The sequence below is a fragment of the Emys orbicularis genome, chromosome 2 (genome assembly GCF_028017835.1).
Source record: "Emys orbicularis isolate rEmyOrb1 chromosome 2, rEmyOrb1.hap1, whole genome shotgun sequence".
NCBI lineage: Eukaryota > Metazoa > Chordata > Testudines > Emydidae > Emys > Emys orbicularis.
The window spans coordinates 98,837,570-99,125,927 of NC_088684.1; positions in this window are offsets into that span (position 1 = coordinate 98,837,570).

The window sequence follows — 288,358 nt, forward strand, 5'->3', positions numbered from 1 at the left end:
TCGCCGTGCTCGTCGCTCACTGCTCCGCAGTTCGGTGGAAAAAAATCTAGAGGAGAGTGCAAAAAATGTATCTTTAATGACATGTTGCAACCAAGGCTTTTGTATGCCTTGAGGAGGTTTTCCACCAACAACCTGTAGTTGTCTGCCTTGTTGTTTCCGAGCAAATTTATTGCCACTAACTGGAAGGCTTTCCATGCCGTCTTTTCCTTGCCACGCAGTGCATGATCAAATGCATCATCTCGAAGAAGTTCACGAATCTGAGGACCAACAAAGACACCTTCCTTTATCTTAGCTTCACTTAACCTTGGAAATTTTCCACAGAGGTACTTGAAAGCTGCTTGTGTTTTGTCAATGGCCTTGACAAAGTTCTTCATCAGACCCAGCTTGATGTGTAAGGGTGGTAACAAAATCTTCCTTGATTCAACAAGTGGTGGATGCTGAACACTTTTCCTCCCAGGCTCCAATGACTGTCGGAGTGGCCAATCTTTCTTGATGTAGTGGGGAATCTCTTGCACGACTATCCCATTTGCAGAGAAAACAGCAGTACTTTGTGTATCCAGTCTGCAGACCAAGCAAGAGAGCAACAACCTTCAAATCGCCACAAAGCTGCCACTGATGTTGGTCATAGTTTATGCACCTCAAAAGTTGTTTCATGTTGTCCTAGGTTTCCTTCATATGGACTGCATGACCAACTGGAATTGATGGCAAAACATTGCCATTATGCAGTAAAACAGCTTTAAGACTCGTCTTCGATGAATCAATGAACAGTCTCCACTCATCTGGATCGTGAACGATGTTGAGGGCTGCCATCACACCATCGATGTTGTTGCAGGCTACAAGATCACCTTCCATGAAGAAGAATGGGACAAGATCCTTTTGACGGTCACGGAACATGGAAACTCCTGCCAGGAGATTCCACTGCTGTAGTCTGGAGCCCAACAGCTCTGCCTTACTCTTGGGTAGTTCCAAATCCCTGACAAGGTCATTCAGTTCACCTTATATTATGAGGTGTGGTTCAGAGGAGGAGGATGGGAGAAAATGTGGGTCCTGTGACATGGATGGTTCAGGACCAGAAGTTTCATCCTCTTCCTCTTCCTCGTCTGACTCAAGTGAGAATGATTCTGGTGCATCAGGAACCGGCAGTCCTTCTCCATGGGGTACTGGGCGTATAGCTGATGGAATGTTTGGATAATGCACAGTCCACTTTTTCTTCTTTGACACACCTTTCCCAACTGGAGGCACCATGCAGAAGTAACAATTGCTGGTATGATCTGTTGGCACTGCAAAAGGCATAGATTTCCTTTTCCTGTTCAACCACTGGCGAAGATTTGTTGCACAAGTGTTGCAGCATATGTGTGGGACCCATCTCTTGTCCTGATCTCCAATTTTGCAGCCAAAATAAAGGTGATAGGCTTTCTTAACCATAGTGGTTTTACTGCGCTTTTGTGATGCAAAAGTCACTTCACCACAAACATAGCAGAAGTTATCTGCACTGTTCACACAAGTACGAGGCATCTCTGCTCACTTTGGCTAAACAGAAATGTGTCCCTTTGCAAAATCAAACACTGACAAATAAGAGAGCACGACACTATGATTTCTAGAGCTGATATAGGGCAATTTGTTCAGCAGAGTGATGTAAGCTTTGTTATGATTGCATCATCCATAACTTCTAGGAATAACATGATGCAATTCATATCATATATGACGCAATACCAGCTTCAGATTGCATCATTCATTGTTTTGCCTAAAAAGCAAGTACTGTCCAAACCCAGTCATAGATTTATTCATAGATCCAGTCAAAGATGTATTTTAGTCATTTCTGGTTTAAATTGAGATCCCTTCCCTTTATAACTCACTTATCCGCTGCCATTCCCAAGTCAAGGGTCGTATATACTGACCCAATAGCATATCTTGAAAACTAGAGCCAATCAACAATTTTAAGCATCATTTTTGTTCTCAGTGACCCAGAATTAGTAAAGTTTGACTACATTTATTTCAGAAGCATTTTGGCTGTAGAGCAGTGTTATCATAAGATTAACGTTATTCAGTTGATATTGATAAATAATTCTGACAAGACCAATAATGAAAAATGGCAAGTAGGAACATTACAATGATAATGAGAACCTAAGTGATTCTGTTGTATTAGACTAATTTATCACAAATGATTACATTTCAAAGTAGTTTATGTCCTCTTCATTGTTCTCAGCCATCTTTTGCTATTTCTCATTTATTTCCAGTTTAGAAGCACACATCAGGTGAGTTAATTATGACAAACATAATTAACACTAGTTCACAAATGCTTCTGATTAGACTTAGAGCTATTTTTACAAACAAATCTGGGCCAGAAGGTTAACTGCAGAACATACTGAGTCTGTCATTGTGCTGCTGAATACTGATTATATTTTAGTATGAATGAAAGGTGACCAGACCTCAGGAAGAGGCTATTGACAATGTTTCTATAATGGTAGGGTTTCCATATATAGTCTTGGAAGTCAACAATAGAAGTAGATATCAGCTTGTTGGGCCCGATTCATGACTCTTACTTTATTTTTACTCCATAGAATAAAACTGGATTAGTGTAGTTGTGAATCAGGCCTATCCAGAGGAATTTGATGTGACCTGCCTTGAGAAGATTGCTCCTTGTGTCTCAAGGCCAAATCCTATTAGTTACTGACTATCTGCAACTCCTGTTGACATCAATGCTTGTTGCAGATACCTTGAAGGATTGGCTTTTATAGCAATGTAAAGTAGATGAGTTTCTAATGTCTTGTAATCGGACTCGCCTATGCCTTTCCCACTGTAATTCCTGGGCACTGGACATGTATTTCTAGGGACAGTATTGGGGACCTAGCCTTTAAGGGAAAGTTACCTAAGCTGGATATTTTTGAATGGTGGGTGAATGGTGGTCATTGACTTTGGTCAACAACGGTTTGACCATGATCCCATTAAACTTGATGGGAGCTTTGCCACTAGCTTCAATGGGAGCAGGATTGGATCTCTGTGATAGATTGCCCCACCTCCGGGGTGCCACCTGATGTACCAGGGTACCACTGAGCCCACTGGTTCCACCAGTCTGGGTTCCCTTACACCGGCCTGCTGAGCCAGACCCTCAAGCCTCCTCCAGCACACACAGGTAAGGAGACACACAGCTGCAGAAAGACACAGACCCTGAGATCAGCTCTCCCCGGGAAGACTCAGTTCAGGAATTGCCCAGTGCTCAAGTGCACACCCCCTCTTGGTGCAAACCCAAAATTGTATTGTCTTGCGCTGCACAGAGAACTGTACAGCATAAGCTCATGAAAATCTCCCCCTCCCTCAATGTGGTGGAAGATATGCACAGCTTTTTGTCCCCCAGTTATGAATTACACAAACTGGTTTAGAGAAAACAAAGTTAACTACAAAGGATTGAATTTAAGTGATTATAAGGGATAGCAAACAGATCAAATTAGATTACTGAGCAAACATGCAAACTAAGCTTAATAGATTAAAGAAACTGACTAGAAGTAAAAACAACAAGGAGTACTTGTGGCACCTTAGAAACTAACACATTTATTTGGGCATAAGCTTTTGTGGGCTAAGACCCACTTCATCAGATGCATGGAGTGGAAAATACAGTAGGAAGATATATATACATAGTACATGAAAAGATAGGAGTTGCCTTACCAATTCTAATGAGACAATTCAATTAAAGTGGGCTAGTATCAGCAGGAGGAAAAATCACTTTTGTAGTGGTAATCAGGGTGGCCCATTTCAAACTGTATGGACATTTGCAGCAGGACTGCACGGAAATGGACTGCAGCTTCGGCCATGTCTGTGCAGGGGAAACCAGGGCCCGGCTACCACAGGCTCCCAAGATCACGGTTCTGGTAGTTGTCGAGGACCATCCCATCCAGGCCCTGATAGACTCCGGCTGCGGCCAGACACTGATTCACCAGGCTTTGGGACCCCAGGCTGAACCCCACTTGGGAACAATTCGCCTGCAATGCATCCACGGCAATGTGTGGCCCTACCCCAGTGACTGGATCCCATTAACAGTTGCCGGGGTCACCCGATGAATCGTTGTCGGCCTGGCCCCTCGACTAGCATACCTGGTGATCCTGGGGTGGGACTGGCCTGCATTCGAGGATCCTCCGCTCGACCCCGGCGCTGGAAGGAGAGTGTCCTGAGGCCCTACTGAAGGAGGAGGACGGGACCCTGGAACCCGAGGGAGGGACCGAGGAAACAGCCCCCTGCCAGGGCCTTCTGTCGAACCCCCAACTCCATACCGATTTTTGCCGAGACCAAAGAGCCGACCCTACCCTTAGATGGGCCTATGAACAGCTAGCGGCGGTCGATGGGACCTTGGTCAACCCCCAGCGCGCAATCCAGTGGCCCCACTTCAAGCTATGCCCGGACCGTCTTTACCGGATCGACCACAACTGCGGCACGAAGGAACCACGAACGCAGATGCTGGTACCGCAGTGTCACCGACGAGCCATGATGAAGCTCATGCATGACGTCCCTGCTGCCGGGCATCTGGGCCATGAAAAGACCCTTGCCCAGATTTTGACACCGTTCTTCTGGCCCGGTGTTCAGTTAGCTGCTCCCCCGTGAGTACCCAGGGCCCCTCTAGTTCCCAGGCCCATAGTAGAGATGCCATTTGAGCGAGTGGCCATGGACCTGGTGGGCCCGCTCCCGAAAAGTGCTTCAGGGTTCCAGTATGTCTTGGTCATCATTGACTATGCCACCCATTTCCCGGAGGCCATCCCATTGTGGAGCACCACCGACCGGACCATCGCTGGTGAACTGGTCAAGGTCTTTGCTTGAGTGGGCCTGCCCCGGGAAATATTAACGGACCAAGGCACCAATTTCACCTCCCAGTTGTTGCAGCAGGTATGCGAGCTCCTGGGGTTAAACAATTACGCACCTCCGTCTACCACCCACGGACGGGCTGGCGGAACGATTCAATCGGACCCTAAAGGAGATGTTGTGGAAGTTCCCCCCAGAGGAGCTATGCTGGTGGGACCAGCTGCTCCCTCCCTTGCTGCTAGCCATCCACGAGGTACCCCAGTCGTCAACAAAGTTCTCCCCATTTGAGCTGCTATATGGATGCTGTCCACAGGGCCTGTTGGACTTAGTGCGGGAAACATGAGAGCAGTCCCCCTCTCCAACCCAGGGCCTCCTGAAGTATGTCCTCCAGCTACAGGAGTACCTCAGTCAGGCTGGAGCCCTGGCTCGCGAAAACTTAAAGGCCACACGGGACACACAGGAACAAACTTATAACCAGGAAGCGCAGGTGCATTCCTTTGAACCAGGGGATCAGGTCCTGCTCCTCCTGCCATCAAGCAAGTCGAAGCTACTGGCCCGTTGGCAGGGACTCTATGAGGTGGCTCGGAAGGTCGGGCCCGTCACATATGAGATCCACCAGCCCGACCGGCGCAAGAAGACCCAACGATACCACGTGAATTTGCTGAAACCGTGGCAGGAGCGGGAGGGCCTGCTGATTAACCCTTACCCACCAGAGCCAGAGTTGGGTCCCCGCGCACCCCTGACCTGCTGCTCCCCCTGCTCGGTGACACCCTCACGGAGGAACAGCGCAAGCAGGCCCAATGTCTCCTGCAGGCTTTCCAGAGAACCTTTACGGCCCTACCTGGTTATACGACCCTGGTCCATCACTCCATCCAGACCGAGCCAGAGAAGGTAATCTGGGAGACGACCAGGCCGCTGCCATACTGAATGCGACAGGTGGTGGAGGAAGTAGTACAGGCCATGCTAGCCTTAGGAGTCATCGAGCTGTCGCAGAGCAAGTGGCGCAGTCCGGTGGTCTTGGTGCCCAAGCCCGACGGCATCCGGCGCTTTTGTATAGACTTCCGGCAGATTAACGCCATCTCACGGTTCGATGTTTATCCTATGCCCTGCATAGATGAACTGCTTGGCCACCTAGGGGAGGCCTGGTTCATTATCACCCTCGACCTCAGTAAAGGGTACTGGCAGATCCCGCTCGACTACACCTCTAAGGAAAAGATGGTGTTTGCCACTCCAATGGGACTCTACCAGTTTACACGGATGCCTTTCGGCCTCCATGGGGCCCCGGCGACGTTCCAGCGACTAATGGATCGCCTTTTGTAGCCCCATCAAGACTATGCGGTGGCCTATTTGGATGATGTCATGATATATAGCCACCACTGGGAGGACCACCTGGAACGCGCAGCGGCGGTCCTGAGATCCCTGTGACAGGCGGGACTGACAGCCAACCCAAAAAAGTGTTGCATCGGATGGCAGGAGGCCACATACCTAGGGTACACCATAGTGGGAGGATGAGTGAAACCCCTCGTGGGGAAAGTTCAAGCCCTGGAAGCCTGTCCGCCACCCACCACGAAACGCCAAGTACGACAGTTCCTGGGCTTGCCGGATACTATTGGCAGTTCATCCCCCGGTTTGCTTCCATTGCAGCCCCCTTAACAGGACTTTTGAAGAAGGACAGTCCCCGGCGGGTGCTGTGGTCCCAAGACTGTGAAGACGCCTTCTGGACACTCCAGACGTGTCTCTGCCAGGAGCTGTTCCCTATACAGCCCGGACTTTGACCATGAGTTTATACTCCACATGGATGCCTCAGAGGTGGGGCTCAGGGCCATCCTGTCCCAAGAAGTTGAAGGAAACGACCACCCAGTCCTATACCTCAGCCAGAAATTATTTCCCTGCAAGAAGAACTACGCCGTAATTGAGAAGGAAGCACTCGCCGTAAAGTGGGCCTGTGACGCCCTACGGTACTATCTCCTCCGGGCTCCATTTACACTAGTCATGGACCATGTCCGCCCTCCAATGGTCAACGAGAATGAAAAATAACAATCGATTACTGTGATGGTATCTGGCCTTAGAGCCCTACGCTTTCACCATTCAGCATAGGGCTGGTAAGGACCATGCAAATGCAGACTTCCTGTCCCACCTAGGAGGGATGGAAGAGCCTGGCCCCAACGAGTGGGAGCCAGACTTGAGGGAAGGTGGGTGTAGTGGGGGGGTGTAGTGAAGTGGTGTGGCTCCCCGCCACTCCGGACAGGGTTGAGCCTATACGGGGACCGGGGTGGGCGGAGCTAGGGAGCTCTGAGCCCGCCCCTCAGAGGGTCCAGCGGCGACCCGGAAGTATAAAGGCTCGCCCTCAGAGCTCACTAGCGGGCCAGCCGCCATGGAGGCCAGATGCCTCCAGCCTAGCCCGCGACTGGGAAACCCCCACGGCCCAAGGTGCCTGCCAGGATTTGCCCTGCACTCACTACCTGGAGGAGCTACCGGGCCTGTCACTCGCCCACTACCCCAAGGAACCCATGGTGCTGGACCCCCCCAGAGAAGAAGGGCAGTTGCCCCGCTCCTGAAAAAAGACTAGGCTGCCGGGGGAAGCAGCCACAGCTGGCCCTTATAAAAGGGCTGTGAGCCAGGAGCTGGGGCAGTCTCTCTCTTGCTCTGGAGATAGAAGGACCTGGCTGCCTGGGAGCTCAGGGTACAGGGAACGGACCAGGGCTGGGGGAAAGGCAAGAGGAGCTGGGGACCTCTGGCCTGGCAACTCCCCATGCTGTAGGCCTGGTTAAAGGCCAAAACAGGTACTGGGGTTGCAGAGGCTGCAGTTAGGCAGAGGCAGCTGGTCGACCCCCTTGCCAATGATGAGTGGCCTTTTACAGACTGCAGTCTGCCCCAGGGAGCGGGGGCTAGATGATGACTGGCAGTAGCCACTGAGGCAAGGTGTGTTTAGAGGGTTGGGGGTTCCCCTGGGAGGGGGCACCCAGAGTGGGGGGGTACTGCTGGGGCAGAACCCTGAGGAAAAGGGCACTGGGGTCCAGGAGGGACATGGGGCCTGAGGCAGGCGAGACACCAGCCAGCAGAGGGTGCTCTGGGCTGAACAAGAGCTAATTCCCAGGATAACAGGCAGGAAGCGCCACACTGGTGAGTCATCACTTTGCTACAGGAACATATGTAAGGTTGGTTCTCGTTATCATATTCAGTATGACCAAAACTGTATAAGGTATATTACAGGGGGATTTGCTTTCCCTCTGCATCTCTCCCTGGGTTTTTTTTTTTTTAAAGCGAGTATGCTGATTCTTGAAAAGTAGTTGAAGCAGTCTGAGAATGCATATGATGCACAGTGATTAACATTGTGCATCTGAACCAAGCAGAGGTGTGGAAGATAATTGGACAGTTCAGGGAAACATGGGAGGCCACAAAAGCTCAGAAACATAGTAGCTACATATAAATGCCTCCTCCATTAAGCTTCCTCTTTTTAGGCTGATGATGGCTGCACTCAATGGCAGTCAACACTTTCACAAAAAGCTCTCTGACTGCAGTGCCTTTCCAGAAATGTACTGTTTTTCCTAGACTTTTTTTTTTTAAACATGTTATGCAGCAATGACAAATGCAGTGAGCATAACAAAATGCAAACTGCAGAATGTTGGGCTGTGTTCTGCTTGGTTTCCAGCTCAAGCAATTGTTCATAAATCAAGGAATTACGTGTTTAAATCTGCACTCGTAGTGTTGTCTTCATAGAGAGCTATAAAAGCTGTAATTATTTAAGCTACTGTATTAGGTAGGAAATATCATCTTAATGAGACTTATTCATCAAAGTCTACCTCCTGCAGCGATAGGTGGGATTCAGTGGATGATTTTCAGTAACTTTATTATGCATGAACTGTACACACTATTATTGAAGAAATGTCTATACTACGCTTGGTATAACAATCTGTTTATATTCTCTGTAATAAGCACATGGCTACTCTTTCATATGAAAGATGAATGGGGCGAGATATTCAGCTGTGCTAATTGTCCATTGTGTTCAGGTGGAGGGTGGAAAAACAAAGGAGTTGGTTGCAATTTCCTGATTCTGTCTCTGTCTCTTAGTGCTGCTTTAAAGTACATTGTCTTACTATAACCTCAAGTATGCCAGCTGTGCATAATTAGAATGCAACAGCACTCAAGCCACATCCACTCCTCCAGACCTGCCCTGCTCCCTTCATGCTGCAACATGCCCCCAACACCAAGAGCTGAAGTGGGCCAGGGTGGTGAGGAAGCTGGCTGAGGAGAACTGACAGCTGCGATTTGTAGCTGTTTGCACTTCCAGACTGGCAAAAGGAGGCTGGATTGCAGAAGAGAATCTGGCCCCATGTGTTCGGAACTCTGTTTGACTAGACCTTTAGTGAGTAAGAGTCATCATCCAAGGCCAGATTTTCTGCTGCAGATGAGATCTGTTTGACACAACTCTGGGGGAGGGGTGCAGGACACAGTAGGGAGCAAGTTATGCCTCCATGATCCTTTGCTTGGCTCAGTCACAGCTCTGACTAGACCAGGTAGTGGGTGCTGTAACCTAGGCTAGCTTGCTACTGTCTCAGTTCTCTGCCTGTGTCACCTTTGGCATGCCCTCTGCTGGGACCAAAAGGGCACAGCGTAGGAGCCAGTTGCACCAATTTTACACCTGATGAGAAGTTCCACACATGGAGGGAAGGATTTTCAGCTGGCCAGGTACCGCCATGTTCTGACCCTTTTGCACCTCCAGAGTGGATAAAAGAATCTGGCCCTCACTTGAGGAAAGATGACACAAACTGTCATGTCACTCTTGCAAGCAGGTTATTTGTAACAGGCTTGTGGGCCCTGTAAGGGAGACTACAGCCCAGGCATAGCCCAATTCCATTCCAGGCTGAGCAAGAGTATTCAGTGGAATGTTGTCTGGAGAGATTGATAGGACATGTACCCAGGTGTCATGTGACCATGGGCCCGGAAAGACAGGACTACATAACACAAGCTTCTTGATCAGTTTAATAAGACCAGGGATGAGGCAATACTTGCTGTGGGAAAAGGGCCTGCAAAGAAGACAAGAGATAGTCAGGATAGATGAGAACAGTGGGGAGGGGTGAAGTGAGCGAAGGAAGGAGTAGTATAGGGGGCTTAGGATGTGAACTAAGTACTAGTTTTCTGTTTTGGGGACCACATTCAGAGATTTCAGGTGCTTGCCTGGCTGATTCTTGCTCACATGCTCAGGGTCTAACTGATCACGATATTCAAGATCAGGAAATAATTTCCCCCCAGGTCATATTGGCAATGACCTTGGGGGGGCAGGGGGATCATCTTCCTCTGCAGTGTGTGGGTCACTTGCCAAGATTATCTAGGTATATCTCATTTAATCATTTCACTGCCATTTATAGTCCCTCAAGTACTGGTGCAACTTGGTCCCTCCTATTTTCTGCTGTTGGCACATAACAGTTTAGTTTCCAGTGGGCTGTTTTACTTTGGTCTAATTTTGGTTGTTGGGTTTAGTATGCAGGTGCTGGGTGGTGGTGGTGGCCTGTGATATACAGGAGATCAGACCAGATGATAGGCTGGTTCCTTCTTGCTTTTAACCAGACTTCTTTTATTCTATAGAGAAGCCTAGTTTACAGTACAATAGCATAATGGGCAACCCTGTCTTCCCATGGGTTGTGTTGCTATTGTGCTGCACCACAATCTGATGTTCTATCCCACCTTTTCTACCTTCTTCCTGGATTCCTGAGGATTTCCACTCTTCTTGTAACCCGTGAAAACTAGTGTTGGGTGAATTCCGGTGATAAACACACACAAGTTAAGAAACTTATCTAAACTGTGTCCAGGCTATTTCAACTTGAAATAGCAAAATTGGGCTGGAAACCTCCCATCCACAAGCTCCCTAATAATATTGCTAGCAAAGGCTGGGATTGGACCTATACCATTAAAATTTTGCAGCTAGATATCTCCAGGGGATAAGCAGCAGGCATTTAACCTGAAATCAGATTGTGTATCTTAATATGTTTATAATGTCAATAGTGTGATTGCTGTGTAATAATTGTTAATCTATTTCACCATTTAGCAATCAGTTTGAGCTCACAGTGCAATCTCATAACTTGTAATAGCACTGCTAGGGATGCAAATGTGAAATTTATTGTACATGTCATCTCTACTCTGGAGGAAACAGTTTTGTCAAACACAAGGTGAGGACAAAAGGGTTATAAAGGAAAATCAGGGCTGAGACATAGTGGGGGTTTAAGTGTTGTGAAATGGCCTTCAGTTTGATTGCTTCCTCTGTGCTACTACAGCAATATTAAATAAAGATTTAACTGATGAACTATGATCATTCTACTTCTAGGGTTCTGTTCTCACATAACTCTCATTGGCATTTTATGGAGAGGTGAACAGACTCGCTAGCTTAGAAAGCCCTTTGCAGATTATATTTAAATTGTATTGCTAACTTTTTCTATTTTTTGCAAACATGGCACATTGCTATGATTGAAAGAGCTGTGAAGCCCCAGACATTTCTAGGTAGTGTCTCAGGACTCATTTAGTGACATAAAAAGAAATTTTCACAAGAAGACATCCCTGTATTAAAGAGTTCTGTCAAATATCTCTTTACACTCCCCTTTATGTATTCACAGTGCTGCCATTGAACTTCTTTTCATTGACATTACTTGCCTCATTCAGTGATACTGCATAGATAGCACTTATGTTTTATGTCCGTTATAAAACTTTAAACTCACAAATGGATCTAATAAGCTCTACTGGACAGCTTCAGTATATGTTCAATATATTTTAATGCTGTAGTAAGAATACTCAGATGAGAAAGTTTTCATGTCATTTTTTCCTTATTAGCTTTTTTCTTTTGAACTGTATTGAAAGAATAAATTTTAAATACCAGAAATGAAACATTTCAAAGATCAAACCTGCATCTTATCATATTTTCTGCTTCCTAAAGATCCTTAGTAAATACTGACTCCTACTATCTTGAAACACACATGTATCCTTTTCTTCAGGAATGCTCCCTTGTCCTAAATTTTCCTCTTCCTCAACTCCCCTCTTCCACTACTCACCACTGCTACTTTCCCTGAGTCTAGACACTTCTATTTTCTGCCACCTATGCCCATACACCTTTTTATTTCACAGTGCTTCCCTGCAGCAAGGCAGGCCTCTCAAGGGAGATTGGGAAGGACCACTAAGCATGGGATGAAATTTGCTCCAGTGAAGCCTAGCAACACTCTAATCCTATTCATAGACCTTGTACTGACCCCTGCACTGGGGTGAATCTCACTTTTAATACACGAGCATATGGAAACAGTTCCAATGGACATAAAAATATAGGGTCAGATTCTCAGCCGGTGTAAATCAATGTAACTCCATTTAAGTTAACCAAAGTGTATTGATTTGCACTGAGAATTTGGGCCATGAATGTTTAGGTGGTTGTAGTGTCTAGGAATAGGGAAGCAACTCTTTACATACCTTGTGAGGCCTCTAATGGCACTCACTGTGATATATCTTTTAGAGCCTCCAGAAATCAGTCAGAACATATTTATTGACCAGGCGGAATGTATTTACCTTGGATGCGTAATGTGGCAATTTGGGACCCAACTATGCCAGCATGGTTTCTTCTTATTTTTGTTGTATAAAGAGCAAAAGACACAAAAATGGTTGATCAGAGTAAACTAAGCCACAAAACCTTTTGAGGATGAGCCATCAGTAATAGGCACAGGCGGCATTGCAAGTGGAGTTGTTGTAGTAAGGAGAAAATATCAGGATAAACTGAGCCAGTTGTATTAGGAAATGTTTTTTTTTTCTTTTAGTTTTGTTGGTGTTGCACCAAAACTAATTTGCATGCAAAGACATTAACTTGCATAGTCTGATCTTAATTACACTGCTGCTAGTATGGAATGCTGCTGCTAAAGTAAATGGCATTCTGAATCTTCATTGGTGTAACTGAGATCTGGCCATATAATTTTTTCCCCTCCAATTCAGATAGTTTTAAGAGCAGAGTTTTGGTTTTGAAAGTAATTAGCATTGCACGTTTTATGTAGTAGAAACAAGCTTTTGTTTTCAGTGACACAATGGGAAGGTGAAGAAAACACCTATATGTTCAGGGGGAAGAGGCATTGTTTTGGTTTTCATGTTCTTGCTTTTCCATCCCATCCCTCTCGACTGTATCTGAATCTATTCCATTGGGGTGGATGAGTGAAGACTGTACAGGTTGACTGTGGAACATCGACAGAACTGGATGGGTTGCTGTAGGCTGTTGAATATGGGGAAGTGGGAAGAATGTCTGTGGTCAAGTGGAGTGAATTTCTAAGTCACTTCAATAAGCTTTGAATCAGGCTGCGTTTGTCAAACTCCTACAAATGACTGCCTATAGATTGGTTATGTTGTTGCTCTCAGTGCAAGTAAATAGCTCTTAGAATCATAGAATATCAGGGTTGGAAGGGACCTCAGGAGGTCATCTAGTCCAACCCCCTGCTCAAAGCAGGACCAATTCCCAATTAAATCATCCCAGCCAGGGCTTTGTCAAGCCTGACCTCAAAAACCTCTAAGGAAGGAGATTCCACCACCTCCCTAGGTAACCCATTCCAGTGCTTCACCACCCTCCTAGTGAAACAGTTTTTCCTAAACCTCCCCCCCTGCAACTTGGGACCATTACTCCTTGTTCTGTCTTCTGGTACCACTGAGAACAGTCTTGATCTAACCTCTTTGGAACCCCCTTTCAGGTAGTTGAAAGCAGCTATCAAATCTCCCCTCATTCTTCTCTTCTGTAGACGAAACAATCCCAGTTCCCTCAGCCTCTCCTCATAAGTCATGTGCTCCAGCCCCCTAATCATTTTTGTTGCCCTCCGCTGGACTCTTTCCAATTTTTCCCCATCCTTCTTGTAGTGTGGGGCCCAAAACTGGACACAGTACTCCAGATGAGGCCTCACTAATGTTGAATAGAAGGGAATGATCACGTCCCTCGATCTGCTGGCAATGCCCCTACTTATACAGCCAAAAATGCCATTAGCCTTCTTGGCAACAAGAGCACACTGTTGACTCATATCCAGCTTCTCATCCACTGTAACCCCTAGGTCCTTTTCTGCAGAACTGCTGCCTAGCCATTCAGTCCCTAGTCTGTAGCAGTGCATAGGATTCTTCCATCCTAAGTGCAGGACTGTATTTTAGAAGCTAAAAAAAGTTCTGAAATTCCAAAAGATATTTACAAACACTTTTAAATGAAAGTTAGCTTTGATTACATCTGATTCTTTTCCAAGTGAAATGCTTGTTTGTTTACTTGTGAGAGCTGTTTACATTTTCTTAAACACAAGTTTTGTAGAGATTTTCAACCCAAGCTGCATAATAAGAGGAAATAATAAGGAAAATATTTAAATCCTCTGCAGTGCTTTTCCGGCATGTTACCCTATGTTTCTAATGAAACCCAATGGGTTGCTTCAGTTTGTGTGTACTTCCAGGGAGGCATTGTGGATCTTCTAGAATTGGTCATGGGACATACTCTGTGGGAGGATCTTCTCTAGTTTATATTTGTACAGTTACCAAGACTGGAAAAATGAACATCAATTAGCAATATGAGCAATTAGCTGGCTGAGTTTAGTGATGGGTAACCTGCTATGTCTCACAAGTAGGTGTCTTTGCAATTAACATGATCAATCATTTAGTGTTCTTGTGGGACATGAGCAGGGCCGGCTCCAGGCACCAGCTTAACAAGCAAGTGCTTGGGGCGGCCAAGGGAGAGGGGCGGTACCTTCGGCAATTTGGGGGCGGCAGGTCCCTCACTCCCTCTGGGAGCGAAGGAACTGCCGCTGAACTGCGGCCGCCGATCGCGGCTTTTTTTTTTTTTTTTTTTGCTTGGGGCGGCAGAAATGCTGGAGCCGGCCCTGGACATGAGAATAATATTACTAGTATTAAACCAAAAATAAGGATGGCCTTTTTGAACATTGCAAACATGAGTCTGGTTATACCAAAAGAAGGACAGGAGATATTTCACATGGGTTTAACAACTTTATTAGATGTCTGGGTCTACCTGGCAGATAAAAGTGTACAGTGCAGGTAACCCCATGTTTTTTCCCCATAATTACCCAGGGGCTCCTACAAGCTCCCCCTCTTTTTCCACCCAGGTCCCTCCAGCAAATCCATTGCCAGGACCTTACCATCCACCCTCCTCATAGGGAGGGTTAAGGTGGGCTAAAAGAATGAGGTGTTGGTTCCCTGCATACCAATCATAGGAGTCCCCAACCACCCCTGTTCATGCCTTTAACGAACATCTATTTTTAAGTCCTTTACCAGGCTATTTATCTGCTCACTGGATGCCTTCCCTATGGAGCACTTGCATTGGACATCTGCCACAAGGAGGCATCAGCGATTAGCTTGGCTGCCTCCCCCCCCAACCCAGTTGGGTTCCCAGACATCTTTTGCCCCCCCCCCCCGGCTTTTATATTGGCCAAAACAAATGGTCTCTAAGGCTTTACAGGGGAACCTCATACTCCCTGAATAAGTTGGTGCCCCAGGATGCCCAAATTGCTGAGCCTTTTACGACCCCAATGGACTTGGCCACCCAACAGTTAGAATCTGAGCCTTGTCTATCCGGGTGGCGCTCTGTGGCTCTCAGCAGACCCTGCATGAATGTATGTTTGACAAAACGCATCTGCATCAAGTCCCTTCTTGTTCTGGGCAGTAATTGAACTTCTTTACACATTCCCAAATAGTGTTCTCTAATGTGTGCCACATCATGTCCGTGACTGCTGACGGGTCCCTCGGCGCACAGCAGTGGCATGAGCTGGTTCAATAACATGCTTCTCTTCATGCCAATGCAGCCTTTCCCCGTCACTGGACCCCAGTTGCCAAACCTTAAGGCCACTAGGATGTCCACCTATGTGCATAATAAAAACAATCCTGTTTCCACAGATCCACACCACCGCCTCCATGGCCGGTCTGCCAACATCTGGAATGGAATCACGACACATTAATGCCGACTGACCACCCAAGGTTGCACACCATATTGTAGGCTTCCGAATGCCAATGCCCAATTGTCGGAATTGCCTGTGCCCCTGTACCCTGTTGCACCACTGCTGTTGTGGCCCCGATTGCGAATGACTGAACCAAATTCCATAGGGCAGAACCAAGCTCCCAGCCTTTCCAGAAGATAACAAATGCTGCCCAGTCTCCTTGATCAGTCGTTGACCATCGCAAGTTTAATATCTCTCCTTGCCTCTCCCGGTACATCACCCAGTTCCAAGCCTCCACCCTTGACAGTGCCCCTACATAACCCAGGCATCAGCTTGCTGATTCCAAAGGTACCAAAACTGCTTTAAGAATGCTGCTCTGAGCAAGGCCGTTTATATTCCTGAGAAAGTTAGCTGTGATGTGCCTGCATGAGTGCTGCATGGGGGACATTGGAAAACAACCACCCTGCCAGCAACCTTTGAGTTAAGAGTGCTGTGTGGATATGGATAACCATTTAGCCCACTGACAAATGTAACAACTGGGAGGCGATTCCAAGATTGTTGAGGACACCAGTTGACAGGTTGCCCGCAATCCCATGTTCTGCAGCACCCACTGCTCTGTAATGGGCCATTCGGTGACCAGGCTTTCTGCTCCTGTAATTGTATGAATTTAAGACTTGTCCTATAGCTCTGCCTATCCCCAGGTTCCATGTAGCTAGCAGAATTAACTCAGGTTCTTCGCTGGCTCCTGGTGGCAGCTTCTGAAACCTGTTATGTAAAAGCGAGGCAAGGCATCTGCTATGCCAGAATAAATCCAGGAAAGGTAATAAAGTAATGGATATTATCCTGGAGCCTATATGTCTGCCGTAATGGCAAGCACAATTGTCTACATGTGCAAAAATCATCAAACTCATGCGGAATATGAAAGCTCAGCCTAAAGGAGCCTCAATGTATGTTTTATTAAAAATATTTAGACATCTTCAATCTACAGCAGTCTAGCATTCTGCACATTAACTGGCTGGGTGGACCCTGCTACACCCCCTGCCTACCCCTTTGATCAGAGCAAGGAATGGAAACCCATTAATGAGGCTAAACCACTTTTTAAAATGGATTAAAATCAACTAGACTCTGCAAAAATAGTTTCTTGAGAAGACTTAACTTTGGATTCTTTAACACGAAATACTAAAAACCAAACACTAGAATGTATAAATAGGAAAGACTATACCTATAGCATCTAATCTTATACTTCGATTTTAAGATATTTATCATATTTTTGTGCAGGGCCTAGCTCAATGGGACTGGGCCTCTCTGTACTGCTCCAATACAAATAATAATGCATGGTGCCATTATGGTACCATGGTATGATAATTGTTTAAGAGTCTATTGCCCCAAAGTCAGTATTGTTTTGTATCCTCTTGTCTCCATGGAAATCTAAAATTCTCTTGTGTAGAGTTGGTTATGTAAGACAAACAGATCCATATAAGACACAGTAGTAAGAGCAAAGCTGAGACCTAGGGGTAGAAGCTGTCACTATTCTTCAACTCCTTTATTCCCTAGGCACAGGAAATCCCCAATTGGTGTAGAATTGGTTCCTATGTCATCCTCCCTGCAGCCCCCAGTGCAGGGGGCATGTGGCAGGTGGTGGTGGTGGTGAGGAGTGACTGGTGTATGTTGCATTCTGGCAGTCCCCAGCTGGCACATGATTCCTTGGAAACCATTGCCAGTTAGTACAATATAGAAATGAGATAGGACCAGGGCTGGGCAGTGAATTGGAGTACCACATTCAGCTGCCAAATTGGACTTCCCAAATTGCTCTTTTGTGGCCTGTAGAAATTGAATGTCCCAGAGAATCTGGCCCCTAATATCTTGTACTGGCTTCCTGAGAATATAGGAGAAGAATCTTTAAACACTAAAGGGCTTGTCAAGGACATTCGACTGTATGCTGCAAAACCTGGGAGACCCAATTCTCCATAGCCCAAATTATTCATCTTTAGGATGGTGAATATTACTTTCAGGAAAAGAAAGTGACAGGCTCCTAACACTTGAAGTTTCACTGTCATCTGTGTGTGACAAGTAATGACTAATAGTGTGTATTTGTTAAATTCCAGTTTAACACCTAGAATTGTGTGTTTATCGGGCTGTTTTTAATTTCCAATAGTTGGATAGGTAGGATAAAAAGCAAACTGCTGAACTTTCCTAAGTGAAGCTGTGATATGACTTTTCATTTCATGACAGATGGATACATATAACAGTTAACTGAGCACTGTCTAGTAGCGTTGGCACTGAAACTCTTACAACTGGGGCTTGGGGTAACTGAGATGGGAGTTATAAATGATGTAATTGTAAGCAAAAAGTATTCAACACAATCTTCTGCTCATTATAGTGCCAACTTTTGTGCCACTCAATTCATTTTTTACTTGTATACTCTTCCTATATCAAGTACAAGCTCTTGCATAACACTTTATCAAGACTGTATTTCTATTCTTGTAACTTTATGTCCTTTGAAATTCCCTGTAAATACTTAGATCCCTTCATTATTAAAATCTAATGGTGATAAGAGACTCTGCTTCACCATGTAAATTGGAAATTCATCTCCTCTCAAGCACACAGCAGGAAAATAATGTTTAATTTCATGTTGGATATGTCTAGTGTAGAAGGTTATGTGCTGAGTGTAGCATGGAAAGATAAGCACATCAGCTCCTGGACAACTGGAAAAGCAGAGGCACCTCTTGAAATATTGAGAAGGTAATACTAAAGTAAAACAATAAAAATGTTCAGTGCAACAGAGATAACTTGTTCCACTGCTGCTTAACAATTGTGCTCCAGTTCCACAGAAAAATGGATATGATCCTTCTGTGGAAACAGGAATCAGCCACATCACGTTTTGGCTGCCCTGTCACGTGAATTTCAGATCATCATTAGCAACTCTGGCTTCCTTTCCAATCACAAAAGGGGCTGCAATTACAGCTGTCCACAAGTGAAGGTGACAACAGTCAAAAAGGGGAGATAAGCAGAAAGAATTACATTTAGAAAATAAGACTAAAAATGATAACAGTCTGGAATTTGCAGAGCATCCTGCAATGTGTGGATCAGCTGTTCTCTGTCACTAAAGTTCAGCCACTAAAGTTCAGCCAACCTATACAATTTTGTGTTTGATTTATGAATTTCAAGGTGATAGGCTGCCTTCCGGAATGCAGGGTTGGTTCTGAAATTTCACTTTGCCAAACATCAGGTTGATAAAATGTTTGGAAAGGCTATGAAGAAACTATTATTGAAGTAACATTGTCAAACACTCCCTTTATATCATGTAACAGATGTTCAATACTGAACTGACTCATAACTTTAGTGAGTAAGAGTGCTTTAATGTTTTATTTCCTGAAATAAGAGAACAGCTTTTTGTAGATCATATGAAGAGGGTTACTTATGGAAATAAGTTTGACCCAAATTCCAGATACAAACACTACTGAACTCTTGAGGAAATCAGGTCATGAATGTTGTCATCTCTCATTATGTAACATCAGTGAAAGTCACCTAATACTTGATATTTGATTTCATATGGTAGATATGAGGCCAACATTTCATATAAATCCACTATTCTGAGATGGATAAAATCATCAGTTTGTCATGCCTACTAGTTATCTAATAAGGCTCCTACTAGAGCACACTCTGCCACAGGCATGGCCACCTTGCGGGGTGAGCAGCACAGAACGTATTACAAGATTAGCTGTACAGCTACCTGGTTATCAGTGTGCTCTTTTAGTAAATACTGACACTGACATGCTGTCCTGTGTGATGTGGCTTTCAGATGAAGCATGGCAGGTGGTAAGCTTAGAGTGCCTACTATCAAAACATGCTCATCTTGCTATCACCTTCTCCTTGTCAAGAATTAGAGAATGTTAATGTTATTAACTGAGTAACTCAAGTAACCTAAGTTGTAATCTCATAATACCCTTAAACCATGTTGGGAGCACTGGCTCACTCTTGATTCAGAGGCCAATTTCTGTTCCACCTATGTTTTTCATAGGGCCTCATGTCCAGGTACTGACCTGGTACAACCTTGCTTAATTTATGGTACACCACAAGATCAGCGGCCAAGTTGTTATGGCTGCTGACATAGGATTTTGCTGTACTATTTCTTCCAACCCCACCTCAAGAGATCAACAAAGTTATAAACTCTCTCTGACGTTCTTGTGTCCTCTATTAAAGGAGGAAATCCTCAACCTAGAGATCTCAATGTTGACAGAGGAAAACAAACTTTTAAAGCATAAGTTTATTTTCATTGTATGTGCTTCGAAGCCTTGTTTGTGCTGTTCATGTGGTATTCTGAGATACTTATTTGCTTTTTGACCTGAAGCAGAGTTTGTCATTTGCAGCTGTTTTTCATAGAAACTAACTCTGCATAATTAACAGCTTCACATCCCTTTAATGATTAAGGTGCTAACTTATTGGGAATGGTGTGCTCCAGCTTTGTCATGTGTTTATTGGCACTGGCTAATCTCACCATATTGTTTATATTTTACCCACAAAAAGTTTTGAACATAAACTGATCTACTATTAGTGACCAAGAAAGAAAGAGGGTTTTTTGTTTTTGTTTTTTCCAATCTGTTATTCTTCTAATTATCTTTTGTAAAACTCAGGAGAGAGGAAAATATCTTAGGTTCAAAATACTTAACTATTGTTTACTAAGCAAAACTGTATATTGTATCATGCAGAAGGAAATGGGTCCCCATAAAGGAGGCTACATAAATAGATTCAGACCAAAATATGCATGTCAGATGGTAGGGCCCTAAGGCTGTCTAGCAACCTGTATGTTTCTGTGGAAGAATTAACATCTGTTTCAAGTACCTTTGGTAAGACTGAAGAATGTCAATTAAATCCCAGGGGTTGTCAACAGGAACCAGTTAGGAAAGAGCTGCATCACTTTCACCTGAGAAAGCAACTTGGCATCAGTGTAAAAAGTTCATCATAATGCAGAAGTATCATAATTGAGCTTGATAATTTTTGGGTTTTTCCTATTAGTTTGATTAGTTTCCTACTAGTTGCAGACCTCATTCATGTAAAACTTCTATTGAAGTCCTGAGTAAGGACTAAAGAACCAATAACTAAGTTAAGATCATGTTGTTGTTGTGGCAAACTTGAAGCAAAAGATACTTTTGGTGTCTCAAAGAAATCAGGCTATTTATTATGTCAATGCATCATAAAACAGAAGTAGCTTAAGCACACAACAGGCTCTATTTCTAGAAATTTTGGGCTATATTCTATCCAGATCTTTTTAATTCAAACAGGAGGATTCAGTTCCCTATTTTCCTCAGTTTCCTGCTCCACTTTTAGTTTACTTGAAGCTTTTATCAGGACACTTTAATAGATGCCAAGGCCAGAAGGGATCATCTTGTCTGACTTACTGTATAACACAGGTCATAAAACTTCTCCAAAACAATTCCTAGAGCATAGCATTTAGGAAAAAAATATCCAATCTTGATTTCAAAGTTGTCAGTGATGGAGAATCACCATGACCCTAGGTAAATTGTTCCAATGGTTAATTACTCTGACTGTTTAAAAACGTATGCCTTGTCTCTTTTGTTGGTAGGTTGACCTGAAAACCAAGGAGGAACAACTTTCCAAAGTTCTAACATGGTCACATGGCTTCTGAGAGGAGTAGATTAAAACTGTCTTTCAAGTAGTAAAATGCAGCTCCTTTTAAGCCTTATTTTCCACTGCCTTGCATCTTATGTGTTTACTTACACCTGTGTATGGTACTGTCAAAAAAAACCTCTTACTCACTGACTCCCATTGTTTTACAGGTGTAAGTTACAACAGAAGTGCAAGGTAATGGAAAATCATTCCCTTTGTGGTCTTCTGATTTCCTAATCCTGAAAGAAGGGACACCCCATATAGTAAAGAATTCAGTACAAAATGGATATTGTCCAATGCCAAGAAGTATCAAAGCAGATCCAACTATTAAACTGCAGCTGATGGTAGCAAACATCAACTACTAATTGCACCTTGCAAAAGTGTAAATCATTTTCAAAAAGAGTGAATGAGCACAAAAAACCAAAACAACCCCATTATAACCTAAATAAAACTGAATGTGAAACTCAACAGATAATTGCTTTGGCTCAATGCCTTGTTCCACAATTGTGCTTAGAATTGTGTGAAATTCTGTTTTCCCCTCACAGACTTTCACAATAAATACAGCTATTTCACAAAAATGTTCAAATTTGGCAGAAGGCAAAAATGGTGACAACTAGCAATAAAGACACCAAAGCCTAACAACTGGTTAATTTAAGCTTTGGTAAACCTGAAGACAGCCATGGTAGCTGTTGGACATTATGTATGGTGGTCCAACAGGTAAAATATGATATGTCAGAGTATCTGTGTCTTCTTCACCACCGCTACTTTGCCTCATCTTCAGGTTTTGTAGGTATTTTTTTTTTCCCCTCCTTTGGTTAGATCCCATGTATGTTACTATGTATCAGATACATTCAACTGTGCCTCTAGTTCTGTCAGTATTACAACATAATCAGTTTGAACTAAAACAAATTCAATAGAACTGTGTTTGGGACTCTTCACCTAATAGAATTTGAGAAGAGTTCTTTCCGTAAGGTTCCAAAATGGCTTCCACTCACACAGGTATAATTTTAATAGAGGTGCAGCTTCTAACAGCTTCTTGCTCATGCACTAAATAATGTAGTATGGAGAATGCAACTAGTAAAAGAGGGTCAGGTTAGAGGGACTTAGTTTGGTGAGTCACCAAAGGCCTGGGATTTAGGAATGCAAACAGGCTGCTAGTTCACAAACTCAAGAGCTCCCGGCTACCATGCGACACTGGTCACTCAACAAACTTAATAAAGATCTCTTTCCTACAACTCTGCCTGCCTGCTGCATCACTCACTGCTAATGAAACAAAATCCATTCATATGAGTGTTGGGATTCTTATCCCTGTGCTCTGCAACTGTATCTTGTGAGTTCAGTAGGGCCCCATGCAGGAGCAGAGTTCTGTCTATGTGGAGTTCATTGCAGGAACAAGCATCTGTTGCGTTGTTTTTTCTAGTAGTGTACCGTATGAGATATGACACAGAAGTGAATATCATAAGGTTAAGTCAGTATTTCTCAAATGGGTCTCCCGAAGAAAAGGGGGGAGGGCGCAAGACTATTGTAGGGGGGGTTGCAAGAGCAGCAGCTGCTGGCTGGGTGCCCAGCTCTGACGGCAGCACCACCACCAGCAGTAACAGAGAAGTAAGGGTGGCATTGCATGGGGGTGGGGGGGACATCACTTTGGAGGAGAGGTCATCACAGCCTGAAATATTTTCAAAGGGGGTCCCAGCAAAAAAAAGTTTGAAAACCCTTGAGTTAAATCAGTACACTGGGGGATTCCCCCCGCCCCCATTTTTTTAAAGGCGTTGTCCTAATTTAAACATACTCTGAGCCATATTGGGCTGCGCTCTCTCTTTTTTTTTTTTTTTTTTTTTTGTGGTGGTGATATTCTGAAAGGTTCAAAGCTTGCAGTTGTCCTTAGGGTCCAATCAGTTTCTTAGAGACATGGGGTTTCTTCTTCAGTATAGGTGAGTTAAACTGGAAAACACAGGTGTTTGAGTATCAAATAAAATTGTTTAATTCCATTTGGCTACCAAGCAAGGCTGCAAAATATTTAATCAATGTATCTCAGCCACAATCAGAGATTCTTCTTTTCCACCCCTGTTTTCTTCTATCTCTCTTCTTTGTGGTTAATCAGGTTTGCTATGCCTATGCTGTAATGCAGTGGTTTTCAGTCTGTGGACCCCTGGGGGTCTGCTGACTATGTCTAAGATTTCCATAGGGGTCTGCACCACCATATGAAACTTTTTAGGGATCCACAAATGAAAAAAAGGTTGAAAAGCACTGCTGTAGTACAACTTGTTCTTGTAGTAACTGAAATAACATTGAGAATCAATGAAAACTGGGCAGAGCCTTATGTAAATAAAAATGTATGGGATCTGTATTGCCTCAAGCAAGCCTCTGTGGAGATCTGTGTTTCATTGATTTTTGAAATTTCTGCTCCTCATATTGATAGAGATTTAAATGCCCAGAGGTCTTTATATTACCAGCTGGTGTACAGAAGCACCTTTATGAGGCCCTCAGTGCATGCTATACAGTATGTTCCACCATCTCGCCTGCGGAAGTGTCATAGAGGTGGCTGCATTTACCGTTAGAGAATATACGCATGCACTAACAAGGACATAGGAAATGTTGTTTTATTCTTTGATACCTGTGAGGGGCCTTCTGAAGCAAAACTCTCTAGTATCTCCACAACTGTGTTTGTGTCACTACCTGATTTACTATATCTAGACAAAGTAATACTAAAACACATTTTATACTCTACAGTCAGACAAGGTGAGTTCTTACATTATCACCAATGCTGAATATTAGAAATCTTAACCAAATATGGGTTAAAATGGTCAATCTGTTTAATAAAAAAGTAGATTAATGGATTTATTTGCATTAATTTTGTGATACATCAATGAAATAATACAATTTAAGAAACCAAGAGCTTGCCAAACATATAATATAACTAAACATATCAGAAAACCTCACATCTGAATTCACACCTGTTATCCAGAATTGGCTTATGTCCCCCAGTGGGTCTCATTTGCATTGAAAAGTTCTCCTCCATTTGACAAATCTCTATTTATCAGAATAAATTGTGTGCCCTGTTGCTTTGGGATATAGTAGATGGGATTAGTGAAATGTGTTAAAATAACTTTGAGAAGTTTGGGATGTACTACAGAACCTCTGGAAGCAATATGTTACAATTAAAGGTTTTATTTGTAGAGAAGAAGAGCTAGAGTGGATCACTCATAAAAATGTGTCATAAAAAGGTGTAATATGCTTATTCAACGTGCCAAACCTAACTAATGGTTTTACAATTACTGCCCTTTCCCCCAAATACAGCCTTGATAACTGTTTTTCTTGGGGGGGGTGTCCCCCCGTCCCCCCCACTGGTCTATGTGAACTTACACATTATTTGTCTGCAGCTCAATTCTGTTGATTTCCCACTTTAAGGCTGAGCAGGATTTTGCCATGTGTCTGAAGATGGAAACATTTTCCCAAAAGTAAAATTTCATCAGATTAAAAAAAGTGCTGTTACTTTGCCTTTTCCCCCTTTTCTTTAGCTTTTTTTTTTTTCTTTTATTTTTTTTTCCCCGACCTCTGTACTTGGAGATACTGGAAATCTCACTGAACCATTTTATATTTTCTGACTAATTTTGCAGATTCAAGAGGTTTGGATTAGTTCAGATAAACCATGGGTGCATATCCAAATCTACCCTTTTGAAGCTCATCAATTGCTAGACACAGGGCAGATGAGATCAATTAAGCATCATTTTAGTATGAGACTACAGCGTGTGAGGAATGATTGTTTTGTTTCCATTTTATTAAAGGAAAATGCATGCATAGTAATGTTGTAGTGATGTCTCAGATATGCCCCCAGCCTGTGAGGAATCTTTCTTATTAGGTGTGCCAGTTAGTGAGTAATAGAATAGCTTTATATGACATAGAGAACTCCAGGCACTTTGTGTATTTTAAATTCTCTGGCACAGATCATTCCATTCCACAGATTAATTCAAGTTATCCATCTCTAGAAAATACACCCCAGTGGCTTGTTTTGTTACTTTTTAATTATGCTACTGTATTCACCCTACCTTCCACCTCAGCACAGTTTTGGAGAAGGTGACCTTTCACCTTTGTGATCAACTCCTCCAATCCATATGTCTTTACTGTTTTTGCTCTGGCTTTCAACCGTGTCATGGTAGTGCACACATCTGGGGAAAATGATTCAGTATGTATAATTTATCTGTAAAAATGCATACTTTTTTTTCTTATTTGTAGAATGTCCTTAAGAAGAGTGACCTTTTTTCCATATTTGTTCCTTATTTGCATGTATTCAATGAGTGCTTTATTTGAACACATTCGTGGATTCTATGAAAATTGTGACTACTTTTGTTTGGTATGCAGTTTCTAACTAAAATAAATATATCTAGAGTTCTGGGTGCCCTTGACACATGTTTAGAAGCAAAATAAAATGATATGACCAGTCAAAGCAGCACCATTTCTCTTCCCTTCATAATTATCAGTAGAAACATAAATTTAAACTGCTACCCACACCACACTTCCTCTAACTGCCTCCGTCCTCCTCCAGTGCCTATTCAAAAAGGTTGCTTTGCAGCACCCTGAGAAAGGCAACTGGTTTGGGCTATTCTTGGTCCTGGGATGAAGTGCATTCCAAGGGAAAAGCACCATCACAGAGAACAGTCTGCCAGCTAGGGCCGGCGCTTCCATTTAGGCGACCTAGGCGGTCGCCTAGGGCACCAGGATTTGGGGGGGTGGCATTTTGCCGCCCTCTGCGGCAATTCGGCGGCGGGGGGTCCTTCCGCGCTCCGGGTCTTCGGCGGCAATTCTGCGGCGGGTCCTTCACTCACTCCGGAACCCGCCGCCGAAGTGCCCCGAAGACCAGGAGCACGGAAGGACCCCCCCACCGCAGAATTGCCAACGACGACTGGGAGCGCGGAAGGACCCCCGCCTAGGGCGCCAAAAACCCTGGCACCGCTCCTGCTGCCAGCAAGCACCTCTCCCCCTTTATTCATTCTCTCTCTCTCTCTCTCTCTCTCTCTCACACACACACACACACACACACACACACACACACACACACACACACACACACACACACACACACACACACACACCAATCTTGGGTGCCCTGCTTCTCTCAATGGTGTCAGAATGTCATGAGCAGAGAGGTGGCCTCTCATATAGGAAGATGCCTGGCCATTTAGGTCAGAACTAATAACATTAACTCCTGTAGAGTCCAGAGCATTGTCATATGATTGTGCTAAGACACTTTCCTACTCAAGCAGGCTGTCATATTGTGCACTCCATTCAGCTTCTGAATGGATTTAGGGTGTGTCATCACCTAAATCACATAGTATGGCTCCAGTGTCCTCAATGCATGATTGTTACCTCTTATATATGAATAAGGGGCGTCAGTAAATCAGTAGGATTTTGAGTTGTCTCATACAGAAGGTGGGTGAACTTCAGGGATTAAATAGCAGCAGAAAATAGAATAAGGTCAGAGGCTTGTGCATAAGGTTTGGAATGGAGTAGCAGGAAGTGAATTTTAGGAGTTCCAAAACCTTTTGGGCCATGCAGGCTTTGCCTGAGGCATCATTAAAAGAAAAAAAAAATGCCTTTCCAATAACACATTCTCCTCCCCCTCCCCCACCCAATAACCCTCTTTCCTTGAAGAGATGAATTTGTCGAGATTTAGCAACCTTTGCCTCTCTTTTAAAAGTTCCTTTGGCCTAGTGGAGGGAAAAATACTTGATGCCTGCAACTGTGAAGCCGCAGCAGGAGATATTATCTCCTAGAAGCCTCCTTCCCTCCCCATGGGAATATTAGAATATTGAATAGTTTCTCTTTAGTTTTTACAATAGAAAAATGAGTTTAAAGTAGCTGAAAGCATCACAGGCTGATGGTGAAAAGATGGCCTGGCTCTTTTGGGTAGTGTCAGCCGCTCTTCTCTTCCCAAGTGCCCATCAGCTTAACACCAAGTCCCCATTGGGTGCCTTTATTATGTCTTCCTCTGCTTGACCCCTCACACATGCATACTTAACACGATGAGCATAGGAATCTTGTGTTTCAGTGATGAAGACCCTGTTCTGTATTGCTGAGAATTGTCGCACAGTTGAGACATCATCAAAAAGGACAGTTGGCTAATAAGAATGTTGCCTAGGACATTCCATAGAGTTAATACCCAACTCTGTACACTTCAGTTATCTCACTTTCTGTATCTTCTATTTTCTATTTGCATATCTTAACTCCTGGGTATATTATTCTTTAATAGGTAAGGTATTCTTATTAATATTTCTTTTCATAAACACCTAATCCAAAACTCCTTACTCTGTATAACTCCCCCATTTTTCTGCTTAACTACAACCTCAACTTCTGGACTCAAAATCCTAGAGTCACCGGAACTTGCCTTCCTCTCTACATTCCCCTCTCTTTAAGTCTGCCTATTACCACCACTGGAGCACAGATTTCATCCTTCCTTGACTTGCCCTCTGATGAAACACTTTCTTTTATACTTTTCATTTTAACTACTACAGGTCCCCCAATTATAACTTACTAAGGTACAGATTGTGGCTGGCCTCTGTGTGGATGCACAAAGAGAGGAGCCCATGAGGGTAGTCTTTATATAACTAGTCCCTGTACTCTCAAGAGAGGAGGGACTGGTCCTTGCTAGCAGCTTTCTGAGGCTAGGTCTACACTACAGGGGGGAGAGGGGGAATCGACCTAAGATACGCAACTTCAGCTACGTGAATAGCGTAGCTGAAGTTGCGTATTTTAGGTCGACTTACCTGGCTGTGAGGACAGCGGCGAGTCGACCACAGCTGCGCCGCCGTCGACTCCGCTTCCGCCACTTGCCGTGGTGGATTTCCGGAGTCGACGGCAGAGCCATCGGGGATCGATTTTATCGCGTCTTCACTAGACGCGATAAGTCGATCCCCAATAGATCGATTGCTACCCACCGATCCAGCGGGTAGTGAAGACGTGCCCTAAGATACAAGCCACAAAACTCATAGCTTCCGTGCCACCCTGCAAAGTCCACAGTAGTGCAGCCAGGCTACTCTCTCGCTAGGCAAAGTAGAATTCTATCACTCCCACTCATCTTTCCCAAGTAGTATAGTAAATTGCCATTCTAGCTTTCAAATAATCCCAACACATTGCTTTACCTTTCCTCTATGATCTCATCCATCTACTTCCTTACGTGCTCTCTCCACTTCTTTTATATTGACCTCCGCTATATCTCCTCCTCTCGCATGTCTGAAGTTGGGTGTCACTGTTTTAGTTATGCTTTCTTCTCCATGATGAACTCTTCCCCATTTCCTTTTAGACACGTGGCTAAATTACATAACATAAGACCATAAGAATGGCCATACTGGGTCAGACCAAAGGTCCATCTAGCCCAGTATCCTGTCTTCTGACAGTGGCCAATTGTCAGGTGCCCCAGACGGAATGAACAGAACAGGTAATCATCAATTGATCCATCCTGTCGCCCATTCCCAGCTTCTGGCAAACAGACACTAGGGATGCCATACCTGCCTATCCTGGCTAATAGCCATTGATGGACCTATCCTCCATTAATTTGTCTAATTCTTTTTTGAACCCTGCTATAGTCTTGCCTTCACAACAGCCTCTGGCAAAGAGTTCCACAGGTTGACTGTGTTTTGTGTGAAGAAATGCTTCCCTTTGTTTGTTTTTAACCTGCTGCCTGTTAATTTCATTTGGTGATTCCCTAGTTCTTGTGTTATGAGCTTTGATGTAAGCAGGGACAATTCAATTGAAATCAATGCATACTTCAGGGCTGAATTTGGCCGAAAGTCTCCTTTTTACTTTTAAAACCTCTCCTTGAAATGTATATTTTTGCTTTAGAAAACTTTTTTCTTTCTTTTTTGGTGCAACACATGAGGGATACTATAGAAAACTGAATTATTGTATTGAGGTGAAGTACACACACGAGAGATGAATTTAATATTTTCTTTTCATTTCTATTTCTATTCAAAAGTTCATTTATAAAGGTTTAAATGTCAGGGTTAGGATATATATATATATATATAAATTTATATATATATATATATTGTTAGCGCTTTGCTGAATTGTAGAATAGGAATTTGAATACCAAAATTGCAAGTTGGAGATCTTTGTCAAGCTACCAAAAGAGAAACTGATTTTCAGTATTTAACTTTCTTTTAAGAAGGCAGTAGAATGTTTGTATTATGTCCTGAGTCACTTTTTCTCACCTCAGCAAATGAATCTCATTCTTACTGAAGCCATTAGGAGCAGAACAAATATGTGAACTAAATAACAGATTCTGCATATATCTTGTCACCTTATATACCCAGTCATTCAAACCCAGAGAACATGTATCACAATGCTAATAACGTTGACTATGCTTTTGTGATACTTAGATTCAATAACATTTTTATTAACTTTAATATTTTAAATCTAAATAATAAAACTGTCTAATGTCTAGTTTGTGCTTCAGATGAAATTAATATCTATAAGAAAACTGGTTTGAATGAGCAAGCTAATTGTTGCTGATTCTTCTCCTAAATTCCTTGGATGCAGAGTTTTGGAATATGTAATTTTTTCTCTGAGTTCTTTAGTGGCATCTGTTTTCTCAGAATATTCCTGAGGCAAATGTAATGGTGCCTGTGGGTTTATTTTAAGGTTAGGCTGTTGACAAAGTATCTGGTCTTTCCAGATGTCATTTTCCTTAGATTCACCTTTGAGTTTGAATCTTTTGCACATACTGTTTCGTTGTAAAAATAGATCTTATGGGGCTCTCAGACAGTTCTGTGGAGAGAAAGAGGGAATAATTTCCCCATGATTTTATACATTTTTCAGAATTTATATTCACTGGATGAAGACTTTCCACCTATTATGGATATGTGAGTTATTCACGCATCTACAATGGTTATCTTTGTGACTATGTTCTAAAAAAATACAATGTAAGCTTATCTTTTCCTTTAGTATTCACTGTTTTCCATATAACCCTCCTGTACCATTTTGAAGGCTGGGGACAGTAGACTTGTTTTTAAATATGTAACTACTTCCTCCCCCTCCCCAAGTAAACAAGAATGTACAGTACTGTCATGGGCTGCCTGGCCCTCTACAGGGAGTTGGACCCTGTCTTGACTGTGATCTAGCAGCTAAACCCCAGCTGATTCTGATCTGGACTCAATTACAATTAGTGATCCCAGCTCTGGAGGGGTGATGGAGAACTACATGGACAGAAAAGAATTACACAGGGCACAAGACACAAGAGCGAGGAGGTAGGGAATTCCCTCTCTCTGGGAAGGGCCAGCTGAAGGCAGACAGGAGTGGGTCTCAGTGCATCAGCATTCCAAGGGATCAGGGATGGCAAGGAGCTGTGAGCACCTAGGGAGAAGCCTGTGAGGTCTGGGAACCATAAGAGGACCTATATTAATGATAAGCTAGTGGGAAACAACACACTGTGCCTGAAGGTAGAAAGTAGCCTAGGGAAACAGCAGCACATCTAAAGGAGATGACTTTACTGCTTAACACAAGGTCCCTGGGCTGGAACCCAGAGAAAAGGGTGATTCTGGGGTCCCCTACCAGCCACAATGAAGGGGCATAAAATTCTCAACACCAGGACTATTGAGCCCAGGGTAGGACTGAGGACTGAGGCCAGGCGATGAGTTGAGAAGTAGCCCGAGAGGGGTAAAAGGAGCTCTGGCTAGGATGTTTGGACTTTTGTTACCCCGGAAGGGGACCAGACTAATTGACATAACCCGAGGGCTAAGTCCTGGACAGAAACAGGCCATTACAGGGCCAAACAAGTTGATCAACATGGAGGCAAAGACCCCTGCAATTTCCTGCTCCATGGCAGGAGGGTGCTATGGCAGTGAGTGTAATTGCGCACAAATACACAGCTTGTTAGTTTTATTTGCAAAACTATACAATGCACTGATTTTAAAATACTTCCATTTAAGATCTAGTGGAGGAACATCTGGCTTTTAACTTATTTTTCTATAATATACTTCAGGATCTCTTCCTAACTTTTTTAGCACACAGGAGCTAAAGTAGGTGGAATAGGGAAAGGAGACTTCCCAGTTCTGTGGTACCCCACCCCATGCTTCAATACCTATAGAAATTGTTGGCAGTTCCTACACACAAGCTCCATGGGGATTCAGCTTTCTGGAAATGTGGATTCTAGGGAATGGAGACAAAGAGCAGCTGCTTTCAGACCCCATAGAATTAGGAGTACTTCAAGGAGCATTAATGCAAGCTGGGTCTCTCCATGGATGTTGGAGAATCCCTTCACAGGTGTATACTATATTGCCAGGGAGACCAGCAGGACAGTACACTGGTGCTGGGGAGCAATGTGAAGGCTTCCACGAAATGAGGACACTCATTTGACATCAATGGGAGTTCCATGTGTGGTATGGAGGCAGAATGTCCCCATAGAGTGAAACACCAATCATATGACCAGAATTTTACTATAGAAAGTAGAGCCCATTCTTGTTCCTTTTTATTTATTTTTAAGACATTTTAAAAACAAAAGATGTGTCATTGAAATCACATCCACACTCTCTTAGATATATTAAATGTGGTATTTTAAGAGTTTTTGCAGAAAACCCCTTCTTCGTTTCAGATCCTGGCAAATAGAGCCTATGATTTTCCTTTAGGTATTAATATATCTTTAGGAAAACAAGTTCTCAGTGATGCCATATCCTGCCCTGATCAAAATTAAATGTAAATGAATTCATAAAGCAACTGCTGTTTAAAAATAGGAACTGCCACATTTGGCTATGGCTTTTAATAGCACCTCAACATCTGCAGCTGGGCCTCTCCACTTTCTATTTAAAAATCAACATTAAAGCAGTGAAATGCATTCAAGTTAGACTTTTAAATAAAAATTAAAATTCAGAAGCTGCTGGAGCACAGTTGGCACCGTAGTAAAAGCTTCACTTGGGCTGATGTTGGGAAATGGTCCTGAAGCAGAAGGGTCCTAGGCCAGAATAGAATGTAAAAAACAACACTTCACACTTAGCTGCTCTGTGCCCTGAAGCCATCTGTGTATTTGTATTCAAATAAGCTAAAATGTATAGAAATTCATCATATAGGTCATAGCTAAAGAGAAGGGAATATGGCTACATTAAGCCTGAGTCGTGTATTGGTGTGAACTAATGCCCATCAAAGGGACTATTGTGTGTTCATGAGCATTATGTAGAAGTGAGACTGAGCAAAAGAGCCATGAAGCTCTGTTTCCTTACAGGTATACAACTATATCGGTGGTTTTACTTCAGATCTTTAAGAGGTGACTTAATCAAAGTGCGGTGTTTTGGTGGTTGGTTGTTTTGGTTTTTTGGTCTGGTTTTTTTGGTTTTTAATAGCATTCACAGTACGGACAGCTTGAGCCTCACAGCTCAGAACTGAACTTCAGATCCATGACTAAATTTTATATTTGTCTAAAGTTGTAACTACTTCATCACAGTAAGTCATACAAAGAATAATTATGAGGAACCCAGACCTTGAGGGAACCCCATATCTATCCCTTGGTAGTTTTGTTAGTTCTTTTAGCACAGGGGTCGGCAACCTCTGGCACGCGGCTTGCCAGGGTAAGCACCCTGGAGGGCCGGGTCAGTTTGTTTACCTGCCGTGTCCGCAGGTTCGGCTGATCGCGGCTCCCACTTGCCGCGGTTCGCTGCTCCAGGCCAATGGGGGTGGCGGGAAGCCGCGGCCAGCACATCCCTCAGCCCGCGCCACTTCCCGCAGCCCCCATTGGCCTGGAGCGGCGAACCATGGCCAGTGGGAGCCGCGATCGGCAGAACCTGCAGACGCAGCAGGTAAACAAACTGGCCTGGCCCGCCAGGGTGCTTACCTTGGCGAGCCGCGTGCCAGAGGTTGCTGACCCATGTTTTAGCCAAATCCATTGGATGAAGGGGTGCTGGAACAATTTTTATAGTGAGAGTGCTGCAAGCCATTGAACCAAATTGTAAACCCTGTATATGACGGAAACCACTTTCAAGCCAGGGAGTGAGGCAGCAACCCCAGCAGCCCTAGTTTCAACACCTGTGATTGGATGGGATGATTGGCTAATATAATATACCATGGTAATTGATCTTATGCAAGTAACCCTTCATAATTAAATGAGTTAAGAAAAATGATCCCTTACACAACATACAAGACATGAAACATTCATAAAATAATTCTTTTTAACAAGCCACTAAACATTTATTGTAACATTTGTGTAGGCTTCTATTTCAGTGCTTGTATTAGGAGTGAAAACTAAATAGACTCACTTACCTGATTTGCATGCAAGTCCCCAGTAATGCATGCAAATGTCAGTTCTGCACATATATTTCTGCACATGGCAAGTTGAGAGACTATTTTTTAAAATGTGGCTTTACATGGCTGAAAGTCAAAACTGTGATCTTTGATGTCTGTATCAAATTGAAAATATATTTTGTATATTACAATGCTGTATATATTTGTCCAGCGCATATATGGAGGTGATATCCATGTGATCAGTTGCAGAGCTAAGTGATAACTTGCATTTATCATTTACTTTTGACCACCTACCTGAATTCTGCCCACTGAACTTCCTCTGGAGCTTAATCCAACATTCCAAACCTCTGAGCATCTTCAAGCAGCTGCCAGTCTTTTTTGTTTGTTTGTTTGTTTGTTTGTTTTAATCAGCCCTCCACATATCCAGCATATTTTATTCTTTCCCCTTGAAATGTGGAACTTTCCTTAAAACTAAATAGCCTGAGATCTAGGCTGCAAGCTTACACCATTGGAGAAATGGAGAAACGCCCTGCATGTTCTGAAATATTTGGAATTTAAAATAATTTAAATTTTATGTACAAAGGCTATCTTAGGTGACTCTTGGAGGTTTTGTTTTATTTTTCCCCTCTCCTTCATACTCGTGAACAGCTGGATTCAATGGAATTAAGCAAGCTACAAGGCTTTACAGGTAGAGGGATAAAAAAAAGTAGTCCCAATAAAAAGTTTTAAAGCTCTTAGAAACAACTAAAATATTTCCCTGCCCCCAAAATTGTGATAGAAACAGAGTGCATGATGGTGTGGTGTGATATAAGGGCTTCAGCTGGGATTCTCAAAAGAGCCTAAAAGAGTTAAGTGACCATTCCCTTTGATTATCCTTTGTAAATCCCAGCTTTTATCAGCACTAGTATTTCCATCCCGAACTCATGCTAGTAAAACCTTTTCATAGATTCATAAATCTGAGTCAACCATTATGATCATCTAGTGGCTTCCTGCATAACACAAACATAGAATTTCACCCAATAATTTTATAGCACACAATGTATTCTAATGATAGATAATTTCAAACAACATACACCACAGGTAAATTAATGGTCATAATGAACATTCTATCTTTCTCCTTCTTTAAGACCCAAAGCAAAAAAAGGAGCAAAAACCCCAGCAAGTCAAGTGTAAAAGTATAATTAGGCAAGCCAAAGAAGAATTTGAAGAGCAACTAGCAGAAGACAAAAAAAGAACCCCCCCCCCAGCATTTTTTAAGTACATCAGAAGCAGGAAGCCTGCCAAATAATCAGTGGGTCTTGCTAAAGGAGTATTCAAGGAAAACAAGGTAATTGCCAAGCAGCTAAATGAATTCTTTGCATCAGTCTTCACTGCACAGGATGTGAGGGAAATTCCCACACCTGAACCATCCTTCTTAGGTGAGAAATCTGAGGAAGTGTCCCAGATTGAAGTGTCAGTAGAGGACATTTTGGAACAAATTGATAAACTAAACGGTAATATATCACCAGGACTGGATGGTATTCACCCAAGAGTGCTGAAGGAACTCAAATATGAAATTACAGAACTACTAACTGTGGTATGTAATCTATCGCTTATCAGCCTCTGTACCAGATGACTGGAGGATAGCTAATGTAACGCTGATTTTTTATTTTATTTTTTAAAAAGGACCCAGAGGCTATCCTGGCAATTACAGGCCAGAAAGCTTAACTTCATTACCAGGCAAATTAGTTGAAAGTATAGTAAAGAACAGAATTTTCAGACACATAGATGAACACAAAATGTTGGGGAAGAGTCAACATGATTTTTTGTAAAGAGGAAACCATGCCTCACCAATCTATCAGAATTCTTTAAGGGAGTCAACAAGCATATGGACAAGGGTGATCCAGTGGATATAGTGTACGTGCACTTTCAGAAAGCTTTCAACATTCCCACACCAAAGGCTCTTAAGCAAAATAAGTAGTCATGGGTTAAGAGGGAATGTCCAATCAAGGATCAGTAACTTGTTAAAAGATAGGAAATAAAGAATAAATGATCAGTTTTCATAGTGGTGAGAGGTGAATAGCAAGGTCTCCCAAGGATCTGTACTGGGACCAGTGCTGTTGAAAGTGAGGTAGTAAAATTAATAGGCCTTACATGTAAAACATAAGTCAACCTGTGGAATTTGTTGCTAGGGGATGTTGTGAAAGACAAAAATGGAACTGGTTTAAAAAAAGAATTAGATAAGTTCATGGATGACAAGTTCATCAATGGCTATTAGTCAAGATGGTCAGGGACACAACCTCATGCTGTGGGTATCCCTAAACCTCTGACGGCCAGAAGCTTGGACTGGATGACAGAGGATGCATCACTCAATAATTGTCCTGTTCTGTTCATTCCCTCTGAAGCATCTGGCACCAGCCACTGTCAAAAGATAGGATACTGGGCTAGATGGACCATTGTCTTATGTTCTTCATATGTCTTATAAATCAGCTATTGTTGTTTACAGTGTAGTTGTAGCTGTGTTGGTCCCAGGATATGAGAGACACAAGGTGGGTGAGGTAACATTTTTTTATTGAACCAACTTCTGTTGGGGAAAAGAGACAAACTTTAGACCCAAAGAAGACCTCTGTGTAGTGCAAAAATATGTCTCTGTCATCAACAGAAGTTGTTCCAATAAAAGGTATTACATCACCATCTTATCCCTCTAAATATATCAGCACTGATTAATATTTGTTGTTAAGTTGCTTGTAAACTTGACTATCTATCTATTGTTGATTTAGCTACTGGTTTTCTTGTTCCTGGGACCAGAGTTGTATACACCACTAGCTCTGTCTCTGATAGTACTAATGTTAGTGACACTTTAGTCTGAAATCAGAGGATGTTGTTTTCTCTACATAATGAATAAAAACATTTTAGGCTCAGACAATACAAATATCATTTTTCCACTGCACAGAATAATAAAAAGAATAACAAGCTATTTTGATCTCTACTTGACAATGTAATTCCCAGAACACCAGTTTATTAGCCATTTTCCCCAGAGTTAATTAACTGCCACTTTATAAACTTTCTAAAAATCCTCAAATAAAATGTCAGACCCCAAAAGAACACAACAGGACATAGGAAGAAATAGAACAGGAAGAAGTAGAGTACCGACTTTACAGTTGGATGAAACCTAGGAAGGTTCTACAGCTGGGACGTGGAGTTGGGGTAAGGCGATCATAAGGCTTGACAAGTAGTAGGAAGTAGTCCGGGCTTATTCTGTAATGAAAGAGGTGCTGGAGTTCAAGCAATTTTGTTCATAACTGATGCAGCAAGCCCAGAGGTGCTGGAGCTATGAACTGCCAAGCCTAGAGGCTCCAGGGCTCAGCCCTGGCACAAATTAAGTACTGGAAGGACTTAGTTGTATTGTCCTGCAGTGGGAAGGTTTGGCTGATAGGGTGAGTTAAGGTCCTGCTTGTTGGGGGAGGAGGGGGAATAAGGTCATTTTTACAGTTCCTGCATTTTAAGTAAATGTAAACAAAAAATACATTAGATCTAAAATAGTGAGTTTTACACTAGTGGATCTTTTTAAATGACTGAATTACGTGACTCCCTTCATCAAGAAACCAGCAATTGGCTCCTGATTGTGCAATGCTAGCACTGTCTCCTGTGTCCTCATTGATATTTTATATAAAACTCCTCCCACTGGCAGATGGGGATCTTTCTTCCTCCTTCCTTTCCTGGTAACAGGGTGGAAAAGACATTTACTCTTTGAAGAATCATTCTCCTTTGGGCTACATATGCTGACAATGAGATGAGTCACCTAGAAAAGCCTTCAGCTCCAGTGCTTTTTGCAAGTCAGATTTTGTCTTTTGTTTATAATTAATTATGGCTATTTATTGTAACTGTTCAATCCAGTTTTGGTATTAGTTCATTGCATACTAGCCCATACTAATTCATATTCTTCTCTTCATTTCCTTCTCTCTTATCATTTCACAAGACAAACAATCTTACTAAACTAGGACATGAGCTATGCTGCTGTGGGTTTGTCTGATATAGGAGTAGTTCTTTGATAAATTTGTCTGGTTGTTACAGCAAAAAGTGTAGTTTCGCTGGGGGGAAAAATCATGTCCATACCATTCTGGGATTAAATCATCAGGAAGCTAAGTAGTTTTTGAAAAACCCAAGTTTAAAAAATTATGGCTCACAGCTGTGTTATATGACTTGCAAATAAAATTGACTTTTGTATTGAGAAAAATAGAAGATGCAGTCAGAGCCTGAGTGCTTTCAAGAGGTGGTCAGTAAAAGGCTTAAAACACTAATCATACAGGCAGATTAAAGAGCATGTAAAACACTTTAAACCAGGAGTGCTGAAAGCACTATATTGTAACATATTTAAATGCCTATAAATTAGGCTAAAGACACAGTTCTCTCATTAATATTTAAAAAAACAGCCAATAAAAATGACTCCCTCAATTTCAGTAATTATGGAGAGCTGGGTTGTCATATAAAGCTGGACAAAAAGTATGGTTTTTCACTTTGGAGGCATCTGAAATCCTTTTCCTTATCATTATATATTTTGAGTGGGCATCTTCTCCCTCTCTTCTCCTGTCTTCCAAAGGGCTATCAGGAAGGAACAGTGCATCTAGGTTGAGAGGTAAAAGGAGGTTAGAGCCTCAAATCATCCACAATGATGGGCCTGGGAACTCTTCTCCCACCGCAGCTGGTTATGTAACTCAGCATGTGCAAGTAAAGAACTTTCAGGGGTGAAAATAATATTAAATTCTTACCTGTACGGGAGCCGGCTATGGGCCCCCAGAAGGGGCAGAGCCTCGGGCAGAAGGGGCGGGGCTGGGGGGAGGGGGCATCCGCATTGACTGGCCCGCGCCGTCTGGGGCTCCGGTGGCGATTTAAAAGGGCCTGGGGCTCCGGCCGCTGCCGTGGTAGCAGTGGCAGCGGCCAGGAGCCCTGGGGCCTTTTAAATCGCTGGCCCCGGTACAGCTGCCCCCTTTGCCTCTCCCCCATCAGCGGCCTGGGGGGGGAGGGAGGGCAAAAGGGGCAATGATGTTAAAGCGCTGCCACGGCAGCACTTTAACATCCGCTGCATACGGGCTGGTACCGGCTTCTTACCGGTACACCATACTGGCCCACTTTCACCCCTGAGAACTTTATTCATTAATAAAGCTATTTCGCTAAGGAACTGCCAGGATTTCCTTTGCAAAAGAAGAAATGCTGCATATTCCAGAAGCATTTCTAAAGCACTTCTCCCATTATCGTTTACTGAAGGCTTTCTAACTTTCAATGTGTGGCTGAGTTCTCTTTTGTTCTGTTTTTCCAATAGATTCTAAGGCCAGAAGGAACTATTGTGATCATCTAGTCTGAACACAGGCCATAGAACTTCCCTGAAATAATTCTTGTTGAACTAGAGAATAACTTAAAAAAAAATCCAATCTTGATTTAAAAATTGCCAGTGATGGAGAATTGACCACAACCATTGGTACTTTGTTCCAATGATTAATTATCTTCACTGTTAAAAATGTACACGTTATTTTACAGTCTGAATTTGTCTAGCTTCAGCAATCAGCCACTAGCTCTTGTTATGCCTTTGTCTGCTAGACTGAAGAGCCTGTTATCAATTATTTGTTCCCCATGTAAGGATTTATAACCTGTAATCAGGTCACCCTTAACTCTGCCTTTGATAAGTTAAATTGATTGAGCTGCTTGTGCATATCACTATAAAGCATCTTTTCCAATCCTTTAATAATTCTTGTGGCTCTTCTCTGAACCCTCTCCAGTTTATCAACATCCTTGTTCTTTGTGGAATGCTTGTGTGGGGGAAGAGGTGAGCCTTGCTGAATGACCTGAAAATAAGTTGGACTCTTGGTTTCCATTGGTAGAGTATTCCAGACTCTTGAATCTGAGCCTCTGAATCCTCTTTTATACCTTTGGCTCTTTTAAATTTATACTTGGGCTATATTAGTTACTGTACCAGGTAATTGTATTTGTCCTGGTAGGTCTGGAGATGAGAGGCAGACCCGAGATAGCCTAGTCTATCCCACTAAGGGCTTTCTAGATCTGAAACAGAATCGTGAAGCGATCCTGACAGTGCAGATTGTAGAGGCTTTAAAAATAATCATTTCACATGGCTCAATTTCCGTGTTCTAGTCCATGCCCATTTCCAGTCGTAAATCCCAAAGAAGGAGTGAAAAAGTTAGACTCCAAGGGAGTCTAACTACTAGTAATAGATAGAAATTATTAAAGAAAAAATTAGGCAAAAAAAATAACAGATTTATTAGACTAAGGAATAATCTCCCTAGGGATTTGGCAGAAGCTCCATTACTTGATTAATTTAAAACATAGTTAGACAAAATGCTAAAGAACATCCCGCAGGGAAAAATTCTGTGCTGGTCAAAACGATCTACCAGTAGTACACTTTTTACAGCTCTAGTTTCTATGACTATAAAAGTGAAAATGATGCTATAAAAAACAGTCCCAGTTAGTGACAGTGCATACTTCTTAAATATTGTTTTTCTCCTTTATAAACTATATAAAGTACTATATAGTAAATACTTTTTTTATTTTCAATAAAGCTCATTGATATTTTTATATCCCAAATGCCTCTGATTTATTTTTTAATTAAAACTATCGCTTGTGCCTGAGTGTGGGTATATTGATTTTGAATATAGCAATTGTATTGGCAGATGGTTATTTAAACGAGAAATCAATACAAGCTTTTCCCTCAGGTAAAGGCCCACCAATTTGATTGGCTTTTGTTTATGCATAGAATATTTAAAGTAATCTGTGTTATTTAATTAATAATTGGACTATTTACAAGATTATTTGCTCATTTTGTTATTGCTAGGTATTTTTGGAAGAGATATCTGTTTAACCTTATCTACAATCTCTTTTTTTAAACAGTGATTGTTTTCGGCTTTTTTAAATTAAAGTGAAAGCTTATCTGATGTGCAACAGTCAGGAAACTGCACCATGGATCTGGAAATGGAGAGTTTTGATTTAAATAGTTGCATCTGGAGAAGATTAACAGTTTAGTTGATCTTGTTTTAGGCAATATGACTGTGGTTTGGATTAAAGAAAAAAGTATGATGCTCCCTTATACATACATTTATACAAATAAGTTTAAAGAGTCTGTATTTACTATTTTAAAAGTCATAATGTTTTTAGCTGTCTTGTGAAATAAAGATTGATAAAATCTAACTTTGTACATGATACAGCTGATGGAGAGAGAATCTTAGTGGTGCTTCTTAGTAATAAGTAAGTAGACTCTTTGCTACCTGATTCTCTACTGATGGCCTGACATTTGTCTTCTCACTATAATGGTAGCCTTAGAAATACTATTTCTAGATGGCAGCTAATAGCAAAATAATGGCAACCATGAAAAGACAGCATTTGTCAATCATCAACACAAAGTAGTTAACAGACTAAAGTCATTTTATGCCCTATATATTAAATAGTGTGGTATCACAGATACTGTTGCGTAGTAACACTGACAAATGCTGACCTTCTAATGTTCACCACTATAATATATAAAAAAATGATTTTTTAAATTTAGCATTCTTTTTTATCCAAAGCACTTTACAAACTGATGCATATCTTGTTCCTGCCCAATGCTATTTTCCATAAGGGCTGGCATTTATGTCATACGTTGAAGTTCCCTTTCAATAACAGGATTATGCCAATAGCTGGTCTTCCAAATTTCCCTTTGACAGCCCCAGTAACTACCCTCATAGTCACAGAAGCATTTAGCGGTACACGGATATGAAAAACACCTGTAATAACCCTGGAAATACATAACTCCTATTTGAGGGTGTCCAGTTTTCTTTTGCAACATAGTTTATACTCATCCATCCGAGAGAATATTTTTATTTGTAAGTTAAGTCGTAATGGGCATGGAAATCTCCTTTATCTGATTTTATCCATAAGTAAGGTATGGTGCAAGTGATTGCTAGGGATGTTACAAGTCCCACAATGGGCAGAGGAGGTAAGGGGGCACTCTACAGTATTTAGAGCAAGAATAAAATATCATGTTTGAATGTTTCTCTGTCATCACTGTAAAGTGTAGATGGCTGATTTCTTTAGAGGCGAGACTTCCTATAGATAGAGTTCTTAGTGAGGGACAAACCTAATTATGAGAGACTTCCCCCAAATTTTTGCATTTTGCCCTAGATGATAGCAATGGTGGTTTAAGCATGGTGTTAAAAAAAGGGTATTTTATCCATTCTTACTGATCACCCTGTTGCCTGGAATTTGATATTGTGGAGTACATTAATCAAAAATAAAAATATATTATAACTCCACCCCCCAATTTTACTAATTTGGCAACCCTAATTTATCTGTTTCCTAGAAATGAACACATTTCCTTGCTCCCTCTTTTCCAAGACTTCAAGAAAGTTCAAGTTGGATTAAGATCTAGATCTAACTTCTTACCTCACCACCCACACATGCAACCCCCTGTGGTTGTTTAAGAATTTGTGAAGTGTAATATTATCATAGCATATATTATTAACAGTAGGCAGTGTCCAGATGGGACACTTAATTCTCCATCCTACATTTAGGTTTAAATTGTACGTTTTCACCGTGTAACATTTTTTTGTGTGCTCCTGGTCTTTAGAAAAAAGATGAATCCTGAAACTTGAGTATGGGGAGGATTGGAATCTACCTGATATCCTTTAGGAGGGTGTTTCAGAGCTTTGCACTTTGCTTTTGTCAAAATACTGAAAATTGAAATGAAACACATTGTGTCTGACTTGAAATGTTTTTGACTTTTTGATTCATACCCCCCCCCCAAAAAGGGGTTTTGGTTCAACCCCAAATGAAACTTTTTTTTCCCAGAATTTCCAGAGAACTGAAAAATACATTATTCACCCACCCAGCTCTAGATGGAATTGGCTTGACAACTGGAGACAGAAGAAGGTGCTTCTTAAAAAAAACAAAACAAAACTCCTTGTACTTGAGTGTCCATGATGAACAAGGAATGCAATATAACCCCAAGCTGGGCATTATCTTAACTGTTGAATGATGGATACACTCAGTAGAGGATGAGGTAGTGATGGTCACCATTTCACAAAGTTTTTTCCTTTTCTGTCTTGCATCATTTCTGTTTTTACTTGGTTCTGTTTCTTCATTCACTGAAGTATCTGAGAAATAGTTGTCTGCATTGCATGAGGATACATAGAGCTTTGTCCAGGCACTGCTACCCAAGTATCCCAGACTGAGATTATGGTCAGAGTGACCCCTCAACCTCAGACACAGCTGATGCAAATCACCAGCCCTCTAGTGTTTCTACAATGACATCTCAGCATGTCATTTCAAGATATGCCTCAATGGTTGCAGATAGGTGTTTAAATAAGAACAGTGAAAGGGCTGAGCGCTGTGTTACTCCACATGTTACAACTCTAGTGAAACTCTATAATAAACACAATAGGAACACTCACACTTGGGGGTGGCTTGATTGGTTCTGATTCTGAACCTTGCATCGGTCTTATGTCTGTTTTTCAATTTTTAACAAATAGTGTAAATGATTGTCACAAGGAACTTGATTTTCATATAGGATAAGTGTGCACAGTGGGATATAAAAGAACATTTAATCTCCATACATTTATTACAGATATGCATGAAAAACTAATAATTGTACATGAAAATGACCAAGGGAATTTGCATGTACAATTATCCTATTTAAATGTTTAATAATAGTAACTCAGCATGCAAATTAGGTTTGCAGTTTTGCCCTGAATTACACATCTAAACTATAAAAATTGGAGCTTAAATGTCTTAGCATAGATAAAATATCTAGTATTAGAGTATTCATAATTATTTCCTTAAAACTTTATTTTCACAGACATTCTAGCCAGGAAATTCATAATCCCTGAAAGTGAACAACAACAAAAAACACAAACTAAACCATTTCATGTCAAAATATTGACTTTTTTCAGAAAATTGCTTCTTGCAATATTCAGACTGCTGTACTACTTAGACAACTAGCACATACTGTTAAACTGGTAATATAGAAATGTAGGGTGAAATCAGGGCTCCATTAAAGTCAATGGCAAAACTCCCACTGATGTCACAAGTGTTAGGATTTTACCCATAATACACAGCTTCCTATCACTTATGTATTGCTGTATTTCTAAGACATTTTGCAACTTGGTAATTATCAATAGATGTACATATGAATACATAATTCATTTTCCAATATACACAAATGCCACTTTCTGGGAAACAAATATTTACCCACATGATTTTTCAATATCTGTCCTTTTATATAATATATTTCTCATCAATCCAATAGGGATAGCAACTTGAACTGGGCAAAATATTTTGAAAAAAATCATTTATTTGTCAAAAAATTGAGTTTTAGTCAACCTGAAACTAGTCATAAATTTGACACACATTCTTTTGGCCTTTCACAAATGGCCGGAGAAGGTGGTGATGCTGCTTCTGCCAACACCCTTACTTATAACCTTTACCCCAGTGTTTAGGGCACCCATGTGGGAAATGGGAGACCCAGGGTGAAATCCTTGCTCTGGAATGGACTTTTTCAGTTCACCAGAAATTTTGAAAAATGTCATCATCCATTTGATCTGCACAGTTTTTTTTTTTCAGAATGCCATCAAACCAACAATCAGTTTTGTCTAGCTCTCAGAGCTATCAGAGATTCCCTTCGGTGTTCCTACCTAAAAGGAACAGAATGCTTCTCAGAGTGAAATATGTTTTTCTTTTCCTCAACAATACTCTGTGACAATGTAGGAAAACTTATCAAATATACATAACATGGAAGCCCTGTTGAAACTTGCTGACATGGTTTACAAGCATTCAGTAAGACTTGGCCTACAACACTCAGTTGTATATCCTTGTTGGGGAAAGAAATGAGTGGATATAGATACAAGTTACTCAATCCTAGTCTGTATTTATAGTATGCGCATAATTCCTGTTGTTGCTTTAATCAGTAATTAATTTTAAATAGCAGTAGAGACTATAATTCACACAATCAGCCTTCTGGGACTTTAGAAAGCAGTTCTGAATAAAGTTGTAGCATTCTGTTTCCCTGCCAAAAATTCTGGGCCAGATATTCAGCTGCTGTCAGTTGGTGTACATCCATTGACTTCATTTCAGCTATGCCATTTCACAGCATCTCAATTTCTGCCCCTTTGTGGTTTCCAGCTGACCTGGTACAGTCCTGCCATAAAAGTCCCATCTGCCATCTCAAGGTATGGAGGTCAGTCAAAAATGCCTTCCAATGTATGCTGATATCCCTGGAGTTGTCCACTTACCCAAAAGGGTACTTATTATTGTTCATTATATTTCAAAGGGAGCACTACATTTGAGTCAGTGGGTGCTATAAACATCCTATCAGAGGAATTAATGTAGTAACTGTGGTCTACATTCCATACTTAAGTATGTTAATACAACATATTAAAATACTCTGAGCTGGTTCTGTTCTAGTAGTTAATAAAACCCTTCTATAGGTAAATGCCTTCCACTCTCAACTATTATTTAGTAATAAATCCATGATTTTCATATCTGGTATAGTGCCTTAACAATACTAAGTAAAACTTGAGAAAAAGACTTGATCTAGAAAAAAATCTAAACTAGTTAAGACCAGGCCTAAAGTCCTACTGTATCTTCAATCATGATAGCACCTTGCTACCTGGATGAATCTAAAATATAACACTAAAATAGAACATGTGTACAACAGCTAATTCTTATATTCAAAAAGAACTCTTGCTGTTTCATTTTAAGACATTTCTGTAGGGCATTTCTAGTAATTCAACCTGAAATAGAAATATTTTATTTTTACTCACAGCAATGGATTTTACTCTGCCAACGTGAATTTAGGTTCAATCCACTTTTATTTTACAGACTATTTTGAGTGAATATTGACCTGTATCATGTCACAAGGGTATCCTCAAACTTTTTTGACCATGATTCATGTCATGGATAACTTCAACCAAGAGATAAAGTATTTCTTTTGCTGGACACTTTCTGTCATGTTAGGATTGAATCCAAATTTGTTTGCAAAAAAAGTGTGATCTCTGCAGTTTGTTTAGCCTTCTATTCTGTCTGTCTGTATGCATTTTTAATTAGGTGCACTTCAATTCTTTCACTTCTTGTTAACACTTTCATTTGGGAAGTACAGTTGTCAATAGCTCTGCAAATATCTACTATTCTTTGCAAAGTGAAGTTAATTTCCCATCATAACCTTGCTTGACTTGCTTATTAATTATACCACAGATAATTTGGTCTCTAATTAGTCCATCTGTTAAATGTTCAAATTCACATGACTTCACTTTATTACATAGGTTTAAGATCTAATAATCTAGCCAGCCGGACAGACACTGTAAAGACAATGTGTTATTACAAAGGGTATGTCTACACTACGAGAGTAGTTCGATTTTACTTAAATCGAATATGTGGAATCGATATTGCAAAGTCGAACGTGTGTGTCCAGACTAAGGACAGTAATTCGACTTTGTGAGTCCACACTAACGGGGCAAGCGTCGACATTGGAAGCGGTGCACTGTGGGCAGCTATCCCACAGTTCCCGCAGTCCCCGCTGCCCATTGGAATTCTGGGTCGAGCCCCCAATGCCTTCTGGGGGAAAAAATGTGTCGAGGGTGGTTTTGAGTAACTGTCGTCATCCAACCGTCACTCCCGCCCTCCCTCCCTGAAAGCGCCGGCGGGAAATCAGTTCGCGCACTTTTCTGGTCAGTGACAGCGCGGACGCCACAGTACTGCGAGCATGGATCCCGCTGCGACCATCGCTGCAGTTGTGGCCGTTGTCAATGCCTCGCAGCTTATCATCCACCTTTCCCAGAGGCAGATGCAGATAAATCAGGCGAGGAGGCTACGGCACCGCGGTGAGGGCCTGAAGTCTGAGAGTAGCACAGACCTGTCAGAAAGCACGGGACCCAGCGCCGAGGACATCACGGTGGCAATGGGTCATGTGGATGTTGTGGAACGGCGATTCTGGGCCCGGGAAACAAGCACGGACTGGTGGGACCGCATAGTGCTGCAGGTCTGGGATGAATCCCAGTGGCTGCGAAACTTTCGCATGCGGAAGGGGACTTTCCTTGAACTTTGTGAGTTGCTGTCCCCTGCCCTGAAGCGCAATGACACCCGGATGCGAGCAGCCCTGACTGTCCAGAAGCGAGTGGCCATAGCCCTCTGGAAGCTTGCAACGCCGGACAGCTACCGGTCAGTCGCGAACCACTTTGGCGTGGGCAAATCTACCGTGGGGGTTGTTGTCATGCAAGTGGCCAACGCAATCGTTGAGGTACTGCTCTCAAAGGTAGTGACCCTGGGAAACGCGCAGGCCATCATAGATGGCTTCGCCGCGATGGGATTCCTGCTGCGTGGCTCTGTGATCCAGGATAAGGACCGCCGCATAAGATCTGTAACTGCCCTCCCCCGCCACAAAGTCACAGAGCACCCCCCACCCCCCACAGAACACTAAAACCACCTCCCAGACTGACCAGGGTAACTAGTGACTGCAATGTGTGTGTGCCCTGCTGCTGAACCTGCCCCCGCCTCTGTACCCTGCTAAAGGTGACTGTCCTGTCCAATTACCAACTCCCTTCCCCCCCTTCAGACAGACTCTCCTTTAAAGAACATGATGGAAACAGCAATTAACAGAAACATATTTTTTATTATCAACTACACATGAAACTGGGGGGTGAAACTGGGACGGGGGCTTGGGTGAGGTGGGAAGGAAAGGACTTGTCAAATTTTGGGGAATCAGAGCCTTCTAGTAGTAGAGCAGTCTGCAGGGGTGGAGTGAGAGTTTTCACGGACTCTGCCGCCCCTCCTTCTTTGGACTTTGGGTGAGGGTGGTATGGGACTTGGTGGCGGGGGAGGGCGGTTAGAGATACACTGCAGCGGGGCTCTGTCCTCCTGCCTCCGGTCCTGCAGAACATCCACAAGGCGCCGGAGCGTGTCCGTTTGCTCCCTCAGTAGTCCAAGCAGCGTTTGAGTCGCCTGCTGGTCTTCCTGCCGCCACCTCTCCTCCCGTTCCATGTGTGAACGGTGCATTTGGGACAAGTTCTCCCTCCACTGGGTCTGCTGGGCTGTCTGGGCTCGGGAGCAGCCCATAAGTTCCGAGAACATGTCCTCCCGTGTCCTCTTCTTCCTACGCCTAATCTGCGCTAGCCTCTGGGAGTGTGATGCCAGGCTGGGTTGGGAGACAGTCGCAGCTGTGGGAATGGGAAAAAGGGAGTGAATTCCTCAGAAAGATAAATTTAGTTGTGAACAAAGAACATAGTCTTTCTCTGTAAAGAAGACCATACACAGCACCTATCACATGCGCACTCAGGACAAGGTCGAATTTTCGGCCTTCGCATTCAGTGCCTGGGGTCTTGCAGTGCAGATCAGAGAAGCGGGGCAGGACACCGGAATTTGTGTAGCAGGCCGACATGGTAAACCGTAGGCTTGTGGCTGCTTAAAACTTTAATAGTTGCACTGGCCTCCTTTCACATTGAAAGCAATGCCAGTCCCTGCTGCCAGCAATCCGGCAAGCATGAGCTCTGCCCCTGTCCCACCCCCTCGCGGCTGTCCCAGGGAAAGATCACTGCATGCTGCCCCTCTCCCGCCTCCACCGCGTGGCTGTAAACCGCCGGTTACAGTTCTGTAAAGGAACGGGCAAGCAGTCCCAATACTAACATTCCCCTACCTAATTCAAAGCAGGTCACCATGAGCGACATCACCCTGATGAGGATCTCAGACACGGAAAAACAAAGAATGCTTCGGGAAAGCCTGCAAAGACCAGGGCCGTATGCCGCCATGCTCTGCAGGGCAATGATCCCGGAGTACTTGCTTGTCTCCTGGCGCGGAAATGTCTGCTATTACGGAGGACCCAATAAGGCCGCTCTCCCCAGGAACCTGATGCAAAGGCTTTCCAATTACCTCCAGGAGAGCTTCGTGGAGATGTCCATTGAGGATTTCAGCTCTATCCCCGGACATATAGACCGCATTTTACTGTAGCTGCACTGGCAGGGACTAAACAGTAGAGCGGCTTGGGCAGAACAATCATGCAAAACCGGACATTGTTAGATTTTTTTTCAATAGTTGCACTGCCCAGGACTGAAACGTTAAGCGCCTAGGGCACACTAATCATGAGAAACCCATTGTTGTTATTGTTAATATTCCTGTTCTGTTAAAAATAAATGTTTAGATGTTTAAAACACTTACTGGATGATCCTTCCCCTGATTCTGTGTCCGGGTTAACGGCTGGGGACGGTTGGTAGGGGATCTCTGTAAGGGTGATGAAGAGATCCTGGCTGTCGGGGAAATCAGCGTTGTAAGCGCTGTCAACTGCCTCGTCCTCCTCATCTCCTTCCTCATCTTCCCCATCCGCTAACATGTCCGAGGAACCGGCCATTGACAATATCCCATCCTCAGAGTCCACGGTCAATGGTGGGGTAGTGGTGGCGGGCGCACCTAGGATGGAATGCAGTGCCTCGTAGAAATGGGATGTCTGTGGCTGGGATCCGGAGCGTCCGTTTGCCACTTTGGTCTTCTGGTAGCCTTGTCTCAGCTCCTTGATTTTCACGCGGCACTGCGTTGCATCCCGGCTGTATCCTCTCTCTGCCATGGCTTTAGAGATCTTCTCGTAGATCTTTGCATTCCGTCTTTTGGAGCGCAGCTCGGAAAGCACGGACTCATCGCCCCACACAGCGATCAGATCCAAGACTTCCCGATCAGTCCATGCTGGGGCCCTCTTTCTATTCTGAGATTGCACGGCCATCTCTGCTGGAGAGCTCTGCATCGTTGCCAGTGCTGCTGAGCTCGCCACGATGTCCAAACAGGAAATGAGATTCAAACTGCCCAGACAGGAAAAGGAATTCAAATTTTCCCGGGGCTTTTCCTGTGTGGCTGGTCAGAGCATCCGAGCTCGGACTGCTGTCCAGAGCGTCAACAGAGTGGTGCACTGTGGGATAGCTCCCGGAGCTATTAGCGTCGATTTCCATCCACACCTAGCCTAATTCGACATGGCCATGTCGAATTTAGCGCTACTCCCCTCGTTGGGGAGGAGTACAGAAGTCGAATTTAAGAGACCTCTATGTCGAACTAAATAGCTTCGTGGTGTGGACGGGTGCAGGGTTAATTCGATGTAACGGCGCTAAATTCGACATAAACGCCTAGTGTAGACCAGGCCTAAGTGATATTCTTGTGTAGATCAAAGTATTTTTGACATTTCTGAATGATTTTGTTTAGCAATTTGCAGTCCACTTCATATACTTTCTGGAATAAATTGCAGATCTCCTGTGCCTGTGGGGCTGCCATGTTGAACAGTGTACAGGATCTCACCCTCTCTGATCTCTTTGTAATGCCTCAGGCTTCCAGGAACATTTGGAAGCACTAACAACCTCCAGTTCTCTGCCCATTTCCTTTCCAAACTGAAGGATTTTTGTGGCTTCATTTGCTTCATTTTTTTAGATTTAGGTGAAGATTTTCAAACACACAAGGCTAACACAATTCGTATTGTCAATTCCTTGTGACTTTTATATTGAATCTCATGCTATTTGGTGATTTTTTTCCTAAAGTCCCAGCTCCTGGAATAATGTAATCACTTGAGAAGTTCTACTTACTTTCTAAGTGAAAGTTTCTAGCCCTCATGCAGAGAAAACCTTTCTAGCCCTCATTACAGAGAAAACCTTGAAAATGTGAACCCCAGGCTAAAAATCAGAAGGAAAATAAAAAGAACCCAACATTTTGTTTTTCTTTTTAAATATCTCATGATTTTTTTTGGGGGGGGGGTGACTCATGATTTTTGAATGTTTGAGATTGGCAATACTGTTTTAAGCACTTGAGTAGTGGGCCTGATGTTTCTTTTTTTCTTAAAAAAAAGGGGGGGCTGAGTATCCAGGAATTCCCATTGAGTTTTTCTGTATCTGGGCATCATCCACGGCCTTTACTCCCTCTTCTTCCTTTAATTTCTTGTTGTTTCTCAGGTATTAGTTGCAGCTGGAGAACTCTCTGCGTAGGTGTATGTGGGGCCAGGGCAGTTCATTAATACCTCCTTCTCGTGGCCTGGTGAGCAGTCATATCCTAAATAAATGTATTTAAAAAATAAATATCTTCGGTGTACCAGGATCAAAGTAAAAAATACTGATTTCCCTGTATAAATGGAAGTTGGTCTATGGGACTCAGGATATGCAGGTTGAGAGGAGTGGGTTTAGTGGCTGCAAAGGAGTTGGCTGCTCTTTGTGCCAACATTCCTTGTTAACTCTTGAGGATTCCTCACCGAAGTTAGTGCTGACTGCCTCAACATTGACTCAGTGGATTCCTGCTACTGTACTCTGAAACCCTCTCTGAAGTGGTGTTCTATGGGTAGAAACAGTAGAGGAACCATGGATTATTAAAGCTGTGCTGTCATGTGGGACTGGGCACTTGGGGGGGGGGGGGAGGGAGTGGGCTGTGCCGAGTTCCATTGGTCAAACCCTGGGCCATTTATGTGGAGCAAGGTGAAGGAAATTCTGCTAGCGACAACCTATGGAGTTTTCAGACCCCCAAATGGGATCTATATAGTTGGGGAAATGCTATGACCCGTTCTGATTAGCCAAGGACTTTGTTTTTCAGTTATAGCACTTTGTAGCCTATCCTCTGGTGCTGTTGATTGCCAAAGTCATTTTCATGCTGAAGCTAGAACAATGCACAATGATACTCACCGCACCAGCCTGAGCAAGGTAGCTGTGATTCTCAGATCTCCACAGGTTGTCCTTCAGGGAACCTTTATCCCCTGCTTTTAGTCAGGGACCTGATATCTGAGAATCCTGGGCAGGTGTTGCTCCTGAACCTTCAGTCACTACACCTCATGTCCTGGTTCTTCAGTGGCTAAACCCACAGGACGCAGCCTGTTTGGAATCAGTGTAGAAAGTCCTACTTAACTGTAGAAAATCATCTACAAGGGCTACTTAGCCTTAGTAAAGGGAAGTATTTCTCTGTCTGGGTGGCTAGCCACAGTACGTGTTCTATGAAATCTATGATTCAAAAGATTTTGAATTATTTGTTATGCATAAGAGAAGTTTGATGGTCAGCTCTATGAAAGTGCACATTGTTGCAATTTCTGCATTTCACCCTTGTGTTACAGGTAGGACTGTATTATTTAATCCTTTGATCACTAGGTTCCTTGAAGACCTAGGGGGATTGTTTCCATCTATCAGGAGCTGTACTCCACAGCGGGACTTAGTTTTATCAGCCCTTATGGGTTCCCCTTTCGAACTGTTAGCCACCTGTTTGTTGTGACATCTTTCAGTAATGGTGGCCTTTTGACTAGCCATCAGCTCAATGAGAACAGATCCTTCATACACTGTTTTTATAAGGAAAGGCACAGCTTGGGCCACACCCTAAGTTTTTCTCCAAAGTCGTTTCAGATTTCCACTTCAACTAATTTATATATTGACAAGTCTTCTTTCCAAACCCACATGCTCACAGAGATGGACAAAACTCTATACTTTGGATGTCTGCTGAGCATTTTCTTTGGAAAGAACAAAGCCTTTTCAGGTGTCTTCCCAGCTTTTTGTCACCCACCTGGAGCAAATGAGAGGGCTGTTATAGTCCAATAGTCAATATGGATCACTGGCTTTATTGTCATGTGCTACAAGATCAAGGGTGCTGTGCCTCTGGAAAAGGTCTCTGAGAATTCAGCCAGAGCACTCAGCCTCTACAGCATTTGTGGGAAATATCCCTATTGTAGACATCTGCAGAGAAGCGACAGTGTCATTAGTCCACATTTGCTAGCCATTATGTGATTACTACCACATCAAGGGAAGACACCAATGTGGGGACAGCAGTTCTGCATTCCTTCTTCCAATGAGACTCCTAACTCCACCTCCACTGGAAATTACTTGGGGGTCACCTACTGTAATGGACATTTACAATCATTTGAAGAAAAAACAGTTACTCACCTGGTACCTGTTCTTCACGATGTATTGGATAGGTCAATCACAAAGCCAATTTTCCTTCCCCAGTGCATCAGCGTCTGTCATCTAAGAGTGACTACTCCTGTAGATATCATTAGGAAAAACTCTTCTGCACCAGTGCATGAGATGCGCACATACCTAGCGTAATGGATATATGCAACACTTTAAGAACAACAGTTATGGGAAAGTAACTGTTTTTCCTATGGTACTGTTGTTCATTTGGCACCTTTCACTAATATTACACTCTTGTATTAAAACAAAAATGAAATAGTTTTTGAACTGCTGTGTTTTCATACCTTTGAGAACCTGGTCTATGTTACTATCTGGCAGGCTTTATTGTGTAAACAGAGGTGTGCTCTTAGATTGTGTAGTACTGAAATAGCCTTGAAATATCAAAATGTAAACATAACCCACAGCATTGTCTATCAATATACTTCTTCCTATATATCAACTTCTCTGGATTCTGTAAAATGAAACAAAGTTTTCTATTACTGGTAGTAGCCCTCAAGAGTTTTCTCATTTAGCAACTGACAAGGCAAAAACACAATTCCATTCAAGGCAGAAAAAAATAATGCATTAAATGATGTTGTCAGAGCCCCAAGGTATATACATACTGCCCATTAGTCTTTACATGACTTGACCTTTAGGCTGATTATGGGTATGGTTATCTCCTCCACAAGCTCAAAGCGTAGATGAAACCGTGTGACCGTTTTAATGCTGATGAGTCCTGATAGCATGACGTTTGGCTATTCCTGAGGAATATAGCCTTAAGACTTTTGTCATCATCTGAGCAATTTAAAAAGTTATCTTTGATGTGATCTAGTTGGTTGTTGTGGTTTCTGGCAGTTCACAATGTGGTGGATGCCAATTTTAGTTGGTGTATAAAATGAGTTCTTTAGCATGCTTAAGAGTTTCCCATGCAATGCATGTTTTCTCTGAAATCTTCAAAACATTAAATAAAACCGTGAATATACTCTCATTAAAATAAAAATGGATTCTGACTGCCAGACTTGCGCATCTTTAATCAAAGTTCCTCTTTTAATTAAAAAGCACTTGAAAGATGATCGTCAGTTTTATAAAATACAGTAAAACTGATTACGTGCCAAGCAAGCCTGAACAGTGCAATAAATTAGCCCACAGCACTCACCTCTCCTATGCCTTTGACTGAATGATGAAAGTGCTGAGGTTAAGAGATGATTGAGAGAGAGAGACATTTCATCTCCTAACAGATGTAAATAAACAATTTGGGAGCCAACCAATTGAAAGCCTAAATCAATTTCATGAGGAGTCCTGTGCTAAACCAATACAATGGTCCATTGAGGAGCAGAAGAGCATGAATGAAGTATATCTAAGGGGAAGAAGCAGCTGGAGGAAGAACCCAGAGTGTGAGGAAGGCTGCCCGCAGAGACTAGCAGAAGATTTGGTGAAATCTTGCTCTTAGTTACACCCATGCACTTCATTGGTAGGTGTCACTAAAATTGCATGAATGGAACAGAAACAGAATTTAGCTGACTATGCATATATCTCACTGATGTGCATTTTATTGTAATGTTTTGAAATTATATTCTTTCTGAAATAATGATGTGACTTACTATGGATTCCTTACTGATTTCTACTGTTCTTTTTCCCAGTTCATTTATTCTACTTCCTTGCTTTCTTCTATGCATCGTGGTCTCTTCCTCCCATATTTTTTTTTTAATTTGGTTTTCCCTCATATTTTGTGTGTCATGTTAAATGATGATTCCCTTGCTTAACCTCTCTTATTGCTGCACCTCCTTCCATGTTCTGTGTTTGTTTCCTGGTGTGTTCTCTCACAGTTTCTACTCTTTCTCCATGTCAAATTTCCTCTTACATATGCTCTTACTCAGTTGCCTCCTGTTGCTATTACTATGATCTGTCCTCCATTTCTTTGCCTGTAAAAATTACAAACTGTGGGATCTTTCCATCCCTGGATGGATTGAATCTTCATTTCTCTCCTCATAACCAGTAGAACAGAAGTTCAGGCCCTCACCTGAGATGTGGGAGAGCTGTCTTCAATTCCTCCTTCTGCCTAATATGAATCTCCTACCTTTCAGGTGAATGCCCTAGCCATTGGGGTAGGTCTTTCTCAGGCTCTCCTACTGAAGCTGTATTGAGATAGATAGATAGATAGATAGATAGATAGATAGATAGATAGTCATTGAAGCAGGGACATGAATTTAGATGTCCCCATTCCCAAGTGGGTACCTTGACCACCAGGTTATAACATCATTCTTTTCCTTTCTCTGGTCCAAATGACTATTCAACTATTTTAAACAAATTAAAAGCTTTGACAGAAGAGATTGAGATTTGCCTACACCAACATACTTCAGTAGCCTAGTGATTAGGGTACTTTGATAGGAGGTAGGAGACGTAAGTTCAAATCCTTTCTCTTCATCAGGCAGAGGGGGTGGAACCCAGGTCTCCCAGACCCCAGGTGAGTACCTTAAAAGTTGTAATGGTGGTGTCAACGGCATGGCCTCCTCCTCCGGTATTTTGTATATCTAGCCTGAAAGAATCAAAATGAACTGTTTCAGAAATGTTAAAACAGTTCATTTTGATATTCCCTATTTTTTTTTCCAGGTTGACCTCAACAATTCACCAAAACCAATATGAATTCATTTATAGTTTTGGTCAATGTGAAACTGCACATAAACTTTTCATCTGAAAAGCTTTGCCCAGCTCTACTCAGGAACATCAGCCAATCCTGGGGGAGGCAGCAGAAGTTGTCTCCATAAACTGCCTGATTCTTTTGCACAGTGCCTATGGGAAAGAACACAATCCGCAGCCAGGAAGACAGAAACACCCTATTCCCACAGCAGGCAGCCCACCAAACAAACACCCAATTGCTCAGTAGTCCAATATAGGCTTGCAAATGAGAATTCTGGCAGGATAGTACAGAATATTCAAGGGAAACAAATTTTTTAATTTGTAATGTTAAGTATTTGTACTGAAAACCTGAAACCAAGAGTCTCACACATTCATTCAGGATACACAAACATGCCATAGGTGACCAGTCAAAGCAGACTGTGTTTAAAATTTTGAATAATTGCACAAACTGCTCATGAATGAGCTACAGAACAAAAAACATTGCAGAAATTGTTTGCTGAATAACAAATTCAAGGAAGTTGTGGTCTGTTCATGAACCATTTGAGAGAGTCAAAAAAATTGTTAAATTCTATTATGAATTATTTGCCAACATCTAATTAGGGATAATCATGCTAGCTGACTATTTAAGAGGCCAGTTAGCGCTTCACTAGCGGTTAGGCTTCTCCATAACGACAGAGTTGCATACTTCCCTCAGGCTTTGAAACAACTCCTCAGTGCTCTGTGTATATTCATTTGAGCTTACAGTTTCAATTGTGACCTCTGACACTGCCAAGCTATGTTCAAAAGGCAGAGCTAGAGATTCCATCACTGACAACAAAGTGAATTATATCGGAAAGAGTGATTACTTTCCGATGTCTTGTGTGCTGCTTGTTGCACGTAGTTAGTATGCCACATGGGTTCCAGTGCAGATGATTAGGTGAGTGTTAATATCAGCAAGAGTTATGGTATTTATTGTTATGAACTATAACCTTCTCTGACAGGGAACAGACAAAAGTAGGATTAGGTTCACTTTGTATTGCATCAATGAGCTCCAATGAAAAGGCAATAGATGTTGAAACATTTACAGATCTGGACAGCAAGGAGCGGCTGTACAAGCATGCTCTCTCTCATCCCTTTTCCTCCTTTTACTTGGTGGTTGGCTTTGCAATTAATAATATGCACTAGCAATCTAGAACAAAACTTCTTGTTTTGTCCTTGGATTTGATATGAAGGGTTTATGATTAAATCATTGCTGCCTTCTCTTTCCTATTGTTGCTCTTCTGTTTTAATAAATATTTGAAAATAAATATAATAGATTTTAAACTAACCCAAGTTGCTGGGGCTGTTACTTTTAACATGCATTTCACGATGGTGTTTGCAGCTGACCCATTCTTGGGCATTCATCTGAGTATCTCAGCTACAAACAGATGACTTTTCCCCCCATTTGTTGCATTCTTGTCATTCTCAGCCCTGAAGAAAATAAAAAGAATAGGAAAAACACTAACATAGAACTTCAACTTCAGCAGAGAAGCAAAAGAATGACAGATGCTTTATGACAACAAAGTTCTTTCTTTTTTTTCAAGAACACAGTGGCTATACTTCAGGCATGAAGACTTGGCATGAAATTCAACATTTGGAGACCCATTGCAGACAGGATAGTTATTTGTAGAAAATAAAAACATGCCAACATACCTGATGTTTTCACTAGCTGAATCTTTTTCTTCCTCTCTGATGTCATACATATCATATTATGTGACATATGTTGTACTTTTAATGCATGACTTAGGCTACGATCCTGCAAATATGTATGAAGGTGCTTAACTGTAATTGTGCTTAAATGTGTCCCATTTGAAATCAGTGAGATGACTCATTTGAGTAAATTTATGCATGTGCCTCAGCCTGGGGGGATAGACAAGATGACCTCTTAATATGCCTTCCAGCCATACACTTACAAGACACATTGTGCAGATTTGCAGGATTGGGACCATGCTGTTGATACAAAAGGCCATGGTGCAACAGCAGGGTATGTGCTATCAGCTGTGAAGTAAGCAAAACAAAAAAATACACCATGGAGTTTGCATAAAATTAATGAGCTTTCAAATTTAAATCCCTGTTTGCCTTTTAGAGTTCCTTATGTAATTTGGCTAGCAGAAATATCTTGCAGGGATGAATAGGATGAGAAAAACACAGGCACATATTCATAAGCAACCTGGCTTGTAAATCTTTTTATATGAAAAAGGATTAAACTGATACTAAGATTGGTGTGTGACGCTTAACTTTCATTCTATTATGGTTTATGACAATACATTTGGGCATATTCCTCCACAATATTGCTTATAAATGAGCAAAAATAAGTTGTTTTTTCTTTCGGTTGCATTTTAATTGAATAAATGTGGAATATGGGAAAAAAGAGAGAATTCCATGCCAAAAAGCAGTATATTGCACACTTACTCAGTGTGCATGTGTTATGCAGATGAAAAGCAGCTATTTGCATATTTATTGCAGATTAATTTTGAAAAGAATAAAAGACCAATGTCATATGTGTGCTGTACATGTACTTAAAAAATGTGAAGAGAAAAAAAACAACAAATGCAGGCTTTTCTGGGCTGTGAATGAGTTTTACAAACAGAAGGAAGATTGTATGAGCACAGGTCTTTTCCATCACATAAGGTTTGTGCAGAATGGAGCAAATGGCCTCCTCTGGGCATGCTGGTTTTCTTAGAATTGGAGCAGAAAATGAACAAGATTTCTAAATCCCAGAATCTTACTTTATACACCTCGCCCTTTGACAAATGTTGTATGGACTGTCCTGGAGATGGAAGTTGACAATAGCTACACTGGGTAAAATGCTCAAATCATGCCTAAAGTGACTTAGGACTCTAAATCCTTTCAGTGGGGCTTGGGCTCCTAAATTACTTGGGCACTTTTGAAAATTTTACCCAATATTTATCAATATGTTAGGTACAGTATAAGCAGCAGCAGTTTTTCCACATTGCCCTGCTATGCTTCTTGCTGTGCTTTGTCCCCTTACCAGGAGGGATCAACTTTTGGGTGAGAAGAAAGTTTACTTTCAATGTCTAAGCAATTACTCACTGTATTGAGACTGCCAAAATGTGTCCAATAATGATTTTGTTTCATGATGTAGACACCTATACACTAGGAAATGGACAGTATCCATTTCAAATAGGCATCTATTGAACATCTATTAGATGGTAAAACTTCGGAACTAACGTTGTTCAAATCTTACTTATAACTGTGTGAATCACTGAAGCTAAGGCATTTACACTGGTATACAACTGTGATTAGAATCAGGCTGTAATTTTAATAATGAGGTCAAATTTATGCCTGCTGTATAACAGTCCCATGCCGTTTTAGCCATATGACAATGAAATTAGGTACACATACATTTCCATGAAGTACAGATTTCTTTTCAGGATTTTGGAAATTCACCTTAGTGTTCTATTATAGAACATAAGCCTTGCAGTTGGAAGAAGTGAGAGCTTGCCTGTGTATACATCATGTGACTGACACTTTCACTCATAGAGTTGTTTTATATCATCAGTGAATATATATGTTGCAAAACATATCTTATTATTGCTAATCCTGTATTGTGGCAAATGTTATATTTTCAGTGTTTGTTAAACACCTCCAGTGGGCTCAGAGCTGAAAAAGACAAAGACACTGCCCATGTCCCAGATAGCCTCCATTCTAACAGACATAGCTCAGACAAAAATGAAAGCAGGAACTGAAGATCAAACAGGTTATATCATCTGTAACTTCAGGATCAGCTGTATATTTTAATGGTCCTCTGTAACTGGATGTTGTCTTTACATTACAGATTATCACTGCAAAGCCCATTAAAAGATTATTTTACAAGGGCTAATTATTTCCCCCTTAAATGATATAAAGGGGATTTGTTGTAACAAAAGGCTGGTAATCATTATTGGAAAAGTGTTAAATTTGTTGTCAATTAGCTTAATAAATGTGAAAATCTGATTGGGTTCCAGGGGCTGTGAATATCCCCTAGTGAGCTTAATGAAAGAAATATTAAGTTTAAAGAATTAGTTTTATAAAGCAGTTAGGGGAGAAAGTCGGTAACAAGCATTTTAAACAGTCAGGAACTAAAGATTAAAAAAGAAGGCTCAGAGGAGAATTAAAATAAGTATGCAGGCTAATGCTGGTGTCTTAACCATAGTTAAGGGTTTGCAAATCCTTAATACAGAGCAATTGAGAAGGTTTAAACATAAAAGACTTGTGACTAGAGAAGTCCTTAGGGATGATGCTATAATGACTGGCATTTCAGAATAATTAGATGATTCTGGGGCCTAAATAAGGGTTTGGAGGTCTGATTCAAAGCTCCCTGAACTCAACAGAAAGTTGCCAGTTGACTGAAATAGACTTTGGATCAAGCCCTTAGGTCCTGTAGGAGGAGCTTTGGTTGTCGCTTCCTTAACAGAAGGCTTAACTATGAAGGAGAATGGGGCAAATACCAGTATAGCCAGTTCTTGCCAGTCACATGATTTTGGCTGGGCCTGGAACCAGTCTTGCGATGACGTGAGAAGCTCCAGCTCCTCTTGCATGTATCAGCCCTGTCAGGTGGGGAGCCCCCTCTGATTGGCTGCCTTCCCTACTTGCCTGTCTCCTGGGAAAGAGCAGCCAGTCAGTGCTGCTGGAGGAAGTGCCCCCCACAGGAGTTGAGAGGAGTTGGGAGCTCACACAATTCTCACAGGGCGAGGGAGGAGGAGAGGAGGGATATGAAAGAGACCAGCATCTCAGGGTAGCCCTGATTCCTCCTCCCTTGATCTCTCTCCTGTGAAAAAAGGATCAGTTGACTCTGCTCCTCCCGCTCTCCTCTCCTTCCCTGCAACCCCAGGCTTGGGGAGGAGCAGAGCGAGGTGAAGAGCCCCTGGAGCTGGTCCAGGAAGGGGGAGAAGATGACCCTGCTGTATCTGCACCCCGCTCTCCTCCAGGCCTGGGTAGGGGGGGAGAGTGAAGAATCCCAGGATCTGTAGGAAAAGATGATGTGGGAGCTGGGTGACAGGCAGATGTGGGGCTGGGGGACACCTAATTAATTCATTAGAATGTTTGGTTACTGGGGAGCTGCTAGAAACTCTGCACCATCAGGCAACAGTGAGAGTTTCTGAAATGGGGCCAAAATCACCATAATCTATGAATTTGAGACAGTTGACCACACTAAGTGTCTCTCACACACAAACACAATTTGTTTTTTTAAAATCCTGATTTTTGGGTGAAGGTCATAATTTTTGAACTCTTGGGGTTGACAGCGAAATAGAAGACAGAGGGTGACTGAGTAAGCGGTGAGGGAAGGTCATACAGGCACAATGTGTTGTAATTTAAGTCTGAATGTATTGGCCCTTGAAGCCAGTGCAAAGAGTTAAATCAAACTAATTCTGATTAGCCTGGGGAATTTGAGGAGTCATAGATTGGGGGACCCACTGACAGAAGTAATCTGGTATTTTGGGGACAGAAATAAAACATTTGTAAAAACCCTCAACTTCACGTCTTCACCACTCCTGGGATGGGATTTGCTATTTAGCTTTATCTGCCAGGCATCCTCCTCCCCCCCCCCCCCACTTAAAAACCACTTCCTCAAGCAACTCCAGACCTCTCTTCTGAAGTGTTCTCTTTGGGAGCTGTTGGTGGCAGGGACCATCCCTTCCTCTCTTTGTAAAGTGGCTTGTAAATTTGCATTGTTTTATAAATGTTTTATAACTGAATAATAATCGTATATGTATGTGCTGACTGTCTGGATCACCCTCTAATGGACTACTATGGGAAGTTCAAAGTATACAAGTTTAGGTGATTCATTATCTTGATTAATTTTTATCCGGTGCCCAGGCACCGTCCTCAGTTATTCAATATATCCTCAGCAGCATTCAGTCTGACAAGAAGATATTAGAATAAGTGAAAAGGAGGGAACTTGTATACAGTAAGTGTCTCAACACCTTGGAAAGAGAAAAATGCAGAGAGAAAGATACTGAGAAATCATGTTTAAAGGAATAAATTGATATCTACTGCTGCAGTGCTGTACATGGCTGGCTGGGTGGTTTTTGTTGTTGTGTTTTATTTTTTCCTGGCACTTGACTGAGTTTGAAAGAAAAAATAATGAGCACTTTTTTTCAGTTTAATGTTTGAAGGAAATCTAAAGAGGATGATGGGACTGGGAATTGTGAGTGTGAGCCAGTGATGCCAACCAAATTGAAAGGAAAAAAAAAAGGAGAAGGGAACGGGTTAGAGGAGTGATTATAGCCTTACGACAATAAACATACACATGCAAACCGTCTCTACGCTACCTTAAAATGAAAGCAAACAATTTTTCCTAGCAATGGAGCAAAAGGCAGGTGCTGGCAAGGTCAGGATGAGGAGCAGTCAAAACAGGAGACATGCCATCCAGTCCTTGTCTGGCACTAAGCACTTGAAGTATGCTAGGACTCAGCCACAGTGGTTCAAGAACCCCAAGTGCCCTTTACAGTTGGACTTTAGTATAATCAGTCCCCTCTTCTAGTTCTGGGAACTGAATTCTGTCCCTACCCATTAAGCAGAGCCAACAGCTCTGAGATCCTCTTACTGTAATTAGATGGCTTTCACTTATTGGTAAAGCTGGATACATTATCACCATGACCCAGCACACCCTTTCTGAGAGCAGTGAGAGGAGCCCACAATACCTCTGTGCACAGCCCAAGCCTCTGTTACTGAGTACTACCTGTGCAGAGATGTTTGTGTTTGACATATTCCCCTTTTCACATGGATGGAAAGAGCTTCTGGGATCTGATAGTTGCTGCTGCTGCATGAGGATGGGTGCTACCCCACTCTTTCCCCCCACAAAAATGGCGTGCCAGAGATTTGCTGAGCAGTGAATGCTGCAATAATGACATGACCTTGAGAGGTGAAGTGGTGAGAAGCTACATCTGGCCACAGGTCAAACATTAAATACATGGCCATTAGTCCACACTGGAACAGTTTTAGCAGAAGCAGCATCGTTCACCAAGCTGATCACGGGGAGATTTTGAGAAGCAGCAAGCCACCATCACTATATTGGCTAAACTGTGTGCCGTCAAAGATGCTATGTCTAAATATTACTATCATGTTCATCTCTGTTGCCTGCATGCTAAAACTGAGAAGGAGTGGCCTCTTTTACTCCCAGTTGCACAGTCTCAGTTTAGGAGGTGAACCTGCCTTTAATGTATAAAATGTAGAAGGGCATATCATGATTTCTAAATATTTATTTTTTTAAACATTTGTTGACTTTGCTCAGTGTGCCTTGTTGTCTTTGCAAAAGCTGTTAACCGTTCGCAGAGCTGTGCTGACTGTCAATAATAGTAGTACAGGACACCAACAAGGAAATAATATGTGATTCTTCTTGTGCTTAAGTTCTGTTGGACACACAAGGGGATAATAGCAGGGCAGGGGGATGCCAAATGGAAGAAGACAATCTATTCAAAGGTCCTTCGTACTGTTTTATCTATACATGCAATTTAAATGGAAAAGTATGGCTTTGTAGATTTTTTTTTTTAAATACTTCATTAAAAAATACCATCTTTAATCTGTTCTTTCAGAGGACTTGTCTGGCTTGTTTTCACTACGCAATTGGCATTTCCCCAGCTCCTCTCCCCTAAGAGACCAGGAGCATTTTTTAAAAACACATTATTCTAAAGAATTTACTAAAAAAGAAAGTAAATATAAATAAAAGATGGTGAGCTCATTCAGAAGAGTTTTGCAGGAATGACTATGGTTCTGCTTTCTGCCAAGTGATGCCTCAGGCAAAACTCCTGTCCACTGTTCCAAGTCCTCCCAGAAATGCCAGCCATGTTTTTGCTCTGTTTGCCGAGGAAGGATTTTAAAAAAATGAATAGGGTGAAGCAACATGATGAAACAAACATAAAACCCATGTGAAATATTCTACACAGTGGGCTGGCGGTGAGTGATTGGAGTTTGTAAGAGAGTCATGTAAGGGAAGGAACAAAAGAAACTAAAACAAACAAACAAAAAATCTTTTATAGCAGCTTACATTTACCCACACAGAATATTTCACAAAGGAAGAGCAGGCCTTCTGTACACCACACAGAGAGACTTTTTTAAAAAGTAGAACCAAGTTTCTTGTAATGATAGCAGATGCAATTTCCCATTGTAAATATTCTTGTTGGCAGCATAGCTGGGTCTAGTGTTGGAGGTAGTGTGATACAGCCAGTGGTTCACATCTTAAATGCTTGTATAGGATATAAATGGAAGGATAGTTTTGTGGTTAAAGCACCTCATTATGACACAGAAAAAGTTGGTTCACGTCTTAGCTGTGCCGCAGATTTCCAGTTTGATCTCAGAACGGTCATAGAGAGCCAGGTTTTTCAACCAGCTGCTGAATGCTTAACCCTTTGGAAAAAATTAGTTCCTTCATTTAGGTGGTAAATGGGACCTGAGTCCTTTTGAAAATCTGATCCAAACTGAGAAGCTGAGCACATTTTGAAAATTTAGCCTGTCTTTTGGTTTCCCATCTTCAAAATGCGTATGCTCATTACTTCATTTCTTACATTCTTTGTCCGTCTAACCAGGTTAGATTGCATTCTCTTTAGGTTAGAGATTGTCTCTTAATATGTTTATGTATAGTATTAGAGATAGGCAATTTTTTTTTTACCAAAACTTTATTCACTGAAAAAGACAGATTTGGGTTGACTGAGCCACTGAATGAATTTGGGTCAATTTGCTGTGGTCGGGGGGGAAAACATGATTTTTTTTTCTTCCCCAGAAATTTCAGCATAAAATTGGTCTGGTCTGGATTTACAAGTGTAGTTAGGCACCACTAACAAAGCTGAGATAGTGCAAGCCTTATATCCAATATCCTAGGGGCTAAAACACTCACAGGAACTGTAAAAAGAACAGGAGTACTTGTGGCACCTTAGAGACTAACAAATTTATTTCAGCATAAGCTTTCATGGGCTACAGCTCACTTCTTTAGATGCATAGAATGGAACACACAGACAGAAGATATTTATACATACAGAGAACATGAAAAGGTGTATAAATATCTTCTGTCTGTGTGTTCCACTCTATGCATCTGAAGAAGTGAGCTGTAGCCCACGAAAGCTTATGCTGAAATAAATTTGTTAGTCTCTAAGTACTCCTGTTCTTTTTGCGGATACAGACTAACACGGCTGCTACTTTGTCACAGGAACTGTAGAAGTTCCAGGTTAAAATAGTCAGTCAAGAACAGGGAGCTGAACCTAGATTTCCTATAGCCCAACTGAGCAGCCTACTCATCAAGTTACTAGGTATTCTGAAGTGCGTCTTTCTAATCACTCCTATTGAAGCTGTTCTACTTTATATAACTAATTAAATAATCAATGGTCCAGGGAGGGGACTCCAGCTCTCCCTCTACCCCGCTGAGAGCACTACACAGTTAGATCTACACTTCTTCTTCTCCCTGGAGTTTTAATCACCATGAAGAAAAGACAGGACCTCTGTTTTTAAGGTATGGTCCAAAATACACTTTGATTTGGCTCATTAATAATACAGTGCCAAGTGCCTTAGAAATAACAGACAGTCACCACTCAGTGGGAAAAATTCTGATTCTATTGAAGTTAATGGGATTTTTGCCATAGATGTCACTGGGATCAGGATTTCATTCAATGCATCTACCAATGAGTGGCTGAGTCAATTGTTGCTGGATTCTAACTTATGTTTCCAGGGAATCTAGCTATTTCAGACTAGTGACCCAATCTTGCATTACTTGCACATCTGAAAATTCCATCCAAGCCAAAGAAAGTTTCAGATGTGCAAAAAAAAAAAAATGAATGATCAGAGCACAACTGTAGAACAATATGCCGTTCCAGCTACATTGATTAAGCTGATTAACATAATCAGCTCTGTTTGCCACTGCAGATGTTACATAGGGAATCTCTTAAATTTGTTGTTGAGTCTTTTCTCAAATAAGATTCCACAAGGCAACAAGACTGAGTTTTTCCTACAACTCCCCCCCCACCATTTTCCCACCTTTACATCATCTTAATTGTTTGCTAAGAAAAAAAGAATGCCCTTTTACATTCTCAGAATAACCTTTTCTGCTTGAAAGTCTCCTGAAAGACACCACCTCCTCTGCAGCAGGTGTAGTTTTAATGATGCTTTGATGCAATATGTCAAGCCTCATGACTTGCTGCGAAGAGTGACATTTCTTTTGATAGCTCCTAGCAACGGCCATACAAGTTGTTCGTGGTCACCTCACACTATACAAAAAACTCCTGCAGCAAGTACATTTAATTTGAGTTTCATGCTAGGTTGCGCACAGTATACACTGCTTCCCCTTTCTCTAATTCCCTTTAAAATAAATCTATGTTATTAATTTGATACACACACACACACGACTACAGTGGCACAAAAAGATAGAGTAACCACTTATCAAACTGTAATTTTCAAATGCAATTTTAAGTTTCTGGTGCCAATAAACGCTGCTTTTATATCTCAAGTACAGAATTATACTGTAGTTTGGACTGTAAAACACTACTGAAAATTGAAAAAAAAATCAATGTTACATTTAAGATTTGCAAAAAAAAAAAGTCACAGTTTTGCTTATAGAACTACATGTTGAAGGTCATGGATAAGTCTTTTTTTTTTTTTTAAAAAGAACAAATTCACAAAACACTTAGACTAAAACTTTTTCAAAGAAAATCCAATATTAATGTGCATTATAACTTACAGTCAATAATTAGTCATCCTTTGAACTTGTAAAGCACCTTATAAACAGTAACAAATTGATCTTCATAAAATAGCAGTACGGAAGATATACATTAGTGTAATCTATTTACAAGTGGGTAAACTAAGGCTTAGAGAGGATAAGATCACACTGAAAAGCAAAGCCAGAAATAGAACACAGGGGATTCCTATTGACTTCTAGTCACATCACAGTGCCAGTGTTAAGAATGTTTTGGGGGTGAAGGGAGGTCATCACATTAGTGGAGTTTTCATTTCACACATATATGCCCCCCCCTAAATGTAGTAGAACATTAATCAATGTGCTTAGAGAGCAGCAAACCCCATCTTACATTAAGTACTGTTTCTTGCCCCAACTTCCAAACACAGCAGGGAAGAAGAGAGTGCATGTGATTGGCCTTTGCTTGTTATTAAAGCCAGCAAACATTATCTGTGTTTTTATTATGTCCAGGAGTAACTCTGAAATGTAAGTCTTATGTTTTGCCAGAGTACAGTGTACTGGGTACAACGAGTCTTGGTACCATTAAGAGGACTTTTAGGAGTGCTTTGTTCTTTCTGGGGAGGCCTGGAAAAAGATTATAGAAGTAATGTTATCTTATGCAGCCTCAAAAGCCCTGTCGCAAATCAAAGCAATTTATGTACTGTTAAAAGGTTCCCTATCTTGATATTTGCAAGTTGCATGTTTGCTTATGCAACAATATAGACCAGAGGTTCTCAAACTTTTTCTTTCTGAGGCCCTCCAACATGCTATAAAAATTCCACAGTCCACCTATGCCACAATAACTGGTTTTCTGCATATAAAAGCCAGGGCCCATGTTAGGGGGTAGCAAACAGGGCAATTACCTGGGGCCCCATGCCACAAGGGCCCCTGTGAAGCTACATTGCTTAAGCTTTGGCTTTAGCCTCAGGTGGTGGGACTCAGGGCCCCGGGCTTCAGTCCCATGCAGTGGGGCTTCAGCTTTCTGCCCTGAAACCCATCAAGTCTAACAATGGCCCTACTTGGTGGCCGCCCTGAAACCTGCTTGTGGCATCCCAGGGGGCCCCAGACCCCTGGTTAAGAACTACTGATATAGATAGTAACTCAGGAAATTGCTACATACCCTACCATCTTCCATGTTGTCTGTTCAGAGATTCAGATGGTGCAGATAGGCCCAGTGCTGGTGATTTTTATACTTGGAGGATCATGTGACAATAGCCATATGGACTTCTGGGTAATTTAGTTAAGTAACTGGATGGCCATTTTGTTGCAAGCATTTTTGTGATTTTTTTTGTTTTTGTTTTTTTGGTTGCTCAGTTAGTTTTAGTGGAGAAGAATATTTTACCCTGTGGATCAAAAATATATGGAACTGTGTAAGTGACATATAAGTAACATAAGATTTGCATAGGGCACACATAATTATATGAAAGTGATCTCTTCATATATTCAGGGAAAGAAAAATGTAACTGGTGCTACTCTCTGGGGATCTTCTCACACCCATGCTCCACCTGCTTCTGATGAAAACATAAAATGCCAGTTGCAGTAGATGGTATAGTCCTTTGCTTTGGTGAATGCTCAGATCAGCAATGAAATAGTTAATCCTGACATTTTTAAATTACCATCACTCCAGAATTCAATTCAATATTAAATAATGAAAGGGGTCGTTCTCAACTCTCAGAGCTATTTTTTCATGCTGGCTGCAGCCTTAAAAAAAACCCACTGGATCATTTTCCACAGTTTGAAGGTTATCTTTGCAGTCAAAAGGGCTGAGCTAGAAACTGAATTTTCTAAACTGAAAATTTAGATTTTGGAGCACATATCAGCTACCAGTCCAGCAAGTCACCATGAACAAGTCCAATTCTAACCCTGCATATATTGCAGTGCAAACATGTATATGTAAAATGCATGATATTTTCTCTCTCATGCAAAACACAGATGTCCTTTCCACATGGGTAGTTCTTTTGGGTGAAGATTTAAGAGTATTATATAGAGAAAATTGCTTCTCTGGCTGATTAGCTCAATGTACAAGGAGTTAGAAAGGTATTAGAGGTATATTCTATACCAGATAATTTATTCTATAAATTAGCAAAAACTTCCTTAAACGGAAGTGTTTTGGTTTTTTTTAATCTGTAAATACAGAGAAGTTTTTATATATTCCATCACTGGTTCTTCAATGAGACATACTACTCCTTAGCGCTTTTCACATCTTCAAAATGCTGTACAGATGACAGTATCTAATTAAGTTTCACAACATTCTGTGCATTAGATACAGTAGTGAAGAATCAACTTGTGGAAACTGAGGGAGGGAGTTGTGTGAACAAGGCCACAAAGCAGATTGGTGGACTGGTAGAGTCACAGTTAGAACTCAGTTACTTCTGAGTCCTAAGCCAGTGCACATTTGTCTTGATCACACTACCTACTGGTTTTTCAATAATCCTGTACAGCTGATATGGTTAATCCATTTCCTGTCTGTGGGTTGAGGCCTCCATTGGCTATAATGTAGTGTAGCCTCAAGGCAACATGTATTGTATTTTCAGAAAGAATACTAAAGATACCGATAAGCAAGTACTTGCCTTGTGAAAAAAGGAATGGAATGTAATCAATGTGAAAGAACTTCGGCCATACAGTATTACTTCTGAGGCATCCTATTTCTTTGAAAATTAACACCTTCCTGTTATAATTGTATTATTATCTTATGTTGCAATAATTGTAAATCCCATTACATGTTTGGAAATGTTTTTAAAAGATAGCAGGAGGGGAAGGCTTCAGGGGTCTCCAATGTCTGACAATGGACCCTGACTCAGGCTTGAAGATTTTGGTTATTATTTTATTTTTATATATATTTCTTAAAATACTTCAGCATCCAGAATTAAAAATTAAAACTGCAAAACAACAAACAGAATAATGAACAAAAAAATTGTATTTACCTTATTTAGTACTTGTATTATTATAACACCTGGGGCCCTGTTGTTGAGTGGGGCCCCCTGTTGCACTGTACACTATAGAGACCCATGTGAATAACTGATTTTTCAGTTCTCTGGCAGTTCTGAAAAAGATCAAATAATTGTTTTGGGTCAATGCAAAACCATTTTTGGGGAGGAGGGGAGGAATTTTTGGCAAATCAAAAAGTTGGGAAAATGAAATGTTTCATTTAGATTTGGGGCATTTTAACCATTTTTTTTTAAATAAAAGCAAATGAAATGAACAGTTAGATTAACTGGGTCAAATCCCTGACCATTACATGTGGAATAAGCAGGTTTTAAATCAGTGATTTGTTGTCAAACTATTAGAGAGTGGCTACCTCAATAATTTTGGTGAAACACATGCCCATGATTGTTGGACTGGGTGGTAGCTAAGTTTTTATATCTTGAGAGGGTAGGGCTCCTGTGTCTGCTGCGGTTACCCTTGCTGGTTAGAGGATGGGCAGAGATGTGAGTCTCCCTTAACTAGCATAGTGGGATGATATTGGAACAAGGCTCCAGGTTTCCTTATAGTACTGATTCTTGGGATTGGACGGCAGGGACCCGGAAGAGATGGCAGCTGTAGGACTTACACTTCATGCAGTAGCAGAGTGACCCTGTGTCCACTCCTCGTATGCTGCTGGAGATGTAAGTGCAAGGACTATATGTTTTGTCCTCCATGTGCTCTTGGAGAAGACGGTGGGGGAGGCAGGAGGGGAATTTGCCTTGCAGCAATGGTGGGCATCGCAGTTGCCCATGTAAGCATCACAAAGCTCAGACCCAGCCTCAGAGAGGACTGAAAACTGATGAGTAGAACTGTCTGTAGTGTTTTGGAGCAGGCCTGCCAAACATTTCATTGCCACCTCTCTCTCCTGCCCCCCAGGATAACCAGTGCCTGCCCACAATTGGATCAAGGATTTGAACAAAGACTGTTGATGCAAGAACAATGGTAAGTTATTGACAATTCAACCTAACATTCCTCATAGGCTCTATATCAAAATCTATATCAGATTTTGTGATATTCATTCCAAAATAGGATGGACTCCAAACTCCAGATATCAGTTTCTGTCACTCCTAATCTTGAAGAAAATGTATTTGCTCAGTTCGCTTGTTCGCAGCACTTGAGATTAAGAATGATTATTTGGAATAATGCAAATAATACTGCTTCCAGGATTCAGATGGAAATTTTAATGCACTCTTGCAGGAACAAAATCATCCAAATCATTAATGTGCTTTTACCAGTAAGTTGAAGTGTGATCCACATTTAAAAAAAAAAGAAATCATGACTGAGCACATTAAGAAGATGGTATAACAGAGAGCTATGAATGATTTTCTTGCTTCAGTAACATGAATCCACTAGCCATGCCTCCAACCCGTCCACTTCTTCCCCTTCCACAATTCTAATAAGGAGAGGTACAGAAAGGTGTCAGTCCTTCAGAAAGATCCTTTGCAGGTTGGTTCAGCTGTGCAATAGAAATGCTACAATTCCTCTGCTGTTATAATTTGATTCCATGGGCAGAATGTGCTATATCTGTTTGCAGTTGATTTGGCCTCTGTTACTATACATACCGAGTGGTCCTTCAAAGGTAACTCACTAGTAGAATTATCCATCTTTAGTGCTATGAGGGTAATGGGAAAAGGATTGACTGCTGCAATCCTGCTCTTTTTCAAGGAAGTTTTTTTTTGCTGCTCCATCTGCGACTCCAAATGTTAAGTGTAAGATATGGTACTGAATAATTTCCAAAGACCAAATTCTATATCCATTCAGTCTTAGTGCCTGGGATTCAGACTTCTGCTGGGTTAGACATGGATTTCCCCACCAACATATGTGCCATGGATCAGCCACTACTGCAGATAGAATGCAGCTCTACAAACCTTGAAAGCTGTGCATACCCTCCTCATGCAGGTCAACCCTCTGCCTACATCCTCTCCCCAAAACTCACTTTCATTATAATGCACAGAGAGCCGATCAATGTTGGTATGCAGGTGGTACAAATCCTCTGTGTGAGCATCTAGAATCTTCACCCCTCACCCTACATCCTTTGGTTCAGCTGGGTCAGGGCCTTCCATGGCCCATGCTTGCTAAGATAGAGAATTTTACCTTCAGAAATTAGTATGATATGTTTTGGGATAACTTACTGCTTTCACAGGATATGATTTATGCACCCACGTGTGATTCCATTGAAGTGTGCGCTGTTTAGTAGCTTAACATTTAAGATAATGTCTTAAGCTCTTCAAAGAAAAAGTGTTTTGTTTTGTTCTTCTGGAGACCAGAGAATAGGAAATGAGGTTTCTTCAATCTGAGCAAGCTCATTAAAAAAACCCAAGATGACAGATATAAATCCAAAGGGGAAACAAATTATTCTGTGACAGTAGTAATAAAAGGGAGTTCCAACTTGATCTTTCCCTTTTGTAACAGGTAAGGACGTAGTTAGAGTAAAGTGACTTGTTAATCATGCTCTTGTGCTAATTTAAAATGAAGCTGTGAACTTAAAACAACATTCATTGCAGTTACGTGGCTAGAATATGTATTATATGGCTAGGGGAAGACTACAAAAACTTTTTCAACTGGTTTGAGAGAATGTGCTGTGTAGGATTAAATCCATACATTAGGAGAATAGTATGTTAAGAGAATACATGAAACATTACCTGCTACATATACTTTATAGCGTTTGTTCAGACGACATTATTCCACGGTCAGAATCTGCTAAAATCCACTATATAAATAACCCTATGAAATGTTTAAGATTAATACAGGTTTGGGGAACACTTATTACTTTCACTTTTGACTAAATCAAGATTGAGAAATGAGAGATTAGAATCATTAGAGTTTTGGAAGCTCCCAACTATAGATGCTGCATGCTATAGAAAATAGGGGGTGCCACAGGCTGGCTGGCTGAGTGTAATGGAGACAATTATAATGCCTGACCCCAGCTGCAGAGAGAGACTATTAAAATAGAGCTGTGAACTTAGTCTAGAGAGGATTAGGGAGAGTTACCCCTCTAGGAAGGGCCAGGGGAAGTTTGCCTGCAAGAGAATGATAGGGAGCAGTGTATGGCTTCTCTGGCTGAGTGGAAGGCTGAATTAGGGCCAAGAAGAAGCAGAGAGATCTCCGAGGGAGGCAATGGGGGGGAGAGGGGACCTGCTGGCAGGAAGCAGCATGGGAGAAGATCTGCAGGGCCCAGAAGTAGGGGCCAAGAAACAGAGAACCTCAGAGTAGCTCATGAGGGGCAGAAGAATTATTAGTTTAGATATTTATTTGGACTTAGTTGGACTTTTGTTACCCCAGAAGGGGACTGAAGTTTTAAGTGACCTAGCCAGAGGGCCAAGCCACAGAACACTTGGACAGAGACAGACTATTGTGGGGCCAAGAAAGTGGCCACAAACAGGGCATAAGAGGCAAAGTCCCCTGTAACATAGCACCCTAAAACCAAGGCACTATAGTGGTAAGATCAACTGCTTTCATGGGGAAAGGCCTCTTACCTCCCAGACACCGAGTAGGAAAACAGTTCAGAGATGGCTTTTTCACAGTTGAAAACAGATTCCCAATGCGAGGGTAGGCGTTTTTCCAATCCTGTGGGCAATGTTTGGCCAGAAAATTTCCTTTCTTGCTTTTCCTTTGCTTTTTCTCATTTCCATGACTGCATCTCTCCCCCACTTTCTTCCTTTACTGTCTATTGACTATAATAACTATTGATGTTCTAAAACATGTCTTCAGTGTGATCAGAAGAAGAGGAGAAGAAGTATTGGGACCCAGTGAGCCTTTAGGTCTAATACTGGCTCTGCCGCTGGCTTGCTTTGGAACCTGGGACAAGTCACTTGACTTTTCTGCCTCAGTTTCCCTATCTGTGAAATAGAAAATATCTGTCTCATATGGATGTTGTGGGGATTAATTAATGAATGTGTGTTCGTCATTTTGATTGCCATCTGATTTTGTTAGGTTAGCCTATTTTGGATTAAAATCTCCTATGAATTCAGCTTTTGAGATTTTTACTTGCTATTGGATCCAAACCAAAACTCTGGTCCTCATATGATCTTAAATTGTCACTTAAACAGATCTAAATCTAATCTCCTTGGCCTGTCTCTAATAACTACTAAAAAGTCTGAGTCATAGTCAGCCCTGTAGTAATTCTGTGCATTTGCTACTGCTGTTGTCACATTTTCTTATTTGTAAGATATTTAACCTTTCTCCATGTCACTGTAAGGTGACACCTCTAAGTAGGCTGTTGGCAGTAGGGGGTCATGATCTAAAGTCATGACCTTCTAGTGCCTGAAGATCTGTTGCCTCAAAGTCAGCAACAAACTCGTAAACCTCTATATGGTTTGTCCATAATAGGACAGGTTTCAGAGTAGTAGCCGTGTTAGTCTGTATCCGCAAAAAGAACAGGAGTACTTGTGGCACCTTAGAGACTAACAAATTTATTAGAGCATAAGCTTTCGTGGGCATCCGAAGAAGTGGGCTGTAGCCCACGAAAGCTTATGCTCTAATAAATTTGTTAGTCTCTAAGGTGCCACAAGTACTCCTGTTCTTTTTGCATAATAGGACAGACAACCACAGTGGGTAAACCTGGGTTAAAGCATCATGTGGTTATGCTGTTCTCTGTAAATGGTCTATACCACACACAGTAGATTTGTTTTTTGTCTCTATTTCTACTTCAGTCGGTTGAACTGTGATTCTATGTCTCAGTCCAGACTGTAGTGTTACCGTTAGTGATAGTAAGGTGTTATGATTTATTGAATGCTTTCTTTTGAGGGGCTTCTTTGGGTGAATAACTTTTGATCACTACCAGCCTGGCTCAAGCTTAAAAATCACACTGGTCTAGAGGTGAAAATATCAAAACCTATCAACAATCTCCTGAGCCAACCAGTCCCACCTGATTGCTTTCAATGCCCCTTCGCACTTTTAGCAGCCTCCTTGGCTCGCTGACTAGGTATTGATCCCTGATCTGTTGTCATTGGGGTAAGTTCATTTATCTACATCGTCACCAATAGAACTTTTTATAGAACATGAGCCAACCTTTCCCCCGAATCTGTGTGTGTTACCACTGTTCTTTTTTCTGCCTCCTCCAGAATAGGATGTTAAAGTACTAAGACCAGCTATTAATGGGTCTCCCACATAGCTGAATTTCATACAAGTATCTGCCTTAGCATGACTAAAATGTGTAAACACTGAATTTCTAGGAATATAGATTTCAATTTGTATGAGTTTATAACTAGAATTTAAATAATGGCTACTGCCTGCAAATTTACACGTAGAAAAATTGCTGTGCACTGTTAAATTCAATTTTAAATTCAATTCAATTTTATTGTAAACAAGTCCAAGTGGAGAAAGTGACTTTAAAACACTTTAAGCACTGATCTGATTTTTATACCAGTGTGAATTCAAATACTCATCTGCTTTTAAAGAAGGATATTTTAGAGCTCTTTTAGATTGACACAGTTGTTTTCAAGCTGCTAGTTTCAATTGCATCTAGACATCATATGCTAACGTCCAAGAGGTATAAATGCAACAAATGATGTGTAAAACTCTGAAATGGGTAGTAGCTTTTTATTTCACAGACATAAGTATTAATTTCACTACATTGAAGTTCTTCAATAACTTGTTTGCAGTAGTAAATTATCTGTACTTCTCTGATCATGGTATTTCTCATGATATAGCATTATAGTCAAGACGCTATAGATGAAGGTCAGTTGTTTTTGCCATTGTAAACCTTGTTTCTCAATGGTTTATGACCTGAGCACTTGTACCAAGCAGAAAGTTAAACTACATATTGTTGTCCATATTACAATTTATTTTCCTCTTCTTAAAGGGAGAAAAAAGAAATTGTAAAACAGCTAAGGAGTTCAAGATATACGGGGGATGAAATCGTAGTGTCAGCTCTGTTTTTCTCCTATGTTAAACTGGAGTCATTACAGGCATGAGTAGTAAAGCCTCTTGCCATTTAAAAACAAACATAAAAAAACCTACCCACAATCTAATTAGTTGTGGAAAACATACTGCAGTACAGGCAGGATCAAGTAGTTTGTCATTTTTTAAAAATTATAGTGGTATTGTTAATATTAAACAGAAAAATAATAAAGGGACTACTTATTTATTTATTTGCTGTCAATGAATTCAGTGCAAAGACCGTCCCTGCGCTGAGGAGCTTACAATGTTAATATTGGTTATTCCAAGAAGCATTGGAAATATCTAACTCTTATGCATAAACAAGTTTTACAATACATAATTTTTCTGTCATACAGCCTTCCTAGCTCAGGCGTAGGAGACAGCCGAGAACAAATGTCATCACGTTAATTGCATATGGAATATATTTGATATTGAAACATTATTCAATTTATTTACTAATGAACTTCAAGGATGAACAGATTTCCCGTGGAATTTATAGACAAATTCACTAGCATTGCCTAGCTTAATTGGATGCTTGTAACTTTGGTCTCTTATAAAGGTCCGTCTCCCCATAGAGTTTGCCATCTTTTAGGAAATCTCATGCATTACAGGAGGAAACAGCCTCAGTATGCCAATCATACCTTCTAAATGTGGACATAGTTAATAGTTAACTTCAAACCCTGTTTTAGATTAAATGTATTTTCCTTTGCAAGTTGTTTGATTAGAGGACCATAATAAGGATTTTTACTGTTTTGACTACAGTATCACTATCAAGGCTATTCATATCTGCATAGTCAGAGCTTCATTAATGTGTCCCATTATTTTCTCATTACATTGGTAAATACCTGACAGATACTGTAAACTTTATTAATCACAATAATAAGCAATACTGCCTTGATCAGGCTTTGGAAAGGATACAAAAGAAATACAGGTGGCTAATTTTAGGTTTTTATGTGATTTATGCAAAAAAATAGAAACATTGAGAGTCTGCATTTACAATATATGATACAACCTGTTAATAGTGCATGCAAGGATGCTTTGTGCATCGTGATGTAGCTATGGAAAAAGAATTTTAACTTCAGAAACCTTCAGCTAATGAGTTGTTTAACTTTTTAAACAGACTATTGCATGCTGTGTGTACAACTTCATTCTCTTTGGATTATTTCATAACTTGAACTTCCATTTATGAGCATATCTATCTCTCACCAATATAAACATTGAAGGGGGTCAATTTTATTGCAGCTTCATAAACAGAATCACAAAACAATGATGTTTCATTAGCAAACTACAGTGCACTGTAAACCTAAATCTTAATTATAATTCCCATTTTAAAAAGGGGCCCAGAAATGGGGGTCTTAAATGACTATGGCAGTAGGAAAAATGACTGATATATATTAATGAGAATTAAAGTTTCTTTATCTTTCAGAATATTTAACATTGTTATTTCAGATATACAGAGATGGTTTGCAACTTCACTTACTTCAGAATAAATTCTCCATATAGTTCCGATTTGATTGCTCTTTTCAAATATGGTTGTCAATTTTAATATGAAATGTAAGGGCTGCTATGGCTTGTAATGACAAATTTCACACACTTTGGCCATTTAATTTCATAATGTTAAATATCTTCTCATTCTATGGGGGGCTGATTTAGAAACAAAAAGGAAAGGGCTGAAGAAATAGTGGGATGTTTCTGTGATCCCCTTTCTGCTTGGTAGTAGCCTGGCTAAGGTTGATACCAGCTTTGTTATAAAGCCATATTTGGCTTGGAAAATTGGGTCCTTCTGAAAATTGCCAAATTTACTGTGAAAGCAAGGGATAACGTTTTTGCAAAGTTTGAAGAAAACTGGTCAAGGTGTTTTTAGGTGATAGGTTACAAACACCTTATTCTGATTTGAAATCAGGTTTCCAGTTAAGTTTTTTGTCTCTAGGGTGACCAGATAGCAAGTGTAAAAAATCGGGATGGGGTGGGGGGTAATAGGAGCCTATATAAGAAAAATCCCCCAAAATTGGGACTGTCCCTATAAAATCGGGACATCTGGTCACCCTATTTGTCTCCCTCTAGCTCACTAACACCCCCTCCCACCGTTCAAATTTACTGTGTAGTTAAATTGCCTTGAAATCTCTTGCCTCACTTAAACTTAAAGACAATAGGTTATAATAAACCAAACTACATGATTTTTATTCTAGTCGTTTGGTTCCAGTCCTGTTTTCATTAATTTCAGTGAGATTTTGATTTGTAATGTTTTTTCCTGACGTGGGATGTAGGATGGTGGTGGACATGTGCTGTAAGTATGGTTATGTAATGACTTTTAATTGGGGGCAAGGATGGTGTAGGTGTTTTTATGATAGGCTATATAAAGTATAATAAATAAATACATACTAATGTTGGCATGCCAGGGGTGCCATGATCGGTGGAGCGGGAGGCAATGGAAAGTAGAGACTTGGGCAGGGATCTGTGGGACATTGGCTCCTGAGTCTTATGAATCTTGTGCTTCTCCTGCTGGAAAAGAGTATATGCCTTTTAAGAACCACAGGACTTTTGCATTATTTTTTTCTCTCCTTTCACATATTTTCTCCTGTACCAAAATATATGGGCCACAGTCACTAACATACCAATACTGTTTTCTCTTGACTAAGTCATTACTTACATACTTTACACAGCAGTATCCAAAGAGATGGAGGAAATAAGGAACTGGGGATGGAAAAGAGACTTTTCTCAACTTCAGTTTCATTTTACTCTTTCCTTCTCTTCTTCTTTCTTCCAAAGCCCCTACCATCTGCATGAGCACTACTAGGAAGTTACAGAGATAACACTGGTGATATAGTTAATTGTTTTTGGTGTTTAGGATAACTAGCTTCTTAATTTGTTACCTTGTAATATTGCCTTATTCCCAGTTGAAAAATATTGTTATATCAAGTCCCAAAATCTCAAAACAAACTCCAACACAATTGCACCATAAAATGTTGGATGATTTTGTTTTGCACATTTTTCACTTTTGCTAATTTACTGCATCCCAATTAACTTCTATTATTGCTGAGTTAATTATTCAGTTCTCTTGGAATCAATGAAGTAGACTTTCTAGAGTGAACCAATTAAATGAAAATATGACTCACTGTGAAAACATCTCAACAAATAGAATGAGTATGTTGAATTTACCAAGCACAAATATGTGTGCAAATGCAAATAATAGTGGTCCATATATGGCCTCTGCCTCTCTTTGGGCATGATCTGAAACCCATGATGGTAGTCTTCAACGAATAAAAGTGGCCAAGGAGGAAGTGTGGTAAAGTCATTTGGGTGCTAACCCAAAACTTGAGAAACCCAAGTTCAATTCCCTACTTTGCCACAGACTTCCTGTGTTGTGCTGGTTGTGAATTTTCAGATGAAACAAGATTAGTGGGAAACATACTGGGTTTGACTAACTTTTTTGAATCCTACAGCTTGGTGAGCCAACTACTCTGAAAGTTGGGCAGCCCAGGGAGCTAGCTGGCCTGGGAATCTGGAAGCCCTGGGGTCTCCAGCCTCACATAGCCCTCGTGATGCATATTACCCAGCATTATCTGAACCCAAAGCTGTGGTAACTAATGTCTGTTTTCCAGGTGGTATCAGGAAATAAATCAGTGGGGGGGACAGCATCTCTGTCTGATAAGTGATTGGTACACACAAGAGTGCTTCCACCGTCCTTTTTTTTTTTTTATTGAGTACACAGCACACATCAAAATTAAGTCTTTGAACACCCCAAAAATAGTTACCCAAATTTTGAGGTGGTGTCGAGTGATTCAGCAGCAGGGTTCTGGTGACCAGCCTTTCTCCTAATTGCTGGGGAGTTTTGTCAGTGACTCCTTGCTGGTAGAAAATCCAAACTTCTCCAAAGTGCACTCTCTAACTAAACTCTGTATAGATTTTCTCTAGACAAAGCACATAATTCATAATGGCCCCTAATAGGGTAACAATCTCCCTATCAACAGCCTATCAACAGCAAATAATAATTCATTTATTATTATTATTCATTATTATTATTATTAACAATCTCCCTATCAACAGCCTATCAACAGCAAATAATAATTCATTTTTCTGTTTATCAACAAAGCAACTTCAGCAAGAAACTTACACAGGAACCCAGACCAAGGTCAAATTTCCACACTCCCTCTTGTCCCTCCTTCTCATGAATCTCTTTGTTAGTAATACACTGCAGCTGTGCAGTAGTTTTGTTCTGTCTGCCTAAGCCAAGGCCAGATTTTTTTCCTGACTCTGTGGTTTTCTTATTTCCAGCTTATGGTGGCTAAGTGCACAAGATGGCTGCAGGTTATGTCAAGTGTGTGTTGTGTTATGTTAAGTCCAGTTGTCTTGTAACACTGGGGCCGGCCCAGAGCCACAGATCCTAGAAGACCTGGTTGTGGCTAAATGAAATGTACATGATTTTTGTCAGTGTTATCTCTGCTATTCAGTGGTGCCTTATCTTTGCTGTTCAGTGGTATGCAGCAGTAAAACCAACAATAATTATGTCAATTTCACATAGCTGCTGATGCGTCCAGGGAGCATATTTTATTTAGGACATGCAATGTGTCCGTATTTCTGAATCTTTTTTATTTCTTTTTTTCTTTTTTAGAATTTACAGTTTGCTGGAAGTTTTGTTTTACTCAGAATGAGAATGAAATGTCAAAATTTGTTGCAAACTAGAAATTCTGAGTTTTGGCCAACTCTGTTCTTGTGTGACCACTGGCAAATTACTTAAAGTGAAATCCTGGCCTAAATGAAGTCAGTGGGAGTATTTTTTCATACTCTCACTGTTGCTGTTTCCCATTTGTAAAATGGAGATTAGAGTACTGAGTCCTGTCAGAAATAACTTCTTGTAATGGTGATGGCTGCTGTGGTTAAGGTTGCATAATTGTTTTCATTCTAAGCCCAAACAGTTGATGTTAATCAGAACTTGAAATTGCCATCAACATTTACTTGCCTTACAGAGGTGTTGTGAGGATAAATACATTAAAGACTGTGAGGCACTAAAATACTGGGGGCTATACAAGAACCCTAGCCAGATAGTTTGCAGTGGGAGGAAAGAAGGACATCCCATTTCAATCTATCAAGAAGTTGGCAAAACTGTAGGAAGAGAAGATCTGCTCTAAGCAGCATATTTCTCTGACTTAATTCCCATATGTGGGTTCCCTGATACTTAATGCCGTATAAGGCCTGTGTTTGTGACCAGAGAAGAATTTCCAGATGAAAGGTGTGTTTCATCTCCTGAATCGAGAACCTGACAGCAATTTTTAAAAAGTTACCATAGGCACAGAAGAAGGAAAAAAGAATATTAAAACAAGGGATAATTAACAAGTGCTGATGCTCACTTCACAGCACAGCCTAGGGAGCCCTGGTGTTGTGTGTGTTAGGGGGATTGTGTGAGGGAGACTGTGTGTGTGTTGAGGGGCGTTTGTGTGCCTGAGTGAGTGTATGAGAGTGCTGTCTCTTCAAGAACACTCAGGATCAGGAGCCTGAAGGCTTGTTCAGACACAAGCAGCTTCCGGAAGCTCCAGACCCAGAGAGGCATCAGCACAGACAGATTTCCCCCGTCCTGTCACCCAGCTCAGTGGAGATTGGGTACACAGGAAGGAGGACACCCCAACATCAACTTTCCTCCCCCTCCCCTCCCCGGCACAGCAGACAGGAGGACAAACAACATAGCCAGGGGCGGTTCTGGGGGAGGAACAGGCACAGTGGCAGCTGCACACAGCAGTGGAGCGGGAGGAAGAAGGGCACCCCTGCTTCGGAGAAGTCACCTATTTTGGCTGGTCATCCAACTGCCCCCCTGCAGCTCAGGTCCCTCTGCCCTTTTCAGACGCTGTTGCTCACCTGCCACCTCCCTCAGCCCAGCTGACTCTTGGCAGGTCAGGTGGGACTCAGGCAAACCCTGCCTATGACACCCTCTTTGGCGGGCCGCCCTGGGCTGTAATAAGTGCGTGGTACTTGATGGACTGTTGTGTGGCCAGGCAGGTGCACAACTTAGCAGGAACACTGCCTGACAGCCTTCCAATTCTCCATCAAGTGCTGGTCCCTATGTGTATTCCACATATGAGTATGTATGTGTTCCAGCTATGTGCCTGAGACTAGAGACTTTTAGCAAGTAGTGTCCATTGGTCCACACCTGCACCATTGTTCCCCTTGTGCATGGAATCAAAAATATAAGAGGCAGTGCAGACCAATGCCTCTGTTGTTCCTTCTTACTGCCACATGACCTGACTTGGAATCCTGTGCTCTAAAATTCTTCATTGTCTTCATATCTGTAAATTTTTGTACAAAATAGTTTTGGTATTTTACCATTTGTAATGCCTTAATAGTTTTACAGCTAGTGTAGAGTAGTTTTTCCCTACCTTGGGGATCCTTCCCATTTTTCCTCCTAAGGAGAAGGACTGTGCCAAGAGTCCTGGGGTTTAAGAACTGTGCATCTTGACCATTCAGTGCTGCAACAAAGGTGGGTGCAGTTTGCTTAAGCTCTGAAGTGGCCCTGAGGAATCCCAATCATCATCCCCTAAACCCCAGCATCCAACCCCCCAAAATATTGCACCTGACTACTGAAACCCCCAAGTTGCCCTATAGCACTGCATCTTCTTTTCTGAACCTGAAAGCACCAGAAGAACAAAGGAGATCTGCCTGCACGTCCTTCTACAACCAAGCATGGTGGAACACAGCTGATGGCTGTGCTACAACAGGTGGCCACGGATACTGTTGAAATTAAATCTACAGTGTTTCCACCCTACATATCACCGTGACTGAGATTCAGAGTGCACAACACGCTCTGTCCAGAAGGATGGGTGAAGCAGAACACAGAATTTCTGAAGTGGAAGATTTCAAAGAGAACAAATGACAGGTTATGAAGAACTGTAATCAGATTAAGGCTACTGAGGCCAAGCTAATTGATCTAGAAAGCTGCTCACAGTGATGTTACATAAAGATTGTGGGTGTCCTGCAGGTATAGAGAGCGGTAAAACTTCCGAATGTGTCCCTAAACTGCTAACTAAGTTGCTGGATCTGCCAGTGGACTTTTGATATAGAATGGTCACATTGGACCCTTGCCCCCAAACCAGCTCCAGGAAGTTGGCCTAGAGCATTGATTGTGAAGTTCCTGAAGTTTATCACCAAGGAGCTTACATTGGAGAAATCCAGATTTAACAAAAGGAGCTGTTGTCGGGAGAACAAGCGATTTAAAATACTGTTCTTTCCAGATTATGCTCATGATGCAGTTGCTTTTAACCAAGCAAAACAAATGGCCAGCAAGATGTACTTGAAGCAATTTATTAAATACCTGGAAACGCTCCATATTAAGAATGGCAAGAAGATACTATAATTCAGTTCCCCTCAGGAGTCAGACAAATACCTCAAATCTGCAAACTCCTCCCTTGTAAGAAAAGACATCTATGGAGTGATCCAACTGTACGGATTTAATGTATTGCTGTGTGAGTTCTAATATGGCTGCTTTTAAACAAGTTGATAGATGCCAGTTGATATTGATATTTTAGTTTCTTTTCCTTTTTTTCCCCCTCCCTCATTGATGTTGAAGGGTTAATGGGTTATTATCAATTTAATTTCCTATTGCATTAACTCATAGGAAAGGAGCATCAATGTAATGTATCAATATTCTATTGGTAAGGTGATTACTATAGTTGTAATGTTTGGGGCCACGGGGGCTTTGAGGATCTGCAAGTTTAACCTGATATGGTTGACCCCTCTGGGTGTCAAGTGTGTATTTTTTTTGACTGTTTAAACAGATTCTTCTTTTTGATTGTATGGTACTAATGCGTATTTCTCTCTCCATTATCTTTTCAGGGTTTTTTTCTACTTATTTAATTCTGCTTTCTGACCTCTTCCTGTTACCATCCCATGCTGAGAATTTCCTTCCCACTCCTGTAGAATATATACTGGGAAGTGATACACTACCCCTGGATTATATAATTTTTGCTGCTTAAATATGCATGAACTGTATGCTGTTCAGGAAAATTTGCAATTCATTTATTCACTAAATGACTTTATATTTTATCCGGTGTATTTTAACAATGATGGCTCCAATAATTGTCTCCTAGAATATAAAGGGTTTTAATAACCCTATTAAAAGGAAAAAATATTCAATGTTTAAAAAAAAGAGAATGTTGACATTTCTGTGCTCCAGGAGGCACATCTGATAGAACCTGAAGCTTGTGAACTGCCTAAAGTTTGGATAGGCCTCTTGGTTTAGAATTACAATTAGAAATTAAGTGGCATTGCTATACTAATACATAAAAAAGTTGAGTGTTAATATTCAGAGCACAAGGTCTGACAGTTAGGGCAGATTTACTGTCCTCAAGGCTCAAACTGGAAATTCTATAATCATCTTTGCCAAACTATGCAGGCCAAACCAGGACGATCTCAGGGTTTTTTTTGTTTTTGCTTTTTTTGCATTGATGACATGGCCATTATCATGTTATAGCTGGAGAATTTAACAACTGTAGACCCAGTCCTTGATAAAAAGAACAGGAGTACTTGTGGCACCTTAGAGACTAACAAATGTATTTGAGCATAAGCTTTCGGGGGCTACAGCCCACTTCTTCGGATGCATAGAATGGAACTTATATTGAGGAGATATATATACACATACAGAGAGCATGAAAAGGTGGGAGTTGTCTTACCAACTTTGAGAGGCCAATTAAGTAAGAGAAAAAAACTTTTGAAGTGATAATCAAGATAGCCCAGTACAGACAGTTTGATAAGAAGTGTGAGAATACTTGCATGGGGAGATAGATTCAATGTTTGTAATGGCTCAGCCATTCCCAGTCTCTATTCAAGCCTAAGTTGATTGTATCTAGTTTGCATATCAATTCAAGTTCAGCAGTTTCTCATTGGAGTCTGTTTTTGAAGCTTTTCTGTTGCAAAATTGCCACCCTCAGGTCTGTTATTGAGTGACCAGACAGGTTAAAGTGTTCTCCTACTGGTTTTTGAATTTTATGATTCCTGATGTCAGATTTGTGTCCATTTATTCTTTTGCGTAGAGACTGTCCAGTTTGGCCAATGTACATGGCAGAGGGGCATTGCAGGCACATGATGGCATATATAACATTGGTAGATGTGCAGGTGAACGAGCCCCTGATGGTATGGCTGATGTGATTAGGTCCTATGATGATGTCACTTGAATAGATATGTGGACAGAGTTGGCATCGGGCTTTGTTGCAAGGATAGGTTCCTGGGTCAGTGTTTTTGTTCAGTGGTGTGTGGTTGCTGGTGAGTATTTGCTTCAGATTGGGGGGTTGTCTGTAAGCGAGGACAGGTCTGTCTCCCAAGATCTGTGAGAGTGAGGGATCATCTTTCAGGATAGGTTGTAGATCTTTGATGATGCGCTGGAGAGGTTTTAGTTGGGGGCTGAAAGTGACAGCTAGTGGTGTTCTGTTATTTTCTTTGTTGGGCCTGTTTTGTAGGAGGTGACTTCTGGGTAGTCATCTGGCTCTATCAATCTGTTTTTTCACTTCAGCAGGTGGGTATTGTAGTTTTAAGAATGCTTGATAGAAATCTTGTAGATGCTTGTCTCTGTCTGAGGGATTGGAGCAAATGTGGTTGTATCTTAGAGCTTGGCTGTAGACAACGGATCGTGTGGTGTGTCCTGGATGGAAGCTGGAGGCATGTATGTAAGTATAATGGTCAGTAGGTTTCCGGTATAGGGTGGTATTTATGTGACCATCGCTTATTAGCACAGTAGTGTCCAGGAAATGGACCGCTTGTGTAGATTGATCTAGGCTGAGGTTGATGGTGGGATGGAAATTATTGAAATCATGGTGGAATTCCTCAAGGGCTTCTTTTCCATGGGTCCAGATGACGAAGATGTCATCAATGTAGCAGAAGTAGAATAGGGGCATTAGCGGACGAGAGCTAAGGAAGCATTGTTCTAAGTCAGCCATAAAAATGTTGGCATACTGTGGGGCCATGCGGGTACCCATAGCAGTGCCGCTGACTTGAAGGTATATATTGTCCCCTAATGTGAAATAGTTGTGGGTGAGGACAAAGTCACAAAGTTCAGCCACCAGGTTAGCTGTGACATTATTGGGGATACTGTTCCTGATAGCTTGTAGTCCATCTTTGTGTGGAATATTGGTGTAGAGGGCTTCTACATCCATAGTGGCCAGGATGGTGTTTTCTGGAAGATCACTGATGGATTGTAGTTTCCTCAGGAAGTCAGTGGTGTCTCGAAGATAGCTGGAGTGCTGGTAGCACTTCTTATCAAACTGTCTGTACTGGGCTATCTTGATTATCACTTCAAAAGTTTTTTCTCTTACTTAATTGGCCTCTCAGAGTTGGTAAGACAACTCCCACCTTTTCATGCTCTCTGTATGTGTATAGATATATCTCCTCAATATATGTTCCATTCTATGCAACCGAAGAAGTGGGCTGTAGCCCACGAAAGCTTATGCTCAGATAAATTTGTTAGTCTTTAAGGGGCCACAAGTACTCCTGTTCTTTTTGCGGATACAGACTAACACGGCTGCTACTCTGAAATCAGTCCTTGATAAAGCTTCTCCATCTCCATATGAAAACACCAATATTCGTAGCTGATTTAGGCTTACAAGATATGTTGTGATTGGGTAATCCTATGGCCAGGTACTATAACTTTTTTTTTTCTGTAGCTCATTCAATATGTTCATGATTGGACTATTTCTTAATGTCACAAGACTTGATCAATTCTGTCACTGATTGTGGCACTGGTACTATTGTTATATCTGACCAGGCTCCTATACATATGACTTTTAGGCCCCCAGAGTACGTACCCCCAACTAAAAGAAATGGAGATTAAATACTTCTCTGCTGCTTGATATATCATTTGTTAACTCTGTTCAGCATGAGTTAGAACTTAGTGGTGGTTTTTGTTTGTTTGTTATTTTTATTTTTATTTTTTTTTAATATCAGCTGCCACACTTTGGGAAGACTTTAAAGCCTTCATCAGAGCAAGCATCTCTTATGCCACCTTTAAAAGGAAGCAAAGGGAAAATAGAACTGAAACCCTATATAAAATTTATATCCGCGCAGGGCTCTATAGACTATGTTTCTGCCCCCTCCCCAGAGAAACTCAGAATCCTCATCAATCTAAGATAGGAAATCAACAAACTTGTGTCTCAAAGGACTGAGTTTGATTTATTCTGGTAGAAGCAAAACTACTGGGAATCTGCTGAGAGAGATGGTGAGCTGTTGGCATACAGACTTAAGCAAAAGGCTAACGTAAATAAGATTATTGCTGTTCAGGATAGTAGCAATCCATTATATACAGCAGTCAAATGTTAATAAACAGTTTCAGCAGTTTTATTCAAAATTATATTTAGCTGAAGAGGGAGTCAGTAAAGATGCCTGAGCTAACCTTTTTAGTGGATTGTCTCTGCCACAGATCTCTGACTCTCAGAAGGAACTTTTAGATGCTGCTCTAGAAATCATGGAACTGACTCAGGCTATAAAAGATATGAGGTCAAAAAGACTCCTAGAGCTGGCGGGTTCCCAACTGAATTTACAAACATTTCTCTGAATCTTTAATGGCTAGATTATTGAATATGTTCAGCGAGGCCAAGAATGAGCAAACTCTTGCACCTGTTGAGAGAAGCTGTAATTTCAGTTTTTCCTAAACCTGGGAAAAACCTTGGACTATCTGGTAATTATAGGCCAATTTCTTTAATCAATTGTGACACTAAGATTTTAGCCAAAGCTCTTGCTATGTGACTGGACTAAGGTGTCTCACTCATTATCTGCATAAATCAAGTAATCTTCCTTCATAATAAATGTGGCTTAGATAATTTGCATCAACTGATTAATATTATTGCTGCCTTGAGAGATTCTAAAGGACACTTAGCTGTCAGTTCTTTAGATGCTGAAAAGGCCTTGGTCCCAGGCCATGCAGTCAATCTTTTTCATATATTAGCAAAATTTGGACTTGGTAAACAATTTATTGCTTGGGTTAAGCTTTTTACACTCTAACCCGACTTCCAGGGTTGTTACTAATGGTATTATTTCTGCCCCATTTACATTAGAGAGAGGTACAAGGCAAGACTGCCCCCTTTTCTCCTCTTCTGTTTTGATTTAGGTCTAGAACATTTAGCCATTGGTCCTCTGATACCACGAATATGTTGATTTGGTTGGATGGCAAACAGAGCACGAAATTATGATCTATACAGATGATGCTCTTGTATTTGATCTAAACCTGAGGTTACCATTCCTAACCTTCAAACCACGATTAATAAGTTTGAACTAATTAAAATTAATTGGAGTAAATCAGAAATCTTAGGCAATACCAAATATGCCTATAAAGAACTTTCCTGAAATTGGGACTTTCAATGGTAATCCTCTTGTATAAAATATTTGGAGTACTCATTCCCCAAAAATATTCTGGACTTCCCTAAGATAAATATAGAACCAAGTATTGCCCAAGTGACTAAAGATGTGGGGAGACTGAGTTAGTTAACCCTCAGTTTGTGGGGTAAAATAATAAACTGAAAATGAATATTCTTCCCATAATTTTATATCCTGAAAGATCTCTCCCTATTTCTATTTCTCAAACTTATTTTAACAAATTCAATAATATTTTCAGTATGTTCTTTGGGGCACAGGTAAGAAACCTAGACTGTTTCTGAACAAATTACAGCTCCCCCTATGCTTGGGAGGATTTTGTTTCCCCAACTTGCAAAATTATCATACCTCCTTTTTGTTAAGCCAGGCATCTTTGTGGCTGTTAGATATGATCCCACAGACCTCACCTTGGGTTCATATTGATCAGTCACTTCCGACTACCGAGACACTTTGCTCTCCAGGACAGATTGAAACTTATACCTTTTATGGAAGATATTTTCCCTAAATTTTATACTCAATCTCTTCTTTTTGGGTCTACTTCTCCTGAGGGACATCTCAATACCGGAAGATCAATCTGTCTCAAGGAGAAGGTATCTGCCATGAGTCTCAGCCTTCATCTACTGGAACCGATGGCACTACTGGTGAAGCCAGAACCTACCTTCTCATTGGATGAATCCAACAAGCTGTCACCTCCACATGGGAAGGTTAGCCTGGACATAGGCTCTAAGATGTCTTGGACCCATCTCCAACTCCCCCTCCCACTGGTTGATCCATCATACTTGCCTTATCGGGGTCCATGGGATCCCTTTGCTAGACACTCCGGTTCTGTGCATGAGTTACAGTCTCTTGCCTCCTAGGTATCAACAGTCAGCTCCTGCAGAGTATGCGGAAAAGGATGCCAAGCCTGATCTACCAGTAATGATTGGCACTTTCTCCTCCTCACTTGATGAGGTAATTGCCCTCTCCTCACCATGACTATCTGATGATCAGAAGCAATATGAAGGTCCTACTCAAAGAGGTCCATGATATGCAGCATGAGCTTATGGAAATCTTACAGTCTACTGGTCCCAGTTGAGCGGCTCTCTCAGTGAATGAGTCCATCAGAGAACCAGCCAGAGTAGTATGACATATTCTTGCATCTTGCCCCTACCCTGAAAAGGACTGAGAGGTCTTACTTTGTACTGGCTAAAGGGGTAAATGGGTAAAATTTCTGTTTACCCATTCTGCCCCCAACTCCCTAGTAGTACAAGCAATCCTAAAAGGATCCAGGCTACAACACTCTTGTCTGCAGGCATAGCCTTAGAGTACTAAATGCATTGACCTTCTACTGAGGAAGTTATTTTCATTCATCAGCCTCCAGTTTAGAATTGTTAACAAAGCTTTATGCCTTAATCCAAGTCTTCTGCAGATGCCGCAGTTGTGACAGCAGTATTGCAGATGTTTATACCGACTGCATCTTTACACCCCTCCTCTTATTTGAATACTACTTACCAGTCACCGACATGTAGAATATATATAAGGACCAGTACTCGAAGATGAAATTGAGGTTAATTACATGTAACTGAAGGCTCTTTGAGATGTGTGGTCCACTACCTGTCCTCCTTCCCCTCTGCTTCAGGTCCTCTCTGATTTACAGTGAGAAGAGGAATGGAAAGGCATCAATCCACACCACCCCTTATACACGAGGGGAACAACAGTGCAGGAATGGACTAACACATGCAATTTACTAGAAATCTCTGGTCTCAAGAGCCCATGTGTGGAATTCAGATAAGGAGCACAGATCTCAAAGAACCTCCAATTACAGGTAAGTAGCCTAGCCATCAGGCAATCTCTGTATAAAAATGGAGAACAAATGACAGCCTTCAGCCTGGAATGTCACCCAACAGGGTACTGTATCTTGTTCTATAAAATAAAAGCACTTCTTCAATATTTGAATCAAACCATCTTTACTGAGGTAGAAAACTCAGTGAAACATTTGATAGCCCTTCATTTTACTTGAGGACTTTTCATGCATTTTTGGCCACATTTTTGCGATACATGACAATAACAGCTAATTTGGGGAAAGTAGCTTTCAAAATAGTGGTACATGGATTAATGCTTTTTGATGCACTGTCAACAGTATATACAGTTGTCTCTTATGCTTGTAAGAAGCACACAGGATCTTTTTTAGGGGAAAAGGCAATACGCTGCATTTATTGAAGATACAACAATTAGCATATGCATTCAGTCACCCCCCCCCGTGCATGCACACACACACACACACACTCTCGCCAGTCGATGTTATAGTTACCAGACCAGAATCTGGATCAACCTAGTGGCCAGCTAGGTTGATCACCGGTAGGCAGGAGCCGAGTTCCGTCAGTCGCGACACAATGCTCCGGGGAAGTCTTGGCAGGACGAACCGAAAGTTTCATGGCAAGGCACCCTGTTTATATAGTGATTTTCCTTCACTGGGACCAATGAGTTTTGTGTTGTCATGCTGTAATCAATTGTTTGACGAGTACTTGTTTTCTTAAATTGTCCTTCTCACTCTTTACATCAAGTTCCTCAGGGAGTTATTCCACGCTGGTTTTGATCACCGCTATCTTGTCCCCATTGATAGGTGCCTGTCTCATCGTTAGAGTCGTCAGTCTGTCCTGTGATGCTTCAAAGAGATGTGTTGCAGCCTCCTGGTGCCCTTGCGTCTGTCTCCGGTTCCTCCCTTGTACATCTGGTTCAGCGATGGCCTTCACACCTATCTCGTAACACACACATTCCTCATTCACACACAAAACAATTAATTTACACAGAACATTTTGAACAGGAATGTCAAATTTTAATGCCAAAGAAAACAATCATGGAATTATTTTACTTATTTTAAAATGCTAAACCTACAACAAATTGGTGACACTCAAAAGTCTGTTACTGCTTTGAAATCAGTCCAGACACAGATTCTGGCTGATGTATCTCTACCCATTGACTCATTAAGCCATTCCTTTCTGTTATTCAGAAAGGGTGGCTGGTAGGATATGATCAAAGCATACACCAATACATTTAATACATGCTACATTATTATTCTTTATCATTCATTCTAAATTATATAAAATACAAACATAAAATCCTACTACTACATCTATCCCTCTTCAAAAATCAACAAAAATGTGAATCTCTGCAGAAATTTCACCTACATTTTCATCTTCATAGAAGTGAAGAAACTATTTTACATGCTGTCTTCTGTAAAGTACCTTACCACAAAAGAGAACATTTTTAGTTGACACACCAGTAGCACTGAAAGTGGCTTGTTGTTGTTTAGTTTTTCTAGGAATGAATCAGAGGAACTTTGCACAACGCTGTCATGTTTTATGCTCCTATAGTAAATATTCTAACAGATTTTGGAGTCATCATACACTTTAAAATAAAGCTTCACACCACAGTCCATTGACAAATAACAGGGATGCTTAGAGGTGGCATCATAGAGCATTGTCGGCTGCTGGTATTTTGTCATCGTCGGTGGAGTGTTTAATAGAGAAGAATGGAATAATATTTGCAAAAACAATGAGGAGTCCTTGTGGCACCTTAGAGACAAACAGATTTATTTGGGCATAAGCTTTTGTGGGCTAAAACCCACTTCATCAGATGCATGGAGTGAAAAATACAGTAAGCAGTGTGTGTGTGTGTGTGTGTGTTTATGTATATGTACATATACATATAAAAAGATGGGAGTTGCCTTACCAAGGGGGGGTCAGTGCTAACGAGGCCAATTCAATTAAGGTGGAAGTGGCCTATTCTCAACAGTTGATTACTTTTGTAGTACTAACGAGGCTTACATGGAGCTCTTATTCAGGTCTGGGAAGAAGAGCTCTGTGAAAGCTCAAAAGCTTGTCTCTCTCACCAACAGATGTTGGTCAAATAAAATATATTACCTCACCCAACTTATCTCCCAAATATGCTGGGGCCAACATGGTTACAGGAAATTTACATATTCTGTGAGTAGGTAAGTTCAGCTCATTTTTCTTGAGGGTGAAATGTCTGAGGCTACGTCTACACTACGGGGGGGATCAATTTCAGATACGCAAATTCAACTACGGGAATAGCGTAGCTGAATTTGATGTATCTGATCCGACTTACCCTGCTGTGAGGACGGTGGCAAATCGACCACCGCGGCTCCCCTGTCGATGGTGCTTACTCCTACCTGGGCTGGTGGAGTACGCGCGTCGATTCGGGGATCGATTATTGCGTCCTGACGAGATGCGATAAATCGATCCCCGAGAGATCGATTTCTACCCGCCGATCCGGGCGGGCAGTGAAGACAAGCCCATAGTTTCAAACTCTCTGTAAAGGACTAGTATCCTAGAGAGCAGGAGGGTCTCAAACAGGGGACCCTTAACCTATGCGACTGCATAAAGCATAACCTTGCTCCATGCACACCCTTTCTCTGCTACTGTGTCTGTTCAGTATAGCTGGGGAGCCTATAAATGTGGCCACTATCTACCTGTTCTGAGTGGGGGAGAGGCTGGTCGCCTGGGTATTTCCCTTCCTTTCTGCCTGTGAGGAGTCGGAGTTGAGGATGACTAGAGAACCATCAGATATGTGTATAGGCTTCCCTTGAGCTTAAATGTGCCTCCGGGTGCATCCTGTGCTATGCAAGATGGGGATTAGTTTAGATCTGGGCAAGTTTTTTTCATCCCAATGAAAACAATTTTGTCACTGGCCTTCCCTAAATTACTGCGTGCGCAATCATGGAACATAACCTGATATTAATTGTCACCACTTCTTGTGGGAAAAGTAAATTCTCACAAATCTGGGGACACTTTTGTGTGTCCTGAAAAGATCAAGTTGAGGTAAAGAGGATTAGACCCGAGTGTAGAATAATGTATAGAACTTCCGGACAGTGGATAACCCTAATCTAAATTACTGCTCTAGTTGGTCTTGGGGACCAGGGGAGGTGGAGCAGGGCAGAAAGACACATCTTAAAATGTTTTGAGAAGGCTGTTAAGTATTCTGAAAGTATTAGGTAGCCTTGTACAGTGCATAGATTATGTCCTTTAATGTATTTCAGTTACTTTTGCTGCTCTGAATTTTGTTTGTGGTAACTCATTTTGTAAGAGAATGACTCAGACTCAGCATGAAGCTTTGAAGCAGATTTGATCTTTAGGTGACAAAAGCTTGAAGATTCAGTGAAAGGATCCTGATCCATGAACATCAGAATGAAGTGAAAGAAAACATTTGGCTGTTTTCTCATTAGTAGAGAAGTGCAAGTATTTCTATGGGGCATAATACAATGTGGCTATTCAGCTTCACATTTATGTTTATGCTTTTCTCTGACACACGACAATGTGGCTTACTGCCCAATATTTTTCTGTCAAATGCTGCTATGCTTGAATGGATGTTAACTTAAATTAAGAACTGTAAAAGTTGATTTGCTACCCTAATTTTACTTAAGAGAGAGTTCACCTTTGCCTTTTGGAGACTTTTTTTCTTTTTAAATACTGACTCTCAATAGGGCTGAAAGCAGTTGCTTTTCCATACCTCATCATAGTTCTGTGGAGGGAACTATACTGATTTGACAGTAAGTATAGCATGTCTTACAAATTATAACACAGGGCTTGGCATACTCCATTAACTCTTCCTTCAACACACCAGGAGGGGGCAGTGAACTGCATAGTTTTGTGCTTGAAGCCATACTGAGCAGGTAACACATGTTTCTCCTCAGTAGAACCGAATTAGCGTTTGACCACAACACACCAAAGAGAGGGGAGGGGAGATGGCATTTGGAAGAATTGTGGAACTTGTTGGGGATCTTTCCCTTTTCATCCGTGTGTGATAGTGATGCAGCACTGGGATATTCTCTTGGTTTCTCTTTGGAGCTGATGGTGCTCAGGGGTTAAGGCTTTCTCCTCTTTCACTTCCTCCTCCAACTCCTGGTTAAAAGATGGTGCTCCAGAAGGTCCTTCCCCACTCCCCGCAGCTCCTTAGAGCCTTTGAAGCAGGTAGGCAGAGAATTGTCATTTCAATTTTCCCCACAGAAAGTCTAAATTTTCTGTCAACATTGAAATTTTCTGTGGGGAAAATGTCAATTTTTCAAAGGGCATTTTTTGGTCCATTCCATCTGAAATATCTCTAGTCACGACCTCTTTCTGCTTCAGTTCATCCATCTGCAAAGTAAGTATAATACACTTATGTATCATAGGGGCATTGTAAAGTTTAAATAATGTGCCAGTCCTATACTTTGTATTCAGGGGAAATTCCTATTGTAGATTTCTGTTGGACTCAGTGGGTATTTTGTCTGAGTAGGAGTGCAGCATTTGGAAAGTGCTTTGAGTGTCTCAACTAAAAGGTGCCATATAATTTCAAAGTATTATTAAAAAGTCATTGAAGTTGTTTATTACCCTTGTTGGTGGATCTGATTGGAATCTGGTCTTTCAGGGGGAGCTAAAGCTGCTATGTTGAATTGTAGCTGAATTAATTGACTTTTATTCAACCAGTTTTCACGTATACAACAATCAGAACTATGCCTGACTTAGAGACAGCTGTTGTTTATGTTTGCAAGCTATCAATCATTTTTATAAAACTAAAAGCTAAAGCCACAGAATAATTATGCAGTGCTTCTATCTAGAGGTAGGATTTTTTTTCTATATTTTCCTTCATACTGTTAATTAAAATTCAGTCAAGAACAGCTCTAACTAAGAAATCTCTAAGCAAAGGTCAGGGATGGCCTAAACAAAGAATGAAGATGTCCATATTAGAATTCTCCTGGCAATAGAAATTAATTATATACAAAAAGATGCATTAAAATAACACTAAGAATCTGTTTAAAATGTGCAAGACCAAATACATTCTGAGTTGAAAAGACACTATGAAGGTATTTTTATTTATATATAATATATTATTATTTTTTTAAAAACACTCATTAAAAGCCTCCGTAGATGCACTCATGGAAAGATGGAACAGAAACTAGAACTTTAGTGAACTTTCTTCTGTGTGCCTATACAAGGGTTTTAGGATGTCTCAAATTCTGATCTTTGGGAATTCTGTTTTTTCTCTCTAAAAAGAAAAATAGCGGCTTATTTTGTTTTGAGTACACAGATAAAGTAAAAAAGGGGAGGCCAAATGTTGGTTGTACCATCCTTGATCATTTTGTTTAAGGTTGCTAGTCCATTTGTTGTCGTTCCATGAGTATTGGAGTGCATAAAGTCAGATGAGAATAGGAAATCTTAAGACCAACGATAAGATCACATACTGTGGGTCATAGTAGGCACAATATAGGCTGTTCTTGAAAATGTGTCCCTCCTCTTAATTTCCTTGATTTTGTGCAGTTGATCAAACTTTGTGTGTGCGTGTGTGTGTGTGTGTGTGTGTGTGTAAACCAGTAGGCACGCAGTGTTAGCTATTTTTAACAAGGCGCATTGTACATCAGGTATCCAGCCACATCAGCCTTTTCTCTAGAGTGAGAGAAGGTAGGCGTCTTTACTGCATCTCTTTCCGATACTCCTTTATCCATAGTAGAACCCAAAAGGATCATTTGGACATTGCTACTGTCTTCTCATATGTGAGGTTGAGATCCCCATAACCTTTTAGTGCTAAAGAGAATCCTGGGAATGAACCCCTTGAGGCTTGCCTCGTTTGTAGCCAGATTCACTAAGAGCAGGACCGGCTCCAGGGTTTTTGCCGCCCCAAGCAGCAGGAACACAAACAAACAAACAAACAAAAAAACCGTGATCGGCGGCACTCCGGCGGCAGCTCCACCACGCCGCTTTCTTCTTCGGTGGGAATTCGACGGCAGGTGCTTCCCTCCGAGAGGGACCCGCCGCAGAATTGCCGCCGAACAGCCCGACGTACCGCCCCTTCCCCTTGGCCGCCCCAAGCACCTGCTTGCTGGGCTGGTGCCTGGAACCGGCCCTGACTAAGAGTTTAGTGAGTTGTGGATAGGTAGCCTCAATGACTAAGTAAAAATGAGACCACGAGAAATGGAACAAATGAGACCATGAGAAATGGTGAGCTAGCGGGCAAGTCTTGAGAAAACTTGGCAGGTATTTATGGCTTCAGACAGAAAATCAAGCTAACCTCAGTGGCCTCAACTGAAGCAAAACCAGGCAAAACTCTGAAGTTTCAGCTGAGTTTTGTTTTGAGATCTTAGAATTCATTTTAATCAAAACCTCAAAGAAAATGTGGAGAGTAATAAGAGCTTGTGTGAACTGAAACAATATAACAGTTTGCACAAAAACTGTAGTGAATTTAAATCACCAAGTTCTATATGCATTATTCTATTTCAGATATGTACTGCATTTTTAGGGAGAGGTTTTCAAATGCACAAATGGGAATTAGGTGCCCAACTCTTAAATACATTAAATAACTTTTAACCCGTATGAAAAAGCAGTGTATTTGTGTTCAGAGCCAACAAAGGAATTTATATCTGGCAGCTTCTCTGCTCCCTGTGAGAAACATTTTCACAACATTGTGTTGGGTTTGTCAAGCAATTTCTGCTGACCTATAATGGGAACAGTTCAGCAAATACATTGTGTAGTGCCAAAAATTTAGAGAGAGGCATCTTACAAAAGAATCATCTCTACTCAACTTAGCTGACTACACAATGCCTTTACTAACATTATCAATAAAGAACCAATACAGATGCAAAAGGTAAGTGTGTATTCTGCTTTACCTCAAACACCAACAAAGTTAGCCGCTAAACTGTGAGTTTAGACTCTTTACTTTTACTCATATATGAAGCTTACAGGAGGACATTTGATTTTTCAAATTGTGATGGTTTCTATTACCTTCCAGACATTTTGACCATTGTACCTAAAGAGTCTCAGTGACACCTTTTTAAGAGCAGAGCCTGCAATCTCTCTCGCCTTATTCATGAGCAGATAGCCAAGATATCATCCACAGCACTTTGGCAAGAAGCCTGGGGTATCATTCTCAAAGACTGAGACAAGAGCCTCTTGAATAAATTGACTACTGTTGTCAGTTAACCAAATAGACTTTAATATTAGATAAGGTGCTGCTGCAACAACAACAGGAAATAAAAGGTGCTGAATAGTAAACTAACTAATTTGAATAAACAGATATCTATGTAAATCAGAGTTTTGATAGTAAAGATGAACTTTAAAAAACCCACTAAACTACATTGACTGAGCTTTTTATCCACTTGTAGACCAGTACTCCTCTGAAGATTTGTGAATGCAAAGGGTCTGCTCCTTCTCCTGGAGATAATTTTATTGATAGGATGTATTTTAATGACTGTTCTTGATATGGTTATTTCCCCTCCCCCTCCTTCATTCCCCTCACAACTTCTGCCCCTAGGTACCTCAAGATTTCTTCCTTCCTCTACCAGCTGGCTTGGTTGATATTGCCAAAGAAATTCTGAAATCTTGAAATTGTTTTCTTTGTTCCATTTCTCATGGTCTCATTTTCACTTAATCATTGAGGCTACCTATCTACAACTCCTCTGGTTGTGAATTAGGGAACAGAATAATAACAAAGAACTGATGTCCCTCTGCAGAAGGTTAGATGGTTCCTTTAGGCTCAGCTTGGAGCAAGGGGTTGCATGTGTGGTTGGGATCCTTTTAAGCTAGGGAGAGTTGTATTTGACAACTACATTCTTTCCAGTTATGCACTCTCTCTAGTGTAGCAACAAGAGCCTGCTGTAAGCTTCCACCCGCCACAGTCTCTTCTGCCTAAGGTGATCATATTTCCCAAAAGGAAAATGGGACATCCCCAGCCACTCGCCCGAGAGCTTAACCATCCCTCCCCGTAGGCCTTGCCCCAGCTGTTTGCCCGAGCACTCCCCCCACCTGAGCATCTCCACAACCCCACTCCCTGCACGTTCCTCTGCACTACACCGCACTTTATATTTAAAAAAAAAAAAGTCAGGACAGCCAGGACAGGGTTTAAAAAAGGGACTATCCTGGCCAAAATGGTATGTATAGTTATTCTACATCTGCCCTCTGCAGTCTATATCACTGCCTTGCAAAATGGAGGGTTAGGGTGTCCTTCAGTCTCTGCAGATGCACCAACATCCTTACACAGGAACAGCTACCCACGTAGCATGTAACTGCTCTTTCAGGAATAGCTCAGGGAAGAAATTGAGATTCAGCAGCATTGTGAACTCTCAGGGCTTGTCTACACTTGAAATGCTACAGCAGCACTGCTGCAACTGTGCTGCTGTAATGCTTCAGTGTAGACACTACCTACACCAATGGGAGAACTCCTCCTGTTGGCATAGTTAATTCACCTCCCCAGGAGGTTGTCACAGGGTCAACAGAAGAATTCTTCCATTGCGGGTTAGGTTGGCTTAATTACACCGCTCAGAGGGGTGGATTTTTCACACCCCTGAGCGATGTACTTAAACCAACTTAATTTTCTAATGTAGACCAGGCCTTGTGAATTAATGGTGAGTCATGAGATTTTGGAGCCTGCTGGAGGAGCTCCTTGCAATGATGCAAGAAGCTCCTTATTCCCATGATATTCAAGGCTTGGCATGTAGGCAGAGCTCTCTGTGAGACTTATGGGTCTGAGGACACAGATAGCCCATTGCCATGGAGCCCTGCTTTCATTCATGGATTGACTCTGTCTCAGTAGGAAGAGAGTGTCCTGGGGCAGTGGGAGGTATGGGAAGGGTGGAGTTGGAGGTGGGGGGAAACAGTCTGCTGCTGCAACAGTAAGAGCCTAATGCTTCTCTGCCCCAGTCCCAACAGCAGCTTTTCACAACCCTCCCCCCATCTCTTTTCCCAGCCTTCCACTGACCTGGGACTTCTCCTCTTCCCAGGTCAGTGGAAGGAAAATATAATTAAAAAAAATAATTTTTAGCCATTTGGACAATTGAGATTTTTTTTTTAAACAGAATTTGTGGTAATTGGATAATTTGCATATTGATGTTGAACAAAATTATAGAAAAGTGGAAGGATTTAAAATTATTTTGGAAAAGTTTGGGAATGTTTTATGCACAAATTATATATATAATTACTGTACTGAGTTAGATCTCTGCTTGGGTTAGGGTTTTTCCAGCAGTTACCAAAGTGCTTGATGTTGTGAAGACATTTTTACAGCTCACATGAATCTTTATTAAAAATAATAGGAAATCTTGATACATAGGGAGAGTGTTTTGTGTTTCTTGGATGTTTGTTCATTTTCCAGCTCCATTTTATAGTTTTCACCCAGGAGGGGAATATAAGGGGCAGGTAAGAATTTAAGAGATGAGAGAGTCAAGACAGTAATGGGAGATGGAGGGCCAGATCCCTTATCTTAGCGGTGAAGAGAGAGTAAGTGGAGTCTCCATCTGAGCAGCCAGGGAGCAACATGCATTTTTGTGTGTCATAAAGGTTGACTCTTCAATCTGAAATTTTCTCACACATGTGGGCAGAGGAATAGAGTGTAGTTAAAAAGTCAAGACTGACTAACAACATGATGTTTCCTTAAAATCCCATGATTTTGGAGGGTTAGTCTCATAACTTTGAGGTCTAATTGATGATTTTCAGTGTTTTGAGGTTGGCTGTACTGATTGTGTTACAATTCCTTCCATGTTTCCTTTGTATTGTAGAGAGGGGAATTCAGTTATTGCAGCCTTTGAAAGGGTATAGTGTACTCCTTCTCCTCTTTGTGCCTGACCAGCTTCTCGGGCCAGTGAGTAGGGGTTGGCACAGGGCCGGCTCCAGGCACCAGCTTGTCAAGCAGGTGCTTGGGGCGGCAGCTCCGGAGAGGGGCGGCACGTCCAGGTATTCGGCAGCAATTCGGCGGACGGTCCCTCACTCTGCCTGGGAGCGAAGGACCTCCTGCCGAATTGCCACCGCAGATCGCAATCGCGGGGTTTTTTTTGGCTGCTTGGGGCGGCTAAAACCCTGGAGCCGGCCCTGGGTTGGCCGCATAAAGGTTTGGCCCACAATTCATCCCGTCCCACCCATTTTCTCACAAGGGGAGTATCTGGGGAACCAAGGCCTTCCTTCTGCATCAAGCTCTGGGTAGGCTGAATAAGGGTTGAGGGATCAGTTTACCCTCACCTACTCCCCTGCTCAGCCTACTAAGAGAGGGGGACCATCTAGCTCAAAGTACTTACCCATTCCTTTGTTTATGCTGTTGTATCTTTGGTTGAACAAGACTCACAAAGGTAACTAGCATCCCAATAGGACAGTGTCTGTCAATGCATTTCAGAGTGGGACTGGGTCATCCTATGCTTCAGGAAATGATAAAGTGATTCTCTATTGCTAAGAAAGACATTAATAATCATAAAATGATAAATGATTACAAATCCAAAACAAGTTTTGTTTTGTTTTCCTTTAAATTTCAGAAATTTGATGGCTGAGGTCATGAAGGGAGATCTGAATATAGAATACAAAGATACATTTTAATTGAGTTTTTGGACTATAGCAATACTGCATAAGAAATCAGCTTTTGTATTAGTTCTATTTTAAGGGCTGATTACAGAGAACAATGTTGCTACCATAAAAGCAGCATCAATAACTAGTTATAAACTTATGGAAACTGTTGCCACATTCACCTGCAACTATTTATGTTCTTTACTACTGTGGAAAAGCTTTTCATGTATGTCTCCACATTATGCTGGTATGAAACAAATCCACACATGTCATGGAATGTGGAAGAAGTATGTCAAACAAGAGAGAGAGAGAGATGAGATTTTAGATTTGGCTTGGCGGGGGGAAGATGTGTGTCCCATATCATTCTGTGAATTTATTGTGAAAGTTTTTACCTTACGTTTTTTTCAAAGAACGTCTTAGAAAATATTCTGCAAAACAATGTTTGCAGTTTTCCAATCTGATGATCAGTCTTAGGGCTCTGTTCACCCTCCAGAACTTGCATTATAAAATCTAATAATCAATTTCCATTAGTTAAACACATTTTGGGGCATGATCCTTGTCTGTTTGGAAGTCAATTGATTGAATCAAGAACAGGATCAGACCCAATCCTGCAATTCCATGGAGCCAGTTGGAGACAATGGCTCCTTCAGGACTGGAACCATGCTGCAAGGAGGCCAGAGTGTGTTGGGAAGATGGTTGATAGCATTCAGCACAATATAAATGTCTAATGTGCATGTATTCAGCTGAATTTAACTATAATCCAACCAGTTGCTCAATAAATGTTATTAGGTTCTTTGCATAACAGAACTATTCTTCCAGGATGATACCTGGAGTGAGTGAGTGAGTGAGTGTTGCGTTTTTGTTTTGTTTTGTTTTGTTTTTAGGGGAAGGGGAGCTGAATAATGACTCCCCTTGAAAGAGCAGGGTTTCTGTATGAAGAGAGAATGGATAGCATCTTTAATCAAGAGTTCTTCAGAAAAAGTATTGGGAGCGTCAGTCTGGGATGAAATCCTGCCCAATTGAAGTCAATGGAAGATTTGTTGTCGGAATTGAACCACTGGTAATTAGATGCCTATTTACCTGATTTTTACACAGAGAGGCAATATAGGCATATACATCAAGAACTTGAAATAGTAGCAGAGCTTCAGACAGCTACAAGGCAGAACCACATGTGTTTCACTTTAAAGCTGGTCTGTGAAAGGGAAAAGAAGGGGTTTGCCCTTTTCTTAGCTTCTTTGATATATAAAGAAGACTTGGAAAACATTTATGTAACATTATGTGTGGGGTTGTTTTGTTATTTTAAAGAGGAGTCATGTATGCCAAATCTGATCTTTACTGATTTTGCTGCAAGAATTATAGGTCTCAGATGTATATTATAAATGTAAAGATCTTTTTTCATTTAGACAGTTGAATTAACTAGGTGTTAACCAAGAATTGTAACTTACTAAAAATATCCCATCTAACTATATCAGGTTTCACTACATCATTTCATGACTTCACCAGTTGTTCAGAGACACCAGACACACGCTTCTCATGTAGAAACAAACAGGAAAAAATGACAAAAAAAGGGGTGGAGTGGGGGAGGGGTCAAGGGAAGGGGTTTCAGGCTCCTTGGTTTTATTCATCATAAAGAAGAAAACCATTTAAAAAAAATTCCTTTTAGGTTTCCTTTAAAGGAGGGGGAAGGGTTCAAAAGAAAGCTTTGAAAAGCTTCTATTTTTAGAAGCAAATAAGGTGTGTGCCAGAATATATGTTGTCTGTGTTTCACTTCCATTATTCTGCATTACAAAGGATATTTGTATGAAAACCCATTTTTTTTATTTCAGAAAAATTAATCTGCTCTTGCTGCTATCTCTCGCCTGAATCATAATCTTTTGTGACATCACAGTCAATTATTGTGCTGTGATTGATGCCACAAACAGAGACTTCTGATTTCAGGTGGGAATAAACAAATAAGATTATAAGAAACAAAGACTGTGCTTTTAGTATCTCTATAAAATCAAGTGCAGACAAATGTAGAAATAATACTATCTAATTAAGTTAAAGATCTTGAGAATTTATGTGCAATGTACCACTCATCCCTAAGTATACAATAATTCAGCCACTATTTAAGAAACCTTCACTTGATGCTACCGACTTCACAAACTAATGCTCAATATCCATCATACCATATTCTACTTCAGTTATCCACTGTCAGTCTCTTAGACCTCTCCTAATTACATTTCCATGCAAAATTCATTGATTCATTCACATACTGCTGAATTTCTCTGTGGGCTCAGGTGCCTGCAATATACAGCTCACAGGGTACTAAGTGCTATACTTTAACATCAGCAGTTAACAGCACCATCTCTAACTATTTTTGTGCCTGGGAGTTACCACCACAATGGTGCTGGACAGATAGAACAAACACAAGTTTGGCCATATATAATTGATGATGTGTATAGCAAACTATTAGCAAAACAAACAAACCCCTAGTTGTGTAAATGGTCAAATACAATAAGATACAATTGAGGCTAAATTGATCCTTGGGGATCCCATGTTTGGGTTTATGAACCTGGAGAAATATGGACAGGGAGTTAGCTTTAAGTGTGGCTTATTTAATTTGGTCATTTGAAGGAGCTAATACTTTTCCAACGTGTGTTTTCGTAGCACTGACATCCTCAGGCAATATGGCTGACCAGCTGCTTTAAAAAGAAAAAAAGTCAACAGGCATCTTTCCATTGACTTTCAGTGGTCTCTGGATCAGGACCATGAAGATGCATGTATGATTTGAGAAATTTCCCTGCATTTCTACTAACTTTATAAAAGCCCTAGAAACCTAACAACAAAGGAAAAAGTTGAAAAAATAAAATGAAAATCATTAGAATAATCGTGGATGATTTGAAACATTGAGAGAAATATTTTACAAGTTTTTCCATCTAGCAACCCCTGCTCTGCCCTTACCAGGTAATTGATTCATTTAGTTAAAAAAATGCTCAAGTTTCATAAATATTTGCCGACATATTTAACTCACAACAAACAGGCACTCTTTAGTTCCCCTGGGCGGAAGCAGGTGGCAAATAACTAAGTCTAGTTTCTAATTAATATCCCAAAACCCATGACTGATCACTGGAAGCTATATAAGTAAGGAAATACAATATTACTTGTTAAATATACGTGTGATTTTTGGCATTGAGAATCTAATTATAAAGGAACTGGCTACTTATTTAAGCAATAAGGGTCATATTCAATTAAAATAAACAAACAAAAATTCCTTCTTACAAAGCTATGTGAGCCTCAAAACAAACTGGGTTTTTCTTCTTGTTGTTGTTTACACTAGCAGGAATCTTTTATTAAACAGAGTCAAATTGTATGGATGGATATTCTTCAATTTTTCTCTTTGGTCTTTGTTTCTAGCTCTCCCCCCCACCCTTTCCTTTAAGAAAATAAATATAAGTAGATAGGAAATGAACACTAAAATATGTGCATTCCAGATTTTCACAGCTGAATGAGATTCTGAATTACTTATACCAGCAGTGAATACTACATATCAGTTACTTTACTTATGGTAAAGGTTGGGAAAGAGATGCAGTAAAGGAAAAGTCCAAAGCATTATTTAAAGTAACAACACTATAAAAACCCAGCATGAGCATCATTTTCTCAAAATATTTGTTACACTTTAAAAATAAATCTTCTATCTCTGTTTTTTTTTTTAATTCCAGTGTATTCAGTTTTAAATAGGAGATCAGTCAGAAACAAATGTAAGCAGTATGCAAAGCCTGATTTGTGTTTACAGCCACCATCTGTTCCAGAAGGCACCATTGTTTCACAAAGTTGTTCTGAGGATGTAGGGACATGGGGATACAACAATCTAGTCTTTTGATTCAATTGTGTCTATGTGGACACTTGTGTGCCTTTTTTTTTAATTTGCCTTCAAGATAATGTTGACATTTTACTCCGTGGACTTCATATATCTGTGGAGAAGATACTGTCACTTGAATTGCAAATTCTCGATTATTCTGATATTACTCTGACAATTTGTCCAAAACTGGGGAGAAAACAAATTCATCAACTCTCAGCCTTAAACTCCTGCATAATATATCTGGAAAGGATTCTCATTCCATTTGTACTTGAGGATAGTTTAAGAAGAATCACGTTAGTGCAAATATTCTCTCTCTGTTGCTCTCTCTGTAGAGACACACATCATTACCCCCTTCCCCTAGTCTATCGCAGGGCAATAGCAAAAGCAAGGAGGGTGGTTGCACTAGCAGTGACTGTGAAATGAGGCAGATGGCACTGGGATGTTTCTTTGTCAGCTCAGGTAGGATTAGGAGGATTTAAGGAAATAAGGGGCAGAAGAGTAGAGAAAAGTGAAAGCTGAATTTTGGGGGTAGGGAGTTTGCTTGACCTAAACAGTTCACTATCATAAAGTCTACACTTGCTGCTGTCTGTTAATAGTTGGTATGAAATAGTCAAGTGTTTCCCTGTGCTTAGAATATAATATAATTTACATGTTTGAGGTGGTGATATGTAGACTCTGTTTATGATGACTTCAAGGCTGACTTTTTAAGGATGACAGCTGTTCTCTCTCTTCCTCTGCCCACGGTAAAATCCCATTGTGGAAGCCCATGTCTGCACTCACACCCCTTTTTGGAAGGGCTATGAAGCCACTTAATTGGAGTTAATGTTGGAACATTAATCTCAGATGGAAAAGTCCAGTAAATGTAAGTTCCTATCATGCAACTGTTTGAATGAAAAGCCCCATTAACTCAGTGGGACAAATTACACATACATACGGTAACGTAAATCTAGATTTGCAGGATTGAAGCCATAATGTGAATTTCTTAGGGGTTAACACTGAGTACTGCCTGCTCCCACAGATCCTTAAACACACACTGTTTGCAAAGAAAGGCTCTTGGGAGACAGGAGGGGGGGTCGGATGATTATGGGCTTGGTTCAGTTCCTTTCCACTTGCTAATTTTTGGGCTATCCAGCAGAAATTCTGTTTTTGTTTTGTTTTTTAACACCTCACTGCTGTGTAGCAAAAGGGATTAGGCCCTTTGCTGTTATGGTAGCAAAGCATGGATGTGGAGTACCCATAAACAGGGCCGGCTCCAGGCACCAGCCGAGCAAGCTGGTGCTAGGGGCGGCAGATTGAAAGGCCGCTTTTTTGTTGTTGTTGTTCCGCTCCGGCTGCCCTTTGGGGGGCGGCAGCGCGGAGGACAGGAGCGCCCTGCAGCAAGCCCGGCAGGGCAGTCATCGTCCTTCCCTCCCCGCCGACCGGAGCGGAGCCCTCCCGGCAGGCGTCAGGCGGCGCGGCGCAGCGGGAGGGGCCGCGTGGCAGCACCCCGCTGTAGCCCTGGCCACCCCCCTTGTCTCTCTCTCCCGCCCGCTCCCTCCCCCACCCCCCCGCTAGCCGGTTCCCCTGCACCCGCGCTCTGGCCGCGCCACAGGTTTTTTTTTTTTTTTTTTGCTTGGGGTGGCCAAAAAGCCAGAGCCGGCCCTGCCCATAAAAAAGTGCTTTTAGCATTACATGCTGTTCAAAGTTTTTGTTTTCTGTGCACAATTTAATCAGCCTTTTCCATGCACTGCCTGCTTAAATGAACTACAGCCTGGAATCAGTTTTTTCTAGTATTTGTCTCTGCAGTGTTGGAAACAACAAAACATGTTAGTTAAATAATATTTTCACGAAAGTAATCTTAAATGGAAACAGACTTATTTCAAATCTTCTTTGAAATGTTGGCTCCATTCTAAGAGGGGATTTATTCTTCTTTCCAATGGATCCTTTGATGTTGACCTCACATTACATGAGATCAACCCTACAGGAACATTCTGCAAAAGTTTCTGCAAATTCCAGGATTCCTTATTAATTACTTCCTGTTCACATTGTATTCTCCCCTCATGGTATCAGTTTAATAATTGACTAATAGAACACAAAGGTGAAACGTATTTAAAACTACTTCTACCATGTGCATCTAAGCAGTGCAGTGTGCAAAGAATGCTAGGTCAGGGTTGTGCTGCCAATATTTTCAGTTTTTGTCTGACATGCACAAAAAATCTCTTAGCCTATGATAAAGGCCACGTAATAGAGAAGCATGTGCTTTCAGAGTGTATTTGGGTGACCGTGAATGAGAGAGATGGGGAATGTATTAATTTTATTTTTCTATTTATATCAGACTAGGAAACTCAGGTGAAGAATAAATTACTAAATTTTAAAATGCATTCTATTTATGCCAGAGACTAGAAAAGTTATCTCCTGGGTAAAACTGTAATTAGTCAATTTTTGGAATTCATATTAATAATGTATCAAAGAGACCACTGTGGTCTACTGGAGAGGTATGTGTAGTAATGAGGCAATTTTTTGTTTAAATGAGTATTGTCGCTGATGCATTAGAACTTCTCTGAAGGAGTTATTCCTATATATCAGTCAAATGCATATTTATAAACTGTGTATTATACATTCTTTTATTTAAAATGCAAATGATTATACCCTTTTGAGATGTTCTCTTTCTGATCCATTTGCAAGCAGCATTTACTGACTGTTACCAATAGTGGTATTGGACATATCGCAGTATTACCCTGACCTTAGAACAGGAAATAATCATAGTGTATCATGCGCAATACCATGTTAGCTTTTGAACGGCAACTGTACACTGGAATTTCTAACCTACATACAGAATAATATTCTGCATATTACGCATATTAAACTTAACTTTGATTTGCGACTGAGGGGCTTAAAGGAATGGTAATGTCTGGGACCGGGAATCTTTACATTCCTGATTTGAAGGAAACCCCGCCCAGTAGCTTCCCAAATTGTTTTTCACTGTTGCCTGTTTGGTGACCTATGTGAAATGATTGTTGATCTCTACCAATTCCCGCTGAACAGATGTCCACACACCAAAAGCCACCTTCATGATTTACTTTCTTGTTGGCACACTCATTAGAGTGACTCAGGACTGTATGGGCATGGAGCATGAACTACCCTCTGTCTTCTAAAGTGCTCTTTCTAAGACAGGGTTAAATTATTGATTACTATAAATAATGTTTTCCCCTTTTTATGAACTTCTATCTGAAGCATAAAGTGCTTTATAGGCATTAATGACCTGACCCTCCTCACTTTCTGCGATGTTGATAGCTGGCATAATTATCCTATTAGTTAGAACAGCATGGGAAAGTTTGACTGATATATGAGCAACTCCGCCAAAGTCAGTGGTTTTAAACAAGAGTTGCATTTGGCACCAGGGCTGCTGCTATTCACCTCACTCTACAAATACAAGCAATAATAGCAGAGTAAGAACAGGTGGTTGGTTTTTTTTATGCCCTTGAAGAGAGTCACCTGACATCAGTACAGACACCCGCAGAGGTGCTCAGGACGTCACAAAAAGTGTTTAGGATAGTTGAGCCCATATCCACTATAGATGCACTTGACTGAAGTGAAAGGAAGAGTTACCAAGGACTGCTGCAGTGATATATGCCATCATGTGCCAGCAATGCCCCTCTGCCATGTACATTGGCCAAACCGGACAGTCTCTATGCAAAAGAATAAATGGACACAAATCTGACATCAGGAATCATAACATTCAAAAACAGGTAGGAAAACACTTCAACCTCTCTGGTCATCAATAACAGACCTCAAAGTGGCAATTCTTCAACAACAAAAACTTCAAAAACAGACTCCAATGTGAAGGTGCAGAACTGGAATTAATTTGCAAACTAGATACCATCAGATTAGGCCTGAATAAAGACTGGGAGTGGTTGGGTCATTACAAAACCTAAACATAATTTCCCCAATACTAATTTCTCCCTACTGTTACTCACACCTTCTTGTCAACTGTCTGTAATGGACCACTCTCTTACCACTTCAAAAGTTATTTTTCCTCCCTTGGTATCCTAGCTAACACTTGGTAAAGCATCCCCATCCTTTCATGTATTTATATCTGCTCCTGTATTTTTTACTTCATACATCTGATGAAGTGGGTTCTAGCCCATGAAAGCTTATGCCAAAATAAATTTGTTAGTCTCTAAGGTGACACAAGGTCGCCTCGGTTTTTAAAAAAAATGCTATAGTGTATAGCTACTTCCTTTCTGAGTTTGCTAGAGGTACTAAACCCTGCCCTCTGCCCTAGTGGCAGCTGGGACCACAGGAAACAGACCTATAACTCTCCTACAGAATTAGATAAAAGTTACAGATAAAGGAGGAAAAGTAAATATTTCAGACTTAAGCAATTTTAATCAAGGTTGTTTTGATTCATGAAAAGGTAAATAATGTTCATGTTTCACTAAACAAAAATCTCACCTAGGTAGAAGAAAAACATGGTCTTGAGGAGGTTTCTACCAATTAATGATTATTTTCTAAGACAGAAAAGGAAGTTATATAAAAACAGAAAACTAATTTGTTTCATTGATTGTTTCTGTTTTACAGCCTTAAGGTCAATGTAGGGACATTGTCATTTACATTTTTGCAGATGCTTCTTGAAAAAGGAAATGCAGCACTTAAACCTAAACATTTGTTTTGATATATGTGACACTTGGGGACCTAAAGCAAGGTAATATAAATTGCAGTGTAAATCAGGCTTGCAAACCACACATTGGAACCTTTGGTACCTTTTTTAGTTTTGCTAAAGCTTTTTCAGGTTGGTTTGCAGAATGATTTGTTGCCTTTTATTGTGATTCACTGGAGTGCATTCCTTTGTGCATTATATATAAAACCTTCTGATTGCCACAGTCTACATTTTTTTTTTGTTTATAAGGCAGAACAGTAATTTCTTCACCTACCTATCTTAATGTTAAATCCACATCAAATTAATGTAATGTCCAGGGGCACCTGGCACAATCAGGAAATTTGCTAGTTGATTGTGACTGGATTGTAACAGGTATATCCTGATCGCCACCAGTGCTAGTGCAGAGATAGAACCACAGTGCATATTCTGTTTAAACAATTTGTCACTATCAGTGGAAAGCAGTTTGGGAGCAGGAAGGGGGTATTATGAATGTTTAGTTTTGTTTCGTCGGTTAGGCTGTGCACTTTTACCATCAGAATGACCAGACAAATCACAAATGACCACTCTATTCTAAGGTAAACCCATGGTATATCACTGTGTTCAGTAAGGGAGTTCAACTACTTTGTCAAAAAAATAGCGTCGAAGGAGTATGGTGCTATTACATTTCCGGACAATCTCAAGGTTTGTTATATATGGTGCACATGACCTCTATGAGATCCATGCTCTTCTCCTTCCTTCCTTCCTTTTCTCCTTCTTGTTTGCTTTCCTGATGTGCTCTTCTTGCCCCCTTTCATGTCCCTTATCCCCTTCTTTTAACCCTTCCCACTCCTATGCTACTGTCGACTCATCCTCTCCTGCTTTTCACCCCAACCCTGGCATCCATAGTACATTAAAAAAAAGGCACAAAAACAATATTTTATTTTAAAAAAATGGAAATGGCATCATGTATGCTCTCCACCATGGTGCTCACTCTGTTTGTATGCTGTATCCTTTCCCCTTACTCTTTCTCCATACTGTCTATTGAGATTGTGAAGTCTTTGGAACAGTGCCCAGATCAATGGGGCTTGGATCTCAGTTGGGACTTCTAGGTGCTAATGGAGTATAAACAATAAATATCACTTAACAGTACCCTGCCCTATCCCTGCTCTCCAGCAGCATGTAATGAAGTGTGGATTTTGGTAGCATTTCCACCTCTGCTTATTCTCTCTCTCTGCTTCTGCTTCCCTCTGCTGCTTGTCACCGCCTTCCTACTCCAGTGAGATAGGCCGAGCTGCTTTTGAACTCAACTCTTCCTACTGTCAGTAGTAGCTGTTTCAGGGCTCTGCAGTGCCATGGACCCCAAAGCATTCTCACAGAAGGGTATAAACCCTGGGGAATGGATCGGCAATTTCCCTAAACTCTGTCAATCTATGCATGCTTCTTAAATACCCATAGGGGAAACAATTCACATTTCCCAGTATTATCAGTCCATGCAAGAAAGACTGTCACCCTATGTGATTTAATAATGAAATACAAGGCTGAGCTTAAACCTTTGCCCCTTTAATTGTAGCTGTAGCACATCTAATTACTAGCGAGAGATGTAGAACAGATAACCCTGCTTCCTTCGTGAAAGGGTTAAAGAGACTTTGGAAGGCTTACTTCAGAATTTCTTAGCTTTTGTGAGTTTGTTTCAACCTTAATGGCATTTTAACACAGTGTTTGTGGTTAATTATTTAAGGGCTGTTACTTTAAAGCCTTCATATGAATGACCAAAGCCAAAGGTGCATGTGTGCTCTCTCTGCCTGCCTGCATTAAACCAAGAGAACGATTAGAATATGATTGGCTCTGAATAGCTAAATAGCAATTCTCCTCTAATGTTGGCAATAGAAGTCATTTGAAGCATTATTTGAAGCATTCATGGAGTGGAACTTTTATCTGGAGATTTAAAAATGCAGAAATGGATAGCATTGTTATGATTTTAAAACCATTTATTTGAAGATAAGCTCCTTCACAATGCATGCTTATTTTTCCATGATATAAGCATGTTTTTTTTTAAACTTTCTCTTTTCTCTCTCTCTCTCTCATATGTATGTGCATGGAGATATATCCTTAAGTATGAAAGAAAAAGAAATGCATGAGAAAAAAAAGACATAAAAATCTGTGGTTTGTAGGAGTGGGGTGAGGAGTAGGCAAAATGTTGCAAATAAAATTGCTATTTAAATTGTCTCTAATTTTATCTATGGTTACAATAAAACCAGATTGTTATCTATCAACATCATTGTAATCCATGATAATGAACAAATAGATATATTACATATTTATGAGGCATAACTTAACCTGATTAATATTAATTTGACACGCATGGCTTTTGAAAAATGTCTTAGACTTAGATTGTAACTATTGAGTCCCAGAAATAAAGACCAACTCTAGATTTCAGTGTTTGCTACAATTAATTTTATTTCCAGTTATTTATATATGCAATTTTGCACACCAATTGTTTGATGTGCACAAAATGAATAGCTAACTGGATTAGCTGGCAAAGATCTGCCAGCTAACTTCTTTCACTAAAGCAATGTACTGAATCTACAGAACTGGGCCTTCTATTCATTCTGAATAATGAACACCATCAGGTTGATTGGTGGTTTTATTTATTGATTTATTTCCCCCCCGCCTCCCCTCCAACTGTGGACTGATAGTTCTCACTGGCATCAATGGGAGCAGTGGCTGCTCAACACCTTTGAATAATCAGGCCCTAAGTGTCTGAACTTGGTTCCCCAAAATAGCAGACATATCTGAAAATTTTGGCCCAGGTCTTACCAAAAAAAGTCTCTGGCAGATGAGGGGGAAAGAAAATTTACTTTCAGATCTCTTTACTTTCAGCCCGGTGCTTCAACCACTAGCTCATACTTCTTTCGATTGTCATATGTTTGTGTCACGCTTCTAAGTTTCACTCATTATTTATCATGACATAGATGATCGATTTACATACGAATTTTAAAAGACAATATGTCGCCTTGAGGCGCTGATGTTCTACAATACTTCAAATAAACTGCTACATGGCGGGGGGGGAGGGAAATCCCTGAATCAAATCTTTCCTCTGAGATAATATCACCAAATTTAATCAGTGGCCTAATGCCTACCACAAAGCCTCTATTGTGAAATATTCTGAGTTCCTAAAAAGGGGGTATTTTTACATGGCTGCTTTGTTCATTGGGAGCACTGAAGGATTTAGTAATTTTAGATTTTAGTTACTTTTCGTACTTAATGTTGGTTGAAACGTGAGATCCCAAAGGTACAATGCAGAATCTATTGTAATACGTGCCCTTTTTATAGTAAGTCTAGCTTGCTTTGTTATCCTCGGATGAAAGGAGACAAAATCTCTTTAGTTGCTTTGGACTATCTTAAATGATATTGTGATTAATATTGGAGCTGCTCTGCAATAATTTAGGAATATTATATATTGGCCTGTTTATTGAAATGTTTAACAGGAGCCTGTCAGTAAGAACAAGCAGGAAGGAGAAAGAAGCGATCAGGATAAGTCACTTCTCAGCAAATACTTGCGTTGTTAAAGTATAATGTCAGGTCAGGAAAGGCCTGTGAACACAGGAGATCAAAAGTACGTGGGCAGGTTTTAGAGGGTGTCTTTTGAATCAGACTGAAATGGGGCAGTCACTGAGTGTGTCTGAAGGAGATAGATATGCCTTGGTTACCATCAGGGCATAGGTGGTGGGTATAATAGGCCAGGGGAGCCACTGATCCGCTACCTTTTTGAGAGCATGGACACCTGGGCCATGGTGGCCCCACCTGCACTTTGCCCCTGAGGCCCCCTCCTGCTTTTCCTCTGGCCCCACCCACGCTCTGCCTCTTCCTGTCCCTGCTCCGCCCCTACACCGAGGCCTTCGCTGCTTCTCACTGAGTTCCTCCTCTCCTCCCCTGAGAGGCCACCCACCGCTCACTCCATTCCTTCCTTCTCCACCCCTCTCCCCCATGGCTCCCCTGCTTGCTGAGTCCCGACTCTTTCCTCTCCTCCCGCCCACAAGGTCCTGACCGCTGCAGCTCGCTGAGTCCCTCCACCCCTCATTCCCCATGGCCCCCTGTCAGTCGGGGGAGAGGGGATAGAGGGACTCAGTGGGTGGCAGGAGCCAAGGGGTGTGTGGAGGAGAGGAGAGATTCGGTGAGTGGTGGGCAGTGGGGTCTCAGGGGAGGGGAGGTGGAGGAACTCAGCATTCCCTATGGCTCCCTGCCACTTGGAGGAGTGGGGGTGGAGCATGGGCGGAATCTCATGGGGAGGAGGCCATGTGTGTGTGGGGGGGGCTCAGTGTGAAGCACAGGCAGGGCCACAGTCTGGGTGCCGGGGGAGCTTCTGGCGCTCGGGCCAGCCTCCCCAAATGCCGGAGCCACACAGTGCCCAGGCATCAGGGGATGGTAAACCTTTGCATAAAATAGACGTGTATATGTATCCTGATCAGTGGAACTGGAGTCAGAAGGCCGGTGTTTTCTGGAGAGACTGTTATTGATGGAATGCCAGGAAAACAGGGAAGTGGAGGAGTTAGGCTAGAACTCAACCATATGGACAGAGCAATGCACAGGGCTTAATCATGTTTCACTTGTTCAACTTAACCTGCAATCTGCTTCACACTTTGTGAATGAAACATGGTGGCAGTGCCTGAGTAATGAGTTCTCTAAAGGGCAGCTGCTTGCAGTGCAAGTCATGGAATTCAATCTGAAGCGGACACAAACTTAGCCCAGCAATGGACCTGGTGGAAGGAGGGGTTTGAGCTGTACACAGCTGGAAAGTAAAACTATTATTTTACCTTATTGGAGAAGAAGGCACAGAGGTCCGTAGTATTCTGAAACTCCCCACTGCCTCAAGCCTCACAGCAGTCCTAGGAGCCCTGGAGAATCATTACTCCCCAAAGTGGAACAAAGTTATGGAGACACACATTTTTTCTATAGAGACCAATTCGAAGGGGGCAGGATAGGCCCCTATGTTACAGCCTTACACAGACTGGCTGCTATATGAAATTTGGGGGACTTGACAGACTCCAAAATTTGGGACAGGATAGTTTGCAGCACTTGGGATCACCACTTGTGGGAGCAGCTGCTCTTGGAGAGCAGTCTCAAATTAGAGAGATGCTTAGACATGGGGCATGCTGTGGTAGCCTCACAGAAAGTTTGAAAGCCATAGGAGACACAATTCCCCAAGAAGTACATGTTGTGAAACAGCAAAGGAGAGCAGGTTGCCAGAGTGAGATGCATTTACTGTAGCAGAAAACATGAGAAGTGCCCTGCACTAGGGCAGCATTTCAAGGAATGTGGCAAGTTCACCCATTTTAGCAGTGTGTGCAAAAGTAGAGGAATGTCCCAGGAAGACTCAGTCAGAATTGTACAAGAGGAGGTCAGCACATCAGACAGGGGTGATGACCTCTTGATTCTGTTCTTGAGTCCGAGAGAATATCAATTTCAGGCTGCTGGGACAAGAAAGCAACAAGAGACAATATCGACCTCTCTGCATGCAACAATATTATAGGGATATGCCCTGCGCGATTTCAGCTGGATAAGAGGACCTTCCACAATGTAATACCTCAGGGAATTGAACACACCCATGGCAAAGAGAAGTTGCAATCTAATAATGCATGATGAGAGCATAATGCAGCCTGCAGGAAAATATGATCTCATAGTAACTTACCTGAAAAATAACAGAGGACCAAATGAAGTTTGTGGTAGTGAATGGTAAACACCACAAACCCCTCTTGGGGAATGCAGTCATATAAGCCATGAATGTGATCAGAGTGCAGCATAAGAATTTTATAGCTGCCATGTAAGAAGCAAAAGGGGGAGGCCCATGGACAATGGAGACAATTTTAAAATCCTATTAGGATGTTTTCAAGGGCAATGGGTACCTCAAAGGAAAGTTGTGACTGGAAGAAGATCCCACAGCGAAACCTGGGTACTGTTTACCATGAAGGGAAATTCCAGAGGCACTACATAATCCAGTACACAAGGAGCTCCAAAGTGTTCAGAAAAGGGGTATCCTAGTACCTGTAGAAGCCAGTACAGTCTGAGTAAGCAGCATTGTTGTGCTAAAGAAGCCATCTGGCCAACTTCACATCTGTGTAGACCCAAAGCCACTGAACAGGGCATCTGAAAGATGCTACTATCTCTGAACTCTCCAACCCCAGAATCTTTACAGTCTGAGATATGAATGTTTTGACACAAAGGTCTGTATAAAGAGTCCAGTATTATGACAATCTTTGAAACACCATTTGGTCACTACAGATGGCTGTCCATATAGATGAGCGTAAGTCAAGCACCAGAGGTGTTCCAGAGAAGACTCACCAAAGTGCTAGAAGGAATGCCTGAGGTGAAAATAATGAAGATGATATCCTTATTGCAGGCGAGGGGAGCAATCATACAAAAGCTTAATGAGACCATGATAGAAAACTACAAACTTTTTTACAGCAGTGCAGGGACAAGAACATAAAACTCAACCCAGAAAAAAATGTGACTCAGACAGCATGAAGTGACACACATTGGATATATGCTCACAGCAGAGGGACTGAAAGCAGATCCAAACAAGATCAAGGCAGTCCGAGACATGACAGCTTCAGTGGATGTGAAAGAGGTACAGCAGTTAATAGGAATGAGACATTTTCTGTCCAAGTTCTGTCCACAACTGCAGTAGCAGAACCCATACATCAGCTCACAATGCAGGATGTTGAGTGGGACTGGGCAGGTCCCAAAAAGCAAGGGTTTGATATGCTGAAACAAAGGATAACAGTTACTCTTGTCCTCAAGTACAACCAGCCAGGAGAGCCACTGACTCTCCAGCATTGAAGAAAGGATTCAATGTAGCTTTCTTGCAGGAACAGCTGTTCACTAATGCCAGCAGAGACCTATCAGAGTATACGTCTACACTGGCAAAGTTACAGTACCGCTCAGAGAGCGCTGAAGGGAAACCGCTGTTATGTGTTCACACTTTCTGCTGCCTGCGCAATAGCGTGTTCACACTTGTGGTACTTGCAGAGGTGTTCGGAGCGGTGCACTCTGGGCAGCTTCCCACAGAGCACCTCTTTCTTTTCTGCTGCTAAGACTTGTGGGAGGGTGGAGGGGGTCACGCGGCATCCTGGGTCCTGTCCCAATGACCCATGGTGCATTGTTTCGCATCCCAGAAATCCCTATGCTTCTGTCCACATTTGGTGCCATCTTTCAACAGTTTGTGTACTGCACACCCTGCCTCTTCAGGCTGCAGGAATGGATCCCGAACTGCTGATCAGTATGCTGCTCACTCTGACCAACACATCACAAGTGGCAGTGGAGTTATTCCTTAAACTACAAAGGCAAGAGGAGTGTGACACTGATCTCATCACACGTACTAGCTATGACACGAGATTGCTTGTGGCATTCACGGAGGTGCTCATCACAGTGGAACACTGCTTTTGGGTTCAGGAAACAAGCACTGAGTGATGGGATCATATTGTCATGCATGTCTGGGATGAGGAGCAGTGGCTGCAGAACTTTTGAATGAGGAAAGCCACATTCATGGGACTGTGTGATGAGATCGCCACAGCACTGTGGCACAAGGACACGAGAATGAGAGCTGCCCTGTCATTGGAGAATTGCGTGGTGATTGCACTGTGGAAGCTGGCTACGCCAGACTGCTACTGATCGGTTGCTAACCAGTTCAGAGTGGGGAAAGTCGACCTTTGGACTCGTGTTGATGGAAGTGTGCAGGGCCATTAATCGCATCCTGCTCCAAAAGACCATGACTCTGGGCAACGAGCGTGACATTGTGGATGGCTTTGCACAAATGGGCTTCCCTAACTGCGGAGGGGCGATAGATGGCACGCACATTCCAATTCTGGCACCAGACCACCTAGCCACTGAGTACATTAATCGCAAGGGGGTATTTATCAATGATTCTCAAGGTGCTTGTGGATCACCATGGGCATTTTACAGACTGTAGCGGGGTGGTCACCCCGCTCCGGTCCAGAGGGGTTAAAAACAGCCCTGGGAGGGGGATGTGGCTGGAGAAAGCAGCTTTTAGGCTGTGCTGATTGGGGGAAGTGCCTGCAGCTGGAGCCACGCCCCAAACAGACTCAGCTGGCCCTATAAAGGCAGGGAAGCCAGGGGCAGACGGGGAGTCTTCCTTTGCTTGTTGAGGGAGAAGGGCCTGGCTGCCTAGAAGCTGGGAAAGGTACCTAGAGTGGAGCAGGGCTGGGGAAAGGCTAGAGGAGCTGGGGAGCTCCAGCCTGGAGAACCCCCAGGCTGCAGGCCTTGATAAAGGCCAGGCCAGGTACTGGGGCTACAGAGGGGTAGCCTGGTGTAGGCAAAGGCAGCAGGTCCAAACCCCCCTTTGCCAGTGATGAATGGCATGTACACTGCAGTCTGCCCCAATGAGCGGGGGCTAGATGGTGACTGGCAGTAGCCATATTCTGAGGCAAAGTGGGGATAGTGGGTGGGGGTTCCCCTGGGAGGGGGAGACCTAGAATTGTGGGGGTACTGCCGGGGGGCAGCACCCAGTTAAAGGGGCACCGGGGTCCAGTAGGGACACGGGGGCCAGCAGTGGCGGCGAGACAACAGCCTGAAGACGGCGCTCTGGAAACTGGAGAGCTAATTCCTGGAAGTAACCAGCAGGAGGCGCCGCCGGGTGAGTCTGCGCCAGCTTACACAGACATTAACGTAGGCTGGTCCCGAAAGGTGCATGACGCACGCATCTTTTGGAACACTGGCCTGCTCAAGAAGCTGCAAGAAGGGACTTTCTTCCCGGACCAGAAGATCACAGTAGGAGAAGTTGAAATGCCCATTGTGATCCTGGGCTACCCCTTAACGCCCTGGCTTATGAAGCCGTACACGGGGCAACTTGACAGCAGCAAGGAGCGGTTCAACAACAGGCTGAGCAAGTGTAGAATGACTGTTGAGTGTGCTTTTGGCCATTTAAAAGCCTGCTGGCAATGCCTTTATGGGAAGCTGGACCTGGACGATGACAATATTTCTATGCTTATAGATGCGTGCTGTGCGCTCCATAATATTTATGAAGAGAAGGGTGAAAGCTTCACTCAGGGCTGGACCGCAGAGGCTCAGCGCCTGGAGGCTGAGTTTGAACAGCCAGAGACAGGACTATTAGAGGGGCACAGCACGGGCCCATAAGGATCAGGGATGCCTTGAGGCAGCAATTTGAAGCTCAAAGCCACTAATATTTGTTGCTATGCAGGGATTGCAGTGCTTGTAATGATAGAGATGATTGGTGCACATGATGCAATAAGGGGGTTTAACATAATTGTATGTTGCTTTGCAGTGCTCTTTTTGTTTCAATTAATACAATAAAGATTGCTTTCAAACCAACACAATTCTTTTATTAAAAGACAAGAACTGGAGGAGAGAGTCAAATGAAAAAATACATCAGCAGGGAGGGGGATGGGGGAGAGAAGGTCCCAGGAGGAGGAGGGGTCTTGGCAGGGAGGGTGCAAGGATGTTTCGTGCCCTAAGTGAAACTTCCACCTTGTGACCCCCCCCTCCCCGAGCCCTATGGCAGCTCTCCGCCCTAAGGCGCCCCCCCGTGACAGCTCCCTACCCCCCCCCCCGCCCTGAGGTGCCCCCCCCCCCCGCGGCAGCTCCCCCTGGCCCAGGGAGCCGTGGGGCAGCTCCTCACCCCAGCTCACCTCTGCTCCACCTCCTCCCCAAGCACGCCGTTGCTGTTCCACTTCTCCCACCTCCCAGGCTTGCGGCGCCAATCAACTGTTTGGCGCCACAAGCCTGTGAGGGAAAGAAGCAGAGCGGGGTGACGTGCTCAGGGGAGGAGGCGGAGCAGAGGTGAGCTGGGGCAGGGAGTTCCCCTGCTTGCCGCCGCCCCCCCCCCCTTACTTGCTGCAGGCGGCCCTCCCCGCACCCCCCTGCCCCAGCTCCCTCCACCTAAATGCCGACGACTACCGGGGCGGCCAAAGATCTGACCGCAGCCGAAGGACCCAAAATGCCACCCCCCAAATGCTAGTGCCCTAAGCGACTGCCTAGGTCGCCTAATGGGTTGCACCGGCCCTGGGTCCTGGGATGGCTAAAGATTTGTGTATGTTCAGGGATCATATCCAACCTTCTTCTTTGGAGTACAATGCGGCGGGTACTGTACTTCAGTAGGACCAAACTGCAGAGGGATGGGTGTTGAGTGAAGTGAGTAGTGCACTCAATTCCTTCCTTCAATTTCTGTTTCTCAGCGGTGAAGTGCATCATAACCTCATGGAGAAAGTCCTCCTTAGTTCTTCTTGGCCGCTTTCTAATTCTGCACAGCCGTTCTGCCACCGATAACAAAGCGGGAGGCTGGGCTCCCAAGGTCATCTCTGTGAAGTTTAAATGCAACATTTTACAGAAGCGGTATTGTTTGCAACACACACAACACTGATTCAGTGCTTTAAAACACAGCCAGTACTCTCTCACACCTTTCACTAACTGGCTGACCCCAGGCAAGCATACCTGAGCCACAAGATCCCAAAAATTGTGAGTAGCTGCAGGGGCAGGGTGAATCACCCTTTCCGGACCCTGCTGTACACTGGGCATGTGGCTCTTGGAGATAGCCAGCACTCTAGGGGGGGGGGGGGGGCTTGATAATCATTCCTGTCCCCACATTTTCCACAGGATGTGATCATTATGGAAGATATCTTGCTGCTGAGGGTGAGCAGGGAATCAAGGGAGGGTCTTCTCCAAGCCTGTGCCCCTGACCCCTGTGCAGCTTGCCTGTGTGCAACAATGGTGACAAAAGCTGATGCACATCAACAAGGCTGTAGAAAAGGACAATACAATACAAGTAGAGTGGCCAGAAGAAAAAAAGCCAAGTACCAGGAAAAGCAGAACCATATTTTCAAATTTAAAGAGGAGCTGAGTGTGCAGGATGGAACTATAGTTAGAGGACAGAATGTCATCCTCACCTCATTATGTAAGGAAGTCATGCAATAAATGCAAGCCTCATACCTGGACATTGATAGCTGTCTTTAAATAGGCTTGAGAAAGCTTACTGGTGGGGAATGAATCCTCAGCTCCACACCTTGATAGAAGGGTGTCACACTTGCCGGTTGTGTGGCAACCACTAGCAGAAAGGCTGTTACCACATGAGCTGCCCACTTGACCACCAACATTTAGAGAAAGCAGGCACACTAGTGCAACAGGTCAGCCAAGGACCTACTGGCCATGGAGAGAGGCACTCCTGTGAGGATCTATCCATTAGAGAGACATAGAGTGGATTAAAGGAGTCATGATGGGCAGTGGTCTTCAGGTCATATGAGGTGACTAGCAAGAGGGACAAGTGAGCTGAAGGAACAGGATGCACCTACGAACAGCAGACACTACCCCCAGAGAGAGCCTATAGAGATTGTATGGCTAGCTGTCAGAAGCAACAATAATGTCATGGCATCTCATTTATTCTCTTGTGGCTATATAATCCAATCTGTGAGAAGGGAGGTTGCACAGGAATATATAGGTTCCCACTGAACACATGGCATGATGATTAGCCCTTTTCTTTATCTGTCTGTCTCAGAATGTTTACAACCTGTATTGATTGCTCTCCATTCAGGTCTGTCCTTGGCTGTGTCTTTGAAGTTATCAATATTCTGCTGCATGAGTTGAGATTCTGCTTAAGGATGTTTCTGAAGTCTTAGCAATGAATGCCCTTCCTGCGCTGTCCAAGTTTCAGCTCACCATGGAGGACTTCCCCCCCCCCCCCAGGAGTCTATCATTACCCATTTGGATAACATGACCTGTCCACCTAAGCTGAGCTTTGATAATCATTGCCTCAATGCTGGTTGATTTTGCTCTTTCAAAAATGTTTGCTTTTCCAGTAGACCTTCAGAATAGAGAAGACAGCCCATGTGAAATTTTTTCAAATTTCTTTATATGTCTGAGGTAAACTGTCCATATTTCCCACCCATAGAAGAGGGATGCTCTCATGGCTGCATTGTGTATAATCATTATTTTTTTGACTGCTTGATGCTATGCTAGGTGAGTATCGAATGGCAAAGTCTTCCAAAAGCCTGCATTGTCTTTATTTATTTATATATAATTGATCCAGGGAGCTGTCACATGAGATCATACTGACAAGATATGTAAAATGATTGATATTCTTTAGTTTAGTACAATCAGAGGTGATATTTGCTTCAGTGGTTGTAGTTGATGAGGCTGGCTGGACTCCCCATTAGCCTGGAAAAAACAAGTCCTCTTCCAAACTGTTTAGTTGCCTCTGAGAACCAAGGATGAGCTATAGGTCAATTTAATTATGACTTAGTAGAGCACAATCATCCACAAAAAGGGCTTCTCAAGTGTTTTAAGGACTTCTGTCTTTTCACAAAACCTTTTGAGATTGAAGAGTTTTCCACCAGTTTTGTATCTTATGTAGATGCCCTGTTGGAGAGGTCATGGACAGTTGTGTAATTCACAATGGCTGTGAAGAAAAGACAAAGAGGATGGGTGCCAGCATGCAACCTTGTTTCACCTCATTAGATATGGGGAACGATTTAGAGAGAGCAACATCTGAGAGTACTTCATCAGTTTGTCTTTGTGGAATTGACGTACGATATTAATAAATTTGGTGGGGCAACCAAACATTTCTAGAATTTTCCAAAGGCCATTACTCCTCAGTTTTGAACAGTTTTTTGGGTTTGTTTTAGATCAGTGAAGGCAGCATACAGTTCCATGTTTTGTTCAATGTATTAGAGAATATCACAGATCAGAGAAACCGAAAACCATCTGGAGGCTAACCCCATAGGGAGGAAGGAGAAAGAGGGAGAGAGTTTGCTAGACTCAGACAGGTAACTGAGAGACTCAGGTCACTCCAGTTGTAGCCACCCATTGAGGATACCAAACAGTCTATGTAACCAGCTGCGTCTGTGGTAGACAAGACTCCAACTTGGCTATGTACTAGCAACTTCTGGCTGAAGAGACACGGGGTGGGAATCTGGGTATCAATTATTTGTAATGTTTATATATCATCTTCTCTAGTTTAGGAACATTTTATCATGATCAGTGGAACTGTAGTTAAAAGGCCAATTCAGCTTTTCACTTAATGAATGAAACAGTATAGATGGTTTGTTTCATAATCCTTTTTTATCTAAAAGCTTTGTTCCTACTGTTAAAATAAACAATTATTTTGTTTTAAGAAGACTATCTGATCATTATAATAGTCACTAGTCACGGACTCCTGATAGGTGTCTGAACTCAGTCAGACCTGCAGGGTAAGAGAGGTTATACACAGGGCACTATAGCTTCGGGTCCAGTCTAAGTCTGCATGTACACTTGGAGTGGTGTGATTCACAGCATTAACAGACATATTTGCACTAGCTCTCATTGAGTAGCTAGTTTAAAATAGTGGTAGTCCAAGGTCCAGGAGGGTTTGTATTCAGAGCAACTAGCCTGAGCAGCCACTTGCAGCTGCCCATGCTACCTTGGCTACCTAGTATTTTTAGTATACCAGCTCAATGGGAACTAGTGCTAGTATCTCTACTCGAGCTGGAAATCACACCCTCAACTCCAAATGTAGATGTAGCTTAAGAGTGGGAGAATTGCAGAATACTGCTGTGGGATGAGTAAACATAAGGCCCGAGATGGTACAGTCATAGAGACCAGAGAAGGGACAAAGGGACAGCTAGCTCTGTAACCATGACACAGATTTTTCTATTTGAGGAACTGTGTAGTAATTCTTGCTTATAATATGTAGTGGCATAAATAGTGAGGTTAAAGCACTAACATAAGATCAGCATGGGGACCTGTGTGTGTGTGTGCATATAATATATATAAATTAATTCTCTGTCTTTAGGTTTCATGGTAGAACAGCTCTAACTGGGAGAAAAGTGTGGGGTGGCATATTCCATTTTGAATCTGTCTCCCTTGAAAGCTTCAGAAAATGTGCTCCATAGACCATCTGCAGTTGTCCCCATAAGAGAAGCTATGTAGGGTACATCTACATGGCCTGCAGGAGTGAGTCTTCTAGTCCGGATCAACAGATTTGGGTTAGCGGGGCTTGTGCTAGCATTCCAAAGTGCTACTTACACAGCAGTTTTTAAAGTTGTGGCTCAGACTGGAGATTGGGCTCTGAAACCTGTTCCCTTCCCTAGATGTTGGAGTCTGAGCTCCAGTGAGAGCTGCAATTTCAAAGTGCTGTCTATACAGTTATTTGTAGAGAATTAGCATGACCCCGCTAGCCCAAGTCTGTTGAACTGGCTTGTCTAGACATTCCGAGAGTGATATTTTATGGTGGGGCTTTGGGTGTCATGGAGCATGGCCTGTAGGTTTTAGCTTATAGTGCACATGCTTTGACCAGGCCATGTGCCCATTATATTTTTCTTTTTAAAAAGTTTGTTGTGTACCATTATATAGGCAGTTTCTGAGAAACTGGAGTGGAAATAAAAATAGCCATTTTGTCATTTTGAGAGAGCTGTATCTTTGGTACCACATGGAGAGAGAGAGAGAGAGAGAGAGGCAGGGGGATTCCAAATTAAGCAACATTGAATGACACCTGAAATAGTATAGAAAACAATGGGCTACTAGAACCAATTGAGAAAGATGGTCATGTTCTAATGCAACACAATGGAGACCACAGGAAGATAACAGTCACAACCAGGATCATCATTTCAAAGAGACTAAGATGAAGTGAAAGACTTTGTAGGACTTCCAGTATAAGATAACAGAGGCAGAGGTGGTGGAGGGAAAGACCAGTAATTGCAGCTGTAAAAGTTAATGAGTAGAGCTTTGCAGAGAAAGGTGATTCCATTTCACAGCGGATTTCAATATTTATTTGGTTTCATTCTGATTTGGAACAAAATGAAAAATGTTGAAATTCTCTATGGAAGGGATTAGGGTCTGCATGGCTGGCTGCCATGCAGCCATGGATCCTAGAAATCCTGGGGTCACCAATTCAGAGGAAGTCCATGTCATGGACTGCCTCAGCCATGGACTGCTGAGAAGCCATGAGCCTGGGAGCCAGCGCTTCCAAGTTCTTAACTACCAATCATCTCGTTTGGTGGGCAGGACAGCCTAGAGGCTCTAGGAGCCCCAGCTCAGCTGGGAGCCTTGACACTTGAGAGCCATGGCTTCCAGCTCCCAGCTCCCAGCTCCCTGTCAGGCCCCCTGGCCTGGCAAACTGAGAGCCTGGAAGCCCCATTTTGCTGCAGTCCACCAAGAAAACTTGATGGTATCCAGGGTCTCCAGGCTCTCATCTCCCTGTCACGCATCAGGCAGGCTGCTGAAGAGCCCGGAGCCTGGGTTTCCCAACTGCCTCATTGGTGCATGGGAAAGCTGGCAGGCAACCAGGCAGGTTTGGGATGGAAACAGATGGCAGGCAGGTTTGGACTCCTGCCTGGTTTGCTGCTGAACTTTGTCAAAATCGAATCACCTCCATGAGACATTTTGATGAATTGGAATTCTCTGGTGGGAAAATGTTCCATTGGAGTATTTCCAACTAGCTTTAATCATGAGATACTTTATTTTATATTCATATTTTGATTCCTCTATTTTTACTTCTTATACACTTAATTTGTGATTAAAATAAATGCTCCCTACCACTATAGATATAGTAACACAGATTCGAAAGGGCAGGAATAGTGGAGTGGAAGTCAGCACTGGAAGACTGACTAATTGAAGTAAGCCTTGAAAAGTGATTCACAAATAGACTTGCAATAATTTTCTCAGTTGCATTATAACCTTGTAGATTTCCTGCCCTTCTAGCCCTTAAAAGTATTTTTAAAGTGACATTTTACAAAGTTGTTTTAATATTATTTTATTTTTATAAATATATCTTCCTTAAGCTTTTGGCAAATGCAACACAGCTTACAGCTGAAAAATGAATTTCTTCCCACCAGCTGGCTTATCGTTAGTGGTGTACATCATCAGATCAATGTGACTCTTATGATGTATTAACATAATACATCATCAAAATGATGTTGTTTTGAAGATTTTTTTTAACTTAGGCCAGCTGGCAATAAGATATATATGTATATATTGAGATCCCTTAAGTTTTGCTAGACGTTCAGTTGTCTTAGCTGTTTTACAATGCAGTTTTAATCGAATGTGCTGGTAGAGTGCTACCAAAATGCACTAATGTCTTTTATTTCATGACCATTAATATTTCATGATTTCCCCCCCCACTGATATTAAACTTTAACATGTTAAACTTTCTAGAGCATTTAGAAAGGTGATTACTCAATTGGATCACTTTCCTCGCTCATATGAGATGACAGGGACTAGTAGATAATGGCATGGGGTGGTTGGAACTAGGGATGCTGGGGGTGCCTCCGCACCCCCTGGCTTGAAGTGGTTTCCATAATATACAGGGTTTACAGTTTGGTTCAATGGCCCTCAGCACCCCCACTATAAAAGTTGATCCAGCACCCCTGGCTAATGATGATGTGTATTGTTTTCCGAGTACAAGGACAGCACAAGGACCTCCCAGCTACTCATGAACTTACATGTTATACTACATTATTACAAGCCATTATCCATACTAACATGACCTGTGACAAAGTGAATCCACCTCAAGAGCATTATTCATTAGGTCTTAGTGAATAATTTGCAACAAAGGATTTTTTTCAAGAAATTTAGCCTCTTCATCTGCTATTGGAATATCTGGAAAGCACAGCATTCTTTAATTTATACAACTGATTTGTTTTACAGTTTCTGAAGTTTATTTGTTTTACTCAATAGATTCATCATGAACATTAACTTGGAACATTTAAAATTGATAGTTTAGTCTTTATTGGTCAGATAAGTCATATATTCTTTTTCTTGATTGGCTGTACATAAAGCAGTACCAGGACTAGTATTTGTACATGTTAATTTAAAATTCTGCCTCCATTAGTAGTTACTTGTATCTCTGACATTTGCTTTCTGATAACATTCATACTAGTAAAACTCAACCCTTCAAACATTGGAAAGAGATCAAAAGGCTGTGTGTATTGCCAAGCAAATTCAGTCAAAGGGTTATTGAAGAATGTGGTGCAGTGTTGGCCCAGCTCTGTTAAAGAACAGTTTATTCAAACTGCTCCTAAAGCACTGTCTAGTTAAAGAGAAGGTAACCTATGAATGGCAAACCAGTTTTATATTTAAAGACACAATCTCATATGCTTGATTTAACTTAACCATGTTTCACAATATAATTGCCACAGTTAGTCGTAGAACTATATTGTGGCGTTACTCTTTGAAGTTAATAGTGAATTCTCTTTTAAATACTGTTGGTTTGATATCGCCATATATTAAGCCAGAAAAGATCACTAGAGTTAGGTAGACTGTTCTGAAGATCCCAGTAGTAGGATGCAGTGTCTAACCAGTTTTTGAATATTTGCGGTAATGGTATTCTGTTTCCATAGTCTGTTCTGCTATTCAGTAGTTCTTATTGTTAGCCTGTATGTCTCCTTTCTTAGCGTCAGACATTATGGGTGAAATCCTGGCCCAGTGGAAGTCCGTGACAAAATTCACATTGACTTCAATAGTGTCAGGCCCTCACCCTATATTTTAACTAACAGCGCTTCCTATTTAGAGAGTGCAGTTCACATTTTTATAATCTACTATGTACTGATCGCCTAACATACTGAATCTGTGTGCTCTGCTTTCCTTTTCACAAAGTACCTTTTTGTTCTATTTGATGGGAAGGAAATCACTTTCTACATCCAGTATGTAGAGGCAGGATAGGAACCTAAACATATAATTAATCTTGCACCGAGACTACTCATTTGTGTCATACTTGCTGTGTTAATTGTAGTCAAAAGTAATGATATAGTTGGAGTATGCCAAGGAAGCAAAATTATATGCTAATTATTCCAAAGAAAGCAGGCATGATTAATCATATTTTATATTAAATACAAGTATGTATGAGAGTGAAGGTCACTCTTGAACTTTGTGTGACATGCTAATAAAATCTGAAGCGTATAATCAAAATGCCCGTGCTTCAAATTAATGTACTATCACTTACCTTTATTTGATTTTTTTTCACTTATCTCCACACATGAGAAATCCTGAAATACATACACAGAATACGTGAAGTTAAATATTCTCATGTATTTTAGCAAATGAACATTATTTTTTGGTTAAAACTTTCTTTTAAAAGAAGGGAATTAGACACCATTGTACAGGCTCCAGGAAGACAATGGTAAATGTTAGTTATGTACCTGAAATTATACATATTCTTAGTTAATGTTTAAGATAAATGCCTTCCCTTTTGTCCAGAAAAAAACAAGGTAGGCATGTGCTCATCTGTAAAGTTTATACTGTTTAGTGACAAATACTATATAAAATGAATAAAACTATGACAATGTGTCTGATTGGCTATTTTCAATTATAAGTGTGTGAGAGTAAAATAGATATCCTTGCAACATTTTGTGCTATTGTTGTTGGTACTTGGATTCATTTTGTAAACCATTTACTAATAGAAGTTAGCACTTACATATTTACATATGACTTATACTTGCAGGCTTCTGAAAAGTGTGAGAAGCCAGTAATATCACTCCTTAGGGCTAATCCAAAAGCCATTGAAGTCAAGGAGAGTCCTTCAGTTGACTTCACTAGGATTTAGGTCAAGCCCATTGTTTTGCTTAGTTGCTGTTCTGGATAAAGAGGTTCAGAATATGAGCAAACATCTGATTGCACTGCAAATGGGCACTAGTGAGAAGTGAAAATGGATGGAGATATGAGTCCCGATCAGTAGTGCTTATGGGCAATCTGTGAATTTATAGGATGGATGCTGTGACTAATTTTTCAGTCACCCCTAAACTGCATTATGAGAGAGGATTGCCAACTTTCTAATTGCTGAAAACTGAACATCCTTGCCCTGCCTCTTCTCTGAGGCCCTGCCCCTGCTCACTCCTCTCCCCACTCCCTCTGTTGCTCGCTCTCCACCCCCCACTTGCTCACTCCCCCCTCTCCTGGGACTCACCTGCTGCCTGCAGAGCCCAGCTGGGCATTGCTGACATGGAGCCTGCCCATCTGCCCAATCGGGGCATAGTGGGGTGGGCGGTGTTGGTTCCCAGAGCAAGGGGCTGGGGCAGGTAAGCATTGGTCCCCGTAGCGAGGGGCTAGGTCCAGTGCAATTGGGGCACAGTGGGGCAGAAGAGGGTGTGGCCAGGATTCCCCTCCCCCTCTCCAGGGCAGCGGCACCTTCCTCTTGGAGCCCGATCCAGAAGCCGGCCACTGCTCGCTGTGAGGCATCAGCAGCTGACCCAGAGCAGTTGCTGCTCTTCCCGCTCCCCAGTGGCACAGGCCAGTTACTGTGGCCAACCAGAATTTTAGTGTCTGGTCACCTGTGCTGACCAGCTGCTGCCAGATTCCCTTTTTGACTGGATGTTCTGGCTGAAAACCAGACCCCGGCAATCCTATTAGGAAATATAGAACTGCTCCTGTTCGTAGAGGCCCACTGACACTCGGAGAAATACTTCAGCACATGGACAGATCAAATAATACTCTTCACAGCTAGCTGTTCAGTAACTCACGATGTAACACTGCTCTACAGCCAAAATGCTTCTGAAATAAATGTAGTCGAACGTTACTAATTCTGGGTCACTGAGAACGAAAATGATACTTAAAATTGTTGATTGGCTCTAGTTTTCAAGATATGCTATTGGGTCAGTATATACGACCCTTGACTTGGGAATGGCGGAGGATAAGTGAGTTATAAAGGGAAGGGATCTCAATTTAAACCAGAAATGACTAAAATACATCTTTGACTGGATCTATGAATAAACCTATGACTGGGTTTGGACAGTACTTGCTTTTTAGGCAAAACAATGAATGATGCAATCTGAAGCTGGTATTGCGTCATACATGATATGAATTGCATCATGTTATTCCTAGAAGTCATGGATGATGCAATCATAACGAAGCTTACATCACTCTGCTGAACAAATTGCCCTATATCAGCTCTAGAAATCATACAGTGTCGTGTTCTCTTATTTGTCAGTGTTTGATTTTGCAAAGGGACACATTTCTGTTTAGCCAAAGTGAGCAGAGATGCCTCGTACTTGTGTGAACAGTGCAGATAACTTCTGCTATGTTTGTGGTGAAGTGACTTTTGCATCACAAAAGCGCAGTATAATCACTATGGTTAAGAAAGCCTATCACCTTTCTTTTGGCTGCAAAATTGGAGATCAGGACAAGAGGTGGGCCCCACACATATGCTGCAACACTTGTGCAACAAATCTTCGCCAGTGGTTAAACAGGAAAAGGAAATCTATGCCTTTTGCAGTGCCAATGATTTGGAGAGAGCCAACAGATCATACCAGCAATTGTTACTTCTGCGTGGTGCCTCCAATTGGGAAAGGTGTGTCAAAGAAGAAAAAGTGGACTGTGCATTATCCAAACATTCCATCAGCTATACGCCCAGTACCCCACGGAGAAGGACTGCTGGTTCCTGATGCACCAGAATCATTCTCACTTGCGTCAGATGAGGAAGAAGAGGATGAAACTTCTGGTCCTGAACCATCAATGTCACAGGACCCACATTTTCTCCCATCCTCCTCCTCTGAACCACACCTCGTAACACAAGGTGAACTGAATGACCTTGTCAGGGATTTGGAACTACCCAAGAGTAAGGCAGAGCTGTTGGGCTCCAGACTACAGCAGTGGAATCTCCTGGCAGGTGATGTTAGGGTTTCCATGTTCCGTGACCGTCAAAAGGACCTTGGCCCATTCTTCTTCATGGAAGGTGATCTTGTAGCCTGCAACAACATCGATGGTGTGATGGCAGCCCTCAACATCGTTCACAATCCAGATGAGTGGAGACTGTTCATTGATTCATCGAAGATGAGTCTTAAAGCTGTTTTACTGCATAATGGCAATGTTTTGCCATCAATTCCAGTTGGTCATGCAGTCCATATGAAGGAAACCTATGACAACATGAAACAACTTTTGAGATGCATAAACTATGACCAACATCAGTGGCAGCTTTGTGGCGATTTGAAGGTTGTTGCTCTCTTGCTTGGTCTGCAGACTGGATACACAAAGTACTGCTGCTTTCTCTGCGAATGGGATAGTCGTGCAAGAGATTCCCACTACATCAAGAAAGATTGGCCACTCCGACAGTCATTGGAGCCTGGGAGGAAAAGTGTTCAGCATCCACCACTTGTTGAATCAAGGAAGATTTTGTTACCACCCTTACACATCAAGCTGGGTCTGATGAAGAACTTTGTCAAGGCCACTGACAAAACACAAGCAGCTTTCAAGTACCTCTGTGGAAAATTTCCAAGGTTAAGTGAAGCTAAGATAAAGGAAGGTGTCTTTGTTGGTCCTCAGATTCGTGAACTTCTTCGAGATGATGCATTTGACCATGCACTGCGTGGCAAGGAAAAGACGGCATGGAAAGCCTTCCAGTTAGTGGCAATACATTTTCTCGGAAACAACAAGGCAGACAACTACAGGTTGTTGGTGGAAAACCTCCTCAAGGCATACAAAAGCCTTGGTTGCAACATGTCACTAAAGATACATTTTTTGCACTCTCCTCTAGATTTTTTTCCACCGAACTGCGGAGCAGTGAGCGACGAGCATGGCGAGCGATTTCATCAGGACATTGCAACAATGGAGAAACGCTATCAGGGCAAATGGAGCCCATCAATGCTTGCAGACTATTGCTGGACAGTGACAAGAGATGCTCCATTGAATGAATACAAGAGACAAGCCAAGAAGCGCCGAGTAGACACTGAATAGGACTAAACTTTGTACAGAATAGTTTTTTGCCTTTTGTTTCATAATAAATTTTATTTATATAAGCCTTTTGCTGATTTTTAAAGTGTTACATAAACAGGACAGGTGAAATATTATCATGTAAAGCAACCATAAACACACAAAAAGACCTAGGTTTACAATTTATGATTAAAACTCTACTATCCACACAATATACATAGACATAAAATGTAAAAACTTAAATATCTTAGAAACAGTAGCCAATCAGTTGTTTTAATTGTCATATTTGAATTCAGCACATCAAAATACATAATAAATAGCACATTTTATCTCTGAAGCAGACAACTTCTCAAAAATTGTAGACCAGTGTAATTGAGCACAATTCTGGGTACACAGATACTGGACACTGGCTTTAAGCCAGTTCAGTGAACTCAGAATCGTCAGCATTTTTAGCTCACCCTACTGTCTTTTGGGAACTAGCTCATTCAGAATGGGGATTTATTCAGTGGGGAAGATTGGAGCAAAAGCTGAGTTTGGGGCTTTTGTAATTTTTAGTATATTTGGGAAAGAGTCAGTTTAACCACCTCTTCTCATAGTGACATACCATCTGTTGCCCTGGACATGCCCCTTCCCAGCTTTCAAGCTGCACCCCCAGACAGAAAGTCATTGATGTTTTCTTCTGCTGCAACCTCTTTCCATATATTGTACTGCTGGATCACTCTGCCAGTACCTATGCCAATACGAGCCAGTGTTGACCCAGAATGGAATCTGGGCGTGAATTTAGAAAACCTAAATATAGTCACAAATCAGCTTTTTAAAAAGCCTAAAATAAATTTTAGGCCACAATTTTAAAAATTAGATGCTTAAGTCCCTCTGGGTTATTAAATCCATATTTAGGTCTCTATTTTAATGATGTAATTTTTCAAAAGTGCTAAGCACCCATTAGCTTTCAGAAACTATTGTGGCAGCTGCTGGGTCCCTCAATATGGATTTTAAAGCCTAAGTTTAGGGCACTCAGTCTTGAAAATCTTGGCCTAATTGTTTTATTAACTCTCAATAATCAATAAGTATGACTTTTCGGGGTGTGGGGGGAGAGAATGGGGTGAGCAGTGAGGTGGCAAAATTCACAGATGATACAAAATGACTCAAGACAGTTAACTCTAGAACTGACTACAAAGGGTTTCAAAAGGATCTCACAAAACTGGGTGACTGAACAGCAAAATGACAGATGAAATTCAGTAGAGATAAGTGCAAAGTAATGCACATGGGGGCGTGGGGAGGATAACCTCACCTATACATACAAAATGATAGTCTAATGTAGATGTTACCACTCAAAAAAGAGATCTTGGAATCATCAGGGGTAATTCTCTGAAAACATCTGCTCAATGTGCAGTAGCAGTCAAAAAAGCTAATGGAATGTTAGGAATCATTAGGAAAGGGATAAATAAGACAGAAGATATCATAATGCCTCTATATAAATCCATGGTATGCACACACTTGGAATTCTGTGTTCAGTTCTGATTGCCCCATGTCAGAAAAAATGGAAAAGGTGCAGAGAAGAGCAACAAAAATGATTAGGAGTATGGAACAGCTTCTATATGAGAAGAGATTAAAAGGACTAGAACTGTTCAACACAGAAAAGAAACGAGTAATGGGGGATATGATAGAGGTCTGTGAAATCATGAATGGTGTGGAGAAACTGACTGGGAAAGTGTTATTTACCCCTTCACATAACACAAGAGCTAGTGGTCACACAATGAAATTAATAGGCAGCAGGTTTAAAACCAACATAAGGAAGTACTACTTCACACAATGCACAGTCTATCTGTGAAATTTATTGGGTGGGATGTTGTGACGGTCAGAAGTAAACTGGTTTAAAAAAGAATTAGATAAATTAATGGAGGCTAAATCCATCATGGTTATTAACCAAGATGGTCAGGGACACAAGTACCAGATGTCTCTAAATCTGCAATTGCCAGAAGCATCTGGATTGACCATTGTCAGAGACAGTATACTAGGCTAGATGGACCATTGGTCTGACCCAGTATGGGCATTCTGATGTTATCTTGGGCAAAAAGCTGTTCTAAAAAGGTAGCCTTAAATAACCAGATGAAATTTTTAAAAAGAAAGTTAAGTAACACTTCTGTCTTAATTTATCTCTTTAGGCTAATTTCACAGAATTCACCGATTCTTAAGTGTTGATGTGTGCCATTTTTTATGTTAAAATACCTGCAGCAAACACAACAGAAAGAGTTAGATGCTTGCTTTAGCTTTGCTTATTATTCAATTGCTGTTTTTTTTTTAAATTAGAAACATCACCATAATTAGACATAAGACTGAGAGGGGACATAACAGTTTTCAAGTACATAAAAGGTTGTTACAAGGGGGTGGGAGAAAAATTGTTCTTCTTAACCTTTGAGGATAGAATAAGAAGCAATGGGCTTAAATTTCAGCAAGGGCAGTTTAGGTTGAACATTAGGAAAAACTTCCTAACTGTCAGAGTGACTAAGAACTGAAGTAAATTGCCTAGGGAGGTTGTGGAATCTCCATCATTGGGGATTTTTAAGAGCAGGTTGGACAGGTTGGACCTGTCAGGGATGGTCTAGATAATACTTAGTCCTGCCTTGAGTACGGGGACTGGACTAGATGACCTCTTCAGGTCCCTTCCAGTTTTATGATTCTATGATTATATTTCTTATTTTTGCCTTGATAAGTGTATGAATGAAGCTAATACTGAAGCAGCAAACCCTCATTGTTTATCTAAAGTCTGAAAGACACACAGGACATGCAAGCAAAGGCTGAACAGCGAAACACGGTGACAGGAAAATTCTCAAGATTTTCAGAAACTGCAGGAACTTAAAAAGTAGAATAAATATTTATAAAGTGTAAAACTTGCAGGCACTGGAATTCTGGAGAATTTTTCTGTCTGTGTGTTCTATGTTACATCCTTTGTATATTCAGAATGTTTCTCAAACTTGAGATCTAAACTACAAAAGTTCTTTTCTTCCATCTACCATCTTTTCTCTTCTGCCTAAAATAAAATATAGATTAAACACAGTTGTAAGTTAAAACATTGTGGGATATCAGTAGATTCTCTGCTTACTACTTATTTTCTTCCATCTATAATTCATATGGATTTACATTTGTACATTCTTCTATGCTAAGTGGCAAGGATATATTGGCAAAAGATATATAGAAAACAAAAATGTATATAATGTATTTAATTCATCTCTGAAAGTGACTCTGATATATGGTATAATGATTTTGAATATGGTCTTGTGGATTTCCATTTTTGTATCTCAGTGATTTCTCAAACAAATGTGCTCAGTTTAATGTAAACTGCCTGGCAGGGCCGACTCTGGCTTTCTGGCCGCCCCAAGCAAAAAAAAAAAAAAAAAAAAAACAACCGCGGCGGCCAGAACAGCAAAGCAAAAAACAAAAGAAGCGCAGGCCGGAGCCAGGGTGCAGGGGGACTCCCTGCCCTGCAGATGTGCCCCGGCTAGCGGGGGGAGGGGGAGGGAGCGGGGGGAGAGATAGAAGGGGGGTGGCCAGGGCTGGCGGCCCCTCCTGCCGTGCCCCCTGCCGGGAGGGCTCGGCACCGCTCCGGTCGGCTGGGAGGGAAGGACACGGGCTGCCCTGCTGGGCTTGCTGCAGGGCGCTCCCGTCCTCCACGCCGCTGCCCCCTAAAGGGCGGCCGGAGTGGAACAAAAAAAAAAGCGGTTGTGCCGCCCTAGGATTGGGCGGAATGCCTCCTCCTACAAGCTGCCACCCCAAGCACCAGCTTGCTCGGCTGGTGCCTGGAGCCGGCCCTGCTGCCTGGGACCTGCTGGGTTCTTTCCTTCTAGCACATCATCACCATTAGTAAATATTCTGCAGACCAAGCTTGTGCTGCTGGTGACACTTGTGCAATCTCACTGCCTTTTATGGAGTTTACAAGTGCTACTGAATACTAAATTCTAGTTTCTAGCCAAACAATTCTTTTGATACAAAAGAAGGAATAGAATCCAGCTCATTCTCTTTTAGTTTTGTTGGCTCTGCAGAGCTAAAAATAATCAAAAGTGGTAAAATTATATTTATTTATTTATTGTAATTCTGAATGCACACAGGGAACAGATCTGTTGGCAGAATGTAATTTCTAGGTAGTCACTTTTCAGAGCAGACCTGTATTTTTTAAATCCTCTTCATAACTTTCATTTTATAACCCTAATTTTAAAACCTATTCACTTGTATGTTGTTGCTTGTTATGCACCAATAATCTGCTTGGCGCTGTAAAAGTCACAGATAAAGACAGCTGCTGCATTGAGGAACTTATGATCTGCAAGACAAACATACAAACTCAAGATGATGAGACAAAGGGAAATCTAGAAGTGATGAGTCAGAATGATGAACTGTGTATTTATTAATACTGGCTTGATTTTGTGGATTTTATGGAAGTATGAAAAGTCTGTTATACATTTTGGTTTAGATGTATAATAGTGGCTAAATTTTCTGTGCTAGAACTCTGAATAGTAGTTGAGGAGAGGGGGAGACAAAGATATAGATTTCAGTCGTCTCTATTCTGCCCTGATAAATTTGGCATCAGTTCTGCCCCTGGCATAATTTAGAACAGCCTCAGGGATGTTCTAAATTCTTCTGGCATGTAAAAGCCATTACACCAGACCACAGTGCACTTGAGTCTTGCCCCCGGCGCTCAGTGAAAGAAAATGAAGAAAGCTAAGATGAAAATAAAGATCAAATAGCTAAACATAAAGAACAAGTAACAAGAAATATTTAAAGTATGTCAGAAGGAGAGCTGGTCAGAAACTCTGCTTCACTGGAAAATGCCAGTTCATCAAACTTGAAATGTATTGTGGAAACAGTTTGGGTCTGATGAACTTTCATCGACTCACAGGCAGGATTCCATCAGAAACCTGCCTAGCAGATTCTACAGAATCATAGAATATCAGGGTTGGAAGGGACCTCAGGAGGTCATCTAGTCCAACCCCCTGCTCAAAGCAGGACCAATTCCCAACTAAATCATCCTAGCCAGGGCTTTGTCAAGCCTGACCTTAAAAATCTCTAAGGAAGGAGATTCCACCACCTCCCTAGGTAACCCATTCCAGTGCTTCACCACCCTCCTAGTGAAAAAGTTTTTCCTAATATCCAACCTAAACCTCCCTCACTGCAACTTGAGACCATTACTCCTTGTTCTGTCATCTGCTACCACTGAGAACAGCCTAGATCCATCCTCTTTGGAACCCCCTTTCAGGTAGTTGAAAGCAGCTATCAAATCCCCCCTCATTCTTCTCTTCTGCAGACTAAACAATCCCAGTTCCCTCAGCCTCTCCTCATAAGTCATATGCTCCAGCCCCCTAATCATTTTTGTTGCCCTCCGCTGGACTCTTTCCAATTTTTCCACATCCTTCTTGTAGTGTGGGGCCCAAAACTGGACACAGTACTCCAGATGAGGCCTCACCGATGTTGAATAGAGGGGAATGATCACATTCCTCGATCTGATGGTAATGCCCCTACTTATACAGCCCAAAATGCCATTAGCCTTCTTGGGTCTGCAGCTCTGGGGAAGCCCTGGCATGCCAGAGCTTCCAGGCTGTCTGCTGTGGGCTAGGCTCCTGGATCAACAGCAGGGAGCATGGAAGCACTGGGGGCTCTCATGAATTCCAGGATCCTTTCTGTGGACACAGGAACTTGAAGCCTCAGGGAATCAGCTGGACTAGGAGTTTGGAAGCCGTGGAGTCCCCAGCTCTGAGGACACCGTGACAGGGATTTTGGCAAAAATTGAACAGTGGGATGTCTCAAAGTTCTGGACTAGGATTGTTTAATATTGTTGTTCCTCTGCTGAATGATGGCAGATGTTAGGACATTGCAGATCAGCTTCCCATTGGAGGGAAAATAAATGACGCATGGGGTATGTTTTTAATGCAGTTTGTTTTATTTACATATATACACCAGTCCTAGCGGTCTTAAATGGCTGACAGGCGAACACCTTTTTCAGAGATCTCTGTTCAGATACCAATGTCTGGTTCTAGATAGCAAATCAGTCTCAAGGCATTGATTCATGTTAAGGATAATAAGGCAGAGAGCAAACTCCCTTTCTGCCTGCCACAGCTTTCCCAAAAAAACACATCAAAAACCCACCACCATCACCACAGTTTTCTCCCAGGACTGAAAAAAAAACCTTACTCACACGTTCAGAAAAAAAACTTGTAAGACACTGTAAGCACCATCTGCCAACTCCTGCCCTAGCAATATACATTGCCTCTCTGGATGCAGCAACTGCAGTAAGAGGTGATGGTTAGCTGGCCAGCCTGCATGGTGCATTTTTTTCAGCAGCTATTCTGTTAGTCCCCACTATTGCTCAATTGCAATTTTGTATTCTCTGGGGGCACGTTTGCGGAGTTTTGGTGTAATTCCTATGTACATGAGACTTGAATTTCATGAAGGTCAAGATGTTACCAGAGCTGCTAGCTCCACAACAAGGTTGTTGTTATGGGTGGTCATGGGGATGTAGGAAAAGAGTACAGTGTATTAGCATGACAAGACCTATTGCCAGGCTCAGGATATTAGCATCCATCCTGAGATCCTACCTACTTTCTCCTTTTCTAAGCTTGTTAACCAAACTACTTTGAACCTCTAAGGTTTAGATTCTGTTTAACCGATAGGAACCAACATGCATTTTGTCCAGATAAATTCACCTTATTTAATATAAACCTTGATCTAGCTCTATCACTGGGTTATCCTTTTAAAGTTTGCGGGCAGAATCTCCTACAGTTCTGTCTGAGTAGTTTAGATGCTGGAAGATATCTGCAAAGAATACACTACATGCAGTAGCTAAAAGGAAAGTAGACAACTGAAAACTTTTAATGGGAATCCAAATCTATTGAGAAGTTGGCTAGGCCATCTCTCCTAACAAGACAGATAGGACATATTCATTCATTTTACACAGACCTTGGCAAGGATAAAATGTGAAACACTTTTTTTTTAAAAGGAAAGACTTTGATTCCCACAAAGGGAATCATTAAAAACAAGACTGTGATACATGGATTACATAGTTAAACACAATACAACTACTATTGTGATTCATTGCAAACATCCACTGAGAGCAGTCAGGCAAGTGAAATCAGACCAGTGAATTACAAGAATCTCCCAATCAAAATGTACCCTTGATATGCTTCTACTCAAATAGCTGCCTCGCTGAGACTGACTGTTCAAACAATGCAAGAACCATTTGCTATGGTAAGACTTCAGACCCAGAAATCTCAAGGCAGAATTAAATCCTCAAGATAAAATAAGATAAATATTTAATTACAATGCTATTATTCTATGTACAAGTTCTGATAACCGCCCAAAGCTTCACTAATGGTGAATGACCTCCCCAGAGCCTCTCAAAGGTATAACATAGACTTCTAATTCACAGTTGCCAACTGTTTGTTCTACTTATTCTATATAAACAGACACTCATTTTTTCTTAATTTGGCTTTCTTTGGGTCTCTTATGTGGAAGTTACTGTGAGTAATTATAACCAGTAACAAACCATGAGTTTTTTAACTATTTGGTGAGGATAGATGGAATCACTTCAGAAAAGGATCCAGATGGTGAATTAGGGCAATTGTTCATCTGTCTTGAGGGATATTTTGTTCAATTTCACAAGGGTTCTGTCTTTTCACCTTTCCTTTGTGTGAGACCTCTGCAGGAGAAGGCAATATGTGCTGAGCTGTAGAATCATCGGTACATGGGTGGTGTGCAGTGCTGTGTCGCAACTTCATCAGATTTAGATAGAGTGGTATCTTGGTTTTATCATTGTGTAGTCAAGACTGAAATCTAGATAAGAGTGAGCTGGTTGATGTTCTGTCTAAACAAACACCTTCTGAAGGGGTATGTCTGCTCTTTACCAGGACATTTGCTATTTGAGGTGAAAGTGGCAAAGATACTCTTGAAAAAAATGGCATCAGTGACCAACAGTATCTACTTTTGTCTGGATAGATGTTTGTCACCTTTCCTCTTGACTGTGGACTTCACCAGAATAATCAGGCCATTATGACTTCCTCACTGGATTATTGAAATATGCTCCATGTGGAGCCACTCTTGAAAATCACACAAGCCACAGCCGATAACAAAACAAAAAAACCTGTGTACTTGTTAAATGCTGATCCCTCCTTTTAAAGTATTCTAGTTCTTTCAGAATTGAACACTGGCTTCCCATTGACTTCTGGGTGGAAATTTAATGTCAGTGCTACCATCAGAGGATTAGACGGTTGTGCCAGGCATGGGCTCCATAAGCAGGGCTCAGGCCTGAATATAGTGCCTGGAAATGGATTAAGGTATTCATCAAACATTACAGTAATAATAACAGTCTAATCCTTGTCCTTGAAGTATATCCCAATGCTGATATCCCAAAGACTGAGATTATAATGATGATAAAAATAATCCAATGACTGCCTGTCCCAAAGGATTTTCTTGCTCTGTAAAACAGCCCCACTGTCTCAATCTTTCTCTCTTCTTCCCTATCCGCAGAAGTGAAGACTTTAACATTGGGATGCCTGAGGCACTACCCTATTCAGAATAAGGTGCGAAGTAGAATGAAATTAATGTACAGCCATTCCAGTGTCCTCATGCTCAATAGCTAATGTCATGAAATTACTCTTCAGAGCCCGGATTCACGCAGGAGTATCCCGTTGTCGATTGTCTAGCGAGTGGGCTTGTGCCTATTCTAGTAGGAAAGCTCCAGAGCATCGGAAGCTGAGGACTAACTAGCTATGTAGCCACAATATAGTTCTTAAAAGTGACATAGCAAAGAGGATTTGATCTAAATCCCATTGAAGTCAATTGGAAGACTCAATGATCTTTTGGATAAAGTTCTTAATGAACATATTCAGAAACCCAGCTAATTAAAACCTTGATCTAGAGCTACCATTGCCATATTAAAAGAAAATATTTCCTTCCAGCCAGTCTCTCAATCTGGCTGCTACTTCTCTCTGGGTAAATTTGAGTTTAGTCATCCGTCGCTCTGCAGTGCTTCCATGTTAAAATATGTGATCCAAGAGTATGACATCCAGCTGGGAAGTGTCACAGAATAAAAGACGCATAAACTCTAGCTTAAAGAGACAGACCAAAGTAGTGGCTGATCTTAGAGCAGATTAAATTAAAATGCTTAGATGGCTTAATATCCTACTGAAAAGTAAAACTATTTACGGTATTCACTTTTGACAGTAAAACTGTAGTTCTGACAGGCTGGGGTGGATATGTCTGGAGTACTCAAATGTATTTGTTATGTGTTCCCTATTTAGACCACTTATAACTGATTTCCTGTTTTCCTACTGAAAAAATTGCACAGCTATGCACTAAGGTGGGTGGGGGCGAGTTTGTACATAAAATATTAAATTACAAGTTTGTTGGTTCTAGGCAGAACTTTCACTTCAATTGGTTTCTTTGTTAGCACAAAACTCTTCAGCCCTCAGAGCTCCGGACTTTACTATCAAAGAATTCCTTAACAATCATATCTTAAAATTTCTATATCAATTGCTTTGTCCCAGGTGGGCCTGTGAGACAAGCAAAACAAACAAACAAACAAACAAAAAAAGATACCTAGGGGGTGAAGAGTGTAATTTTTCTATTATGTGCATAGTTTGAAAGCTTCAGATGAGAGGTTAGCTAGTGGTTAATTTAATCAATTAAAGTACAAGAGATAGTTGTATGCAACATGCATAAGCCTTTAATACACACACATAAGATGAGGTTTATACAGGTATAATATCCTGTGGATTTACAAATATCCTGTGGTGTAGTGCAGTCAAACAGGTAAATAAATAATAAATAAATAAAGGTATATTAATTCTCTTTAAAAATCACTTCCCTTTCATAAAGTTTAACTTATTGCACCTGATCATGTTAGTAGTCAGCCAGTATTCCCATTCACTTTCCTGAGACCTTATATAGCTCTTTGGGGGAGGGACTGTGTCTGCTATTGTGTTTGAACAATGCCTAGTCAGAGAGGGCCCCATACTGATTGTGGCCTTTGTTCATTACCATAATATAAATGCATATCAATATTAGTGGCCAGTTGTGTGAATGCGGGTTGCAGTATAGGGACCTGTGGCTTGCTGTGGTTATTTACATGGATAATTCTCTTTATGGCAGTGCCACTATAGTTAAAGTCACGTCACCACATCTGTTTAAAGGTTGACCTTTAATTGTCCTCTAAATTCAACATGTTGGGGTCATTTGAGTTAGGGGTTGCGCAGACATAAGCTCTGAAAAAAATAGCCATTTTTCATAGTGTCAAGGATTGTGTTTGCGTAGATCTAGAGATCCAGCTATTGATATGACACAGGTGAGAATGGTCTCAATCTCTAGAGTTGTACCCAAGAGAGTGCATGGCACCCACTAATCTTTGGGAGACTCAGATTGTGAAGAGTACTTAAGAAAATGTACAATTTTTACATGGTACATGCACCAGTACAGAAAAACAACTAGAGGGTTTCCGTTCCTTCCATTTTATATGCTTGAAAACTCAACTCTTGCAAGTGCTCTAAAATCCAAATGGTTAGTTAGATTGCTTTGAAATGTGGTGTGCCTCGTGGGGGCACAGGGTAGTGTTACTAATCCATATTCTGGGGCAATTGACCAAATGGTTCCTGAGTTATAATCTCCCTCCAAAACCAGTTTCCTTGTACTGTTAAACTGAGAGGTACTAATAACTGAATGAATCATAGAATTCATTGAGATTGATGTCTGTAACTCACACTTTGACCATCAATAGACCACCTAAGACAAAAGGAATGAGTGGTTTGAGTTTTACAATTTGGGAATTATGGGTGGCAGATTTTTTTGGGGGGGGGGAAGTGGTGAAATCAAAGTATTTTGGGGGATATTAGACATGAGTTCTTCCTGGGATGGGAGTAATACTAGGGGCAGAAGAGTAGGAGAACAGTGGTAGAGAGGCTTGAGGCAGCAGTGATGGGATAGGATAAATGGGGAAGAGGAGAGAGGTTGTGGGCTCAGGTAAGGGAGGTCTGGGGACTAGGGGAAGTGGAGGGTGGGACACTGGGAAGGTGGAGAATAGGGGAAGGGCAATATGTCAACCCCACATTCTCTGCTACCATGTGCACACCCAGATTTGGGGGGCTCTTGCCCCTCTAGGATGGGACTTGAGGCCCCCTCAGTGTCCCTCATATGAACTGGGATATGAGGGGCCTTGAGCATCTGGCGGTTTCCAAGCCCCTCTTGCTGAGTTCCAATACTTTTTCATTGGTTATTCAGTCTACTCAGCTATTGTTTAGAATTCTTCTATAATACCGTAATTAGAAGGATTTTAATTTCTTTATTTTCAATTTTTGAATTCCATGTTTAGCAGCCATAATTTAACACAGACCTAATGCAAGTTTTTTTTTTTAAAGAGTCTGAATTTTGTCTTCAGATTTGTCTCTTCTCATCAGATGTTTAATATTCCTGAACGTCTCTTTCACCCATGCTATTCTGACTTTAGCATCCGATCTTCCATCTTCTGCAATTATACTCTCTACGTAGCAAAAACTTCTCACTTGCTTACAGCTGTATCATTCACTGGAATCTTGTATGTTTTACCAGGATCCTTGCATACCACTATAGATTTTTGTCTTGTCCACATTCAATGCTAGACCATATTCTTTCCATATTCATATATGATCTCCACCAACATCAGACATTTTTCTGAATCAGCCAATAGCACCGTCATTTGCATAGTGAATGTTATTTTCCATTCATCTTAATACCTTCTTCTGTTTTTTTAATTAATTTAATTAAACAGTTTCTATAAATGGTAAAAGTTGGTAACATTATACTATATTGTCTCACTCCTCTCTTAATCTCTGTTAGATTTTCATTTCCCATTACGATAAGCTTCTGATTCCGCTACAATTGTTATGATATTTGGAATTCGTGTCCATCAAGCCTTACAGATCTTAATTTGGTGAGCGATTTATAGGGGGTAGATTCTGTCCTATGCTTTCTGGAAGTTAATGAAACACAAGTACACCACCTTCCCCATTTTAATTGATCGTTCTAATATGAGATTCAAGTTCACAACAGTGTTTATCATGCCCTTTCCATGTTTTAAGCCATATTGTTGTTCATTTATTTCCTTATCAGTCTGGCCTTGTATTTTATCTTGAACAACTTGCAAGAGTATCTTGGAGGCAAAAGATACTAGGCTGATTGTTCTATAGTCTTTACAATCCATAGCATTGTTTTGGGGGGGGGGGGGGGGATTTGGATACACAGCAAGGCTGAAAAGTCTTCTGGCAATTTTCCTGTCTCAAAGATATTCTTTATCATCTCTGACAGGGCTTTCAAGCCTTCATCCCCTATGCTTTTTAACAATGCAGTTGGTATTCCATCACAACCTAGTACTTTTCCATTCAGAAGTCTTTTTCTTGCTGACATGATTTCTTCATCCATTATTGATGGGCTTACTTGATTAATCTCCAGTTGATCTTTTTCAGGCCTATCATCACCATATAGTTCCTTGATATATTTTTGCCATCTCTCACTCTTGTCTTTAGGGTCTGTCAAGTATTATCCATTTTTGTCCATAAGGGTTGCATTAGTCACCTTTCTTCTGTAATTGAAGGTTCTTATCTTTTGATACATCTCACTTTGTTTGTTCAATTTCTTTGCTTTTCTCTTTCAGCCATTCAGACTTTATTAATCTGCATTTATTATTTATATCTTTCCTTTTTTTTGGTTAAAATAATTTCCCAGAGAGGGAAAAAGAGTAAATTGTAACAAAACAAATCTCTTTTTTCAGTATTTTGTTTACAAAGACTGACAAGAGACATTATTAAATCTGTGGTGTTGTTGCTTGTCGAATGGTGGAATAAATTCCTGCATATAAATCATAACATCTGGCATTTTTATATCACTTATAATCCTGGACTGCAATAATTTATATTTTAAAATAAATAAGATGTTAACAACACTTTGTTATTATACTTAGGCATCTTCTAGCTTCTCTGAATCTGTTCTTTTCAATGTTGTGAGTTACTCAGGTTGGGGTATAAAAGAGAAATCTGTCACCTTGTGCATATGAGCAAAAGAGTGGAAATCCCTGTAATAGAAACTCTTTTGAGTAATGAACCTGACATTCATGTGGAAATAGAACAAACAGTCCTGTAAGGATCAAGCCTTAAAGATGAAAGTACCAGGTAGACCTTTTGCCCTATTCCTCCTCCTTGCCAAAGTGAATGATCAGATTAAGTAGGCCCTGCAGCCTACTGGGGATTGAAGTTGGAAATGATTTGTCACTCATTAAATGTTTGGAGTATTGAGCACCACACACTTGTGTGTAGTGCTGCTTTGGATATTCTGTTTCCAGTTACAGTAGTTTCTCTGGTGTTGATGCCATTATATGCTGTTACACAATCTGTAAATGCTGGGGAAAAAACCCTTCTAAGTTGAAACATTTATTTTGACAGACCTTATGACCTGAGAAGTGAAGAAGTAATCAATAAGAGAGTAGCCTGTTTGTTTGGGTGTTCAGGCATATTGGTAGTATATTTCAATTACGGTAAAGTATGTAGGAAATGAACATTCAGAGAAAAGAATACAAAGCACTTTTGGGTAGGATATATTCTGTTGGGATTACATGTTCTAGGCTGTGGAATGTGTGTAATTGTTTTGAAAGTGAGCAGCAGCAATCAGAGAGGGTTGAAAGAATGTTATTCTTACCAGCACTGCCATCCTAGGGCTTTATAGATTTGATTTGTTCACTGAAGTTGTATGGAGAAGGAGCTTCTGCTTAGCCTCTGTAGGTCTGAAAGTGTCAAATTACTGTTCTCAATATCTCACTGTTTTGATTTTTAGGATCCCTCTGCTTATATTATTTTAAATATAGTGATGATCCTGAACACCCCTCAATTGGGGAGGAGAGAGGTGTAGTATTTTGCCCACAGACTTGGGGGACAACACTCTGCTGCCCCACAAGACATCACTTGCTTGCTGCAACCCCATTAAGATTTTCAGAATCACAATTTCCCCCCATTATCCCTTAAAAACCAAAGAAACAACATAAAAAAACCAAATCCAACACCTACTTTGACCTCAACAATTAGGTTGTGTTCTAATAGTTACAGATTGCATATCCAAATTAAACAATCCCCCCTTCTGTGTCGTCTGTGGGGGCTGAGCTTTGGAACCTCTGGGTGTAACAAAGTATGAGTCTTTACCCCTTGAATAAAGGAGCCAGATCTCTGCAGTATGAAGGCAGTAGCAGAGTCATGAACCTCTGTATGTGGTCTACTTCCTGGAAGGTGGCACAGATCACTCTATCTGTGTGTGTGTGTGTGTGTGTGTGTTGTGATATCATCTGATTAAACTATGACCATGTAGATCATTGTTGCTACCACTGTTATATAATTGCAACAAATCTTGTACTTTGTTACTTTAGAGACATGGGTTCTAGTGCCAGATGTGCCCGAAATGGCCTTGTGGAAGTTCAGTTATTTTATCTATGAACTAGGTTAGTGGCGGTTATCTCCCCAAGGTAGTAGTGTGAATCCACATTTAGTAATGAGGGCTATGAAGGGCACAGAAATATTAACAGCAGTCAATGGAAGAACTGGGACTAGACTACCTGGTCTCTGGGTTACATGGCACTGTAGGAAGAGCCTTTGTCCTTGAAATTAGCCAGAACTTTCTGCATCATCACGGGACTGTTTGCAGCAAAGATCATAACCGTGTTACAATGAAATCATATAACATTTAACAGCACATTATGGCAGCACTGCAGGAGTGCCTCATTGACTTCAGTAGGATTAGTCAAATACTTAATATGTGTTGCTTAAATGTCTTCCTGAATGGGGGTCTTATTGCTTAACGCCTTCAGTATCCTCATTAGACCATGAGCCCTTGTGCAATCTCAGAAAACTTGAGTAAAAGACAAGCACCAGCTAGGGAATTCTAGGCCTCCTGACTATTCTCTCCAGTTTTACACTATTGTTTTCCTTCTTAAACCTCCCTACTAGCTATCTGGTGTATTTTGTCCCCTTCATTTTCTATGTTTAAATTTATGACTTGGGAATGCTTTTTAGGAGAATGGTTTTCAACCCCCTAGTGATTGGAAACATTGCAGTTTCCATACTATTATGTGCAGATGAGAAGACACTTCTATCCCAGTTGTCCCTTATGCATCCTGAAAGCACTTACCGTGTGGATAAGTATTGAAAGGCAAATAATTTAATTATAATTCTAAATCACTGATATTTGGAGCTAACAACTTTCATCTGACATCTGTCTAAGATTGCATGGTAATATGTACAATAAACTGAATGGTTGCGATGCTTTCTTCATTATTTTCAGGGACTGCAACTATATTTATATATTTTCTGCAAGAAACCCTGTGCTTCCTCAGATGTTAAGTGAATCTGATTATTTTCCTGCCTCTGATTCTTCACCTCTTAGTGAGAGGTCAAATGGCAGGAGACTGCAAAAAAATGCTCACCCTAGTTGGAACCATTATATCAAGTTTTATCAAAAAGTTTTGTGTTCAGCTAACGTTTTCGTCTATTTTATGTAGTGAAAATGAAATTTAACTGGGGATGCTAGCAACTGGCGTAATTAAATATAATGCCATTTCATTTTGTGCATAATCAAACTATATCCTAGTAGACGGTCACAATAACACAAAGATAGTGGATACATATTAGGGAAGGGAGAGTGAAATCGCAAGAGAGGAGGCACTGGCCCATAGCATGTAGGGGTATAGACACCTGTCCACATCATGCCCCATCATCCACTTTGGAAATGGTGTGATTCTGGGGTTTTCTGTGCCCAGGGATGTGGAGCGTGGTTCAGGATTTCACTATTTGAGAATTAAATATAAACCAAAAAACCCAACTCTTTTTACATTCGACTAACAAGAAAATAACCACAGATTTGCGAAGCCCCAAATAGCTCTGGCACAGGCAGGTGCCAATACCTAATTTGGCCCCATGTGCTGATGGTGGATTTTAGTACTAAGAAATAGAAAACACCCAGTAGATCATCAGATCTCAATCCTTCTGGAAGGGCAAGCGATAGTCCACCCAGAGAGAGGCTGTAGCCAATATTACAGTGATGCAGATCTCAGCCAAAAGACAGTAACTGCTTGGAATAAAGGGAGTCAGTAGATGTATCAAGGCACATTTGGTTAGATTTGTAGGAATTTTTTTTTTTTTCAAAAACTTCCAAAAACAGTTTAACTGACGCTCCCAAACCAGAGGGTTTTAATTTCAGATTTTGGTAATGTATATATGGGCCAGGTACTGTGACTAGGAAAGCATTTCACAATGGGATGATGGTTAGCCATCTAATTGTAATGTATAAGTGGTATTTTTATGTATCTATTTTTCAATTTTAATAAATAATCACAGAAATAATTTTCTGTAAGTGCTTCTGCAATGTCTCTAACAAGCTGTCCAGCAAATGAATTGCAGCAGCATCACCAACTGCTTCAAAGTGCTCTGGCTGTCAGCGTATGTTTTTCTTCTCCATCAGTCAAATGAGACAGATGAGCTAGTATGTTCTGACATTCTTGCGTTTCCTACCATGGGTCACAAGCTTTTCAGAGGATTCTACAGAGGCAGGGTTAAGTACACATTTGTCTCCATGCACCTTTCTGTAGCTCTTGCAAAATGACTGATGAATTTGCATCTCTCAGAGCCATTTAAGTAACTATTACATGGAATTCCACCTGCCCACTGCCTTCTATTATAACCCAAGATGGACTTACTTCTATAGCTCTCATGAGGTAAGACATGCTTGTAAGAAAAGGGCTATATTTTCAGTGGTGTTTTATGCCAGCCTCCCTCTTTTACCACCCAATTTGGCATTCAATCCTCATGTGCATGCTCTTTTCAAGAAGTGGCACCAGGATGCATAATTATTCGAATACCTCTGAGTGAAATTGTTGAAATTTGCAGGCCACATCCTTGATCCAGCTTCATCTTCTTTGCCCCCCACAGCAGTGCAAAGAAAACAGAAAGCTGGCGTAAAGAGACAGATGGGAATTCTCTTGTTAAGAGAAATGCCCAGGGGATATCGAGCTGCTGAGCTGCCTCTTCACCATCTGCTTTTGGCCCTATCCCCTGAATCTGGAATGAAGTATGGTGGAATTAGCCCCTCTGAACCATGTCTGCCAGCACAAGTTAAAGCAGCCTAGAGGATGCTTTAATTTGTGACAGGGACAGAACTGACCCCTCATTGTTTCCAGGAGTGGGAAGGCAGAAAGGTGATGGGAAAACTACCTATGTCCCCTCCTCCCTGTTAGGTGGATGGAGTGTTACTCTGGCCATGAGACATTCTGGCAAAGCATGTACAAAAGCCATTTGTACAAGTAGGTTGTGCACATGTTAATTTATCACCAGTGTTTGTGCATGCTATGGTTAGAAAAGTGCACATGTGACATTGCAGGTGCACCAATGGAAGCCACTTTTTGAATATTTGGCTTGAAAGGAAAACTTGGAAGTGACCAGACACTTTCTGTGCAGTACTGGTATATTCTATAGAGTTGTACAAACTGTAAAATTGTATCCTGCATGGGCCTTCATTACCAACCTAACATTTGGTCAAGATGCCCTAAAGGATTTTGTTAAAAAAATTGAGTCAATCTGGGTCAAATTTATAAATCCATTTCCTATTCAGAAGTACCCAAAAAGAATATTATTTCAACTGGAAGCAATGTGAATCACAGTAGTTTTGGCTGACTTTTGAGCTTAATTTGAACTTGAAAATGAAGTTTGGAGGGTGTAAACCCAAATAAAAAAAGAAATGATTTGTAAATTAACATGGAGTTTCATGTATTTCCAATTCTCCATATTTGAATCTCCCCAGGCTTCACAGAAATTAAAAGACAATACATTTAAGTATGGAAAGTATGGCACATGCTCATCTGACCATGTTTTAAGACACATTGCATTTGATCCATTAATGGGGGGTGGGAGGAAGATGGGAAATCCACAGAGTGTAGGGGATTAATCACACCACAGATGGCTTTTTTTTTTTTAACACATCCACTGAAATTCTAGGTTTTTCACAGCTGTTCATCCAGTGCTGTTTGATACTGATGGAGACTGTGTAGTGGCAGAAGAGTCATACTTAAGTGTCTTTTAGATCTCCAACTCTGGTTACTTTAGTGTTATTACAGTTGTAAAAATCTCTAGAATCATAGCATGGAAACATGCAGTAGGTTCTACTGCAGGGCCGGCTCTAGGCACCAGCAAAACAAGCTGGTGCTTGCGGCGGCACATTTTTAAGGGCGGCATGGCCGGCGCCAGAATGCCGCCCCTAAAAATGTGCCCCGGCCGCCCTAGCTCACCTCCGCTGCTGCCACGGCACGCGAAACAGCTTATTCGCGCGCCGCTACTCGCCCTCCCTCCCAGGCTCTCAAACCTGGGAGGGAGGGGGAGATCCCGAGCGGCCGCGGCGTGCGCGCCGCTTCGCCCCCTCCCTCCTAGGCTTGAGAGCCTGGGGGGAGGAGGCAGGGCTGGGGATTTGGGGAAGGGACGGAGTTGAGGCGGGGTCGGGGGTGGGGTACAAAAAAAACGGGGGGGGAGGGGGGCGGCCAAAATTGTTTTTGCTTGGGGCGGCAAAAATCCTAGAGCCGGCCCTGTTCTACTGGATATTTTGCACTTTGGAATTGTGTCTTCCATGTATTTGTGAAAACTCTATGGGACAAATCCTAGTCCTCATCCCCTTCCACAGCCAAAGAGAGCCCTGACTCAGAGGATATGCTAGGAAAATGTGAACAGGATTTTATGGAGGTGGGCACATGTATTGTGTGCCATAGAACAGGGCTCAGTGTGCCCCAAAACTCTAGGGACATGATTGTCATTTATACTATATTTTGTAGAGGGAAGGCTTTTGGATTTGTGACTAGGTGAGTCTACTGGCTATTCCACACCAAGAAATGGAAATGCAGGAGAGTCAGGTACTGTTACAGAAGCTCTTCTGCCATTCCATATTTTGGAGAAGGATTCCTTTCCTCTGTCCCTACAGACATCTCTTGCACTTGAACCATTACTTGGACCAGGATTTGTCTGTGTTTTTAAAGGTGAAAAGGACTGCAATTCCATTGCTTGTATTTTGTCCAATTTTTCATTTGTCTACCCTACAAAGTTAAGTTGACATAAGCCGCGTTAGGTTGAGTTAATAATGTATGTGTCTACACTACCACGTCTCTTCTGCCAACCTAAAGGGCTTTTAAAATCGACTTCTGTATTCCACCTCTGCGAGAGACTTAATGCTTGAGTCGACATCCACGTATCGACATGGGGCTAGTGTAGACACTGCATTGTGTAATTTGAATCAATTGGACTCCAGGAGATGTGCCACAGTGCTCTGCTCTGAACGCTCTTTCAATTCCACTGCACTTCAGCCAGGTACCCAGGAAACAGCCGCCCCCCTGTTAAAGCCCCAGGAACTTTTGAATTTTCATTTCCTGTTTGATCGGCATGGAGAGCTCGTTAGCACAGTTGACCAGCATGGAGCACACAGGAAGGGGTGGATCTTATTGCTGTGTAGGGAGAAGAGTCTGTCCAGGCAGAGCTCCGATCCAGCAGAAGAAACGCTAACATCTGTCAAAATCGCACGGGGAATGGGGGAGAAGGGCTACGTCAGGGACACACAGAAGTGCTGCATGAAAAAAAAAGAGCTTCAGCAAGCATACCAGAAGACAATGGAGGCAAACTGTCACTCTGGTTCTGAGCCACAGACATGCTGCTTCTATGAGACGCTTCACGACCCCACCACTACCCCCAAATGCTCCATGGATACCTCCCAGGAGTCCCGGGCGATCTTGAGCAACAATGAGAACAATGTTAACGAGGAAGAGGAGGAGGAGGAGAATGTGAGGCAGGCAAGCGGAGGATCCATTCTACCTGACAGCCAAGAACTTTTTTTTTTTTTAACTCTGGAGCCCATCCCCTCACTGGACCAATTGTCAGAGGAGCATGATGCCCGGGAAGGCACCTCTGGTGTGTACAAATTTTCAGTCAAACTGTAGGGGCTACATGCTATTATTTTAAATGTTGAATCTGAATTAAAAAATTGGGATAGTGGTTATCAATGGCCACTCCAGAAAAAGACTGTTTATGTGCACAGGGTTGGCCCTGGAATCCTCCATAGAGATCTGTAGGAAGCACTCAATCCTTTGCAGAAGGTTTCTGGGAAGGGCTGCCTTATTTCATCTACCACAGAAGGACACTTTCCCACACCACTCCAGTATTAACTCTTCTGGCATCATTGCAGCACACAGCATTGCAGCATAAGGACCACGGCTGTAACCAGACGGTTTCAGCATCTGCCCCCTTTCCGCCTCTGTTGCCCTCAAGAGAGTGATATTGCATATGGTCACCTAGAGGAAACAGGGGAAGTTTTAAATGCTAGCCCTTAAACTGCAAGCAATTCGATAAGTAAACATTTCACCACCGTTCTGCACTTGCTCAGCCTATGGTTGAACTGGTCCTTATTGCTGTCAAGGCTGCCTGTGTATGGCTTCATGAGCCATGGGAGCAACGGGTAGGCTGGGTCTCCCAGGATCACGATTGGCATTTCAACATCATCAATGGTTATTTTGCAGTCTGGAAAGAAAGTTCCTGCTTGCAGCTTTCTGAACAGACCTGAGTTCCTAAAGATGTGTGCATCATGCACCTTTTCTGACCATCCCATGCTGATGTCGGTGAAATGGCCCCTGTGATCCATCAGCACTTGCAACACCATTGAGAAGTACCCCTTTCGGTTTATGTACTCTAGGTGGTCTGGTGCTAAGATAGGGATATGCGTTCCATCTATTGCCCCACTGCAGTTAGGGAACCCCATCGCGGCAAAACCATCCACTATGTCCTGCACGTTTCCCAGAGTCACTACCGTTCTTAGCAGAAGTCTATTGATTGCCCTGGCAACTTGGATCACAGTAGTCCCCACAGTAGATTTATTGACTCCAAATTAATTCCCCACTGACCGGTAGCAGTCTGGCATTGCAAGCTTCCACAGACCTATCGCCACTCACTTCTCAACTGTCAGAGCAGCTCTCATTTTAGTATTGCTGTGCTTCAGGGCTGGGGAAAGCTCTTCACACAGTTCCTGGAAAGTGGCTTTCTGCATTCGAAAGTTTTCCAGCCCCTGCTCGTCATCCCATAGCTGCATAACTATGCTGTCCCACCGGTCAGTGCTTGTTTCCTGGGCCCAGAAGTGGCACTCCACCATGTCAAGGTGATGCACGACCGTCGCCAGCATCTGCAAATTGCTCCACTCCATGGCTTCCAGCAGGGCTGCTTGCATGGCATCACATTGTTCTGTGCGGCGACTCCTGCTTTGGCTGAGCAAATACTGCAGGAAAAGGCACAAGGTGTTTGTAATGCTCACAACAACAGTGTACAGCTGAGTGGGGTCCATGCTTGTCATGCTATGGTGTCTGCATGGATAACTCAGGCTTAGGAGAAAAGGCGTGAAAAAGGGTTGGTTGGTTTGCCATTGATTTGAGGGAGGTATGAGCATCATGGGAGGCTAATGCCATGCTCCCTCAACCACCCATGCAAATGTTTTGGTCCCATGAGGCATTGCAAGCCCAACCCAACATTCTACTCAGCTCCATGCATTGTGGGATAGCTACCCAGAGTGTAGCGCTCCGTGAGTCGATGCAAGCCCTGCTAGTGAGAATGTGCTCCGCCGACACAATGAGCATAGTGGGGACATGCAAAATTGACTTGCTTAAATTGGAGGCTCAATGTCAACTTAAATAAAATGGACCTAATTTTGTAGTGTAGGCATACCCTTAGAGTGCAGACTAAAAGCTAGATCTGCCATTTTTGGGTTCCTTCTGCTGAAGAGAGTACCATCCGATGAGCAATTTGCTTGTGCTAATACCTCCTCTTTGTTAATACCATACTTGTACAGGAGTGAAAAAGAAACCCTCATTGGAACATCAACAGAGCCATTCTTTTTGTGACCATGACGTGCAGCTGTTACAATTTTCAGATAGGAGCCAAAGGAACAAAACTAAATTTGCAAAACATTATTTTTCTTTTCTCTTATTCTGTTTAAGAAATTGTGCCAATACTGGAACCACTTATCCAAATCTCTCCATCCCAACTTGAACGTCCAAGGTTTGGACAAGATGGGATCATGATACAGACCACCTCTATTTTTTTTTTTAAAAAAAATCTACCTTACTCAGCTTTTCATCCATCTATTTTTCTTAATGTTTTTTAAAACATAAGACAAGTTACTCCAAGTTCATTCTAACAGACTTTTCTTACAGCTCTTTTCTTCCTCAGTTTGTTTGCCTGTGAAATTATTTAGGTGCAGATTGGAGTTTTGATTTCTTTATGTCTAATAGGAAATTGAATAGTCTTAGAAGTACTGCAGAGATATAAATTTTAATAAAGGAAACATTTAGCTGTCATAGTCTTCAATCTCTCTTAAGAATGAAGCTGGCTCTTCCTGACACTTAAATGCAGTAAAATTGTAGCTTGCAGAGAAATTGTAAAATAAGAGGAAATGTTTTAAAATATTATTTTAGATGCTTTTTAGAATTAATTGTTACTTCTGATATTGAAATGGATTTTTTTTTAAAAACCTAATTAATTGACACGTCCTTTAAAAAAAATACCAATAAAACTACTTCTTTGTATTTCATTTTTAGAGTTGCTATTAAAATATAGTTATGCAATGGGACTTTGCAATGTAAAGTTCATGCCACCATTGTTCCCTTTATCACAGGAGGAGTATGCTGCCCCTAGCCATCCTTAAGGCAAGAAATTTGTAATTCATTGGGCCTGCAATAGCTGGCAGTTTAAAGACAACTATTTTTAACTTTTGAGAAAACATCGAGGCAAGGGGCATGTCTAACGGAGTTGAATAGAACTTGCCCCCATGGCAGAATCCTACCATTCTAGTTGCCACTCCATATAACTGAAGTACTGTAGAGATACAGTATCCATGTTCCTATTATCCATAGCAATGTAGTAATTAAGGGGGTGATGAACTCATAGAATGCATCATTAGTGTTTTAATGTGCTGAGATGAGGGACATGTGTGCTGGAACTACGGGTTCTGGGAGTGCTGCCGCAGCCCCTGGCTTGAAGTGGTTTCCGTTATATCCAGGGTTTAGAGTTTGGTTCAGTGGCTGTCAGCACCCCCACTATACAAATTGTTCCAGCATCCCTGATGAGAGGAGGTGATTAGAGCAGTGTCTACTTACCACAAATAAATTTTTTCACCTCTCATCTGCCATTCAGAGTGTTTAGTTCTGAGAAATGCCACTAAATTAGGTAGTGACTCTGATGTGACCGGCTTAATTCAGATATCTGAGTACTCTGTGGGTCCTAGATGGTCTCTTCACCCTGTCCATTTGGAAAAATATATTTGTGATTGTGTGTGTTTGTGTGTATGTGCGCGCATGCGCTGTGTCCCTTAGTCTCCTCATATTAATGAGCAAAAGAAAATTGTAGATTTCCCCTGCATGTGCCTTCCCCACCCCGAATAGAAGAAAAAGTATTCTCAAAGAAGTTTTAACTTAATGCCTTTGATTTTCAAATCTATGGAAACACATTTACCATATAACTTGCTAATTGGGAGCTCATCTGGTCAGCTCAGCTGCTGAAGAGCCCCCAAAAGGGACACGATCATTTTGCAATTAATAGGGTGTACTAGTGAAAGGCCCTATCCTGTGAAGCACTCACTGATGCTATTAGAAAGAGACTATAAACTAAAACCTAGCAAGTATGACATGTAAATGGATGATGGTAAAGACAGATTGATGCTCTTACATCCTGTGTTTTACAATATCTCGGTACACATATCAAAACTTTACTAGCTAAATGTTGTACTGATTTAATTAGATTTCTGAAGCTTGGTATGAAAAGTGCTCCCAACAGCCTAATATTATATTCTATATCTTTTATGGAAAGAAAAGCAGGATAGGAAACTTGACATATGGTAGCAGCATCAGAAATGAAATATCATTGGAACCCTTCTCATTTTCCCATTTGTCTATTAGACAAACTAAATCCGCACCTTCTATAAGCTACTGTTAGAATCAACATTTTAATATGAAAGCTTAAAAGTTCTTTAATCAATATATTCCTTCTATATAGCAAGCTGTTCTTTCCATTCGGTGCCATCTCTCTATCGGGCTAACAATGGATCCTACCATATGAGATGTGACGAAGTGGGGATTTTCCCTTGTTATGTTGTATGTGAGTCTTACTGTTGAGCCTATGTGAGTTTTACTGTTTTGCATTAATACTGTGTGTGCCTCAGTTTCCCTGTGTGCTGCACCAATACCTTGGTGGAGGGAATAGGAGTGTGTGACTTTGGCTGAGACTTCTGGGGCAGGTGAGGCTGCTCCAGCTGCCTGCACATATGCTATGACCGGTGCCCTTTGTAACATGAGACCCAGGAGAGGGATGCAACCAGGTGACGACCAGGTGACTCTTTGCCCAGGAAGCGAGACAAAGAGAAGGCGGAGGGGCACAGGGGTGTCTGAGGTCGGGTCGCTGGAAGCTGGCAGTCTGCTTGGGGGGACTGGAAGAGGGGGGATTCCAGGGCTTCTGGCCCAGGACTCCCCAAGGCTGAAAATCACTGATTTGTGTGCTAACAAGTTCTGTTCTACATGCTGGCTGAATGTCACTGCTGACTGAGGAGTTGGGGTGTAGGGCCCTCTGGGGAAGCTGCGGGACTTGCGGCGGGAAGCGCATGGTATGGAAGGGGATGCTGAATTCTCCGAGGTCAGAGCCGGGAAGACTGAAGTTGTGTAAGCTTCTTGCCCTGGAGACAGTATGCTCAGAGAGAGGAGGCATGCTCCCCCAGAGTCCTGACTGGCTTCATATGGAGTAATTCCAGAGCATTGGCCTGGTGACTCCATGACATGAAGCTTTTGCAATGCAGAAAATGACTAAATTATAGAGATAAAATAGTGGGAGATATACCTGCAAATTTTGCGAATATTAACTCAATTGATTTAGATTTGTAGTAGATATTTTTGAGGCACTTGATATTTGCTTGTGGTTAAGAAACTCAACTGTCCCTTCAGTAGAAGTGTATATAGCACTAGAGCTGGGCAATATTTTTTTTTTGTTGAATAATAAACTCAAATGCATTTTTCTGGGCACCAAAACGATTCACAAATTCAGGTTGATGTAGTTAATATTTTGTCCATCCCTGGGGGGGAGGGGGAACCTTGGAAATGTTTTCTGAAAATATTGAAACAATTTGTTTTGATTATTTATAAATGAGCCATTTTGAAATTTCATTTAAAAATATTTTGAAATTATGTTCAAAATGTTAAATTCAACCCAAATGTGTTTTTTTGTGTGTGAAGAAAAACCAAAACAACTCCGTTTCAGAAAACTTAATATTTTTTTCTGATTTTTCAGTTGGCTGACAAACTGAAATATCATCAATTATTTGCTTGGGTCTATTCACTGAACTGTAAAGTTCTGTACAGTGAACTGTGAAGCCACCATCTTAGCCATTCCTTCAAAATCACATTACAAAAATATCAGCAATAAAACCAACAGCCCAACCTGGCCTGCAATCTCAGGCACTTGGACAGCTCATGGATGAGTTTCACTTTTGATCCATCAGTGTCTCTGTAGGCCTTCCCTTCAGGTGATAGGCCTTGACTTTTACAGCATCCACTTTAGACTGGATTACCAGGCTACCATGCCCTCTGTGCCCACCATTGTGCCACTGTTACAGGATTAATGGTTCTTTATGCTTCCTTACAGTCCCTGATGAGTGTACCCTCAGGTGCCAAGTTTTGTTACCTTCAACTCCCTCTGGGTCGAACCCCACAGTTCTACCATTGTTAGACTGGGCACCAGGGTGGCATCTCTGATCCTAGAGATTGCAGTCTCAAAGATGAGATATACCAGGTAGATGAAACGAAGTGTGGCAGGGGATGTAGGCTGGGAAGACAGGACAACAAAAATACGATGTGCATACGTTTTAGTCAATCAGGGGCAGTGTAACAGGATGACTTGCCCATTAAGGGCTAGAGTCCTGAGACCAACCAACTCAGAATACTAAGGAGGCACACATGAAAAGGTTTCACCTGGTTCCCCTGTAAAGAGCAACGGGAAACTGCAGAGCAGGGGGGCATGCTCAGGAGTGAGTAGGGTCCAGCAGAGAGTCCTGGAACTTGGGACTGAGACTACAGGTAGGAAAAGCCTGTCAGGAGTATTGACAAGAGGGTAAATGCATGAACTCAAGGAGACTATCATGAACTGTTTTGGATGGAAAGAGAGCAGACTCCACAGGAGTAAGGAAAGACACTAGCAAGGTAAGGCTCAGAGTGACCTGCCAAGGCAGGGAATTGCTGCAGAGAGCCGGTTTGGATGAGGAGAGAAGCCCCAGGACTGAGTTTTGTTTTATGTTGTATATAAAGAAATTAGACCCTGGGAGAAAGAGCATTATTGAACATAAAAGCCTGTGTGTGGGTTTATTGCAGAAACAAGGGGAAACTGAGGCCAGGGGACACTTGCAAGGCTGCTCTGAGGCCACTAGAGGTATCTGTGAGGAAGGTACATGTTGACGGGTAGCAATCGCAACTTGTCTCTTACCTAGCCATTATCAGATTGCAGCATAAATGTATGCAGTTTACATATGCATTACTGTATGCTTTATGGAACAGGTTTGTTTTGAGGAGAGAGTTGAAGGAGTCTAAGGTGGTCACTTTACATTCTTCTTCAACGCTTAGCCAGGTCACAGCAATTGTTCGTCATTTGTTCCATTCCTGCACAACTGCAAAGACTTGACGACCTGAGAGTCCAACATCAGAACAGACTTGATGAACCCATGTAATAGGGAGTCTGCCTCTGGGCCGCCTCCACCCCTCAGTTGGTGGAATTTTATCCCGGACGTTAACCCGGAAAACGGCATTGGGTGGAACATCTTGTGGCATCTTTGCGACATGTCCGAAAAGTGTAAGGTGCCACCTGCGGACAATGGCCCCAGTAGTCTGTAGACTCGAGCGACCATAAACATCTGTATTACAGATGAAGTCATTCTACTTTATGCCCAATATACAACATTGACATTTTGTGTGGAAAGCCTCCTGCTTTATCCAGTCTGAGCGGCTTAGTGTCCATGTTTCACAGCTGTACAACAGCATGGGAAGGATACAGTTCGAATAAATCCTGAACTTGGTTGTCATACTAAGATGATGTTGACTCCATAACTTTACACTGGAGAGTTCAAATATCCATAGTGTACAGGGAAAATGCTTAGAGTTGGAAGGTTGTCTTCATTCAACCTGCCCTACATTATTATTGCTACCTGAAACCTATGCATTGTCATCCTGTTTGGATCCTCTTTCTGAAACTGTTTAATAATATAAAATAAATCTCACACACAAAAACAGGTCTTTCAGTGGCAAATATAATTAATTAATAAAGAGTCATTGGAAATTAAAAATGAAGTTTACTAAACTTATAAATTAGTATTCATTCCAAAAATGCAGAGCATTACGTAGCTTACCTCAGAGAGGTTATTTAGAGGTGGAACCTTAAACAATTCCATGTTAGACAAAGTTACTTGCACTCGCAAAAGATCATAGAGAAAAATAATAGCCTGTCACTACAGTAAAAACCATTAGCTTGTTGGGAAAATTCCAAGGTAGACCCATTTTACCTTTGCTGCAGCAGAAGCCCCATGCTGAGACTAGAGGTGTCTGATTGACCCATCATCCCTGCTGGAAGCCTCTGCCCTTCTGTTAGCTTTGACTTGTATGGCCTCAAAATAAAGTGCTGATATTTTACAATTCATGACACAAAAGAAAAGGAAAAATGAAAGTAGAATATAATTTTCAACCACTCACTGCTCTCTCTTGAATGTCTCAACTCCTTGGCACTACCAGTTTTAATGTATTCATTATCAGCAAAAGGGCATTTTGCTAGGAAAAACTGGTTCCCAGCAAGAAGGCATCTCAGAAAATACAATTAAACGATAAGACAATAGGATGTGCCTTATTGGAGCAATGGTGCATGTCTCAATTATGTGTTCCCAGAGTGTGTTGGTGCACAGATGTGCCAAAAGTGGTCCAAGAAGCAGTCTGATAATATTTTGTTTTATTTTTAAAGGAATAGCGATGACAATAAGATTTTGATCTTTAAGTATTGATGGCTTATTCTTTTGCACAGAACCTCATTCCAGTCATTCTTAACCTCTCACACCCCTCCCTTTTCACTTCACTCTTCCTCTGGCATTGTGGAGGGGAATCTTCAACCAGTTTTATTCAATGGCTCATCTGGTACCTCTAAAGCCAAAACCTTATTAACTGCACTGCTCCTTTTCAGTATTTTATAGTGTCCTAATTAAATTCTGTACATTATTCCTTTTGGACTGTGCTGCCACAAACACTCCAAGTTTTGTTCCTTAAATGTAGATTTCATGTAACAATTTTATTTAAGGGACTTCGTGGACATCTTGCTTCAATGGGAGAAAATTCAGGCAAGGAGAAAATTTCGACCATTTGCCTTGGCCATGTGCAATGCAAAGTTCCAAAATTTATGTGACAAAACTGTCTCTTCAAATCCCTCTGTAGAGTCTAAATATTTTATATACCCTGTGCAGACAACACAAGCAATGTAAAGTACTTTCAATTGATGGCTGTGAATTATGAAACAGCTCCCAGTTTTCCTGAGACCCTAGGTGAGATCTAAGAATGCATGCCAAGATGTGTCTTGTAAATAAATCAGCTCTATCTACAAACACAAATACTTTAGACAGATGGCCATTTAGAATTCAGTGTTTCACTGGGGAGGAGAAAGATGAGAAAGGGGAAAGTGAAGAAAACAAACACCACATTAGAGCAAATCTTATGAAGGATATTAATTGTTAACTACATTTTTAATACACCACTGAATTGGAAGTGTCAATTAATTAAAATAAGGAAAATAGACATTCATAGCTACAGTATTGAAAATTATGGTAGCAATTTATTAAGATGACATTTGATGTATTCATAGTAACAGAATGATTAATAAAGTTAGATTCTTCATTATAAGTATGCACATATTCAGAGTAAATGCTTACTAAATGATACTATAAAATGCTGCTACACAGACTGACAATGCAGTAGGCATTGTAGGAGTAACTGTGTGCATAACTGTGTGCATTTTCTGATGTGGGCCAGGTGACCTTATGTGTTCCAGGAATCTTAGATTTTAAGGACTAGGATATTTAAAAGCAGAATAACTGTTCCCTTGGGCAAGCCCAACCAAATTGCATTTTAATTTTCTCAGCACATATTGTTATTTTATTTAATACAAAGATTGACATCTGATCCCAGAATTCCACCCCAAAGAGTGCCTTGTTCCATCAAAGCATAGAACATTTACATTAGAACTCGGAAGCAGTTTCACATTACTAGAAATAACAGTGAATCATTATATTCTCATGAGATTTGTTTAAAAGAAAATTGCTTTATATTTTTGCTCATGTTTCTTTGTCTGACATGGAAGGCAGGTGAGGTAAAAAGCTGCCTTCTGTCCTTAAAATCAGCTGAGCAAAGTGCCACTGGGCCTTAGCCTTGTAAAATGTGTTGACACATGAGGCCTAAAGACTAAACTTTTATTATGACTATACTAAATAATTATTAGAAGGAATTCCATGAAGCCTGAAAGTAATGCTAAGAAAGAAGCAATGAACATTTACTAGGAATTCGCAGTTAAATTGTTTCTGAGGCAAATGATCATAACATACTTTCACAGTCTATTTTTAAAGTACCTTTCTGCTGTGCTGAGCTGTAACTGAAACCATAAGAAAGGAATAAGTCTCATAGACACATACAATTTTTCAACTGCAAAGGCCAAAATGAAGTAATTGGCAAAAAACATTTTTCAACTTGTGTTCAGGTATATAGGTCAAAGTTGATGTGAGGGAAATTTGAAGCATAATATATAAGCCGTGTTGTCATCAAGATTGGCTTTATTGATAATTGAATATCAGTCACATCATTAATCACAAATTGCAATATGAGATAAACATCTTGTCTATAAAGGTCCATTGAAACTGTCACAGCTCAGAACAGGGTAAGTGACAGACTAGACCCCCAGAATTGGTGAGTGTTACCTTTTGTGTTTGTGCTGCTTAATCCTAGGTTCTAATCTTTGATTAATAAACTGACTTGCATTGGACCATCTAATGTCTTCTCAAACAATAATCCAGGCAGAACCCATTTACTACCTTCTTAGAGGGATGACTGTCAGGATGTCATTTTACTAAGTCTCGAACCTACCTTGTTTATTTCAGATATCTGACTTTCTAGAGGGATATTGGTATGTTCTGTAGCATCTTTCCAGCTAGTAGCTTGCCTGAGAGGATGTAATAATCCAGTCTAGAGGTGCCGATAATGAATCATGTTTTTGGTCCAAATGCCTTATTTTAGAGCCTAAATATTACAGAGTTCACAATATCCAATATTTGCACTACTCTGTGCACCCTTTTTGCAGCAGAATGATACCTGAGGGGCACAGACTCATGATGTTATTTACTTTTTAGGAGGAGACTTTCAAAAGCACCTAAGGGCTGAAAATCAATGGGATGTGTGCTCCTAAATCCCTTAGGTGCTTTTGAAACTCTGGAAATCCTACCCTTAGTGTGTTGCAGGGGAGAGTGCAGTTAAGTCTTCACAAGAACAACAGGGAACTGGTGGATTAAGTGAAGGTAGGGGATCCAGTGCAGCAGTACAAGACTTTTCTCCTGTTTTATAATTTGCATTGAAGGCTCAGACTTACCAAGTCCTCCCACAATTTAGATCTAGTTTCCTATTTAGATTCTGTTTTTAACTTTCACTTGCTTTATTCAATCAAATTTGGGTGTGATATCAAGTAAACGCCTGTTTTGAGCTGAGGGTAGCATACCTATTACCACCTCACGTATTACATAATCACAACGCACTTCATCCTTAATTCAGTAGCATCTCTGTCTTGCTCTCATTGAAATCAATGCAAAACATACATCAGGCTTGATTCTCCTGTGTTAAATGTGTTTTAGACCCATATGGCTCCATTGATGTCAGTGGAGTTATTTCTGAGAGAAGAATCAAGACCACTTATTTCAGTGGAAGCAGGATGGGCCCATGATTATGAAAATGATGCATCAGCATGAAATTAAGTTGGTATTTCACAACGCTTTCACTTATATTTGTGTTGACTTTTCCACTTTGTACTTGCCATACAACCGGAGTGATATTTACAGTAAATGGAAGTATCTGTTCTCTTGATTTAATTTTTTTAAGTGTAAACATGCATCGTCCTCATTCAGGACCTACCAGTGCAAATGTTGCTGATATTAGTTCATGAATCACAAATCAGAATTAGAAATGCATGCTGCCACCATTGCTGCTGCTTTTCTGAACAGAATCAGTGGGGTGCAATCCATCAAAGAAAACTCTGGCTTCAATACTAGCAGCCAGCCTGAGAGACTCAGCCCTGCTGGGGAACAATTATGGGCTTGTTCTTCAGCTGAGGTAGTTTGGCATTGACTTGGTTGGAGCTATGTTGATTTCTGCCACATGTGGATCTGGCCCTATCAATGGCTAATTCTCCTTCTGTTTTTCCTACCTTTATTAATAAATGACTGTTAGTGGAGGAAAAAGGCTTGCATAATTTGTTGTCTGAACATGAAATTTGGTTTTGCTTCTCCAAATTTACCCTTATTTTCCTTACATATGAAGGTAAGTAGAGCAGTATTTATTATATTGTTTACTATGACACACAATACATATAATTCATATGTATTTATTATGAATGAATACATTTCATAATTAAGTATTTATACATTTCACCTTAAAACAAAGTGTTATGAAACTCATTCAGGTATAGTGATGGGTAACTTTGTAGTCATTGACTTAAGGAATTAATTTTCCATTTTGAAGCATTTAGATTTGCCATTGGAGCATCTAAAGGAGTTCAGCTAATGGAGAATGGTTCTCATCATTTTCATTATGAGGTTAAAGGATTCTAATGAGAGCACTAGAATCTTGGGAAGAACAAGGAAGGTTTATAGCAATGTTATCTTTAAATCCGATAGATTCTTCCAAACAAACTAATAATGTGGCTTTATGAGCAAATCACCACAAACCACCTCATCTTTCATCACTCTGCCACTTCTATCATGTCTACCTATGCAGACAAAGAAGCATCCAAAATAAAATGTTTCTCATTTGTTAATGGACAAATGAATGTCATGTCTTTTTTTGATATTTTGAAAGTGAAGTTGAGAGCAGCACCCATCCTCAGTTATGCTAATTCTAAATAGATCTTTTATTCATCAGACTGATATATGTAGTGAAGGTTTATAGGTGATGTTGATTACACTTCACTTCAAAATACAGCACAAAATATGGCTGGGTATATTGGTTAGATGCTAAATATCCTGAAGTTACTGATTATTTACTATGCATACTTGGTAAACTTACAGTAAAAAAATACCTTAAAATGTTTCTTAGTGATCAATATTAGAATGTTGAAATGTTTGCAAGAGACTTAATGCCACCAAAGTACCAATAATGATCAGTATGTAACACAAGACTTTAAGCCAACCTGCTATACTGTGTATACTTCCAGATGAGTAAACTTACAAAATATTGTTTTCTCGTTTAATATTTAAACACATTTACACTGAAAAAGTTGTCCCTTTCATCATGTAAACATTGGTCCTTGTGTAATACTCAGCTTTTTTATGCATCCTCTTAATTAAAACACCCTGGTGGTTGAATACCCAGTGGCTTTCCAAATTAAGAAAAGAGGCTATCATAAAAATAACTTGAAAGGACATAAAATAAAATATTATAAGAAGTAAAAATGATATTCACTGCATCCCATCTTTGCTTCCTTCACATTCTGTCACCTTCTTTATTAAAACATACAGTATACCAAACATGTGTCTTACTCACTGTTCCTTCAGTTAAAACCTCAGTCATGTGCTAGTTATCTCTTTCATTGATTACTGCAACCTCCTCCTTTCTGATCTCTCTATTTCCCCTTCAGTACATCTAGCTCTAGTTCATGTTCCTCATGAACTGTTCAGACATGTCATGCTCCTGTCAGACTCCTACCCATTCACGTCCTTACCTTTAAGGGGTGGCTTCAATTCTATTCTTGTTTTCATCTCTACTGTTGTTTCTTATCACATCTCTCTTCATTGCACCAGTCATGGCAGCCTTCCCACTGCCTGCAGTTCATTCTTTCACTCTTCTCTTCGTGCCTTCTTACATGTTGCCCAATGTCTAGAATAGCCTTCCTGAGGAATTATACTAGACTCGTTTAAATATCACTTAATTTAAATCCTCCCTGAAAACCCACTTCTTCCACAAAGTCTGCAAATTCCAACTGTCAACATAACATTATCACTACTCTCTTCTAGTAACAATACATTGTATGTTATCACTATCCTTTGGGCCTCTCAAGTGCGTGCTTACATGATCTTTGTCTTTTCCATTTTAAGCTACTCGGTGCAAAAACACGTTTTTTATTTGTCTTGTTATAACACTTAGAACACTGTCAGAACTTTAATGAAATTAAAGATTTTGTTTAACAGGTTGTTCATTTTTTCCCCATAGATGTAAATAAAGTCCATACCTTACACAAATCCCTGAAGTACTCCATTTTTCCCACATAACTCATTATATTGCTGCTTTTCATTAACCTTTCTTTATGGTTTTCTAGTCAATTTTCACTCCACATAACACTGTTCTTATCACAGCTAATGCAAATGAATATTTCAGTGCAATGGTATCAAATGCTTAGTTAAAGTGCAACTATATTTCACCTAATAAATTCTTTTCATCTGCAGATTCTGTAATTACACACACACACACAAATCTTATGCATATATATTTAAAAGGAATCAGGTTTGTCTGTCAAGATTTATTGTTTATAAACTCTTTTATGCTTATTGATAATTGTTGTTACCCTCTAAATGGTAGTTACTTTTGCCTCAATAATTTTCCATTTCTTTATCAGGCCTAGAAATTACATTTTTAGTTTTTATTTGTTAGGATTCCTCTATTTCCTTCTTTTGTAACTCAATATTACATTTGCTTTTTCCTGTTCCTTCACTACCTTCTCAGCAGTCCACGATATTTCAAAAATAATTTTCAAGTGTTTTGAAAAAAATAATTGTATCAAGATATTTGTTTACTAGTAGATGGTCCTACCATTGTTTAAAGTGTAGCTAAAAATACACCTCTACCCCGATATAACGCAACCCGATATAACACAAATTTAGATATAACGCGGTAAAGCAGTGCTACGGGGGGTGGGGCTGTGCACTCCGGCGAATCAAAGCAAGTTTGATATAACGTGGTTTCACCTATAACGCAGTAAGATTTTTTGGCTCCCGAGGACAGCGTTATATTGGGGTAGAGGTGTAATAGCTTTTAATTTTTAAGTGAAATTGTACATCTTCAGAGCATTGTATGGACTTTAACTCCTCAGATTCATGTACAAATAGACACTCAAGAGAAATTTAATTACCACACAGTGTGTGGATGTAGTTGTAATTCAACGGATATGGTTCAGTTTATCATACGTGCATGGCACAAGTGTATTACGGAAAAGTACACTAAAGTTGAAAGGAATTTTCTTTGAACTTCAAATCTCCACCGTATTATCCAGGTTTGACATTATATTTTCAATTCTATTCAGAAATTTACTCCATGTCGCTTTTAGCAATTCTGCCTATTCTATCTTATCACATCTTGGCACAGTCATAATGGGTTTCACTGAGTTGTATAGATAGATTTATAATGGAACTGACTAAATCATCCTGTGGAGAGGAAAAACCTGTTAACTCATTATGGCTGAATTTCTGCAAGTAAGTAAGAGTTTTTACTCACTCAAGAAATGAACTTCATACAGGAATACAGCCAGTACACAAACCCAAATGTATTTTGTTGATGCAGCTGACTAGAAGATCATAAAGTATAGGCAAGGGAAGCACTGTCAAGAGGCTAAGGCAAAGAACCTGTAAATCAAAACTCCTTTAATAGACAAAATTCTTGGTTTGTTTTCTGTTTTGAACAAACTACAGAACAGTAACATTCTAAAAGTTATAAAAACAAGCTCTCTCTTTAGGGAAATACCCTAGTGAAAAGCCAGACAGCTAGTCTCATATTGTTCAAAATTCTGTCTCTTGGGAATTTTATTTTTCTACTTTTATTTTTTACATTTTTGTTTAACAAAAACAAATAGTTGGCAGAAATATCTCTCTGAGGGAAAGGGGTTAGGGAGATAACTTGACCCCTTATTGTTTCACCATCTGTCACTGAGAAAACAGAGGCATATCTCTACCAATATCACCTCCTGGAGTTCCCGTTGCCATATATAACAGAGGGGTGAAGATATGAAGTCTGGCCTCCCTTATCAAGATATGAGCAGCAGTCCATGAATTTAGAGCCCAGTTGTAGTTGTGCTTAGTCATGTTGACCACCTGGATAAAGATTTGGTCCATTAGTCTTTAGTGGTATTATATATTTTCTTTATTAAATACCAAGATGTTAGCAGTATAAATTTTACATGGTGCTTTACAAACAGATAGAAAGATCCAGTTACGCCAAGGACCATTCACTGTAAATGGACAAAAGGCCAGACAAGACATAGATTAATGTTTCAGGAATGGGAGGATGTGGGGAGATTTTGAGGGAAGAAAAGGTGGAAGGGAGTATTGATGGATGAAGTGTGTTTTGAGAAGTTATATGAAGGAAAAAAGAGTGGACATTTGGTAAAGAAAGAGAGGAAGGTTGTCAAAGTATGAGAAAATACTTGGGGGGGGGGAAGTGCAGGTGAAAAATGAGGAGGTTGGGAGAAGTTCAGGGAGCTTAAGGACAGAAAGAAGAAATGAGATCAGAGATGCGGGTGTAATAGTTAGGGAATGTAGTCTACTTAGTGAGGAAGGAGGGCTAATAATGGCCAGCAACAAGATGTCTGAAGGTTAAATGCCTAGTTTACTTCAGTTTTCAGTAAAAAGGTAAATTGTGACCAGGTTACTAACACAATTAATATTAACAACCAAAAAGCAGCAATGCAAATGAAAATAGGGAAAAACAGCTTAAAGAATATTTAGATAAGTTAGATGTATTCAAGTTGGCAGGATGTGATGAAATTCACCATAGGGTACTGAAGGAACTAGCTGAAGCAATCTTAGAACGATTTACAGTTACCTTTTAGAACTCATGGAGGATGGATAAAGTCCCAGAGAACTGGTGAAGGGCTAACATAGCACCTATCTTTAAAAAGAGGAACAAAGAGGATCCAGGAAATTATAGTGATCTTAACTTCCATAGCTGGAAAGATACTGGAACAAATTATTAAGCAATCAATTTGCAAGCACCTAGAGGATAATAATGTTATAAGTAACAGCCACATGGATTTGTCAAAAACAACCTAACCTAATTTCCTTCCTTGACAGGGTTATTGGCCTAGTGGGTAGGGGGGAAGCTGTACACATAATAGATCTTGATTTTAGTAAGGCTTTTGACACCATCCCACATAACAGTCTCATAAGGCAATCTAGAGCAATATTGTCTAGATAAAATTACTATAAGATGGGTGTGAAACTGAAAGGCTGTATCACAGTAGTTATTAATGGTTCACTGACAGACAGGGGTGAGGGGTAGGATATATTTACTGGAATGCCACAGGGGTCTCTCCTGGGTCCAGAACTATTCAGTATTTTCATTAATTACTTGGATAATGGAGGTGGGGAATATGCTTATACAATTTGCCAATAACACCAATCTGGGAAGGGATACTAGCATTTTGGATGACAAGATTAGAAATCAAAATGACCTTGAGAAATTGGAGAACAAGATATTAAAGATAAGTGCAAAGTACTACACTAAGATGAATCAAATGCACAGCTACAACATGGGGAATAACTGGGTCAGCAGTATTATTGCTGAAAAGTATCTAGAGGTTATAGTGAATAACAAATTATATATGAGTCAACAATGAGATGCAGCTGCAAAAAAAGGCTAATATTCTGCAGTTTATTAACAGGAGTGTCTTATGTAAGATGCAGGAGAACACATTCTACTCAGTACTGGTGAGGCCTCAGCTGGAGTACTGTCTAGTTCTGGGCACCACACTTAGGCCTTGTCTACACTACGGGGGGAGATCAATCTAAGTTATGCAACTTCGGCTACATAAATAACGTAGCTGAAATCAATGTACTTAGATCTACTTACCGCGGGGTCCACACTATGCGATGTTGACTGGAGACGCTCTCCCATTGACTCCCCTTGCGCTTCTCGTTCAGGTGGCGTACAGGAGTCGATGAGAGTGCGATCTGCGGTCGATTTAGCGGGTCTTCTCTAGACCCGCTAAATCGACCGCCGATGCATTGATCCCTGCGCATCGAACCCTCGGTAAATGTAGACAAGGCCTTAGAAAGATATGAATACACAGGAGAAAGTCCAGAGGAAAGCAACAAAAATGATTAAATGTTTGGAAAACCTGACTTGTGAGGAAAGATTTAAAAAATTGGGAATGTTTAGTCTTGAGGAAGAAAATAAGACAAAGGGGAGGACCTTATAACAATCTTCAAGTATGTTAAGGCTGTTATAAAGAAGGTGGTGATCAATTGCTCTTCACATCCACTGCAGGTAGGACTAGAAGGAATTAGATTAATCGGCAGCAAGGGAGATTTAGGCTGGATGTGAGGAAAAGCTTTCTAACTATAACTTATATAACTATAAGTTGTATGGAGGTTTTCAAATTTAAGAACAGGTTAGACAAACACCAGTCAGGGATGATCTAGTTATACTTGGTCCTGCCTCAAGGTGCCTTCCAGCCCTATATTTCTGATTCTCTGAGGAAGGGCAGGAAGGGGGTAGAGCAGAGCGCAGCTCCACCCTAACAATGTTTTGCTAGCATATGTTTCCTTGGGCTGTTGGATGGGCTTTTCAGTTATACTGACTGTTGGCCTGCCTCTGCTCTTACTTACGTCAACGAGAGTTCTACAGTAACTGCAGGGGGAGCAGAGGTATGCCTGTTCTGACTGATTTTGAAAATCCTACTCCATAGGCTGGCTGAGTGACAGCAGCTGTTAGACTGTGCCAGTTCAAGCCAGGGCCAAAATATCTCAGTAAATCAGGGGGTAATAATTGGATTCCTGATGGCCCTCCCTCTCCCCTGAGCCAAGTGGATTATGGTGCAGGAGGAAATCTGGCCAATTATTTAGAAACAGTTACTACAAATGTGTGGAAAACTTTGAAAAAGAATGACTAAATAATACATACAGATAACTATGAAATTAAATTAAGAATGCAAGTACTGTACAACAGTTGTAGCAGATTTGGCATGGCACTTCTTGAACTACTTGAATTAAGGAAATATGAGGATTTTTTTTATTAGGTGTATTTAGAAAGTGTAAAGATAAAGATTACTGGTCTCTTTACTAAATGAGATCATACTCTATTTACAGTAAAACAAGTCTAGTCCAGCACAGTAACTAATGAATGTTCTTTGTTCATAACCCCTAGTGGCTATTTTGTTCATTCACAGTTAGTACTAGAAAAGATTATCTAGAAATATAGTGGGACAGAAACTCAATTGAGTGCTTTATCAGCTCTGATATTCAAAGAGTGACAGCCTGTATTAAAGCAACTCTTTAACATGAGAATAGTAAAAAAAGGACTTGAGTGCCTATTCTGTAGCCTTATGTTAAATCTATTTAAGATGAAATGTTACTTCTTTTGCTCTTTCTGTCCACCTTCTGTAAGTCAATCAGTGATATCTCAAGCTTAGCATGAGTGCCTAGCTCTAACAGCTTTCTATACTGTGTATGTGAGATGGATCAGGAAGATCCAAGGTAGGGAGTATGTATTAATATAAATCCTAGTAGTCATTTAGTAAATATACGGATTGCCATGGCTCAGTGCATGCTTTGATTCTTAGAGCCAAGATAATCTGAATATAGAGAGTCAAGTCAAACTGGACTGGACCAGGTTTTTTGCAGCTACTGTAGGTTAAACTTTAAGGTTAACTATCATTATAAGACTCATTCTTAGCTTCGCAGAATTAATGCTCCCTACAGGGCAGTGCAACTAAATGCATACAGAATATCTAAGGAGTCTGGTAGCATAGAAGGGATCATTACAATACCTATTTACTTGGCAAAACAAAACAAAAAAACAGTGTGTTGAATGTCACTTTGATGTATAAGTCTTGAGAAAACAAGCATCTTCAGGTTTTTTTTTCTATTGGTTAGATGAAGGTCAGGCCTTTGAATACTGATAGGTAGCTGGTGAAGTGGATAGATGAAAATTTATGTATGGTGATTTTTTTTTCTAAGCAAAAACTAATTTCTCTGCAGGCAGTTATTCTGTACAAATTCAATGAGTTTCAGAAATTCAATAAGTGAGCATTCAGCCAGTTAAAAGAATTTGACAGGCTTGGGTAGAAAAGACACATCCCTACTAGATATGAATCCCTTTTAGCTTTTTTTATACTTTACCTTTTTGCATAGTTTGTTGCTTACTGTGCCATCATGCTCAGGACACCTAGAATTGCAAGTTTTATCTTTCTGCCTTAGCAAGAGTGAGATCTTAGCATCAGCAAAGCTCTCAATGTCAGCTGCCCAGCCTGTCTTGCCAGCAAACTCCTCAGGATTCTGCCATTCAAAACTTTTCCTTTATGGTAACAATCTGTGAACCCCATTTCCCAAGATCCCCAGAGACATCTCCTGGCAGTGTCTACTCCCCCTCATTGGACACTCATAGAAATTAAGTTTGCTGCCTCCAAAGAGACAGAGAACATATCAGCCTATTAGGTTAGCTGAAGCCTCACACTTAACTTTAATACTGTAGTGAGATGGTTTTGTAATAAAACAAGAAAAAGTTAATTAACAAAGAACACAGATGTAAGAGATACTAAGCAAAAGAAAGAGAGACAGGTTTGATTAGACAGAACAAAATAAAACATGATTTCTCGTGACTAAAGCTTTATCTTAGCAATTCACAATGTTTACCTAAGCAGTTTTCTTTCTTTCTTCAAGTTACCAGCATCCCCAGACCTCCGGACTAGGAGATCCAACATTCATAGGCTCAAAGAGTGCAGTACCCTATGTCCCTTTGGTTATGGATCCCTAAAAGATCTTTTTGCTTCCCTTATATTTCCCAATGTCCATTGTCTCAAGAGTCATGAAGGATTCCTGAGGTACAGATTCTGTTCCCTGCCCTGTTTGATTAAATGGTCTTCTCCCGAGCCATGTTTAGTTGATAGCTTTGTTTACTTTATATGTAAATATACTTTCATTATTCCCTGCCTGTAACCAAGCCAGTCAGACAGGTAAATACGCATTCCTTTGTCTAGGGCACACTGGGTTTATGCACTGTCTTCCAAATACATTTTAAGAATGTATTTCCAGCACACATCTATAACTCTATGTACACAACCTGTAAATGCATAACACCATGATTTTTGTGACCAGCGTGTCACCAGTTTACATATGATACCTTACACGGTACCATTGAGATACATATTATGACAACAGTGTGTTGGAGGCAATGAGAATGACATGCCTGATGTGAATTACAGGGTAGAGGGTCCAGTTGTCATTGAAGGGCTCCCAGGGTCACACTTACAAAGAAAAATAATTGAGGACTAATAATTAAACAAACATATCCCAGGGTAGGCAATTTGATAGTGTTGTATGTAAACCTTGTTATAGTGTTATAAAGTGAATTCAGAGCTTGTAAAACATGCCGGATTGGCAGTCCATGCATACAGAAGTTGCTAGAGCATGATACTTTATATTAATATGTATGCATCTATAGAACAGGGCACAGCATGAAAAGGAAGCATAGTGTAGGAAGCTTGCCTGCTTCCTTTTCATGCTGTGCTCTGTTCTATAGATGTATATATGTTAATATAAAGAGAGGAGAGATAATCTGGGGCCTGTGTTCCTCATTTTTATATCTTTTCCTCCTCTTCGAGAATCGTTTCCAGCTATGGTTCAGGACACAGCAACTCTAGAAGATGGGAACTTCCAGTTGATTTTTTGCCAACATGTATATTTCTTGCTCACACCCTTCTTCCTCCCAAGGAATGGCCGCTTAACCAGGTGCTGGTCCATTTGATTTTGTTGACACCTGGCTGAGGCACCAGATTTCATTTTGTCTTTGAGGAACTAGTTTATGCCTGTTTTTCTAAACTTGGAGCATTCTCAGTGAAGTCATACAGTAGAATCTTATAACTTTACATACAATGTTGGCACACATATTTTACGAGGAAAATAATGACCAGCGACTTGAGTTTTCAAATGATACCTCACAAAGCATACTTTGTACAAAATTCATCATAGCCTTGTAAAAAGGGTGAACATAAGGGTACAGACTGTCACAGGCACTCCTATCAACAGTTGATGCTTAATGGCCTAAGTTGAATGTATACCTTTGACTAATAGGACAGGGTAAGGTTCTATATGCCATTCCTAAGGTTAAGATTCTGTCACGGGTATTTTTAGTAAAAGTCAGGGACAGGGTCACGGGCAATAAGCAAAAATTCAAGATAGCCTGTGACCTGTCCCTGACTTTTACCCTGGGAGTGGGGGGACAAATAGAGCGCTGCTGGGGGCTTGCAACTGCTCCAGCCCCACCACTGGTCCTGGGGCAGGGACTGATCATCATTGCTCCAGCCCCAGAGGGGCTGACCCAACCCCGGCCACTGCTCTGGTGGGCTGTCGGCTGCTATTCCAGTGGCCCCGGAGCTGGCAGTTGCTCCAGCCCGGCCCCAGAAGAAGTTATGGAGGTCCTGGAAAGTCACAGAATCTGTGATTTCCATGACAGAATTGTATTCTTAGCCATTACCAGTTATCCAAGATTAAACTCCCTTCTTTGTGTATATAAAGAACATCCTTTTGTGCAGGAAGCTGGGAAAGACACAGCAGGGATGTGAGACTTTTATTAGGCCCAGGTTGGGTGGATATTGTTTACATGTTGCTTCGTTTGAGCTCTTGAACTCTAGTAAGAGAAGAAAAGGACAATGGTATACACAATTGCATTATTTTTATATAGCATCCATAATGCAAACTGTATGCTAAAATGCTTTACTACATTAAATAATACTGTTTAAAAGTTAATGGCAGAATACAGATTGTGCAGGAGATTAAACTGATCAGTTATTAGTGGACTAAAATGAAGTATATAAAACAAGCAAATAAACTCTAGCTTTTATCTTAAACATAAAACCTAGGACAGTCAAGAATCCAGTCATAAAATAATAACTTGTGTTTGACTGTGGAGGGGGGGGGGGGGGGGGGGGACAGATCAGTCCAGGTGGGTGATATCCAATTTATTGCACAGAGTCCATAATGTACAACTAATTACATTGTGCCGAGGGGCCTGTGTATGTACCTGGTGCAAGCAGCTCGTGGCTGTCAGAGCCTAAGTACATTAAATCGAGGCCAGAGGTGCTGAGTTATATACAAGAGCATTGTAGAGCATTCTGTACTTCAGAACTGGATGTCTAATACTCCTGTTGAGGAAGTCAATGTTGTAATAGAAAGAGATGAAGGTGAAATGGGGAGACAAACTACTTATATGGGACCCACCTTCTGATAAAAATAGAGAAGGGTAGTAATTCCTCAGCTACTCTAATAGGGGACTCCAGGAGTAAGCCTGAGAAGAGCCCTCCAATCTGAAGAGGTTGATTAAGACTGATAAAAAACCTGGGAGTCACAGAAGGCGGTGCAGCCTAAACCTTTTGAGTCATTGTATTGAACTGTATTTTGTCATTTGAGGTGCCTATATTAATTAATTAACCTGTCACATATTCCAGTCTGTGTTGGAGAAGAATTCTTTAGGAGTCCTGAGAAAGGGAAACTGAGGCTAGCCTATCGGCAGGGCCACCCCATGCTAGAAGGGGACACCCCATAATTGTAACTCTATCACAGGGAATTAATGTGTGAATTAGAAGATGGTGTAAAGAGAAAGGAATTACACTGATTAGATACTGGCAGGCCTTTAGGTGTGGGTACCATGGACAGTCAATAATAATAATAATAATAATAATTAATAATAAAATTCATAATTAATTAATATAAATAGGGTGCTCTGAAGTTCTCTTTTTTTTTAAATGTTGAAATACGAAGTTCAATTTCCTGCATTTTAAAAAATGTGGCATTCATAAAAGCCTGGTCTACACACAGATTTTGTGCCAGTATAACTACTTTGGTAAAGAGTGTGTTTTGTTTTGTTTGTTTAATGAAATAGTTATATCAGTATGATCCATAGTGTAGATGCAGTAATTCTATTATTATGGTGCCTTATACCAATGCAGCTTATTCCACTTTCCATAAGGGAATAACTATACTAGTATAAGATAAAAGTTTTATGTATGGATAAGATGTAAGCATGAAGAAAACTCAATTTTTGTGCCCTGTATTTAGGATCCATTGTATCCTAAAATGAATCCTGCCTATTTTCTTGAAGAATAGTTTCCAAAATATGAAACCTCTAAAAGTAGTTAACCCAAATTTGTTGCCACATAATTAGACTTTTCCAGTTCTTTTACACTTTTTAGTAGCCTTACTTATGTACAAAGTGTTAGCAAATACTGAAACACACGAACAAAATTCAGCGAGAATGGTGTATAGATTTTTTTTTCCTGAGGTTGGTTTGAATGCAGATGACTCTTTTTTTTCCCAGTCTTCTACATGAAATGGGGTTTAAAGTTATATTTGCATAAAGTCTGACATTCTCCACATCAAAATATTTATTAAACCCTTTCATATGAGCATAGCAAATTAATGACACTCATTCAATTCTTTTATACTAAAGATTTTAGTGTGTTAATTTCTTATGTTTAACTTGCTTTTAATTCCTTTAAGCAATCACATTTACTGTATCATTCAGTAGAACAAGGATTTATGTTTGCTTTCATCACTACAGAAAAGATGGATCAATAGAAGTAATAAATCTTTAAGTGCTTTTTAACCTTACATGCTCTTTATAGGTTGAAAGATAATCAATAGTCATGACAGAAAAATTGCATATGATTCATCTTTCAAGTTGGCTTGCTTTTTTATGACACAATGCCAATAGCTAGGACTGTAAATGCCATGATCAATTTTCCTTCTAAAAAAATACCCAAACTTGAAGGGCTATTCATAAGGATTACTATCCAAGATAGAATTAACACTTGATAGATCTTTCAAGCTCACTGCAGTACATATGCTGTCAAATTAGACTATCCAATTATACAGCTAGTCGTCGCTGTTTAGTGCAAAGTAGTTTTGACTGTATGTTTAGCTGGCAGTTATACCCTTGTTCAAACAGTTTTCCTTATTCTTGATTCATTATTATAAGTAAGTGTTAGTGAGGGTAACCGCTCTAATAGTAATTCAATAAGATGTGCATTTTTTAAGCACACACTTTTAGTTTCTTCAACTAGTACATCCTAATTTGTCAGGCTGATCTCACTGAATCAATATGCTTGGACTCAAACAGCTAATGAGAAGAATAGCAGTTGTTGTCCTGGTGATATTCTTTCCAATATAACAGTGTATTTGTGTTACAATTGAAGACTTGTATTACAAGAAGTTTAAAATTCAGCCATAAAAATACATGCTTGGTTGAAACATGAAACTGTAGATTCTCAGATGGGGAAAAATATCTTTCTTTCTTTCTTTCTTTCTTTCTTTCTTTCTTTCTTTCTTTCTTTCTTTCTTTTTAATTATCTAAGGGTGATAGAAAATAGGAAGTCATTTCTGCATCTTTTTTTTTAATTATAAAAATTCACTATCTGTTGGTCCATATTACAGTTTAACAGCCTTTGGTATTCTGGTGGGGGGGCGGAGGGGAGAAATCTACCTATATCTATTCAGCATTTTGTATTACATGAAAAATCACTTTGTGGTTTCCATGACATTGTAGGAAGGGGGATTTGGTGGGATTTTTTAAAAACACAATTTGTCCTAAGGTATCCATTTTTTGGGTCTGATCCTGCAACTTCTTCTCATGGCCAGATTCTGATACCATTACTCATGTTGGATAAGATCCTGGCCCCATGAAAGTCCACGGAGAGTAAACCATTTACTTTAATGAAGCTAACATTTCACCAGCTGAGTAGTGCTTACTCTGACTCTGATTCAACAAAGCACTTAACTTTAACTAGGTGAGTAGTCCCGTTGTTTTCAATCCTTCCATTGAAATAATCACAAAGAAAAATACCACATGTACATGAGAGAGGGTATCAGAATGTGGCTCTAAATGAGGTGGAATTTGTATGGGAATGGTGGGTCAGAACACACACTGTAACTTCTATTTTGATTGCTGTCTAACTCTGTGACTATTTACATAAGCTGTTTGCTATTTGTCTCAAGTATGTAGCAGGAATATGAATGCATATTAAGTATATTGATTAGTTCCATTTGCAGATATATATAGAGAGGTATATTTCCCTGTATTTTTTCTCTCTTTTATATATGGTTATAGATAGAGAGGAGAAACTAAAATATAGGAAAACAAACTTAGTAGATGCAGCTAATTTGCTATATCCATTTCATACATATTTATAAATTGTTTAAAAATACATGTGATGCAAATCAGACTGTCATGAGATTTTATATGTTCTGATCATATAATAATATATTAAAATATATTATAGTTGGAGAGGAAAAGTGAGAAAGAAAAGGGAAATTGAAACAAATGCAGGGCCAGTCTAATACTGAATATATGTTTCCTGAGGAACTAGTGTCTCTAAACATCCATTGTTGGATCAGCTGTCTCAGGTACCGAGTTGGTTTTTTTTTTTGTTTTTTTTTTTTAAATTTTCAAATACACGCAGTAAACCTAAAATGTAAGGCTGGGATTTTCAAACAAGCATAAGGGATATAGGCACCCAACTAACATTGGAGTTCAATAGTATTTGGGTGCTGAACTCTCTTAAGCTCCGTTAGAAATTCCAGCCTGAATACTTGCCCTGCTCAGCAAGAACTTCAAGCAAATGTTAATAATACCTGTTTCAGAACTATTAGCTGCTGTATACAAAATACATGATTCATTGCAAAATGTACCATACATTCACATCATGTTCTACATTAAGTGGGATAAGTCTCTGTCTCTAATAATAGCAATAGTAATAATGTATTATTTTGTAAGCATGGCACCAGTTTCTCTGGTGCATTAAGGTGGCTTTATGTACTCATTTGTACTTACTCAGGACATTTGCAGGATTTTCACTGCACACAGGAATTCTGGGGTAGTGTTGGTGGTGTAGCTGGGAAAATGGGAGCATGGCCAGTGTTGCCTTATGCCCTGCTGGTCTCTTTTGGGTCTAGTTTATGACAGACTGGCCCAGGACCTGGAATGCCCCATGACTGGGGAAGTGTAAAAATGACTTAAAACCTGCTTTCTCAGCTGAACCAGTGTTCCTCAGCTGCAGCGGAGGATCAAGGCCATGAAGTCTTTTGTCTAAGAATATCAAAGCACTTTACAGACATTAAGCAAGCCTCAAAACAGCACTGAGAAGTAGGTGGTAAATATTAATGCTCACTCTTTGCAGATGGGTAAATAGAAGCACAGAGGGGGTAGGTACCTCTCCCAAGGTCACTCAATAAGACAGTGTCAAAGCCAGAAATAGATCCGGGAGTTCTTGATGCTCAGTCCTCTGTTCTAAACCACAAGACAATACTTCCTCCTTTTATTTTCTGGATTTTTCACCCCATCCCTCATTTTTATTACTTTTAGGAAATATAGTTTTTATTATTTTAGGGAAAGGGTATGTTGGTTCTTTAGGAGTTGTTCAGCTGTTGACTTTTTTTATTCTCTACATAAAGACAGTTTATTCCTCTGTGATATTCCAGTCGTCTATATGCATTGACTGAACTGGAAAAATAGGAATGCTAGTTCGATCCCTCTTCTCTTTGGTCACAATCAACTTGAATATTCACCACCCACATGCCCCCAAGTAGTTTCTTCCTCTTTCTTTCAGTTGCCTTTACTGCCAGGGTCATAAAATAAAATCTAAGAAATAGAACTAGTTAACAAACAAACAAAAACCCAGCTTTTCAAGGGAAATAGCTCTTTTGGGAATTTTTTTTTTCAGTGAAACAATCTGAGTAGAATGTTTTTTCCTTTCAATTATTTTTGTGTTTTTGTTTTATTCACCCTCCATCTCCCCTCCCTGGAAAAGAAGGGGGAAAAGAGGAGAGAGATAAATCAAAAGGAAATGAACATTTTCAATTTAAAACTAAGTGAAACAAACATTTTTGTTCTGATTCATGTAATTGACAAATGGAAAACAAAAACCCAGTGAATTCTCAAACAATGTATGTTTTTCATTCTGTTCAAAAAAAATCATAGAAAATGTTTTTTAATCTGCCTTAGAAATTTAACTATAGCATACTTTTTAAAATGTGTAATCCTAAAGTTGTTAGGCCTCAGTTTTTGTATTTTCCTCATTTCCTCCATAGTATTCCATTTTCTCTTTTCTTTTCTGTCTCTGTACTTCAATTTATTTCCCCCTTTTTTATGTCTTCCTTTAAATTTCTGACTGTCCTTGTCTCTTTTATGAATAAACCAGTAGTCAACAGAACACCCACAACAAACAAAAATTACCTCTGGAATAACAATGGAGGAAACCTGTCATGTATTCATTAAAATATTAGCAATTTTTAAAAGCATTCAACTGGCTTTAGTAAAGTATCTCAGTGTATTTTGCTGAGTTCCATTATTTGCATTGTCCTCATTAGACAGTTACTGTATAAAAAAAGGTGTGATGTCCTGTTCATTTTAGAAATTCATGCCTCTTTTTCATATTTTAAAACAAAACACCTTTAAACTGCACACAGAGAATTTACCACAGGCAAAAAATGTTGTCCTTAAATGGTGCTTCTGATGGCCCTTCTTGTGTTTGCATTGTGCACTACAGTATTAAGACCTCTCTATAGGAGGAGTAAACTCCCAATCACTTAATATGAGCAAAGTTCATGAAAAATTGACGTCAGAGAGAACTGAAATCAAAAATCTATTAAGAGGGAAAACATTCTTGTTAGCTGGGTTCTTGCTTTAGTTGCACAAGTGAGAATAGATTAATAATAGTACAGATGGCCACCTACCACTTTTTCATCTTATATTATAGTCTGCATAGGACAGACAATGTAGCAATTACCAAGCTCTATGATAAACTACAAAATTTAGGCATTAAAGACTAAAGTTGTGACACAAGTAAACTTCTCGCTTTTGTTATGTATCACATAAGCCACATGTTAATGCTGTTTCACTCAATAGGATCACTACATTTTATTTCTCAAAAATATTCATTGTGATATGGCATAAGGCAAGTTGAAAGGCAAATATTCTCACCTTTGTCTTGTACATAGTAATAAAAGTGATATACAGTAATTATTTTCATCCCAAAGCACTTTACAAATTATCAGAATTGCTTCACCCTCCACAGGGATGGGATGTGGCAGCTGCATAGTGGCACAGAGCAATGCTACATAATAGTTTAGGCTAGGCGGTAAAGAAGAATATCATATCAAATTCAAATTGCATTAGAAATTTAGGAAGGCAAAATGTAATAATCCAGAAAGGAATTTGGCAAGGGTGCCAGAGCTAATCTTATGAAAAGTGCAATGGAATCTTTAATTATCTTGTTTAAATATCTTGTTCAAAAGATACCAGGCTGCAGTGTTGGTTCCATATTAAGGCCCCTATCCTACAACAGTTATGTAAATGCTGTTGTTGACACAGACCTGCAGTTCCACTGAAGTGAATTCAGAAGTTTGCAGGTCTTATCACTTTAACACTTAAAATAAAGCAGTTTATCATAGTCTTTGTAAATGCAACACTGTCTGTCCAATGCAGACTGAAATATATGAAATAAAAAAAAAGTTACAGTCCATCTGTATTCTTATTAATCTATCCTCAGTTGTGTGACCAAAGCAAGAACCCAGAGAATAAGTATGTTTACCATCTTATTAGGAATTTGATTTCAGTTCTTTCTGAAGTTATATTTTGAAGTCAATGGGATTATTCCAAAGCAGAAACTTGATCACATACATAAGGGTTTACAGGATCAGGGTTTAAGGAAGGAAGAATGACATCCATTGAAGTGCTAGGAGGTTGTGTTTTTCTTGAGTCTCTTGTTCAACCAGTTACCAATCATGACCTAGTTTAGCATTTGAATTCAGAGAGTATCTTAAGTCTTAAATAATGTGATACAGGCTACTTGAACAGACTTTTAAACCCAATTATTCTAAAGCAATTCTTTTTAAAAAAATCCTAATTTTGCAAATTAAAAGTAGAAACTGGACCATAAATAAATCAACATAAGAAATTTCTCCACAGTAGGGAGCTAGCAAAGTAGTCTCTGGTCACATTGAACAAAATATGATTTAGCAAAATATGGCTTAGTGGTGTAAAATTTAAGTGTCTGGTTTCCTCAATTTCCTTCCTTACTTTTAGCAGAAACCACTTGGGGAACAATCCACTTTTCTGCTTTGCTGAAAGCTCAAGCTCAGTATTTTCTGAGTTCTTGTAATTACTGAGCCTAAACTGGAGATGTGAGAGGGACCTATTTAGCAACAATATGGAATAATGGATGATGCAAGAAACACTGAGATGTTCACATCTTAGTAGAAGAAAGGAAAATAAAACTGAACAAGTAACAAATACAACTGAAAGTAAAAAAAAACGAGAACAATTATATAGATTTAAAAAGCAATCCATAGTTCCAAATAAAGACTCATGCATGAAACATATTTCCATCCCTTTTGAAGTATCCAGACATAGAGCAGTACAGAATACTGTACCTACTTAGTAGATTATTGATTTTAAAAGAAAAGATGGTAAAACATCTTTCATGTGAGACTGATGCATCACTTTCACATTTATGGCTCCTTTAATTTATTTCTTTTTCTTCATCATCATCTGTTGAAGGACTTTGGTCTAATATTAAAGCACTTTAATACAGATCCATGGATGCCTTTGGGAATGCTGAGTGACATACAGCATGTATTACCAAAGTGTTGAATGCAAATCTATATAACATGTTAGAAATTTTGTAAAAAGGCATTGAAGCCAATTCTTGTCTGATGGATTAGGTACCATAGAGAGTACCTGAAAATACTGTGGATTATTAAAAACAAAAAAACACCTTATGCCAAACAGAGTTCTGACCCTGTAAAGGGAGAAGTATCAGCGTCCATGAAATCCACTTTTCCCCCCATCAAGCTTTTCCTCCCCTCTCCCTCCCCCCCCCACCAGATAGATGGTTCTCGTGCAATATTAAATATTTGTTTTGATTTGTGGTCTGTGTTGTGTTATCCTTGGCATGAGAAATTAAAATGTAAATTTCAAATATGATTGAATGAGTAGGAATAATATGTGGATACATTTCCAGGATAAGGGTGAATAAGTTTTTACAACCTGTATTTTGTATTGATTATGGAGATATGTAGATTGATAGTCTTAAACAGAATACGTTTATATGTTTATGCATTTCATGACCTATTGTGCATGTAATTGTACTCTATTTGTTTTAGTCTTTCAGTTGAAATGTACAGTTTTTTGATGTTAAATATCCTCTACTCACAATTAATACCTCAATGTTAAATGGGTCTACACTTACTTGTGCAGAACTTTATTTCATTGTCATCCGTTTTATCTTTATCGATTTCTCAGCCAACCAGTTACTTTTGGGTCATGTTGCCTTTCTAATTGTACTAGTCTCATGTCTTCTCATTTTAAATCTTCTTCTAGGTGAAGGTCTACAGTTAAAATGCTGCATTGGTGCAGCTGCTGCGCTTACATGAATATGCTCCTATGTCAATGGGAGAGCTTCTCCCATTGGTGTAGGTAATCCATGTCCCTGAGAGGCAGTAACTATGAGTGATGTAGTTTGACCAATATAGGTCTGTAGTGTAGACCCGGCCTATGTTAATGATATCTTTCAGGTCTAGGTTCAATACCTTTGCCCCCTTTTTACACATGTATCCATGTCACTTCTGACTGTGATTTTGTCAGATCTTATAAATTAAGCAGGCTCAGGTGACCTCAGAACACCTTAAGAGAAAACTCATAGTATTGCAAGTGGTGGGGCTGATCCTTCAGGAGTCAGTCAGTCAGGCATGTCTGAGTCAGTACGGAAGAGAAGAGGCTGAATATGTTAACAACCTGCTTGCAAACAGTCTGCTAATTTAGAAATTGGGTTTTGACTTGGCATGCTGATTCCCTTTAATATTTGCTATTCACAAATATTTGACTGACTGAAATTTTTGTTCAGACAGTGAATTTCAAGCAGAAGCTTGTTTCATCAGGAAATTAAATTAATTTCATGATTAACTGAAATGTCTTTGAGGCAGAAGATTAAGTTGTCTATCAGGGAACAGAAACAATACCAGACAAAAATTTCAAATGGTGAGTTTGAATATCTATTAATTGAATACATGCTCACTACAAACTGTGAGTGGAAAAAATCCATAGTTCAAATTTGTTCACATAAAAACTGCCAAGCAATTTTTTAAAAATATAATTTATTTATTTTAAAAAGTGCTTTGTTCAATCACAATTCATGACCAGAAAATGTTTTAAGTTTGTCAGTTAAATTGTTTGCAGTGACTAGTTTGACCAGCTCTATTAATGAACAAATCCCTCAGGATGCTACTGGATAAAGGTGTCATCTTGTAGATGAAAATTTAGGTCCTCACATTTTAAGAACACGAAAGAGCTTATGGCTTTTTTTTTTTTTTTTTAAGCAATAGGGGTATTTAGACTGATACTGGTACCAAAACAATTAAAAATCAAATACATTACTCAATAATGTGAATTTATAGGAAATTGAGGGGGGAAATATGGATACAGTGTAACAAATTTTGCTTTCTTCAATCCAGATCCAGCCAACCATTTAAGCACATGCATAACTTCAGTGGACTCCTCATGTACCTAAAGGCACAAAAATGCTTGAGTGATTTGTTGTATTGAAATAATATTCCCTTGACAAACCCTGAATGTAAATAATGGCAGATTTTTGCTGTCAGCATTTGAAGAAATTAAAATTGCTTTCATATATAAATACATTGAATAAATAGAGACACCTAGCTTATGTGCTTTGTTATTTCAAAATAACTTTGCTCTTGTAATTAGAGATGCACGCAACACTCAGTCCAATGCATTTATGGTTTTGATAATTTGAGCTCTCACTGGGTGCCTAATGAAGACAATAAAGCTAATAGGAGTCTTTCTGTTGACTTCTGAAGCCCCAACTGTGCATTAATTTTTATATTAATTATTTTATATTCATTGTATACTCATTCAACAAGTTTATGTATCAAGTATCAGAGGGGTAGCCGTGTTAGTCTGAATCTGTAAAAAGCAACAGAGGGTCCTGTGGCACCTTTAAGACTAACAGAAGTATTGGGAGCATAAGCTTTCGTGGGTAAGAACCTCACTTCTTCAGATGCAAGTAATGGAAATTTCCAGAGGCAGGTATAAATCAGTATGGAGATAACGAGGTTAGTTCGGTCAGGGAGGGTGAGGTGCTCTGCTAGCAGTTGAGGTGTGAACACCAAGGGAGGAGAAACTGCTTCTGTAGTTGGATAGCCATTCACAGTCTTTGTTTAATCCTGATCTGATGGTGTCAAATTTGCAAATGAACTGGAGCTCAGCAGTTTCTCTTTGGAGTCTGGTCCTGAAGTTTTTTTGCTGTAAGTTGGCTACCTTTACATCTGCTATTGTGTGTCCAAGGAGGTTGAAGTGTACTCCTACAGGTTTTTGTATATTGCCATTCCTGATATCTGACTTGTGTCCATTTATCCTTTTGCGTAGTGACTGTCCAGTTTGGCCAATGTACATAGCAGAGGGGCATTGCTGGCACATGATGGCATATATAACATTGGTGGACGTGCAGGTGAATGAGCAGGTAATGTTGTAGCTGATCTGGTTAGGCCCTGTGATGGTGTTGCTGGTGTAGATATGTTGGCATCGAGGTTTGTTGCATGGGTTGGTTCCTGAGTTGGAGCTGTTATGGTGCGGTGCGTGGTTGCTGGTGAGAATATGCTTAAGGTTGGTGGGTTGTCTGTGGGCGAGGACTGGCCTGCCTCTCAAGGTCAGTGAAAGTGAGGGATCATTGTCCAGGATGGGTTGTAGATCACTGATGATGCGTTGGAGAGGTTTAAGCTGAGGACTGTAGGTGATGGCCAGTGGAGTTCTGTTGGTTTCTTTTTTGGGCCTGTCTTGTAGCAGGAGGCTTCTGGGTACACGTCTGGCTCTGTTGATTTGTTTCTTTATTTCCTTGTGTGGGTATCGTAGTTTTGAGAATGCTTGGTGAAAATCTTGTAGGTGTTGGTCTCTGTCTGAGGGGTTGGAGCAGATGCGGTTGTACCTCAGCGCTTGGCTGTAGACGATGGATCGTGTGGTGTGTCCGGGGTGGAAGCTGGAGGCATGAAGGTAGGCGTAGCGGTCGGTGGGTTTTCGGTATAGGGTGGTGTTAACGTGGCCATCCCTTATTTGTACTGTGGTGTCTAGGAAGTGGACCTCCCGTGTAGATTGGTCCAGGCTGAGGTTGATGGTGGGGTGGAAGCTGTTGAAATCATGGTGGAATTCTTCCAGGGTCTCCTTCCCATGGGTCCAGATGATGAAGATGTCATCAATGTAGCGTAGGTAGAGAAGGGGCGTGAGTGGACAAGAGCTGAGGAAGCATTGTTCCAGGTCAGCCATAAAATGTTGGCATATTGTGGGGCCATGCGGGTGCCCATAGCGGTGCCACTGGTCTGGAGGTATATATTGTCACCAAATTTGAAATAATTGTGCGTGAGGATAAAGTCACAGAGCTCAGCAAGAAGTTGTGCTGTGTCATCATCAGGGATACTGTTCCTGACAGCTTGTATTCCATCTGTGTGTGGGATGTTTGTGTAGAGAGCCTCTACATCCATGGTGGCTAGGATGGTGTTTTCTGGGAGGTCACCAATGCATTGTAGTTTTCTCAGGAAATCAGTGATGTCACGGAGATAGCTGGGAGTGCTGGTGGCGTAGGGTCTGAGTAGGGAGTCCACATATCCAGACAGTCCTTCAGTGAGAGTGCCAATGCCTGAGATGATGGGGCGTCCAGGATTTCCAGGTTTGTGGATCTTGGGTAGTAGATAGAATAACCCCGGTCGGGGCTCTAAGGGTATGTTGATTTGTTCCTGTGTTAGTGTAGGGAGTGTCCTGAGTAGATGGTGCAGTTTCTTAGTGTATTCCTCAGTGGGATCTGAGGAAAGTGGCCTGTAGAATTTGGTATTGGAGAGTTGTCTGGCAGCCTCCTTCTGGTAGTCAGACCTGTTCATGATGACAACAGAACCTCCTTTATCAGCCTCTTTGATGATAATGTCAGGGTGGTTTCTGAGGCTGTGGATGGCATTGCGTTCTGCACAACTTAGGTTATGAGGCAGGCGATGTTGTTTTTCCACAATTTCTGCCTGTGCACGTCGGCGGAAGCATTCTATGTATAGGTCCAGACTGTCATTTCGACCCTCAGGAGGAGTCCATGTGGAGTTCTTCTTCCTGTGTTGTTGGTGGGAGGGTATCTGTGTATCAGTGCGCTGTTCAGTGTTATCTTGAAAGTATTCTTTGAGTCGGAGGCGGCGAAAGTAGGCTTCCAGATCACCGCAGAACTGTATCATGTTCGTGGGGGTGCTGGGGCAAAAAGAGAGTCCCCGTAATAGGACAGACTCTTCTGCTGGGTTGAGTGTATAGCTGGATAAATTGATGATATTGCTGGGTGAGTTAGGGGTACCCCTGTTGTGTCCCCATGTGGCAGGTAGGATTTTAGACAGCTTACGGTCCTTTTTCCTTTGTAGAGAGGTGAAGTGTGTAATGTCCTGTCTTATTTTAGTAAAGTCCATTTGTGTGGAGGGTTGGTTATTTATGAAAGTCTCCAGGTTGGAGAGCTCTTTCTTGATGTTTTTCTGTTTGCTGTATAGGATGCTGATCAGGTGGTTCCTCAGTTTCTTTGATAGCGTATGGCATAATCTCTCACTGTGGTCTGTGCAGTATGTAGATAGCAATGGATTTTTCACCTTCAGTCCATTTGGTATGATGTCCATCCATTTGCATTTGGAAAGGAAGATGATATCTGTCTGTATTTGTGCAATATCATCTGGACCCATGGGAAGGAGACCCTGGAAGAATTCCACCATGATTTCAACAGCTTCCACCCCACCATCAACCTCAGCCTGGACCAATCTACACGGGAGGTCCACTTCCTAGACACCACAGTACAAATAAGGGATGGCCACGTTAACACCACCCTATACCGAAAACCCACCGACCGCTACGCCTACCTTCATGCCTCCAGCTTCCACCCCGGACGTACCACACGATCCATCGTCTACAGCCAAGCGCTGAGGTACAACCGCATCTGCTCCAACCCCTCAGACAGAGACCAACACCTACAAGATCTTCACCAAGCATTCTCAAAACTACGATACCCACACAAGGAAATAAAGAAACAAATCAACAGAGCCAGGCATGTACCCAGAAGCCTCCTGCTACAAGACAGGCCCAAAAAAGAAACCAACAGAACTCCACTGGCCATCACCTACAGTCCTCAGCTTAAACCTCTCCAACGCATCATCAGTGATCTACAACCCATCCTGGACAATGATCCCTCACTTTCACAGACCTTGAGAGGCAGGCCAGTCCTCGCCCACAGACAACCCGCCAACCTTAAGCATATTCTCACCAGCAACCACGCACCGCACCATAACAACTCCAACTCAGGAACCAACCCATGCAACAAACCTTGATGCCAACTCTGCCCACATATCTACACCAGCAACACCATCACAGGGCCTAGCCAGATCAGCTACAACATCACCGGCTCATTCACCTGCACGTCCACCAATGTTATATATGCCATCATGTGCCAGCAATGCCCCTCTGCTATGTACATTGGCCAAACTGGACAGTCACTACGCAAGAGGATAAATGGACACAAGTCAGATATCAGGAATGGCAATATACAAAAACCTGTAGGAGAACACTTCAACCTCCCTGGACACACAATAGCAGATGTAAAGGTAGCCATCTTACAGCAAAAAAACTTCAGGACCAGACTCCAAAGAGAAACTGCTGAGCTCCAGTTCATTTGCAAATTTGACACCATCAGATCAGGATTAAACAAAGACTGTGAATGGCTATCCAACTACAGAAGCAGTTTCTCCTCCCTTGGTGTTCACACCTCAACTGCTAGCAGAGCACCTCACCCTCCCTGACCGAACTAACCTCGTTATCTCCATACTGATTTATACCTGCCTCTGGAAATTTCCATTACTTGCATCTGAAGAAGTGAGGTTCTTACCCACGAAAGCTTATGATCCCAATACTTCTGTTAGTCTTAAAGGTGTCACAGGACCCTCTGAAGTTTATGTATGTATTCAGTTAGTCACACAACTGCCAATTTTACCCATGTAGCCAGAGGCTACAATAGAAATACCTTCCCTTTTTTTCCATACTATAGGTAAATACTGAAAACTATTGTAAATTAAGCATACTTGTTTAGTGTTGCAGTTGTTTAATTGAGTGATCATTTCAAAATTCTCCAAAATGCGTGCCTGAGAGGCTTTAGAAGTGAAATTAATAGATAACTGAACTAAACTTAAATGTCCTGGTAATGGTGAGCTGACATTTACAAGGTTCACTAATACCAAGACAACTACAGAAAAACAGATTCAATGGAGAGACGTTCACTCTTTTCGATAACATTTTGGTCCAAATGTATTTAATTTTTTGCTAGTACTGAGACATTTTAGAAATATCTTGCTGACAATTAACTAGTCAGACTCTCGTTGCATACACAGCTCAGGTTTTGAAATTGTAATTGATTTTTTTCTTGGTAGCTTAGTGTCATTTAGTATTAATTGTATAATATACCTAAGTGTATGCTAGTACTCCTGTTGTGATGTGCTCATGGAGACCCATTGAAAATGAGACATTTCAATTCATTGGTACCAAATAAAATATTTTAATTAATGACATAAATAAATACACAAATGTGAATGCCAACAGGCTAGGAATATGTAACTAGGAAACTATCAGTTACTTTAAACTCATTGCCAAATGTCATAAATAAATAGATAAATATGAACACAATTAAAGGAGAAGAGAAAAACAGTAAGGAATCTCGCTTTTTAATCTCATTGTTAAAAGATGAAGACTATTAGAAATGCTCAAATTAATTGCTTTAAATCTAACTGAAGTACTTTGAGTAAATATCCCTATAATATGTAAGCATTCACACTAATGTTCATAATCACATCAGTCATATAGCCACATGCTTCCATCAATCAAAGTTTGTGATCTATCTATGGCACTTTCATAGCTGTGTGAGGTAGGGAAGTTCCCCATTATTTTTACTGACCGGAAACTGAAGCATAGACAGGTACTAATCGGTTTCTCCAAGGTCACAAAGGATATCTGTGGGAGAGAGTGAATGGCATGCAGGTCTGCAGAGTCCCAGTCCACAACCTTAATCCCATGACCGGCCTTCCTTCCAAGGGACAGCCAAAAGTTAAAATGGTCCACACAAAGTATGACTCAGGATATAGACAGGATGAGAGTTGGTATTTACATTGCGATATAGTATCCTGGCTGAGGGCTTGTCTATACTTTAAAGGCTGCAGCGGCAAAGTTGCAGCGAAGTAGCGCTTCAGTGAAGATGCTACCTACGCTGACGGGGGAGCTTCTCCCATTAGCATAGGTACTCCATCTCCCTGAGAAGCCCTCCATTGATGTAGCGCTGTCTACACCAGGAGTTAGGTCAGTATAACTGTGTTGCTCAGGGGTCTGGATTTCCCAAACTTACTGTTAAGAACTTAAAATTAAATCACAACTCCTTCAGATTTTTATATAAAAGGACAATGTAGTATGGCAGTTGCCTTCCACCAACCCAGTTGTTAACAGCGTTAACTTACCTGTGTTATATATTTGTTTTGAGTAGGTGTCAACTACATAATTCTTCATGAAGTATGCAACTCCCATAGAAATTCTCTTCTTCAGGTCATAAAACATGATTGAGGTTCTTAATGTTGGAAGTGTTTATGTGTCAACATTTTACTCTATCAGCTCAATATGGTCATAACCAGATCCCTCAAACTAGATTTTATATAGATGCTACTTCATGTATCAGTACTTTAGCTTGATCCTAATGTGAAAGATTGATTGAAATTGTCCAATTTTTTTCAGTTAAATTAAGAAAAGGTTGATTTAGTACTTTAAGTTTGTTCTTTTGGCACCCTTTCTGCTTGGTTCTGAGGTGAAATCTTCCAATAAGAGGATTCCAAAAAATGGAATAATGTACTGGGTACACCTGAAGGCCTAATTAAGACATTTTTCTACTCCCAAAGACCTATTGGAATTGTTGTACGTGTCTAATATTACATTATTGTGCTCAAATATCCTAAAATGGGGATTTTAGGCCAATGCATCAATTGTGATTTCCCATTGAAAACTGGTGTAGCTGTGTTGTTGTTGTTGGTTTTTTTTTTTTTTATAATGAAAGATATTTCATATGTTTGGTAAATAAACAATGCACGGGGGTCATCTCAGAGATGTAATCTATGCAAAACTGTCCACCTACATGTGATTTTACACAGCTTTCTTCTAAATGTAAAAACTGTATACAGACTATAGTACATGAGGGACAGTATGTGGATTTCTAACAATCTCTTCAGTGGAATTTAAATCCACAAAACAATGCATGGTTTATGTTCTTCCACATTAAAGATGGAATAAAGCTGCAAAAATACAGATTCACATTTCTGCCCAAGTACAGGGTGTTCAGACTAAGGTTTTCAGGAAGGTCCACCCTATGAGCTAGGTTAACTGTTGATTAGATTCTTCTTTAAGAAGTTAAAGTGTAGTTCACTGCAGGTTACTAATATACATTCTTGATTTTATTTAGCTGTTTTATTATACTGTGTCTGAAGTAAAACAATAGAATGGAAATTGCTTTTGAAAATGTGAGGGAACTACAAAATTTTATGATGGATGGTTGCCTCTTAGAGAGGTTTATGGCATGCTTTAATTTCTCTCAGATATCTGCCCCATGCAATGAAGTGGTTCAGCTAGAACTGGGCAGAAAGTGTTTACAAACATTTGTTTTAATACAGAAATCTTTCACTTTTTGTGATCCCTTTTATTTGCTATATGAGTAAAATTCTGCTCATGAGAAAGTTCACGGAAAGGGAAAGGGTCACAATACTTCTACTAACAAGTATTCACTAATGAATACTGCATCTGCACAAACATCCCAGTTCACACAAACATCTTGAGATTTTTGTGAGCTTGGGAGTCAGTCAGGGAGAAGAAACCATATCACCTGACTTAAATGTCCATTTCCAAAGCATGAATATCAAAATATAGTATAGGAAACATTTTATTCTTTGGAGAAGAGAGAACTATGGAGGCATACCTGGAAGTTTAGTGGCCTTGGGCTGCTATAGAGAAGCAAGTACCAGTTGAAGTCCCTTCACTGAAAATTGCTTAGCTATAGCTCTCGGACTTAAACCAGTGAATTGCCACCTAGAGCACCTCAGTTGATTTCAGCTGCTGTGGTATCACACAAGAAGAGAATGACCTCTCAGATTTACAGTACCCAAACCATTTAGGGCTTTGTAAACTATAACCAACACCATAAACTGTAGCTCAGAATGATATGGTGACTGATGACTGAATAATGCTAATCTTAATCATAAAATGGTATGTTATGCCTTGTAAAGAAACCTGATCTGGATTGGTCAGTCATGAAACATCCATAAATAGTTATAGGGACATAGGCCATGGTGAGTAGAGAAGAGGGAATAATGGATTTTTTTAAGGTTCACTTAAGTCTGAGTGTAACGTAAGAAGAAGAGGGGGAAGGGTGGACAAGAGTTGTGTCCTGTGCACAGGCCGTTCAGGGTCCACTGTTGATCTTTAACTTGCTCTGGCTTTTAGGAGGGTTTAAGTTTTGGGTTTTTTGGGGGGCATTTTGTTTAGGGACTTCTGTTCCCTGTGCTTTTTGTTTTAGTTCAAACTGGCTTTTTGTGGCTTTCTCAGCTTTTCTAAAACACACCAGCTTCAGGGACGCAAGACTTTGTTTTTCCCCTTGGCCTTTGCCGTTTTACTAGTTTTTGCAGCCTTTGCAGTTTTGCCTAGCTTAGGTTTTTGGGTTTTTTTTATGGCTGATTGGGGTTGAAATTTAGGCTTTTGGGTTTTTTGGCTGGTAGCCAAAACTCGGTTGTGTGCAGTGGCCTTGGGCTGAAGTCAGCCTTTTATTTTTGGACCTAGCTGGAGCGTCAAGTTAACCCATTCTCTTTTTTCATCCTCAAGCTTTGGCCTTTTGCAACCTGCAAAAAAACCTTTCACTTCACACTCACACCTTTAACCCTTCCCAAAATACCTTGCAATGCCTATAACAGCGTTAGCAACATACAATGCTAATTTGCCTCCCCAGAGGACCCCCTGAGGGAGGGGGCCATTGGGTTGTGACAAGTTCCAAAAAATTGGGGGGGGGGGGACATTTTTTCCAGGTAGAACCAAAAGTTAATTTTTAAAAAAGTAAATTGAAAAACTGAAAAAAAACCCAAAAAACCTTCGAGTCAGGAGAAAACAAAATGTTTAGTTTTAACTCGTCATTTTCTTTTTTTTTTTTGGCATTTTGACAAAATGCTGGAGTGGGGGAGAGGGCCATGTCCCTTATAACCATTAGCCCAGTGATTAGGGTGTTCTCCTGGGATGTGGGAGACTCACATTCAATTCCTCCCTCTTGCCCGATATGAATGTTGCTCTCCCTCATTGCTGGAGAATGCCCTAGCCACTGGACTATGAAATACTCAGGTGTAGGTCTTTGTCAATCTCTCCTGTTCTACTTTGTATAAATAATTAAATAGTCCTTGGAACAGGGACTTCAACTTGGGTCTCCCATATCTTAGGTGAGTACCTACCCACCAGGTTGTAGAGTCATTCTCACTCTTTTCCACTGGCCCAATGAACATTAATGGTGGTGGTGGGGGGGGGGAGGGAGGATGGTGATAAGGGTTATACAGTATTTGCTGAAACCATGTCATCCACCTGTAATATTGAATGTTTTTGACATATACACACAGCACCCACAGACAAATCCTTATTCTCACACCTGCCAAGACAAACAGATGGATGAAAGGTGTGTGTTTAGCTGCCATTATGGTGAAAAAAGATACATTTTTATTGTGTTACTTGTTTCTAAACTCTCAACACTATTAGACTGTGCAACGTCTAGATTAAGCAGTTTTTCTCACCCCACTGGATACTGCAGTTCATAGTACACAGATTTCACCCTTGAAACCTGAGCCAGTCTCTTCTGTTGGAGTCTTAAGTCTTCTCAGTGTCCTTATTGCTTGCAGCATAGGTAGGGGCAGGAGAAAGGAGAAACATGGGCCCCTGTGTTCTGTTTTATACCCTCAGTCCAATGTGCTTGGAGAACACAAGTCCAGGCATGTCTGTTGGGCATTGCTGAGTCCCCAGGCAAGGTTGAGAAATTCCTCTCATATGGCCTTATGCAGGTGAGTCATTGAATTGTAGCTCCCTTGCAGGATAATGGCTGTTGATGGGTTGTTTGACACTACAACCAGGCGTTGGTTGCTTTCCTTGCTGTCGTCTCTGGAGAGTTAATATCTGGCTCATTCCAGCATTATTTTAGTGACAACCATACAACACAATCTCATATGCACTAAAGTGGATTATTTAGATAGAACAATAACTTTCAGCCGATCATAACCTTTTCCCTGATATCTCACATGGCATGCTTGATAAGCAAGATCACAGTTATATATAAATGAGGAATATGGGGGTTACAGGGTGCTCCCCCAAGGTACAGAATGTCACACCCATATCACCAGAATGTCTATGGCAGTTGATCTTCTATATTCCTGTCGACAGTGTGAGAGCCCTCCATCTTACCTTATCTTCCTTTGGCTTTCCTCCTCAATGCACCAGAGCAGTTCAGAGAGTAAGACATCCTACAGGTTCATGCAGCCTATGAAGCTCATGTTGGAGATCATGGAAAGGGACTAAAGGCCAAACAGACATACTAATTAGAGGTGAGCCTTAGCCATCTTGCCTGAAGAGGTCGGTCATACAACTATGTGTAGGGAAAATAACTATTTAATATTGTGTTAAATCTTGGGGTAAACTTTGTAACACATGGATGTAGCTCATCTAGTGGTATTTTTCAAGTATTAGTCTGAGGCATGTTTATTTTTACCTGATTTTTATTTTAATGGTCTCTTCAGAAGTCCCCCTCTCCATCACCCCAGCACCTAATGCATTTGCTTTTAATTTAAATTTTGGAAAAATTAAAATAAAAAAATAATAATTGCAACCACATGGTTATGGGATATTCACTATTGGAAGCCCTCAAAGAAAAAGAAGCTGTTTCATACTATGAAAAATAATAGGAAACAGGAGAAGTATTATTGTCTAGGCACTCAGTCAAAGTGAGAGTATTGAAAGTCCTCTCCCCAGAAGGCTCTATAAGGGCTCTGACTGCAGTCAGCGGGAGTATGAGGAAAATAGCAAGACCAGGAAGAGTATGAGGTTTGCAAGTGTTTTGACTCTCAAGTCTACCTTCACTTCCAGATCTCATTGTTTTCCCATATGAGAAGAATGTGTGGATAATAAGCAACTTTTATATCATTTTAAAAATCAGAGACTTTTTAGATTAAATAATTGGACAGTACTAATGGCTTAACACAAGAGTGAGGGTGCTGCATATTTATATGAATGTATTCAGCTCCACACAATGCAATCTTTTTCCAAAATGGCAACAAGCTTCATTTTGAGAAATCAATGCATTATCCTTGTTACAATGTGGCGAGTACTTATCGATTTCAGTCATTGTTCCTTTTCCCTGCAGCTCCACACTTTTTACATTCTTCACTCTTTTTTATTACTTTCTGCTTGAGGTGCCAGAGAGTGTTGAATTTTTAGAATTAAGTCAGTATGATACATACACTATGTTGCTTTCCCTTCTGAATAGGGCTTGGTTTCAGGTTTTTTAAACTGGCAAATATCAAATATTTTCTCTCTCAAATCTAACTGTGTAGGTGATTATAAAACATTCAATCACCATGCCATGTAGCTAGCTCCAAGCAAAAGTTACTAAGTGTCAGAGTATTGATTTCTAATGAAGTTGCACATTTTCTAATTCTTAATACAATAATTAGTAATTGTGTTCAGCTGGTGCTAATTAGCCCAGTTGGCAGTCTTTGTACAGAGGATGAATAAACCTGGGAACTGAATTATTCTCTCAAGAAGTGTCCTCTCCTAAGCAGGGTTAAAACACAATTGTGCAACAGTGAAAAGGAGCTTGCACTGCCACTGCCTGTGGTGTGCCTATGGTGTAGATAAACAGAAGAGTCCAGGCACAGGCGCCGACTCGGTGAGTGCTCCGCATCCTCTGGCAGCCCCACTGATCAGATCCTCCTCCCCGCCAGCATCTCCTACCCGCAGGTGGTCCCACCGATCAGCACCTATCCCCTCCCTCCCAGCACCCCCCCCCTCCATTCCAGTGCCTCTTGCCTGCCACGGATCAGCTGTTTAGCAGCATGCAGGAGATGCTGGGGAGGGGTGAGGATGGGGTGTGCTCGGGGAAGGGGCAATACGGGGTGGGAAGAGGCGGGGTGGGGGTGGGGGGGTTGGGAAAAGGAATAGAGTGGGGGCAGGGCGTGGAGTAGAGCGGGGGTTGAGCACCGTCCCAGGACTGTAGGAACTCAGCGCCTATGAGTCCAGGTAACAGCCCTGAGACATTTCTAGAGAACATTCATTAAAATAATTTTATAAAAAAAATTGATAGTGACAAAAAGCAAATATCATAGAGAATAAGTATTCATCTCATTCACCGTTCCGTTATTACTATTATTATTATTTATCATTTATTTGTATTGCTTGATTGCCTGGGAATCCCAGTGATGGTCCAGAACCCCATTGTGCTTGGTGCTGTACAAACAAAGAACAAAATGATGGTCCCTTTTACATTCTAATACCCTAGTTTATAATCTATGCCTCATTTTAACAAGGTACATAACTATATGCTGAACATGAGGTTAGACCCATTAATTTAAAGCACCTTTCAGATTTTTTCCCCCATTTTGGGAAGAATAATTAAAGACAATTCAAGTATCAGTCTGTCACTTATGTCCACAGTTACATTATGGTTTCTGGTGACCTTCACAAGGCTACCAAAATGTTTTGTATTTTTAGCACTCAAAACATGGTGCCTCCCGTTTGTCTAATATCAAATATTATAACAATTGAACTTGTTCTTTATTTAGGTTGTAGTGTTCCTGAACAAAATTTGCTTAGTGTTTCATAATCTGCTTTTATCCTCATGCTGTGCTAATGTTTGAATTGTGAAAAGAATCAAGTACTAAGGGAATCATTATATTTTAATGAAAACAAATACAACTTATTTTCTTGAATTTGACTTCTTTTCTCTTAGATCTTTCAGATCTCAAGGCAGGGGGAGAAGGCTTATTAAATTTTGCATAGATTTCTTAAATATGTATTATATGGAACAATTTATTTAATTATATATATAGATTATATTACACCTTTCTTTTTTACAGAGGTTAAAATATTACCTGTCCGGAGGAAGGCACAATGAGACTGCAGCCTTCCTGGTAATATTCTTGACCGGTCATAGTTTGAGATTCCCAAAAGTACATAAACATGAACTGATTTTTTTTTTTTTTAAATAGAAACATTTCAAAAGATCTTAAGATATTAAAGGTCACATTGTGAACCCTTCACTCCCATTCATGACCAGTTATTCACACAAGTAATTCCATGAAATCAAATGGGCTCAGCATTAGGAGTAAAGAATTCACAATCTGCCCCCAAACTTGTAAATGCACCCCTGACCCCACTGAAGTCCAACTTAAGCTCTCAAAATATGGCCTAAGTGAGACTTATCATTGCCATGCCTTGTGCAAATTCTGCACAGATGTGCATTTCACATTAACACAGTACATGAGTTAGAGGATACCAGTTTCCTTAATCCCTCTCTTTCCCCTACACCTATTAAGAGTCTGCTGCTGCTTCTCACCCCCTCTTTACCCTACTTTCCAATGCCTTTCCAGAAACTTTCACCCATACCTTCTTCCTCCTAGTTAGTGTCCCCCTACTTTTTTTTTTTAATTACTGCTGTTCTCATTCCCTATATTTTAATTGCTAAGAGTGCACCATGGTCTCAGGCCAGTATGATTTCAATAGGCAATATTCTTCTGAACTCTAGAATTAGAGCATTATTTTAAACAAGTTTTTTGGGGCAGAGGCCATCTTTGTCTTATGTGTATGTACAATGCCTAGAGAAATGGGGCTCTGATCCATAACGGGGGTCCTCTTGTAACACAAGTACAATAAGTGTAGTAAACCTAGGATTCTGAGATTTCAGATGTCTTGCAGCATTGGTTCCAGGCTTGTGGTAGTGGTAGTTGTAAAAGAACAACAACACAAATCCCATATCAAAGTGGCCAGGTTGTTTTCAGCTTCCCGTGCATCATGGTCCAGCTATTCTTTACTGAAATGCACCAGTCAAAGTGACTTGGCCACATTTTAATTGAATTCATTTCATTCCACTTCATTTTTTTGCCCTAAAATGTTGCTGTGTTGTGTTGGTACGTGGTGTTTAAAATGCTGCCATGTTGCATCCCTGCAGAAATGACTGCATTTCAGTGATGGGAAATGTTTATTCTACATGTAGTTTGAAAATCACTTGGGGATCCTTTGGGATGAAAGGCACTATATGAATATAATATGGATGAGGCTAGCTCAAGAATACAATATATTGTCCTAATCTACCAACTTTTGAAAACTTGCCGATATCTCATGGAAAACTTAGAAAAACATTCTGTTTAAGAACATTTCTGCTCATATGTCTCTCACCTCTCCCCCCCCCCCCAAAAACACATATTTTTTTATTACTAGGCACATTTGAATAACAACAGGATCTTTGCGGTTCATCCGCTCTTTTTGCTTATTCCCAATTTGAACATATAAACTTCTGTTTGTGACATCATAAATGTGCCCATAGCAACTAATTGTGATGCTCCAAACAGAGAATTATGTCGTTAGGTGAGGAAGAAGCAACAGGAGCAGATGAACAAAGATTTTGTTTACATGCAAATGTTCCTTGAAATAAACAAGGGGACAGGATTGCAGAAAATGTAATGTATAGGCTCCAAAGTGACGCAAAATTGAATGGTTTTCAAAGTTTTTATGAGATATCAGTGGGTCTTTAAAATACCTGTTACCGACAATTAACTCCATTTCCAGTATTCACTGGGAAAAGCCCTGATGGTATAAGTTTCAGATTGAAAACAGTTTCACAAGAACAATTACAGAGAATGAGCCAAATAGATTGATATGCTTCAAAATGATTACAAGTGCATATTAAGAGAGATACATTCAACCCAGAATTTAACAAAGAGAATGGTGCTATATTTCTAGGGCCAAATCCTCCTTGCCTGGTTTTTGAGCGTAGTCCTCTTGGAGCCAAGGTACCAAGAATGAAGCATAATTTTAATCTTCCGTATTATTGCAATATGTTATTATATTGTCTGACATATCCGGAATAGAATTAGCTAGATTTAGCCCTGGGCTAACTCCCTTCCGGGAGAGAAGTTTCAAATGCAGAAGGAGGCCACAAGCTGCTTTACAGGGCAGAGGCTAGTGCTGGCCTCAAAACGGGTGGTGCTGTCTAGGTAAGGGGCTCAACAAAGGCAGTTTGCAGATGTGCTAATCTAGTGCATCCCCTCAACAGGCTCACTTGGAGTGCTCCTGTAAACCTCTTAATAGATTTCATAGCTGCTTCCCCATAGCAGAAATCCTGAAAGAGGGAAGGCAACAGCAAAACCATTTCCCTTCCTTCAGGGTGAATAACACTCAAGATGCAAAGAGCTAAGCAGGTGCAGAGGGTGCAATGTAGCCATCTCTGTGCTAGCTCCAGCCAGTTTGCCCCATCATGCCACTAAGAGACACAATCCATATATTTCTCACAGAGAACAAATCAGTCTTGGACAAATTTTAATCCAGATAGCATAACCAACTCATACTATAATATGATTTTTAGGAACACCATTCTTATGAAACCTCTGCAGTTGAAGGACATCCTTTTAATATTTCCCTGTGCTGTCTCTGATGTGCATAGAATACTAAAGCAAATCTTATCCTTCATTAATTACTGTTTAATTCAAATGAAGGAAAATTAAAAAAATATATAAATGGAAGTGCATTTAGGGGAAATTAACTGTGTTTTAAAAAGAAGTAAAGAGAATCTCTCAGGTGGAGATTCTGATTAAACCATTGGGAGGGTTCAGACAAAAATCACTTAGGCTTTGAGTGAGCAAAATAAAAAAATTAGGACAAAGAGAAACTTATCCCTGCTCCTTGGTAAAGGAGTGTAGGCTCCCAAAATCCTGGGTAATAGATCACAAAGCTTTCAAAGCCTATATGTGATCAGAAGTACTGCTGCAAAGAGTGCACAAGAAAGAAAATTCCATTCTGGCAAAAAAGCAGACATCTCTGAGGCATGTGTGTAAACTATGAACAAGTCTCTCTGTTCAACTTCCAGCTACACTTCTGAAAGTCACCAATGGAAATTGTCTGAGAATGAATGAAGCACTTGGTAAATGTTCACATGGCACCAGTGTGCACACTGGGCTCTTGCACAGCATGAGTCCTTGGACTAAAGAAAAGTGGGAGGAATTAACACATAAAGCTTTGTTTGTGAGTTGTCCCTATGCATCATCATCACACTGGAGGGAAACAGCAGATAGTGTGAATGAATCATCAAAGTATTATCAGAATGCCCAACAGCAGCACAAAACACGTTACTTATTTGACATAGAAACTTCTATTACATCTCCACAATTGGTCAGTTGGAAAGATGACTAGAAACAGATGAGCAATATGGAACCACAGATATTCTGGTCTGCCGGTTGTGCTGTTTGTGACTTTGACACATTAATTATTATTGGTCCCAACACAAGCAATTGAGAATCATCATTGTAAACTTATCCCTTTGCCTCTATATGGATATAGTTTGTGTGTCTATTTTTGTATAAACACGGAAAACCCAGTTCACACGCGGCAGGCCAGATTTTTGTTAGCTGTGCTTACTTATGAGCAGCCTGTGCACTGCTCAACATTTGCACCTTTTCCAGCTCAAGTAGGATTTCTGTACTTCTCATTTGCTCCTAGTCAATTTCATGTACTGTCAAAGGTTGCAGGCGTTTCTCTCTTCTGAAGTAAACCTGTGCATAGAACAGCCCACGATTTGTCTTTTTCCCCCTCTAAATGCACCACTGAAGAATTCTAAGTTTTATAAGCTACAGCTGTAGGAATTATATAGTTCCCTTAATGAGTGCATACTACACTTATTGATATTGATAAAAGCTCTGCCATGGAAAGACAGTTTTCAAAAGTGAACTGATGTTTGGGTGCCCAGCTTGAGATACCTTAAAGGATCTGATTTTCAGAGAGTGCTGAATGCATACCATCTGAAAATTAGGACCATTCAGGATGTCTTAAGTGGAGCACTCTAAAATGTCATAGAACATACACAATCTATTTCTCAATATTTTAATACAAGAAACACACACACTGGGTAAAATGGCTTTGTCCTCTCTACAGAATATCTGCCCTGGCAGTGCAGTTTAAGAAAAATGTGAAAAGTGGACAGATGCATATGTATTTCCATGTTCATGGGAAGCAGCGGGACAATTTTGTTTATACAGCCTCAAAGGGATATGATGATAAACTTTCGCTTACTTACCGATTCGTGACTTATGTCATTTGGTAGGGAAAGCTTTCTATGACTAGAATAAGAAATATCTTTAACTTTTATGAATAGTAAACAATCTGCAGCCCCTCGGCTTACATTTGCCCATCGTCCAAATTAGTTTTAAGTATTTAGACACATTTTTATATTGAGTCATAATGATTCATCAGCATATTCTGATGGGTGTAAAACATAGTACACTAATACATTATTTTCTGATTTAATATGGAAAAGCTATTAAAAACAGTGACATGCCTGGGTTTAAAAATAGCAATAAATAATGTGATAAGATAGTTAATATCCTACTACATCATCATTCCTCCTAACCTGAGAAGCTGTAAAGCAAGAGGAATATTCTCACATCAAGTGCAGATATTAAAGGTGTCAACTTGCAATGAATCCACTGAAAATTTATAGGAAGCACAATTAGCTGAATAATTACACAGGAGGAAGTAACGTTCACGCAATAAAATTTTCAAAAAGGCTTTAAAATGCTGATCTAGTATGTTTTATATGCAGTGTTGTTGTAAGTGTGTTGATTCCAGGATATTAGAGAGACACGGTGGGTGAGGTAATATATTTTATTGAACCAACTTCTGTTGCTGAGAGAGACAAGCTCTCAAGTTTACGCAGAGCTCTTTCTCAGGTCTGGGAAATGTATTCAGTGTGTCCTAGCTAAATACAAGGTGGAAAAGATTGCTTATCATAAGAAGTTAACACATTTCAAGGGTCCATTCAAGGTGAAATGGCCTGTTACAACAATCTGTAACCCCATCCCTTCTATCCCCCCACTCCCACAGCTTTCTCTCTTACCCATGACTTAAAGGTGTTAATGGGCCACTTCACCTTCATTGGTCCCTTGAAATATGTGAAACAAGGTGGGTGAGGTAATATCTAGACCTGAGGAAGAGCTCTGTGTAAGCTCAAATGCTTGTCTCTCTCACCAGCAGAAGTTGGTCCAATAAAAGTTCTTACCTCACCCACTTTGTCTTTCTAATATCCTGGGACGAACATGGCTACAACAACACTACCTTGAAATATGTATTAACTACTTATGCTAAACAATCTGTTCCACCTTTCATTTAGCTGTGACACTCTTAAGTACATTTCCCAGACCTGAAAAAGAGCTGGAAAGCTTGTCTCACCAGCAGAAGTTGGTCAATGTTAAAAAGGACTTAAGCTTGCTTATAGTTCGGCACATGCTTTGATGCTTTACTGAATATGACCTACGTTTGTGAAAAGAGCTATGTACATGCTAAGTATAAATTATTTATTATTGTTTATTACTTGTTACTCAAGCTCCGTTGGTTAGTCTTGATTAGTCAGGTAAGTTAGTTCAGAAGCTGATTAGTCAGAAGTCACCTCCTACAAGACAGGCCCAACAGAGAAAATAACAGAACACCACTAGCTGTCACCTTCATCCCCCAACTAAAACCTCTCCAGCGCATCATCAAAAATCTACAACCTATCCTGAAAGATGATCCCTCACTCTCACAGATCTTGGGAGACAGACCTGTCCTCGCTTACAGACAACCCCCCAACCTGAAGCAAATACTCACCAGCAACCACACATCACTGAACAAAAACACTGACCCAGGAACCTATCCTTGCAACAAAGCCCGATGCCAACTCTGTCCACATATCTATTCAAGTGACATCATCATAGGACCTAATCACATCAGCCATACCATCAGGGGCTCGTTCACCTGCACATCTACCAATGTGATATATGCCATCATGTGCCAGCAATGCCCCTCTGCCATGTACATTGGCCAAACCGGACAGTCTCTACGCAAAAGAATTAATGGACACAAATCTGACATCAGGAATCATAATACTCAAAAACCAGTGGGAGAATACTTTAACCTGTCTGGTCATTCAATGACAGACCTGCGGGTGGCTATTTTACAACAGAAAAGCTTCGAAAACAGACTCCAAGGAGAGACTGCTGAGCTGGAATTGATATGCAAACTAGATACAATCAATTTAGGATTGAATAAGGACTGGGAATGGTTGAGCCATTACAAACATTGAATCTATCTCCCCTTGTAAGTATTCTCACACTTCTTATCAAACTGTCTGTACTGGGCTATCTTGATTATCACTTCAAAAGTTTTTTTTCTCTTACTTAATTGGCCTCTCAGAATTGGTAAGACAACTCCCACCTGTTCATGCTCTCTGTATGTGTGTATATATATCTCCTCAATATATGTTCCATTCTATATGCATCCGAAGAAGTGGGCTGTAGCCCACGAAAGCTTATGCTCTAATAAATGTGTTAGTCTCTAAGGTGCCACAAGTATTCCTGTTCTTTTTGCGGATACAGACTAACACGGCTGCTACTCTGAAACCTGTCACATAATATTGTTTTTCCCTTTAGTATGAATGTGCATTGATTGAGGTACAAATATTCAGATATGCAAAATTAAGTCTATTTTCCATGAGTACTTGCAAGAGTAATTTTGAAATTCAGTGGAGCAGTGGAACAAATGTTTGTGACATGTGAACACAAAAAGGAGTAGAAGTATGGCCAAAGTGAATCCATTTAAATATGAAAGCAGATATTGTGGATTTTTTTTTATAGCTTACCCAGCTCTACTCACTAGGCCCCTGATTCAGCAAGATATTTAAACCTAACTAACCTGAAGCACATGAGTAGTCCCACTGAAGTCATGTGCTTAAAGTTAGGTATGAGTTTAAGCATCTTGCTGACATAAGGCCTAGATACCTTTGCAAAAGAATTAGGCTTTCAAAACTATGACTGTCCTTCTGTGTGACAGTGTGAGAATTTAAAATTCTCATAAATGCTAATTTTATTCACAATTAGAAAAGTTGTATGAAAAATATTTTCACGTGTATTTTTGCTATTTCCCCCCCTCTGGTTTGACACATCATTTCTTCCAAATCAGAACCCAGCGTAGTCCATATCATATGTTTTATGTATTGAACAGGTACATGAAAATTAAGTCTAGAGGATCATGAGTTCATGAATGGCCTATTGCATATATGTGTTGCTTTATACCCTGAATCACCAAGATACTTAAGCATGTACCCAAGTTTAAGCATGTGGTTAGTTCTGTTTACTTCAGTTGGAAAGCATTTATGAAGTGGAGTGATCCGGCCATGGAATTTAGGATAGGATATGATTAGGAAAAAGTGGTGCATAAACAGAATTAATCAATAACAACAGAGTGGAAAAATACAAAAGAGGATGGAATAACCAAATCATCTCTCTCATTCACTACTTTAGTAACTTCCATAGGGGGTGTGAGTTGACCTACAAAGATATATTTAGAAGTATCATGGTTCCACAGACCAGGGCACTGTCAAGGAAGTCAAGAATTAATATTTCTTTTCCTATTACTGCCATGTACCTGCTTTGTGACCATGAGCAAGTCACTTCACCTCTCTGTTTTGTTACATGTCTGAGTTAATGATGACTCAATATTGTCAAATAACAGGCTCAATTGGAATTATTTAATCAAAGATTATCAATCAAAGATTGGTACAGCAATATATAGAAAGTATAGACACATTCATGGTCTGTGCCTCCCCAAACAGGCGTGGCCCCGCCCATTGCTTACCACTACTCCCTGCATGCAGCGGCTCTAGTCCGCCCTCCTATGCACCGGAGCTGGGGGCGCTAGCCTGGAGTGGGACTGGGCCACTAGCTGCTGTGGGGGTGAACTGTGGGCTCCAGTGGGGAGGCAGAAGGGGAGGGGCCTCGGATATAAGGGGCGGGGCTTGGGGCTAGCCTCCCCGAGCCGGTGGTTCACGCACCACCCATGGACACATTACCACTCTTTGTTGTTAGATCAAAGCTGATGCTGTCTCTCCCCTTCACTGTATCTGGAGAGACACGCAGTTTCATTACCCCACAAAGTTCCCATACCAGTGTCATCATACAGGGTTTCCAAATAAAGGAAATCTCTTTGCGAAAGAAACATATGTCCTGATGTCATTTCTATACATTCTCAGTTTATCTGATTTAGTTGTGAAGACATAATTATTTACAATTGAGAAGACTAACAATTTTTCAAGATAATATCTCTGAGGGTCCTTTTTACACACAATCATTTTTCCTATTGATTCCCCAACAGAAAACATTGGTTGTTTATAGACATAAAGATGCCACAAAATATATAGCCTAGTGCATAAAATTCCTGATTCAGATATACTATTTGTTAATATCATAAAGATTCTAAAGAATAGTTGACATATAAATGAATTAAACATACAGAAAGAAAGGACTGAAAAGGTTAATATTTACTAACAGATACTAAGAGTGTCTGTCTTCCCCATCTGTAAAGTGGGAATAATGACATTTAACATCTTTTGTAAAGCACTTTGAGTTCTACAGATGAAAAGCTCTATAAAAGTTAAGTTTTTATTGTGATCTACATCCAAATCTGTCTTTGAGATCAAATATGGGAAAATACTGGAGCAAGGTTTATTTTTCATATACATAATTGCAGACAATAACATGCATCTCATCCATCATAGTGTGTTAGGACTGTATCCTATTAACCTAATATAGTGCTAATACAATATGGAAGAAGTAGTACTCATTCATCAAGTTATATTATCATAAGATTTTATTAGTATTGTATTGGACTAATACAATACAGTTCTTAATACAATACAGTGGAACTACACACTGAAAACTACCATTAGTATTTGGGATTTTTCAAGGCCATTTTCTATACCACTTGTAAATCTTTCATGTGCTGAGATGCAATAAGAAATCCTCTGAGACTGTAGAAGCATTTGAGAAAGTGACATTATGTATGTGTTATTTTTGGCTTTGTGATGGTGTTCCCCAGTGAAGCATATCCCAGACTACCTCATAAATCGACTCTGAAAGTTAAACAGCATCTTTTTCTGCAGACAGTAGGCATCTAATAGAGCAGAGGTACATAAAAGGTCATGCCAAATTTTAAATATTTATTCTTTTTGCTACACCATCAGGATTAATTCCTCTTTTTCTATATTCACCTGTTTGGGGTCAAAATAGGGTGATTTTTTAAAATTTCATTTTATCACCAAGTTATATTATATGTTATGAATATGCTTCTTTGTCACAACTGACACCCATGGACTTATTTTAGGAATAAACAGCCTAGTATGGCTAGTTGTTGTTGTTGGTTTTTTCCTGAAAGGTATAGTGTTTTGTTATTCTAGAAAAGGGATTGGCAACCTTTGACATGCGGCCCATCAGGGAAATCCACTGGCGGTCTGGAACAATTTGTTTACCTCCAGCGTCCACAGGTTTGGCCTATCGCAGCTCCTACTGGCCAGGGTTTGCCGTTCCAGGCCAATGGGGGCTGTGGGAAGCGGCGTGGGCCGAGGGATGTGCTGGCATCATCCTTTGGACAAAATGAAGAACAACATAACATTCATTCTAATATCATTGTTTATTGTGTGCCTAAATGTCAATGTTAGCCATCGGCATACATTTCTGATCATTAAACATGTATCTGACTAGTCATAGCTGTGTGCAAGTCCCTGATTTGTGTATCAGGAATTTCTGTACACAAGTTCGGGCCACAGGAATGTACGCATACAAGTGAGTTAAATTTCCTTCCAAAATCCTCTGCTATATATTCAGTGTTTCCTACTTTCTGATAAATTATTTATTCAGTCATGTGCTAGGTAGAACTCCATTTGAATGAATAAGCTTTTGAAGTGGAAGACTTTTATGTTTGTCTGGATTTCAGACAACAAGCTCAATGGCTCTTGTCAATTTTGTTAGTTGTTATGCAAACACAGAGGCAGACACTATCTCTTACACAGAGAGCTTACAATCTATGAATCTGGGCAAGAATCAAAGGGTTGGGGGCAATAAAACATATACAATTATTTTATACACATAAGACCTGATATTTTTTAAAAATATATATATTCTTTCTATACTATTTGAATTGTAATCCCCTAAATACTGATTTTCTTGAACTCCTTCTTAACCCCCTGCCCCAGGAACCCCTCACCCTAGTCATTACACATTAGCTGATTTCTTTTTTGTGGCAGAAATGGTTCCTGATGAGGACCAGCTTACACCTTTAGCTGTTTGCCTCATTGATTTCCCCACAGATAATTTCTTCATAGCCTGTTCATTATTGGTGAGATAGATTCCTTTTGGTCAGTTTTTAAGGAGGAAAAAATTTCTTCACCGAAGAAGGAGGTCTACACATATTGATATCTTGACTTGTTTTGAGATTCAGTGTAAACTTACATTGATGGCTTAGATACCATGAGGCAGATATTGCAGGTGACATGGATGGTGATTCAAATGCTGCTTTATAGTTTGGCCACTTGACCTAACTCCAAGGCAGAGATTCCTTCCATTCTGTCTGAGCTACTGCACTACATACTTAACATAAGGTATCTTATTGAAATAAATTAACAGGAGAAGCCCTTCTCTGGTTCTGTTTAAATTAGTATAAAACCCCATTCCAGATCATCAGCTGTAGAGAAAAATCCATCTCCTTGTTTAACTTTTGGTACTATGACATTGGTTTTCCACTTCTTAACCTGATTGTGGAAGCTGACTTTTCATATTTAGCTGAGGAAGAAATCATCAGCAGAAACAGTAAGAATTAGATGGAGCTGCTTCACCTTCAAAAGAAGCATTCATAACAGATGTAGAAGCAGCATGTGTATTGCTATGAATCATGATCAGCAACACTAGTCTATGGAACAAAGCTCTTTTTTACTCATTTGATGCTATTTCAAATTTCACATACTGTTATTAATGGAAATAGGATTTTTCATAATAACTGGGCCCGTTGCATATCCTTTCTGTTCCTCAAGTTTCCTCATCAGCAAAGTGGAAATAATGATATTTTAATTATATTACTTTGTTTCTCAGTAATATTTGAAAATTACTAGATAAATGCAAAGTTTTATAAATGCCATTCAGTGGGAATAGAATTTGTGGAAAAAATATGTGATCATGTCATGAAAGACTGTATCATAATGTATGTGCACAAGGGGGGCGAATTATGCTTGCACAGGCAACTATTTTCCTCATTGGCTCTCAGTCCCAGCCTCCCATCCCAGTCTCCTTGGCCAGTCAATCATAGACCCAGTTTCTCTCCCTCTTCCCTCCCCAACTCTCAGTCCCATTTTGCTTCCAGACTTAGGCTTGGTCTACACTAAACCCCCAAATCGAACTAAGGTACGCAACTTCAGCTACGTGAATAACGTAGCTGAAGTTCGAAGTACCTTAGTTCGAACTTACCTCGGTCCACACACGGCAGGCAGGCTCCCCCGTCGACTCCGCGGTACTCCTCTCGTCTAGCTGGAGTACCGCAGTCGACGGCGAGCACTTCCTGGTTCGACTTATCGCGTCCAGACAAGACGCGATAAGTCGAACCCAGAACTTCGATTGCCAGCCGCCGAACTAGCGGCTGGGTGTAGACATACCCTTAGACTCACCTTAGATAAAGCTATTTATCTACTTTTCTCCCCTCTTTATTTGAATGACCTCTTCCACCTCTAGTGCTGTCCGGATGCCAGCAGAGGGTGTCATTGAGAGCACAGGATAGTCAGGCTCCCCACTCTCAGTTCTGGCACTTGGCTCCACCCTGGCCCACAGCAGCCATTACAGGGACAGTCTGGCTTTATGCCTGTAGCGCTGGTCTGGAGGGAGTATGCTCAGTCATTCTGTGGGGATTATGCATGAGCAGTAGAGTTGCCAGGCCCAGGTGTCTGGTTTTCGACTGGAACACCCGTCGAAAAGGGACCCTGATGGCTCTGGTCAGCACCGCTGACCGGGCTGTTAAAAGTCCAGTTGGCAGCGCAACAGGCTAAGGCAGGCTCCCTGTCTGCTGTGGCTCCGCACAGCTCCTGGACACCGTGGCATGTCCCCCCTCCAGCTCCCAGGAGTCGGGGCAGCCTGGGGGCTCCACACACTGCCCTCACCCCAAATGCCATCCTCGCAGCTCCCATTAGCCGGGAACCGCGGCCAATGGAAGCTGTGGTGCAACACCTGTGGATGAGGAAGCATGTAGAGCCACCTAGCTGTGCCTCTGCATAGGAGCTGGAGGGAGGACATGCTGCTGCTTCGGGGAGCTGCTTGAGGTAAGTGCTGCCTGAAGCCTGCACCCCTGACCCTCTCCTGTGCCCCAACTTCCTGCCCCAGTCCTGATCCCCCTCCTTCCCTCCAAACCCCTCAGTCCCAGCCCAGAGCCCCCTCCTGCACCCCAAATCCCTCATCCCCAGCCCCACACCACAGCCCTCACCCCCCCGGACTCCAGCCCCCTTCCCCAGCCTGTAGCACCCTCCTGCACCCTGAACCCCTCATTTCTGGCTCCACCCCGGAACCCACACCCCCAGCCCAGAGCCCATGCCCCCCCATACCCCAACCACCTGCCTCAGCTCGGAGCCCCTTCCAATACTCCAAACCCCTTGACTCCACCCCCCATCCCTGAGCCCCCTCCTGCACCCCAAACCCCTCATCTCTGGCCCCAGCCCAGAGCCTGCACCCCCAGCCAGAGCCCTTACTCCCTCCCATATCCCACCTCACTGCCTCAGCCCAGAGCCCCCTCCCACACCCTGAACAACTCATCCCTGGCCTCACCCCAGAGCCTGCACCCCCAGCCAGAGCCCTCACCTCCTCCCATATCCCAACCCCCTGAGCCAGCCCAGTGAAAATGAGCAAGTGAGTGAGGGTGGGGAGAGCAAGCAAGAGAGATAAGGGATATGGAGTGAGTGAGGGGTGCGGCCTTGGAGAAGTGGTGGGGCAGGGGTGGGGCAAGGGTGTTCAATTTTGTGCGAGTAGAAAGTTGGTAACCCTATTGCACAGTCCAGTCATATGTAGAGCTATGAGGGGATGAACCATGTTCAGTTGCCATGTGGGGGTGACACATATGCAAGTTGGTCAGCACTAGTAGCTGTGAGAGGCTGGCACATACCCACACAATGAGTGGAATCTTCAAAGACGTTAGCTGCTGGATAATAAGAAGTCTGTACTGAGCATGTGTGAACTGTGATTTTTCAAAGGCATTAAAATTGGACAGATTTGGGCATATTTTCACAGGAATGGTAAAAGGCACATCCCTGACACAAAGGCTATCTTCCTGCAAAATATCAACTCCCTGCTCCAACTTATGGGGCTCCCAGAGCTGTTCAAAGAAAACTCCACCAGAATTTTTTTTAGCATGAACAAACCAGCCCTTATTCTCAGAAAGGCTGAACATTTCCAAAACTTTCAGCCTGAGGCAAACACCTGACATAAGCTGTCAGCCCCAACAGTTAAAGTTTGGCAAACTTATAAGCCACTAAAAATAGGCTCTTATAATGGCAACCTTAGTAATAGGTGGTGCCATCAGCCCCGCTTATAATTGTGTGGTTTTGATTTATTTAAAAAGTAGTCAGAGCAATTGGATGATGTATACAAGACAGAAATTTCTGCCAGAATGCTTGTTCTAGGCTTTGATTAGGTGTAAAAGCACATCTAGCAGAAATATAAAATTAATTTTCATGTAGTTGGTATTTTGAGTACTGACTGTGCTTGATACTGTAAAATATCATGTGTTTGCTTCTTGATTAGCCAGTGGCCCACATAAACAACAACAAAAAACCCCTAACTTCAATTAACAGTGCGCTCTTGTTTCAGCATAGCAAAGGCCACAGAAAATAAGCTTTCTTTCTGTCCAGACTTTCCTCATTTTTGCACAGTATCTCTCTGTGTAAAATTCAAATATTCAATATATTGTTGTTATCTATATAATGCTAAAAAAGGTGTGAGGCACTCTATAAATACAGAATAAGACACAACGGTGTCTCAAAGTATACAGGCTAAGACCCTGTTCCTGCAAACAATTACATGGTTAACTTAACTCTTGGTGAGTGGTTGCATCAATGGTGCAAGTAGAAATCATTTCTTGCCGGTACTGCACTCATGGGAGGGACACAAGGGGGGGGCACATGACCTCCCCACTGACCCTCCATGTGACTCATCCCCACCCCCAGTCCGGGGCCCCCATGCTTTCCCTGTCCCCTCCGACACCCCCCCCCTTTGTATATACAAACATCAACATGCTTAATTACTTACTTTCCCCCAAAATATGTAGTGTTCAGTTTGTTTATATGGAATATGGGAGTTGGGTGAGGAGCCATTTCAGCATATGCATGACTTTAAAAAGACAAATTTTAAGTAGAACTGTATCATAAACTGCTTTATGGTATTGTACCCAGACATTGCATTTCAATGTGGGATACAACTTTGTTTATAGGAACTGACTCCTGAAACTCTTACCAGGCCACAAAAGTGGTCCATAGTCATGCAAATAGTCCCATTGTCTTCATTGGGATTGATCAAATGATTAAGGGTTTACAGGATTAGATTCCAAATTTGTAAATTGTTCTGGATGAAACTGACAATGCCTGAGCTGTCAGATCAGAAGGAGCTTAATACGAATAAAGGTGGGCAGATGTGTGATAAGTCTTAGCTCCATTGCTAAGATGAGGAACATATTTTCAGCAAAGTTCTTGGCAGATTCCTGAGGCAGCTGGTTTAAGGCTGTCACTGTCTGGCATTATAATCTTCACTTACAGTTCTCTCTCCCACAAAGCTGGAAAATGAGGCATTTGTTTTCTTTGTTTTGCTGCTCCAGTTCCAGTTAAAAAAATGCATGTTAGACTAGTTTGGGTGCAAAGAAGTATTCTGTGTTTAATTACACTGGAGACAACACCACTGATTCCTGTCAGGCTGCAGAACTGGGCTGACATCAGAATCCAAACATCCTCTGGTCAGTGCAAGCAGAGGCTTTCCTCTAATGATTTGGAATTGATGTGATGCAGTATGAATGTCATGGATAATTCAGACCAATGGGGAGACACATAATAAAAAACACTGTTTTATTTAAACACCTTCCGTCCCCCCACCCCTCCCCTTTTGAGGACTCCTGGCCAACATAAAACAGCACAATACCTATGCTAACAAACTTCAACAAAGCCTTTGTTTAAGTTTGTTAGCATAGGTATTGTGCTGGTAAAGCCATAAAGAATGAATGAATGCCCTCCCTAGCCACGTTCTGCTCCTTTGAGGATCACAGTGCAGCACTGCCCCCCATGTGCTCCGGCACGGGGGTGGGGGTGGGCTCACCCCATGTCTTTCTGGTACACTGTGCCAGCTAGAAATCTCTTGCAGGTACAAGGTACCGGAGGGTACCACCCTACTTACACTTCTGGGTTGCATTGAAGTCTTTGAAGGATCAGGGACTAAGGTTCCAGTTCAATAAAGCATTCCTAATCAGGGAGGGCACCTAAACATGTGTTTAACTTTAAAGATCTGCTTCAGTCCCACTGAAGTCAATTTAAAGTGTATTGTTAAGCACATGCTCAGGTTCCTTTCCTGACTAGAGATGGATGAAGGGACATTCTTATATGCTTTCTTGAATCAAGGCCTAAGGTACATACACACATAAGTCTGCAGGATCAGGCCTAAACACATGGAGATATAAAAAAGGAGTGGGTGAAAGAAGCAGGAGTGTGAGTGAGATGGCAAATGATAGGCAATTGAGTGGCCACAAGGGATGAAAAAGAGTCTCAGGTATATATTTCTAGTTTTATTATGGTTAAGAAGGAATTGACACAGAAAAATCTACAACCTTTTAATGTGCTTGATGGCCTCTTGTTGAGATAGGTTGATGGATAAAGAGAGAAATCAGTAACTGAAAGATTTGTAGGGTTTTTAAAGCTTCTTTTGAAGCTTACACCATTAGGTAGCTAAAAACTACTTAACACTGACATCTTAGGATCCTTTCTAGGATCTAGGGCAGTGGTTTTCAGCCTGTTGTCCATGGACCCCTGGGGGTCTGCAGACTATGTCTAAAATTTCCAAAGGGGTCAGCACCTCCATTTGAATTTTTTTAGAGGTCCACAAATGAAAAAAGGTTGAAAACCACTGAGTCAGGGAAAACGCCCAAAAGATAAGACCATAGCTAAGAATATGGCAGCAAAACAAAGTAGCCTCCAAAAAAAAAGTATCTTTAAAGCAATTCAGAAAAAAACTCCTCTTATCACAATAACATTTTAATCAAAGCACTTCTGTTTACTTTACTTGGCTACCTGCTTACCCAAGATTCTAAAATCACCTACTGCTATGCACATAGATCAGGAGATGTAAAAGTAGCCCTTGTTCTTCCACTCTTCACATTTCTGATAAACTATTAGTAATGCCTCAGCTTTTACTCCAAGTCCTACACATGATACAATAGTGTAGTGCTGTTATGTCAATATTCATTTTAAAAGCACTGACTTTATTGAAAATCATTACCTTTACGTGAAACAACACTATATTCACTCCCCAGTCTTTTCCATGATTCACAAATTTTAGCTGCTTAATGTATATGCATTATGGGTATTGCACTAGTATTAAACTGATGGCAACATATATTTTTCTAATATAGGCTGCTATTTGCACATTTTACCAGAGGGTTTCTCTCTTTCTGTATAATATTGTGTATCTGCTGTTGAGATTTACTTCTGAGGCCTGGTCTACACTATGACTTTAATTCGGATTTAGCAGCGTTAAATCGAATTAACCCTGCACCCGTCCACACAACGAAGCCATTTATTTCGAAATAAAGGGCTCTTAAAATCGATTTCTGTACTCCACCCCAACGAGTGGAGTAGCGCCAAAATCGATATTGTCATTTCGAATTAGGGTTAGTGTGGCCGCAATTCGATGGTATTGGCCTCCGGGAGCTATCCCACAGTGCACCATTGTGACCTCTCTGGACAGCAATCTGAACTCGGATGCACTGGCCAGGTAGACAGGAAAAGTCCCGTGAACATTTGAATTTCATTTCCTGTTTGCCCAGCGTGGAGAGCACAGGTGACCACAGATAGCTCATCAGCACAGGTAACCATGCAGGCCGATAATCGAAAAAGAGCACCAGCATGGACCGTACGGGAGGTACTGGATCTGATCGCTATATGGGGATTGAATTCAGTGCTAGCAGAACTTCGTTCGAAAAGATGAAATGCCAAAACTTTTGAAAAAATCTCCAAGGGCATGATGGAGAGAGACCACAGTAGGGACTCAGATCAGTGCCGCGTGAAAGTCAAGGAGCTCAGACAAGCCTATCAAAAAACAAAGGAGGCAAACAGTCGCTCTGGGTCAGAGCCGCGGACATGCCGCTTCTACGCCGAGCTGCATGCAGTTCTAGGGGGGGCCGCAAACACTACCCCAACTCTGACCGTGGATTCCGAGGCGGGGATTATCTCATCAGCTACACCTGAGGATTCTGCGGACGGGGAAGAGGAGAAGGAGGAGGAGGACGAGCTTGCGGAGAGCACACAGCACTCTGTTCTCCCCAACAGCCAGGATCTTTTTCTCAGCCTGACTGAAGTACCCTCCCAACCCTCCCAAGCCAGTATCCAAGACCACGACCCCATGGAAGGGACCTCAGGTGAGTTTACCTTTTAAAATATAAAACTTGTTTTAAAAGCAAGCGCTTTTTAATGATTACTTTGCCCTGAGGACTTGGGATGCATTCGTGGCCAGTACAGCTACTGGAAAAGTCTGTTAACATGTCTGGGGATGGAGCAGAAATCCTCCAGGGACATCTCCATGAAGCTCTCCTGGAGGTACTCCAAAAGCCTTGCCACAAGGTTTCTGGGCAGTGCAGCCTTATTCTGTCCTCCATGGTAGGACACTTGACCACGCCATGCTTGCAGCAAGTAATCTGGTATCATTGCATGACAAAACCTGGTCCCGGTGTTTGCTGGCATTCAAGCAACATCCGTTTTTTATCTCGCTGTGTAATACTCAGGAGAGTGATATCGCTCATGGTAACCTGGTTGAAATATGGGAATTTAATTAAGGGGACAGAGGTGGCCGTTCCTACTGGGCTGTTTGCCTGTGGCTGAAAAGAAATCCTTCCCTGCAGTTAGCCAAGCGCGGGGGGGGGGGGGGGGGGCGGGAATTGGCCCAGAGCTTTTCGCGTTTGGCTAGCAGGGATCTTCCCTGATACCAGCCACGCGGTGGGGGGAGGGGTAAAGCGATCATCCCAGAGACTTCATGGCGGGGTGGGGGGTGTTAGTTTGGTTCCTGCAGGGATCTTCCCTGATACCAGCCACGCGGTGGGGGGAGGGATAAAGCGATCATCCAGAGAATTGGATGGGGGGGGTTAGTTTGTTTTCTGCTGCTGAAGATTAACAGGAAAACCACAGCACTCAACGGGCTTTGCTTGGTATGTGGGAAAGGAAGGCGCAGAAGCCGAAAGACAGTGGCTTACCATGGCCGCATGCAAGCCGAATTCTGTTGCCCGGACCTGCGTCTGTGATCTCTAGCAGCAAAGCCACAGGCACTCAATATTAAGAGGCAAAATGCGACCTTGCACAGAAATCACATGTGCTATGTAATGTGAATAGTGTTGGTCACCGTGAAAGAGTATAAGCATTGTTCTGCAAAATGTATCTTTTTAAAAAAATCTCTCCTTTTTTCCCTCCCTCCAGCAGCTGCAAATTCTTCAAGCCTCCCTCCTCCGTCCCGAAGGCTATCTCAGATAAGGCGTCAGAAAAAGAAGACGTGAGACGAGATGTTCGCAGAAATCATGGAATCCACCCGCAGTGAAAGAGCTCATCTGAATGAGTGGAAGGACACGGTTTCAAAGTATAGGAAAGAAGCCAGTGAACGTGAGGACAGGAGGGACCAACGTGAGGACATGAGGGACCAACGTGAGGACAGGAGGGACCAACGTGAGGAGAGGAGAGACGCTCGAGATGAGAGGTGGCGGCAGGAAGATCAGAGGAGGCAGGATGCAGCGCTGGGGCTGCTGCTTGAGCAAACAGACATGCTCCGGCGTCTGGTGGAGCTTCAGGAACAGCAGCAGGATAACAGAGTGCCGCTACAGCCCCGTATAACCCCCCTCCCCCCTCACCATGTTCCATAGCCTCCTCACCCAGACGTGTAAGAACGCGGGGGGGGGAGGGGGAGGCTCCGTACACCCTCCCATTCCACCCCAGTGGACAGCCCAAGCAAAAGGCTGTCATTTTTTAAACCTTTTTTTAGTGGCCTTTTCCTTCCCGCCGATCCTCCTCCCAAACCCCACCCGGGTTCTCTCCCTCTTTTTATAATCAATTAATAAAGAGTAAATGATTTTTAAATGATAGTGACTTTATTTCCTTTGAAAGCAAGCTGGGGGAAGGGGGAGGGTGGGTTCCTTACAGAGAATGAGTCAATAAAGGGGGCTGGTTTTCATGAAGGAGAAACAAACAGAAATTTCACACTGTAGCCTGGCCAGTCATGAAACTGGTTTTCAAAGCTTCTCTGATGCACAGCGCTTCCTGGTGTGCTCTTCTAATCACCCTGGTGTCTGGCTGCGCGTAATCAGCAGCCAGGCGATTTGCCTCAGCCTCCCACCCTGCCATAAGGGTCTCCCCCTTACTTTCACAGAGATTGTGGAGCACACAGCAAGCAGAAATAAAAATGGGGATATTGGTTTGGCTGAGGTCTGAGCGAGTCAGTAACGATCGCCAGCGACCCTTTAAACGTCCAAATGCACATTCTACCACCATTCTGCACTTGCTCAGCCTATAGTTGAACAGCTCCTGACTACTGTCCAGGCAGCCTGTGTATGGCTTCATGAGCCATGGCATTAAGGGGTAGGCTGGGTCCCCAAGAATAACTATTGGCATTTCAACATCCCCAACGGTTATTTTCTGGTCCGGAAAGTAAGTCCCTTGCTGCAGCCCTTTAAACAGAGTAGTGTTCCTGAAGACGCGAGCATCATGAACCCTTCCCGGCCAGCCCACGTTGATGTTGGTGAAACGTCCCTTGTGATCCACCAGTGCTTGCAGCACCATTGAAAAGTACCCCTTGCGGTTTATATACTGGGTACCCTGGTGCTCCGGTGCCAAGATAGGGATATGGGTTCCATCTATCGCCCCACCACAGTTAGGGAATCCCATTGCAGCAAAGCCATCCACTATGACCTGCACATTTCCCAGAGTCACTACCTTTCGTAGCAGCAGCTCAGTGATTGCTTTGGCTACTTGCATCACAGCAGCCCCCACAGTAGATTTGCCCACTCCAAATTGATTCCCGACTGACCGTTAGCTGTCTGGCGTTGCAAGCTTCCACAGGGCTATTGCCACTCGCTTCTCAACTGTGAGGGCTGCTCTCATCTTGGTATTCTGGCGTTTCAGGGCAGGGGACAGCAAATCACAAAGTTCCATGAAAGTGCCCTTACGCATGCGAAAGTTTCGCAGCCACTGGGAATCGTCCCACACCTGCAACACTATGCGGTCCCACCAGTCTGTGCTTGTTTCCCGGGCCCAGAATTGGCGTTCCATGGATAGAACCTGCCCCATTAACAACATGATCTCCAAAGCACCGGGGCCCGCAGTTTGAGAGAATTCTGTGTCCATGTCCATGTCCACGTCCTCATCACGCTTGTCGCTGCGCTGCCGTCGCCGCCGCCTCCTCGCCTCGTTTTTCTGGTCCTGGCTCAGCATAAACTGCACGAGAACGCGCGAGGTGTTTACAATGTTCATGACTGCTGTCTTGAGCTGAGCGGGCTCCATGCTTGCCGTGGTATGGAGTCTGCAGTGTTCACCCAGGAAAAAAGGCGCGAAATGGTTGTCTGCCGTTGCTTTCATGGAGGGAGGGGTGAGGCTGTACCCAGAACCACCAGCGACAATGTTTTTTGCCCCATCAGGCACTGGGATCTCAACCCAGAATTCCAATGGGCGGGGGAGACTGCGGGAACTATGGGATAGCTATGGGATAGCTACCCACAGTGCAACGCTCCGGAAATTGACGCTAGCCCCGGTACATGGACGCACACCGCCAAATTAATGTGCTTAGTGTGGCCGCATACATTCGACTTTATACAATCTGTTTCCAAAATTTGAATTATATAAATTCGGATTAATCCCGTAGTGTAGACATACCCTGAGTAGGTTTGCAGTTTATTATCCTTCCCTTCCCCCTCCCCCCCCCCCCCGCCCCCCAATGAAACCACTGACTTCAAAGGTCTTTGCATCAGGCATATAATTAACATTTCTGATAATTTCAGATATAACTCTCTCTGTTTTGTCACAGTGTCTTAGTGCTCTGTATTATTTTCAAATATTATAAATGATATTTTAATATCTGATATTTTATTATTAAGATTATTTGTTGGCATTTTTAGTGTTTGAATACTAGCTTATAAACTTGCAGTGCAGTGCTAAAGGCACATTTTCAAAAAGTCCCATAGAAAGTTGCTAATCTCAGTTATCCTGTAATTCAGATGTGGAGAATATAAACATCACTAATTATTTGCAAAACATTAATTCACACCAAACTCACAAGTTTAATTTATGTTCAGTGTTGACTAATCAAGAACCAAAGCCAATGAAGTAAATTATTCATTTTGCTATTGGATACAAATCCCTTTTCTCTTATCTAGTTCCTCTCTTCACTGAGCTTCTTAGAATGCTGTTTTACATCCCACACTCTTTTTTGGTGTAGCATAGTCTCAGCTTCATCTGTGATAGATAAGCTACCCTCCCACTAAATCTGATCAGCTTGGATCAGATGGCCCTGCCTAATTATTAGGCCCAACTGGGAAGGGATAATGGGACTCCAACAAAGTGCTGTGAAAGGTCATTTGGGAGAGAGGAATGCAGAAATGACACTGGCTGGCTTGCTCCTGTGACTGAGTCCTGAAAGATGAAGATTTGCGCAGGGTAAAGTCCTGAGAATCAGCACGCGGTAGGGGAGTGGGAAAGAATTGAGAGCTGAGCCCAAGAGATGCTGTTGTGATAATTGGACCTACAAATTTACCCTAATTGTAAGCTCAATTGTGAAAAGTGAGTGAAAGTTCATAAAGAGTCACAATAACCAAAGGTTACAATCAAAGTTGATGGGAAAACTGCAAGGGGGTTCAGACTAATTTAGTACAAACAAAAAGGCCTGCTGATATATTCAAGGACTGTATTAAGATCATGCCTGTAAATCAGAAAAATGTGGGACTGGAAATCAATTAAATAAAATTGGTGTATCAGATATTAGGCCTAATTGGTGGACAAAATAATGAGGGGATGGGCAATTCTGCCTATTGTTCCTATTTAGGGTCCTTAAAGAAAGAGACTTTGTGACAAATATTGACTACTGAACAAGCTTCACTATTGTGGCTGCTAGCCCCACCATCTCCTGGATCCTGGGCCTTTTGCAACCTGTTCCTGAGAAGTGTTCTGACCTTTCTGAACCAGAGAGAGGCACCCAGGTGACATTACTACCTCTACCAGCTCTGACTGAATCTCAAATTTTAGCTGGTATGTGAGACTTTGTTCTCTCCTCCTGTTTGGCTCTTTCTTTTCTACCTGACTTCTTCTTTCCTATCCCTCTTCTTTTGCCTTCTGTTTGACAAGAGTCTGGCTTAATTGGCCAAGACTGTGTATTTAACAACACTGCTGTAAGCCCGAGACTGAAAAAAAGCAGCTGAAAGCATGCCCCAAACAGCCCAATGCTTGTACAAGTTTGCCAGGTCTTGGAGTGACTGATCAGACTGTGTGCTGAATCTGTGTTTGGGTTAATTGGTTGGGTTTTTTTAGCTGTGATGTTGCAAAGGGGAGTCAACACCAGAAACAGAAGCTGCATTTTCTGTCTTTGCTGTTATTTTCTCTCTCCTTTTGTGTGTGTTTGTCTTGGATTTTTTTTCTTTAAGGAAATGGGATTGGACTTCAACAACAGTTTAAAAAAAAAATAACAACAAAAAACCAGCTCCAGCTCATCTTAACTAACTTCTTCTCTTTTTTTTCTACCAAAGACACGTATTACTACCTTTAATACTATCCAATAAACTTTCAGAAGAGGATTCTTTTCCTTCTGAAACTCTAGCTAAAGGAAAAGGGAATAAGTGATGTTAGACATACTTAATACTTTACATTTCAAATTCTTTAATTGTTTTTTCCTTCTTTTCTGTACCTTTTAGTAGAGGGCTAAAAGGACTGTTGACGGTGTGTTTGCCATGGTACTAAGCAGGCTGAGGTGTCTGTATACCAGCTATTGAACCTTGTTTATGCTGTTTAATGTTGGACAATGTCAGGATCATGTTAACACCTTTGACTCTTTGGGTCCATATATTTCATATAAACTAATAAAACAGGGTGGAAGTTTGGTCAACTGGCTAAAACATAGGAAACAAAGGATAGGAATAAATGGTCCTTTTTCACAATGAAGAAAGCTAATTAGTGGGGTCCCCCAAGGATTTGTACTAGCACCTGCGGTGTTCATCATGTTCATAAATGATCTGGAAAAGGAGAACAGTGAGATGGCAAAACTTGCAGACAACACAAAATTACGCAAGATAGTTAAGTACAATGCTGACCGCAAAGAGTTACAAAGGCATCTCACTGAACAGCAGATGAAATTTAATGTTGATAAGTGCACAGTAATGCACAGTGGAAAAATAATCCCACCTATACATGCAAAATGATGGGGTCTAAATTAACTGTTACCACTCAAGAAAGACACCTTGCAATCATTGTATCTAGTTCTCTGAAAATATCTGCTCAGTGTGCAGCAGCAGTCAGAAAAGCTAACAGAATATTAGGAACCATTAGAAAAAGGATAGATAATAAATCAGCAAATATTGTAATGCCATTATATAAATCCATGGTCACCCACACGTTGAATACTGCATGCAGTTCTGGTCCCCCCATCTCAAAAAAAAAAATATTAGAATTGGAAAAGATACAAAGAAGGGCAACAAAAATGATTAGAGGTCTGGAACAGCTTCCATATGAGGAAAGATTAAAAAGACTGGGACTGGTCATCTTAGAAAAGAGACGACTAATGGGGGATATAATATAGTTGAATAAAATCATTAATAGTATGTAGAAAGTAACTAGGAAAATGTTATTTACTCCTTCACATAACTCAAGAACTATGGGTCACCCAATGAAATTAGTAGGCAGCAGGTTTAAAACAAACCAAAGGAAGTATTTCTTCACACAATGTACCGTCAACCAGGAACTTGTTGGCAGGGGATGTTGTAAAGGTCAAAAGTATAACTGTGTTCAAAATAGAATTATCTAAGTCCATAGATGATAGGACTATTAGCCAAGATAGTCAGGGATGCAACCCCATTCTCTGGGTGTCCCTAAACCTCCAAATGCCAGAAGCTGGGACTGGATGCTTGGGGATAGGTCACTCAAAATTGTCCTGTTTGTTTCATAGTCTCTTAAGCACCCGGCATTGGCCAACATTGGAAGAAAGGATACTGGGGTAATGGACCATTCATCTGACCCAGTGTGGCCGGGCTTAATAAGATGCTTTATTTATGTTGCACTTGCAGCTATTCTCTGTTACTAGCACCATGCTGGGTGGTGCCAAGAGAGTTTCCTGCGGGGGAGGGAGGAAACTGAGGCAGTGGGAATAGTGCCTCAGTGGCCACAAGGGGGAGTCTTGGTATCTATGTAACACTAACATGGCAGTGGTGGCTTGGGTGAGTATTTCTGATTAGCAGTTTGATTAGGCTCAGACATTACACAGGACAGCATCTTTTGTATAAGTAAAGGCTTTCCTTTGTTTTGGAAGTGACTTCCTGTTACATGATCTCTCTAACCTCTCATGCCGAAGCATCCCAAAGGTTGTCCAATTATATTAGGTATATAATTCATCTCACACATGAGAACACACAAGCTGTGTCAGTAACAAGCTCAAATCTTTAACACCAAAACATGTCTTGTTTTTAGGGAAAACTTGTTTGACAACTCAAATTGATGGGATAACCTAATTTTGGCAATTAATTGATCTTTGACTATTAACAGTAAATATGCCCAATGGCCTGTGAAGGGATGCTAAAGGGGGTGGGATCTGAGTGACTACAGAAAATTCTTTCCTGGGTGTCTGGCTGGTGAGTCTTGCCCACATGCTCAGGGTTTAGCTGATCGCCATATTTGGGGTCGGGAAGGAATTTTCCTCCAGGGCAGATTGGCAGAGGCCCTGGGGGTTTTTCACCTTCCTCTGCAGTGTGGGGCACGGGTCACTTGCTGGAGGATTTTCTGCACCTTGAAGTCTTTAAACCACAATTTGAGGACTTCAATAGCTCAGACAAAGATTAGGGGTTTGATGCAGGAGTGGGTGGGTGAGATTCTGTGGCCTGCGTTGTGCAGGAGGTTAGACTAGATGATCATAATGGTCCCTTCTGACCTTAAAGTCTAAGTCTATGAAATACATAAAAGTTATTAGTAATTATTTGTTCAGTGCAGGCTGCGTGTTCCGTGCTGGACAGAACCAGGGAAATATCAAATATGTGATTCTTCTCTGCCTGGGTTTGCTGTTGATTCAGCAAATGTCTACTTGATGTGTTATGTGTAGTAGCATTGTCTGTATTGCCTAGGTGCACTGGGTACAGGTTTGAATTAAAGTAAAAAATATTATCACAACTTGTCACTTAAAACCTTGATGTTTCAAAGGTTTACAGATCTTTCTGTTTGAATAATTCATCTCTCCACAGAGCCATATCTCTGTGGCTTACTGGCCTGGGATAAAGTTCAGTCTTAGTTTTCAACATAACATACAAAAGGCAATGAGAAAACAGAGAGCTGGCAATGAAGAATCCTTTGGGTCTCACTCCTGCAAACTCTCATAGGTTCTTCTAGTTCGTTAACAACCTGAGTGAGTGGAGCATGCTACCCTGTACTCTTTGATGCTCTTCTGTTTAATGACACTGAGGGACTGTTCCGCAAATGAACAGCCCCTAAAGAATAGCATAGCATTAGTCCTGACTCCCAACTTGAGAAAAACAGTCATATAAGACACAACCTTCCTGTGTGACTAAATGAAATGTTAAAAGACCTAGTGTGGGGTTATACTACATAATTATATCTTAAAAGTTACATGTTGAGAAGCACTGGCTATGATTGTGGGACTTGCACTTTTATTTGCATTCCCCAACCCCCAATACAGTGTGTGTGATGATAAATTAAGTCCAGAAAAGTAATACTTTGTAGATGAGTGTCTAGGAGAAGAAAGAAATGATCTCATGTTCTTTCAGAAGTGTCCATCTAGGAGGACATCAATAATCTGTGTTGTGTCAAGTAACAAAAACATAAGGAGCTATGCTCATCCCTAAACGGCAGTTGGTGCTACAAAGTCCTAGAATGACAAAGAGCCAGCTGCATAAAATGCAGCTTTAAAATAAAACCCCAAACAACAAAACTCCCATTTATCCATATGTGTCCTAACTGAAGGAGACAGTTACGTGAATCTGGGAGATTTCATTGTCCATATACCATAGAAACAATGGGCCAGATACTCCAGATTATTGGGGTAGCTGGCACCTGTTTCCTTATAGAAAGCCAGTTGATCTTGTCAGTGGGGTATTCCCTTTATATAGGGGAAATTCTAGTCAGCATAGAGCTGTTGTAGCTACACATATGCCACCCCATATCATCCCCAGGGAAGAGGGCATATCTGGGGAAATTGGAACCTAGCAAGGAGACCCTTACAAATCAATGATTCCTGCTGCTGAAGCGACTTCCTGGGGGGCTCCTCACAGCCAGCACCTTTAGAAGCCTTAAGATGGTTGTAATCTTTTCGCTGGAGAACCACCCAGTTCTGAGGTGACTGAAGACCAGGGGGTTGTCAGTGCTGCCTAAAGTCACATTTATTCCCCACACACCTGCTCTAGAACCAAGCTCCTCTCATTTGGGCAGGGAGATCAGGTTCAGTGATGCTGTTAGCAAAAAACATTAAAATTAGGGAGAAGGAAACTCATTTTGCCTAATTCCAAACCTAGTCAAACATTAAGAGGTCAAAAGTTCAACTTGATGCATCTGTTGCTTGGGAAGGACTGAAGAAAATAGGTGATAGAATAGAAAAAAAACATTATTATACCATATGGCACATTCAGGGCAACCATTTCTAGTAGGCTGGCTTTGGGGGATGTTTTTCTGTCTTACACATAACATAGGCTACCCTTGAGCAAGGAAGAAAATGCTTGGGGGGGAGGGGAGGAAAAACACTCATTTGATTTTTTTCTTATGATTATTTATTGCAGTGTTTCCCAAACTTGGGACGTCGCTTGTTTAGAGAGAGCCCCTGGCGGGCCGGGCCGGTTTGTTTACCCACCGCGTCTGCAGGTCCAGCCGATCGCGGCTCCCACTGGCCGCGGTTCGCTGCTCCAGGCCAATGGGAGCTGCTGGAAGCGGCGCGGGCTGAGGGACGTACTGGCCGCCGCTTCCAGCAGCTCCCATTGGCCTGGAGCAGCAAACCGCAGCCACTGGGAGCCGCGATCGGCCGAACCTGCGGACGCGGCAGGTATAGAAAACAGCCTGGCCCGCCAGGGGCTTTCCCCGCACAAGCGGCGGAACAAGTTTGGGAACCACTGCTCTAAGCAAAACTATGCAAGGCCTGGGCCTTGTAAACCTTATAGTTTATTCTGAGAATAATTAAAATAATTTAATATAAGATTTTTTTTCCCCCTCAGTGGAGCTTCATGCTGTACAGGCCTTACCTTTTTTTGTAGATCCCTGAGCTTCTTTTATTTCCAGGGTACAGACTGCATAGGCTGAGTTACAGTATGTACTCCAATATGTTACAACTCCGATCAGCTATGGTGATATTTCCCCATGTTTCCAGTGAGGTGTCACCTGTGTAATTCTTTGTTACAGGGCCAATCAGGATGAAGTAGCAATCTGTGCTGAATTCAACACCAGCTCTAAATTAACTTTTGGAAAACATTATAGCATATGTTCTGTGCTGAGTCTATTCTGTACCCAAAGAATGAGGCATGCCTGCCACTGTGTTAGATAATATTTTTTTTCTTCCCCCTCCCTCTAATTTTGCAATCCCAGGTTTTACATGAGAACTTTTTAATTTAAAAAAAAAATAATCTTAAAATGGTTTGAAAAATAAAGGGAAATATAACCTGGTCAGTAGTGATTTTTATCTGGAATAATGTAAGGACACAATTAAAAAAATACAGCTTTATTTTCACTAACATACTTTTGGGATTTCAAGAATCTTTTACTTTTTGCAGAAATATCTTCCATGTTTAGTTAAGTGATCAAGTGACTTTTAATTTGGTGCAGCTGTACATACAGTACATAGCCAACACCACTGCACAGTTAATGCTACCTTTTATCCTTTTTCATTTTCTTTTATGAGCTGAGGGATTGTTCATTCATATTCCTCTAATCCTCATAATACCTGGGCCATTATTACAAAACTTAGCTCTTCAGATAGCATCTAATTTCTTATGAATCTCATGAGTACTAAAGGAATCTTGTTAAATGAAAATGGAGGTATCAGATTTTGCCTGGGATTTAATTTGCAATTCAATGGCTTAAGGACTTAGATATAGAGACTATTAGAAAGATACAAAGTGTGCATACTATAGGTATGGGTATATTTTCTGTAACTATGTACAGTACATTGATACCTATTAATAAGATATGACAGGCAGAAGAATATTACTTAAGTAAACCTTTCTTTCTGCCTCTGGCAAAAGTATTCATGCTGCAACAAATTATATTACAGGACAGCAACTAAAGCAACAATTTATATATTTTTAATTTTTTAAAATTAAAAATTATCTTTATTATACTTCGTATTTATTTTTTGGCTGGTTCAGTGATATTGACTGGGTAAGTTGAGTTTCACTATATTGTGTTAATGTATTCAAGACATATTTTTTTTAATTATTCACCTAATGTATAGATCCTTCCGTCCCTTCTGTAATTCCTCTATTATATACCAGTTCTACTGTATAGGGACCCTCTTAGGCCACAAAGTCAGGCACAGGATGTGTCCCTGATTAAGTTAAATTCCCACGGTGCAGATGTCTTGTGTGTGTTTTGTGCCACCTGTCACTACAGAAGCCAAGAAAATTTAAAATGAGATTGAAGTTTTACATGGAGTTGCTGGTGCCTCCTGGTGGTTGCAGCATTTCCTGAGTATATGGACTGGTTTTCAGGAAGACACTATTGGGAAGGAAGGATGGTCCAGTAGTAAGGTTGCTAGGATGGGCCTTAGGAGTCCTGGGTTTAATTCCCTGTTCTGATACAAACTTCCTGTGTGATCTTGGGCAATATGTGTAATCTCTTCATGCCTCATTTCTCCTCTATAAACAGGGGATAATAGCAGTTCCCTATCACCCCAGGGTGATGTGAGGTCAATTACATTTAAAAATTGCGAGGTACTTAAAATAGTATCTAAGTGTTCTGCATAGATTGTACAGTAAAAGCTGTGTTATCTGGCACTTTACCAACTGGAAAGCTCTAGAAACTTGCATTTGATATCCATTAAAAGTCCGGTTTGTGCGAGCCAGGCAGGCTCCCTGTGGCTCCATATGGCTCCCCGGAACCAGCGACATGTCTCTGCTGCTCCTAGGCAGAGGAATGACCATAGGGGGGCTCCATGTTCTGCCTCTACCCTGCCCTGAGTGCTGTTTGGCCGGGAACCACGGCCAATGGGAGCTGCGGGGGGCGGCATCTGTACGCAGATGCAGCGTGCAGAGCCGCCTGGCCACACATCCACCTAGGACCAGCAGGGACAGGTCGCCACTTTCAGGGAGCCGCCCAAGGTGAGCGCCGCCCAGATCCGGCACCCCGAAACCCTTCCCTCGCCCCAACCCCCTGCCCCAAGCCCCCTCCCTCACCGAAACTCCCTCCATATAACTCTTAGTTAAACAGAATTTTTGACTTACAGGCACCCCCCCCATCCACCCCTACATGCTGGATAACAAAGCTTTTACTGTATTTCTCTTGGTTCAGCCTGACTCCATTAGGCAAAAAGGCTGGCTTTGAAATTGTTACAAACGGTGTTACGAGAGGTTTTACTCTCTCTGAGAACTAAAGAATATATTATCTTACATCTGGCATGAGATAAGACAGAGCCTTGTGTGGACAGAAAGGGATTTGTTCTGAGAATTCACTGTGTGAAGTGGTAAGTGAAATTCTCACAACAAACTCTTGATTATTCTTTTGCTTTCTTTTTACTCTACTCATAAGTTCTTTAGTTTATTGTTTCGAAAAGGTGTCTCAAGTATGTGTTCTATTCCCCTGGTAGTCCTGTGTCCCCTGTCTGACACAATAATTTTGAATATTGATGAGGTTCAAGAGCAGCTAACTTTCCGAGGATCTGAGGCAAAACGAGATTCTTACACTATCCATCTCTTCCAATGCTTTATCTACAAGCTTTGGTAGAAAATTTGGACACTTTTTTTTAAATTCAAAAAGAGAGTGATCCCACAGAACTGAAGCTGAATGAAGTGCTAGTTTCTGAAGCAAACAAGGGGAAACAAAAAACAATATTAAACAATCACCATTTTCCTCAGATCTCCCACTGATTTCTGCTGGTTGAAAGTACAATATGCTTACAGTTCTCAGGGCTACATTTTTTAAATGGCGTCAACCCAGTTTTCAATTTTGCAGGCCTAATTTTGTATCCACAGGTAATTCCAAGGAATAAACTGGGTAGAAATTCTAGCATTTACATGTATAACTACCTAAATTACAGGCATAATTAACTGCCAGAGCAAAATTGCTCGCACTATACTTATCATTTTTTAAATTAAAAATAATAATGACTTCTGCAACAGACTGAAGTTCAGTAACTTTTCTGTAATTTATTTTTTTAACATTTTCTTAGGTCTTTCAATGAATGCTAATAGATGACAGCCATTTCCTGCTTTTATCATAACAATAGATAGTCACACCTGGAGACCCAGTGGGTTCATTTATCAGAAATCCCAGTTATTCTTTGTTATAATTCTGGGTATAGAGGTTCATGTAAAATAGTTAGGTTTGGCAGAATTTTATCTTTATTTTCTAAATAATTTTGATAGATATCAATGTTTTTTTTTAAAGCATCATTTTTAGTTTGTATCAATATAAATTTTCAGTTGTGGGCAATTATGGGGGGAGGGTCAGACAATTATTAAATGACAGTAGAATTGAGATTCAAAAAGTTAAAGCTTTCTATTAAAATGTAAATTGTCAACTTCACAGGGCAAAATGCACAAAGTAAATATCTTTAAATCAAACCAAAGGTCTCGAGCAGCATTTTTCTTACTTTGCCTATCTGTAAATTACAGCGATCATCAAGTCTCTGTAATTCATCTGCGAAGATGCCTACAGCATGAGTGGAGGGAAAAAAAGAGAGTAGAAGTTGCTTGCATGGTAGCACAGTTAGACCCTGATCACAAATTAAAACACAGCCCTCATTTCTGATCTGAGATGCTACAGTATTTAATGGGTCATAAATTCCTCCTTCACCAATTCACACCAGTTGACATATGGTCCTACTGGTCTAAAGGAGCCCTAATCAGTGTAGATACACAGTTTTGCCATTGGGAAGGGAACAGTAACACAGATGTAAAGCAAGGGCATGAGAAGGGCCTGATATGATCCATCCCAACTGCTGGAATCATATACGAACACTTTAGCTCCTCTGATCCCTGCCAGCATGCATGGTACTTCCTAAAGAAGATATTTTTCATGTGTTGTGAATTGATACAAACACACAGAGCAGAACTTCTGATACATAATGTATCTCACTGGGTGCTGCAAATAATGTACGTGTAGCTTATTGACTGCCCTGGGATTTTAACACAGAGTCATAGTTGCTCTGCATTGCCTCACACATTTCCAGAATCTAGAGAGAGACTAACCTTATGTGATGGTATATACTATTATGCTCACCACTTTTACAAGATTATGATACATTTTGTACAAAAAGTATGCCTTGTGAGGTATCATTGGAAAACTTATAATCTACTGAACATTATTGTCCTGGTAAAATGTGTTTCCACATTGTATCTAAAGTTATAAGTTTCTACTGTATAACATTCCTGTAACATGTTCCACAGTTAGAAAGGTGGGTCCAAACCAGTTTTTCAGAGACAAAGACGCTGGCACCCCCAGACAGGTATCAACAAAATCATATGGGCTATCTCAGCCATTCTTCAGCAATGTGCAGGTGTAAATAAGAAATTTACATTGCATCTCAGAAATGTTTCAAACCTCAAGTCCACAGGTGACTGCTTGTCACCTAAACCCCAGCTTGGGGGGTGGGGTAATCCTTGAAGTAGGGAGAGGGATATAAAAATGAGAGACGGTGACCTTCAACTAACTTTGCCTCCTTCCATCTCTGCTCATTTCATCAACAACTCTCAAAGAACTGAACTAAGAGGGGGAGTGGTCCTAGGCTGGAAGGAGACCTAGCCTGTAAAATTTACAGCAGTGTATGGTGATATTAAACCTTTGCTTTTAAGGCCACTTAGCTTGTCAAGTTTCATATTACTCTTTTATTTTCTTTTGTAATCAATCATGAATTTTATGCATCTATACCAATAATTGCTTAAAATCTATCTTTCTTTAGTTAACAAGATAAGTTTTTGTTTTATCTTAACCAGTGTGTTTGGATTAAAGTGTGTGCGTGTATGGGAGGGGGATTCAATTTGGGATAAACAAGGCTGATGCATATATCATTTTCCTTTGATGAAATGATGGGATTTCTATGATCTTGCATTGTTCAGTAGTCTTCTGGACAGTACAAGATGAACATTTCTGGGGAGACAAGGCTAGGAATTAGAATTTGTGGGTGTCACCCTCTATGTAATTCACAAGTGACTGTTTAGAGTGCTCATGTGTTTAGCTGGGTGTGAATTTGCATGCTAAAGGCTGTGTGAGCAGGCCAAGAGGTGCTGTTCCGACAGTAAAGCAGTGTGAAAGGCATCCTAGGCTAGCGACTTAAGGGGACACAGCTGTTCAGCAGTCCACATTGTGCCCTGGGGAATGTCACACCTTCATCCTCTGAAACCGCAAAAATACAAGGTGTACACACTACCTCCTACAACACAATCTTAAGCTTGTGCACTGGGACATTGCTCAGAGGACCAGTAACATATATAATAGCATTTTAACCTTAAAGATGCTACAGGCAAATCCAGGTTTAGGTCAGGCATAGCAAACAGGAGCTAGCTACATCAGCTGACACTCAAACACTAAGCCTATCGCACTGAAACCACCCCACCCTTGACCTGAGGCTTCCTTTTGAGACGGTGCCTTCACATGCTGCTTATTAAGGACTTGAGACCACCTGTCATATGTATCACCAGACTGCTGGCAATCCCCATTACAAGACACCTTTTGTGTACCTCAATTAACAAAACCTACAGAACCCTGTGGTGAAATAAAGCATACCTCACCCTTCAAGATATATGTATACCGCTCTTCCTATCACAATGACATTTTTGCCAACTTACTCTTCTTAATGCTTCTACCATTCAGTACAGTTACTCCTAACACAGTGAATGACCATTGGAATGCCTGCAAATAAATGCTGGAATTAAAATCTGTGGAACACAATACAAAAATAATAATTGCACACACTTATAATTGTTCCTCATATTTGCTTAGTATGGCACCACGCTTACCAAACAGTGGCTATTGCCCGCTCCTGGGGACTTTTGAGTGTTTCACTTTGCAACCTTCATATTCTTTTAGTATTTTTTAATGTTAACTTCCTAAGTTTTAAAAAAACTTAACTTGAAAACAAAACACAAATTTAACCCTGTGAAACCATATTGAGTTCCTGCAATGGTCATCAGCAAGACTACAATCTTTAGATCCACAGCACAGTCCTGTACTACCTGAGGTAACGGAGTAACTGGTCCCAGTAGAAGGCTGTTATCTTCTATATGGACCTGCCACTAGAGGGAGTTGGAGACACATACTTTGCCACTGGCTTTCACAGCTATTTGCTAGATAGAAAAGGACTGAGTCACTGGAATAAAGGGTTCAATTTCAGGTTCTTTAGGAAAGTTCCAACGTGATGTTTGACAGATCAGGCAATCCAACAGTTTCACAGCTGGCTACTGGGACCCAAATGAGACAATTGGGATCTGATCTGTAGATGTCTTGAGCCCTCATAGCTGCAAATGAAATCAATAGGAGCTATGCTGTGGCCACATAAAAAGCTGCATAATCTGAAAAATCAAACCCTACATGTCTCAATTTGGGCATAAAAAAAAATCTACATATTCAATGACCACCATCCATTCTGTGCCTTGATTGAGGCAGGCGTCTATGGAAAAACGTAATATATAATTAGACTGTGTCAAACACAAGAGGGCCAAATTAAAGTTGCCTAAGTATTCTTAATTCTAGGATTCCCTAGTGTTTGAGTGCTTGGCTTTGCAACTGTAATATTCTTTAAAATAAGAGTGTGTGTGTGTGTGTGCGCACACGCAATCAATGTATGTTTAATTTAAAGAGAGGTATTGTGGTTCAGAGAACTCCTGGGTTCAATTTCAGGTACTACAGTTTTTCCTCTTGTCTCTTTTATTCATTTGGGCTGTAAGATCTTTGGGGAATGGACTGTCTTTTACTATGTGTTTGTACAGTGCCTAGCACAATGGAGCCCTGATTTCATTTGGGACTTCTCATAGACTTTAAGGTCAGAAGGAACCATTATAATCCCCTAGTCTGACCTCCTGCACAACGCAGGCCACAGAATCTCACCCACTCACTTCTGTAATAAACCCCTAAACTATGTATGAGCTATTGAAGTCCTCAAATCATGGTTTAAAGACTTCAAGGTGCAGAGAATCCTCCAGCAAGTGACCCCATGCCCCATGCTGCAGAGGAAGGCGAAACCCCCCCAGGGCTTCTGCCAATGTGTCCTGGAGGAAAATTCCTTCCCGACCCCAAATATGGCGATCAGCTAAACCCTGAGCATGTGGGCAAGACTCACCAGCCAGACACCCAGGAAAGAATTCTCTGAAGAATTCTCTGTAGTAACTAAGATCCCACCCCATCACAGGCCATTGGGCATATTTACTGCTAATAGTCAAAGATCAATTAATTGCCAAAATTAGGCTATCCCATCATACCATCCCCTCCATAAACTTATCAAGCTTAGTCTTGAAGCCAGATATGTCTTTTGCCTCCAATGCTCCCCTTGGAAGGCTGTTCTAAAACTTCACTTCTCTGATGGTTAGAAACCTTCGTCTAATTTCAAGTCTAAACTTCCTGATGGCCAATTTATATCCATTTGTTCTTGTGTCCACATTGGTACTGAGCTTAAATAATTCCTCTCCCTCCCTGGTATTTATCCCTCTGATATAGTTATAGAGAGCAATCACATCTTCTCTCAGCCTTCTTTTGGTTAGGCTAAACAAGCCAAGCTCTTTGCATCTCTATTCTTCTTCTATATGCTATTGTAATATGAAAAATAATATACTGGTAATTGCATATAGTAAGAGAGCCATTTTTCATTGAGAATGATGCTAGGGATCCTGGCAATATATTTAACTCCCAGATTTTACAAGCAACAGACAAGTTCCATAGTAATACTTCCTTTAAGTAAAGGGAAGGGAAAGGCCACAGCTGACAGCTACCAGGAGGACAGGAGGGTTCCCTGTCCTAGCTGATAACACAAATATACACAGTAGACCATTAGGGACCATTAGAGCAAGAGTTGTAGGCAATTGAACTTCACTGTTGGATTTTCCCACCTGCTGTGTGCCTAGTGACAGCAGTAGAAATCAGCTGTTATCAGAAACATCTGCCACTGATCACTTCATTCACAGTGCATTGACTGCAGAAGAAGTTGAAAGGAGAAAACACACAGGAGAAAAACATATTTCAAGTCCCAAACCTGCAACATGCTGATTGCTAGGGCAATTAGCATCTCACAGAACTAAGCCTAACATGCAGGGGTGGTATTCTGCAGATGAGTAAACTGTTACAGAGAGGTGTTAAGTTAGCCAGGAGCCATAGTGAGTCAGTAGCCGAACTGTCTCCTGCTGCAATTTCTAGACAACATTAACATTTCCTCCAAATGTTGTTAATTTGAGTAAAGAAAGGTTTTAACTTTTCTTTCTAGAATATATCTAAAGATTTGGGAGCAAGCTATAAAGAGGCCCCAATAGTTTGATGTATTTTACTTACCAGAACTTTTCATGTTAAGTCAGTAAGCTGATGTATGCAGTTTGTTCTTGTTATATCCTAGATGCACCATTCAGGAAATATACTTATGTCATTAGCATGCATGACACAACATTCCTCACAAATCTTCCTTTAAAAAAAAATGCTGCATAATGTAGTTAGAAAATAAAAAAGCCCAAACTATTCTTAAAATTACAATTCATACATAGCAAATAAATAAAATATCTTAGAATGGCTGTGTACACACTTTTTTTTATTGTTATACATTTGTTACAGTAGCTGCTGTTTTCATTTGTAGCTCTGCCATTCATAAGTAATGTAGTCACTGCAACTTGGAGAAATAACGCATCCTCACTAGCCATCAATCCTATTTTTTCCTCCTCATATTATGATACTGTTACTCTAGAACAGTGGTTCTCAAACTAGGGCCGCCGCTTGTTCAGGGAAAGCCCCTGGTGGGCCGGGCCGGTTTGTTTACCTACCCTGTCCGCGGGTTCGTCCGATCATGGCTCCCACTGGCCGCGATTTGTCGCTTCAGGCCAATGGGGGCTGCAGGAAGGGTGGCCAGCACATCCCTCTGCCCACGCCGCTTCCTGCAGCCCCCATTGGCCTGGAGCAGCAAACCACGGCCATTGGGAGCTGCGATTGGCCAAACCTGCGGACATGGCAAGTAAACAAACCAGCCCAGCTCGTCAGGGGCTTTCTCTGAACAAGCAGCGGCCCTAGTTTGAGAGCCACTGCTCTAGAACACAGTGGTTATGTTTGAGAAGGCACTTTCATTTTGAGCCTATCTTTAAGCTCTTCTAACTTACTTTTTTTATTTTTAAAAAATAACTCTTTGGACATAAAGTTATTCTCAGCCACATAACAAATATTTATAGAGAGCCTAATAAAATTATAGTGGGCTATTTTTCAGATGACTTGTTGTTTGTGCTCTTATGAATCATAAACAACTCCAAAACATTTACTACATGTCTGTGTGGACAGGTGTATTTGGCATCTGGTGTAATAGTTTGTATTAGTATGTTAAAGATTTAATTGGAGTTCAGATTCAGGCTGGTAAAATTTCGATTAAAAACAGGGGGAGAGAGCTCCCCCCCCCCCAAAAAAGAATTTATCTTTTGATTCATGTCTAGCACTGGCTTTTTGTGAGCAATTATATCGGAAAGCAAATTATATTTACAATCCTTTAAGGCCCTCTACATTGCTAGAGTGGTATAAAATGGCCTTAATGTAAATGGGAATCATACCCAGTATTTTTACTTTAAACACAGTGCATTCTGTTTTGGTCACCTCATCTCAATAAATACATAGCAAAAATAAGAGCATTCCATAGAAGGGCAATGAAAATAAAAGACCTGGTTAGAAAGGGGCTGGCTTCTATATGATGAGATTGAGAGATGGAGAAAGACTGGGTCCGTTTAGTTTGGAAATGGGAAGAACAAAATACTTCAGGACATAGATGAGTACTAGTGGGGTTCAGGAGGAAACGTCCTCACATGGTACAGTATTGGACAAGTAAGTGCAGTGTGTCTACACGTGTGGGGATTATGTTTTCCCTAGAAGCATCCCCTGTCTGAGCCACTATGGCATGGCATGGCATGCATTCTTTTGCTCATTCCACATATAAAATACACTTTTTAAATTTGCGAAGCTTACTTCAGATACATAGTTTATTAGGTTGTCTCAGTATTTGCAGTATTCACTCTAGGGTTTTTTTGTTTTTAAGTCCTATACCTAGGAAAAATATATATATATTTTTAGTTATCTAAAGCAATTGGCAAGGTGTGTGTTTGTTTTGTTTTTTTAAAGAATGAGCACTGTAGACTGAGCTAGATCATCAGCTGGTGTAAATCAACATGGTTCCATTTATGCCAGCTAAGGATCTGCCCTATATATTTTATGAAAATATGACTATGTATATGAAATGTTACCCTCCATATGAAGCAGTTGCCTCAATTCAAGGTAAAATGCAGGTGTACTATTGTCACTGTACAGGCTAGTTATTTAGATGAGTGATGGTAAAGCTCAAGACACAGCAATATCATCTCCATGGTGTTTTGGGCTATAAATCTGTTCCTGTTCAGATCAGAGTCTTAATATACTCTTGGAACCTGTCTTTCTTATGTGACATTTTAATGACTTGTCCCCTTTTTAAAGTCTTCCCCCCCACACACCTAAAAAAATATACTGTAGTGTGTAGTATACATCCATTTCTAATTTGTTTTGGCTTTGGAAAAATACATGTGGTTATACAAGTCTATTACCATAGACCAAATGTAGCCTTGTTGTTTGTACGAATTTGCCCATCAGTTGGTTTGGCATAATGCAATTAATTTTTCCACAACCTTTCCACTGCTGAATCTATATTCTTGTAACTTTCATTTATTGGCTGAGATTAAGAAGGAGAGAATATAGTTTGACGTGGTATATATTTGCCCTTTTCATGTTAAAGGATGTAGAAAGAGGTGCCTTGCCAAAAAAAAGCATTTGTAGCTTTGGGTGTCAGGAAGAACTGTGACTTGCCTTAGCCAATCCTTCTCTCCCAGACTTGGCGCATATACCAAATCTCTCACAAGCTGGTGATCCAGGCAAATGGAGGGGCCCAACTTGACAATTTTCTCATCTGTAGGAATCCCATTTCCTGAACCCAGCATAGGGTCTCCCTATGTTCTGAAAATAGGGCTGCCTCCCATGACATGTTGTCAATAGCAGCCCTTGGCCATGTTAATACAGCGTATCCCCCTCCCCCCCCCCCCGTTCGTTTTGGCCAGGCCGCTTCGCAACCCCGCAGTGGACCCGAAGCCAGGAAAGAGGCCCAATAGACTGCACGACCTTATTAGGGCATAGTGCTTATCACAGGAAACTTATGAGGGATGTGTCCCTAGTGTTACCACACAAAAAGCCATTTCTGCAGTTTCCGTATTGTACTGTTCTTCCTAATAAGGGGAAGACAGTGGGGCACTAAAAAACCAATCAACGCATGCCACATTCACTTCCAAAAAATATATACTTAGTCGCCCCTGTATAGCAATTAGAGGTGTCCCGAAAACGAATCTATGTCACGGCCAGTCCAGGTCTGAACAACTTGGGCTTGACCCTCCCGCTCCTGAATCCAGCCTGAGCGTGTGTCGTATAGCCGGCTCGAACTCATTATGTATATGCTCTCCCATCTGACTGTTATCTGCATGGTTGTAAGTAATTAGTTAACTATCATTGCTTTGTTTGTGGTTACTTTGCTTGTTACCCCATACTGTGGTTAGACTGAAAAAGGCCTCAATTGTTAATGTGTTTCCTTTCCCTTATCTTGTAAGTGCTTTTTAAAGTTAGTTACATAATAATTGCAAGTGTTACAAATTTAGTTACATAGTAATTATAGTTGCTTAAAATCTGTTATATAGTATAGTAGCAAGTTAATAAGAATTCATAAAATTAACATTTTATTATAATTATCATCATATAATAAAATTGAGTTATATCCATTTCTCCTCGTCCTGGGTCATTCAACTCAGTCCTTCACAGAGAACCTCTAAAGAACCACAAGCCCCTTTTTTTGGGTCAAACAGGCCACTTGCAATGGTTAGTCTTATAGGCTATTTTATAAGTTAATGCTACTCAGAGAGGCATTGATTACAGGACATTCACTGAACATAAGTTACACCAGCTTTCATGGAGAACATGCTGTATCCAGTGGCTGCACTTCCTCCTGTATAACGTGTATCATGCATCATAGAATATTCAAAAAAGGGAAAGTTGTTGCACTGGAAGATGCTGTCTCCATGTTTTGTTTTGTTTTTGTTTTTTGTTTTTGTTTTGCAGCCCCTCCCCACTGGGGTTGGAAAAACAAACAGATTTACTTAAATATGCTTAGCATAATTTTGTTCCCTTCTGTACCATGCATCAGATGGAAGCATAGGAGCCTAAGTAATCTTCCCATTAAAAACCACTATGGTATAGACAGATTTAAAGTAATTTAAAATTGTTCGGATCAAACTCAACATTTAGCCATAGCTCATCAGATCTAAATTATACCTCTTAGTGAGAAATGACCTTATTAAACAGCTGCTTTTAGACAGGGTTGAACTGACATTCTGGAATAATTGCCTTAGGGCATTTAGAAGAATTCAACATGTTTTAGGTTAAATACCATTAAATCTATGAGGCTTCTTTTACTAACTTTACCATACAGTCTTTAAAACATTCAGACCTACTGTTTTTGGCATAGTGAGTACCAGTAATCTTCATGCATTCTCCAAAGTTTACCTCAAATTTGGCATGTAAATATTTGGGTCTTTATAGCCCTATCTGACTGTTAGGTACTTTACGATGATGATTTATAACAGTGGATTTTTAAATAATTTTAATGGCCAAATTAATATAAGGTGATTATTAAAGAAATAGGCATTTTAAAATGCTGGAGATGGTACAAAATGTCTCACATTAGAAAATAGACTAAGATTCAATATATTAAAATGAAATTTGGAGATTTGGAGTAATATATATATTACTATATATATATAGTAAGAGTTATCTCCAAATTTCATATATGCTAGATATGGGTCTAAATCTTGTCTTGTGCTCAGAAATTTGTACAAGCAGCATTTTTCCTGGGCACTAACTTTTTCAGTGAGCACATAAATGTGAATGTACCAACCTGTGCTTTTCCAAGGTGCAAGGAAAGTATTTGCATATAGAATGTCATCATTAGCCCACATCTAGAAATGGGTAGATATGTTTTTAATGCTTATTCCAAAGAGTCTTTTTCATTAAAATGGTACCATCAATACCCTTTTAGAGAATATAAGAATTGCAGCCTTTCACCAAGAATGTGATCTATCCATCCAGCTTAGGTAGCTGTGTGGCCACGATTACCACAGTATCTGAGCGCTTCACAATCTTTATGTATGTTGCAGACTCTTGATTTTCTAAGTAGCAAGTATGAACCGCATATAGTTTTTAATATGGGCAATGTCATTTTTTCTATGCTAGCCTTTTTATTTTTATTTTTTATTTTAAAAACTCAGGCCAAAAGCACTCGTTCTATTTTTATCTTATTTTAATGTGGAAACAATCCACATGCATGCGTGTGTATGTATCCTTTGGTGCTCAATCCATGATTCAGTTACAGCCCCAGCTAGAGTGTGTTGGTTCTTCAACTCAAGCTGTAAAAGCTCGTGTTTTTAGGTTTGAAGGTGCCCAGTTCAGTCCCTAATGTGTTGGCCAAGATGGTGGCCATTGCAGCCATGCTTTAAGGCCAAACCTTCCGGATCAGAGAGACTGTTCACTGGGGATTTCTGCAGTGGCTTGCGGATGGGAAGAATGAATTCTCTTCACAGGCTACAAAATAGCTACAGCTCTGATCTACAGCCAGATGCTATTGTTCTCATCAACTGTGGCCTTAAGGTATCTCCTCTGCTGCCAGGAGGACAGGAATATCTGTTGTGACAGACCCAGACCAGTGGGGTACAGGAGTCTGGTAGAGGGCAAATATACTGGTCACTGGATGAGTAGTTTTCTGTTCCCTGAGTGACCAGAGCAGGGCCTGCACTAGAGTAATCAGGAACCTGCTAGAACCAGTTCAGGCAGGCAGGCTAATTAGGACACCTGGAGCCAATTAAGAAGAAGCTGCTAGAATCAATTAAGGCAGGCTAATCAGGGCACCTGGGTTTTAAAAGGAGCTCACTTCAGTTTGTGGTGTGAGTGTGAGGAGCTGGGAGCAAGAGGTGCAAGGAGCTGAGAGGGTATGCTGCTGGAGGACTGAGGAGCACAAGCATTATCAGACACCAGGAGGAAGGTCCTGTGGTGAGAATAAGGAAGGTGTTTGGAGGAGGCCATGGGGAAGTAGCCCAGGGAGTTGTAGCTGTCATGCAGCTGTTACAGGAGGCACTATAGACAGCTGCAGTCCACAGGGCCCTGGGCTGGAACCCGGAGTAGAGGGCGAGCCCGGGTTCCCCCCAAACCTCCCAATTGACCTGGACTGCGGGTTCTTCCAGAGGGGAAGGTCTCTGGGCTGTTCCCCAGCCCACATGGTGAATCTCTGAGGCAAGAAAATCCGCCAATAAGCACAGGACCCACCAAGATAGAGGAGGAACTTTGTCACACTGTATAACATCAGTTCCTCTTTCTGCCCACACCCAGCACACTGGCACCCAGGGGAGGCCTGTGACAGAGCTGACCTCTTTAGTGCAGAGGATACCAACTCCTTGTATGACTCCCCTAAAACTCTGTCCCCTCCTACTGAGGGGTTCCATTATTAGATATACCTATTCACCCATGGAACAGGGGGCAAGATTTTCCCCCAGAAGAACAGGCTTTTCAAAACGTAGAAGCTCAAAGTCCGTTACAATATAGGCAATCAATAAAGTTGCAAAAGGGCTGCATACATCTTGGTGATTTAAAAAAAAAAAAACTGAATTGGAGCAACACACACAGGCTCCAATCAGAATTGGTGCTTCATTGAGCTGAGGAAGAAATGGTCCGTGACCCATAGAGCTTACACTCTAATATAAGAAATGACACAGCTGGTGAATGTACCAAACATTGGAGGGAGGTTGGGGGTAGAAGTAAGAAGCTCTTTCTCATTATCTTTGTGCTGAGACTGTTGTGGTTATGAATCATTTATTTTTCTTTTAAATGTAAGTATGGGAGTGTTGGTTGGGGTGAGAGGGAATGGCTGGAAGGGATGAGGGGTGGAGTAGTAGGCAAGAGTAAGAGGGATAAAGGAGAGGTGGGAGAGAAGGGGTAAAAGGGAAGACTAGAGAGGAGTGCTCGGGTGGAATGAGGCTGGTGATAGGACAGGGAGGGAGGCATACAAGAAGGCTTCTCAAAAATCTCAAACCCAAATCTGGTCATGATCACAGTGAAGGACCAAATAATGAAAATATAAAAGTCTGCCCTATCAAACTGGTAGGAAATAAAATGAATCTGGTGAGGATAGGTCAGATGTAGAGGGAAGCCATGTTGATCGTGATTTTTGTTCAGTTGATGTAGAGGAGGGACAAGCCTTAAACTGGATTTGTGACTGTGTGACGCAGACATGAGAGAGAAATGAGGAAAAAAGACAAAGCATGGATTGAGCACCAGACACCGAAAAGAGCTAATTTAAGTGTTTGTCAAACACTGAAGAGACTGTAGGAAGAAAAAGAACATGGAAAAAGCTCTTAAAAACACATTCTTAAATGTTTTCTCAGGGCTGGATACATGAGCAGGGGGAAATCCCATATTGTCTGTTGAATTTAATAAATAGTCTTTTTTTTTTAAAGAATTATAGCTAATAAAATAATGAATAATTGTACTGATTTAAACATATAGGAGAGCGATGACAGAGCTCTTATCAAACTGCACCAGAAATGAAACATGTTGATGGCAAAATTCTGATTCTGCACGATTATCGTATTTCTATAAGTGCAGAAAAGGTATAAAAAGGAATAGAGACAGTCTGTTCATGCCACTCATTATGGCTAGCAACAGGTTAAAAGAGCATCTCACTCTCTGCATGTTCTAAAGATGGATGATGATGTTGGATCCTGTATTCCATCTCATTGCACATCTAACCTACCATATCTACCCCTTAAATCAATGAAGACAGAACTGGCTATGCATTTTTGGGCAGATCTGTGGACCATTTTCTTTTCCATCCTCTGCCCTAACTGGTCTCTGGACACCATGGTCACACTACTATGTATAGGTAACTTGCATCTCAGTCACTTTTATTCTCATTCCTATTTTCTCTTGGATTAGAAAGATTTTTGCAATATTCACAGTGTCATCTAACTTTCTCCTATTTACTTTAGGGGATACTGCAAATACTGACATTAAATTATTTAGGCTTTATGCAAAGCAATTGGCAGGTGGCAGGGTATCCACTATAGTGCAATGTTTTCCAATAGATTTTTAAATGCACTGGGCCAAATTCTCTGAAGTGAATGGAGTTGTGCCTATTCAGACCAGCAGAGAATTTGCCCACTGATTCTGGAACAGTGAAATAATACACGACTAACAGAGATCCGCAGATATTTACATGGTCAAGGCAATGCAAAGAACTATCTGAAGTATCATATGTGAATTATCTCACCCACAGGCAATTAAGACTGTGAAGCAAGAAGGATCTTTGTAGTCCTGCCTGTCCCAGAAACTGCATGCAGTGCTCCTGTCACCTGAGGTGAGTCTGGGAGAAACTGCTCCTCTTGGTTCTGGGCGTGTTGTTATTTATTAGATCGCCACTGCCAATAGGCTCAGTATTCTGCAAGACACAGAGGATGGCATGGCCCCTTTTCCAGTTTGCTTACCCTAAAACTTACTTGACAGGCAATACAGACAGGTTCTGCCTCAGAGCATTTGTTGTTGTTTGCTTTTATAGTGGGTGGATGAAAGAGGGTGGAAGCAAACTCCCCAAATAGAGTGGTTTTTATAGACACTTTTAAAATGATCTTCAAGGACCCAGTGGCATGGTGTGCTGTTCAGTCCTCTTCTGTAAGGAAAGTGAATGAGATCCCCTTCTGATACATATTTTCCACTAAGTATAGCAAGCATTCTTTTAAAAGGCAAAATCTGTGGCTAGGTCATAGTGCCTTTAACTAGGGCACTATCAGAACCCTCTCATATACAGATTTAAGAAACATGTTTGTAATTGTTTTTGCTTCTGGGGTCATAATCCTGGCAGTACATCAGGAGGCTTTGCAGAAGGTAATCAAACCTCATTGACCTAGGAAGGTCATTTTTCTGAACCAAGCACAGAGTTGTTTTAAGTGAAGAGATTTAATAACACAGTGTTTTTCATACCCAAATATATATCTCTGGCAGGCAACAACCGATGTTGACAACTTGTTTAGCATGAGCATCTGAGTGAATCTGTTAACTGGATGCCCATTCAACAGGGCAGAAATATCTAGAAATACATAGGATTTTTGTGATGTACACAGTCTTAATTTAAGTACAAAATTGTGTTTAGTGGGAGAATTGATTTAAAAAAAAATCAGTGCAATTTATGTACAGAGCTGGATTCTCCAGCATGTCATGGCTTCTTTGGATCACTGGAATAGTGTTTAGCAGCCAAAGGATACTGGTAAATCTGGTCCACAGTGGGTTTGTGGGGGTTTTGTTTTTGTTTTTTACAATAAATCAGTTTCCTGCATCAGGGCACCAAAATGGACAATGCTTCGCACAGTATATATTTAAAGGGGTCTTGCTTTTCTAAGGCAGTGACTCAAGAAAGTTGCCTTCAAGTAGTAGTTCTAAATCTTTTGCCTGCTACTTCATTTAGGGCTGCCTCTCCCCACCCCTCCCTATCTATCTCAGAGAAACAGCTGTGATATTTACAGTCCCCCTACAAGTGAAATGGCAGGCAGCCCCCACTGAGACTGTTACCACTTTGTAAGCAGCTGTTAGAGGAACGCACAGACACAGTGCACTCTATATACTTTTTCCCATAGGCCTAAGAACATTAACTGTATGATAGTCCCTGTTCCAGATGGCATGACGACTGACAGTCCCAAGGCTGCTCCCATACTCATGCATATGGGTTGATAACGCTATTCATTAGGCCATTAGCAGTCACATTAATTTCTTTAACCAAACACTAAAAATAAATAATAAATCTGCCTATGATAGTGATATAAAGAAACCTCTGGTTTTCTTAGTGTATTAATTTAAACCAACTGCGATAAAGGAAGAAGTGAATCAATCTTTATTTAAGAAAATGTAAATATTTTACTCTGAATTTATCCTGTATCTATGTCAAGAAGCGATTTTAAATCCTAAATATTTGCATCTCAAAAAACTGTCAATTTGACTTTATAAGGGAGAATAATTGTCAATAATAATGCTAAGTAAGTTGTCTTCATTTTGAAAAGGTAATGACTCAATTTCTGTGGCTGAAACTGAATATAAGTTATGGGCTCTTGGGGGATGTTGTCTGTTTCTTTTTATCTTCATCAGTTGAATCTTGCCTCTTGTGCTTGACTCATGACTCAAAGAAATAAAAAATGTTACTATAAAATAAAAGGCATCTACATTGAGACTACAGTTGCAGATTATTGCACAGAATTGTAATATTCTTTCGAATGCTTTATAGAATAGTATCATCAAATTTATTTTTTCAAATCAAAACCCAAACTGATAAGAAGAGTTTTGGTGAAATTATAAAAGAATCAAACACATTTGAAAAGAATATTTATGGAATATGTTATCTCTTGTTCCTTTAACTTTATGTTCTGAAGAGTCAAATCCTCAAATCATGAATAGGTTTATTGGAGTGTAGAATTGTACATAGGTTCATAGGAATTGTCATACTGGATCAGACTTGAGGTCCATCTAGTTCGGTATCCAGTTTCTGACAGTGGTCAACCCCAGATTCTTCAAAGGAAAGTGCAAGAACCCAGCAGTAGGCAAATGTAGGATAATCTGCCCACACACTAGGTCTCATGCTGGTCTCTAATAATTAGAGCTTGGTTTAAGCACTAAAGCAAAAGGCTTAATAACCTTTTCAAAAATTTTATCATAATTAACGATGCCAACGCTGGATATTCTGGTTATCCATAGAAATGTCCAGTCTGTTTTGGAATCTTGATGACTTCTTGGCCTAAATGTGGCAATAAGTTTCACAGTCTGATTACACGTTTGGGGGGGGGTAGGATTTCATGGTTATCAGCTTAGAATTTGCCACTTTTTAATTTTTCAGCACTAAAACTTTTGTCATTCAGGGAGGTGTTTTTTTCACATCCCTGAATGATTAAAGTTTTAGCGCTGAAAGTGGCTGTGTCTACACTGCCACTTAACAGATGGTACAAGCAGCGTACAGTTCCTCAATACACAGATTGGACCCCCTTCTAGCCTGGGACCAATCTTCCCCAGTTCAAAGTCTTTGTCTGCCAAACATTCTTCCAGGTGTTGTGATTGGGGGTGGGAGGGGGACGCCAAGTGATGATGTTAGGGCTTGTCTACACTGGCACTTTATAGCACTGCAACTTTCTCGCTCAGGGGGTATGAAAAAACATCCCCCTGAGCGCTGAAAGTTTCAGTGCTGTAAAGTGCCAGTGTAGACATTTACCAGCGCTGGGAGCCGTGCCCCTCGTGGAGGTGGTTTTTGTTTGTTTGTTTTGTTTGTTTTTTAGAGCGCTGGAAGAGCTCTCTCCCAGCGCTATGAATCATAGAATATCAGGGTTGGAAGGAACCTCAGGAGGTCATCTAGTCCAACCCCCTGCTCAAAGCAAGACCTAATCCCCAGAGACCCAGACAGAGGTGGTGGAGACGGATCTTCTATCCACAAGTGTTCCAGCCGTAGTGGAACCAACACCAGAACCATTGCCAGCACTGAGTACAGCGCTTGCAACTATAATGCGAGAGAGCACCAGCAAGCCTGAACTGGCAGAAGCAGCAGATAGTCCTACCCAAGAGGCTCAGCCAGAGCCTGAAATACCACATAGTGCACCAGCGGACAGCGGTTCACAGTCAATGGAAACAGCCCCAGCACCTGCATCGCTTCCAGAGGGGCCAACCCCCAGTCCACAGTCCAAGGAGGAACTGATGTCTCCAGCATCAAGGGAACAGTTCCAGGCCAAGCAGGAAGCAGATGACAGCCTTCAGAAAGCTTGGGCGGCGGCATGGAGCACCCCACCACCTTGCAGCTCTTCTAACCGATCCCAGTTTGTTGTAGAACAAGGACTTTTATACAAGGAGACTCTTTCTGGCGGACACCAGGAAGACTGGCATCCTCAAAGACAGTTGGTAGTTCCAACTAAGTACCGGGTAAAGCTCTTGAGCTTAGCCCATGATCATCCCAGTGGCCATTCTGGGGTGAACAGAACCAAAGACCGGTTGGGGAAGTCATTCCACTGGGAGGGAATGGGCATGGACGTTTCTAATTATGTCCGGTCTTGTGAGGTGTGCCAACGAGTGGGAAAACCCCAAGACCAGGTCAAAGCCCCTCTCCAGCCACTCCCCATAATTGAGGTCCCATTTCAGCGAGTAGCTGTGGATATTCTGGGTCCTTTCCCAAAGAAGACACCCAGAGGAAAGCAGTACATACTGACTTTCATGGATTTTGCTACCCGATGGCCGGAAGCAGTAGCTCTAAGCAACACCAGGGCTAAAAGTGTGTGCCAGGCATTAGCAGACATTTTTGTCAGGGTAGGTTGGCCCTCCGACATCCTTACCAATTCAGGAACTAATTTCCTGGCAGGGACCATGAAAAACCTGTGGGAAGCTCATGGGGTGAATCACTTGGTTGCCACCCCTTACCACCATCAAACCAATGGCCTGGTGGAGAGGTTTAATGGAACTTTGGGGGCCATGATACGTAAATTCATAAATGAACACTCCAATGATTGGGATCTAGTGTTGCAGCAGTTGCTTTTTGCCTACAGGGCTGTACCACATCCCAGTTTAGGGTTTTCACCATTTGAACTTGTGTATGGCCGCGAGGTTAAGGGGCCATTACAGTTGGCGAAGCAGCAATGGGAGGGGTTTACGCCTTCTCCAGGAACTAACATTCTAGACTTTGTAAGCAACCTACAAAGCACCCTCCGACACTCTTTAGCCCTTGCTAAAGAAAACCTAAAGGATGCTCAGGAAGAGCAAAAGGCCTGGTATGATAAACATTCCAGAGAACGGTCCTTCAAAGTAGGAGACCAAGTCATGGTCTTAAAGGCGCTCCAGGCCCATAAAATGGAAGCGTCGTGGGAAGGACCATTCACGGTCCAGGAGCGCCTAAGAGCTGTTAACTATCTCATAGCCTCCCCCACCTCCAACATAAAATCTAAGGTATACCATGTTAATTCTCTTAAGCCCTTTTATTCCCGAGAATTAAAGGTTTTCCAGTTTACAGCCCAGGAAACAGATGATGTGGAGTGGCCTGAAGATGTCTACTACGAAGGAAAAAGTGACAGTGGCGTGGAAAAGGTGAACCTCTCCGCGACCCTTGGACGTCTGCAGCGGCAGCAGATCAAGGAGTTGTGCGCTAGCTTTGCGCCAATGTTCTCAGCCACCCCAGGACTGACCGAACGGGCATACCACTCCATTGACACAGGTAATGCTCACCCAATTAGAACCCCACCCTACCGGGAGTCACCTCATGCCCAAACTGCTATAAAACGGGAGATCCAGGACATGCTACAGATGGGTATAATCCGCCCCTCTAACAGTGCATGGGCATCTCCAGTGGTTCTAGTCCCTAAACCAGATGGGGAAATACGCTTTTGCGTGGACTACCGTAAGCTAAATGCTGTAACTCGTCCCGACAACTATCCAATGCCATGCGCAGATGAGCTATTGGAGAAATTGGGACATGCCCAATTCATCTCTACCTTAGACTTAACCAAGGGGTACTGGCAAGTACCACTAGATGAACCTGCCAAGGAAAGGTCAGCCTTCGTCACCCAGGCAGGGGTGTATGAATTTCCTGTGCTCCCTTTTGGGCTGCGAAATGCACCCGCCACCTTTCAAAGACTTGTAGATGGTCTCCTAGCGGGATTGGGAGAATCTGCAGTTGCCTACCTCGATGATGTGGCCATTTTTTCTGATTCATGGGCAGAACATCTGGAGCACCTGGAAAAAGTCTTCGAGCGCATCAGGCAGGCAGGACTAACTGTTAAGGCTAAAAAGTGTCAAATAGGCCAAAACAGAGTGATTTACCTGGGGCACCAGGTGGGTCAAGGAACGATAAATCCCGTACAGGCCAAGGTGGATGCTATCCAAAAGTGGCCTGTCCCAAAGTCAAAGAAACAGGTCCAATCCTTCTTAGGCTTGGCCGGATATTATAGGCGATTTGTACCACACTACAGCCAAATTGCCGCCTCACTGACAGACCTAACCAAAAAGAAACAGCCAAATGCAGTTCAGTGGACTGATGAGTGTCAGAAGGCCTTTAACCAGCTTAAGGCGACACTCATGTCTGACCCTTTGCTAAGGGCCCCAAAATTTGACAAACCATTCGTAGTAACTACAGATGCGTCCGAGCGTAGTGTAGGAGTAGTTCTAATGCAGGAAGGACCGGATCAAGATTTCCATCCTGTCGTGTTTCTCAGCAAGAAACTGTCTGAGACGGACAGCCACTGGTCAATCAGCGAAAAAGAATGCTATGCCATTGTGTACGCCCTGGAAAAGCTACGCCCATACATTTGGGGACGGCGTTTGCAACTACAAACCGACCATGCTGCGCTAACGTGGCTTCATACCGCCAAGGGAAAAAACAAAAAACTTCTTCGGTGGAGTTTAGCTCTTCAAGAATTAGACTTTGAAATTCAACACATTTCAGGGGCTTCTAACAAAGTGGCTGATGCACTCTCCCGTGAAAGTTTCCCAGAATCAACTGGTTTAAATCGTCCTTGAAATGTGAAAAATCTTGTAGTTTTTACCTAAGTAGTAGTATATGTAAAGGTGCATGTGTTTTATTAATCTGTTTATTCTAAAGTTTAGAAAGAAATCACAGCCAGTGCGGTCCAACACTGTCTGAGATTTGGGGGGGCGTGTCATAAACAGATGGTTAAGGGTTAATGCCTCCAGAATTCAGCCTCTTATTAAGTAGTGAGTATTAGTGAAGGAAATAAATAGATTTATGTTTATTTCTTTGTAACCTGTCTTGTGCAATTAGAGGAATAATCCAATTGGGTATTTGGGTATTTTTTGTGTAACTAAGTTTTTGCCCAGGGGAACATCCTCTGTTTTTGGAATCTGTTGTCTGTGAGAGTAGCTGGTATGCTAATCTCTCCCAGAGGATTTTCTTTTGCCTTTCTTTTCTTTAATTAAAAGCATTTTTTAATAACCTGATTGATTTTTCCTTGTTTTTAGATCCAAGGGTGTTGGATCTGGATCCACCAGGAGTTGGTGGGAGAAAGGAGGGGGGATGGTTAATTTCTCCTTGTTTTAAGATCCAAGGGGTTGGATCTGTGTTCACCAGGGAATTTGTGAAGAGTCTCTCAAGGTTACCCAGGGAAGGGAATTAGTGCTTGGGAGTGGTGGCAGCCAGACCAGATCTAAGGTGTTAATTGAGCTTAGAGCTTCTCATGCAGGTCCCCCATATCTGTACCCTAAAGTTCAGAGTGGGGAAGGAACCTTGACAAGGTCTGTCACATCTTACGCGCATTTAACATGCGCAATTTCAGCTTTACGCGGTCGGCAAAAACAAAAAAAAGAGAAGTAACAATTTTAATACTGTACCTGTAGTGCGGGAGATTCCGCCCGCCATTACCCTCAATGTAATTTTGACTATATGCAATTTTCGCTTTATGCGCTGACTGCGGAACGTAACCCCAGCGTAAGATGTGACAGACCTGTACATACAATCCAACATGCTATTAATGTTCAACAAATCAAGACTTTTAAAATGATACCTCATAAGGTATACTTTGTACAAAACATATCATAATTATATGAAAGTGGGGGTCCCAGGGTGCTACTTTGAGGTACAGAGTGTCACAATCCCCAAATAACATAACTAAGAAGGACTTTTTTGGAATCCGGAGAATATGATCTGGAGAAGGAAAGGGTTAGGGCTAACTACTAACTACTAAAGCTTCAACAAATTCCCTACCTTACATCTCTTCTCAGCCCCCAGCTTCCTGCCTGGTACCTTTCAAGGTAGATGGTAAGGTGAGGATGAGTCCAGAGAAAAGTGCTGCAGCACTGTAAATGTTGGGCAGCTTACACAAACAAAGGTCCTCTTTACAGTGTCTTCACCCTTGGGTGGGGCAGGGTACTTTCCTGGTGCCCTGGGCTGGAGTCCTGCGGAGGTCTCAGCTAGCTTGAAGTAGCTGGCATCAGGTCAGATCTCTGCCACTCTGGATGCTGGCTGACCTGTGTGCACTAGATACCACAGCGGTTCAAAGATTCCCTTCGTGGGGAGGGGGGGTTAATTGGAGAATCCCTCAACTGTTCTCTCATCTTCCAACCTCAAAACTGACCCTACATCTAGTCTCTTTGTTTCTGTCAGGTTGTCCCCTCGCACTGCACTGTTGTAGCCCAACAAACTGCTTGTCCAGATCAGCCCATTCAGAAGCTTCACCAGGAGTTTTTAGTCCGTTTCCCTGACTTCAAACTTGCTGGGAAATGTATAAAGGGGCTCTGGTAGCCATTGTTGTTGTAGTTCAAAGTGTAGGATGCTCTAGAGGCTCAGTCCAAAGTTCCATGAGCGGGCAAACTTCAAGTGGGCTTACAAACCCCCACAATCTACTGGGGCTGTATAAACATAAAGTTGGCAGCTATGAACTGTGTTGACACACCTTTTTAACATTTTGAAAAATATAATGGCAATTACACCTACTACCTGGTGCATGTTTCTCTTTGAAATAAAAATGACTGAGAATATATTGATGACATGAATTATCAGCATTAATAATACTTATTATTCTTGTTGTAAATTGAATAATGAGAGAGAGATTCTTCTCAAAATTATACCTCTAAGCATGGATTTATAAAGCCAGTTATAATTAAAGACAAGTAAATTATGAGGCTTTTAAGCCGCCATTCTGACTAGCATAAGATAGATTTCCTCCACCCCACCTCCCCAGGCCTAGGTTCTTCTATTGGAATAGCTGGTAATAATGCTTGTTAGTTTGAAACCAGATATTTTTATGGGATAATTATAAGCTCTACAGATTTATTAGAGGCTAGTTACCAGGAGAGTTGGGATGTTCATATTGTCACCTGTCCTGGACAACTAACAACTCCCCAAAGGCTTTTTATTCAGAACTGCATGCTTTAAAAATACTTCTTCGAGAAAGATTAAATCACACTCAATTATTAGAGTTAGGACTTTAGGAAACAACATACTTTTTTTTTCTTTTAGCACAATTGAGATTTTACACTATTTGTCTTCTACACATTTTATTACTTACAGTGAAATTATTTAAAAGATTCAAGCAGCTGTTTTTTCTATAATAACTGCAACTGACATTCCTTTAAGCCCTTAAGTACCTATTTATTCCTTTTGTTTTTTTCACAGGATTAACACAATCAGTAAACAAAACTCCCTCTCACTGGATTTTATTTAACCAATTGGAAAAGATAATCATAGTTCTTAACTAGTAACATTAACAGCTTTTCAAATGTAATTAACTCCCTTATTATCCCTATATAAACAAAACTCGGTATCTTTCTAAAACAATTGTCTTTTAACAGTATTTTCTGTATGCTGAAAACTTAATGTCAAATTAGTAATCTAAATCAGAATTATTAGCAATAATGGGATTTCTTTCCTCAATCCACTTGCCATAAACTGAAGACTTTGCAACAATAATATAAAGATAGTACAAGTGTGCAGACATATAAGGTTAACTGACATTTTATTTTGCAACATCCTCTAATAGAGTGGTTCAGGTGGGAACTAAGGGTCAGTTGGCAGGTCTGAGATCAGATTTGTGTATTAGAGGCCAAAAATAAAGACCAGATTCTGCAAACCCTTATGCACATGGCTAAGTATGCATATGTGAATTTTCCCATTGATTCATAGTTGCGGCCATCACTTGTAATACTTTCCTTAAAAACGAATAGGCCTGAGTACTTTGTTTCCCTGTTCTTTTCTCTGTATTTTCTTTTTTGTCAGTTTGCCTGGATAAGTGTGTGTGCCAAATTCTGATACCCTTTACTCATGTTGAACAACACCTTACTCTGTGAATAGCTGAATGAGTGATTTCTGTGGGACTACTTGTGGAGTAAGGAGCCACTCGGTGCAAGTGTGGGAATCAGAATCTGGTTTAGTATGATACTGAGGCTTTGTCTACACTACATACTTACTTTGGTGTAACTAAGTTGCTCACAGGTGTGAAAAATCTACATTCCTGAGCAATGTAGTTATACTGATCTTAACCTCTCGTGTAGACAGCTCTCCCGCTGACATAGAGGTAGAGTTATTAAGCTGACGAGCGAGCTCTTTACTGTCCAGCTTAGAGCGTCTTCACCAGATGGTACGCCGATGTCAATTTGTAGTGTACACCTAAGCCGGCTAATAGCATGCTGGCTCCCAGAACCTCTTCTACATCCTGTGGTGCAGGGCACAGTCTTTCTGTTTCCCATACTCTTCCCAGCTTTGTTTGCAGACTCAACCCATTTGATTGGGTAAGAGGAATAGTTTATTTGGTACATATTATTTGCCTGGGTTCTGTACCCCAATAATCAAAGAGGAAGCTAGGTACCACAAAACAGAGAAATTAATTCTCAAGGTTCACAGCCCATGTTTCCTTCAGGATCAGGCATACACCACCCAGTCCACTTAGCCTCTCAATCAGCTTAGCCCTCAAGCACACGCTTCACTTAAACCATGTGAATAGTTAAGTAAGGAGACTTCAGTAGGAGTACTACTCACATGCTTAAGTGCTAAATCAGAGCCTTATTTCCCAGCTCTCACTAACAATAAAGGCAATTTTCAGTTATTTAAGAATGCCTTCTTCCATAACAGAAATATGTCTAACTTTATAAGTACTTAACTACTATAGTGATGGACATTGTACAGCATCCTTACGTGGACAGAGAAGTAGAACAGGAAAATTTCAGGCAAAAAATGTCAAACTGTTCAGTTTTGCAAATCTGACAAAAATAGGACTTTTTTGACAGTTTTTCTAGAAGTGTGAATATTTTCACATAGCTCTAGCTAAAACATATTTTTAAGCATCTCACCTGCCAGCATAATATGTCAACTCAGCCTATTAGATATCTAAAAATTCAGGTGGTGTTGAACCATCAAACACAATAAATGAGAGGTTTCATGAATCTTAGAGCTGCCTATCATAATGTATCTGATCTATTTAGGATGGTTCTTTTTAATTCATAAAGGACTGATTTATCTGAAGGATTAGAGGAGTTACATATGTATATTCTGTCCCTAAACTCATTGAGTATACACGTTTTTAGAAAGGTTTAAACACAAAGGAGGAAGGCGAATTATTTAGCATAATTATTTAGCATAAAACAGGGTGTATCAAGGTGTAATAGGATGAAATAAAGAGAATGAAAATGTAGGCTAAATATCAACCACAGTGTCCTGATATTGAGATCTATTAGTCTGTGGAATAATCTCCCATGTAAAGAGTTGGAAAACCCCATTGGTTGGCACTTTTAAAAAGAAATTGGACAGAACAGTAGTAAAAGCACCATAGGGAATAGTTGTCACTTGCAGGAAAAGGCTATTAGATCTAGTCTATCTGTAGATTCCATACTTCTGAGTTAAAGAAGGTTACTAGGTTATTTTCTGCCAATCATAGAGAAATACGGCTATGAGAAAATATTTTGGATGGATCAGAGAATTAGACTCCAGGTCTTTTGAAAAAATAATTGTGAAATCTTATCAATCACAATATAGCTCTCAAAACAAATAAAAAATCTTATAAGAATAAGTTAAGAACAATGAACATGCATCCTTTAGTATAGCTTCAGTCAGTTTGGTGTGATACAAGAGTGGGTAGACTGTAGTGATGACACCATATTTATCAAGCATCTACCCTGGGTAATATATTACCCACCATCATCTGTAATAATAGAATCAAAATATATAGGTTGACAAAGTCGGAATTGTAATCTCTATTATAAATAGTAGCAGAAAGAGTCATAAACCGTTGTCAACATTCATCAGTCCGACAGATAGCATTTCTTATGCCACAGAAATATCTAAATGGCTGGGTTTCATCCCCAGCTGGCTTTTTAAAAGAATATAGAGAAACTGTCATCGTGACATTTTAAAAGCAGAACATAGCCTGTTATTAATACTCTATTGTGTACTTATCTGTGTACAGTGATACATACATAGTCTTGCACCTCTCTCAGCTTTCTATGAGTTTCTTTCAGATGGCTGGATTATTATTAAATAGTCCCAGGCTCGTTTTCCATGCCAGTTTCAGTTCAGAGGTTTTTTTGTTTGTTTGTTTTTTTACGGCAAAGTTATAAAATCTAGAAAATCCGAATTTAAAATAGAAATGTTTATGGACCATTAACTATAGAACTTTGCCTGAACCTGTCATCATATTGACAGAGAAAGAGAGGGCAATATTGAGGGAGTCAGGGATAAGAGGAGGATGACAGGGGGAAAGGTGTTTAGTTTACTTTTAGACCTTTACATACAGAAAGTACACTTGGCAGAATGAGGTCTCTAGTCACTTCATCAAGTTACGAATTCTGTTTCCATTGAAATCAAAAGGAATAATGAGTAGCAGACAGAAAAGGACTGTGGTGGGAGAAGTTCATTTCAAGCGTGGTAGAGGATTGTAAATTTAGTTTTTAAAGTGGTTTTGTGTGTGTGTGTGTGTCTCTCTCTCTCTTTCTCAAGCATTGAGTAATTTCAGGAGCCCCGAACATACTTCCAAACTGTAAATATATATTTTGGCAAATGGCTGTTGAACAGTCAGGTACTGCATTAGCTCCTTTCCCTTCCCTCTGGCTTACCAAGGGCGAGATTGTCACCACCCTTCTTGTGCTGTGCAGGGGAGTAAGTGGTCCCTCCCACACCTTGCTCTCCTGAGAGACTAACAAATTTAGTAGAGCATAAGCTTTCGTGGGCTACAACCCACTTCTTCGGATGCATATAGAGTGAAACATATATTGAGGAGATATATATACACACATACAGAGAGCATGAACAGGTGGGAGTTGTCTTACCAACTCTGAGAGGCCAATTAAGTAAGAGAAAAAAAAACTTTTGAAGTGATAATCAAGATAGCCCAGTACAGACAGTTTGATAAGAAGCAAGTGTGAGAATACTTACAAGGGGAGATAGATTCAATGTTTGTAATGGCTCAGCCATTCCCAATCCCTATTTAGCCCTGAGTTGATTGTGTCTAGTTTGCATATCAATTCCAGCTCAGCAGTCTCTCCTTGGAGTCTGTTTTTGAAGTTTTTCTGTTTTAAGATAGCCACCCGCAGGTCTGTCAAAGAATGGCCAGACAGGTTAAAGTGTTCTCCCGCTGGTTTTGGAGTATTATGATTCCTGATGTCAGATTTGTGTCCATTAATTCTTTTGCGTAGACACATGCCTAGAACCCCGACCAGGGACATTCTATTTGCTACCCAAGATCCATAAACCTGGAAATCCTGGACGCCCCATCATCTCAGGCATTGGCACCCTAACATCAGGCTTGTCTGGTTATGTGGACTCTCTCCTCAGACCCTACGCTACCAGCACTCCTAGCTATCTTCGAGATACTACTGACTTCCTGAGGAAACTAGAATCCATCGGTGATCTTCCAGAAAACACCATCCTGGCCACTATGGACGTAGAAGCCCTCTACACCAATATTCCACACACAGATGGACTACAAGCTATCAGGAACAGTATCCCCGATAATGTCACAGCTAACCTGGTGGCTGAACTCTGTGACTTTGTCCTCACCCACAACTATTTCACATTTGGGGACAATATATACCTTCAAGTCAGCGGCACTGCTATGGGTACCCGCATGGCCCCACAGTATGCCAACATTTTTATGGCTGACTTAGAACAACGCTTCGTTAGCTCTCGTCCCCTAATGCCCCTACTCTACTTGCGCTACATTGATGACATCTTCATCATCTGGACCCATGGAAAAGAAGCCCTTGAGGAATTCCACCATGATTTCAATAATTTCCATCCCACCATCAACCTCAGCCTAGATCAATCCACCCAAGCGGTCCATTTCCTGGACACTACTGTGCTAATAAGCGATGGTCACATAAATACCACCCTGTACCGGAAACCTACTGACCGCTACACTTACCTACATGCCTCCAGCTTCCATCCAGGACACACCACACGATCCATTGTCTACAGCCAAGCTCTAAGATATAACCGCATTTGCTCCAATCCCTCAGATAGAGACAAGCACCTACAAGATCTCTATCAAGCATTCTTAAAACTACAATACCCACCTGCTGAAGTGAAAAAACAGATTGACAGAGCCAGACGAGTACCCAGAAGTCACCTCCTACAAGACAGGCCCAACAAAGAAAATAACAGAACACCACTAGCTGTCACCTTCAGCCCCCAACTAAAACCTCTCCAGCGCATCATCAGAGATCTACAACCTATCCTGAAAGATGATCCTTTACTCTCACAGATCTTGGGAGACAGACCTGTCCTCACTTACAGACAACCCCCCAACCTAAAGCAAATACTCACCAGCAACCACACATCACTGAACAAAAACACTGACCCAGGAACCTATCCTTGTAACAAAGCCCGATGCCAACTCTGTCCACATATCTATTCAAGTGACACCATCATAGGGCCTAATCACATCAGCCATACCATCAGGGGCTCGTTCACCTGCACATCTACCAATGTGATATATGCCATCATGTGCCAGCAATGCCCCTCTGCCATGTACATTGGCCAAACCGGACAGTCTCTACGCAAAAGAATTAATGGACACAAATCTGACATCAGGAATCATAATACTCCAAAACCAGTGGGAGAACACTTTAACCTGTCTGGCCATTCTTTGACAGACCTGCGGGTGGCTATCTTAAAACAGAAAAACTTCAAAAACAGACTCCAAGGAGAGACTGCTGAGCTGGAATTGATATGCAAACTAGACACAATCAACTCAGGGCTAAATAGGGATTGGGAATGGCTGAGCCATTACAAACATTGAATCTATCTCCCCTTGTAAGTATTCTCACACTTGCTTCTTATCAAACTGTCTGTACTGGGCTATCTTGATTATCACTTCAAAAGTTTTTTTTCTCTTACTTAATTGGCCTCTCAGAGTTGGTAAGACAACTCCCACCTGTTCATGCTCTCTGTATGTGTGTATATATATCTCCTCAATATATGTTTCACTCTATATGCATCCGAAGAAGTGGGTTGTAGCCCACGAAAGCTTATGCTCTAATAAATTTGTTAGTCTCTAAGGTGCCACAAGTACTCCTGTTATTTTTGCTGATACAGACTAACACGGCTGCTACTCTGAAACTTGCTCTCCTGCTCAGCCCTGATCAAATTGTGACACTGACTGAAGGGTGCAGAGCAGGAGCTCCTGGCTCAAAACTCCCCACTGCAAGCAAGTAGGTGAGAGGTATGCAGAAACCTAGAGCTGCACCCCACTGTTCCCCATCACTTCTCAGTGTAGCTGGCCACGCACATAATAGGGAATGAACTGTTTAAAATAAAGGAGTGAAATAGTTTACTCCTTCCCCAGAGCAATTGGTAAGGAGAGGATGAATTGTGGTGCTTGGTTACAATAAATCTCCTGCTCCTGGGGCGGGGCGAGTATGAGCAGCTTCTTACTCAGAACATATTGTAAAGGTACAACTTCACTTTAACTGATTTATACAAAGTTTTCTCCTGGATTGTCATCCTGCTCCTGGTACCTGATTCATTCTGTGATGTGCCAGCCTGGGGTTGGATATTCAAGTCACATTCACAGGGCCAGATTCTGGCACCCTCATTCAGGCTTTGCTCCTGTAAAGCCATATGCACATACTTAACATACTGTGAGTAATTCCAGTGACTTCAATGAGACTCCTCACTGTGCATAAAATTAAGGATGTGTGTAACTGTTGGCAGGATTGGGGCCTGCCTAGGTAAGAAGTCCTACTAAAATCAATGGAACTATTCAATGAGCAAGATATTATGTATTTTGCCCTCAATGGGATTAGTGTGAGAGAGATTTTCTTTGAGTTTGACTCTGTATGTGTTGGGATTTTCCTTAATTGGGCCATAAGCCACAACAGGATGTGTCACTAAGAATCCTATCAAATTACAGGATGGATTGTGAAATGTACAAGAGGACCTTTGTGATTTTATGCGGGGAAGAATGTATATCCTGAAGGACTGGGGGGGAAAAGATGTTCGTGTTTTTTTTTTTTTTTTTAAAGCATGTTTAAAATATTATTGGAATATTTGTTTCTCCATTACAAAAGCAACTGAAAATTATAATTAACATAAGAACATAAGAATGGCCATACTGGGTCAGACCAAAGGTCCATCCTGCCCAGTATCCTGTCTACTGACAGTGGCCAATGCGAGGTGCCCCAGAGGGCGTGAACCTAACAGGTAATGATCAAGTGATCTCTCTCCTGCCATCCATCTCCACCCTCTAACAAACAGAGGCTAGGGACACCATTCCTTACCCATCCTGGCTAATAGCCATTAATGGACTTAACCTCCATGATTTTTTTCTAGTTCTCTTTTAAAACCTGTTATAGTCCTAGCCTTCACAACCTTCTCAGGCAAGGAGTTCCACAGGTTGATTGTGCGCTGTGTGAAGAACAACTTCCTTTTATTTGTTTTAAACCTGCTGCCCATTAATTTCATTGGTTGACCCTAGTTCTTATATTATGAGAACAAGTAAATAACTTTTCCTTATTCACTTTCTCCACACCACTCATGATTTTATATAACTCTATCAATTCCCCCCCCCCTTAGTCTCCTCTTTTCCAAGATGAAAAGTCCTAGCCTCTTTAATCTCTCCTCATATGGGACCTGTTCCAAACCCCTAATCATTTTAGTTGCCCTTCTCTGAACTTTTTCTAATGCCAGTATATCTTTTTTGAGATGAGGAGACCACATCTGTATGCAGTATTCAAGATGTGGGCGTACCATGGATTTGTAAGGGCAAGAAGATATTTTCCGTCGTATTCTCTATCCCTTTTTTAATGATTCCTGTCATCCTGTTTGCTTTTTTGACTGCCGCTGCACACTGCATGGACATCTTCAGAGAACTAGCCACGATGACTCCAAGATCTCTTTCCTGATTAGTTGTAGCTAAATTAGCCCCATCATATGGTATGTATAGTTGGGGTTATTTTTTCCAATGTGATTTACTTTACATTTATCCACATTAAATTTCATTTGCCATTTTGTTGCCCAATCACTTAGTTTTGTCAGATCTTTTTGAAGTTCTTCACAGTCTGCTTTGGTCTTAACTATCTTGAGCAGTTTAGTATCATCTGCAAACTTTGCCACCTCACTGTTTAACCCTTTCTCTAGATCATTTATGAATAAGTAGAAAAGGATTGGTCCTAGGGGAACACTACTAGTTACCCCTCTCCATTCTAAAATGTTACCATTTATTCCTACCCTTTCTTCCCTGTCTTTTAACCAGTTCTCAATCGATGAAAGGAGCTTCCCTCTTATCCCATGACAACTTAATTTACGTAAGAGCCTTTGATGGGGGATCTTGTCAAAGGCTTTCTGGAAATCTAAGTACACTATGTCCACTGGATCCCCCTTGTCAATATGTTTGTTGATCCCCTTCAAAGAACTCTAACAGATTAGTAAGACATGATTTCCCTTTACAGAAACCATGTTGACTTTTGCCCAACAATTTATGTTCTTCTATGTATCTGACAATTTTATTCTTTTCTATTGTTTCAACTAATTTGCCCGGTACCGACGTTAGACTTACCTGTTTGTAATTGCCGGGATCACCTCTAGAGCCCTTTTTAAATATTGGTGTTACATTACATTCCAGTCATTGGGTACAGAAGCTGATTTAAAGGACAGGTTACAAACCATAGTTAATAGTTCCGCAATTTTACATTTGAGTTCTTTCAGAACTCTTGGGTGAATGCCAGCTGGTCCCGGTGACTTGTGACTGTTAAGTTTATCAGTTAATTCCAAAACCTCCTCTAGTGACACTTCAATCTGTGACAATTCATCAGATTTGTCACCTACAAAGGATGGCTCAGGTTTGGGAATCTCCCTGACATCCTCAGCCATGAAGACCGAAGCAAATAATTCATTTAGTTTCTCCGCAATGACTTTATCATCTTTAAGTGCTCCTTTTGTATCTCGATTGTCCAGGGGCCCCACTGGTTGTTTAGCAGGCTTCCTGCTTCTGATGTACTTAAAAAGTATTTTGTTATTACCTTTTGAGTTTTTGGCTAGCTGTTCTTCAAACTCCTTTTTGGCTTTTCTTATTACATTTTTACACTTAATTTGGCAGTGTTTATGCTCCTTTCTGTTTACCTCACTAGGATTTGACTTCCACTTTTTAAAATATGCCTTTTTATCTCTCACTGCTTCTTTTACATGGTTGTTAAGCCACGGTGGCTCTTTTTTAGTTATTTTACTGTGTTTTTTAATTTGGGGTATACATTTAAGAAGCAGTCATTTAAAGTATCGAGAAATTTTGTGTCTGCATTTCGTCCTGAGGTGACATGTACCCAGTCAATATGGGGATAATTGATATTCCCCACTATTATTGAGTTCTTTATTTTGAAAGCCTCTCTAATCTCCCTTAGCATTTCATCGCCACTATCACTATCGTGGTCAGGTGGTCGATAATAGATCCCTACTGTTATATTCTTATTAGAGCATGGAATTACTATCCATAGAGATTCTATGGAACACGTGGATTCATTTAAGATTTTTACTTCATTTGATTCTACATTTTCTTTCACATATAGTGCCACTCGCCCCCTTCCCCCCGCACGACCTGTTCTGTCCTTCCTATATATTTTGTACCCCGGAATGATTGTGTTCCATTGATTGTACTCACTCCACCAGGTTTCTGTGATGGCTGTTATATCAATATCCTCCTTTAACACGAGTCACTCTAGTTCACCCATCTTATTATTTTTTGACTTCTAGCATTTGTGTACAAGCACGTTAAAAACTTGTCACTGTTTATTTGTCAGCCCTTTTCTGATGTGTCAGATTCTTTTTTGTGAATGTTTCCCGTCTGATCTGGCCCATACTTTATCCTCTTCCATCCTCTCCTCCTGACTAAAACCTAGAGAATCTCTATCAATAGACTCTCCTCTAAGAGGAGATCTACGTGCTCCTCTGCAGCAATTGGCTTTCCCCCATCTCTTAGTTTTAAAACTGCTCTGCAACCTTTTTAATGTTAAGTGCCAGCAGTCTGGTTCCACTTTGGTTTAGGTGGAGCTCATCCTTCCTGTATAGGCTCCCCCTATCCCAAAAGTTTCCCCAGTTCCTAATAAATCTAAACCTCTCCTCTCTACACCATTGTTTCATCCAAGCATTGAGACTCTGAAGCTCTGCCTACCTACCTGGCCCTGCGCGTGGAACTGGAAGCATTTCTGAGAATGCCACCATAGAAGTCCTGGATTTCAGTCTCTTTCCTAGCAGCCTAAATTTGGCCTCCAGGACATCTCTCCTACCCTTCTCTATGTCATTGGTACCTACATGTACCACGACCACCGGCTCCTCCCCAGCACTACACATACGTCTATGTGTCAGTCAGATGCCTCGAGAGATCTGCAACCTTCGCACCAGGCAGGCAAGTCACTATACAAAAGTCTCCCGGTCATCACAAACCCAGCTATCTATGTTTCTAATGATCGAATTTCCCTTTCCTAATGACTGGAGTTCCCTCTCCCAGAGAGGTAACCTCAGTGCGAGAGGATACCCCAACATCATCCGGAAGTAGGGTCCCAACTATGGGAAGGTTTCTCTCTGCTCCTGATGACTGCTCTCCTTCCCTTAGCCTTTCACCCTCCTTAACAGCGCAGGGGCTGTCTGACCGGAGGTGGGACAAATCTACAGTGTCCCGGAAAGCCTCATCGACATACCTCTCTGCTTCCCTTAGCTCCTCCAGTTCCACCACCCTGGCCTCCAAAGTCTGTACATGCTCTCTGAGGGCCAGGAGCTCCTTGCACCGAATGCACACATACGCCACCCGCCCACAGGGCAGGTGATCATACATGCTACACTGAGCGCAATAAACAGGATAGGCCCCACTCTGCTGCTGGGCTTCTGCCTGCATTCTCTCCTACAGCTACCTAGGTTAATGATAGGGTTTTTGTTTAAATCAAGGAGTTTTGATTATAATTGAGTTTAAAGGTTACACCATGGTTTTAAAGAATGGCAAGTGTATCTCGCCCCCTTCCCACTCCCCTTCCAAACTCCCTATTAATGGCCCCTGGTCACTGACTCACTGCTTTATAAAGCCCTGGCCTTCCTGATAGCCCTGCCCCCTGACTAAGGCTCAGCCAATGAACAGAGGCTTCTAGATTTCAAACTTTGTTTAGAAGCTCACAGCTTCCAACTGCCGGCCACAGCACATGGTCCTTCACACAGGCAGGCATTATGCATGTAAGAGCTTTTTATTTAATAATTGAAGTTCATTTTTATAAAGGTACATTTAAAAACACAGAGTGATGAGTTGTTATTATAAGCAGAAAATTTGAAGGTTCTAGGTGGAGCATCAAAGGGGCTATATAAGGAGAAAAGTGGAACCTAGAAAGGCAGTCCTGCCTTCCCTAGGCAAAACTTCAGAATCAGGCTTTGGTGTGATTGTTCCGAATCCTGTTAATAAGGCTGAAAGGTTTTCTTTCCAGACTGTAAAGAGGCAGTATATTTGTGTAACCTTGTCAACACACTGAGTTCCATGCAAATGCAATTCAGAAAGAAGGGGAATTGTGAAGAGTCAGCCCCATACAAGGTTAGTAAAGATATTTTGAAAACCTAATTCATTACAAATACCTGGAGCCAGGAAAGTGTTGTGTGGAGTTAATTTATTCACATAGAGTCAAAAACTGTGGAAGAGCTGGATGATTTAAACAGTTGCTTTACAGCATTGTGACAAGCCCTCTGCCCGCCCCTCTTCCTGGGGCCCACTGGCTGCCCCAATAAAGCTCAGAGAGGCTTCTAGTTATGCAGCACCCATGGCTTTATTTACACAACGTTCTCCCACCACCAGTGTTATGCAGGCCTGATAATCTCCTCTCCTAAACAGAGTCTGCCCTCAGCCTGGAGACTGACCTTCCTCTAGACATTCCCCCTTCTGGCTGCCAGCCAGCCTTTATAGTCCTTGAATCCTCAGGCCCGCAGGTGCAGCCAATTCTAAAGGCCAGGCACCAGGCTTCTCCCCAGCCCCAATCTATTTCCCCTGATTGGGGCTAACTGAGCAGGGCCTAATTAGGTGCCTTTGCACCAGCACCCTGCTACAAGCATAACCTGATCACCACTGGAATTGGGAAGTAATATCCCCCCTCGTGTACAGTACTGCAAATGCAGATGCACTGGGTTATTTTCTTTTTCTTTTCTCAGAAGTATCAAGTGTAATTTGCTGTCAAAGACAGGATTCTAGAATTTATGGATATTTGTGCATGGAGTAGACCTTCCATGTGAGGATCTCCCCACATCTGTGCAGAAGGGAGGCTCAACTGGGTCCCTGGCTCCGTTTCCTCATTCAGAAGGCATTGTGCAAGTCAGGGAATCCACACGGCAGATGGTGGGGAAAGGGGTTGCGGTTTGAAGACTAGTGACCTGGAGAGGAATGGGCAGAACAGGATAGACATCTAATCCCTCCACCAGCCCAAATAATAGAGCCCTGGGCTGTGTTTTCCTTTCTGTGGGACCCCCTCCACATTGGAGATACCACTTAATGGGCATGGCTTAGAGCACCTGTAACTAAGGGAGTCCCTGGTAATTGGAAGTGGTCTGCCAGGCACTGTGGGTGAGGTAAGGGCAGCTGCAGAGATACAGGGCTTCCTTGTAGATGGCTCTGGCCTTTGAGCCTCCGGAGTACAAAGGTTTGTGATCTGTTCTATTAGGGAGCACAAATCCTGGCCCTTCTGATGGAATAATGTTGGGGGAAACTATGTAAAGGGATCCTGTTGACTTTATTCCACCTGAACATCTCTTGCAGGGGTATCTGGCCCTCAATAATTATTTTTACAACATAAACATTAGCACCCTGGTTCAGCAAGGTACTAAAACATGGAGGTAATTTTAAGTGTGTGAGTAATAGTCCCATTGACTTCAATGTGACTACTCATGTGCTTGAATTTAGGTGCCTGCTTTAAGTGCCTTGCTGAGTTGGGGTCTTAATGAAAACTGAGTGGTTTACTGAAATAGCTTACATTAATATTGTTTTTAATTTCACTAAACCCAATAAAGACTAGGGCAGTCTCTTGTGGAAAAAAATGTTTATAAGACCTACCAAGTAATAGATGAAGGATTATGTAGATTGAGGGAGGGAGTGGAAAGAGCAGCAAGTGGTGTGGTTCAGGAGAGGGAGTGTATTAGTAGGTGGGAGTGAGTAGTGGTGCTGATTATGGGTAGGGATGGTGACAGGGAGCATATAAAGGGAGCCTTTTTTGACTTGTGAAAATTCCTATGCTTGGGGCCTGAGGGGATATTTGGTATTTTGCAATTATTTATATTTGTCATTGTTCCAATCTCAATTTATTATTTGTGTCATTCCTGATCTTCCTTATTGAAGCTAATAATTCCCCCCTGGGAATGATTTTTAGCAACTGATTTTTGTGTTCATCATTACTGCATCCTGAAGAGAATGCACAAGAACCCCAAATTACCATAGGAACTATGAAATCCATTTTCTGTTCACTTCACGGTGATCTGCTGCCGTACAAGTTCCTCACTGTTACCTCACACATTGAAAAGTGTGAACACTGTCATTTTCAGAAATGCTGATGTGAACCCTGCTACTGGAACTGTAACCTGTGTGAGAGGGTACTACTCCTCCATCTCTCACATTTTGTTTCTTGCTTTTCAGATTAGTGAAAAAGATTCACATTTTTGTATTTATCGGTGATACACAGGATTATATAAACAATAAGGAAAAGGTAGTGTTTAGTATGGCACACACACTGCAGACCATCCCATCCATGATAATACTGTTGTGACTCAGTTATAATTTTGAATATGTTACTGGCAGTCGTGGTGTTTATACTTCTAGGAAAATAGCAGAACTTTATGGTTATGTTATAGATAACTATGGACATTTTAAACATTCTGTGCCTGTAGTGGGACGGTTACCCTGCTCCTGCCTGAGGGGTTTAAAATAGCCCTGGCAGAGGGCTGGGGCAAAGGGAAAAGCTACTGGGCTGATTGGGGAAGTAGCCACAGCTGGGCCACGCCCCAATCAGGCCCCAGCTGGCCCTATATAAGAGGCTGGGAGCCAGGTAGCTCAGCAGTCTCTCTCTGAGTGCAGAGGGAGAAGGGCCTGGCTGCAGTGGCTAGAGAGAGCATACCTGAGTGGAGCAGGGCTGGGGACAGGCTGGGGAGCTCCAGCCTGAATAGCCCCAGGCTGTGGCCTAGCGGAAGGCCAAGGGGTACTGGGGGTTGCAGAGGGCAGCCCAGGGCTAGTCCAAGGCAGCAGGTCCAAACCCAACCTTACCTGTGATGAATGGCCTATACTGCAGTCTGCCCCAGGGAGCGGGGGCTAATTGGTGACTGGCAGTGGCCTTATTCTGAGGTGAGGTAGGGATAGTGGGTGGGGGTTCCCCAGGGAGGGGAGACCTAGCGTGTGGGTACTGCCAGGGGGCAGCACCCAGAGCAAAGGGCACCGGGGTCCTGGGAGGGACACAGGGGCTGAGAAGGAGAGAACGAGTCGGATCACCGGCCTGCAGAGGGCACTCCAGAGGCTGGTGAGCTATTTCCCTGGATGACCAGCAGGAGGCGCCGCAGGGGTGAGTCTGGATGTCTTACAGTGCCACATATGTGCACTAAACAGCACAAAAGGGTGCTAGGATAGTTCATAATACAGTAAATGAAAAAGAATTTGAATTGTTATAAATCAGCCAGACTCAACCTTGATTTCTTCAATTTATCAAGCAAATAGCTATCCCATAATTTGGCAGTAGAATAATTCAGATGGTATAACAACAGATGAATGAGTTTGGTGGTATGACATACATTATGGTATATTTTCTCTACAAAGCAGCATATGGAATTTCATAGCGGCTGCACAAAGTAACCACACTGTTAGTGATGATGGAAATACAAATACAATTCTTTTTGGATGAAATTCACCCCTCTGAAGCGGGCCAGCACAAAACCAACGGACAACTTAAGCCAGGTTGGCTGGGGGAAGGCACAGCAGCACCTCATGGGACCTGGTCAGTGTACAAGAGCAACTTCTAAAACTGGAAGCATCAGTCCCAGACAACGGCAATGTCATCAGGCTCTGCAATCTATGATTTGAATACCCAGTACTAGCTTCTTTCTGATGACTGGTTGCTTGCTCCTCCTTACTCCCTTACCAGTCCCCCTGCTGCCAGGTTTACTCTCCCATCCATCTCTCTGGTCCTGTCCTTTCCTCTCTTCTTCTTCTTCTCCTCTCCTTTGTTTTAATAACCACTTTCCCTTTACTTTCTTGTTCTTATTAACTCATCCCCTCCCCCAACTCTGCCCCATCATAATGAGAACATTTAAAAAAAAAAAATTACAGAATTAAGAATTCAGGTCCATCCCTGCTCAGGTGCTGCAGAGAGGACAGAAGACTTCTGCCTCCCCTCTGTTTACGATTTGCTGAGGGCTGATGAAACACCTGCACCAGGGTAAGGCAGCCCTCGGGGATAGCCTAAGTTGCACTCCTTTTGCAAAGGCTCCTCTGGTGCAGAGCTTAACTAGTGCACGTGGCATACAGAGCAGCAAAGAACTGTGCTCTGTGTGCTTCTCATCACTCTCATCGTTTGTGTGTGTTTTCCCTTTCCCTAGTTCACCAACTCTCACAGCCAGTTACATAAGTTTAGCCCCTGCAAAAGCCACTTGCCAGTGGTGGGGGAAGCTCCAGACTTCGCACAACTTTTGGACTGGCCAGGCGGGAAAGTAAGAAAAATGCTGTGTGAGCACTTAGTAGAGTTTAATTGGAGGATATTTAGTTGTATATTTTGAGATGCGATGTTGACAATATGTGTCACTGCTTGAATCTCAGTATCTGCTGCCATTAAATAATGATCTGCCCTCCTATAACTGAAAATTGAAATAAATAAAAATTAAAAAGGCTTAAAATCCATAAATTTTGAACTATGAAAATTTGATAAATTTTAAAAAGCTTACAAATAAACACTGTTATTCATCAAAATGATAAAAAAAATCAAATTCTGCAAAGCCTACATATAATTAAATGGGGTTTTGTTTGTGTGTTTGTTTCTCCCTTGGGAAAGGAGGTTGAAAACTTTAGGAGAAAAAGAGTTAGTAATAGAGCTCAGTCTTAAGATTTAGATGCTGGTCTGGATCCAACCTCTCCCCAAGAATGGGAGATGTTCAGTTATGGGATCTGGCTATGCCACAATCCATTAGATTACTTGCACATACATAACTTCAAGGAGGGAAGTAGTCCTGCTAATTTCAGTGGGATCACTCCCAAGATTCAAGTCACCCATATGATGAAGTGCTTTACTGGTTTGGGGCCTTTACTGAGTTAAACCCAAGGTGTCGTGTTCATGATTTGGGTCTGAACTTTCTCATAGATGAGGGGTTTAGTTCTCAGATACCTGTTCTGTCCTGTCTTGTGTTAACCACCATAATGAAATCTGCATGTGAATAATATGAAGTGTGTGTACCTTCATTTTTATTTTGCTAAGGGGGATTGCATTGCTGTATGTATCTTTCTTGCATAATGAATGACTAATATTATTATTTGTGGAGTTAAAACTCATGGAGGAAAGCTGGTTTAGCAATATAAAAACCCAGATTTCTGGCTTCATTATACTTTGGGATTGGAGTTCAAGCAATGCAGAATTCAGGCAGGTTGCTAAGAAGGAGATAGTTTTAACTGTATTTTTGGCCTGATGGGTAGCAGTTTGTACCTGAGTTACTGGGTCAGTGAGAAGGGGGCAGGCAATTAACACCTGCAGGTGTTTGTTCTGTTTCTATTTTATGCAGTATGCATTTTCCCTTGCATTTAGGTCACAATCCTGCAATGTGCTGAGCACCCCCGGCGAAATAATCAGCACACTAAACTCCAGTTTCAGGGGAGGGTATTGAGACCCTCTAGAATTGGGCCCTAATGCAGCAAACTGCTAGTGATTCCTGCATTATCCAGTGCCTGTCACTGGACCCTCACGGTAATTACTAGTAAGCTGTCCCCAAAGAGACTGTCTACACACAGTGTGACTGGTACAGTACAGGTTCAGGTCCTTTATGACAACAGCACTGTAGTCTACTTATAGTGAAAACAAATATATATGTATTAACAAAGATTAAGATGTAAGAGACACTGACAAAGGCTAATGTGTGGAAACAGAACTGGTTTTTTTATATATATATATATATATATATACACACACACACACACACACACACACACACACACACACACACACACACACACACACACACGATAAAACAAAATCCTAGGTCTGCACTTACTAATGGTTATCTCTTCTATTTTATAAAGTAGATTTTTCTCCCAAGGATTTAGTCTTTGACAGAGGTGCTAGTTTTCAGTTAAAACCAGGATCCAAGTTTTCATGAATATCCCCATACCTTACAAAGGGTTTTCTCAATAAATGGAGACCAAAATGCTTGTTTTAAAATTCTCCTTATATTTTCCAAAACTCATTGTTTAGACTCCAGAGTCAGGATGAACTCCCTCCCACCCACAAGTGTAGCTTCCATTCTGCTTGGTTTACAATGCTAACTCTACGTATGAATCTAGGAAGACTTGAACATACATCCCTGTTGTCTGGCAAAACTAGTTGTTCACCTCTACTGGGAAGTAACACTTTGATACAAACTATAAGGACATATTTTCAGTATGTAGATGTGACTTTTTAAATGTAATCAGTACGTACACTTCACAATTATATTAACGACCAGCATGAGCTTGGCTTTCATTTAATCTCGCACATGTCATTCTTGGATAAATATTGTGCCAGCAAAGAATTAGATGTATTGTGTTTGTCAGTCCTGATAGAAGTTGCTATTACAAAACAGTGAACCCTTTGCCAGTTGGCACTGAGGGGGTCCTAGGGTGACAGCGTCCAATGGAGGGATTCTTTTGGTCAGCCCCTTTTGTCTGTTCCTCCAGGTGCCCAATGATATGCCTGCCATGGCAGATGTTCTTGTTTCATTCCTAACGTGTGTCCCAGATATTTCCATCTGCTTCTCTGGATAACTTTAAAGATAAGGGCTTGTTGAACTGTCTGACGAATCTCGGCATTTGTTATAAATTCATCCCATTTAATACCCAGTATTTTTCTGAACCATTTGCTTTCAAAGGCATATAGAGGTCTGTCTGTATCATTGCTGGATTTCCAGCTTTTGCATCCAAATGTTAAGATGGAAATAACATTTGAATTTAAATCAACTGAAGGTAGACATCTAGGTTCTTTTGAAAACCCCGCTAGGCAGCTGTCTGCATATTTAGTGGCCTAAATACCTTTAAAAGTTTGTCGCTTAGAGACTTAACTCAAAGTGATGGGAATCAGGTGTCAAAAGCTCTCAACTTCCATTAATTTAAATTGGTTACTGGAAATTTTAATTCCATAGGTGGTTTTAAAAATCTCAGACTTTACCTCTGTGACATGCCACTGTTCACCAGAACAAGAAGCAGGGTTGTTGCTTATAAGCCAGAGTGGAACACTTGTGGTGCCCAAACACAAATAGACTGTCAAAACTGCATCAACACTTTGGCACTAGTATTTTCAGCATGTTAGATTGCTATGGTATGAATGAAAGCAAAAATCTCACTGTCCGTTTTTAGGAGCTGAGATTGGGAAAGATTAATGCAAAAGTGCCCAACACGTACAAGAATGCACTGGGGAGTTATGACTAATCTGCACTTAATTGCTGGCTATGGAAATACTAGATTTTTATCTGTGTGTAGGCTCTAATTTATATGGCTACCTTTTTATAAGTTTCTGGTTAACCCTTAAGTATACTGTGGATAATTCAATCCACAAGATGACTTTCTGTCAATGAGTATTTACAAAGGAATTAGTTACAAATGTATTAAGAAGAGAGGTTCTGTATAAACACTTAGAAAAATACAGTAAGTACAGTGGGCCAAATCCTGCCTGTCTAGATCTCCTAAGCAGCCCTCCCATTGCTTTCAATGAGAGGTGCCAGAGACTCCATCAAGTCCCCTTGACATTTCACTGTTGCAATTGAGTTTAGGTGGAAAGTGCTCAGATGCTATTGTAAAGGGCAGCAGTATAAAGCCCTAAGATAACCGATATATAGTAAGGCAAGCACAACTTGGTCTTATGTGTCTTAGTGGTGCTCTGTGGGGAAGGTACATTGGAAAACTCACACTGAAGGCTTATTGGTATAGAATAAAGGCCATCTAGGAACTTTCTCATCTTCATTATCTCCTCCTGCTCTCATTAAAGTCCATGGTAAAAATCCTATTGACTTCAGTGGGGCAGAATTAAGCCCTAAATAATTTAAGAGACCGCAATTTTCATTGTCCACTAATGTTGTAGTAATAATTACATACAAAAATTATATTGAAAGAACATTAAGGTTGCAAAGTCAAGCATTCCAAGGTTAGGAAGTGCCGGATTTAAGGTTGTTGTGCAACCTTAAGTTAATAGGTGTCTTTATATTAACTTCACTATGCTTTGATCAGGCCCTTGAATTCTAACCACCCTCTTCTACAAATAAACATGCACACGCAGCTTGTGGCCAAGAATTAGGAAATAGATTTGTTTCTGGCCTGTCTCTGCTTTAAAGCTGATGCTAATGAACTTGCCTTTTTCAATGGGAAACTTTAGAGTATTGCAAATCATTAGAAAAGTTGTCAGTTTATTTGCAAACCTCCTAAAATGCAGAACACTTTTTCACATGTGCAGAGAATGTTTCACTACCCTTGTCATGTTCTCATTATGTCCTACAATATATATTTTCACTGGCCAATGAGCTGTGATGTGAAAAATGACAGTGTTGTGGTAGAAGAAATCCCCAGGTTGAAAGTCAGGCCTTCCAAATTTACACCTCTTTATATTTAAAAAATGTCTCTCAGCCCACCAGAGGATTACCCTGATGGGCTGTGTGCTGAAGGTTGCCAACCCCTGGGCTACAGCCTTAATAAAATAAAAGGAAGATGAATGTATAGAAGTGTGAATTTGAGGATAATTGAACAGTATGAGCCAGATCCTCAGCATATCTCTGATTACTTAAATCAGGTTCTGCTAGCTATCATCAGCTGAGGATCTGATCCTATGGCTTTTCCTAGTGAATTACAGTTGTAAAGGCCTGTTTTATAAACTCCTTGTTCTTGATTTATTATGACAATTTTCTGTTTATTAGTCCTCAGACACTAAATTTAGTGTCTATCGTGGTGCAGTCAGGTCATTGCACACTGCCTGCCTCTAGAATGTACGAAGAAACTCTGGTTAAAGGCTTCAGTGGGAAAATACAAACATTTTCTTTTCCCTTCAGAAACATGCAATAAATCTCATCCTGGGGATGAATTGAAATCAGTCCAGTCCATGAAACAGAATTTCAGAAACCTCTCTATTGGACATGAGCCTTAAATGCCACCGAATCCCCAGCGATCCTGACTGCATTCTGTGCATTGACCTTTTTAAAATCTTCATAGAGATATGTCATATTTTCCCAGAATCTCCCTCCCCAGGATATGAGTGAACATTATTTATGTCCTATAACAGAAGAATAGTGTCTCAGGTGCTATTCCAATGCCTGCCTGCCTGTCTGTCTGTCATGTGTGTCTGTGTGTGGAGAAAGAGAGATGCACAAGTACAATATTTCATGACTTAGGCACCATCATCAAGTTAAAACTGGAATGTTTTAAAAATCAAATATAATTTTCACCATTTATGTTCTTTGTTAACATTTTCATTCCAGTCAGCTTGGAAGTTGATTAATCATTTTAACTTAAAAAAAAAAAAAAAAAAAGTCATTTTTACTTTCTGGTATCACATTCTAGCACAGGCATGCAATATTTTTATTGAAATGCTTCAAGGGCATATTTAAATCCAACCAGATTTTATTCTTTAGTGGGAAAACAACTGAAAATGTGTTTTGTTTTGTTTTTATTCGTAATACCTTTCACATACACCTTTTTATACAAAATACTGATAATTTCCCTTTAAAGAAGGTTTAAGGTTGTTGATATACCCCACTTAACATAAAATCAACACTCCTTTTTGAAGTTTTTGCAAAGTGCCTGGCATTTAATTGTGTTTGTTTATCTTCCCAACAAAATCACATGAGACCGCAAAATTGGAGATGTAGTTATATTTTAACACTAGTTTGTGCAAAAGACAGTTTTCAAAGGAAACCCAAATGTTTGAGAATATTTGAAAGCCAGGCATGATTAACAGTCATAGAAGGGGCAGGAAAAAAAGGAGAAAAGCTGCTGGAAAATATAGTCTGTGAGGTCCCTTTTGTCAACAAATTCTTTCAACAATTAAAGCAAAGCTGCTCATATGATGTTGATGAGAACAGAGTGGGTGAAATCCTGGCCCCACTTAAGTCAATAGGAGTTTTGTCATTGATCTCAGTGGGGTCAGGATTTCACCCACTGCATGGAAGCAATACAAATGAATTTCACAATTTGTACAGACATGAGACTTGATCCAAATTCTGATGAAGTACAAGGAAAGACTCCCATTGATTTCAATGGACTGTGGACTGGGTGATGAACAAATAACTTATGGCACAATCAACTTGACTAGTTTCACTTCTTCCTTTAACTTGTGGTGTTTCCTTCTTTCCCAATTATTTTTATTTTTTATACCGGGTCTTCATTTACTTTAAAAAAAAAAAAAAAAAAAAAAAAAAAATCTAGAGTACTAAAAAAAAGTTTAAAAACAAGCTATGGTTCATAAATTGGAGCAATGTGCTTACCTAAGCATTCATTGACAAAACTAAAACATGTAACAACTAGGAAATGAATAGTTAAAGACATCATAAATCTTACAGTGCCCTCATGCTGATATCCCTGTCACTTAAAGAAGTTTTACACAGTGTACATCCATTGAATTTAATAGAGCTATTCCTCATTTACTAAGGTGTAAATGAGAGAAGAATCAGGCTCCTTTATTTTTATGCAGTGCAAAGCAATGTACATTTCATCACAAACTGAACATATAACTCCACTCTAGATTATTTAAAGCAATAGACCAATTGGTATTTGACCTTTCCAAGAAACTATTAAAAGCCACAAACAATGATCTATTTTCCGGCTCCTACCTCTTTGACAGTCATTTCTAAAGAATTCTCATTCTTTTCATTTAAAATTCATTTGTGTCCTTGGTCATATCCTGTAAACTTCCTTCAAATGAAAGCCTCCAAATGTCATCTATAATTACTTTGGAAACATCCATGAATTTGTGTAACAGTTCTGAATATATTTTCAGCACCCAGTGCTAGTTTTTTCTGGCTTTGTTTGGTGGACAGGATATACTTTTTTCACTGGTTTCAGTAGTTAAACCCTTTAATAAAAAGAGCAAGCAAACAAATCTAAATTCTTGCAAAAAGAAGCAATCACACTTTTTTAAATCTGTTTCTATAGCTAGATGGCATGGTGTATGATGTGGCAAAAAAAGTTAAGGTTTCATTCTTTTACACACACACACACACACACAGACTGTTTGCAAAATTATGAGTGACATGATTAACTATTCTACCAAAACAAATACTGGGCCACATAGTATCCTGCTTCTGTGATGTTCAGTGGATGAAGCCATAGTCCCCTGCTAACATAAGTGAGAAATCACACAACAGAAGCCACAATCCATATACCTCATCATGCCATGGTGGTAGCAATAGTGTAAAGATCTAGGGTTCCAACCACAGTCATACTGGGGAAAAAATGGGAGCAAGGTAAGAGGCAAAGTGTATGGAATCACAGGAGAAGCGGGATACACAAAATACCATCACACATCTGTGTGAACAGGAGGTAAAAGAGGGGCATTTGTGTTTGTCTGTATATCCACCTGTTACATCCTTTAATGATATATTTAGGGGGTCTGGGGCACAGACCCAAAAATGCATTAAAGGTAAAACTACCCCCAGACTAGCCAATTGCCTGGTGGTTAGGGTACTCACATGGGATATGGCAGTCCCTGCTCTGCCTGATTTGGAGCAGGGATTGAACGTGGGTATCCTACCTCCCAAGTGAATACCCTAACCACCAGGCAATTGGCTAGTCTGGCATGGGCCTTTTTTGTATCTCTCTCATTGTGAGAAGAAATTCCATCCCAGACCTGAGAAACCTTCCTGATGAAAGTTTTTTGTCAAAACTGACTCTTTCCTACAAAAATGTTTGGTTTAAGAAAATCAACATTTTATGATGTAAAAACTGTTTTGTCAAAAAATTCCCCACGTAGGCTCCAGTTAACAGTCCATAAGTAGTAGAAAGTCTGGAGAGTTACAGAAAGCGCATTCTTTGCTTGACTTTTGCTTACAGTTCATTCTTCTGAAAATCAGTAATATCAGGGAAGGAGATAGAAACTACCTGTTTGATTATTTGTCCTACCTACTGCCAGCTTTGGGTATTCTTTCAACTGTAGAATCCAACACATGGGTGATCCTAAGTGATTTTCTGGATTCTATCGTGGGGGGGATGGGGAGGAGGGCAGGGAGGAAGGAGACAGATGGGGAGAGAGAACTACCATCTCTCTCTCTCTCTCTGTCTGTCTGTCTGCAGTGTTATTTTCTGCATGCCTTCCATCAAAAGGTTGTGCTGGTATCTTACCTTCTACATGGTATTCAGACAATGGTTTACCATAGTGAAGTTGGGCTGTATTTTTATATAATTTACACACAGGAGGGATGTGTAGTAAGCTCTTCTCTAGTGGATCAACAACTCCTGTACTAAAACAACAAGGAGTCTGGTGGCACCTTAAAGACTAACAGATTTATTTGGGCATAAGCTTTCGTGGGTAAAAAACGAAGAAGTGAGGTTTTTACTCACGAAAGCTTATGCCCAAATAAATCTGTTAGTCTTTAAGGTGCCACCAGACTCCTTGTTGTTTTTGTAGATACAGACTAACAGGGCTACCCCCTGATACTTAACTCCTGTACTGATGCTGTATGTATAGGTCAGCACTACATGTATAGGTCAGGACAGCATTACTGGTTTTGGTTCTTTGGCTTTCTCTGTAGTGTGGCTATCTGTTCACCATCTGCTACCTGGATACTGTCAGGGTTTCTTTGGGACTCCCAATAGGCTCTCTGTGCTTATTACCAGTGACACTTCATTGGCTTCATTTGTACCCACCTATTCTGTGGTCCTGTCAGTCTCCCTATGATTAGGTCCCTTCTGTGGTGACACTTGGTTTGCATGCTGCATCTGTGTTAAGTTCAGACAACATATCATTGTGATTGAGTGGGCAGTGACATGTGAGGCCATGGACTTTCCAAGTGTGCATTCTATCTCTTCTCTTGCTTCGTTCTGTCTCTGCCATGCTTCTTAGTTCTATTTATTAATGTGCTATCAATCCTGGTTGTACATTATTTATTCTGTTTCCTGATGTCTTGCTTTCTTAAGCCATGCTCTGTAACAATACTAATGACTGTCTGTTTTCACAGATGTGGGGAAGCATATCTTGTAATTTCCAGCTACTTTTTCCTCCATTGTTCTATGCATATTTTTGTCACTCTTCTTTTCTTACTGTATAATGTAGCCTACTGTATTATACAGTAAGACACAAGGGACACAACAGTGGTTTTACATCAGCAACATGAATGGGATGCATGCTTATAACATGTAGAGATGGAAAAATAAATAAATAAATTGAAATTGAATACTTCCTAAATAAAAATAGACGCAGCTCTACCATAAATATTTCTCTTTGGAGATAGAGTGAGATTTCATGTTGTTAATCATGAGTAAAACTCAATGTGTTCAGAGTTTGAGTTGAATTTGGATGTTTTTCCAAACTAGCTCAATCTCCTGTAAAATGTGGATGGTATTATCTTGAGTAGAAGATTTCTTGTGAGATTTCCAGAACTACTGCTTCATGCCAAAAAGCATAGAAACTGCTCTTCCTTCAGCGTTTATCACTTGTGATTCCAGTCACAGCCAGCACTTGGACTTAAATGGCTGCAAAGTAATGAGAAAATATTATCAACAGTTTCAGAACCTGCAAAAGGCTCAGTTTGATTCCCCCCACCCCTAAAATGGCCAAATGTTCATGGAGAGTGGGAGTGAGGAAACAAATCAGGGTGGGTTCTAATAGTTTCTCTAGCTATAACTCTACTAAATCTGAACATTGCATCCTTTAAGCATCTAGAACCAACTACTGCACTGTGCATATGCAGTTATAACTGACTCTCATGAATAGAGATGAGACCAAACCAAAACCCTGGATCCAAATACCCTTGAAATTTGAGGAAGCGTGGATCCAGCCAGTTTCCTGGTGGGAGGAGGGGTGAATTCCTTTATTTTTATTTTTTCTGTTGGAATGAAAAATTAAAAAATATTTTTTGAACAGTTTTTGACCCAAATGTTTCATTTTTGAGGTCTTTTAAAATTTTATTATTATTAAATAAAATTAAATGCCATTCTGAAACAAAACATCTTTCTGAAAAGGAAAAAAAGTAAAATTCCAGATTGTTTGTTTGACATTTCTGATTTTTTTTTTTATTTGACCAAAACAATTTGCTGACATCAACAAGAACTAGCAATTGTTTCAGTTAACCCAAATCTGCATTTTTCTGCCAAAAAAAAATATTTACATGAAAAATTTTGTCCGGCTCTAGTCTGAACCAAATTCTTTTCCCTATACCTCCCAACTTTAGGAAAGTATAGATCTAGTTCCAAATTCTTCTTTTGGGCTCATCTCTGCTCTAAAAATGTTTTTTTTTTTTTTTTTTTTTTAATGCTTTTTGTCAGCAGGAGAGTCCATGTAGCACACGGGAAAATACATCAGCACTTTTCAGTACCGGGGCAGGAGAGGGCAAAAAGCAACAATGTGATCACATGTGTACCTAAAACAACTTTTCAGTTAAAAGAAAGGGGAAAAAACACCATATATATGTGGAATAGCGTATTTCTGCTCTGTTTCAATGGGCTTTTTCTAATATAGACATTTCTGTAACAACAAAATGTTTGGGTCCTATTTGGCAGCAAGCATGACGTAGCTTCTTCAGATTAAAAAAAAAGTCATGTTTCCCTTTGTTTTGTAGAGAAAGTGCTAACTATAGAAATATTTGATTGGGACTTCAGTCTAGAAGCTGTCACTCTAAGGGTATGTCTTCACTACCCGCCGGATCGGTGGGTAGTAATCGATCTAGCGGGGATCGATATATCGATCCCCGAATGCGCTCCCCGTCGACTCCAGAACTCCACCAGAGCGAGCGGCGGTAGCGCAGTCGACGAGGGAGCCGCAGCCGTCGATCCTGCGCCGTGTGGACCCCAGGTAATTCTATCTAAGATACTTCGACTTCAGCTATGCTATTCGCATAGCTGAAGTTGCGTATCTTAGATCGATTCCCCCCTCAGTGTAGACCAGCCCTAAGGGTAGAACACACTGTAATATCTGTCAGTGAAAGTAAAAAAACGCACCTAAATTAAGTGCATCTAAATTTGTTTCCTCCTACTATTGTCACTCCTAGTGTACAGTTCACAAATAAGGAGTGATCCCCATTGTGAAAACTGGGCTTTGACTTTGCTGCTTGTCTCCTGCATGGTGTGTGGTGTGGTTTTTTTTTTTTTTTTAGGTGTCTTAGCCTTCTTTTCAAGGAAAAATAATTTTATCAAATTAAGTCCAAATAAAAGTAATTTGGGGTTGGATTCCTATTCCTTCAAATATTGTTTTTTCTATTGAAGAGAGTGGTCCTATCTGAATCTCCACAAGATTTCTAGGATGCCCATGAGATATCAACAATGTTACAGTTAGGCACTGTAACTTTAAACACCTTCTGTGGCTCAGTGACTAGGTAACTCCCCCATCTTCCCAGACTAACAAACATGGAGTGATGGAAAATTGTGTTTCTCATGGTCAGAATGTACTGTATTGTGCATGGCAAGGTTAATTGGTTAATTCTTTGGCAACATTAATAATCTTTACCTTCATTGCTTATCTAAAGACAACATATAGGTCCTTTTGAAATGTGCAAATATTCCTCACAAAAGTATACAACTGTTTTATTATGTCTGCATAACTTACTTTTAGTTGCTATGCCTGTGTGAATGTTGGCCCAATCCAGCTGTAAATGATCTTCAATTGCCAAGAAAGTTTCATGAGCCTTGGAGGGCAGAACCCCTTCTCTCCTTGATGCAGACTATAATTCCTTGATTACTTGCAGTCCCTCCATCCCAGAACTAGAGTCTGAGGTACTCAAATGACTAGGGTGGGGTGAGTGGAGACAGAGAGATGCCTCAGTAGGAGCTTCCCTCCTTTCTCATAACCCCCTCATCTGCATTGTCATCTAAGTTTCATTTATGTTTGGTTGTCCCCTTTGCAGTCAGATATGTTGAGGGAGATCCATGATGCAGTCCTAGGACTGCTGCATTAGTTTGTGCAGACTATGTGACCACATGGAGGTGATTGATGGATACATGAATCAAGAATGGGGAAATGTCTTAGCACTGAACATGTTTATAGGAACCATCTACTTCAAGGAAGATCCAAATTCCATCAACAAGGAGCTTTCATCACAACATTATCAGTATTCATAGTTTTTTATGGGTTCAGTGGTTCCAAATATATTCTGCTTGGATAAATCTTAAAGGGAAAATTCATGTTTTTAAGGACTCAGATTTACATAGTCATGAAAATTGTTTTTAATGATTAAACATTTATCAATATTATTATACATAAACAGGCTAGCCATAATAATTGGCTCTTTTAGCAGTAATTTAAGCTTGGGCACCAGGCATAGATGAATTGAAATACTGTTGTAAAAACAAAGAAATTCTGTGTTTTCAATGCACATGTAGTGCCATTATAAATCCATTTAACATTCACAGTAAGAGTACTAGTATTGATCTGAATAATTAATATGTATTTGTCTGGACTTTACATATATTTCCACTCTAACATTATTATTTGTTGAATAATGTTTTATCATGGACAGAATTTCTCTTTCCATCCATCCAAAGCTTAACCTGAACTGCTGTCTAACAAGTGCAGACATATTAAAAAGCAGGCTACTTTTCTAATATAGGGGTTGATGATTTCTCAGCTTTTAGAACCATGCAATAAGAAAAAGAGCTAACACTGGAACATTCAAAGAAAATACTAAATAAATTTGGTTTGACATTCATAGACAATGTTTTGTTTGCACTTTTTATTCATACTTTTGTGTTACAAAACTGCATGGGGTGTTTACATTTTAAAGCACACTGGAATAATCTTTCAAAAAAGATATCATTAACTTGGAAACTGTAAATTAATTAATTATTTCACACAGTTCAAGGTATAGCCAAAAAAAAAAGTCTTTCAACACATATTGCAGTAGCCTGTTGAGAATCAGCAAGTGATACATGTATCTTTAATAGTGTGTGCACTGAATTTGTTCATTTACAGTATTTGTTTTGTGTATATCACGGTCTATCTGTCTATCAGCATTTCGATAAGAACCATTTAGTTATTACAAAATGATCAATGATTGTGATGCTGTGCTTCTAAATCATTATTGCAACCTCAATAGATAGGTGCCTCTCCCATTTTCCTTCTATCCTTACAACACTTAACATGTATATCCTTTTAATATTTTCTTCTATATTTCACTGAGGTTATTTTTAAAGTAATTTCTTATGGAAAAGTCCCATAGAATTTAACAGGAAATGATAACTTTCTATAGTTTCTTTTAGCAAACATACAGAATTTGAGAGAATTTTATCTTTGCTTTGTAATCCATTGTCCTAGATGCCACAGGAAGAAAAGACACCAAGAATGTGGTATAACTAGGCCACAGTAACACATTAAGCAACACATCTGGAAACTATCCATGAATAACTTGTCCGGAGCAGGTCATCTTTTGTACTGTAATCCATATCACTTGGTAGAATGTTGCCAGGCCCCAACCCCATTAACCTGATTCCATTTCTGGGACTCCATCACCCTCCTCTCATACAAGGATTAAATGGATGGTGAGAGGGTTGTCTCCTCACTTTATCAGACCTTGGGAGCCCCAACCCCATTCTCGTCCTACTTTAAGAGATGACTTCCCTTAATCCTGCTTCTAGTTATGGTTTATCACAGAACCGGCTGACCTATTGAATGATTACCTGCACTTGGCACCTGTGCAGATCAAACTGCAACAAAATGAATTTAACAACCTAACCTACCCACCGGCTCCCTGGTTCTCCTCATTACCAATCTAGTAACGAGGAGAAAATCCTCCCGTGTGCCCAAAAGATGGCTAATACAATGCCCACACCAAGGCCCCAAAACCCAGTCCTATTATCCTTATGCTGCACCCTTCTGTCTAACCAATTAGCCTCAGAGCCCCCGACCTTCTCTCCCTAAGTTCACAAGAAAGGTGGGGTGCTGCACTCATCCTTAAAGAGACCATGGGTTATTCTTTCCCCAGACAAAGTTCCCCCCACACCCGAGCTATGAGGCTGTGGGGGAGCAGGGTATTCCTTGGAGATGCTGCTATAGCCAGGGCAATTTCAGCTCAGAAATGACAGTGTTGTTCTTCCTATCATTATGTTCCCACTAGTTTTTATTTCTAACACTGTACATCAAATGCTGCATTCTCTGAGAGACCATTTTCATGGGAACAACATAGCTTCAACAACTGATAAATAATTGTGCACATCAAAACAGGTCGTAAGTAGCATGAGCTCATTAAACATCTCCAGAGCACTGATATAATAAGATTGTGTATAACCGTTATAGGTCAGAGAATAGCAGTCAAGAATAATTTCAAAGGCATGAATATTGTCATAATACATTTTTGGAAAATAAAAATTATTCAGTATTTTACAAGATGGTAATGGCATTTTAACACAGATTTACAAGTGCCTGACATTTCCTGCATAGTTTGCAAATTAATTGAACTCCTAATGTCAGATTATAGCCTTGTATTTAATGTAGAAATGTTCTAAGAATAGACACAGTGGAGCACAGAAATTATTAAACACATCAGCAGAGTATTGACTGAGCAGTTTTACACATGGTTGGACTTTTAACAATGAACTAGCTGTGTCCCCAAGAGTTAAGATATCCATAACCCATCCGTGACAAAGCCAAGTGGGATGGTCTATACATCTGCCTTCTGATCCGAGAGTAAGAACAGCATCACTGGTAGAGCTGCAGTGAATAGCATTCCCCACAGATATAAGAAAATATGCTCTCCCAGCTTGAGAGCTCGCTGCTATTAACCTGTTAGGCTTGGGATGAAGAACAATTCAATTTAGCTACCAATAAAAGATGTCAAACCACTCCAATCATAGGAGCCAGACCAGCTGAAATCATAATGAAGAGATCATGCTTTGAATATTGCCTTATTATTTCTCGCTCTGTGTGGGTGGGTGTGTGTGTGTGTGTGTGTGTGTGTGTGAATGAGAGAGAGACAGAGTCACGTGGAAAAGAGAATGAATGAGGAACATTGAGTATAATGAGAACATGAATTAAATCCCCAAAATACACCTTTAAATTCTCTTCTTCCCCTCAAGCATCTAAAAGGCATGCAGAAAAAGATGAGGGAAAGGACATGGAATAAATAGAATTGGTGAGGGGAAAAAATTAAATTAAACCATTTTGTCACAAAATGGCCTTTCCTGATCAAAATGAAAAATTTCACAATTTGTTGATTTCCCACCGCCAAAAAAATTGGGTTCTGTGATTTTTGTTTTTGTGACTTTTCAAATTAACAAGCTTTCATTTTTTTTTAAATCAAAATGTTTTTTTCAAAACCATTGTTGAAATGGCTACAAAAAATCTTTTCATTTAACAAAATCAGTTTTTCAGGAAATTGTTTATCAAACATGATGATTTTTCAAAACTTTTTTTTTTTTTTTTTTTTTAAATGGGTTGGTTGGTTTTAAACTCTGAAATAGAAACAACTTTGAGACTTTTTTTTTTAAATTCACTTTCTGACCAGTTCTAGGATTAAACCACACAAAACCCCCTGGGGAGTTGCTATATGGTTCTGGGAAGGTCACATAAATCTGTTTTCAGAGGTGCCCACTGTGTTTTCCTTATTCTGAATACCTCATTTGAAACACCTGGGGTCTGATTTGCAATGTACTGCAATGAGCAGTCACAACTGCAATTGAACATATGGAGTGCTATATAATGCTAGGTACTCTGAAAATTCAGACCTTATGTGTCTTAAATAGGATATTCAAAATTAGTGGACACTTTTGACAGTTTTGGCCTTAATCTCTATGCCTCAATTTCCCATCTGTAAAATGGGTAGGGTGACATCTCACCTTAAGAAGGTGTTGTGAAGATAAATGCATTAATGTTTGGAAAGAGCTAATGTACTATAATGAGAGCACCATTGAAACATGCCTGAAGAAATTAATAATTCTGTATGCACTATAAGTTTGGATGATGTACTGTAAATAATGCATCAGCCACATGTTGAATCATGAGAATAAGCAAAACTATTGAATAAATACCCATTCACTGAATGAAGCTGGGAACCTGTGGGGGGGGGGGGGAAATGTTATCATGTAAATGAAGACCGTATCCTAATGCATTGACACAAGGGAAACAAAGTACAGTTGCATGGGCAGACTTAATTCTGGCATTTCTTAACTTTTGAGCACTTGACTTTGGAATGTTAACATTATTTTAATGACCTTTTTGCATATAATATACAATATTTATTGCAGTGATTAGGGCTATATTGTGAACAGCTGTGCAGAATTTTTTTTTCTGGTGGTAGATGAGATGTGGTTCCTGTTATGAATTTAACAGTTAGGTACATCAGCTATTCAGTATTTTGCATATATCTGTTAGAGGCTTATCAACAATGAAACTCATTTACTAGAAAAAAATAACCTGCGAGCCATAAAGCAATCACCTTCTTACAAGTACTGAACTCATTATGACCTATCAAGTCATCTGCCAGGTGTCCATAAAGAGAGGTTTTAGTGTTCACTTAGGGGGTGATTTAACTGATCAGACATCAACAAAACAAGCAAGAGCTATTGTCCATACTATCTGATAGTGATTATGACAAAGAAAAAAAAGTAATATAGCAAATTAAAGTGACAATTTGGGACATGAAAATAATAAAAAGACATATTGGCCTTGATGGAAAGCTAGGGTCTGAGAGTTTCAAAACTGCTTAAGGGATTTAGAATCCCAAGTCAGAACAAAGCACTTTGCTAACTCAAATTTATCTGGCTAATGACTGGTAATATGGGCCTTAGTTTTCAAAGGCCCAAAGGTGCTTTAGGCATTCATACCTTATTGACTGTGGGGGAACTGGACAGCTAGCTCCCTCTGTGCCTTTGAAAATCTCTCCCAAACACCTATATGACATAATGTTAGGGGTGGGGGGAAGTAACCAATCCTATTCTCAAAAAAAAAAAAATGTAGATAGACTTTTTATCTATCCCAGAGTCCTCCACTTGGGATGGAAGAATCCCATGCACCGCTACAGGCTGGGGACTGACTGGCTAAGTTCTGCAGTTCTGCAGAAAAGGACCTGGGGATTACAGTGGATGAGAAGCTGGATATAAGTCAGCAGTGTACGCTTGTTGCCAAGAAGGCTAACAGTATATTGGGCTGCATTAGTAGGAGCATTGCGAGCAGATCGAGGGAAGTGATTATTCCCCTCTATTTGGCACTGATGAGGCCACATCTGGAGTATTGCATCCAGTTTTGGGCCCCCCCTACAGAAAGGATGTGGACAAATTGGAGGGAGTCCAGCGGAGGGCAACGAAAATGATCAGGGGGCTGGGAAACGACTTATGAGGAGAGGCTGAGGGAACTGGGCTCGTTTAGTTTGCAGAACAGAAGAGTGAGGGGGGATTTGATAGTACCTTTCAACTACCTGAAGTAGGGTTCCAAAGAGGATGGAGCTTGACTTTTCTCAGTGGTGGCAGATGACAGAACAAGGAACAATGTCTCAAGTTGCAGTGGGGGTGGTCTAGGTTGGATATTAGGAAACACTATTTCATTAGGAGAGTGGTGAAGCACTGGAATGGGTTACCTAGGGAGGTGGTGGAATCTCCATCCGGGTTCTTAAGGCCCGGCTTGACAAAGCCCTGGCTGGGATGATTTAGTTGGGGTTGGTCCTGCTTTGAGCAGGGGGTTGGACTAGATGGAGGTCTCTTCCAACCCTAATATTCTATTATTCTAATTTTGACTTATTGAAGACTAGAGGGATAGATATGTATCTATATCTGACTCATTATTTTGAATGTTGTATGCTGAATCAACATTTTAATTAGACCAATGTTTAAGTCCAACCAATAAGATCTAGGACACAATGTAATTCTTGGAAGTGTGATCACCAGTCACATGGAATGATCCTGAATATGATACCAAGACTTTTCAGATGCAAGTCTGCAAGGTGCTGAGTGCCTCCTAAGGGATACTATGTACCTTCAACTCCCACTGACTGACTCCTTCAGTGAAACCTAAGAATTCCCAGCACCTTGCAAGAGGTGCTCAGCAGGCTACAAGATTGCAGTCTGTTAAAATCTGATTCATAGAGCCCTGTTTTGATGGCTTTCCTTTACCAGTAACATAATGGCCTTCTCTGCTTCCTCTGCTGAAAACAGGAATAACAGTAAAGTGGTTAATATTCGAAGTGTGCCTAGCCATTAGGGACAATACTAAGCTTCTTCAACATTATTTTAAATGGAACCTAGCTTTGTGAATGTATGTTCAAACTTATCTTAGCATGAAACCTTTCTCGTTTTCATTTTAGTTGTTTTGTTTTTGTTTTGTCCAGAAGCTTGCTTGTTTGTAATATTTGTTATATCATTTTCACTTAACAAAACTGAAAAAGCATACAGCCAGATGTGAGCTTTTTCTCTTTCTGTCTATTTCCTGTTTCTACTGACTGCAATCCTTCCTACCCCTTCTTCCCATCCCCCTTCCCCGGATGTGTAGTAATGCCTCTCTGCAGTATAAGGAGACTTAATGCCCTCCCAAAAGAAATAGGATTTTCTAATCTTTTTGCTCTTTTCTATCTCATATTGAAATAGAAGAAAACTGTTTCCCCCCCTATGTTATATCTCCCTTACATATTGACAACATTTCATTGGTTTCTGAATCCGGGGGGGGGGGGGAAATAGGGGAATTAAAGGTTAAACATAACAAGCAGACAAAATAAAATGAACAAGCTTAAGGAAGAGATGCTAGAGAAATTGGAGAGACAGAAAGAGAAAGGAACTACAGAGACAAGCACAACAAATGAGAGACAGCCATGTGACACCAGAAATGGTGTTAAAGGTGAATCAAGTGAGAGAGCAGGCAGGACTTTGCAGATGCAAAGCCTCGTGGGAGATCTGAGCTCATGAGCACCTCCACATTTTCACTGGAGCACAGATACACTAAGGTTCTGATGTGCCGAGAGGAAGCACCTGCTGCCTTGTTTCCCTCCGCCAGACAATTCTCTCAAAATTTTATAACCGTAATCTGTGGGGAAGTTGCATGTAAAGCCTCTCCCATGGGACGGAAAGTAAACAATGAACAATGTACTTTAAAATGAAACTCTATTATTGAGGTGTCCTCCTGTTGATTCAGAAACATACTGAAATACCTTTGTTCCTTTAGTACAGTAAAACCTCAGAGTTACAAACACCTCGGAAATGGAGGTTGTTCATAACTATGAACTGCTCATAACTCTGAACATTTGTCTTAATACAGCTTTGAACCTTTACTATGCAGAAGAAAAATGCTGCTTTTAACAATCTTAATTTAAATGAAACAAGCAAGAAACAGTTCCCTTACCTTGTCAAATCTTTTTTTAAACTTTTTCCATTTATTTTTTTAGTCGTTTGTTTAACGCAGTACTGCACTATTTTTTTTTTTTGTCTCTGCTGCTGCCTGATTGCAAACTTCCAGTTCCAAATGAGGTGTATAGTTGGTGTGTTTGTAACTCTGAGGTTCTACTGTAGATTACATAATTCCTCTGTGGGGATGGAAGACATTAGTCGGCATTTTATTGGTGATCAAAGTAAAAATACAGTGTATAGTTGCATTGTATGCTAGATTAAATATTTCAAGACTAAGAACATGTCACAGTATGAAGAAAAGGCTGTAGCACATACATCTGCAGATTCTGATTTTCTAACATTCTTCTAGAAGGAACTGTTTCACATCTTTTATAGTTTATAGCCACATACCACTATACTTTAAAAAGTAATGAATAACTATTATGCGAGCTAGTGTGCTCCCCCTACTAACTAATCCATGTGACACTTCACTGGTGTTCCCAGCGGGCCTTCCTTCCTTATCTATCTTGGTGCACAAAAGTAAGAATTATGCCTGTCTACCTCAAAAAGACAGCCCAATCTTCTCACCGCCAAGCTGCTTTTCTTTTGTAAAGGAGGGGCAAGCTGAGAAGCCAATGAGAAATAATGTCTATCAGTGTTCCACAGCTTATGTGTAGCAAAATCATAGCTAGCTATGAATCTTGGGCCTGGTCTACACTACGAGTTTAGGTCGAATTTAGCAGCGTTAAATCAAATTAACCCTGCACCCGTCCACACAACGAAGCCATTTACTTCGACATAAAGGGCTCTTAAAATCGATTTCTGTACTCTTCCCCGACAAGGGGAGTAGCGCCGAAATCGACATTGCCGGTTCGAATTAGGGTTAGTGTGGACGCAATTCGATGGTATTGGCCTCCGGGAGCTATCCCACAGTGCACCATTGTGACTGCTCTGGACAGCAATCTGAACTTGGATGCACTGGCCAGGAAGACAGGAAAAGTCCCGCGAACTTTTGAATTTCATTTCCTATTTGCCCAGCGTGGAGAGCACAGGTGACCACGCAGACCGAAAATCGAAAAAGAGCTCCAGTATGGACCATACGGGAGGTACTGGATCTGATCGCTGTATGGGGAGAATATTCCGTGCTAGCAGAACTATGTTCCAAAAGACGAAATGCCAAAATATTTGAAAAAATCTCCAAGGGCATGATGGAGAGAGGCCACAATAGGGACTCATATCCGTGCTGCGTGAAAGTTAAGGAGCATACCAGACAAGCGAACCAGAAAACCAAAGAAGCAAATGGAAGGTCCGGGGCAGAGCTGCAGACATGCCGCTTCTATGCTGAGCTGCATGCAATTCTAGGGAGGGCCGCCACCACTACCCCACTCCGACCGTGGATTCCGAGGAGGGGGTACTCTCAGCCATGCCTGAGGATTTTGCGGACAGAGAAGATGATGAGGAGGAGGAAGACGAGCTTGCGGAGAGCACACAGCACACCATTCTCCCCAACAGCCAGGATCTTTTTCTCAGCCTGACTGAAGTACCCTCCCAACCCTCCCAAGGCGGTATCCCAGACCATGAAGCCATGGAAGGGACCTCTGGTGAGTGTTCCTTTGTAAATATAAAACATGGTTTAAAAGCAAGCGTTTTTTAATGATTAATTTGCCCTGAGGACTTGGGATGCATTCGCGGCCAGTACAGCTACTGGAAAAGTCTGTTAACGTGTCTGGGGATGGAGCAGAAATCCTCCAGGGACATCTCCATGAAGCTCTCCTGGAGGTACTCCAAAAGCCTTTGCAGAAGGTTTCTGGGTAGGGCCGCCGTATTCCGTCCTCCATGGTAGGACACTTGACCACGCCATGCTAGTAGCAAGTAATCTGGTATCATTGCATGACAAAGCCTGGCAGCGTATGGTCCAGGTGTTTGCTGGCATTCAAGCAACATCCGTTCTTTATCTCGCTGTGTTCTCCTCAGGAGAGTGATATCGTTCATGGTAACCTGGTTGAAATACGGGAATTTAATTAAGGGGACAGAGGTGGCCATTCCTACTGGGCTGTTTGCCTGTGGCTGAAAAGAAATCCTTCCCTGCAGTTAGCCAAGCGGTGGGGCGGGGGAGGCCCACTGGGGCTGAGCTGTTCGTGTTTGGCTAGCAGGGATCTTCCCTGATACCAGCCATGCGGTGGGGGGAGGGGTAAAGCGATCATCCTAGAGAATTGGATGGGGGGGGTTAGTTTGGTTGCTGCTGCATGTTAACACGAAAACCGCAGCACTCAACGGGCTTTGCTTGGTATGTGGGAAAGGAGAGCGCTACTTTTATTAAAGTTGCAGAAGCCGAAAGACAATGGCTTACCATAGCTGCATGCAAGCCGAATTCTGTTGCCCAGACCTGGGTCTGTGATCTCTAACACCAAAGCCGCAGGCACTCAATATTAAGATGCAAAATGCGACCTTGTACCAAAATCACATGTGCTATGTAATGTGAATAGTGTTGTTCACCGTGAAAGAATATAAGCATTGTTCTGTAAAATGTATCTTTTTAAATACTTCTCTCCCTTTTTTTCCTCTCCCACAGCTGCAAATTTTTAAAGCCTCCCTCCTCTATCCCGAAGGCTATCTCAGATAAGGCGGCGAAAAAAACGGACGCGAGACAAAATGTTCTCTGAGATCATGGAATTGACCCACAATGAAAGAGCTCATCTGAATGAGTGGAAGGACATGGTATCACAGTACAGGAAACCTGCCAGTGAACGTGAGGCCAGGAGGGACGCACGTGAGGCCAGGAGGGATGCTCGAGATGAGAGGTGGCGGGATGCAACGCTGGGGCTGCTGCGTGATCCAACGGACATGCTCCGGCATCTGGTGGAGCTTCACGAATGGCAGCAGGATCCCAGAATGCCGCTGCAGCCCTTGTATAACCGCCCTCCCCCCTCCACAAGTTCCATAGCCTCCTCACCCAGACGCCCAAGAATGTGGGGGGGAGGCTCCGTGCACCCTGCCACTCCACCCCAGTGGACAGCCCAACCAAAAGGCTGTCATTATTTTGAACGTTTAAAGTGGCCTTTTCCTTCCCTCCTCCCAAACCCCACCCGGGCTACCTTGTCAGTTCCCTCCCTATGTTTATAATCCAATTAATAAAGAATACATGATTTTTAAACGATAGTGACTTTATTTCCTTTGAAAGCAAGCTGTGATCGAAGGGGGGGAGGGTGGGTTGCTTACAGGGAATGAGTCAATCAAGGGGGCGGGTTTTCATCAAGGAGAAACAAACAGAACTTTCACACCGTAGCCTGGCCAGTCATGAAACTGGTTTTCAAAGCTTCTCTGATGCTCAGCGCTTCCTGGTGTGCTCTTCTAATTGCCCTGGTGTCTGGCTGCACGAAATCAGTGGCCAGGCGATTTGCCACAACCTCCCATCCCGCCATAAACGTCTCGCCCTTACTCTCACAGATTGTGGAGCACACAGCAAGCAGCAATAACAATGGGAATTTTGGTTTGGCTGAGGTCTGAGCGAGTCAGTAACGTGCCCCAGCGACCCTTTAAACGTCCAAATGCACATTCTACCACCATTCTGCACTTGCTCAGCCTGTAGTTGAACAGCTCCTGACTACTGTCCAGGTTGCCTGTGTATGGCTTCATGAGCCATGGCATTAAGGGGTAGGCTGGGTCCCTAAGGCTAACTAAAGGCATGTCAACATTTTCTGGTCTGGGAAGTAAATCCCTTGCTGCAGCCGTTTAAACAGAGTAGTGTTCCTGAAGACGCGAGCATCATGAACCCTTCCCGGCCATCCCACGTTGATGTTGGTGAAACGACCCTTGTGATCCAGCAGTACTTGCAGCACCATTGAAAAGTACCCCTTGTGGTTTATGTACTTGCTGCCCTGGTGCTCCGGTGCCAAGATAGGGATATGGGTTCCATCAATCGCCCCACGACAGTTAGGGAATCCCATTGCAGCAAAGCCATCCACTATGACCTGCACATTTCCCATAGTCACTACCTTTGATAGCAGCAGCTCAGTGATTGCTTTGGCTACTTGCATCACAGCAGCCCCCACAGTAGATTTGCCCACTCCAAACTGATTCTCGACTGACCGGTAGCTGTCTGGCGTTGCAAGCTTCCACAGGGCTATTGCCACTCGCTTCTCAACTGTGAGGGCTGCTCTCATCTTGGTATTCGGGCGCGTCAGCGCAGGGGAAAGCAAGTCACAAAGTTCCATGAAAGTGCCCTTATGCATGCGAAAGTTACGCAGCCACTGGGAATCGTCCCAGACCTGCAACGCTATGCGGTCCCACAAGTCTGTGCTTGTTTCCCGGGCCCAGAATCTGCATTCCACGGCTAGAACCTGCCCCATTAACAGCATGATCTCCAACACGCCGGGGCCCGCAGTTGGAGAGAATTCTGTGTCCATGTCCTCATCACTCTCGTCGTCCCCCCACTGCCGTCGCCGCCGCCTCCTCGCCTGGTTTTTCAGGTTCTGGTTCAGCATAAACTGCACGATAATGTGCGAGGTGTTTACAATATTCATGACTGCTGTCTTGAGCTGAGCGGGATCTATGCTTGCTGTGGTATGGCATCTGCACAGTTCACCCAGGGAAAAAAGCGCGAAACGGTTGTCTGCTGTTGCTTTCACGGAGGGAGGGGGGAGGCTGTACCCAGAACCACCAGCGACAATGTTTTTTGCCCCATCGTGCATTGGGATCTCAACCCAGAATTCCAATGGGCGGGGGAGACTGCGGGAACTATGGGATAGCTACCCACAGTGCAACACTCCGGAAGTCGATGACGCTAGCCTCGGTACTATGGACACACACCGCTGAATTAATGTTCTTAGTGTGGCTGCATGCACTCGACTTTATACAATCTGTTGCCAAAAATCGAATTATGTAAAATCGGAGTAATCCTGTAGTGTAGACATACCCTTGGTGTATATGCTTATTCCTGGTCACACCCATGACTCAATACATTTGTATGTGGCCATCTTTCTGGGTGCCAAAGCCCTGTGCCTGGGCAGTCATCCCTTTGAACATCCTTTGTATGCTTATGTCAGTCTGGAAGCCCAAATAACCACCTATATGGGGATTTTCATACGTTCATGCTTTCATAAGTGTAGGCCTTGGGTGTTTCTGGCAGTGGACAATGAATGCCCGTTGGATATGCTGAAAGTTAGCGGGGAATAGTAGGAAGCTGTATTGGCTAAGGGAAGTAATACCAGGATCCATTGGTATTAATCTAGTTTACAATAGTTGTCACAATTACAATGGGATTTGGGTGTCTAATCTTCTGAGGCACTTTTGAACATCCCACAAGATGCCTATCTGCATCATTAGATGCCTAAATCCCTTTGGAAATCTGACCCTGCATGCCAGTGCCTGGAGAAGCTTCTGCTCACCATGAGGTTAATATATGAATGGCAATGTTTTAATAATATTGTCTTGAGATAAAGGAGAGATTGGGAAAATAAAATGAGAAATTGCAGAGAGATAATGAGAGGGTGAAAAGGGAGATCTAAGCTACTTCTGAAACAAAATGCTTGAGTTATACTATATGGGATACTTTTCAACTGAATAACTTAACAACTCTGTTTCTCACATTCCTTTCAGTGCATGACAAATCACTAACCCAGAAACAGAAAATCAGATTTTCTGATCTCTGATTTTGTCCTGGTGTTTTCCCTTATTAAAAGCCTAATTGGAGGTTTGATCATTTGAGCCATTATGAACTGAAGCTGTATAGATCACAGCAATTCCTCTTATTTATTTTATCAGTGTAACCAAGGGACATGGGTTATATACACCACACATATAACAGAGGGATTACTCAGGACTAATGAGTTAACACATATAATGTGAATGGCAAGTGGTGAAGTATTCCACAATGGAAAAACAAACATTCTTAGCTTCATTTTTCTTACCCTGAAAACAACAATCAAGCTGCCAAAGTAAAGGTTAGGTCAGTGTTTTCACTATTAAAAATCCTATTTTAAGTGGTTTAATACTCCACAAGATAAATTAGCTCAAGACTCAAACTTGCTAAGAAAGGTCAGCACATTTTTAACTTTATGATTTTTTTAAAATGGCTGTTTTATTAATAAAAATGAACTTCCACTTATTGGTGACACCAAAGGCTGTTTTTAAAAAATCAAGAATTTAAAATAAAATATCTTTTCTTTCCACTTTTTAGAAAAATAAAGATCCAATCTTGATCCCATTTAAATCCGTAACAATAATCTCCACTAGAAGCAGGAGCAGGCTCAAAGTCTTTGTACATTTAAGAAAATGGGACTGACCATGCAAATTGTTCCTAATAAACTCCCAAAGTATGTGAAACTTACCTGGTGGTGCTATACACTTGAAATTCAGGTTAGATTTGTCAAAAGAGTCACAGGGGTTCATGATCATATCAGCACACTTGAGCCAATATTTCGAACAGGCGGGCTGATTTATCTTTTGTTGTTAGAATTTTGTAATATTTGAGCATGGAGATTATTTCAGTGGGAAACCAGTTGGGATGTGGTAATTTTGATTGAGTTGCCCTTTGAAATTTCATATTTGTTTGAACCTACACTCAAGAAGAATCTCAGGAAGAAGGGGCATAGTAAGCTACACCCAAACAGACTGAAACCAAAGAAAATGTTCACATGTTCAAAGCCTGAAAGCTGGTAGCTTAGGAGGTAGGTTATAGAATATGAAATCTTTCATATTTAAGTCCTTGGTTCAAATGTATTTATTAAATACAACAAAACCAAAAGCAGGAATAGTTCTAATCCCAGTTCTATTTTTAAACCATCAAAGATTGGCAAGAGAGAAACTTGTGTGTACATACAAGGCTTTAGTTTGTCACATCAGTACAATGAGAGTGATTTTTTCCCTCTTTCAGTTAGTCAAATTGTGGGTATGAAAAAAAGTAAACTCAAGGGTGCTTCAGATCCAGAT